At 36.4% G+C, this 288,358-nt stretch overlaps 1 protein-coding gene across 1 annotated transcript; it reads right to left on the bottom strand.

Annotated features, from left to right (window-relative positions):
- Positions 1-5,602: 5,602 nt before the first annotated feature.
- On the bottom strand, positions 5,603-230,436 carry Cdh2 (cadherin 2). The gene is made up of 16 exons (XM_042675163.1): positions 230,307-230,436; positions 201,308-201,419; positions 68,068-68,294; positions 66,308-66,454; positions 65,203-65,358; positions 62,284-62,428; positions 59,652-59,824; positions 51,626-51,763; positions 50,820-51,005; positions 48,268-48,521; positions 46,168-46,310; positions 42,860-43,093; positions 42,312-42,545; positions 40,224-40,363; positions 18,069-18,233; positions 5,603-7,008 (listed from the first exon to the last, which is right to left on the bottom strand). The coding sequence occupies exons 1-16, from the start codon at positions 230,364-230,366 to the stop codon at positions 6,802-6,804; spliced, it is 2,721 nt and encodes a 906-aa protein (XP_042531097.1). The 5' UTR covers positions 230,367-230,436; the 3' UTR covers positions 5,603-6,801.
- Positions 230,437-288,358: the final 57,922 nt, after the last annotated feature.

A 288,358-nucleotide genomic window follows, 5' to 3' on the forward strand; every position in this document is an offset into this window, starting at 1 on the left:
ATACAATCCAAAATATAGAAGCCATTTAAAATGAAAAGAGGTTAGACTTAGTAAATATTTTCATCCAATAGAGCCATGCTTCTTTTCTGACACTTGTTATAAAAACAATATCTATCTTGACCACCCACAATCAAAATCCCATGAGAAAAAGCTGCAAACTCTAAAATTGTACCATATAAAGTAAGAATTATTTCTATAAAGTGAAAACAGAAAAAAATAGTTTCACTAATAACTGAACATGTATTAAACAACAAAAGCACAGCATTCTGAGACTTGAAGGTTCTTCTTCTTTTTATGACATATGGTCTCACTTGGTAGCTCAAGCTGGCCTTAAACTCACCATTTTCCTGCTTCTAGCTCATGAGTGCTGGGACTTAAGCATGCCACCTTACCAGATTTAAAGTCTCTTATATGAAGTTCATAACTACAGAAACAAACTAGGAACAAGTTACTGTAGAAGTTGTTATACATTTAGTAATTAAATTGACATTGCATTCAAGAATTATTCCTGAGATTAAAATGTTCAAACTTTATAAAATGGAACCCACGAAACGATTAGACTCAATATATTTTAGTTAAGAGCAATGAACTATGGCAGACTAGTCCACCATGTTTTTGATTGACACAAATATTTGCAATCAAGAGAAATGCATCCATCTTCATGTCACTCCATCCTTAAGAGTAGATATTTAAAATACCAAAAAAATTCAAAATCAAGTGTGGACTTCGTTTTTATGGAACAAGCTGTAAAGAGTGAATGTATTCTCAAGCTACTTTCCTCACAGTCATTTATTGAAAAGTGATTAAGAGAATCCCCTATCACCAATATATTTTTTAAAAATCTGCAAATAATTTTCCCAAACCCATTGTATCGCTGCTGAAACACCACCTATTTTTCTTTATACCAATCACTAATGCAGCTCCTAAACAGAAGAAATGATGAGACCTGAGACCTTTTACCACCCATCTTGCTGAAGTGTCAGTGACCAAGGGAAGAGGATGACTAAATTTATTGAGAATATATTATCCCTCCTTTCCTTCTTTCCTCGTTCCCTACCCCTTTATTCCTTCTTTTGATTGATTATTTTTTAGAGACACAGTCTAGCTATAAAGCCCAGCTGGTCTCTATGTTCTGACTCAGCCTCCCAAGCTCTGGCATTATAAACTTACACTGAAGGGGTCAGTCAAATGATTTTCTGGATGAAAAGATCTGTTTGATCACGTTTGTTTGCTGTTGTCAAGGACATGAAAATGACATAAATATAAAGGGTTTAAAATTTGGTTGAGAAATTTGGTTGAAAACCATCTATCACTAATGTCCTACAAATATAAACAACCAAATGACAAATGAGAAATGTGTATCTAATAATGCAGTGAAGAAAGTTCTTAAGCAGTTCAATATAATTTTTTTTGGCAGCCAAGGGGGCTGAACTCCGGGCCTGGACCCTGTCCCTCAGCTCTTCAGCTCAACGCTAGTGCCCTACCACTTGAGCTACAGCACCACTTCCAGCTTTTTTTTGCTTATGTGGTGCTGAGGAATAGAACCGAGGACTTCATGCATGCAAGGCAAGCACTCTACCATTGAGCCAACTTCCCAGCCCTCAATAGACATTTTTGAAGGAAAGGAAAAGGAAAAGAAGTGAAGAAAAATTACAATGTATGAAACAGACTTTAAGAAAATATTATGCATATTTTTAAAAATGGATGAAATAGTTTTATTTTAGAAAAAATGTAAATTAGGAAAATTGGTTACAGAGAAGCAAAGCATCTAAGTACACTAAACTTTACTGAGAAATCTCTCTCCAATATGGCAAAAATTAGGATATTTTTAACGAATTTTTAAAGCAGTAATCATGGCTTACATAAACCATTCTGGAACACTGAAAAACAAATGTTCCAAAATATTTATATTAGGCTAGCATAATATTTAGAAAGAATAATGAAAAAAATCAGTATAAGAAATGTAAGGAGTATGATTGGGTGGGGGGGAGGGGGGAGGCTGGGAAGGGAGGTGAAGGGTAAACAAAGGAGGAGGCTGCAATGCTTGGTAAGAAATGTATGCATTATCCTGCCCATGTAATTGTAACCCCTCTGTACAGTATGTTCTCAAAATAAATAAAATAAAATTAAAAAAAAATACAAAAAAAAAAAAAAGAAATGTAAGGAAACCATTTAAAATTCCTAAGTAAAATAACAGTACTGCAACTATATCAAATCCATTAAAAGAATAACATTAAAATAAGTAAAATTTATTCAAGGAAAGTTCAGAGCAACTTGAGCAAATTAGTGATATAACTTACCACATTAGTGGGTTAATGTAGAATCATCTATGTACATGAGTGAAAGATATTTTATAAAACTGGACATGTACACTCAAATTCCCAAAGAAGGCTGGGTTAAATCCTATCTATAGGAAATTCCATGTATAATGGTGAAAATCATAAAGACTTTTGAATATAGTTATGAATAATAAAATAATTCTTATAATAATCACAAGTAGCAAATGCACAAGGGAAGAACAAGGATTAGCTTTGGAAGCAGGGAAAAAAAAACCTTTCATTAATTGAAGTCATAATTATCTGTCAAGAATATCCAAGAGAATCATCAAAAAACTATTAGAACTAATATAAGGGTAAAATAAGACAGAAACTAGAAGAATCAAAGTCGATAAATTTCCAAGAGAGTAATAAAAGAATCATTAGATAAACTGCTATGAAAAGTAGAACCCACTCATAACAGCAATGAAAATTACCAAGCTGTAATGCAATAAAATTAGATGTTTAGTGGAACTCTATGAAGTGAAAAGTGAGATATTATATAGTACTAGATGTGACAATAAATTAAATTGTTCACTTTTCATGACTCATTAAAATCTCAAATATAATTTTTGCATGGCCCTTGAAAGTGTTCTAAAACTTACACATGAGAAAATGTGGGGAAAGTATGTAGAAAACTGACCAAAAGAATGATAATATGAGAGAATAGCCTATCAGAGCAGATTTTCTAGTATAATCAATCTATATTGTACAGAAATTAAATAAAAGACCAATGGAACATAACAAAAAACCCTTGAAGCACATGTTAGTATGCTGACCTGGATATAAGAAAGTACGCATATCACATGACTAATTGTCTGTCACATAAAATTTCTAGGTGAATTAAGTTTTTAAATATAAACTAGGTAGATTACCTCATAAACTTAAAGTTGAAAAGTGAGAATAAACCACAAAATATTTTTAAATGAGTAGAAGAATTTACAAGATTAGCAAAAGACAAGAAATAATTTCGTTTGTAGATCTTACTAATTAGTAGGGAAAAGGCAAAAATCATTCAATAGGGGAATGATAACAGAGATAAAGACACAAAAATGGCTAAAATACATGCAGAAAAATCAAATTCCCACACCCATTCTTAGTAAGAATTAGGAAAATCTAATTTCAACAGGAATTATCATTTATCATTCATCATCACTATCATCATAACAAAACATTTAAACATGTCATGTCTTGTACTGTAGAGTAAGAGAAGAAGCAGATTTTTGTAGATAGCTTTTAATTGGTGTAGTGTTTAATTAGGGATATCTGGCAGACAGTTCTTAATGTAAAGCAGAAGTACTTTTATCATAGAAATGGATTTTTTTATCACACAAAGGTTCTAGCTTTCTGATTGCTCATACTGCCAAAAAGATCAAAGTCACCAAGAATAGTCTATGGACACTTGTTATAAGTATATTCATAATCGTAGTTTTCAGTGTTTCTGTTTTGTTTTTTTTTCTAGTAATTTTGTACTTGAAACTACTACTTTGACCCAATTCAAAGGCTAACTTCCAAAGAAAAAAAGAAAAAAAAAGATTGTCTTAAATTTTGTGGTTACTATTCTGAGCTGCATAAAATCCTTTGCCAGAAGAGGAAGTTGTTGGCTTTTTGAAAGCCTTGTCATGTAGCTAAAAGGCACTTTGAAGCCATGTTAAAACATTTATAATTCCAACCATATTTAATTAACTTCTCTCTACTTCCTTGAGTCCTACAATTCCATCTCCAAGCATCTAATTTAGAGAAATATGTCCACATGCAAAAAGAAAAAAAACAGCACAAGAATGCTGAATATATTTAATAGTGAAAAACTGGAAGCATTAATGGGGAAATCATGCAATAAAGCTATCACGTCCACATTAGAGAGTACTATGAATACTATGTAGCAGTTAAAAAGGACCAGTTAGATATGTGTGTGTGTGTGTGTGTGTGTATGTGTGTGTGTGTGTGAACTAACATGGGAAATTTTCCAAGATACACTTAGTGAAATATGCAACTTATAGAAAAATACAATGCCAATTTTCATGAAAACAAAGTGAACTCTTTTTGGAAATATGTGTAAAAATGCCTTTTGGAACAAGAACCAGAATTATAACCAGCTAAATGGAAATTCTACCTGTAGAAAGGTATGACTTTCTTTGTTTCTTATTTTAATAAAAATGCTTTTTTAAGAGAAATATAGTTGTGCTAAAAAAGACAGTTTAAAAAACAGTAAAGCTTACATTTGATGATTGTATATACACTAAAACGTGTATATACAATGCATAACATTATATATGCATTAGATATATCCTTTTAAATAATATACATTTAAATGTTTGAATTTGAAAAGATAGTTGAATTTATTTAAATGTACAACAGTATGGGGCGCAGTTAAGGAATCAATTTTAGAAAAGACAGTTCTAATTAGCAAGTTGGGTTAAGTTTTCATTATGGGAATTCCCAGAGGCAAGCTCTGGCATTTAGTGATTAGAAAAGTTAACGAGAAAGTACTGCCTACAAAGTGAGCCAAAGAAAAAGCAAATTATGCTGTCTAATGTATAATAATCTTTTCAGATAAGCCAAAATAAAATAAAGAAAAGGGATTTACAAGTATCTTGTGTAAGCATTTTTTGAAATCTTACTATGTAGGAATATGTGATGTGATAAAGACTAAGAAGCCAATAGAAAAATACATAAGCATTTCTTCAGGTCTGATAAAATTCACTTATGAATCATAGTAAGATGCATAAAAATTTTATAAGATGTAGAGTATTGTCTCCTTTGTAGTTCCCCATGTGAGGCTATATCATATATATCAAGCAAGATAAATGATGAGGGAATGAATAAAAAGTCAGTCATACCTAAGTATGGTTCATTATATCCACAGAACAATAACTAATGAATCCCAGGAGAATTCTAGGTGCTCACTGCAGCTTTCAGTCTAGTTCTACAAATACTTTCCCAAAGTCTCCCTCACAAGGGTGCCCAAAGAAAATACCTGGTCAAACCCACGTAATGAGCACTTTGGGGCAGAAACAAGACATTGGAATTGTACTCATCATTACTGATTTTTAGTATCATCACCAGGAGTTCCTACTCTTAAGTTATTTGATGACTTCCTTCTATGGTAGTATGGTCCACCATGATCATTTTTGCTGCTTAGTATCATGGCTGTCATATTCCAGCTTTGCTGCGAAAACAAATGCATGCTTTCCTTCTGTTATCTCAATGAAACTTCGGTATTTGGGATTTTTGCAATGTTCAAAGCAGCTCAAATAGAAAAGAAGAAGTTCAAACCAGTCACCAGATCCAAAATTAGCATTTTATTCAGAATGCTGGGGTCAGAGGTGTGTCATTTATTTTCTGGTACACAATACAGAGGCAAAGCTGTTGTCAGAAGTCTCTCCAGTTTAAAAGCATTTTTTTTTCATTTTGATTTTTTTTAAAAACACACTTAGTAGTGCCACCAGTGTCAGGCCACCCCTTTTTCTTTTCTTCTCCTTCCTTTTTTTTTCTTTTTTGGTACAAATTATGTAAAACATTTGTGCTAAGAACATTTCTCCCTCCCCAAAACAAAAATGAAATCAAAAAAATTAAAAAAAATTAAAAAATTAAAAATTGAGTATTCTAACTACAGTTCAACAATTGAATCCAATGTCACTTTGTTTTGTAAATACTTTATCCATAACGAAAGATATAAACATGCAAAAAACCTGAATCCATAGTCCAAAGAATACATACACATGTTCTGAAGCTCGTGTACTTCTCCATAGACTATGCTGAGAAAACATTATGTACACATACCATTTTTACAGTGACGTGGAAAAAATACAGTAAAAAAAAAGTGTACATGGATTGAGACCAAAATGTGCCTAACACTCTAGTTTATGAAAAAATTCAATTTTGCTACAAATCGGTGATATGAAAACTCCCTTTATTTGCAACCAGTTGCGTAAGTTTTTTAAGATTTTAGTGGAAAAAAAAAATCTACAGTCTAAAACTAGAAGTAATGTACATTTTCCAATCTCATGGTCTTACCCTCCCCCCAAGATACTAAAATTGCTCCATGAGTTCGTTTTGTTTGTTTCATTCTGTATTTTAACAAAAAGCAAATGCAATGTAACAAAAGCGTGTTGAAGCATATCATGGTTTAACTTTCTGCTCCTGCCACAAAATATTTTGTCTTTTACTTATCATTTCAGAAATCAGTACCATTAAAGCCTTAAACAGAAAACTAATTCCAATCTGAAAAAGGTACAAAAAGGCACATAAAATCCCAGTGCTTCTGTACTGTAAAATTCAAGTGTAACTGAGCTCAGTGTTTTTCCAAACAGTATTGGATCACTGATATTCCCTCTGAGCCCAAATTGGTTTGCAGCCTATCCCAAAGCCTCCAGCAAGCACGGTGCTAGTAGACTACAAAGTTAAAGCCTAGCTTCTGTATGCTTTTTGGGAATATCAGTAGAAATCATTTGTACTTGTCCAAAAACCAAGTTCACCCTGAAGTTCAGTCATCACCTCCACCATACATGTCAGCGAGCTTCTTGAACCGAGGTCCCCAGTCGTTCAGGTAATCATAGTCCTGCTCGCCACCACTACTTGAGGAATTAAGGGAGCTCAAGGATCCAGCCGTGGAACCACTGCCTTCATAGTCAAAGACTAAGAGGGAGTCATATGGCGGAGCTGTGGGATCATTGTCGGCAGCTTTAAGACCCTACAATTTGGAGAGAACAAAGAAAGAAAAAGACTTAAGAGATGGTTGCAATTTGCAAAACCACACGCACACGTCCCTTCCTTTCATGGGATTTCATGGGTTCAAGAACTTGTCTGCAATTTCCATGGGCAGGACCGCAAAAATTTCAAAATGGAGGTTATCATGGTATAAAGTTAAACGGAAACTATTTTTCTTCTGCAACCAGATTATTGAAAGAGTCCACCCAGAGTCTCTGAGATATAAGATGGGATAGAGAAGATGTCTGGCTGATAGCAGAAAGGATAAGTCAACGGCTGAAAGTCAAATAGAGGGGATCTGACATAGTATGTGGAGCAAGGTTACTAGATTAAAAAAATATTAAAATGCAAAATAAATTTCATTATCATAATTATTATACATTTGTTCTCATTCATTCACTAAAGGTAGAAGAATTATTGTTCTTGTTAGGATCTCTGATAAGCACCGTTGTTTACAGTCTATTGGATAATCTTTAGAAGAATAATTTAATTCTGGAACAGCTTACCTGAGGCAAACAGCAAACTACAATATCACATGATATGTGGACCTCATGTATTGGAGGATTTCAACAATTAACAGGTCTAACATAAGCTACAGGTCAGCCAGAGGGAAAGGGGTAAGTATGAATGCCACCATCCTTATTTCTCGACCAGCTTACAATCTAGCTAACAGGTACGACTGTAATCTGAAGCAAATGATAAATGGTCAGCAAAACTGTAAAGTCTAAGTAAAAATCCTCAGGATGCTGAAATGTCATTTAGATTCCCGGGAAGAGTACATGAGGAAGAAGAAATATTGTATTTCCTCTAATTATGGAAGATCAAAAGAAGAATAAAGATAGGGCAAATGAGATTGCTATGTAGGAAAGGCACTCATTAAATCATTTGTTATTCAAAGCACATAAAGTATGGAAAGAAATGCTAAATTGTGAACAGATATTATTGTTTTAAAAATAGGATAACTTCTGTCTTCTGCAGACCACAGAAAAATCATGATCCAATACCTGCATATAATATGCCAGTCTAAAACAAATGCATAGCTGGTTCTTAAAAAGACTTAAAAAATAAGGAATTAATTATAATCTACATTTTTAACTCTTAATTAGGTACTTTCTAATATGCAACTAAAATATTTGCAGCTAACTTGTAATTATACCTCACACAACTTATATAGGACCTTTTGAAATTTTCTCTAATATTTTCTTAGTTTCATTCTAGAACTCCAAGATAGAAAAGTACTAGCCTTTAAGCAATCCTTCTCTTTGTGTAACTGCTTTTCAAGTGCTTTTGACTCTTCCTTTTTGAGAAATTGGTTCTTACAGACCACATGTTTTTATGAGCATGTGCATGTGCTTTTTAAAAAGAAATTTTTAAAAAAGGTATTCTTCTAATTTGCACATGAGAAATAGATTTTTTTTTTTAAGCATGAAATTTAAAGTCAAGACTCAGAGCAGTATAAAAAGCAGGTCTTGGACATGTCAACTCTCTGCAATACCAGCTGTAAGGCCTCAGAATTTCCAAATCTGCGATGGTAATGACAATGATAAAATTATCATAAAAGCCAAATGAGATAAACAGGCTCTGGCTCAACACCATGTCTGGGAAATGTAGAAATTAAGGAATATCAGTTATTGTTGTAGATGTTTTTTAAAAAAATATGATTTCTATTGTTCCTATTAAGGTTGTAAAGAGAGGTTACTATTTCATAAGTCAGATAATGAGTATATTTCTTTTTGGACAATGCCACTCTTCCCTTAGCTTTCTGCCAGTTTCCCCTTCCATCCATGCCCACAAGTTACATAGTTCTTTTTCCACATAGCAACGACTGAATACCATTTGTTCACCCTTTCTCCCTCCCTCTTTCTGTGTTCCCTCTGCAGTCCCCCTCAAAAGACAAAAAAAAAAACCCCACAAAAACTAACAACAATCCTGACAACAGCAACAAACACTCATGCTAACATTTCCTGGAATTTGTCTTGATTAAATAGTATTTCAGATGTTCAGAAGAATTATGCCTTTGGGTTCTTCCTTTAGTCTGACTGCTTACACGTGGAGTTTAAAGAAATTTCCTCTTTGGGAACTGTAAATAAATGTGAGGAAGTAATATCTTAAGGAGTAAAATGGCAGTTACTAGAACTCCAAAAGGATGAAAATAGTACTACCTGTACTCTTATCTACAAGTTTCTTCTACTGCACGTCATAGCCACTTAAGCATCACTTTTTTCCTCTAGTCTGATTATATAATTTACACCCCAGGAAAGGCCGTTGAAAACAATTAAGCAAGACTTCAGCACACTACTTTAATATAGAAAACTGACATGATTCTAGATATGATTTTCCTTATCTTATTTTTAGAATAAACTACAAGGCAATTCTGCTGAGGCTGAGAAACATGGAAGCCTACAATTTCTCAGAATTCCTTACTCCCTTTCTGTGGTCAGTTGGGTTACTGGCCTCAGTGACTCAATACCCGCCCTAACTACCACAAGAGCCTAGCTCCACCCATTTGCTTGGCACTGGGGTTAGTTTTGGCAAACCTATATGGGGTGCAGGAAGAGTAACCTAATTAAGCTCTCAGAAGTACTTCCACTGGCTTCTTCTCTATTTCTCTTTTGACAAGAGACTGCCCCACATAGGGATTTTACTTGCACTTGGATCTACATGCATATAAAACACTGTGCCATCGATGGACTATAGTTGACTTATAACTTGAACAAGAAGCCCAATCCTGGTTATTGAAAGCCAACAATACTTGGGAGTCATTAGTAGTTAAAACCTTAGGTAACAATAGATAGCACAGAATATACCTTTATTTGTTTTGTTTACATTTATTCAATTAAAGATAGGCTGGATGAGTATTTATTGTCATAAAGTGTGGCAATGTCTCTTGCTGACAATGTTTCACCCACTGACTACCTTCCTAGAGTATACACCTTTCAGCACTCATGTACATACCCTTCTCCTTGGCATACACGTTCAGAAACTGCAAACATAAGAGGCAAGTGATTCCCTGAGCTCAGTACTATCTAACTGGAGTCACCCAAGAACTGCACTAAAAGGAATCTGAATTTCTTTAGCTTCAGTAAGAACGAAGGAAATTCCTGATAAGAACAATGAATTCCTGAAAACAAATATCAAGATCTCATCACATCAATTGCTTCAAAATATAGAAGGTACCAAACGGCAAACAACACTGTATTCAGTTCATCATTTTGATTACAGTTACACTTTTAAGCAAAAACAGACTCGAGCATTGCTCAGTCCTTATGGTGTCAGCACTATAAGGTACTGGAGACAGCTAATGGCTAACAGGGCTCAAATGTGTCTGGATTAGGAAAGTGATGGCTTTTGTTTACTGCACCCAGGGAATAAGCACTAGAAGTGATCTGGTCAGCACTTATGTTTTCAAGGATACCAGAACTCTCTGTCAACCCAATAAGCAACCTGATTCAACCCCTTAAAATATAATCCTGGAGGTACTAACTTCCAAACCAGATATTGAGATTCTTGAAAATGTTTCCCTCCTTCCTTCCTTCCCCCTCCCTTCCATCTATCCTTCCTTCTCTCTCTTCCCTCTCTCCTACTTTCCTCCCTCCTTTTTTTCTTTAAAGAGGTTAGAGTCATAAAATCCACTGGTGAGAGACCACGGTGCCACATAAAAGCATGACATATCATCTTAGGAGTTAATGACTGTGAAAGGACAAAGCCAATGAATTTTTAAAAGAATGCTCAGGCAAGTCATCTTTACAGGCAGTGGTTACTTATGTATTTTACCTGGCTTCTACTTGGATAGTCTTGATTTTTATTGGAGACTAAAATAGGACTCTTCCAAACTAAGTATTATAGAAATTCTTGGTAATATTTTAGTAACTCTAAAAAGATCATAGTCAAAGTCCTAAGAAACTGACAAGCAACAGGCCCACAATCAGAGGGAATATGGAATGAATCTGGGGCGACAGAACCTTCTGGTCCTCCCTTATGGGATTACTTTATTCTTAGATGTGGACACCTTTCCTCGTGATGTAAAATGTACTGCTTGCTGCCAAACATACAAACTAGCTGTGTGTTTTTCTCTAGGTTTTGACTATATTTAGAAGAGTCTGCTTTTTGTTTCACCTGTCCTGGAGAGACAGATCTTGAACTCTGGATAAATTTATCTGGATATATTTATAATTTTTTCTGTAGTTGGAGGGTCCTTAGCAAAGTTGAACAAGCTGTGGCTATGTTCTCGTTGAGGTGATATTTATAGGCTTCTGATCCTCTGCTTTATGGGTGGCTACATGCTTTTATAGGGCCTATAAAACCCCACATCCTTCACTGAGGAACACATGAGGATACAAGAAGAAAGAGGTCTATTGATCCTCTTACATTCTGTCTTCTCCAGTCTTAGTGCCATTACTTTGACTCAGATCCTCATTATATCCTGAGTGGAGAAAAGCAAAAAAAAGAAAAAAAATAGTACTGACTAACTGGTCTTCCTATCTTCAGTTCTTTTCCTGTTCCTTGCATACAGACTACTTTGGCTTATATCTCCAATTTAATGGCATTCCCTCAGATAAAGTACCGAGTGTTTTCTATGGCCTAAGCAGTGTCTCCTACATAAGGTATGAGCTTCCCCATGGGCAATTCCAGACAGTTTTCAACTTTTCATGACAAATTTAAAGTTGATTACCATTTAAGTAATAGAAGATATATGCAGAAAGGGGAAGAAAATAAAACTAGATAAGTGTCCTTCAAATGCCTGAAATTTGGGTAAATACAGGATAAAATCTACACTCTTTAGTAGAATACTAGTGGCCTTAGATTGTGATGCACTGCTGTTTCAGTTATGCTCAACTCCAGCAATGCCAACCAAATTATGTACTCTTTCTCTTATAGATGAAAGGTTCTACCTTGTTAATGGCTATTCATTTCCTTCTAAGAAGCCATCTACTCTTTTTGAAATGTGTATCTCATAGTTGTTCATTTAATTAATACCCACCATTCATTCATCTACTCATTCAAAATCTCATTAAAAATGTCACTTCTGTTCTATGGATTTTTCTTCCTCAACCAGACTGAGAGTCATTCCTGTGATCTCTCTGGACCCTCATTTATATTCATGTTTGGCTGGAGCTAATTGTGAGATACTTTCTGTAGACTGTTTTGTACCACATCCTACTTTCCAATAGTGTCACATATCTGATAGGTACCTACAAGGTTACGTGGTTTTGCTTTCCTAGGTTTAATTCCCCCCCTCCATCAGCATATAGTTCATATTTAAATTTAGTCTATTCAGAAGAAGATAGAATAGAGGTTTGAAATAGGTGTGCATATGTATTACACTATATAATACTATACAGAATTAAATTTCATTACTGCTCCTTTTCAGGTCTGACATCAGACATTGCATTTTGCTTAAAGCAACTTTTCGGAAAGAGATTTCAACTGTTTTACTTAGAATTTGAGGACAGTAGGAAATATTTTAGATATAAAAGGTAACTTACCTGTAATAGGTAATTATTAAGAGAATCTGTCATGTAACTGCCATTATATTAAGAATTTTACCTACATGATCTCATTATCTTCTCATTAACTACAATTTATCCCTATCTCACAACTAAGAAAATTGGAAAGTCAAGAGGTTAAATCCTTGTAAAATGTAGCAGAGCTTCAAGATAAGACAGCTAAATTTGAACTCAAACAACCAACTCCTGTGAGAGTGGAATGTGATATTTTACAAAAACAAAATTATAATACGATAAATATATTGTTTAAACATCAGTAGTTTCAGCAAACTATTTTAAAAGAATCTATTACTTATTTTTAAACAACACAAATCATAAGTCAGGTTTTTAACAGATGGATGAATTTTTTCCCCCGTCCTGGGGTTTGCACCCAGGGCCTGGATTCTGTTTCTGAGCTTTTTAGCTCAAGGATAATGGAGTCACAGCTCCATTTCTGGCTTTTTGGTGGTTAATTGGATACTCAAGTCTCTTGATCTTTCCTGACTGGGCTGGTTTACAACTCTGATCCTCAGATCTCAGCCAAGCAAGGAGCCAGGAATATAGGTATGAGGCATGGACATTCAGCTTGCAAATGATTTTTAATACTTCTGAGATGGGGAAATATACATAATTAGTAATGTTATTACAGACATTCTAATGTCTACTGTAAGGCTGAGATCTAATGACTTTGTGACAATGTCTCACTTATTCTCTGAAGGTCATGTTTGAAAATTCAAAATAAAATGAAATTTTGCAATTGAAATAAAAAACAAAGAAACATATGACTTGCTTTTAGTCTACCTGCCTGACTGGAAATAAGTTATTTTTAAGATTCAAGGCAACATCTATCCTTTATTTAAATAAACAAACTAGAAAATGTTCTCATGAGCTTTCTTATTTCTTACATCTATAAAAGCACTCCAATTATAATCACTACTATATTCTTCTTCCCTTGGAACATTTGGTACACTGCTAAATCAAATAAGACCTGGAGATAAATAAATTTTTGTGCATTTGCAGTGTTTTTTTTTTTAAACAAAGTGTGCTTGAGTTCTTTCTAGGTGCCTTCAACTGTTTTAAAACTTTAAAACTATTTTTTTTTGTCTGTCAAGCTAAGGAAAAGTTCTGAGCAAGTCTTTACCAGTAGTTTGGATAAAAGAATCAGCATGGAGCTTCTGAGAACTTTGTAACTTTCAGCAACTTTTTATTGCCTTGAACTTACCCACAGAACTAACCTAGAACTCAGTTTTTGGTTGTTGTTAGTAGCATTTTAACTTCCTTAGAGCTTTTCTCCAATTGTACAGGCATTTCTAGGTACACATTGTCCGCTACCTCTTTCATCGAGTTTCTAAATCTTGGTATCACATTTCACTTGGGGAATAATTCTCAAATCAAAAATCGATTCATTCTTTCACCAACCAAGGTGCTCTACACTGCCTTGCAAGGATAAACATCCCTTCCTTGGACCACAGAAGAGCTCAGGATGGGACTCTGAAGGGAAGCAAGCTCAATGTAAGATGGCATGTTACTGGAGGCCACCAAATCCATACTTTGTGTGTCTGACCTTTCTTGGCTTGGTAAAGCTTCATTTAGAACTAAGGAGAAGTGAATTTGAGGCAGGAAGAACTACACAGAACAACAAACTGACAATTGTGGCATGCAATAATTATTGGCCTGTTGGCCTCTGTTGTTGGCCTACAAGATGCATTTTAGGAGGGGCTGAGATGTAGCTGGAAAACAAGTAAGAACACAGCACAAGGTGCCTCCTATGACTGGCTGAATAGATGCTTCTCAGCTTAGTATGTGGTTATATCTTGATCAACAAAGGGTAAGGAGAGAACATTACAAATCAAAAGTACACTTCATATACCTAACCTACTGAATACTGTAGCTTAGCAACATGAAACACTATTGTAGTCTCTTGTTCCCTCCATTATTCTCATGGCTGGCTGGTAGCTACCCTGCATGCCAGACAGGATTGTGCTGTAGTATGCCTAACTTAGGAAGAGATACACATTCAAAATTAGAAATTCCAATTTCTCTGAATGCTATCATTTTTGCACCATTGTAAATTTGAAAAATTCTAAGTTCAATTACCATAAGTCAAGGACTGTCTATACAAAGATTGTTCTGGAAGCAAAGTAGTAAAGATATGCTATGACCAATTTACTTTTCAATCTACATATTACTGGCACAGTTAGGTTATACCCAGGAGATATTCACTAGTGATTTGCTAAATGGCTAATCCCAAATCCAGCTCAGTATTAAAAAAACAAGTTATTCTTAACACATGCAGACAATCCTCAAATGATGAATGGACTGGAAATGAATCTGCAATCAGTTGTTTGGAATAAACTTTCATGTAAGTAATAATATATGTTTTGTTATAATTTCAAGATAGTTTTTAAGTGCCAAACCTAAGCACAGTTCAGAGAACATAATTTCAAAATGAAAATTCCCACTGTATCTCTTTACTGTGGTATTTATTAGAACTGAATCTTATCTAAATGCTGTGCTCTATCTACTGAGAAAATGCAATCACTTCAAAACAGAAATCAATGAACACAAACAGACACACTAAACACAAACGTAGTATAACACATTTTAACATATTTTTGTTTTCTGAATGTAATCATCACCAGTACAGTAGGAGGTTCCAGATTTGGTTTCTGCTCAATCTCAATAAAATGCAAATTCTGTGGTGTTGAGAGCTTTATGCCCTACACAATAGCTCTAGGACTTAAATTCCTGAAAACAACCAAGTCTAAAGAAGCCAGCAATGTACTAGATAAAACCATGAACAAGAAATAGAATTCATTGTAGAGAGAACTCTCATACTCCCTTGGGAGGAAGAAATATTGACAGTTATACGCCAGATAGCTAGTGAGGGTTAGGCCAGAGGAAGCATCGTGTTAGCCCTTCTCAGAGATATCAAGAATTACTTCACAGAGAAGATGTTAACACAGAATCCTTACAAGCCTAAGAGGGAGGGAGTAGTTCTGTGGATGGTTAAAAAGGGTTGAGTTTTGAGAAGTTACTGTCTGTTCAGAGTCCGATCCTCTCACAGAACTGCAAACCACTCATTAGGGCCTATAGCTGAAGAAAAGAATGGGGAAAACATGGGAGTGGGAAGAATTCAATTGTGAACAGTCTTATAAATTGCTTAGGGTTTAATTTTTATCACCAAGAAAAAAAAGAGCTTCAAGAATGGAACTGAAATCCCACAGAATACAAACAAAGCCCCCAACAAGTATTTGCTGAATTATACTGAAGCCATGATTTTTTGCTTAAACAATCGAGGTCCTACACCTATAATTAAGAGATTCACTATATCTTGAAACCTGATGATCACAGGAATAACTCATGAACAATCTTCATAACAATGAGCATAAATTAGATGAAAAATCATCAGGAATTCCTACACAGACTCAAGGATTTAAGTCCTTTATAACTTACTTTAAAAAATTCTCTAAGCAGATCTATCTATCTATCTATCTATCTATCTATCTATCTATCTATCTATCTATCTATCTATCTATCTATCTATCTATCTATCTATCTATCTATCTATCTATCTATCTATCTATCTATCTATCTATCTATCTATCTATCTATCTATCTATCTATCTATCTATCTGAATAAGAACTGGAAAAGTCAGAGCATATTTTGGTAGATAAAAGGAGATACTGGCATACTCTTGTCTTTTTCCTTCTAAATACTTAAGAAAAGACAATACATATGGTCAGAAATTAGCAGATCACTCAGGAATTCACTAATAGGCAGTCACAGAGGTATATAAATATTCCAACTTCGCTTCAAAACTTTCTACAAGCTGTAAATACTCTAAAACCTTAAGGTTTTCTTTACATATATGAGTATTTTAATGAAGACTTAGAAATAAAAGGCTTATCAGTACATGCTCATAGACCACATGTAATTGTTATATTTTGTACTGCATGAAGACCAATTGATTTTTTTTCCTTTTCGATGGTACTTAGGTTTGATCTTAATGACACATGCTTGTTAAGCTGGCACTCTAATGTTAATTCAGGTACCTAGCTCTGATTTTTGCTGAGAAAGTGTCTCGCTCCCTACCCAGGTTCTTGCTAGAATGACAGCATTGACCACGTCCAGCTTCTCTCTGGTGAGACACTCTCGTGCATTTTTCTTCTTTGTGGTGGCCTGGAACCACCATCTTTTCCATCCCAGACTCCGGATGGCTTTGAATAACAGGTATATACCAGTTATTGATTGAGGAAAGGTCTTACAAATTTTTCTACCTGGGCTGGCCTGGAATCATGACCCTCCAATTCTGTCTCCCAAGTAGCTGGGATTACTAGGTGATTACAATTCTTATCTTGAAGATCCTGAGGAAGTATCTAGAGGACATAACACCTGTTATGTATTTAGTCAGTACTAATATATAATGCTGTCTTGTATTAATAATAACAATGCAAAAAGGTAAGTAAAATGAGAGTCACAATCTAAGGACTCAACATCTTGTCTACTTAAATACCTAAGAATTAAATGTAGTGGAATTCTTGGTCAGCAATGAGATAATTTTGTCAGTGAAAATCCTATCTGTGACATTCAACAGAGAATTCACTTCCTCTTACAGAGGCTCTTAATGCTCTTGAATGAGGCAAGTATTTAAATCACTTACATAATGTTTAATTCAGCTGCTCTTCCAACTGATTTCCTTCAGTGGAATCACTGGCTAGGCTCTGAACAGATGTCAAATGCAAAGGGTAGAGCATAGAAAACTTCAAGGGAATTATTATTATGCACTATAATATAGTTAGTTTACTACTTACAATCTAGGGGAAAAGTTCTTCCTGGGTGAAGTGTGACTAATAACTGATAATATATGATGAAATTCATTTTTACAAACACAGAATATAAATTCACAGACCTGTTTTATATTATTATAATTAAATGGTTTCTCTGTTACTGTAGCCATATTTGTTTTCACATAAGAATAAATATAGGAAAAGTATGAATTACATAGCTATATTTTAAGCCACCTGTGGTCTACATAAGGCTAATCATTATTTTAAAATTAAAATAAAAACTTTGCCAAGTACTGGTGGTTCATGCCTATAGTTCATTCCTAACTCTCAGGAAGCTGAGAGCTGAGGATTATGGTTCGAAGCCAGATGGGGCAGAAAAGTCTGTGAGATTCTTGTTTGTTTGTTTGTTTGTTTTGTCAGTCATAGAGCCTGAACTCTGGGCCTAGGCGCTGTCCCTCAGCTCTTCAGCTCAAGGTTAGTGCTCTACCACTTAAGCCACAGTGCCCCTTTTGGCTTTTTCTGCTTATGTGTTGCTGAGGCTTCATGCATGCAAGGCAAGCACTCTACCACTGAGCCACCTTCCCAGCCACAAGTCTGTGAGACTCTTATTTCCAATTAACTACCCCCAAAAAGCCAGAAATAAAGCTGTGGCTAAAGTGGTAGAGTGCTAGCCTTAAGCAAAAGATCAGGGACATCATCCACGGGCACAAAAACTAATAATATTAAAATAAAAAGGCTTTTAAAGAAAATGAGTCTCTTTCTATACCTCATTAATGAAGTCTCCGATGTCCCCAGGGTGTGGGGCTGCAGATCGGACAGGGTACTGTGGTTCAGCATGAATGGGTCTCTCATCCAGTCGTCGGATTCCTACAGGCTTGATGGCATCAGGCTCCACAGTATCAGGCTGCTGGAGTTGGCTCAAATCATAATCCTGCAAAAGACAAAACCCAAAATCCATGGTGGATGGGTACAAAGATGGAGAATTACAACCTTTGTGTTTAAACACATCCTCAGAATGCATAGAAATGAGTGGAATTTAACATAATGGAAAAGTTGCCACTAGGAGTTTTTCATGTTATGATTAAATATTTCTTTCACACAGCTCTTTCTTCTGTGTTTTTCATGTCTGCAGTCTGTGCTCCATCTGCTTTAAACCGTTCCTCATCAGCTCTCAATGGGAAACAGCAGTGTGACGAGGTCTCACTACAAAATGACTAAAAAACCAACTAGAATGTATAGTTGTACCACAGAAGCAAAAAAAAAAAAAAAAAAACCCACCACTAATGTAATGCCTTGAATATTTTTTTAAAAAAAACTTGATAGAATCTAGGCCCTTATATCTGTCATTCTAGCTACTCAAGTGGCTGGGGATTGGTTTAAAATCAGCCGAGGCAGGAAAGTCCATGCGATTCTTATCTCCAATTAACCACCAAAAAGCCAGAAGCAGAGCTGGCTCAAGTGGTAAAGTGTTAGCTTGAACACAAAAAGCTCAGGGACAGCACTCAGGCCCTGAGTTCAAGGCCTAGGAGTAGCACCAAAGAAAAAATGGTGAAGGTATCAGTATCAATATTTCAGTCAACTTCATTGCTTCCTCCATTCTGTGATCTGGAGCCAGAGTCCACAAATTATAGTTTGTGGGTCAGTCTGATCTGTGGACTATTTTCCCTTAAGAATGGCCTTTTATTTTCAGAGTGTTACTTAAAATATCAACCAGGATATGCTAAGGGCACCACATGTGGTCCATAAAACCTAATGATCATTTCCTATCTAGCCCTATATAGAAACAGTTTGGTGATCTGAGATCTAAGAGTGCTGTGCCAGGGAGAGTACAGACTGTCCTCAATGAAGCTATGTGGCACATTCTGGAAAAACAGCCTCTGAACTCACAGGGAGGGAGAAGGAAGAAGTATAAGAAAGGATGGTGTGGGCATAGACTGAGTCCTATGAACTATTTTCAGATAATATAATAGCTGGCTGGACAGAAATGTATAAGGAAACACATTGTAAGTTGGAAATGAATTCAATTTTATGTTTAGGCGAGCACTTCACACTTTTAAAACCTCCAAATTCTCTGCTATAAAATGTCATATCCCCATCTTAACCTAAATGCCCCAATTCAATGCTGACATTTACAGAATGTACCAATAATCTGTTCCTCATCTTCATTCCTACTGCATCTCTATCTAAACTCAGCTTAAATCCTTCCTCAGAATCTCTACAGTAGTTTTGATTTATTCAATTCTCAAGCATTTACCACATCTGGCAGTGTTTTGGGTGTTTTACATACATCTGTTCATTTAATCCTCAGACCACATTTTGTCATCCCCATTTAAGAGAAGACACCAAGTTTCAAGTAACTCAGGAAACTTGTCCATGGTCCCAGATCTATCAAGACACAAAAACTGGCCCTAATTCCAAATGTATTATGCTTTACAGACTGGTTCTTTTCAGAGTTACCTTTGACACTGCGTCAAGCTCAAGCTACAAGACTAAATAAAAGAGGAATGAGTAAATGGCTGAATTCATATTCAGAAAAGAGATCAACAATGCCAATAGGAAATGTACTCATACACCTTTCTCATGTAAATGTAAGTCCTCTGTACGGTATTTTTTATAATAAAATGCACCAAAAAAAGAGATTAATGTCAAGAATGGTTAAAATAACAGGAAAGATAAAGGAAAGTTCACTAACCTGCATACCCACTATATGCCAGGCATCCAACCAAGTTGTTCTTTTTTTTTAAGTATGTATTAATTGAACTAAGATCTCACTGTGCTATTTCTACATACATATAATATACTTCTACCATGGTTCTTGCTAAAGATTTTTCTCACCATTAATATTTCCTAACAAACATGTAAAATTGTTTTATTACCTTGTCTTTGATTGCTAAAGTTTACTCTGAGTAGTGGATAAAATTCCTGAAGTCATACAGGTAGTAGATGATTAAGATGGGAGCCAAAACCAGATATGTCTGTCTTGATGCACATGATATAAAACAGAACTCTATAGCTAGGCACCAGTGTCTCACACCTGTAAACTTAGCTACTCAGGATGGTGAGATCTGAGGATCATGGCTCCCAGCCAGCCCAGGAAAACAAGCAAGTGGCCCCTGTTGAGTGTGCACCTGCACACACACACATACACCATGCATGAAAATAAAAAATAAAAAACTCTAAAGCCCTAGGATGTTAATTCCCCCTGATTTTAACTCTTCCCCTAATTAATTATTTACTTAGAGCTTTGTCTAGCCAGTACCATGATGGAAGAGATATCCATCTCAGAAGTGTGTACCACAATGAGGGTAGGTGGGAATACACAGAGTAAGACAAGCCAGATAGAGATGCATACTTTGTATATCACAGATAATAAACTACCCAGAAGAAAAATTGGTGTTGCATCTGAACACTGAAACTTGGGAGAAGGAGAAAGAACTATTTAAGAAAATCAATGACATGAGCAAAGGCGCGGGATTGTTGTCAGGATAGAGTATTTCAAATCATCCATATAAAAGAGCGAGAACAGCTTCATCTTGCACAAATGTGCTACATTTTCAATTTTATAGAATTGATGAGTTACCGAATATGTTATGGGTCTAAAATGATATAACATGTAAAAGCCTTTGAAATGTAAAAATGTTGTACAAGATCAAGAGAGATTTATTTCGAGAGTTGTGAATGCTTCCACATGAAGAAACATGGTTTTCCAGACCATTTTTAATTGTGTAACTACCAACACTGGAGAGTGGGATAAACTGTGGATTAGTCTGGACTCTCAGTGTGTTCCATAGAGATACATACTTATATGTGTGTGTATATGTGTATACATATACATACATACATACATATATATATATATATATATATATATTTGGTGGTGGTGGTGATGGTCGTGGGGCTTGATCTCTGGGCTTGGGCACCGTCCCTGCGTTCTTCAGCTCAAGGCAAGTGCTCTACCACATGAGCCACAGCGCCACTTCCAGAGTCTCATGGACTTTCTTGACTGGGCTGGCTTTGAACTGTGATCCTCAGATCTCAGCTTCCTGAACAGCTAGGATTATAGGCGTGAGCAACCAGCACCTGGCTGTATATATATTTGTATATAAGCATACATATTGTATTTTGAAAGTTAATAAATATTTCTACCCTGAGGGTAAAACATATTTTGTTGGAAGTCCCTGAATTGAAGCAAATTTAAGAATTATCTTTTCTGTGGTTACATATTTCTTGATAGTCTGGGATATATTTATTGCATGATAACCTACTGTGATAAAGATAGGAATATAAGAATTTCTTTTATGTGATTAGAAACAAAAAAAGAAAAGCATGTGGTACTCATGCGGTATGTGGAGAGAACCACTCTACCCTGCTTACCCTGTCTTTTTCACAGTTCCCAGTGGACTCAGAGGTTGCAAATATACATACATTTTGATGTGTCAGTACTGTTTCAAAAATACTCCAGTAAATCGCCAATATTTAGACCTAAGTATCACAACTGTAATAGAAAGAGCTGCAAAAGAGCTTACACTCTGCCGGGCGCTGGTGGCTCACGCCTGTAATCCTAGCTACTCAGGAGGCTGAGATCTGAGGATCGCGGTTCAAAGCCAGCCAGGGCAGGAGAGACCGTGAGACTCCTATCTCCAATAAACCACCAGAAAACCGGAAGTGGCGCTGTAGCTCAAGTGGTAGAGCGCTCACCTTGAGCTGAAGAGCTGAGGGGCAGTGCCCAGGCCCAGAGTTCAAGCCCCACGGCCGACAAAAAAAAAAAAAAAGAGCTTACACTCTAACATAACAATGTGAAGTATGAAGGTGACAGCAGCCATTCCCTTGGGACAATGACTGTTCCTCCTGTTGGCCTGCTTCATTCACTTACTAATGTGCATAGGACACACTTGAACACCATGGAATCCCAGCTGTTTATGTTTCCTACTTGAGATCAGAAGTGGTTTTAAAACTTCTGGGTTCTGCTCGGTCCTTCTGACCATCATTGTATTAGGTCAAGAAAGTATCCATTCAAAGTTACCGTTGAATATAATCTCAGTGATGACAATCATATCAAAAGATTTGTTCATTAAGAAATTGGACTTAAATGACATCACACACCATGGTAGTAATTCATACTAAAAAGAAGAGAAAAAGTCTTGGTCCTGTCAGAATTCGTTTTTATATCATGATGGGATCCCGTTAAATTCCTGTTAAATAATGCTATCAAAAATGAATCAGAAAGCCATTAATTACACGAAGCAAGAAACTGTGTGAGAACACACAACAGTTTCTGTGTGATGGCTTTTCCTCCTCTGCTGCAATTGCAAGACAGAAATATCTAATGGTCATTGGAGCCTAAGACAAAGAATATCACTGACCCACAGGGATGGGCTCTTCTGCTGATGTCCATCTGTGTTGTAAGGCAAAAGTTCTGAGTTGCGGGCTCAAATTTAGATCTTTTGAAAAGGGTCATTCAATGTGAATTTTGTAAATTATACATCTTTACTATCCCATAATGCTTTACTTAAACACAAATTACAACATATAAGGTGAAAATTATAATGAGAATTACAGAGACCAAAAATGTCTTCAAAGTCTTTGGGTTCATGGCCTCATTCTGAAGACCATGAACAATCCAGGAAGAAATCTTTATTTGGATCCTAAAATTCTAGAGAGAGAGTACATCTGGAAATTTTCATGTACTGGTCAATCTTTACAGTGTTCACATCCCAAAGAAATTTAAGTATCAAAGGAAAGCCCAGGAAAATCTATTTTAACTAATATTTAGAATCTGTGTTAATTGGCAATGATCACTAAAATATGCATGGAATTAGGTTTTTAGAATACTAATATTATAAGTAACTTAACATATTTTTCTGTGATTTGCAACTTTTTAAGGGTGAATTAATTCTAGGAGAATTAGGAGGAGGTTAATACCAATTAAAGCTCTAGTTCTGGTTTTCTTGCTAAAATACCACTGACTTGTAACAATTTGAAATTGATTCAGAAAATAATGAAACAAATCTACCTTGGGGCATTTGGTTGTTAAACAAAGCAAAATTACATGAAATCAAATTAAACGAACGGTAAAATAGAATACAGGATACAAATAAACTGGAATTCTGTAATCTTAATATTTCAGAAAACTGTTTTTCATTTTTTCTCTTAATATTTCAGAAAACTGTTTTTCAGGTATAAGCTACAGTCTGGCAGTCTGTTTCAGGGAGTGGTGAACACATTTATCTACCATTCCACAAATCTTTAAGAAATGCTTACTGGGTGCCAAATGCCATTTTCAGCTCTGAGAGACTGAAAGAAGGAAAAGAAATTTTACTCCATCATCTGTGAGGAATCACATTAAGTACTTACTTTCTCACAGGGCATCACATGTAATCCAAACAAAAGCCCTTCCAATGATTGTTATTCTTCCTACTCTATTGACTACTGCCCTTCAGAGAGGTTAATGATTTGTACAGGGTCACAGACTCAGTTAAGCAGAGCCAAAAGATAAATCAGAGACCATCAGAGCAAGTGAAATAAATGTATTGAAACATTTGTTGCATCGTGAAATGCACCACATAGATTGTGGAAGAGAGGCAATAGGGTTTAAATGTGTGTAGGATGGGGGGTAAGGTAGAACTTAAGTGGAAATGCTACTGAGACATTGTACTCGGACATGTGCCATAGGAAAGACAGAGTTCTTAGCATTGTGTACACTTGGTTGAAACAAGATTCACTTTTGTTTAGGAAAAGAGAAGTCTATACTTCGGTCCATAAAGATTCTGGCCCAAGGAAAGAGGGTGCAGGTTTTCATGGTTTTCTGTTATCCTCCATTAATTGAGCCTGTGGTAACTCACAGGAGTGTTATTCTCCTAGGTCAAGCCTGGTAACATTGTAAAAGTTGCAACTTTAAAATACCCATATAGTTAAGGTAGACATTTTAAATGTCTTAAGATTAAGAAATAAAATACTAATATGAACAGAAATAGATAAAATTCTCAAGGAAAATAAAGTATCTGTTTTGTGGGGAAAAAAAGGTGGCATAGAGCAAGAAACTTCAGACAAATGAAGAAAACTGAAGGGAAAGGAAGAGTAGAACATGACTATCAAATCATCTGTAGCTCCTGGGATTAAAGTAATTGAAGTTCCTCTTTAATTCCTTAGCCCACGTATTTATCAGGCAGTTGTTTCTTTGAAGATTTGTTCTTGGGAAATTTAATTTTTTGAGTTCAAGTATATTTTGGCTATGAGACTTTTGTCCATTGTATGGCTAGTGAAGATCTTCTCCCAATCTGTGGGTTTTCTATTGATCTTGCTAGCTATGTCCTTTGCCATGCAGAAGCTCTGGAGCTTCATGCAATCCCATTTGTCCAACCTTCCTTTAATGTTTTTGTGTTTCTGAGTCTCTATTAAGAAAGTTTCGGCCTGTGCCAAGGAGACCTAGGGTTTCTCCTATTCTGTCTTGTAATGTTTTCAGGGTGTCTGCTTTGACTCCGAGGTCTTTGATCCATTTGGAGTTGATTCTGGTGTAACTGTACCATAAATAAGTGGGCTAAAGACTTAAAGAGAAACTTCTCTGAAGCGGAAATAAGAATGGCTAATAGACACATAAAGAAATGCTCAACCTCTCTAGCCATAAAAGAAATGCAAATTAAAACAACATTGAGATTCCACCTCACCCCAGTTAGAATGCTATAATCAAGAACTCTAATAACAACAGATGCTGGACAGGATGTGGCCAGAAGGGAACCCTACTGCATTGTTGGTGGGAGAGTAACCTTGTTCAACCACTCTGGAAAGCAGTATGGAGGTTCCTCAAAAGTCCACATAGAGCTTCCCTATGACCCAGCAATCCCACTTTTGAGCATTTACCCAAAGGATCACAAACAAGGCCATATTAAAGCTACCAGCACAACTATGTTTATTGCAGCATTATTCACCATAGCTAAGATAAGGAACCAACCCAGATGCCTCTCAGTAGATGAATGGATCAAGAAAATGTGATATATATATATATATATAATGGATTTCTATGCCTCTATCAGAAAGAATGACATAGCCCCATTTGTTAGGAAATGGAAAGACTCGGAAAAAATTATATTAGGTGAAGTAAGCCAGGCCCAAAGAAACGTAGGTCCCATGGTTTCCCTTATCTGCAATAACTAGTACATGTGTAGGACAGCAGAAAAGGCCAAAAGCTATATACATGTGACCATATAAGATGAAGTTAAGCGAAATGAACCCCAAGATAGGGACACAAGTTAATTTTTTCTTTCTTCCTATTGTTTCTAACATATTTATAATGTACCATGTGATTTTTTGTTGTTGTTTTGTATGTTCGTCCCCCATGGTATAACCCCTATTTTCACTGTTTTTGATGTTGGTGCCCTGCATCTTGTATGCACACTTCTCTAATTCAGGGAGGGGAAGGGAAATTTGAAATGCTTAAATAAGGATACAGGTTGACCCATTGTAACAACGAGATGTACAAAACACTGTTGAAAACAAACTTCACAACTTTGGTGTCGAGGGGCGGAGGAAGTATAGCTGTGGAAGTGGGAGGGAAGGGATGGTAGGGGGAAAACAAAGGAGGAGGTAACAATGCTCCATAGGAAATGTACTCATTACCTTGTTCATGTACCTGTAACCCCTCTGTACAGCATTTTTACAATTAAAAAAACGTACAAAAGAAAAAAAGTAATTGAAGACAATAGTAAAATGTGTCAACACATTACCATATTATTAATGACACTTAAATCAAATACCCTAGCAAACTTGCTGTATATTACATTACAACCTCATATTCTTCCCCAGCAAATATGGTGAGGATAGTAACAATTTGCACAGGTGAAATGGTGACAACTAAGTAGATTCTACAGATTACTGAAATTCCTCCAAATTAAAAAAAAAAGCTAAACATTTCTTGAGATTTAATTATAAACCTACTTGGGATAAAATAACTCAAGGACTTAAAATATAGAGATGAAGGGCCTGTTGTTTCTATCTTCATCCATATTTTACTCTCATTGCCAGTCTTCCACCCTCTACGAGGGAGATGGCTAAGGACCCAGTGAAAGAGAGCATTTCCATTGTTTCTGCTTCCTTGGCTAGCTTCCTTGGAAAGTCTAATTTGAAAATGCTACCTGTTTTATGGATGAGCTAAAGGCTCATGATAGTTTTGTTTCAGAAACTGGCACACTGAAACTTTATTACAATGTATCTCTCATTATGAAATGTTTGGCACATTCTTTTGGAAAAGTGAAGGAAATATGCAATGAGGTTCAAATACCTTGTCTTGGGTTACAGATTTTGTTACTGGCCTCATAGAGCTTTGCATATAATATCTGCAATAGGGACATGCCTGAAAGCCCAAATACTTTCATTTTCTTCTAATGTTTGTAATCTCTAATTCTTTTTGTAGCCTAGAGGCTACGAAGAAGAATTCATCTCCTTACCCTCAGAAGCACTGTCTGGCTGGAAGGTAAAGTATGGCCAATGAAAACATCTCTGCTGTATTTTTACCTAAACCTCTAACTTCTCTTGTCAAATTCCCCAAATGTCACCATTTGGATAAAGAGGTCATTATTATTGGTTCTTGTGGGAAACACATGCACAGTTAATAAAGAAACAACATTTGGTTGGGAAAATAGTGAGAAGAAACAGAGTTCTTCGGTTTATGATATACCATTTCAGATTTTCCTAAAGAGCTTTTTTTGTTTTGGTTTATTTTGAGATAAATTTATATATGCAAGTCAATTCAGTAAAGGGACCCTGGCATTGACTTCTAAAAGCAGATTCTCTGGTCAGAATATCTTGAGTTAAATCCTGGCTCTGTTATAACTTCAATATGTGCTTTTGAGCAAATAGTTTTAATACATTTCCTGGGCTCCCTTTAATAGTCATTATTCAAAAAGTTAATTAGGGGTGAATGCTGTCAAGAATCCAATGTACATCCTACAAAATTAAGAAGAGTGAGGGAAGGGGTGGGGTGGGTAGGGAAGGGACAAGTGAGAATGTGGAAAGGGTGACATTGATCAAGACACATAGTATTCATAAACTGCTCTGCTAAATGCCAGCTCCTTTGTATAACTACCTACAGATAATATAAAAAGAGAAAAGTTAACTAGGAGTCTACAAATAAGTCTATATCAAGTTTCAACGATCCTTTTCTGTTTCAGTCAGAAGATATTTTAGGCTTGTTGGCTTACACAATCTCTGTTGTAAGTGTTCTAGTCTATTGTTGGTGTAGTATGCACAACATATAAATGGTAGAATTAATGACATTGCTAGCAAATATTTATGCAGAGTAACAGGCAGTTAGTTGATTCAAATGTTGGCCTGCCATTAACCAGCAGCATTAACACACATTAAGCGTAGCTGTTAATACAAGCTTGGCATTCAAATCCTTATCATGTTATTACTTTGATGTTGACAATTTTTCACTTTCCATTTCCTGAAGTATAATATAGCAAATTCATAATTAGCTAGAAAGAATAAAGAGTAAAATGAATTACATAAAATATATGTTCGTTCACATGAAGTGACAGGAGTAGCAAAGAATGAACCATATGCAAAGCATGTATAAATAAAAATATTTAAAAAGAAATAAGGATGAGCACTGACAAATCCCAAGTATGTGCCATGTGCAGCCTAGCAGTATTGTGTCCCTTGGTCATCAATGTGAGAACAATAGGAAAGGGTAATGTACTGACAAAAAAATTCCCTAGTAAATCCTACTCCTCTATTCTTAAATTTACTAACCTGGACTGTGTCCTCTGGGTGGGTATAAATATATATATACATACATATATTACACACACACACACACACACACACACACACACACACACACACACACACACGGATGAGTGACTTGGAAACACTGTTTACAGGGTAAACTTTAGCCAACCATAAAAATGCAGAATGCGGTTTCCACAGGTATGTCCAGTTCTTCCATCTGTTAGCTTGCTTATAAAGCATAATTTTGCAAAATAATTATTCAAGAAATCAAACATGTCATGGTTAAGAGATTCCACTTTATTTTCCACTTTGGCCAGATGGTCAGAGTTGGTTGCCCACATAGGGGCTGGTTCTGGAGATTGGCAGGACGTCTACAGAGAACTCAAGCTCAGGCACGCAATCTCTTGACTCAAGAGAGCCACCTGGCTTGGCCTCAAGAGGTTTTCTTGTACCTGTTCCTTATTCTTCTGTCCGGGCATCCTGCCGGCATTTCAGATTTTAGTCCCTGCTGTTGTGTATTCAGACTTCCTATTTTTTCATAGCTTCATTGTTTAGATTATAACAAATGCTTAAAAGTTGCTTTTGTTGAAAGGCATTAATGCCTTATTTGGCCCACAAATTAACTAAACACAGGGTAAAATCTAGACATCCCTGTCTCCAGTGTTCTTCTGTGTCTTTTGAACCACTCTTTCCTGCAGTTATTCTGCAGCCATCTTGGATGCTATGAAAGAGCAGACAGGAGACAGAACCACCTGGTAGGAATCAATGGCTCATTTAACAAGGTCCCATCTGACCAATCTTGAGACAATTTACTATCAGACTACCTTGGACCATCTCTCTGACTTCACTTCTGTCTACCAGAACACATCTGTGGACTGGGACTGTTGAGCATGCATCTTTTCCACAGCTCTCTTTTAATCATTTGTCTATTTAAACCTATAGCTCATATCTGTATCCCAAAGACAGTCGAAGATGAACTGAAGTCCTGTCTTCCCATGGATGCTTAAGCCATGTGATAAAACTCCTTTGTCTCCCCTATTTGGGGTATAGGGACAAAGGGCCAGATCTGATATTTGGAAGCCTGGAAATATGTACTTGGGATCTGAAGCTCAGGTTTCCATATTTATTTTATTTTTTCATGTAACAACTAATGTGCTCAATTTGGCAATCCATACTTAACCAGTTAATTGGGTCTCGGCCTTTGCCCATTTTGAATTTAGGCTGCCAGTATCTATCGAATAAGCTGAAGCCAAAGCCCTAGCCTTGCTGGTCTTTCTCAGTACTATCTGCCCACTATAGGTTAGTGACACTAAATAATAAAAACTATGGGTTAGTGACACTAAATAATAAAAACCACCTACCATACGACATCAAGAATAATGCAATAAGAGCTTGGGCTATCAAGTCTCATAGTTCTGGATTTGAAATTGTACTGGTAGCACTGTTTAATTCATATGGATTCTAGGAAGGCTCTCAAGAATCATACCAAAACTGAGAGTGTGGCCAAGTGCCTGACACAAAACAGGTATGTGAGGCAGGCTAGCATTTATAAGGGCTATCGTCATTTGGTACACACATCAGAGCTTTTCATAAATGAAAGCGAAGTTATCAGTGGTATTCAATTGACCCTATGGGTAAAGATGTATTCAGGTTAGAAATTCAGGGAGAAGGCCAAACACAGTTCATTAACTTACAGATGAGTGATGTCAGATACCAACTGTCCAAGATAAGAGAAAAGGATGACTGTAAGCCCCTGCACTATTAGAGATTTAGGAACAAGTTTGGACACAGCAGTTCAAAATAGAGAGGTAGGAATGCAGTTCACAAAGCCACAAAGCAAAGATAGTTTGATTTAGCCTGACTCCAGAGAGACAAAGTATCTTGAGATCAAGTCTCGGTGGCTGAAGTTAATTACACAGGTATAGTCATGGACTAAGCTAAGAATGTACTCCATAATTACCTTAAGTGCCAACAGTTCAGTGTTACTGCAGTATAAAATGTCCAGCAGGGTGAAAATGAGAAGATGAAGTAAACCACCTACCCCAAAGTGCCCATTCCTAAAACCCAGTCCCTGATCATGTGGGGCTTCCCCTCTTCTCATGGCCCTGAACACTGATGAATGTGCTCTCTGTCATGGGGACTCTAGAAGGCCTCATCTATTTAAATACTGAGAGTCATTTGCATGAAGCACAGAATAAATCAATTTTATTTAAAAAAAGAATGTCAACTGACACACTTGATTACATCTGGATTTTTGAGGCTCTAGAAGCTTGGACTTCTAAAAGAGCTCATGTCATGCATCCCTTCATTTAGAGATCTCCCTTTATTTATCTGTCTACCTCTATATAGACTGGAAGCAAGCACTGCCTACTTTATAGGATAGAGAGACAGATAGACAAACAGACAGACACACAGATACAATTCCTGACATGTGCAACTGCTTGGACCTGCTCAAAAAGACACTAGCGTGACAAAGATTACTAAGTATTTTCATCAGATGCCTGTCCTGATTCGTGATGGGTATTACATACTCATGTTTCAGCCTCATCTCATTTCCAAAAACTACTGTACTTGTATCTTCTCTTTGTTCATGGACACATTTCTCTCTTGCATGTCTGGACTGACCAGATAGATGAAGGGAATGGGGTAAAAACTAATTTTATACAAACTCCCAAAAGATTCTTGAAACTCAGATATCCAAAGTGGATAGGGGAAAGACCTATTGGGAATTGATAACCACATCCACATTTATTCTTTTTTGGGGTTATATTCTTTCTTTGTACATCTTTATTGTAAAAATATTGTACAGAGGTGTTACAGTTACATGGGCAAGGTAATGAGTACATTTCCTGTCGAGCATTGTTGCCTCCTCCTTTGTTTTTCCCCTATCATCCCTTCCCTCCCACCTCCACAACTACACCCCTCCCTGGCAAAGTTTAGGTGCACAGAAACAATATTTTCCCCTAGGGATTTAGAAGTGACAATCTCCTGTGCTACTTCCAGATGTGGCTGGCAAACATTTCCCATAAATCATTTTCTACATGCTGGTGTCATCCAATGACGACAACAACTATGTGTGGCTAGAGTGTCCTGGAGGCTATAGGCAACACAATGTAGCCATGGGCATGCTCGGTCCCCAAGTGACTGTCTAGAATAGATCAAAACTTCTTTCTCCACTCTACCCATGACACACCCATGACACACACTGACACAAATTAATTACTCTTTCTAGAAAGTATGCAAAGATGTGTTTCAGCTGGGGTCTTGTCACGGAAGGTTACCACCTTGTTACCAGTTAGGCACAATAAATTAGCTGCTAACTTATTTTAACTAATACATTGGGCTAAATGTATCAGTTTCAATTATGTACTCCCTCACCCTTTTCTGACAGGACTGACTTCAAACTTCAGTCACAAGTCTCAGCTTCTTGATTAGCTAGGATTACAAGAATGAGCCACTAGCTTCTGCCCCCTATTTTCTCTTCAGGCAGTAGTATGGAAACCAATCCTGTGATTCCAGAATAATGTGCTCTGAAATAAAAAACTGGTTTTTTTCATCTAAAGCAAAACAATGACGATGTAATTTAATCAAAGTCTGCAAATATAAGTATCTATAAAGTACAGGTTGATAATAAATAATAAACCTGGAAAAATTACTGGAATATCAATATACATTTCTGTTTCGTTTTTTAATATATTTTTTATTGTAAAGACACAGTACAGAGGGGTTACAGTTACATGAGTACAGTAATGAGTACATGTCCTGTCAAGCATTGCTACCCTCTCCTTTCTTTTTCCCCTACCATCCCTGTCCTCCCCACCTCTCCAACTCCTTCCTTCTCTCCCCTCCCACAAAGTTGTAGTGTCTGGTACATCTCATTGTTTCAATGGGTCATCCTGTATCATTATTTCAGCATTTTGCTATTTCCCTTCACCTCCCTAAATTATAAAAATGTATATACAAGATGCAGGGCCCTAGAGTTTCTCCTATTTCTTCCTGTAATGTTTTCATAGAGTCTGATTTTATTTTGAGGGCTTTGAGATGTATATGGATCTAGTTTTAATTTTCTACAAGTGTTTAATCAATTTTGCCAGCACCATTTACTGAAAAGGCTGTCTTTCTTCCATTCTATTTCTTTAGTTCCCTTGTCAAAGGTTAGATGGCTATAGGTCTATGGATTCATTTCTGGGTCTTCAGTCCTATTCCATTGGTCCTCGGGTCTGTTTGTGTGCCAGTACCAAGATGTTTTGATTGTAATGGCTTTGTAGTAGAGTTTGAAATTTGGAATGGATATTCCTCCAGCGCTGTTCTTTCTACTAAGGATTGTTTTTGCAATTCGGGGTCTTTTATTGTTCCATATGACTTTTTGGATTGCTTCTTCTTTTCATTGAAAAATGAGGTTGGAATGTTGATAGGTATCACATTGAATTTGTAGATAGCCTTTGGCAGTATTGCCATTTTCACGATGTTAATCCTCCCAATCCAGGAGCATGGGACGTTTTTTCCACTTGTTTAGTTCTGCTTTAGTTTTCTTTTTCAGGCTCCTTGGCACAGGCTGAAATATTCTTAATAGAGACCCAGAAGCACAACAAATCAAAGAAAGGTTGGACAAATGGAACTGCATGAGGCTGCAGAGCTTCTGCATGGCAAAGGACATAGCTAGCAAGATCAACAGAAAGCCCACGGACTGGGAGAAGATCTTCACTAGCCATACAACGGACAAGGGTCTCATATCTAAAATATACTTAGAACTCAAAAAACTAAATCCCCAACAACAAATTCTCAAAGAAACAACTGCCTTATTAACAAGTGGGCTACAGACTTAAAGAGAGACTTCTCTGAAGAGGAAATAAGAATGGTCAATAGACACATGAAGAAATGCTCGGCCTTTCTAGCCATAAAATAAATGGAAATCAAGACAATGTTGAGATTCCCCTTCACCCCAGCTAGAATGGTTATAATCAAGAAACCTAGTAACAACGGATGCTGGAGAGGATGTGGCCAAAAGGGAACCCTACTGCATTGTTGGTGGGAGTGTAAACTTTTTCAACCACTCTGGAAAGAAGTATGGAGGTTCCTCAAAAGACTCTACATAGTGCTCCCTTATGACACAGCAATCCCACTTTGGGGCATTTACCCAAACAATCACAAACAAGGTCATACCAAAGCTACCAGCACAACCATGTTTATCACAGTATTATTTACCATAGCTAAGATATGGAACCAACCCAGATGCCCCTCAGTAGATGAATTGATCAAGAAAATGTGATATATATATATATATATATATATATATATATATATATATAATGGAACACTATGTCTCCATCAGAAAGAATGACATTGCTCCATTTGTTAATAATGGAAAGACTTGGAAAAAAATCATACTAAGTGAAGTAAGCCAGGCCTAAAGGAACACAGGTCCCATGGTTTTCCTTGTTTGCAGTGACTTGTACATGTCTAGGACAAGTAGAGAAGGTCATGGTAATACCATGGGGGAAGAACGTACAAAAGAAACAATAATATCACATAGTACCTTATAAATACATTAAAAACAACAGCAGCAAAGATAAAACCTCTTGTGTCCTTATCTTGGGGTTCATTTTGCTTAGCTGTTTTGGTTTTTTAAAGAAAGTTTTTGTTTAGTTTCCAATAATTGTACCATGTTGGAATATTTTTCAATCTCCTTTCCATTTGGGACCATTTGAGTGGGAAACAGTAACAGTGTGATTTTTTTCAATATTTGAATTTTTAGACTAAAGTAACAGCTGTGAATTGTGTATGAACAGAACCCAGTGGGTGAATTTCGACTTTTGCAGTGCATAGAAATCATCTTTCTGATGGGTCTCCCAAACTATCAGCATTGGTATCAGTTGCCTTCCCTGAGCACTCAGAACCATCCCTGATACAAAAACAAATAAACAAAAACTAGCCCCAAATATGTCTCTAAACTTAAAGAAATTAAATCTGGAAACTCACACAGTGACCTCAGTCCTGGCATGTGAAAACCATAATAATCATTCTGAGAAGAGGTGAGCCATCTGTGCCTGGCTTGAGTATATTGGGTCCTGCCTACATTGCAGTACTGTTGTGACTGTCCAAAGAAATCATGAGTATAGCTGGGTGCCGGTGGCTCACACCTGCAATCCTAGCTACTCAAGAGGCTGAGATCTAAGCATCATGGTTCAAAGCCAGCCTGAGCAGGAAAGTCCGTGAGACTCTTATCTCCAATAAACCACCCAAAAACTGGAAGTGGCACTGCGGCTCAAGTGGTAGAGCACTCGCCTTGAGCTGAAGAGCACAGGGGCAGCGCTCAGGCCCAGAGTTCAAGCCCCATAACCAATAAATAAAAGAAACCATGAGTATAAAGCAAATACTCCAGTGCTTAACCCATAAGATACACAAACAAAAGGTTTTGATAACAAGATAGAGAATGAAGCTGCTTAATGTCAAATGATTTAGGTAAGGGAAGTATAAAGTCAGCACCAGTGAGTGTTGTAAACACAGTACACAATAACACACAACAAAAGTTTGTGTAATGTAAGAAAAATGGTAGTAAAGTCAAATAGCAAGGTAGCTATTTGTCTTTTCTTTCCCAGGGTTAAAAAGAGACAGGACCATAGCAAGTGAGCTGTGGGCTATTTCTTGCTGATGTTTAAGGAACTAGATGCAGCGATCACAGAAAGTGATATCTTGTCTACAACCAGCCCCACTATCCAAAAGGGCACTAAGGACATTTACTAATGAAGGTAATTAAACATGCTTGATATCCAGTAAAGCTCTGTTGGTGATAGCAGTGAAGCAGATAAAGAAACCTCAGCTTATGAAAAGGGACTTGACATTGTACTAAAAGTGTCTGTCCAAGAGCTAACAGCACAGGGCAGAGATAATGCTCCCATCAGAACACACAGAAGGCCAGTTTCAGATGTAGGCTTAGCTTGGTCTCCTGACGACAGACATCTGGGCAGAAATCCATATGCTCTGATAAATGTCTACTATGCTACAGACAAGAAAAAAGAAAGTGCTCTTTTCCCCCTCATTTTTCCTTAGGTCACTATGTTGCTGTTATTGTTAAGAAATTAGGGACCTTGACACAGAACTTAGGCGAAGATCTTAATCAAAGGCAAGAAAGATAAGGACTATCTTTGTGAAAGTCTCTTTTGGTTTTGGTTCTTTCTAACCAGTGAGCTGCCAAGAAGAGGGGCTCTTTGTCTTGGCAGAAAGAACAACAATCTGTTTCAGGTTAATATTGAAGCTGTTGCTACAAGCCTGCAGTGTACTAGCCACTGTAGTAGCCACTGTCATCCCCTGGTGGCTACCTACTACCTAAATTGAATTCAGAGGCTTCTAGTTCCTCCAAAGCTAAACAGATGAAATGTGTTAAATTCTTACCAGAATTTTGCAAAGCCAAAAATGATCCTCTAGAAGACTGTCTACAGGAGACATCAAGTAAATGATCTTGATAATCACAAGCCATTTGCACCTTGGCACAGTCCTTTCCCATGCTTTGAGGCAATACATTTGCTCCATAAAACACTGGCCATGTGTAACAAAACTAAAACTTGTCTAGAGCTTAGCATCAGCCCCATTTCTAAGGTCATTGTTATGAATTATGGAAAACTGTCCATTTCAAGAAAGCTGGGCTTCTGAGGAACTGACCATGATTTTTGATATTTGACGCAAGACTATTCAGAAAATTAGGCTTTTAGATTAAACATACTGAAAAAGTAAAATCATAAATAATTTCTATTTTCCTAAGAATAAATTTAATTTTGTTTAAATTTATTTAAATTTAAATTTTTTAAAATGGAGTTTGAGAATTTATTTTACCAGATATCAGTATATTAGAAAGCAACAATAATGAACACAAAATGGTACTGGACAAAAACAGATAAACAGAAAGGTAGGGAAGAATAGTCATGAAGCCAAGCCTTGCAACATTTGTGCACATATATGTATGCACACAAACACACACACACACACATTTCTAGTAATCACTTTCATGACAGTGAACTATGATTATTTTTTAAGTAAATGAAGCTGGATATCTATAATGGAAGAAAAATTAAAAGGCCCAGGCTTACACCAAATAGAAGAATACGGATAGATCACACTTCTGATTTACAATTATGATCTGCCATAATTGCAATAACATGACAGAGCTTCAATAGGACAACATAAAGATATGAGAGGGGAGAGAGGGATCATTACATTGGGACAGATTAAATTTCATTAAATAGGCTATGATTCACTAATCATGAGAAAAACGGAGAAACCAGTGTTTATGAAAATTTGAAGTATGTCTTTATGGCATGCTACGCTATAAAGACAATGACAAAATAAGCTATAGAGAGAGTGTATTTGTAAAATACATTTACCTGACAAAAACTTCAGTTCAATTATACATAAATCACTAAGAAAGAATAAGACAACTGATAAAAAATAAGATACTAAAACGTTCAGTAAGCCAGCAAGAATTTCCCAATTAAATGATAATAAGTGGAACTCATACTATCTAAATGACTGAAGGTTAGGCCAAATAAATCCAAGTGCTAATGAAAATGAAAATGTGGTCCAATCAGAACTTGGATAGGTTGTGGGGAGGGGAGATGGGAAGTTGGCAGGACTGTACTCATGCTGCACATAGGCACACACTCAAAAAATGTACCCAACATGTGCAACATGACATATGACATTCAGGATCCAACTGGAGAAAGCATCAATGTCCAGGAGTAGGACAAAGTGTAAATAAAACGTGGAGAATTCTTACAATAGAACATTATTTATCAAAGGCAAAAGTAAACTACTTTCTTGTACACAGTATGGATAACTCTTAGAGGCATAATTTTAAATAAGAGAAGTCACACACAGTCTCTAATGTACAGAATTCATAAATAAAAAAACATCACGGAACAGAAATTTGAAAAAAATACTGGACACATCTGACAGCAAGAATATGATCTGGTCGAGGTGAAAAGGAAGCTCTCAGGCTACTGGAAATATTGCCAGGGGTATTGGTTATATTCTTAACTATGCCGGAAGCTTTCTGCCACTGGCTGCATTTAAAGGAAGTCATGTGAGTCATAGTCACAGTGTAGTGCCAATAACAAGTCAGATCAGAGTTTTTGAAACCCTAATATAGCTGTGAACAAAATGAAGCTTAATTGAATGAATACAAAGGAACGAAGTACCCGACTATGAGAGAGAAGACATGTAGTCGTTTTATCTATGGAGAAAGAACAAGAGAAAGATAAAAGAAATCTGCCACCAAGAGACAGAAGGATAAATCACCAAAACACCAAGGAAAGCATTGGTGACCATGTGTAGACAGACTTGATGGTTGCCTCCTGAAGGAGTTCACCCACCACTAATTCCTTCCAATGGGCCTCTATTTTGTGTAAAGGAATGCTAAAGAAGAAGTCTGGATTTGATAAATGTCCAAGCGTGTGTGGAGTTGTTAATCCAGTGACAGATGCCAGTTAGCAAGCAGCTATAGGATAAGGATGACAGAAGTACAGTATCAAGCATCCCTGGTGAAGTATTCTTACATCGCATACTTTTTTTTCCTGTTATGATGAGATGATAATTAGAAAAATGAATGATGCATTATTTAATTTTATTCCAATTGTCTGCAACAAGAACTGCACAAAGAAATCACAATGGAGAATCAGAGATGAGAATCTTGATGCAGACCAAAAGTTTCATGAAGGAACCAAGAAACTATAAAGATATAACAGGAAGACTAGTACTACGTAAGGGAATCAGTATACAAGAAAAGCTCTAAAAAAATCCTCAGGGTTTTTCATCAACTACAGACAGCACAGAGAAAGTCCCAGAAAAATTCTGAGGTTACCGGGAAATTAGGCAAGAATTAAAAACATGGCCATAAATGTATGTGGGACCTTGAGAACTCCAGAAGTCAAGAAGAGGTCAAGGAATGTTGATGAAAATCATAAACAATTTTCATAAATCTCGAAGATAAAAAACACAAGTACATTACAATCTGTTTAGGACTGCCCAGGCATCCTTATATTCCTAAACTCACAAGAGCAGAGTGGGCGCTTCTCCAGGGGGGCAAGATGATTTGGGCAGTAAACTGGACCTGCATCAGGAATTGGATCTTGACTTCCAGAAGCTGGTGTTGTTTCGCTGCACTATTTTGCATTTCCTTCAACATGCAAGTTTTATCATTGGTGCGCAGCATCAATTGAAGTGGATGAAGTCAATAAAATAAAAAAGTCATTCCTAAAATAACTACAAAAGGAACTTCAATGATTTCTTGAAGGGACTGGGATGAAAGGGGGGGAAAGATTCAGACTGGTGACATTAAGTTAGCTGATTCTCACTCAAAGCTGAGAACTCTCTAGATTATTGCCTCTAAAACTTGCACTTTGAAATAAATATCTATTTATTACGCATGACTTTATAGTAATTGTTTTTACTAAGGCTTCACTGAGTTGGCCTTACTATTGATAAGCAATGACTGAAAGCGTAACGTAAAGTAGAAGGTTTATGAGAGTGTAATCAATCTGCCTTTGTTAATCTGAATACAGTGAATACAGTCTAAGAAAGTAAAAGGATATATTAATGAAGAATTAAGCTAAATATGAATTTTAAAATTCAATGACATTTATAAGCAAGAAACCCTGGGGTATATTTATAGAGCCAGTTTAATCAGTCAGTATTCAAAACAGCTTTACACATTTGAGTAAGTTTTCAACATAACAAATACATATCTCTTCTAAATGAGAGTGGTAGTTTTATAAAGTAAGCACAGCGCCAGAAAAGAGATTCTATGGTGTGGGTTTAAGTCCTAGCTCTCAGTTACAAATGCTGAGAGCAAATCACATACAAGTTTATGCAAATGTGAAAGGGAAAATTCTAACAGGCTACCACTAAGATTAAATGAAAGAATGAATATGACTATGCTTGGCAAAATAAAAAAAGTGATGTTTTTCATCAAAAGAGTAAAGAAGTGAAGGAAAACAATGTTTATAAAAGATTGCATCTATACACATTAACAGTCCCAAGGCTGTTGTAATAAGCATATATATTTGACAAATGCCATTTACATTTATTAATAATTGTGCAAACCCAATAAATGTAGATTCTTTTTACAGTACCAGCCTGACATTCTTTTGCTAAGTAAATACATAGCTATCAAATGCATGTAGAAATACCTGCCAGAGTGATTTGTCATGGTTATTAGTAATAGCTTTCCAGTGATTTCAAGACTAACTACATCACAGGAGTAAGTTGTAAAATCAGGCAGATGTGTACTCAAATCCAGCAACTATTACTTCCTTGGTATGTGATTTTATAGAATTCAACGGATGCTCAGTTTTCTACCATGCAAAGTGGAGAGACAGCAATATTACAGATTTAAAACATTCAAGAAATAGACTTAATATACTTAGCACAATGCCTGGCATACAGCACAAACCTTATAAATGTTACTATTATTGTATCTGAGATACATCTTCAGTGCAGACAAGGCTCTTTGTTTCCCTTACATTACATTCTTATCCTTGAAATAGGGATAATTCCATAAATGATACATACACTTCAGAAGCTCACAGTACATGACAGAAAGGAATTTATACATCTATTGAACCAACATTATGAGCCACATAAATACTATAGATGTAAAGATGAACTATATGTTTTATATGACTTCAAATATTTCTCCTCAATGGAAGACCTTTAAAGGCAAGTATCTGTTTTCTCTCTCCACCTCTCTATATTACCAGAGATTAAAACCGTGCCTGGAATATTGAATTCGCTTGGTAAATGTTTGCAGAATTAATAGTTTTAGTGATTTTTCTACCATCTATATAAGTATTTCATTTCCAATGAAGAATTTTGTTACATTTTGAAAATACAGCAAGAGAAAATAGTGAAAAAAATTTCTTAGTACAAATATAAATTGGAAATTAATATTTAGTACAATTGGGATTGAATTTAAATTCTAGACTCCTTGAAGCAATGTTAATGAATGTTTTATAAATAAAATACCATGGCATGTGATATTAAGCTAAATACTTAAGGAATATGGAGCATAGAAATAAATGAATCCACCAACCCATGGATAGTATAATAGAAAATAAACCTGATAGTTTTTATACTTCATGTGTTAACAATCCCCTTCCCATTTAATATACAGCATTTCCTTTTAAAGATTCAAAATATTGCTCACCTGGTCTTCTTCTCCTCCACCTTCTTCATCATATTTTAAGATGTTATCTCTTACATCATCTTCTGGATCAATTAAAAGTTGCTTGGCCTGGCGCTCTTTATCTCGGCGTTTCATCCATACCACAAACATCAGAACAAGGACTAGGGAGGAATACAGGAAAGACACACAATATTATCTTCTTCAAAGCTTGTGGACAATGTCCAACATAACGACTTACACTTAGAAGTGTTGAGAGTATGTGATGCATTTCTCCCTCTGCTTCTATTTCTGGACTGCTACCAACAAAACTAAGACAAAGCAAGTTGAACTGTAGGTATAGAGTATGAAAACCAGGGCTCCATTCCTTGCTGTCTTGTGAACACATTTTCCTTTTGGCTTACTAGGGAACAGAAGCTCTTAATAGAAGGCTTCATCTGTAGACAATGTCTTCAGATGAAAGACAAATGTGGTACAGTATAACTGAGACTTATCATTCCTCACTGCAGTCCCAAATTCTCTGAGGGTAGCACATCTTCACAGGGACAAGTACTTGCATAGGTGACTAGAGTACAGAATTGGAACTGGATCAGCTTTTGGATCTCGAGTTTTTTGAGTCTCAGATGTCACTATTTTTTGGTTTTTTGTTTTTTCCCCCTACCATGCTCTTCTGCATCCCCTGCCTTATCAAGCTGAATGTTTCATTCAAGAAGGCCTGGGGATTCTCTTGAGCACTAAAATAATGTTAGTTTTGCATCCTTTACATTTATATTCCAGGTTTGGAACCATAAATTTTCCTTAGTTGATGGAATCAGTACCAATTCATTTTCCTTCAAAATGCCATTGTCACTTTCTCGTGCTCAATCCATCATACCTAAGTCTGTCTTGATAGATAAGGTTGGCATATATACCACATTTCAGCTGCAAGTGTAATATTCTCCCTAAGTGCATAACTAGGAATAAATTCTGTCTAAAATCTGAGGGTATCAGTTTATATCCTGAAACAAAAGATTTAATGACTCCTATTTGAGCACATTTTTATTATTGGCCATAAAAGTACATATCCTCCTTTTAAAGCCAGATACATGATCTCATTTGCCATTGTTCCAGGGCTAAATCTAGCAAGTAGATTATTAGTATAGCATGCAGGTTTCAAATTATAGCCAAAGTAGTCTCCACACAGGAAGTAAAAAATGCTCAGACTTCTATAGTAATTGCTTAGAATAAAGGGACAGAATTCTAAATTACCAGAACACTTGTAAATGGAGAAAACATAAAAGAAATGGCCAACGTTTTCAAGAAAGTGATTGGTGCATACTATGAACGCACAATAAACTAAGTCCTGCTGCTATTCCACAATAAAACACTGGGCCCAGGCAATTTATTCTTTTAACCTGCATCCTCAGAAGTGGTTCCTAAAGTACTTTCCAGTGGTTAATTTCTTGCATTCCACTGAACCAAAGATTGCAAAGTATCTTAAAAAAGAGCAATTCCTTAATCTACACTTACTCTAAAGACAGACAATTTATTGAGCTGTGTAATCATCTCTATTATCAAATGTGCTGTGTGTGAAGTACAATTTCTCCCTATTTTGTTCAGCCCTTCAGAAACAAATACCTTGATCCTCGCATGACTGCAGCAGGTTGCTGACTGTGCTTTATATGCAGGAAAGGAAAGGAAAGCAATATACTTATTTTCACAAATCATCAACTACGTGCCATAAATTCATACTCAAATCATAAGGTAAGTGCTCAGACTTGGGGCTGCTTCACATTTTTCTATGAACAGAGTTTTGTTAAGCTCCCCAAGCCATCAGCATCAGAAAACACACAAAGAACATGGAGGGAGAATTCTGGGAAGGAATGCTGCAAGTGTGTAAGTGCTTAACATAATGCTCAGGGGTGTTGTATGTGTGTGTGTGTGTTATTTTAAAGTAGACTCAGCTTTTCTGTACAAGACTGACAAGACAATGGTGGGAGGTCAAGGATGGTTGTTCAATTATTTTGTAAGGCAATAGCTATAAGTCATCATGCTGAATATCCTAGAAGCAGAAGGAATGAAAAGCTAAGGTCATAATTCAATTACTCAAATGGTGTAAATTGAAGCACTCACTGAGCAGGATGATGATACACAGCAGAATGGCAATGATGGCGCCCGTGCCAAGCCCTGCACCCACGATCCTATCCACATCTGTGCAGTCCCCGTTGGAATCACACTGGCAAACCTTCACACGAAGGATGGAAATATTGGACTTGGGAGGATTACCCGAATCTGTGATTATGATGGGAACTTCATAGATACCAGCTTCAAGAAATTTAATCTTTAAATTAAGCTGAGCAAAATCACCTACACCAAGGAAGAAAAACAAAAGGTGTGGCAGTCAATACTTGATATGACAAAAAATACAGAATATTTTCCAGAATGTATTTATTCCCTAATTGGTTATATAAAGCAATTTACAACTATGTTGCCTTGGGAGTATTTAATTTTTGGCTCTAGGGTCTTTTAATATCTCACTTAAACTTTACATAGTTTTAAAAATACATCTAATTAGAAGATTAAAAATGCATAAAATTAACTTTTTATATTAGGCTTCAAAACCTCTCAACTGTGTGTGTGTGTGTGTGTGTGTGTGTTTCAAACAATTAACCTGTTCTTACCATTAAGCCGAGTGATAGTCCAATTTCTCTTAATAGTCACTGGAGATAAAGGAAGATCAAAGGCAAATGGTCCAGCATTTGGATCGATGTCATAATCAAGTGCTGTGATGTTAATTGAATTGGGGTCTGGAGTTTCACAAGTCTCTGCCTCTTGAGGTAACACTTGAGGGGCATTGTCATTAATATCAAGTAAATAGATTTGCAGCGTTCCAGTTCCACTCATAGGGGGAATTCCTAAAAAGAGAGAAAATCACAACTGATGCTGAACAGTTCTCTCTGATGAACGTCAATTATGGTGAAATTCTCAAACCTTCTGGCTTTTTTCTCCCTATCACTATGTTACCCAGACAAAATCTGGTTGTCACAGAATCGACACAGAGTGGACCAAGGCCACTTGCTGCTTCCTTCCTAAGGATAATCCTGAGTTTCCAGTGCTGTTCTGTGGAAGCTGAGCATGATGACAATGCATGACCTTGTCATGGATTCTCACATCTTTCCTGCCCTGACTACCTATCAGTGTCCTCACATCCCACAGTCCTCCAAGCATGGTGGAAAGGCCAAAGAAGCAAGATTTTAGGGACCTTGTCTTCTTGATGGAAAATCAACACATTGTGTACAGGAAAACAGAACAGCTATGATTGGTAACAGCCATTCACAAGTTAAGTAAGTCAGGGCCTCATTTTTGGAAGAAACGCAGTGGAAGAGAGAGACAGTATTTATTGACCAGTCTACTACTTGCTTAAGAAAGGCTTGGGCTGCTCTCTACATTATTTCATCTTGAACTTATGAAATAGCATATATATTTACAAATATTTTATAAATAACAGTGCATACCAATGCTCAGAGATTTAAGTAACCTGCCCAAAGTCATGCAACTAGGTAAGTCCACACACTATAATAAGACGTGCACAAGTACGAATTTTTGCCACCCCTTCTGTGAGAAGGAATTTATATTTCTGTGAGCAGGAGAATTAAAAGCATAGGGTGTTTATTACAATATTCCACTTCTACAGAGACCACTATGATATTTGAAAGTTTGAGCAATATTTTCATTTATGATCACTAGATTAACTCTTGCAAAAGCTTTATAGAATAGGCAACTATAAAACCATTTAGTGATAATGAAACACAGGCACAGAGAGTCTAAGTGTTTGCCCAATCATAAGGAGCAGAACCAAGGCTGCAAATCCAGTTTTTCAATTTAAGTGAAGTGTATTTGCAAAAGCATTCCAGCTCCAGAGATTTAACAGCTCACCTGTTTCTCATATCCAATACCCTTTTGATTAGAAAATGATCTACCTTAGTGAATGAAAAATCTGGTTGTAACTCACAACGGACAAACATACATATCATTTTATGACTCTTTGTATCTCAGCATAATGGTTCAAGATTCATTACTGTAAGTTCTACTGTAGAGGAAAGCAACTGTTTACATACACCAAGAAAAAATTAACAAGGGGACACTAATGTGATGTTTTGAGGTACAATAGCAACAGCTCCACACAACTGAACATAGGTCTCATTTTAGAAAGAGGAAGGAATATTGCTTTGGCACTCTCATAAGTAGATTTTCTTCCAATAATAATCTTTTTTCCAATTATTTTTTATAAAAAATGTTTAATGCACTGTTTTTCAAATTACACATCTTGATCATTAATTTGAAATCTATTTTTATTAAACACACATTCATACCGTAACCTTCAAAATATTTTGAAATACGGACTTTATTCTGTTTTGAATTCATGTATAATAGAAATATTTATGTGAGGTATTTGTTTATGCCAGACCCTGTTTAAAAAGAATTATATATAGAGGCTACTATATTTAAGTAATAAAAAAATGCTGTTAGCTAGATACCACTACGTCCATTTAACAAAAGCAAAAAAAAAAAAAAAAAAAAAAAAAAAGCAAAAACTTTATTATCAATTCTACAATTAGAAAGTCAAGTAGAATTCCACAGTTAGAATTCTTGAACACATGACATACTGAGAGCTGACAAAGCAAAGGAAGTCCACCATCCAGTTTACGTAAGGTTTTTTTAATTAGGATATCTTTTTTCAAATGCTCATCTATTTATCCCAACCAACTTCAACCAAGTGGAGATCCAGTAAGAAAAAAAATCAAGAAAATGTGATATATGTATATATATATATATGAATTCTATGATTCCATCAGAAAGAATGGCACCGCCCATTTGTAAGGAAATGGAAAGACTTGGAAAAAATCATATTAAGTGAAGTAAGCCAGACCCAAAGAAACATAAGTTCCATGATTTCCCTTATTTGCAATAATTAGTATACATATAGGAGAATCTTAGTGGATAAGCAGAAAAGTTCAATAGCTATGTACATATGACCATATAAGATGATGCTAAGTGAAATGAGCTCCAAGACATGGACACAAAAAGGTTTTTCTTCGCTGTTGCTGTTTTTGACGTACTATGTGATTTCGTGTTTCTTCTATGTTCTTCCTCCTGTGGTATATCCCCTGATGTCACTGTATTTGATTTTGGTACCCTGGTATTGTATATAGGTTTGTCTGAATTAGGGAAGGGAAGGGTAACAACAAAATGGAGAGACAAAGGACAAAGGGGGAACCAATGTAACAGCAATATATAGAAGGCATTTTGTTGGAAATGATCTGTACAACTTGGGGGAGACTGGGGAGAGAAGGAAAGCAGGAGAAAAATGAGAGAAGGGGTAACAAATTTGATAATAAATGTACCTATTACCTTATTTATGTAACTATAACACCTATGTTCATCACCTAGACAATAAAATAAAATAAAAAATGCAAGATATAAAAATTACAGAGTTTTCTAGCTCATGACAGACAGTGACAGAGAACTAAGAAGACAATTGCTGTAGACATATATCCTGGTGGCAGCAAATGAACTAAGAGGTACAAAATGAACTAAGAGGTACAAAACACACTGTCCTGGTATATTGAGCTCCAGGAGAAGCTCTGTAGTAAATAGGGCACCAACGTGTGGGAGGACAGGAAAATAAAGTTGAGAATCACAATGTCAGATAGTCCAGAAGGTACATGAAGAAGAAGAATATTTATTATAGGTCACTAGGTTATCGTAGAAAGAAAAGGGAAATAGGAAATAGAAAACAAAAATTAAGGCTTAAAATGCAAAATAAAAAGAAAAGATCAATGGCGAATCTTAGAATAAGAAAGATCACTTTTCTAGATAATTCCATATTGTGGAAAACCTCATTTTCTATGCACGTATGAAAGAGGTTCTATTCTTGTTCACCAGTATGTAGGTCCCTATCATGAGTAATATGTGTTTAATTACATACCATTGTCAGAAGCAAGAAAAGTAGCATTATATATATTGTTTTTCACATTTGGTGATTCTCTGTCCAAAATAGCAATTGTAGTGATTTGCCCATTCACAGGATCAATTTTAAGCCAATTGGCAGGATCAGATAATTTTGTATATCTACAAAACAAAAGAACAGTGTTTTTAATTTTTAATGTAAAATTTTAAAGCATAAATATAAATAATAAAACATTGCAGCCAGCTCTTTAGCTTGCATTTCTGTAGATAATGATTAGAAATACAGTATTTCTTTTTTTCTTTTTTTTTGGTAGTGGGGGTTGAACTCTGGGCCTGGGCTCTGTCCCTCAGCTCTTCAGCTCAAGGCTAGTGCTCTACCACTTGAGCCACAGCGCCACTTCCAGTTTTCTGAGTGGTTTATTGGAGGTAAGAGTCTCACAGACTTTCCTTGCTAGGCTGGCTTTGAACCATGATCCTCAGATCTCAGCCTCCTGAGTAGCTAGGATTACAGGCATGAGCCACCAGCGCCCAGCAGAAATACAGTATTTCTGTAGTAGTGACTTCTCAGAGGCACACAGGTGAGAGCACAAAATATCCATAGGTGTTTGAGGGGTAAGAGAAAAAGCACTGTTTCCTTATGATGGGCTAAGGTTGATTGGGTAGATCTCTCCTTACACTTTTGTCAGATTTCAAAAATGCTGATAAGACAGATCAAATATACCTCCTAAATTGTCAATGGAACTGATGAACTTAGGAGAAATTGTAATTGATGGTCCTTGTTATTTTTGACAATCCTGGGGCTCAAACTCGGCCTAGATGCTGTCCCTTTTTGTTCAAGGCTAGTGCCCTTGCACTTGAGCCACAACAATATTTCCAACTTTTTCTGTAATTAATTAGTGAGAACAGTCCCAGAGACTTTCCTGCCTGGGCTGGCTTCAAACTGCAATCTTAGCCTCTTAATTAACTAGGATTACAAACATGAGCCACCAGCACCAAGCCAGAAGTTGTGTTTTATATCACACACAACTCCTAAAATGTCTTATTACCTTGTCACAACGTTAACAAAATCTCACCAGAGATCCCCACACAAACCTATTCCCTACCAGTATCTCCCACTCAGGGCCAAATCTCACATCTATATCCTTTAGAAGAATCTCACAGGTGTATATCTGTACTAGCAGCTCTATTTATTTAACTGCCCTTTGCATTTCAATCTCTGATGACCACTGTATATGTTGGAGAAAATATGCTGTTTTGAGAGATAAAAGCTATAGGATTCTCATAGTTATTAATTAGCTACTTAATTGTCTTCATTATATGGAAAAATGGAGAATATACACAGTTATCTGTTAGCAGCAGTTCAAAAAGCTAAATAAATTATGAGCTAATTTAAAAAATTATCATCACCAGTGATGGATCATAGTCATATTGGGTGTGCTCTGCCAGTCATCTGCTCCCTCACCAGGAAGGATAAATTACATTTTGCTGAGGTTGGGCATCTTTACTGATACATTTTAAAGTCACTGTAAAGGTACAGGATAAAATTAATTAGCTCTTTGATCCTTGTTTTGGCATGAGTTTTCTTCCTGATATAAGAAAGAGAGATAAATTTTGTTGACATCTGAAAGTTCCCCATTTATTTGCTGTTGTAATTTTCAAGATGCTTGGTATAAAATTACAGGCTACATAGTTATTTTTAAATGAGAGATGGAAGAAACAAAGGTATAGAATTTTTCCGTTAAATAATAGAGGCACAGAATCATTCTTACATTTGTACCTTTGTCACGAATATAATGAGAGGAAAAATTCTCCAGATAATTTAAAATATCTTGGAAAATATTTATACCCTTCTAAGTTTTTCTGGGTGTTGAGATCTGTAGAAGAATTTTTATTAATAGAAATTAATGTCTCTCTCTTGAGTCTTACCCTTTTGATAGACTGTTTTCTGTAAGACTCAAAACAATTAAAATTGAGAAACCAAAGACAAAAATAGGATTTCCTTATAAACAGTAGATCATATTCTAATGAAAGTTTCTTAATCATATGGTAATTAAATAAGTTCTATGCATGACAGAGACTGTAGTGTAAACTCAAAAGTATCATAGATGGCAATTCATACCTAATATTCTGCTGCATGTATCGATCTGGATCCTGAGCAGTGAAAGTTGTCAACATTGTGCCTGCATGAAGACCTTCTTCCTGACGAATAATCTTTGGATTTGGGGCAAAATAAGGGTTCTCATTCACATCAATAACTGTAACAGACACAGTTGCAGTGGACTGAGGTGGGTGCTGAATTCCTTTAGCTAATAGCACTTGATTTTCTGCAGCAACAGTAAGTACAAACATCCTATTTGTTTCAAAGTCGATTGGCTGAAAAACAAAAAGAAAAGGGAAAACCACATTTTTACAGAAATAAGAATATTTCCATTGTGTGGTTGAGTCTATCAGCTCCATTTCCATAACATTAACATGTTTTTCACTCACCACAATATAAAGTTCCTTTCAAATTTCTGGGAAACAAACATTTGCACAGTCAATGACTGAAATACTTATTCTAATTTAATTCTATTTATAAACCTTGGGTACTTCAAAGGTTTATGCTTACCAAAGAAAACATATGACTATAACACAGATCCACTTAGTCACTATATCTAAATATTTGGATATTCTTTGTAAACAGCACTGTTGACCAAAATAATAGATAATGATATTCATATCAAAATGTAAGGCTCTGAATTCAAAATACTGATTCAAAGACCACTCTCCATCTACAGAAATTTATCAGCTAGTGACAAATTAAAAGAAAAAGTCAAAGCAAGAAATTGTGATATTGATGTTTTTTTTTTTTGGTGGGGGGGGGGTCTAGTCATGGGGCCTGAACTCTGGGCCTGGGCGCTTTCCCTCAGCTCTTCAGCTCAAGGCTAGCGCTCTACCACTTGAGTCACAGCGCCACTTCTGGCTTTTTTCTTTTTGCTTATGTGGTGCTGGGGAATCAGACCCGGGGCCTCATGCATGCAAGGCAAGCACTCTACCACTGAGCCAGCCACCTTCCCAGACCAATATTGATGTTTTAAAAAAGCTAAATGTTCCCATTTAAAAGCATCTTTCATAATTTGCAATACATATTTTGAAGTAAAAGTATTTAGGCATACATATGAGTGTGCATGTGTGCACAACACACACTTTTTAAAAATAAGACTTGCTGGGCACTGGTGTCACATGCCTGCAATCTTAGCTACTCAGGAGCCTGAGATCTAAGGAACACAATTTAAAGGCAGCCCAGGCAGGAAAGTCTGTAAGACTCATGTCCAAGTAATCACTAAAAAGCTGGAAGTGGAGTTGTGGGTCAAGTGGTAGAGAGCTAGCTTTGAGCAAAAAGGCTCAGAGACAGCATACTGGTCATGAGTTCAAACCCGGGTACTGAAAATAAAAGTGTTTCTAGGTGGAAGGCTTTTTATTTTTTTTGTTCCCTCTTATTTAGTAACTAAAGTTGGCTGTCATCCAAAATAATTTTGAGTATTTTAATAGTTTATAAAAGTCCCAAATCTGAGAACAACACTCCATATTGATGCAACACACAGGAAAATGCTTCATGTAAATATTAACTTCCAAAGTTCCACTGAATCTCGCTTTTACTAGAGCCTAGTGATCACTTTGCATTTCTCTTGTCCACCTTTCAGTGGAGGTACAAACAGGCATCACGTGCAATAATAACAGGAAAGAAAGGGCACCGAAAACTTTCATGCCATGGCTGGTAGCCTAAAAACCACCAAGTTGATCATGAAAAAGCCACATTATCAGAACAAACTATTTTTTTTAATCTCAAATCTTCAAGCACAAAGCTTTCTCTTAGTCTAAAGTCTCAATTCAATGTCCCCTTTTTGAAGTATTTTAAATAAGACATGAAGGGAGCCAGAAAGTAAGATTATACTACTTCAAGTGGATCCATTAGCACATGAACTGACCCTGATGCAATGTACTAAGCACGATGCATAGGTCTTCTGATGTGTACAAAGCTCACTGCCCACAAAAGTTGCTGTGACATGGGTGCTGTTATCAAGTCCCACTTTCTGCGTAAGAAATCCAAGTTTCACAGAGGTCTAATAGCTGGGCATGGTTTTATAAATACCAGGAAGTGCTAGGATTAAACACCAAAAGCTGGGGTCCCAGGGCTGGTGCTCTTCATTACTCTATTATTTGTTTAGGAAAGTTCCAATCTCTGCTCTGTTCAATTCATGCATCAGCATATAATTCTTGGCAGGTCACTTACAGGAACATCTTTCTCTCTAAAGCCAAGTGGATTCACTTACTGATTATGCATGTAATACTTCTTATTCCTTCAGTACCTGTCAAAATCCCAATGGTTGTAGAAACAAGGATTGTAGGTATGGCAGATGGTTCTTAATAGCTTTTGATTATCAAAATTTCAAGAACTGATAGATTGCTAATATGTTAACTCCATTAACATTATTGAGAACGGGACTCTATTCACATTAGTAAATATTCAAGTTGATTTACAGTAATCAATACATATACAATAATATAACATATAACCAGTTAAACATATAAAATCTGGATTTAGACATGTTTGAAAGGAAAAGTCTCAATAAAAGACAGGGCACATCCTGGTCATTGTTGAGTTTCTGTCGAAGGCCCAAGAGCACTTACTTTCACCACTGTGACTAATCCATCATTGCTGTTTGGGTCGGTCTGAATAGCGAACCGCCCTGTGGGATCTCCACCACTGATTTTATACACAGCATTCCAGGCAGGCGTGTGGGGCTGATCCTTATCTGTCACAGTTAGATTGGCGACTATGACATCCACTCTGTTCTCAGGAACTTCACCGTAGAACTACAAGGAAGACAAACCTCAGTCAAAAAAGTGAAGGACAAACTGTCTTGATCACACCATCCTAATTTTACTACCCCATTAAATCTTTATTCTCTACACTAAATGAAAACATTGGCAATAAGAAGTAATCATGGCATTTAGGTCTGACTTTAAAATACTGTAACATTCTTCAAAACAAATTATATCATCATTATATGAATATTAAAAATATCAACCATTTGCGAGTGTCTGGGTGGTTAACATGGGATCAAGGGAAATAACTAGTCTACTGGAAACAATTTTAGGAAAGGTATAATTATATCCTGAAAAAAAGTAGCATGAATCGGGTTCATGTAGATTATGCCTCTGAAAATGTTTATAGGAATCCTGTTACAACAGCATAGTCTTTTTAGGATTTCTTCCAGACAGCATAATTTAATGTCTTTAACCATGTTGGCCACCAGGAAGGAACCAAATTACTCAGAGGTCTGTTTTAAAGCTCCAGGGACAGAAACGTCTGAGTTGGTAGTCATTCGACTATTAGGTTAAGCAAACTTCGATCTAAAGCATTTATTATTCACGACAAAACTCAGTAGTGAACAAGAAGAGCTAAAGTTCTTTGAATGAGAAACTGTACTTACAGTCATGGCAGTAAACTCTGGAGGATTGTCATTGACATCTGTTACTGTAATGACGGCAGTGGCTGTGTTAGAAAGGCCATACGTGGGATTGCCTTCCATATCTGTAGCTTGAATTATTAACGTATACTGCTGCACTTTCTAAAAAAGACATAAAGACAGCAACTTCAATGAAACTAATTCCTCATGAAGGCATAACAGTTGTTCTGTAAGTGGCTCTTTATTACTCACAGTGAGCACAACATCATTCATTCTGATTAACATTTACTTGCAATTTCCCAAGTGGAGTTTACTTTAACTTACAAAGTACAGGTCTGGTCCTTGTCTAAAGAGAGTTAACTGTGTATATTCCCTTCCACTCACAGGAAAGAACTATTGCAGATGTGTGAAATTCACAGCTAAGCTAAAACTCCATCTCCTTTCAACCTCTTCCTTTCATCCACAGGATTGTAATCAAGTACTCAAGTCTTTTAGTTTACATTTACTTTCTCATACTAACGGATACTAACGGCAATGAAGAAGCAAGAGGAATGAAGAATATTTAATTCACAATGTGTACACAATTTCATTTATACATTTCTCTATACATCCTTCTTTCCATTGTAACAAGTGTATACAATTCCATTTTTGCATTTCTCTACACATTCTTCTTTGCATTGTTAACAAGGTGGACACAATATTTCCCTCTAATTTCTAATAGCTAGAACTATCCAAAGCTATAATAAGAGTCCTTAATTAACACCAAAACATCACTAAAGGGGTTATAGTTCTATCATTCAGTATAACAGATACTGAATGATTATGTACTTAGTGGGCTGGCATTTAAATAGATCACATAGGTTAAAGCACAGCTTTATCTTATATTTAGATATGAACTATTTACTGATGTTCATACATGTTTCTCAACAGACAGGCATCCAACACTCTCAAGTTACAGACTGATTGTTATGTAAGTAAAAAAATATAATGAAGAAAAAAGAACACTGAGATCAAGAAATCTACATCACAAAACTGGACCAGGTTTTGTAATAGGGAAACTAACAGAAATAATAATTAAAATTGGAATGTCTATGGAAATTGATGCAGATTAAAAAAAAACTACAGATCATTTTTGTGAATGTTAAACCATTCTGAACAACAAACCTCATTTCTTCATACAAAACAAAACAACTGTCACTGAAAAGTGTGGTTTCCCTGGATTCTAAATATAGCTGACATTATGAATGGCCATTCTTAAGGGATTTCTGCGAGCATAGAACAGACACAAATTGTAGCTTTTGATTTAGTTGTTAGAGGGAAGGGCAAGGAAAAGAAAGGAGTGGGAGGGAAAGCCAAACATCACACATCAGATTTTAAGATTCTGTCCACCCAAATGCCAATCTCTAGCAGTTATTTATTTTAAGGTTTCTTTTTCTTTTTTTTTTTTTTTGTCTTCCTAGAAAAGAAAATACCACATTTTTAAGCAAAAAAAAAAAAAAAAAGGAATAGCACTGGTTGAACCATCTTAAGTTTTCCGAAGTCATCACACTGAACTATAATGCGTAAGTGAGCTGTAATATTTCTCAATGTTTTTCTTTTTCAACCAAGAGGATTGGTGCAGTTTAGTGATCTTGTGGTTACTGAAAGATTTGCAAGACCTTCAATTCAGCTTCCCCAATGAAACCAAAAATTTGTGATGACTACTGAAATACTGTTTTGTTAGCTGCTGGTTATAATTTCCAGTTATAGTTCTTTCATGTTTTTTTGGTTGTGGGTGTGTATATGTATGTATGTGCATCAGTACTACAGCTTAAACTTAGGACAGCTCATTCACTCAAGGCTGGAGTTCTACCATTTGAGCAATGCAGTTTCCAATTTCAGCTTTTTAATATTTTGTGATTAATTGGAGATGATCTCACAAACTTTCCTGCTCAGATCTAAGCCTCCACTGGCATTGTAAAGGGAGAGAGCAGGGGAGGGAGAGGGAGAAGAGAGAAGACAGGGAAAGAGAGAAAAAAAGAAACGAGAAAAGGGGAAAATAGGAAGAATAAATAAAAAAAAGAAAAGCAAAAAACAGAAAAAATTTGGATTCGATTCAACTGGGTTGAAAAAAATGGGTATTTTTAAAAAAGAAAAATTGAAACAATTATCAATAGTCTATTCTCTAAGATTTTACAGTCATATATCATAATGCACACAATTTTGTATTAAACTGAAATACTGAGATCTGTAGTCAATAACTGGAATTTCCTTTTACATCAATGTAGTCTTGAAATCTTCGTGTTTTAAAACAACATTTTTATTTCTAAAACACAGTATCCATAAATGTTTAAGCACCTACTTGGTAAATAAATTAAATCTCATTTTCAAATGCTTGATTGGCACAATAGCTTTATAAGGAAGATGATAACTTGCATTTTAGGCAATGCAGCCATGTATAGCAGCAGCTTCTTTGTTTTTCTTATGGGGTTGGGCATTGTTTAATTTAGTTATTAGGCATCTGGTTGTGAATGACTGACATTTAGATTTTTAGGAATGTGACGTCCTACCTTGGAAGGCGAAGGAAGGGATTCTGTATTAAAACTTGACTTCCTGCTCTAGATGCGATCAATTCTCCACTCACCTGCCCATTATCATTTCTTCTCTCTGTTACAGACATTTCACCAAAGTTATCTGCTCTCATTTGTTTGCCCTAACACTTTTGAGTGTTTGCTACTTATTTTCATGATTCTACACTCTTGCCTTTGACAATCCTCCCAAACCTCCACTGCATATAACAATGGTTCTCTCTTAATTATGTGATTGTGCACTGCCAGAGATCTTTTCAGTTATTACAATTTGGAGATTATGACTGACATCTATCCAGAGATCAGGCATTCTTGTAGAGGACAGACCCTTATAAGAAATAATTACCTAGTCCAAAATGTCAGTCAGTAGTGCCATGGTTGAGAACCTTAGCCCAGAATATTTAATCCTTCACTCTGAGCCTGCCAAAGACTACCTCTGAGATGACTGGTGAAATCCTTGAGGATGAGTTGTTTAGGTCCGCAGGTCTGTGAATCACCTGTATCTCTATCATAGTTTCTGGTTTTCATGGCTGTGGACACTGTATGCCTGTTCTTGCTCTATTACTTGTGACTCAGTAGTGCATACATACCACATCCACACTCACACCCAGGCATGCACATACATTTCTCTCTCTAGAGACCTCTAGTTTGCTCATGTTTGTGTCCCTGATACATAGCACAATGTCCAACAGAGGAAGCTAGTAATGAATGCTTTTGACTTCCTAGTTGGAAGAGTAAATGAAGGAGAAATCTTTAGTGTTGTGTTACCATATAAAAATCATTCCTGGTTAGGGAAAAATAATCCTCTTATTTATGTTTACTTATTAAAACTTACAGAAGACTATAATAAAGTAGCTCACTATTTCTAAACTGTAGGGAATCCTACCAATCTTCCTAATTCTGCCCTATCTGCATTTTTTCCATGTCAAGAGTCATTTCTGATTTATCTTTAACTCCCTTTTAAAACTTGATTTATTGTAAAACTACCATGAATTGAAACAGTGTCATCTGCCATAAATATAATTATAAAGAATAAATACAAGAGCCTGTTCAGATTCTGGTGGGCTCTGTTTAATAGAGCAGCAGCTAAGAACCTTGGTGCCTCTTGTTTCTATAGACTTCTCTACATGAACAAACTAAAACCAGTACTGTACATATGTGAAGCACAGCATTATATTACTGGATTTGAGCAATATAAGTGAGTGAACAGCAGTTATTCACTTGACAAACACATGTTGAAATTCCACTAAATACAAGGCAGTATTTACTCATAAAGTATAGTAAACAAAACCAGGTATGACCTTGCTTTCTCCCACTAAGTGATGGAGATAGGTCATAAGAAATTACAGGACCAAATGTAATATGCAGCTGTGGCAAGAATAGGAAGAAAGTGCAAAAAGTCTTTAATAGGGCTTCCCCAAATAGACCTCAAAGCTCAGAGGGAGGAATGAATATAAGAAGTCTTTACGGGTTAACAAGGCTCAACAAGAAGTGTGCCAATTACCTTATGTATGTAGCTGTAATCCCTCTGTACAACACCTTGACAAAAATAACAAAGGAGGGAGTAACAATGCTCCATAGGAAATGGACTCACTACCTTACTCATGTAACTGTAACCTCTCTGTACAGTATCTTTACAATAAAAATATATTTTAAAAAAATCTTTAGAAGGATGTAGAGAAGAACTTGATGAGCAAATAGATTGTGGATGGTGAACAGCTGTTTGCTAACGGCGACTAGACATGACCTTAGAAGACTGGAAAAAGGTGATAATGAAACAGGAAATTCCTTATGATCACAGGTTCAGGAAGAAGGTAATATACTTTTTTCCCCCCTGGGTGGTATCAGTGGATGAATAAGTAAGCAAACTTATAAGGGAAGTACAGGTTTGTTAGTAAGAATTTAAAATTTTAACTGCTAACCACCAATTTCTAATCTGTGAAAACGAACATGAAAAATTTACCTGCCTTGTAAATTTATAGTTTACCTTCTATTTTTCATACTGTCCATAGGTGACACTGTTCTAGGGACCTTGACAATAGGTAGCAATGCTCTTTATTGAAACTGAGCAGTATGAATCAGGCACTGTGGTAAACTCTATCTGGTATTTCATTTAGTCTTCACAATAACATACTCATTTCAAAGACTTTACATCTTTGGAAAAGCTTGGAAATCTGAACTTGCAATGGATGTCCAGCCATAAGTGGTTGAGACACTTAAACCATGTTTGTGTTAATCAGTTGTAATACTAACAACTCTACTATGTAAGTATCCTCGAAGGAAGTTAGAATGCCTGTTCAAGCTAGTATGGCAGTGGACAACTGTAGTCCCAGTTATGCAGGTGACTGAGTAAAGGAGGATCTCTTAAGCCTAGAAGTTTAAGACCAGGTTGGGCAATGTAGTGTGACACTGTCTCCAAAATAGCAAAAATCAAATAATATGTATGTAGCATGTGTCTCTTAACTGGAGGAAGCAGGCAGAAGCCCAGATTTCAAGTGGGGTAAAAGGGAGCTCATGCATCAAGAAAGACAACAAAAAATGAAAGAATTATTAAGCCTATAAAACAGGAAGGTATCACTCTTCCTCTGCCATGAGAATAGTTATGACAAGGAATACAAGGAATAACCATAAGTGAAGGTACTGCCATTTCTGAGGGCAATGGGAAAAATGATGGGCACTGTGCTAAATGACTGCTTCATGTGCCATACTACACAATCCCTTCATCATCTCACAAAACAGCTCACATTACTACTACTACTACTACTACTACTACTACTACTACTACTATTATTTGTCTGAGCCTGGGCACTGTTACTGAGCTCTTCAGCTCAAGGCAAAAAGTGCTCTACCACTTAAGCCACAGCACCACTTCCAGTTTTCTGGTGGTATATTGGAGCTAAGAGTCTCACAGACTTTCTTTCCTGGGCTGGCTTTGAACCATGATGCTCAGAACTCCGTCTCCTTAATATCTAGGATGATAGGTGAGAGCCACTGGCACTGGGCTTCACATGATTATTTTATTTACAGAGATGAGAGTTGAGGCTATAGTTCAATGAAGGTCAAACAGCCCACTGCACACATAGGTCAGTCTGTCCAATGAAGGCAGAAAAGAGCCCTAAAGTGAATCAAATGGATGAGGCCAGGAAGGCCAGGAATAGCTACCACCAAGTATTGTAGCAAGAACAGAGTTGTGTATAAAATGAAACTACTTTGAAGATTGGATAACATACTTTGGTATAGATTTAGGTTTGGAGAACCCAAAGCATAGAGATTTTTTGTTTTAACTTTCAGAAAAATTAAGAAGCTGACTCTAGGTAACCATTTTAATGATTAAGACATCCATCACTTAAAGGTATCATATCCTGGGTGAACAACAATGGAAATTAATTCTGACAAAAAGGAAACTGTGAATTCTAATAGAAATAAAATTTCAAGCCTGCACAAGGCCTGAAAAAGTCAGAGTAATTTATCCTTGGCTTCAGGCAGAATTACCATAAACCATGCAAGATAGATATTTTTCCTATGTTAAATGACTTTCAGAAAAGGAAGGTTTTCCATAATTTCCTCTAGTAACTCATTGTTGTGTTTAATAATTTCACTGTCAAAAAGCAATTTCTCATATCATCTCTGCCCATGACTCCATAGTTTCAAGTCTATTTCTCTGTTAGTGATATCGAGGCTTCACTGTCCACTGGAAGACACACTTAAATTGCGATTACAGCTCCACTTCAAGCTTTCATTCTCTGCTTTCATTCTCTAAACTAAATACAGTCTTTTTGATTTTTCAACATGGTGGATCAGCCTTAGAAAGTGCATTTTAATTCTCCAAACTTCTTTCTTGCAATAAAACAAACATGGCAAATGTGATAGAAATAGTATTAGATAACATACGATGAAGGTCCCTGTCATCTTACAATGACAGTTTAAATGAAGGAGCAGTATTAGGTTTGTGAACTAAGCTAAATCTACTTGGTATGTGAACAAACTGGCACTCGAGAAAGACTATTGAAAAATTACCCCTAATCTCATAAAAATAGGGCATCTGTGCTGAGTTTATTGACCTATAAGAACAGTATTTCATATTGTAATAGAAAAGTTGAAAAGACATACATGTTCTGAATATCACTGAACTAAAAGTACTACTGCAAGAATGAAACTCATTTCAACAATCTCTCATGCAAAACACTGTTAGGAAAAGAATTGACAGGCAGAAACTAATAGCTACAATGCCACAAGCATACATCTAACTCCTAAGTAAACCTCTCAAATAATTGTGAATAAAGTAATCTTGATTGGATCATATTACTTTATTATAGTGCTTCGAGCACTATTGTGTATATATAATTAATTGTAATAGCAATGTTTTCTTCGATCCAATGCTAGCTACTATAGCAAATAAAGTGTCAAAAACCAACTTCTAAAATCCTTGTCAATAACATTTATTGTGGTGGGTGTAATGTTTCCTTTTGACATATATAATCTGAGGTTTCATTACAGTAAGAGCTGTCTCAGCCAGAAATCTGCAAAGCATAAATCTCTATGAGGCTGCCACTTGGATAATTCACTCAAACAATACTTATGGACAGTCCAAATAATGACCTTGAGAATCTGTAGGAAAATGATCAGAATAGAGAGATGAGAAAGAACACAGCAATTTCATGGGAGCTGAATATTCAACAAATGATAGGTGCAGAACATGAATCAGATCATAGAGAACTGGAAGGTTCTAGAGAAAGAAAAGGGCCCAAAAACCTTCCTAACAGAAGAAATCCTCGGAAAAGAGCACAGAAGTGCACAAGAACACAGCAGAGCAACCTGTCAACCTGCGGCTGACAGTCCATTGAACACTTACCAGTACAGAATACTACATGGCATTTTATTGCCCCAACATTGCCTTTACACCAAAATATGACAGAAATATGGCTATCTGCCATGTATGCCTTTAAATGCTTGTCAATAGAATCGATACAGTTACTAGTACTCAGATCTGTTAAATTAACTAAAGTTAAGGCACAAGTGCTGATAAAGGGGGAAAAAATCTCCTTGTATTACACAAATCACGCTATCCACCGAGGCTCTAAAACTCACCTAACAACACATGTAATTTGTAGGCTTTTCAAAATGTAAATGTAAAAACTTATGATGCATTGATATATCTTTCTTGTGAAAACTGAAGGAGTCCTTGGAACTTTAAAAACTAGATATTAGAGAGTATTGGTTTTAGTCAATCATTACACTAAATATTATTTAGGCTAACAATCTATCCAATGTACAAAAAAATACAAGCTTAAAAATAATAAGGTAGAGAGAGTATTATGAAAATTAGCATGTGAGTAATAATGTAGATGTATTATGAATTGGGGTTGAAGATTTTATATATAGATACATAATACATATATACAATATATATATAGAAAGAGAGGGAGAGAGAGCTCACCTTTAAGATTAAAAACAAACACAAATACAAACTTTGGTATGCTTACTTCTCGATCAAGCCCAGCTGCCACTGTGATAATGTCTCCAGTCTCATTGTTGATTGTAAACATGTTGGGTGATGGGGTGCTCGGAGCTTGGGACAGGATTCTATACCTCAGCATTCCATTCAGAGCATTGGGATCATCAGCATCAATTGCAGTTACAGTCATCACATATGTCCCTAGAGACAGTGAAGAGGAGCAATGAAGAGTGCTAGCCTTCATTACAGTTTACCTACAAAAAGGGGAATATGTTTTACTCCATCCCATACTGGCGTTTAGAATTCAAGGCTTCTCACTTGCTCAGCTGGTGCTCGACTATTTTAGCTGCAGTTCCATCAAGAGTTTTTGCTCATTATTTTGAGGATAGACTCTCTCACAGTTTTCTATCTGGGCTGGCTTCAGAACTATATTCTTCATAGTTCAGCCTCTTGAGTAGCTAGGATTACAGGCATGAGACACTAGTACCTGGCTCACACATTAACAGATATCATGTCTACCTGCTTATTTTTTTCAAAACTTTTATCCATATCTGCATGCCTGCTTATGAGTTAGTTTCCTCTCCTACTAGAATTTAGGTTCATATAGGACAGAAACTTGCTTATCATTCCTATAAACACAGTAAGGAACAGGATCAAGCAATAAGCATCTGCTTTACCATTCATTATTCAATGAATGAATGGATGGATGAACGGTTTTTTAAAAGTTTATTTCCAAACCTTGAGCCAAAGTAATGAGAAAAGCTCAGTTTGATTCAAGAGTCATAACACTGCCAATCTCTGACTAGAAGATTTTTTCAAACTACAGGAAATACACTAATAAAGTGTCTTTAATTTGAATGTAGTTACAGTCTTTAATTTGGAAAGGCTTAAATGCAAATTCATGGTCAAGTAAGTAATGAATTTAGCTTGAATGGCTTAATTTGAACAATATCTGGGAAGCTGTATATTTTATAAAATTTGAACCAATAAAAAAAGAAGAAATGGTTTTAAGCAAACAAAACTTCAGACCTAGTAACTAGTACATGAGGAAGACAAGTAGAAAAGGTCAAAAATTATGTACATATGACCATATAAGATGCTGTTAAGTGAAATGAACCCCAAGATAGGGACACAAATTTTTTTTCTTTCTTGCTATTGTTTCTAATGTACCATGCGATTTTTTGTTTCTTTGTATGTTCCTCCCCCACGGTATAACCCGTTTTCACTGTATTTGATGTGGGTGCCCTGCATCTCTAATTCAGGAGGGGAAGGGAAAAAAACAAAATGCTTAAATAGGGATAAGGTTGACCCATTGTAACAATGCGATGTACAAGACACCATGTTGAAAACAAACTGTATAACTTTGGCGGGGGTGAGGAATGTAGTTGTGGAGGTGGGGGTGGGGGAAGGGATGGTAGGGAAAAAACAAAGGAGGAGGCAGCAATGCTCGGTAGGAAATGTACCTTGCTCATGTAACTGTAACCCTTCTGTACAATATTTTTACAATAAAAAGTACCAAAAAAAGAAACAAAACTTCAGTTCCAAAAAAGGTTAAGGTTTATCTATTTTGAGGATATTCATATATTTTAATATGGAAATACTTAACAAGCCTCATTTATAACAAGTTTTTTAACTATAACATGGATGGGAGCTCTTCTGTAAATGTGCCTTGGAAAATAGCCACAGCTTCCTGAGCTCCCTTCCAGCCCTCCCTTCCCCCCTCCCTCTCCTATCCTCATCTGAGATTATAAAGAAGCACACTTAGATCAAGAAAAAAGTGCTTGTTTATGGAACAGTTGCTAATTTCTATAAATTTCGCTCATGAACAAAGTTACATGATCCCATACAGATGACCAAGGCATCATGTAACACAAGCTTAAATGCAGAAGTTTTGTAAAATATAAAATAAATAATATAGTTCATTAAATCTCTCTAACCATCAAGTCTTCTCAGGAAAGCTTACTTGACTGCCTTGCCCACTAGAGGTTTTAAAATAGGCCTCTCAGACTTAGCTAGTCTACCGTGACTGAAATCTTCGGTGTTTTCAGTGCAAAGACCTGAAACATTTGTCAAATACCACTTTTTAAGTGGAGAAGCTTCCAGCAAGTACTGTTTCTAGGCCAGGCCTCTTTTCCTTGTGCTTGCTGAAAAGAGGGCAGCAGAGGACACCATAGACACCCTCAAGTCAGTGTCCAGTGTAGCTAGAGGGCAGTAGTCACAGCTGTCACCAGCTCCTGACTGCTACTGGTTTTCCTTCAACACCTGCTCCAAGAACACCGACCTTCCAGGCAGTTGGGCTTTAGTTCCTGCTCTGTCTCCTGTGATCAAATCGGTCCTTTATAGGCAAAAAGTCTTTTTTCTTCTGTTTTCAAGTTGCTTTGACTTTACTGGAGCACAATGAAAGGTTCCTATAGATTCTACATGATAAGAGTATGAAATTATAGTATATATTGTTTTCAAAGATGAGGAAAATGGTCTTGTGTACAGTTTTTACTTTTCAATGTTTTCCCCTAAGTTACCTTCCCTTTGCTCTAAAATATTATGGCTGAAATTAAATGACAACAAAAGACTTGCACAATTTCTCATTTGTAGCTTACATGACAGTGTCAGCTTACACAACGTTTATTTAAGTCATCTCTAAATTATTATTTGCAACTTACCAGGCTTTGATCCTTCAGGTACGGTCCCATTCCAAACCTGGTGCAAGAACTCAGGTCTGTTATCATTCATGTCAATAACATTGATGACAATGTCAATGGGATTCTCCACTTGATTGCCATTAATATCTACTGCATGTGCCCTCAGCTGCAAAAAGAATCAGAAAACATACTTAACAGATTTTTTGTGAGAAGATAAAATATACAATTACAATGATACTGAAGTAGTGAATAGAGTGAGTTTAGAAGCCAAATAAAACCTGAATAGCCTAACTCCATATAAACAGCGCAGGTAGAGAAGAATTGTACCCAGGGATCAGGTGGTTTTAACTCATTTAGTCTAACACCAAAGAGTTAAGATGGCAATGACTGGCACTTGAAGATGAGAAAACAAGAGTTTCAGAATCTGAGTTAACCCATGGTCGTACATCATTCTGTCTGTTGACAGAACCCAGATGCAAAGCCAGTTCTGTTCTGATCTAAACTTTTTTAACTGAATATATAGGATAGAGTCAGGGTAAGTAAAACTGTGGTGTTCCCACAGAGCAGTCACAAAGATCCAGAGAATAGGACAGAAACAAAAATTAAATATGCACAGGGAGTATTCACACACTGCTCTTTTAAATTGCAAACTCATTCATGAACATCAAAAATACATGAGCATCTAAGGTAGCTGTTCTTCTCCATAGCTCTAGCTCTCAGTGTGGGAAATATGCTTTGAGAAGTTTTATTATTTTTCTTTTAATACAATGTAATTATTTAGTTATTCTTGGCAGACTATCTGTGAAGTCTTTTCATCTGGCAAATATTTTTTTTCTTCTTTTTCAAAGGTTGTGTTAGTGTTCCATGGAATTGTCTCCTATTAGCTGGAATACTGCTATAGTTTTCCTTTCATGTCTGATCCTGTTGGCTCAGTTGGATGGGTTCCACCACATTGATAAAAATGCACCAACATATTATTGTTTGTTTAGACATTATTAAACACATGGCACAATGTAAATTTTATTATTTCTTTTCAATACCTATAAGGATGATTTATTTTCCCTTGACACATGTAATGTATTATATTCAATTAATGTATTTTTAATACTGAATCTAACTTAAAATGACATAAAATATGTAATCTTAATACTTGCAAATCTGTAATTACATTTTGGTTTTGGCATTGGTCTGTTAATATGCAAATAACAAGAACAAAAGTTTACTCCAAAACTTACTTAAATATATTCATTTCCTAAGCTTTAAACAAAGGAGTTCAGTGAGAATTCATATAAGAAGACAATGGATTTTCATTCTATTCATATTTACAAATATTCACACATCAGAGACTAGTCCAAGTAAAGACTATACTATTATGTGCTAACTAATCAAGTTTCTCCACTGATACCATGCAGTCTGGCATTAAGAATGCTTACTTCTTTCTGTGTTTTAGAACAATATAAAAAAGTATTATAATAACCTACCTACTCCTTCAAGAATTTTGAAATAATGGGCTGATAGATAATCAAGTCTTTTGGCAGAGGTAATATTGAGCAGTGTTCAGAAATTAACCCATTTTTATTCTTTATGAGCTTGTCTGTCTGTTTAGATGTAGGGAAATCTACAAAAATTTTAAATGCATAATTTTACATGTTTGTCCAAATACAAAATTCAATGAGTATCAGTGAGAAAAATAGGAGATTTGCAACAAACACATGAGACCATGGGATGAAATTTTGGTGATTAAGTGTCAATACATCCAAGTGCAGCTGCTGTTAAGATACCAGGCTAGCCATAGTAGAAACCAAATGGGGTCTATATTCCTGTCTCTTTTAGTAAAGTCATTTCTCACAGGTAAAAATTGCAACTGGAGAGATGAGCAACTTAGAATATTCCTGGAAAACCCTAATATATTACAATTTTTAAAATGAATTTCACAATGTAAAAACCATGTTATAAAGGCAGGCACAAGTGGCTCATGCCTATAATCCTAGCTGCTCAGGAGGCAGAGATCTGAGGATTGTGCTTTGAAGCTAGTCAGGGAGAGGAACATCTACTAGACTGTTTTTTCTAAGTAATCACTCGAAAGCTGGAAGTAGAGCTCTGCCTCAAGTGGTAGAACACTAGCATTGAGCACAAAAGCTGAAGGACAGTGCCCAGGCCCAGGACTGGCACACATAGACACACAGACACACACAAAACCTTATGTTTTCCAATGATAAACTGTAAGCAGTGTTTAGTAACACAGAGATAATAATAACAGATGGACAATAATGATGTTTTTTCAGGAAAGGTCTCATGTTTTTTGCCCAAGGAGGCTTTCTTAGACCCTGATGATCATTTCACCTAGCTAGCAGAGCTGTGGTTCCAGGCTACCCCGGGGAAAATGTTAGCAAGATACCATTTCAACCAACAAGCTGAGTAGACTGGAACCACAGTCTTATGAACTCTTCCTTTTGAATAGTTAGAATTACAGGCACAATCCATCCACAAAAGATCCTCAACAACAGAAAGAAAAATAAACAATCCAAAAGAAAATAGTCCAAGAGTAAGGGATGCTATTTAATTCTTATACATGACATTAATAATGATGTTGTCACTGTCATATATTTTACATGGAAAACTTTCCATCCCATTCCTACAAATTTATAGTTTTATAGAAGCATGCATCTAAAGATCAGAATGACATGCAAACAGTACTGAGGATTTTAGCCAATCTGACCCCTCATTCTTTTTCTTTCTCCTCTCAGCATAATTTCATTCTTACCAAGAGCATACATCAATTCTACAAAAAAATTAAAATTATTAAAATAAGTCAAAAGGCTACAGATCTAGTGTATAAATGCTCATTGTCAAAGGCTTAGTGGCAGGAGGCTTTGCTAAATTCCATACACATTCAGAAGAGAAAGACTACAGAGACTTATTGGAAGACTGAAATCTTACATGAAACCGAGCTATCAGCTCCCGGTCCAGAGGCTTTGTCACGGACAGCTGTCCTGAGATGGGGTTGATAATGAAGATGCCAGTCGGAGGCTGGTCAGCTCCTGGCCCAGTTACGCTGTACCGCAGTGAGAGGTTTGTATCTCTATCAGACCTGATCTGAAGATCAAGCAAACAATCACATTAAAGGAGAGAATAAATGAGCTCATTAGAGAGAGGGCACGCTGCACTTCATGCCCTTGTTCAGTAACAAACTTGCTCCATCTCTTCCTCGACCACCGAAGAAACTCTCCCCGGTCCTCCTTCTCTTCTTTGCTTTTGGTGACAGGCTTTAAAAAGAGATGTCATTTATTGCCAGCAAGACAGAGAAACAATGCCAGCTTAAAAAAAAAATGTTCAGGCTGGGCGCCAGTGGCTCACACCTTTAATCCTAGCTACTCAGGAGGCTGAGATCTGAGGATCATGGTTCAAAGCCAGCCCAGGCAGAAAAGACAGTGAGACTCTTATCTCCAATAAACCACTCATAAAAACGAAAGTGGTACTGTGGCTCAAGTGGTAGAGTGCTAGCCTTGAGCTGAAGAGCACAGGGGCAGCGCTCAGGCCCAGAGTTCAAGCCCCACGACCGACCAAAAAAAAAAAAAAAAAGTCCAATGCATTTGCTACTGGCATTTTTAGCAAACCATAACATTTTTTTTTCCTTTATCCCCAAAGCTATCTGTAGAGGGTAGAGTTCATCATGGAGCATCTCACATGTGATAGGTATCTTCTGGGGTCTGTGCTGGGACAGTGAGTTTGAGACACACTTGGGGATCCATGAATTTACACACCCAACAAGCATTGTCATCTCGTGTCTACTACCTGGGGAGCTGCACGTACATATGAGTAATCCAAGAGATAACAAAAGAAAATAACTTGTTTTCTGAAACACTCTAGAAATTCTACCTATACAAAAAAAAATATCTACCTATACAAAGATAGCTTTTGTGCATACAGATCTTAAGTTCTGATATATTAAAAATATACACAAAACAAAAGCATTTCCAACATAAAGATATCTCTAACATATACTTGCCACCTTACATGGAAAAATTAATATTATGTCACGTACCCTGACAAGCTCTTGAGGAAAAGGTCCTCTGGAGTTTTCGGGCAAGTTGATAGGAGGGATCACCCAATCTCTCTTCTGTCTTTGTAGGTGGCCACTGTGCTTGGTGAATTGTCTTGGGAATACTATTTCTTCAATTTCATGTGACTCCTTTGCATTAAAATACAACAAGATATTCCTGAGGACTAGGAAAAGTATTTTCTAACAGAATTTTGCTATTTATGGTTACCTATGTGTTTCATACCATGTTTCATTACGAACAAAAAAAAACCCTCTATTCTTTCTCCTATTCTTTCCCCTATTTTTGGAGGGGGGTTGCACTGTTAATTGAAAAGTTGAATACTTAACAATTTATTATATTGTTCAATTGTGTAAACTACTGGCAATTTCTATAAACCATCTTAGATAACAGTTAACATTATGCTAAATTGAATAGTACCCTTTTATATATTTCTCATTAGTTTAAACCACAGTTCAGGTAATGTGTTCCTGTACATTAAATTTAGATCTTGATGTGCTCAACTATAATTTGAGTTCCATAGAAGTTTAATACATATTACCAAAGAATGTCTCAAATATTTATGACCCTATTAAATCCCACAGAATTAATGTTGTAATTATTCTAAACCTATGTCAGTTGTGATGAATGCTGTGAATGACCCACTTTGCACACTAGGTATTAATCTCTGCTACATGTCAACATTTCCTTCTGTTTCCTCTCCAGATCTGCAGACACTTTAGCCATTAGCTCTTACTGCTTTAGTGCAAATATCTAAGTTGAAGCAATTTTGCCAGAACACAGAGTCAACAATAGCAGTAACAATACCTTTTCAGTCAATCACTTTCCACTTTCTCACTACATACACAAATGGCATGCTTTCCTTTAACAGTTAATAGATTAACAACTAAAATCTCAGAAGTTGATACCACAACAGTAGTGTAAGAGAAAATTTATGTATTTCCCTCATTCATATTTGACTATGGATACATATATTTATAATTAAATACCAGAAATGAAAATATGTGTTCTTATCTGTCAATCTAATAAATACACAAGATATAATTTCCAAGTTCATAAAACCATGGGCTTCTGCATATCTGAGTGAATTAATTCAAAGAACATGGATATTCAGAAGATAATACCATAACTTTTTGGAAGAATTTATTATATCTTGTTTAAAATTCCTGATATAGTAACTTACAGTAAGTGCTCAATAAATGTGCACTGAAATGAACAGCAACTGAATTGCTAGGCTAGATATCTCATTCATTTTAGTTCTTAGCAAAGGGAGTATATCATTCCCAAATGGCATACCAGTACAATAGATAATTCATACTCCTCCATTTGTTTGTTAAAAAACAAAACTGAACCCAACACTTATTGCTAGAAATGCATTCCTGCTATCACTGTAAATCTGTACTTCCTATCCACTAAAGGTGACTGATGATGTCTTGCAAAGAAGTGTTTGTTTTGTGGTTTTACTTAATGGGTTCTAAGGCTTCTAAGAAATTTAAAAGAAGCTACTCCTCACTTAAATTATAAATTTCAAAACATACACAGGACTTCCAATTGTAATTTCTGGTTTATTACTAAGTATAACACATTAAAAACACAAGAAAATATTATTAGAGGGGCTGCAGTTGATAAAAATTCAAATACTAGCCACCCACTTACATGACATGCAGCCAAGTACATATTTAGATCAGAGTGCTCATGTCTGATTTTTACACATCTGGTCCAAAGCCATATTTAGTTATGATACCTTGGCAGATTCTTCCACAAAGGTGGGCTTGAGGCTCAGTTTTACCGCCATTTGCCACTTCTCCTGGGTCTCTTGGTCTTGGGCATATATCAGGAATTTGGCCTGCTCGGAAGAGAGTGGAAAGCTCCTCAGGGCATACACCATGCCATCTTCATCTACCTTGAAGTCTGCTGGCTCACTGCTTTCATACTGTACTTTCCTTTTGCCATTGCAGTTGCTGAAATTCACTGTAAAAATAACAAATAGATAAACCTAATTATAGCATGAAGGCAAAAACAATTAACATCTAAGCCTACATCAGATTTAAGTTAAATCACAAAACACGGTCAAATGAAACATACAAATTCTATTTTCACACTATGAAAGGCATTTTTGTGCCACAGAAAAACAGTCAGCATCCTGTATCTGCAAGTTTTATCTGAGGATTCAGCCATCCTCAACCAACTATAGACTAGACATACTCTTAAAATATTACATGTGTAATGATGTGAACGGATTCCTTTTCATCATTCCCTACACAAGAAGCTAGAGCTATTTACACAGCATTTATATTGCATCAAGCATTAGAAGAAATCAAGTACATTACATGTGGTTCTCACATTTCAGCCTCCTGAGTAACTAAGTTTATAGGCATGAGCCACTGATACCTGGCTTGAAAAGAAAAATTTTAATCTAAAAAGAAAAATTCTGTGACTAAAATGAGGAATACATGCCAGGTGCCAGTAGCTCATGCCTATGATTCTTGCTACTCTGAAGGCTGAATCTGAGTTTGCAGTTCAAAACCTGCCCAAGCAGGAATATTGATAAACCTCTGTATCTACAAAAAGCCGATAAGAGCTGTGGCTGAAGTGGTAAAGTGAAGTGGAAAAGCAAAAAGCTAAGGGATGGCTCCCAGAATCTGAATGAAAGATAAAAATGATTTCAGTGCATTATCTTCATTTCACATGCATTAATTTAAGATTGGAAAATTTGGTTTTTTCTTAAATTCAGTCTTAATTAGTTTATGTGTCAACAGACAATAAAAATTAAATCTTCTATATATGAAAATGTAGGATGGATATGTATTTATGGATGTAGAATAAGCAAAACAAAAATAAAAATGCTCTTTAAGGAAGATTATTTCCTTAGCAGCCTTTACTCACTTTTTGAGAAAATTCATAAAGGATCAAATAAAAAACAATTTTTCATTTCCATAAACACCTGATATTGCACCATGACTATAATTGTATGGTATACACTTTGTAAAGCAATTAATATGTTCACATTACAAAATACAGTCATATACACTTTCTTCATTTCTCCAGGATCTAAGTAAAGCTTTTAAAATCCTTCACTCTTTCCACAAAATTGATGATAGTTCTTTTATTTTATTAAAATAAATTCACTGTGGGAAAAAATAAAATAAATTCACTGTGACATACACAGGAGCACACCAAATAACACACACACACACACACACACACACACACACACACACAGAACTATTTCTTTTAGTAGCTATGAAATCCTAGACAGAAGTAATAAAATACTTTAGCTATTGAATATATTATTTTCCATATAATGTTATATACATCATCCTTCAGATTTTGATCAGTTTAAAATGGAAATATACGTTATCTCCAACTAAATTGTGCTAAATCAAAACACTTGTCCTTGGAGTAGAATTATTCAAAAGATTGCTCCATCTTCCATACTATGTGACTTTAATTTTTGGAAATAAAGAGAATTCTTTTAAGAGAACAATAGCACTTACTGCTTGTTTTTTCTATTAGACACAACAAGATGAAAATAAAAGTCTTGCAAGTCTAAATGATACATTTTTGTCATTTTTATCATAAAATACCTTCTGTTGTGTCACCAAAGGAATTCATAATATTTAAACTGAATCAACAAATCTATAAGGTCTTCTGTACTTCCTCATTAAATATTACCACTTCAATGCTATTCTTCACCATTCTACACATTTTACAACTTTCTCCTGAGTGGTCTTCTCACCACTGAATGATGATAACACCCACTGCTAAAGGAAATCTCTGCTGAGATTTTTCTCTTCCCTGCTTAAAACTCGTAATAGGGTACAGTATAGTAGCCAGTAGAAGAAGGGTTTCCTAATTCTTGATTACTTCTGGTCTTCCAGTTTTTACAGCCATCCCCCTCTTCATCAAAACCCACACTCATGACCTAGACGGGGACATCTTCCCACATTTCATACTGCAGCCCTACAATCAGGCCAGCATTCTGAAGAGAAGACCTCACCAAGATGCCCAACAGAAGATGCCACCCTCTAACCTCATTTTCTGAGACTATTCTTTATTTCTCAGTTTAGTTTTCTGCATTTCCTGTCCCTCTACACACACTAACATGGTTTCTTTGTAGCAATTATAATAAGTAATTCTTATGTGTAAGTGATTTCATGTGGCTAGATCTCCTCTCCCCAAATAGACAGTAAATTGGTTTTGGTTTCTTGACAGCAAATTTTGGTTTCTTTGTCTCCTAAGACACCTAACACCAACATGGATAGTGTAAATGATCATTAAATATCCATTAATACCTTCCTTCCAACTTAAAAAAAACAGACTGGAAAGTTAGAAGCATCTAGAGCTTGCTATAGCAACACTCAGCAATAAAAGCCAATAAATCAAGTAACCAACAGACAGACCCACCAACCAACAAGCCCAGATATTTAAAAGAATCAGACTTTGTAGCAAGTTGTTGGTAGTAGAAAAAACTAAACGAATATCTGTTGACTTCCAGGCACTGCACAAAACAATTAATGTTATGTTATATGTTTCCATCTTACAAATTACCTCCTGAGTTAAGCTTCAACACGTCTGTTCTCAGTGAAGAATGGAAACTCTCATCGCGATAATTGTTTCATTTCAGTTGGTGACAGAAAAAGTGGTGTGAGCCTATGGCCCACACATATAATCCTAGTTACTAAGGAGGCTGAGATCTGAAGATTTGCAGTTTGAAGCCAACCCAGGTAGACAAGTTCTGAGACTCTTATCTCCAATTAACCATCATCAAGATCGAACCAGAGGCAAGGTCAGCTGTAGGGGGAAAAATAGCTGAGTGAGAGCCCAAGGCCCAGAGTTTAAGCTTCAGTTCTGGAACTTGTACATAAAAAAGCAAGTATAAAAGGAACCCAACTAAACTATGATTCTTGAAGCCTACAATATGACAATAAAATTAAAGAAGTGACAAAAGAGGCCTGATAAAATCTGATGAAGAGAATAATGCCAATTTCAACCTCTAAGAGCATCACGGTAGAGTATATTCAATGAGAGTATTCCCACAATGTCCAACAGAGGGCAGTAGTTGGAGAGCTCTCAGATGGGAAGAGGTTATGGTGGGTGTACCTGTTCTGTTAATCTGGCACTCAGTTACCTATTTGTATTAAGGCGTTAAAGTGTTTAGTGAAGGGAAAGGAGACTTGTAAAAAAAAGCATTTCCAAGGAACTAAAAAAAATGTGCTTTTTCCACAGTGTCACTGCACAGCCTCTGAATGAGATGAAGCTGATCTCAGAGAGTTTGACACTGCAAAAAGCAATTCGAAAGAAGTTGTGAAAAGGTCAATATGCTGTTTCCCCCTTTCCTGTAATGCATAAGCAACATAAATTTAACACATGCGGTTACATTTTCTTGGGTTTCAGATACAAAGGCTAATACTCATTTGTGTTAATATTAAAATAAGCACATATCTGGATATTATTCCAATAATTTAATTAATTTGTGCTGTGGATCAAACACAGTACTTTATCTGGGCTAAGTACATTTTCTGCCATGAGCTATTTTCCCAGCCCTAGTTAGCTGAAAGACCTGTATGAAATTATATAATTCCTCTTAACATCCAAGCAGTATAAGAGTCCTCACTATTTGATTTCATTTTGTTTGGGGCCTGGGCACTGTCCCTTATCTATTTCACTCAAGAGCTAGTACTCTATCACTTGAGCCACGGCTCTACTTTTTACTCCCACAGACTTTCAGGCCTGAGGTGGCTTTGAACCTTGATTTTCAGATCTCAGCCTCCTGAGTATCTAGGATTATAGGCATAAGCCATTGGTACTGAGCTAGAGAATCTTTACCTTAAAGAAGTTCTCAGTGCATATGAGTCCTAACTACATGGACATGGTAAAATACTCTGTATGTAGTACCTGGCTTAAAGTGGCCGGCTTCCATGTGTTAATACTTTATAGTCACATAAATTAAAATTCCTAAGAATTTCTATTGGCAATCTGTGGATCTCATTTACCGTTCACTCATCAAGGTTTATTGCCTGTTGTCTTGTTCCCTTGGGAGAAGATGGAATAGTTTCTCAACTTTTACAACATTTGCCTCTTTTCTAGGACCCAGTTCTGAAACCAATACTAGAGGATTTACTTTAAGATAGAATCTTAAATGTTAATGGTAAAAACAAAGGTGGGAAACTGCTATGTTACAGAACCTTAGTTATACCATCAATATATATTCAATGAATATATATTCATATTAATAAATTATGTTCACTTATATAGCTTAAAAATACCTCAATTTAAAAATAGAAGTAAGAAGGCACAGAATGTTGCAAAGGAACTACACAGAAAGAGGAAAAAGAGCCAGGAGAGAGTGAGGAAAGTGGTGACAGGTCAAAAAAGAAATATACTCTACCTGGTTTATGTAAAACTGGAACCCCTCTATAAATCACCTCTATAATACCAGTAATTGTTTTAAAAATAAAGAGAGATGGATCTCAAATGGAGATGTCCAGGAGACATGGTTTAGTTATTTTTTCTTTTTAAAATTTTATTGTAAAGATGCTGTAGAGGGGTAACAGTTGCATGAGCAAGGTAATGAATACATTTCTTGTAGAGCATTGTTACCTGCTCCTTTGTTTTGCTCCTACTATCACTTCTCTTCCCCACCACCCCTACTCCTCCTCCCCAAGTTGTAAAGTTCATTTTCAAAATAGTGTCTTGTGAGTGTCATTGTTGCAATGGGTCATCCTGTGTCCTTGTTTCAACATTTTGTTATTCCCCTTCCCCTCCTCAAATTAGATAAATGTATATACAAGATGCAGGGTACCAAAATCAAATACAGTGACAACAGGGGATATACCATAGGGGGCAGAACACACAAAGGAAACCAAAAGAATCACATAGTAAATTTAAAAGAACAATAACAAAGAAAAACCTCTTGTGTCCTTATCTTGGAATTTATTTCGCTTAGCATCATCTTATAGTTTTTGAGCTTTTCTGCTCCTCTGATAAGATTATCGTACACATACTTATTAAAAGCAGACTTCAAATTTAACTTTGAAGATAGAAAAACGTAAGTCTAAACATCATGTATCTTTTTTTGAATATTTTTATTATCTTTAAATAGTTGTACAAAAGTGTCACCTCTTTCAACATTCTCACTCCCCCAACCCACTCCTTTCCTTACTTAATTTTTGGTTATGTATTAAACATTTTGCAATTTAACAAAACAGTGTTCAATGTATCTTGAAGTGAAATGTCATCCCTTCAACATCTTTACCCCTCTTCAACCCCCCTCCCTTCCCTTATGGTTCTCAATTCTGTATATGTGATGACTTCTTGCTTGTATTATCTTCCCTTCCCCATTTATTCTTCTACCCCTCTCCCCTTGATTCCACCCTCTCCTCTTGCAAATACCCATTTCCTGGGTATTTGTTTGTTGGGCTTTGATTTCATCTTTTTTTAAAAAATGTACTATTTGTCTTCTCCACAAAGGCTATTTCATAGCAGTTAATTCAGTCGTAACCCCTTTCTTACCACCCATTGTGTTTACTTGTAGATATATGGGCACATTCTAGCTACCACAACTGAAGAAAACCATGCAACCAGTGTTTCTCTGGAGAACATCTTATATCTTTGACTCTCATAAAATAATTACTTAGTTTTTTGGAGCCAGCTGTTTGATTATTAAAATTTTTTCCAGGCCAGTTACTGGTGGATCATGCCTGTAATCCTAGCTACTTAAAGAGCTGAGCTCTGAGGATCAAAGTTCAAAGCCAGCCTGGGAAAGAAAGTCCCTGGGACCCTTGCAATGCAATCAGTGGAGTACCAATTTGGGGCAAAAAAAGTTAAGAGACAGTACCTAGTCCTTGAGTTCAAGCCCTCATACTGACAGTAAGCAAGAACAACAACAAAAATTTTCCTAAAGGTAGTAAAATAAAGAAAATGTACTTATTACCTTACCTATGTAACCCTCTGTACATCACCTTGACAATGAAAAAGGAAAATGAAAAAAATTCAATGTTTATTTTCCAAAACAGAAAGCAGTTTTGTCATTAATATGTGAGTTTTAGAAAGGGTGAAGGCATATTTATCTTGAATTACACCATATCCCTGACAATTAACTGTTCTGTATATTATAATGTTGGATGCAGATTGTCATGTTTGTTGGTAAAACTCTCGAAATGCAAAACATAGAATGAACCCTATTTGAAATTATGAGCTTTACTTAACAATAATGTATCGTGATTTATTAACCAGTTTAAATATATGTAATGAGCTACTGCAATATACTTTAGCAGGTAAAACTGTGAGAAAGGGACTTGCATGGAATTCTTGATATCTCTTTAATTCTTCATTAGACATAAAACTGGTTTTAAAAAGCAAAATTTAATAACTTAAGCAGCCATAAAAACAATTCCTTACAGCAGATGACTTGGTCTGTTGTATTATCTGATATTTGAAAAGAATGGATATTTGTCAACATCTGTCTTTCCTAGACATTCCAGGGAACTGCTGCATGCTGGTATTAGTTGAAGCTGAATAAAATAATTGAATCCATAGTTTGTATAAGTATTCCAAGTATGGAAATAATAATTTTGAGCTTAATGAAAGTCTAATATTTTATCAAATATAATGAAGTTGAAATTGTATTTTTAAAAATAAAAGAATGTGGCCTAAACATCTTTCCCTGATTTTTTTTCCTTAGGTTAAAATATTAATTTTGAAGAAGTGTTCAGATAACCCAAAGAATTTTGAAAAATCAGAGAAAAGGAAATGCATTTTCTTGGACAGCTAAAAGAATAACCCTGGCCCACAGTATTTATCAAATTTGGAACAAATCTATAGTTTTGGAGCTAAAAGCATAATAGAAAGCAAGAAAATTTTATTAGATTACTGCACAGTTTATTTCCATAATATGTATTTACTGTGCTCTAGCCTACATAAAACCTGGTTAGCATGATTAATATAAAATTAAACACCAGTGAAATAACTATTTTAAAGTACATTTTTACTCTTAAAGCAATTCCTCAAATTAATGTAACCATAATATCCTTACATAAACTATTAACAGGAAACCTCAGATCTTATATACTAAATGTACTAGCAGCTAATAACACCACATAAACAATATGAATCGAAATGCAAAAATACTCGAACATAGTTTATAAATTTTGCTCCAGTAAAGCAACATACTAGATTTAGAAGCAATTACAAACACACACTGTAAAATACTTTCAGATCTAAATATAATCTCTTGACCTTTTCCATATTGTATTTTTGAATGTACATTAGGAAAACAGAAATAGATTCAATGTTAACAGAAGTTCTTCCACGGACACAGAGCAGTTATTTGTTAATATTTATTAATCTGTTATGAAGACCTGAGAGGAAAGAGCAGTGCGAAAGGGAAGAGCAGCCATCTTGATAGTTGGTATTTCACAATACTTGTACAAGGATATAAAAGAGAATAATTACCAAAATGATAGGACTGGTGTTTAGATTTAAATAAGAACGGTTACTAAATGATAGGTTTATTCATAGATTTCCAAAATATACTTAGATTTCCTTTTATCATCCTCTTACCTTCTCAAATTTCAGTAGGAGAAACAATACTTTCCCCTGAATCATTGGTAGCTGGAAGGTCTTCGGGATCTCTTTAGATCTATTCAGATTCATTTCCATTCAAAAACAGTTTCAGTACATTTAGCATCATCTTATGTGCTCATATATACATAGCTATTGAACTACTCTGCTTATCTGCTAGGATTATCCTAGATGTATACTAATTATTGCAAGGGAAACCATGGGACCTATGTTTCTTTGGGTCTGGCTTACTTCACTTAATGTGATTTTTTCCAAGTCTTTCCATTTCCTTATAAATGGGTGGTGTCATTTTTTCTGATGGAAGCATAGAGTTACTATATATATATATATATATATATATATATATATTTGTGTGTGTGTGTGTGTGTGTTTAGTGATACATTTGAACTTGTGTTCATGAAACACTGGCTTTTGTGAGAAGTTTTATCACTGCAATATCATTTTTTTCAACACTACTGAGATTTGAACTCTCAGCCTAAGCACTTGATAGACACACACTGTACCATATGAGCCAATCTCCCAGCACCCACTCCCCCCCCCCCCCCGCTTTTTGCCTTAATTACTTTTCACGTAAGATCCTACATTTTTGCCTAAGACTTAACTCAACCAAGATGGTCCTACTGGAGATCACTGGTGGACAACTGGATTATTGACGGTATGGAAGTCTCACTAACTTTTGTGCCAGAACTAGTTTAGAATCACTATCCTCTAAGCTCTAATTAGCTAGGATTACAGGCATGAGCTGTTGTGCTCTACCTAAAATATCAAAATATTTAATCATTGTCTGTTAATGAAATACTCCCAAAGCAGGAGGCATCAAAGAACAGCATATATGATTTATCAAAGTGTAATATTTATCTTTTTTCTCCAAATGACAAAATTCTTTGTCATGTGCAATAAAGGATAAGTTTATTAAATTTAATAAGTTTATTAAATTTAAGTTTATTAAATTTCATGTTCTTTTCTCACATTGACAAATCATATGATAAAGTTTCTTATGCAAATGTAAATATTTTTAATTTTTTTGGGTCCGGTCATGGGGCCTGAACTCTGGGCCTGGGCACTGTCCCTCAGCTCTTCAGCTCAAGGCTAGCACTCTACCACTTAAGCCACAGCGCCACTTCCGGCTTTTTTCTTTTTGCTTATGTGGTGCTGAGGAATTGAACCCAGGGCCTCATGCATGCAAAGCAAGCGCTCTACTACTGAGCCACCTTCCCAGCCCAAATGTAAATTATTTCAGAGTAATGTGTGAAACTTAACCTTAAACACTCACAGATTTTACTCTAACAGTCTTATGAAATTTTCCTTAGGTTTTTGAAATACGCCACTATCCATCACAATAAGTCACTTTTAACCTTTTCTGAAAGCTGAAATTCTGTCTCAAATCTTTCAGCTGTACGTGCAATATTTTTATTACAAGATTTTGCAGTTTTCAATTAGATGCTCCAAAATGTCAGAATAAGTAAGCTCTGTTTTCAAGAAAATAATTCTCCTTTGACAAATCTGCAGTAAGTTACAATTCAAACACAGAATCTATTTTTCTATTAACTGATACATCTGGGATGGAAACCCATCTTTTAGAAAGCCTGTATGCCACGGTACATATCAGTAAAAATGATATTCCAATCTCTCATCTTCGGATAGAGCTGTAACCATTTATTGATATTTACATATCAATTCATGTAGGATTTAAGATTTATGAGTAAAATTTTATATACAAGAGATTTAATGTGAATGAAACAAACTCTGAATGTTTATCACTTTCACACTAGTTATTACCTTTGTACCTCATGCCATAAGGGCAAGAGCACCATGAAATATCTACTGAACACTGTGTTTGAAAATATTCATGTTTCATTGCACTCATGAGTTATGCACAACTTATTCTATTTTTCAGAATAAATTATCATCTCTAAGGATCCAATCTAGCCCAATTATCTAGCATATTTACTAATGCCTTAAAGTTTTTGAAATGCAATAACCTTTTCAATTTAATAATCTTTTTGGTTATCTCATCACTATGATATGTAACATCCACATTTTCTGTTCTGACAGTATTCTGTATGTGTTGATCGCTTTCTATTGCTTCTGATTCACTGGCTTTTGGTACTTTTTTTTTACTTTTAAAATTTAGCGCACCTGTGACACTTTCATATATGTATAAAGTATATCTCCATCAACCTCTCCCCTCTCTCATTCTCCTCATCTCATTCCCCCAAAACAATTTCAACAGGGTATCATTTTTTCTATTTTCTTACATGCAAATGAAGTATATGTCATCCTCATTCAGGCTCATTAGCTCCCCTCCTACTTCTTAGTTCACTACTCATGAAATATATGTAGGCTGCTAAAATAAGGAATTCTTCAAACATTGGAGAGATTTCAGCTCAAAGTATTATTAAATATGAAACACTGTGAATGACTTTTCAATTTGGATGATGCAGTGTTGCACTCAATCATATAAAAGAACTATCTTACTTTTTACTCAAGAGTCCAAAACTACTTCAGGCTAACATGACCATCTTGGGGTATCGTGCCCACCCCCAAATCTGCAATGCATAAACTTCATTTGATTACTTTTACATAGCTTACATGCTCAACTCAGATGTAAAAATAACTATAAGGACACAGGAGATCCAATTTCATAGGATTACCGCTATATTAATATTGTTAAGTTACTATCTTGATCACTGCAGGATGTATTATAAGAACTCTCAAAGGATTCATTCTCTCCTAAATTAAGATGGTAAACACATATAAAATGAAATGTAATGACAGACCAGGTTGAGGGCACGTATAATTTCAGAAAAGTCAGCTTGTAAATGATATCTTTGTATAAATGAGTAGTATCATATAAAGTATATAAATGTATTTTGAGATGATGTGTAATTTTAAATGCCTTAAAATAAATCCTAGCCAGATGCCAGTAGCTCATGTCTGTAACCCTATCTACTCAAGAGGCAGAGATCTGAGAATTTTGAACTGTGGTTCAAAACCAATCAGGGCAGGAAAGTCCCTGAGACTCTTATCTCCAAAAAATGGTGCAGAAAAAAAAAGCCAGAAGTGGTGCTATGGCTCAAGTGGTAGAAGAGGCTCAAAGACAGCACCTAGGCCCTGAGTTCCATCCCCAAGACTGGCAAAATAAAGTAAAATAAATACTTTAAAAATGATTCTAGGTAATAAAATATTTTTTAGAAAACAGTCATTTATGGAACTTATTGTATTCCTTAGCAATATAGGGAAATTTATTCTAAGAGGAACTAATTTAATTTTAAGGATTATATTCTTAAAAACTCGTATAAATTTCACATAATGTAACATTTTAATTCCATGACACACAACACTAATTATTTATTTCCACCAAGACTAATACCTTCAATTGTTACACTTAAAATACAACCAGAAAAATTCAAAGCAAAAGAAGGGGTAGAGAAAAAAAAAGAGAGGAAAGAAAAAATTAACTGAAATTAATAAAATACACAATTTTCAGATAGCAAACAAAAACACTGAATGTAAATCAGTATGTTTTCTATTTGTGTATTAAATAATAAAAAAAATTAGGAGCATAATTAAATTATAAACAAGTTAAATGGAAAGTTTAATAAAATTAATGCCTGCATAAAATCCAAATTCAGTTAAGAACACTGACAGTAAAATAGCTGTGAGAATATTTGATTTGGTAGTAAAGCTAGAAAAGTTTAGCTGTTGGTCCACGGAAGAGTTTATGTTCAGAGAGATAAATGGGTAGATGCAATATGGAAGATATCTCCCATGAGTCTGTAAATCAGAAAAAAATAATAGAAAATAATAAAAATATTTTTTGTAAAAAATAAATTTAAAAAAACCTTCCAAATGCAGTATTTCAGAGCAAGCCATAAAAAGTATTCAAATATAATTATTACTGTTTGATAATATAGTGTTTATTGTTTTCAGTTTTAAAACGTCTAATTGCACATAAACGCCAATCTGAAGAAATCATTATTCTATTTCCTAAACAGTATTATACCCATTGGGTGGGCTGGTTTCTAGTGATTCAAAGCTAATAAATGGATTTATAAAAAACTAAGAGCTTAGGTACTGGTAGTTCATGCCTTGTAATAATTTTATCCACAGGTTGAAAGCAGACTAGGTCAAAAGTTTGCAAAAGCCCATCTCAACTAATAGCTGAGCACAGTGTCAAGTGCTATTCACATCACTCATCTCAACCAGCTGAGGAAAGTGACATATGCCTGCCATCCTAGCGATGTGGGAGGCTGAGATTGGAAGAACATCACCTAGGCAGAAAACAAGACCCTACCTCAAAACTATCCAGAGTAGAAAGGGTTGGAGACATAGGAGAGAAAGCTTTGTAGCACACATGAGCCCCTGAGTTCAAACCAAAAGTACCAACAGAAAAAAAAGAGAGAGAGAGAGAGAGAGAGGATAGAGAGTGCTAGGGGAGAGAGAGAACAAGGAAGGAAGGAAGGAAGGGAGGGAGGGAAGGAGGGAGGCAGGGAGGGAGGCAGGGAGGAAGGGAGGGAGGAAGGGAGGGAGGAAGGGAGGGAGGAAGGGAGGGAGGAAGGGAGGAAGGAAGGAAGGGAGGGAGGAAGGGAGGGAGGGAAGAAGGAAGGAAGGGAGGAAGAGAGGGAGGGAGGGAGGGAGGCAGGGAGGGAGGAAGGAGGGAAGGAAGGGAGGGAGGGAGGGAGGGAGGCAGGGAGAGAGGGAGGGAGGCAGGGAGGGAGGAAGGAAGGAAGGAAGGGAGGGAGGCAGGGAGGAAGGAAGGAAGGAAGGAAGGAAGGAAGGAAGGAAGGAAGGAAGGAAGGAAGGAAGGAAGGAAGGAAGGAAGGGAGGGAGGGAGGGAGGGAGGGAGGGAAGGACCGGTTATTCTGTGAAACTTAAATTATAGAGAAGTGCTCACATGATAGTAGTCTTTAGTTACGCTGGTTTGACCCATGCATCATTTTCTACTAAGTAATTCCATGTTTTCTTCTACCTTTGATTAGACGCCAAGAAATAAACTCAAAGCTTTTAATCTGATCAGAATATAAGACTATGAAAGTGTTTTCCAAAATCTTTTTACCCTGCAACTTTACTACTCTTTTGCTTTCAAGGACTTAACTCTTTTTGTCTACCAACTGGATGTACAGCGCAATTTGGACCAAAATACAAGAATGGATGAATAAACAAATAATTTTTGTACTGTCCTGTGAATATTCAAGTGGAAGTGGAAAGTATGTTTAATTATAGAGAGCATTTCAGGGATTACCTTGGAATATCAGAGATGCCAGGGAAGGTATACCAGGTCTTTGTTAGGATATAAACAGTCTGAATTCATCACCCCTTTTGTACCACATCAGGGATCTTCTAGATATTTGGTCATTTTTCTCACCTCTCAGAACATGGAGCTGAACATGGACAGCCCAGAGGACAGTTGTGTACAGTAGATATAAAATGTATGTGTCCAGTAGAAATGCAATGTGAGCCATTTGTGTTTTTTTTAACTTATTCTAGCGTAGCCAGCTTAATAAAACACAAACAGTTATAGCAAATAAGGGAAATCATGGGATCTATGTTTCTTTGGGCCTGGCTTACTTCACTTAATATAATTTTTTTCAAGTCTTTCTATTTCCTAACAAATGGAGTGGTGTCACTCTTTCTGATGGAGGCACAGAATTCCATTTTGTGTGTGTGTGTTGCATGTATATATATATATATACACCACATTTTCTTGATCCATTCATCTACTGAGGGGCATCTGAGTTTGTTCCACATCTTAGCTATGGTGAATAATGTTATAACAAACATAGTTATGCTGGTAGCTTTAGTATGGCCTTGTTTGTGATGGTTTGGGTTAATACCCAGAAATGGGATTGCTAGATCATAGGGGAGCTCTATGCGTAGTCTTTTGAGGAACCTACATACTGCTTTCCAAAGTGGTTGAACAAGTTTACACTCCCACCAACAACGCAGTAGGGTTTCCCTTTTGGCCATAGCTACAGTTTACCTTATTTGCAATAACTAGTATACATCTAGGATAATCTTACCAGGAAGAAGAAAAGGTCAAAAGCTATGTACATTGACCATATAGGATGATGTTAAGTGAAATTAACCCAAGATTGGGACACAAGAGGTTTTATCTTTCTTGCTGTTGTTTTTAATGTATTATTTGATATTTTTTTGTTTCTTTTGTATGTTCTTCCCCCATAGTATAACCCCTTTTTTCACTGCATTTAATTCCGGTGCCCTGCATCTTGTATATTCATTTTTCTAAATTGGGAGGAGAAGGTAAATAACAAAATGCTGAAACAAGGATACAAGGTGACCCACTGTAATAATCAGATGTACAAACACTGTGTTGAAAATGAACTTTACAACTTCTGGGGAGGCAGGGAAGTGGGGAGGGAAGGGATGGTAGGGGAAAAACAAAGGAGGGGGTAATAATGCTCGATGGAAATGTACTCAATAACTTACTCATGTAACTGTAACCCCTCTGTCATCTTTACTGTTATCTTTACAATTAAAAAACAAAACAAAAAAAACTGAAAATAAGTCCAGATGAAACTGTATTGGTGGCTTACTTGTGTCCCAATCATGGTATTCTGAGTAGGATACACATATCTGTTTGACACAGTGTTGAAATATGCCCTATACAGGCAGCAGAAATATTCAACTTTCCTCCCTGACCCTGGACAGTCAGAACAGTTTCACGTAGCCCTGGACGTTAGGCAAGATCACTAACCTAAGGGTTGACGTGACACCTATCTACTCCCAGCAGAATGAGTTGCTGCTCTCGTCCCCTGCAGTGGTAATTATGAAACAACATGCCAGAGGGAGGTAAGACAAGATCAAGTCTGGGGATGAGTGAGTGAGCCCGTGGAGAGTTCTCTACCCTGTGAGTCAACCCACCCACAGTAGGCTGACAGGAACCTGGTGGAACTATTGTTAGAGTACATGTTTAATTATCACATCTAATGATGCTTCTGTAATTAGTGATAACCTGTTATCCTCTCAATGTGTGGAAATTAGGATGACCTATCTATAAACAAATAAGTCGAAATGAAGCCTATTGTCGTCAAATTCATAAAACTCCAAGTAATTTTTATTTCTGAAGATCTTGATATTTCTCCACAAAGACATTATTGTAATGTCCTAGATACTTTGTAAAAATCTGTTAGAATAGTTAGGATTTCTTTTTCTATGAAGGTGAAATCATGTAATATTTAAGTAGTATAGGTATGCAAGGCTCAAGTATAAAAAAACACATAAAATGCCATGGTATTCTGTGGTATGAAATTGGAAAAAACCAATAACAGGAACTGAGACAGTAGAAACATGATACTGATACCTAAAACTATGAAATTTAGATTTCCAATAGCCTAATAGTGATATAAACAAAAGTTTATACATTAAACTCTTGATAAATCTGTTAAGATAACTACTTTCTCTCTTATATACATTCTAATAACTCAAAGATTTTAAGCATTTCTTCACTGATATCCTGTCTCTAGACAACTCCCCGCTATGAAATTCAATTAATAAAGACCCATTCTTTTAACAGAGTATGGCTACAAATTTATAAAATTGTCAGTGATCATGTAGAATTATATATTCTCTCTCTTTCTCTCTACTATTGATCCATTAACAAATTATAATAAATGGAAATATGAATATCTCTAAATATTTTTTCTTGCAAATTACAAGTGGTAGAATCTTCCTTTGCCCATTGCATGGAGATTAATATAGGAGATTTGATTCTATTTAAGCGAGCTGTACATTTCAAAGTGCTTATATCCACCAAGAAAGATTCTTGATTTTAGAACAGATTTTTGCTACGTTTCAAAGAAAAAAATTCAAAATTAAGCTTACTGAAAACAAAGCATTGTGAATTATTGAAGTTTTCAAAAACTCTACTGGAAAAGGATGGAAAAATCTAAAATACATAATAACACAACAAAACTAATCTTTGCTTCATTTTCAATCAACATGACCTCAAAATATGTTTTCAGAGTGCACCACTATGGTTCCACCAAGAAACAAAGGACACACATGAGTAAAATGACAAGTACACAGCACAGATTGTTCTTTGCACAAATTAGCGCTACCCATAGTATATGCTGTCACATTAAGTGCAATGAGTATTGACTACTGAACTCTAATGTACAAAACCATAAGACACAGAAGTGCAAATTTTTATCGTGAACACTTACAAAATTTTAAGAAATATGTATTTGGCTGCTAGCAAAAGAAAAAGATCATTATCACATATGAAGAAATAACAATATGTACAAAATAGCTCTTAAAAATGTGTCGTAATAGTATAGAACTCATCAGTTAAACATTGAATTCCCAGCTTTTACTGCCAATTCTCCAAAGATACATCAACTTACTCCCAGCTGGAAAGAACTTTGTAAGTAGCAACATTGGACTTCTCACCGAAAGCAAACCATAAACATTTAACAAATGCAATCCTCAAACTTTATTATTTGTAAAGACAGTGTACATATTCTGAACATTACCAGCATGATGTATATTAAGAATTTAATATATGCAGGATTCCAGACTTTTAGGAGTGTTACTGTTTCTTTCACAAAAGCAATGAAGTTATTCAAAGGAAGCACATACAGTCCCTGAATTCACAATAGAATTTATGTAGTAAAAGAAAATTACCAGATCTGATATAAATTCATAACTTTACTAGTAATAAACATCATCATATAATCTAGAATAAAAACTATGGCAACCCAGTACACCTTCTTATGATTGTCTTTATTCACAACCTTCCTAAACCCTAGTAAGCTAATCTAGTAGCAGAAGGCATTGTATAAACAACCTAAAGTGATAATATTTTTTAGATCCAGTTCAACTCCCTGCGATCCAGAACAGTTACAGAGAAACTTCAGTAAGCAGTTTATGGTGCATTGTATGTGCATTATTTCTCTTATTTTCATTTTTTTAATTTCCCCATAATTTTTATCTCTTGAGGGATTTGTTTTACAATTCTTTCTTGTGGGTGTGCATGTGGGTAGAAGTTCTTCCAGTCCTAGAGCTTGAACTCAGAGCTTGGGCACTGATCGTGAGTTTTATTTTTTTTATTTTAATTTAGGTCTCTATGCAACCCAGGCTGCTCTCAATTCTGAGATCTCCTAGCCTCATTTTATAGGGCACTAAGATAACTATAGTAGAGAGTCCTCACTGTCAGCATAGATTTAAAATTTTTAAGAGTGATCATCATAATAATTAAAGATTATCTGATTTGCCATGTATCTAAACGTTTGTGATGCTTTTTCCTTTTTTATTTAGTTTTAGTTTATTTATGCTTTTTTATCCTTATGTTGTGGTACAGAGTCAGTTTTTGACTGCAAAGCGTCTTGATCAATGTCACCATGTTCATCCTTCTCCTCCATCCCTCCCAAACCCACTCATTCCCTCAGCAATGCTTTCTTTTAAAGACAGTTAGTTACATTCAGAAATTATGTTTATAAATTTATAGTTATGATGTCCTGTAAATGTGTTCCCATCAAAATATCAATTTTTGGACAGGAAATCCAAATTCCTCTCCAAAATATTGCCTCCTTTTACATTACTCAAAGTGAACATCTACCACTGTGAACACCAACAACTCAGCAATTTTAATAGCTGCTGCTTCAAAAAATCTGCTTCTTCAACTAACAATAATAAGCCTTATCCACAGTAATAGAGTGATATTTCCTCTTGGAGAAATGATTACATTCCCATCTCACAATTCTCATTAATTATATTGAAGTGAATGGGATTAATTGTCACACACTGTAACATTACCGCCATCTCACATAGCTCCAGCTCTACATCATGTGATTTATCTGGAAAACATCTTAAGTACATTAGTGTTCTGTCGAGGAGAATTAATCCCACCCTGCCTGCCCCATGCACTATGGCATTTAGTCCAGCTTTTAGGTATAATTGGAAGGGCCAAACTAACCTTAAATTTTACAGAGATAAGCTGATTTTTTGTGTGTTTAATTTACCCATTGTAAGTACACAATCACCTATTAATGGCTTCTTTTCATGACACTGCTAGGATGATGTCAGAACAGATATCTTGTGCATGTGTTATTTGCATCCAATTTCCCATTTCCCAATCTGTATATTAGCTGCAATAAATCAAGCTAAGCTAAAACAATATCCTTATTGTGTCCTCATAAGTAGATACAATAAAAAGATGAGTCTGAATTATGTCTTTTTACCAAAAGCCCAAGCGATACTAACATTTTAAGATAACATGCCAAAAGCTCTTAAAACAAGCAAAAAAAAAAAAGAAAGAAAATACACAGTAGATAAATTCCAGAAGCATCCAAATATAAGCAAACAATAGATTTGAGTAACTGAGACACTGAGAGAAACATGAATACACACAGCTAAAGAGAAACAATGTCACAATGACTGAATTTGATTGCTTTACTTAAAACTCAAGTTACAGACTTTTAGGTTGTATGACATGATAAAGTAGGCCAAATATACAGCAATCAAAAGGCAGTACACTGAGTTAAAAGAATAAAGAAAAAGAGGAATAAAAGGAGGAAGAGGGGTGGTAGAGGAAGAGCGGAGCAGGAAGAGCTTGCAAGAGAAAGGAAGCTGGTTTTGGATATGAGTATCAAGAGAAAAGCCTCAGAATGAAGAAACCAACCCGGGGAAGCAGAGCCATGACAGTCAATATGGAGAGGTATCAGTACTTACAAAATGGATAGTGCTGCATCAACAAAATAGTTGTCCTTACCTGATGCCTTTGTTAATGATGAGGTTGTAAGAAGATTTTTTTTCCTAGGGCATAATTTTTGGCATTGGTTTATTTTTGTTTTTTTTTTTTGTCGGTCATGGGGCTTGAACTCTGGGCCTGGGCGCTGTCCTTCAGCTCTTCAGCTCAAGGCGAGAGCTCTACCACTTGAGCTACAGCGCCACTTCCGGTTTTCTGGTGGTTTATTGGAGATAGGAGTCTCACGGTCTTTCCTGCCTGGGCTGGCTTTGAACCGCGATCCTCAGATCTCAGCCTCCTGAGTAGCTAGGATTACAGGCGTGAGCCACCAGCGCCCGGCTTGGCATTGGTTTTTTTAGGACACTTTATTTTTGTAGGTGTGGGGTTTTTATACACTAAAGCATCTCATTAAGAGAAGCACTCTCCAGGTAAACTGAGATCCACCAGATTAAAAGAAAATAATGCCAAGATAGGGCCAAACTAATTATCTTATTACTGATGTACATGAATTGGTTTACAGAATGTAAGAATGTGCATATGTGTATGTATCTTGCATATTTAATAGTAAGATTAAGAGTTAAAGTTTAAATGCTTCTGCAATACTGTAGGATTTTTATTTTTGAAAAAAAGCAAGAAAGTCATTACTGGTACATTTTAACCACAAATTCTTTTTTAAAAATACTCAACTTTTGAATGGTAGGATTATAAAAAGTGAGATAATTTCACATATCACACAGAAAAATCAGATTCATTATGTAACAGTTACTTATCACACAAATTACATTCTAGCCAACAGAGGCACTAAATATACATTTTAATTTAAAGTACACTATTATCTAATGAAACAAATTAATAAGAAATGGTAAAAGATACTTAAAATTTCTCTGTGTAAAGGCCAATTCTGATCTCCTGTATTTTAGTAGTTCTCTTTAAAAAGCCAGTACCATTTCATACTCAATTGAACCACATTCCTCAACTAGTCTAGTATAGCCGCATGCTTTTTCTAAGCTAGAAAAAGTTGCATTGGGGATGAGAAGGTGGCTCAGTGGTAGAGCGCTTGCCTTGCATGCATGAGGCCTTGGGTTCGATTCCTCAGCACCATATAAGCAAAAAGAAAAAAGCCAGAAGTAGCACTGTGGCTCAAGTGGTAGAGCGCTAGCCTTGAGCTGAAGAGCTGAGCTAAGGACAGCACCCAGGCCCAGAGTTCAGGCCCCACGACCGGACCCAAAAAAAAGAAAAAAAAAAAAAAGTTGTGTTGCATTGTTAATAAGATCTTAATCGTTTCATTCCTGTTTATTGCCCAAAAAATTAAACTCAGTTCTTGTTCTAGTTCCACAGATACAGAATAATCTGTGAACAGCTTTGGTCTTCCCTTCTCTAGCATTAGTAGGAGGGAATCTAAGTAGAGTGCTTGCCTTGCATGCATGAGTCCCGGAGTTCGATTCCTTAGCACCATATAAGCAGAAAAAGCCAGAAGTGGCGCTGTGGCTCAAGTGGTAGAGCTCAAGCCATGAGTTGAAGAGCTGAGGGACAGAGCCTAGGCCCAGAGTTCAGGTCCCCATGACTGACCAAAAAAAAAAAGAAAAGAAAAGAAAAAGAAAATGATGCACCGCCATATTCCCGAGATGATAGCTTTGCTAAAAGTTTATTTCTCTGATTTGTTTTTGAGAAAACCTTAGGAGGAATACAGTGACTTTTTTCTGAGGCAAAACACAAGCAAAACTTACAGGAGTAAAATTATTTTAAATATATTTTATATGGCCTTTAAAAGACCGTAGCATCTCTGGCAAATTTAAAACCCAAATATCACAAAAGGACAATAATTACTACAGTAATAAAAACCATGGCCTTTATTGAATTGTCACTCTTCATTCTAATAGGTTAAAATTATATATACACTAATGAATTGTACTTTATAATCTGGGTGCTTTTCTTTTGTTAATATTCACATGCCATCACAAAAAGTAGAAGAAACTCAAGATATTCTGCTTGAAACAAACTTTCTTAGAATAGATCAGTCACCTTTGTGCATGAAATATATTTCAGTCATTTCAGCACTGAGTGTCACAAAATCAAATGAGACTACCCCATACTGGAAGCTGCATACTCTGTGCCCCAATGCTTTTTAACACAGTGGATGTCAAATTGTAAAGGTAAAACTTAAACTTCTCTGATAATGTACTTCTTTAACAAAAGGAACACCAAAAAAGATGTAAATGCAAAATAAAATATGGCTTTGGGATCCCTAAGAATCTATTTATCATTTCTCAGAATCAATAAGATCCAGGAAAGTAACCTAGAGACATCCAAAACTGCTTGAGAGATATATGGCAAGAAAATGAATTCAGTTTTGGGTGACATTATTTTCTAAGAGATTCTAATTATATAAACTCAGTATGTGTTACAAAAAGAACCATCCAGTATTGAGTTTTCTTATTGTAATGGTGGAACACAGATATCCCACTGCAAGTTTTTTTTAATTAAAAATGCATATCCTTAATAGTTGTACCAAGAGGTTTCAATTCAATATGTCAGCTTGTGAGTACAATGATGTATCCTGATCAATGTCGCCACTCTTAACATTCTCCTCCATCTCTCCCAATCCCATCTACCCCCTCAATTTACCTAGCTCCATTTTCACACATGTACATTGGATTTTACGAGTTTGAGGTGCTAAGGAGCAGTATTCCTTTTCTCAGATTCAAAGTCATTTACTTTAACTGTCTATTTTATCCACACATATCACTTTCCATAATTCTTTCATGGACTATCTTTTAGACTATAACACAAGCAACTTTGCTGAATACCTTATTATTTTTCTAGGCAGTTTCAAACCCCTAGGTGTTAGGCAGATTTCTATAAAATTAATGAGGTTAATGCTCATTCTTCAGACTTTCAAAGTTACTTTATGTTATCACAGGCTTCTCATTTAAAGATGATTCACTCTTATTCAAGGGCTATTTAGCTTAACTTCTTTTAAAGGGAAAATTTCCTAAACCCAAAGCAGATACTTAAAATGAAAGACATTTATAACATATTCTTAATCTCCAGCATATGTATAAGGCAGCTAAATGTAGGTTAATCCCACTTAAAATAAATTAAATTTATAAAAATTAAGACTTTGAAACTAAAATTTAAAGAGATATTGATAATATTTTCCATTAAAATGGAAAGTTCCCTTTTCTACCTATGGCACAATCTGGCTACCTACTTCCTTCCATACTGAATGTGTATACTCAGAGTAGGCACTGCACAAGAGCTGACAATACAAATGTGAATCTGACATGCACCATCAAAATGGCACAATGTAATCTGAAAATTTCTCTAGCAAATATGTAAATTAAGATGAAGATCATGCCCCAGCTGCCAAAGGCTCTGAGGATCAAGGTTTGAAGCCAGCTGGAGCAGAAAAGTGATGAGACTATTGATTCCAATAAACTACTAAAAAGCCAGAAGTGGAGCTGTGGCTCCACTGATAGAGCACCAGCTTTCAAAGGAAAAGCCAAAGCCCAATTTCCAGGCTCTGTATTCAAGCCCCAGTACTGGAACACAAAAAGATGAGGTCTAAGGAGGTTAGGACAAGAAATTCAGATGCAAAATAGTGATGCTAAATAGTTTTTGTGACATCAAATTAAATCATCACAAAAAGCATAAACTTCATCCCAAAATTAACTTACCTGCAGTATGCATGCAAATGCCTAAATATAGTTAGCTTCTTACTATTACCAGCAGATTGAAAAATGTGTACTTTGTTTTAAAATGCACACATGCAACTCTCTAAGCCTAGAACTCTAAAGAAGGCCAAGAAAAAAAAAATACAGCTCTTCAGCATTCCTTTCTAAATCCTGCCCACCACAATCATAGAATTTGTAGTTTTGTTGCTTATACCTTATTTTCATTTTTAGAGTAACAGAAATTCATAGAATTATTAGATTCACTGCCCGAAATAGGAAGAGTATTTTGTACATAAGCCTACTTATTTTATGCTTTGTTTTCCATGATAACTCACCATATTAAAGGAATGAATGACACAGTTTTTTATTGTTTATTTTTATTTTTTGCTAACCTGAAAGGAAAACACACAACTCTGCTTGGTTCTTTAATTTCTCCGTGAGGATACACCCATTGCTTCTTACTAAAAACATGCCATTAACTTTCCATTTCCCAGAATTCCTTCTGCTTAGTGAACAAAGTCATAATAGGTATGTCAGAATGAAAACAGGGATAAAGTTCTTTTGAGCTGACGGAAATGCCTACGCAGCTTTTTATAACTGAAATACTGACCATCAGCAAAACACAGATTGGGTAGCTCAGACAGAGCCCATATTACATCTGATTCACTGATCCTTTTCAAATTCTTGCCCCCAACCTTGGGCACAAAACAAAACCTTCCTGAGCCCTGCTGGTTCTTTTGTCTGTTTGCAAAACAAAATCCAACCTAAGAACAACCTTTTAAAGTATAGAACAGCATTTATATTTGGGCAAGTCTCTCCTTTTACCTATCTTAGACATGTTCTTTTTAGTTTTTTCCCCCACCACTAACTGTCACTTATCATTTGGAAGAAAAAGAAAATATGTGTCCACAGCTCTCCTAGCTTTCTCTAAAGAAGCAACTTGGTTGAAAAGTACAAAATAAATGCTTCATAAATCCATCAACACTCATACTGCTTATGAAATAAAAGTTAGATCTGTAAAGTCATTGCTTTTATGCTCCAAATTGGGTATGAATCTAAAATTAATGGCAAAAAGAGCTTATCTGAGACTACACGTGAAAAGAGAAATTTTCATAATTAAAAAATTTACTTTGTAGAATAAAAGATGTTCTAAGTGCAAATCACACCAATTTTTTTGTTGTTGTTGCTAATGGAAAGGGGAAAAAAAGGTATTGTTCCTTCCAGATTTTAACAGGCATTAAGTGCACTGTCAATTTCTACGAAGTTTGAGATGGGCTGTCAGCCTGAATGCAACTATATGTTTAATAATTGCTTGGAGGATATTTTGTTTTTAATCATGCATATTTCAGGAATCCATCTTCTAGTATATACCATATACTGAATGCATCATTTTGTAATAGCCTAAGAATATTGTGGGAAGTAGTGAGAAGGCTTACAGATATACTTTGGGGTACCATTGAACCTTAGGATGTTCAAAGGTAAGACTAGGATGCAAAGGAGTTCCATAACCTGAAATAACACAGCAGAAGAAAAGAAGCAAAGGCACATGCAAGGAATGGCAAGGTCAGTCATTGCGTAGGTAGAAAATTGATAGATACTACAAGATACATCTTCTACAAATTGTGTGTGTGTACATTATGGAAATCTTGTGTAAATCTGGGATACAGATCCAAACATTTTAGGGCAAAGGAAATAAAATCAATGTTTTAGGACAAATGACTTAATGAAAATATGCCTGAAGAAAAACTCAAGACTGGAAGAATACTGTTAAGGATAATATTTGAACATGAACAGAGAATTTGAGCAAGAATTATGAGAATAAGAATTACTAAAGGAAGTGGCACTCTAGCTCAAGTGGTAGTGCACTGCCCTTGAACTAAAAAGCACAGGGATAGCACCGAAGCCCAGAGTTCAAGACCCACGACTGACAAAAAGAATTAGTAAAGAAGAAATAAATACAGGGAGGTGGTGAAAAATAAATTCACAGGAACTGGTAATTAATTTGCTATGAGGATGGAAGGAAGGTAAGGAGTCAAAGAATTCTGTTATTTTCAATCTAGTTGAGTAGTGGAAAGAGGAATAGAAATAGGTTGAGTCTGAAGGGAGGAATAGTTTTATAAAGAACTGCCTTACAGAACTGCTAATTTGAATAGTAGTTAATACATGCATCTTTTGAGGGCCTGACATTAGTCTAGGAATAGAGAAATCATAAATTATCTAACAGGCCAGGCCCTGTAGGAGCTTTAACTTGTCCAACTATAAAAACAGAGGCAAACTATTTATGCAGTTGAAGTTCCAAGAATGAGATGAAATCTCTTTTAAGGAAAAAGTTATGTCTAAACAAACATGTTCTGCTGAGATTATCTTATTTAATTATGTTATTGGCAGAAAATATCTCAGTCATCTCATATGGAGATTTATTTTCAAAAAATCTTTAAAATGTACTGATTCCAGCTTTTGCTCTGTTTTTGGTCTTTATTGGATTTATTAGTTCCTTTCCTATTGGGCCTCTGACGGTTTCTTTCCTCTTCAACATATACTAATGTGCTATTACCATTTTCAAATGAAAACCTCACAAAATTGCGACCATCACAACACCTGTACCTGAGTACCTGAATACAAAATACCTGTCAACTCTTATAACTTCTATAAGGAATTGACAATTTCTTGTGAGCTTAAGCATATTCAAGTATCAATACTAATAATAATAACATCTAAACATTAGTAACTGAGAAACATGGAACCTTTAACATTGTTTACAAGACAGAGATCTCTATGAATAATCTTTTAAACTCTGCTAAATGTTCAGCCAGACTCAATTTAATGTCCTATGGAGTCCCTTTCTCTTTTTTCCTTCCATAACCATTGAGAGTTATTTTCTCATAAGCCCATAATGTACATTACACAGAGTCTCATGAGAATACACATTTCTGACAGCTGAAATTCCTCCACATAAGGGATACAAAGCATAGAATAACAGAGATTTGGGGGTAGGACACTCTGATATATCAGCAATCTTTGCTCAACAGCATTCTTCCACTCTGTTCCTGGATCTAGGAAGCTGGATTGATATTTCAGTGACGCCATATACATGATCATATTTGATCATTACAACCCAGCCTGAGCAGGCAGCAGCTCATATTTCCATTTTTATAAATGAATTAATTATAACTCAGGGAGATGAAGCAACTTGCCCTAGGTCCCCAAACTGTCAAACAGAACAAACTGCCATATTAGGGACAAAATGAACTACAAATGATGATAGGTTTCTTGCTCACATTTAGTTATGGCTTGTTGTAATAACCTATTTTCTGCTCTACTAGTGCTAAGCTGGGATTTTGTAATATATGTCACATGATTTATTGTCAAGTTTTATCTTCCCACTAATTTGTAAGGATAATTTTTTTCCAGTTTTGTCAATTGTAGAGTTAGAGTTCTTAGTCTATGAAATAGATCTGGATATTTTACAGACAAAGTAAAGTTAGGGTCAGTTAACATGTATAATTTATTAAAAAGAGAGCACAGGAAAATCAATAGTCAATATCTCTTAAACTGTATATAAATAAAAACTTTAATATCTGCAATGACACACTCACTGATTTTTAAAAAATGAATTTCTTCTTGACTAACAACACAATAAAATATTTGAACAGCTTTTATTTTAATACCTTAAAACAGTACTAGTGAAGAATAAAATGTTGTTTGGTCATAGCCAACGATATTTCTAGAAAGTTGACTGAACTTTAGTCCAGAGGGTCTTAGACTACATACCTAATCTAGTGTGAGGCATGCAGTGGTTATAACCACTCTTTTTGTCTTACACCCAAGACAAGCCTCTGTCCTGTAGTAGCAAGAGTTACTTTGGCTTTACTGACTGATGGAGCTAGAAGCAGTGCCTATACCTTATAGCTATGTTCCACGCACTCAAACAATTCCAAAAGTGCCTTCATATCAATGGAAGGCAAATTACAATCTATGTTATGGCAATACTCCAAAACCTCAATGTGACTAGAGTCCAAAAACACCATCAAAGTAATTAGCTCACTTTCAAGCAGATGAAAAAAAAAAAAAAACAGAAAAAGATAAACAGTGTTAATTTTCTCAGGTCAACATCCTGATTAAAAAGAAAAAAACAAAAAATGGTTCCCACTGAAAGGTCTGCCCCAGGCCATGCCTTGGCTAAGTTTCCTCCCAGTGTCTGTGTTACCTAGGTAACTGGTACACCTGGAGGCAGTCACCTCCCCCTCCAATGTCACATCCTGGGCTGCCACAGTCATGCCTCTCATTGGACCAGGGGAGCTTTCCAGGCCCTGAGATCATATCTGGATCCAGTGAGGCCACACCTTTCCCCCACCTGGCCATACCTCTTCCCATCCCCGGCCTAGATAAATCCTGGCCCAGCGGTGGGTCTCCCCTTTGGGCCATGCCTCTCCACCATGCAGCAGTTTGGTAAATAAACTTCTTTTCCTGCCTGAATACTGTGTGGTGTTCTCTTCATGGGCTACTTAATGAAACCTATCTACTTAATGTACCTTACACCCACTGTCTGCATTCAGACCCTTACGTTTACTTCCTGTTAATAGAAGTACTAGAAGTAAAATCATCCCTACGTAGCAAAACATGGCAAGCGCTTGAAAAATATCACATACACAGAGCAAAGAGAACAGAAAGCACAAATTGAGTCAACAGAGTCAGGCTGAGCTGTGGCATAGAATTCTATCAACCTTCCTTTGTAAATATTGTCCTAGTAAGTGCAATCATATAGATACAGGATATCAAAATGGTAACTCCAGCCTTAGCTCTCTGGAGACTCAGAATGTAGTGACAGAACCACACATACCAAGACTGTGACTCCTCACTCTCTCACTGAAATATCTTTGGCTCTTTGATACAGTGATTATGCCAGATAATCTGTGTCACAGAGAGATAAAAAACCAGGCCCAAGGTTATCCAGTAGTGGAAATGATGTTTGAATATAGTTATGATGCCAAAATTTGGCATTCTATTTCCAAATCTACACCATCTTATTGGGGAGAATTCCTGATGAACACAACTGGAGAGTTTAAAAAAATAATGAATTAAAAATGGAATTACTGGGTCAGAGGGGAGCCCTATGTGGAGTCTTTTGAGGAACCTCCATACTACTTTCCAAAGTGGCTGGACAAGTTTACACTCTCACAAACAAATGGAATTCTATGCCTTCATCAGAAAGAATGGCATTGCCCCATTTGTTAGGAAATGGAAAGACTTGAAAAAAATTATATTAAGTGAAGTAAGCCAGGCCCAAAGAAACATAGGTCCCATGGTTTCTCTTATTTGCAATAACTAGTATATGTCTGAGACAAGCAGAAAAGGTCAGATAAGTTGATGTTAGGTGTAATGAACTCCAAGATAAGTATCCAAATAATTTTCTTTCATGCTATTGTTTCTAACATATTTATAAGATGATTTCTTTGTTGCTTTGTATGTCCATTCTCCATGGTATAACCTCTGCTTTCACTGTATTTGATGTTGGTATATAATAAAAAAATGTACTCATTATATTGCCCATGTAACTGTAACCCCGCTGTACGGTATAAATTACTACCTTTCTGAATAAAAATGTTTCCTTTGAAACATTTGATTACCAGTTTATAAAATAATGAGGTTGTTAGTATTGGATACATTTTTTAAAGCAATCTCTCTTAATTAGCATGTTTATAAAAGTGTTTTTTTTAAGTGAAAAAAAAACTATCAGTTTTACTTTAAAATATCTTTAGGGACCTGGGCTACATAAGTGCATTTGGCTTTTATAGGAAACAAAAGCAGAATTCATTTAATTTCTTAGCAGAATCACATGTCAAGTTTTGTAGAAGCAAGGAGAATGGATTTCTACTGAATCCTTTCTACCTTTATCAAAGCTTCAAATCAGACACAAGTCTCACTGGGCAATGTGCAAAAGACAGAATCAGAAGGCATCTGTGTGCTTTCAACGGATGAGTGTCCATGACAACAAGAAGAAATGCCCCAGCAGTGAGAGCCTAGAATCACTGTTGGAGATTAAGAAAGAATTTGCCTAGCCTCTCTTTTCTTTCCTTCCCTCTCACGAATGAATCATGGGGGCTGGGGGAGAGGGAAGGAGCAGGGGGGGGGGTGCATTGCAGTACAAGTGGAACCAGCCTTTACAAATTTTTTTATACCTGCTCCTCAGTCCATTGAGAGAGCTTGTGTTCTTAGTCTTGTCACCTTACAACTAACTATCTTACATATTCTCCTGAACTTCAGGGATAACTTATACAGTTACCAGTAACAATAAATAAATGAAAAATATAAACTTATTTTCTAAAAATGAACATGCAGAAGGATGTCATTCTAATGAAATGGTCCCAATTAACTGAAGAATTTACTTTGATTTCATTTAAGTACAATATCTTTATAAAGAAAATAAATTAACACCAAGGAATCATTTCCCCCCCAAAAGATAGCTCTCCTAATTGTTATTATGTTCTTTGTTTTGCAAGTGAGAAATTACCAAATACAGGGAGGACAATCACCACCATAAAAACAGCAAATAGGATAGCTGTAATTGGTACATCTGAAATAACAAACTGCTAATAATCACTTTTCATTAAGCATATGTGCTTCTATGCTTTATTGCTACATTTTGTTTTTAAAGCTTTTTGGCAATATGAATATAGAAAAGAAAATGTGTTTTGCTATGTTTAGCACAATTGGACATTTTTTTTCTGTTTTCCCATAGACAAGCTTTTTTGCTTTTATAATGCCCGATAATACAGCAGAAGAATTACTGGAAAAATGTTTTGTTATTTTGCTTTAAAAGCATTCTAGGTGAGAGGTACTTCTGTAATTCCACTATTAACCTGCCTCAAAGGACATCTAAGGTGCCTGATACTTAAATCCACTTTTTTAATGCACTGGTGTTAAATTGGCATATCTACACTGATGGTCTGACATTATGCTCTAAAGACATTTATACATCTTAAACTTTGATAAATTCTTTTCTATTTTTCAAGTTATAAGCAAGGAGACAAGTGACTTCACTTCAGCCTATCTTACAAAGTCACGGATTCCATGGATTCATTCAACTATTTGAATGAGTATTTAAGACCTACTACGTGCCAGATGCTTTAATGAGCAAAACAAAATAGAACTATAGCTATAAACAGAATAAAACGGAAATATACACATGTAATTTTTAAAAAAAAAACAGTAAGGGGGAATTTGCATGGACAAAACAAATTATAGGAAATTGAGGATGTAAAAGGACAGCGTTAGCCATCTTTCTATTTCAAGTAAATGAAATGATGGGAATTGACCATGGCATTTAAGCAAAACGGTAGTGAAAAGGTAGCAGGAAACTTGACGTAGTATGGGATTGGACACACTTCCTCCTATCTAGGAGAAGAAACATGGCTGACAACTGAACAAGTATGGTGTGGAGGGGCTAACAGAGCCTGTGAGGGGTCAGGGTACCTGAACAAGTTCTTTAGTAGCTGACACCACTGGATTTTCATGCATATCATTTCATCCCCGTGAAGTAAACATCTCACTTATCACAATTACCTCTGATTTCATTTCCCTAACCAAGGATAGAAAAATGATTTGCTTAAAGTTAGTAATATTATGATGTGGGTTTTACAAGTGAATGACCACAACAGCCTTTTTCAGCTTAAGAAAGGGGTTCGTTAAATCATTCCTCTCAGCCTCATCTTTCTCAACCTCTTGGTCTTTTGAGTACAGATAAATAAAGACAAGGGTCTAATCTTAAATGTATTAATTTGCCAGCTAGCCAATAGAATTCCACACTGTTTCCTTTCTTTCGCTGAAGAATTTCATTAAACAATCTCTTTTGGGTTACTGACAACCAAAATGATATTAATATCCAATGTCTTCACAATCGCATTTCGCCTGCCTCATTTGCATTAATATCTCTTTTCCTAATTATGTCCTATTACTAATTAAGTCCAAATTTTCCAGCATTCCAACATTTATTATCTGCTCTGACACACAAGCAAGCTTTTAAAACCAGGAATGACCACCTACTTAATACAGAAAACATATCCAGCTTTGCTCTGCATTTTTCCAAAAACACTAAAAATGAAAATGGAAAAGGCTAAATATTTTTTTAACTATCTGCTTGGATTCAAAAGCTGGACCTAAGAATCATTAAGTGTAGAGGCTTGCACAGGTTTGTAGACCTTTCTAAGCATTAGTTACTAGAGAGTAATGCTTTTTATAGAATGATACTGATGTTTAATAAAAGACAAAATATATATCACTGTATATGCACTAAGCATCCTTAATTAGAAACATCCTAAATCTGAAATGCCCCCAAACAAGAATGTTTGGGGGCACCAATGTAAGTAATATTATAAATGGGAAATAAACTGCCACATCTAATCTCATTTGATAGGTTGTGGTCACAATGTCAGTGTGATAAAAGTACTGTCAAAAATTACCTTGAAGCCTTGTTGTAAGCTGCATATGAGGAAATGAATCCTGTTTACACTTGAGTCTCATCTTTAAATATTATAAATTCTGAAAACACTTGAAATTTGAAACATTCTTAATCCCATGTATTTCAGATAGAGGATATTTATTTATTTATTTGCTTGTTTGTTTATTTTTGTCAGTCGTGGAGCTTGAATTCTGGGCCTGGGTGCTGTCCCTGAACTCTTCAGCTCAAGGCAAGCATTCTACCACTTGAGCCACAGGGCCCACATCTGCTTTTTCTGTGTATGTGTTGCTGAAGAATCAAACCCAGGGCCTCATGAATGTGAGGCAAACACTCTATCACTGAGCCATCTTCCCAGCCCCACAGACAGAGGATATTTTAAACAGTGTGTATCTGTTTATGTGTCTGTATGTGCAACACTTATTTTATATAGCATAATACACATTTTATATAACATATATAATATATAGCATTCACTAACCAAGTACTAGTACATAAATGTTTTCAGTAAATGACAGCTATGACTATTTCCTTGTAACATACATTCTAATCTCTAACCTAGAACTATTCATTAAGATTCAGAGATATAGAGCTATATGACTTTTTTCGTATGGACAGATCTCAGATTGCAAGGAAATTTAAGCCAGGTGTTGGTGGTTAATGCCTATAATCCAAGGTCTTCAAGATATTGCGTTCTGGAGAATAATAGTTAGTTCAAAGTCAATCTAAGCAAAAAAAAAAAAAAAACAAGTCAAGATTCCATGTCTAAAAATAACCAGCAAAAGCAGGGCTGGAGTTATGGCTCAAGTGGTATAACACTACATAAGCAAACAAGCCAGGCAAATACAAGATCCTGAATTCCATGCTAGCATCCACAGTTCTCTCTTCCTTACCTTGAAGAATAGCACCATTCCACCACCATCAGTTACCCAGACAAATGTAGAGTGGAATTATTTTGTATCCAACTAGTCTTCAGGCTCTGTAGAATTTACCTCCTGAACATCTCTTGGATCTGTCCTTCCCACTTCTCCCTAACACATGCATCCCTTTGTTCTGTCATCAGCAGTTTGTTCTTGTTATCCTTACCTAACTCACCTTCCCAACAGCTGATGAATATGTCTTTGTGTATTGATATTATAAAGGTGAGTACAGCACAAAGTGTTTGCCTTTTCATACTTCAGTTAACGAGTACATTTCTTTTTGAGCAGTCATTCCTTTCTTCACTCTCTCCCAGTTTTGCCCTCCTATCCCCACCCACAATTTGCATAGTTCATTTTCAACATAATGATGGCTGATTATCACTGCTGCCATTTGTTTGCCATTTGTCCCTTAGTTTTTGTGCCTCCCTCATCCATCCTAAGGACAGAAAAGTGAATAAATATTAATATGTCTTTGTTAAACTCAAGGCTGCTCAGCTTTGAGTTAGTATCTTCCTTCTGACTAGAGAATAAAGAGCTACTCTTTTGACTGTTATACATGTCCTACCACAACATGGCCCTGACTTGAAGTCAGTTCTTTTACCACACCTTCTTAATGAGTACCATTTCAATCATATTCACTTGCTGATTGTTTCTGGAATACATCCAAGTGTTCCAGGCTCCTGTTTTTTCTCATGCTGAACCACCTGAGTGGAACACAGTTAAACATCCCAACAAGTGCATACTCATGTTTCAAGTAGCACTTCCTTTATAAGGCCCTGGTAAATAAAGCCCTCTCCTGAGTTTGTGTTCCACCTATCTTTCTTAAGTATTAACATCATTACACTCAAACTTTATTCCCAGACAGAAAGGAAGAACTGTACCTTATTCTGGGTCTGGAACTTAGCTTAAGCATCCAATAAAGTGTACTCTGCATACATGTGTTTCTGCTGAACACAGACAGGCAGAAAGGCAAATGAGAGGATGTCACCTAGAGTGAAGACATTCAATTCCATGTCTCTCACAGGACCCAAAATAACACTAAATACAATAATGAGTTATTGTTACAATTTCTAGTAATTAAACAACCCTCTCCCATAGTCAAATACAACATTTTAGTTTGGGAAAGAAAACTATGGTGAAGTTTACATGGCTCCTAAAGGGGTTTAGTCAACCCTTCATTTTTATAACATGGCTATTGCATCTTAAATGACAATTTGAAAAACACCAAAACAAAAGGCAAGCTCTACAAGTTGTAAAATGGATCCTAGGTAGCAAATTTATAAAATTTGACTAACTTGAATCAAACTAATACAATTTAACAGGAGTCAGACCAGGCAATTAAAAAACTAATGAGGTGTGTGGGGTTAGGAGAGATGAGGGAGAACAATGGAACAAGTACTATTGATCAATACTCTTTGTAGTCATAAACTGACACACTGAATTAAAACTCCTTTGTATGACTACTTAAGATAATTGAAAAAAAAAAATCCCTAAAGGGTGTGAATGGACATTTTTATAGGTTTACAGAGGCGATACTTATTCTAAATTTGACAGTCTTTAAAAAAACCTCTTGGTATTTCCAACAGAGCCTTTACGATTTCATTTATTTTGAATTGGAGTAATAGGTAAAATGACAAGAGCCCTGACTGATTAAGCAGAAGTAACTTTCTCTTTTTAGAAGCAGCCTGAAGGCAGGTACGCAGCATTACCTTTGTGAAATCTAGTGGAGAATAAGGAAAGACTATGAATTTTTAAGAATTATGCATTACTGAGATATGCTGAATGATATACTGAATGATTGTATTTCATGTGATTTCTAGAGGGATGTCTTTACACTTCAAATATTCTATGGCCTTTTGATCTGCCAGGCTCTGGGCAGCTCACAAACAAATTGCCATCATTTCCGAGTACATTTTTAGCTGTAGGAGAGGCAAGTACATTACAAAAAAAAAAAAAAGCATTATGAGATTTAACTACCTAGAAGCTTGCTAGAAGCCAAGAAGAAATGAGATACTGTTAAAAGTCAGATATATATCATAGAAAGCCTTGGTTATGGCCCTCCATATTCATGGTCCAGCAAGAAAACAGATTTTAAAAATCTCGTTTTCCATCTCGAGATGTTACAAGGTCAGAGAGCACAACTGGTCTGCAGAGCTTTCAAATCTTCTCCACCAAAAGAATGGGATACTTAGAATTTTACCCATTTAAAATAAAGGAAACGGTTTGCTTTCTAAAGCGACCCTAGACTTCAGTTAGTCTAGTGGGTATCAGGAAAGTGAAGAGCACTGAGTAATCTATTTTAGACATTATGAGACACAAGATCCCAGACTAATGTTAGAATTTGGCTTCTAAATGACGAATAAGTCCTTTGAACAGGTTGAGTTGTGATACTTTTTTCTTAACCTGGATTCAGTGCTGCATGGTAAGATACAAGAGGTGTGAAGGCTGAAGCTAACTATTCCATGACATTTCTGTTTCACCTATATGTGCTAATAACTTAGAATCGTAAAAATATTTTATTGTGCTAAAGGTATACTTGCAAAGAATCCTATGCAAAGGTTCCTCCTACAGGTACTAAAGAATTATTTGGGCTGTTATAAAGAAAGACTGTGTTTTACATGTAATGTTGGTCAAATGTTCCCAGAGCACACAAGAGGGTTATCTAGAGACAAGCACTGATATTTGCTGGCATTTCTTCAAACTTACAGTGTTATTCATGATACTATTTCCCAGCCTCCGTGAAGGTGTTTCTATTTAATAAATGTGAAGAGCCATAACCACGACACAAATGTAGGCAAAGAATGCTGAACCCCTAACTAAATGCAGCAGTCATTTTACTTCCCAATAGGCAAAAGCTGCCAGCAGAAACAACAAAGTACATTCCTGTTGAAACAAAAAAGGGGCAGAGCGTGAAAAAGCAGCCTGCCATCAGACATTGGGAGTTTGATTTTCATCAATGGCAGCTGAAACAGCCCTCTCCTCCCACTGCTCCATGAGGAAAAATAAATAAATAAAATACACAATGCCATCTGCATGCAAGTAGGAGGACAAACCCTGTCAGTCTACTTTCTGTCCTTCAACATGAAACCTACAGCAGTCCTGAATGCCTATTCAGACTCAGTTTCATTCCCTGAACAGAACTGATGGAATAGTTTTGTTTTGTATTTTTTTTTTAAGATTCTGCTGGTGTCACGTCATCTATTGGAAAACTTTTCAACTGGAGGGCTTCTGATTGATTTGCTTGGGGTCATGTGGAGGTAAAGGAAAAGTTTGAAAAAAAATAAACACTTGGAAGCGGTGAGTGACAAATCCAACCAGCAAGGCAAATGCATGTCAAAAGCGTCCTCTGTGATGACTACATGAAAACGTGCTATGGACCTGAAGTACTTCTGCCCAAACAACAGTCAGTAGGTGCTATGCCACTATTTCCAATGTGCCTGTTACGATGCCAAACACGCACGTGCAACTCTGCCTTCTGTGAGAGGTGAAACTCTCATGCAGAGATGAAATGAGCAGTACAAATACACACTGTGATAATACTGATGGGAAATTTAGACCTAATAAAACAGATTGACAGAACAGGTGGAATAAACCCTCAACTGGGCTATATTATTAATGATTCCAGAGAAGTATCAATGTGCTTTAACCCTGTTATTAGCATTCTCTCATCAGAGACTGCGTACTGACCATGAGAAAAGATGACTAGATTATCTCATCACTGACTTGTGTCTATAACAATTGTGTCTATAACATCAAGTGTCAAAAATCAACCAATCACCACCACAAAAGCATCTAAGGTACACACAGAAGATCTAGCCATTGCTTTTGGAAATATTTTAAACAATTTAACCTGGTCACAATTAGCAATAGTAATGATACTAATCATGTCAATGGTTTTTATGTTATTGTATAATCCATGAGTTAAACAATTTATCCTGCATGTGTTTAGTAATTATAGTAATTACCATTTAAAACTTTTGGATTATGATACAGCAAATATCCACTATTGCCTCCCTTTGACACCAGAATTGGCCACTAGAATGTTAGTGGATCTGGTGCCTGAAAGGTACAAAGCTTTATTTCTTCAAGGATAATACCACCAGGTAAAGATACATATTATGCCTATCTACCAAGTTAGAAAGAATGAAGGCAGATTGTGACCCAGTCTGTGGCTTGGGACCCCACCTGGGATAAGCTAAGCTTCATCCTAGCCCACACATGAAGGCAAAAGATGGGGGAGGGAGGGAGGGAGGAAGAGAGGGAGAATAGTGTATGCTACTAACATTAGAGTAATTTCTGTTTATAGCCGCAAAGCTGTGGAGGCTATTTGCTAGGCAGCATCATTGTGGTAACAATTGAGATACCAATGCTAATAGGGATATGATTATTGTACCTTAGGAATTAGGTCTATATAGTAAATAAATGGTGCAGAATGAAGTTAAGACAGATATTCAAGTATTGCTGATAGCGTATAATATAGTTATATGTCTTAGTACAACTGGATTTTCTCACTTTAACCCTTTCTGATTCTTCTATGCCCATATAAATAAGCTGCTATATTAAATATTATGTCTCTTAGTTGTCCACTCATCTGATTCTTAAAATAATTCCAGTAATGTTCCTGATTTATATATATATATATATATATATATAGTATCACTGGGAGAGGTGGCTCATGCCTGTAATCCTAGCTACTCAGGAGTCTGAGATCTGAGGATCTGGTTCAAAGCCAGCCCAGACAGAAAAGTCTGTGAGACTCTTATCTCCAATTAACCCACCAGAAAACCATAAGTAGTGCTGGTGGCTCAAAATGGCAGAATGCTAGCCTTGAACGAAAAAGCTCAGAAACAGCAACTGGGTAGAGAGTTTAAGCCCCACAATATCAACAACAACTGAAGTAAGGAGGTCTGGCCGGCACCATATTAGCCATATGGTGGACTGTAGGGTCTGACACTTTGTCTTCATGTTGGGGGAAGAAAACCTACTGCCCATCACCTGCCTCCCAGGTAACGGATATGACCAGATCCTTGGAAGCAGGGGTGGACACTTGGCAGATAGGCTACTGAATCTCTCAGTCCAGTGCGTCGGACTGGGCATTTCCTGAGGATCTGCCCAGAGCTGACCTATTTAGGCACAGACCAGCCCAGGCTCCAGGACACCATGCTACTTGGTATCCTCTCTCCTGTTTCCTGGTTCATCTCCAGTTATCATGGCATCCCAATTCAGATCTCCATTGAAGCTGAATTAGCTTGTAGATATTGTTTTTGCTATTTCTTTCCTCTTTAGCATGTTTCTTAGCTGTGTTATGGATATTTGTGTGCTGCAGGTCTGTAACAACTGGATGCCTGTAGCCTTTAACTGTATAAGAAAGACTACGATATTATATATTTTAAAATGTGGCTTTTGGAATGATTCACCTTGCAACACAACAAGAACAACAACATTCAAGGGCCTGGCAAGCACACTGACCAGTAACAGGTCCCTCAGCTTAAAGGTTGCCCTCCAGGTCTCAGGAAAGTGCCACTTTAGTATTTACTGTATTTCAGTAAAGTATGTTTTTTCCATTTGAAAATGTTTAGAAAGGGGACAAACGGGCTCCACAGAAAAGCTAGCATGTCTTTTTCATTTTTGTTGCCCTGTGGGGACTCATCTAGCACTGAAATAGCTCTCCCATTCCCACCCCCAGATGGTCCACTTGACAAGGAGAGGCCTCTGGGGATGCCCCAAAGCTCTCTTCTTGAAAAGGAGAAGTACAGTCTAGAAAATTCCTAGGACAGCCATAAGTTTTAGGCTCAGGGGACTCTTTTTTAAAAGTTTTTCTTTTAGTCTATGATAGTAAGATAACTCAGTAAGGATAAGGACTACACAAAGGAAAAATTAGATTCATGTCAAAAAACACATTGCCTTAACCAACCATATTCTTAACAAATATATAATGAGAACTAAGGAAAAAAATGTTAAACCTCTCAAAGATTTTTTGCAAATTTAAATCCATATGCACATCATTAAAATGCAATTATGAACATTTTTGAGGCAGGTATTGAAACATATTGATACACAGATTAAGTCTTTTTAAGCATAATATTAAATTACTATTAATATTTCTGTCATTCACACAAGCTATTACCTGATATGTTCCCTAGTGTTTTAGGGAGGGTTGAGATAGTCGAGTTGTCTCTGTTCTGTAGAAGAGTAGGAAATAAAGCTAAATGATACTGGGCAAAAGTTTTCTTTACAGGTTAAAACCACGAACTACATACTGATTAGGAGTAGCAATGAGACTTAACAGAAACACTAAACTTGGAGAAAATAACACAAACACTAAAAAGTAAACCCTCACAGAATTAATAAGAAGATGCTATGTCTCCAGTCATTAATTTATACTTGTGATTAAAAATACCTGTTCACCCTTAGAAATGCAGTACACACAGTAAGACATTTACACATAAGATGGATAGACTTTAAATCACAATCATTCTAATTTCCAAAAGGAGTGAAGAATCCCTGCAGAACTACCTAATCAGATAGAGACCATCCATGACTGAATTTCCCACCATACATCACATAAGAACTTTTATATATGTATTTAATATCCTATCTTTTCCTACAGAAAAACCCTGTAGTACTACTAATTTTGTGACTGTAGTAATTTTTTTTTATTGTGAAAATACCATACAGAAGGGTTACAATCACAAGGGCAAGATAATGAGTACATTTCTTATCAAGCATTGTAGCCTTGTCCTTTGTTTCCCCTTCCTATCCCTTCCCATACCACCCCCACCCCACACTGCCCCCTACTTGATCCTTCCCCCTCCCCTCCACCTACCAAAGTTGTAAAGTTTGTTTTTCGACATAATGACTTGTACATCTCATTGTTGCATTGGGTCCACCTGCATTCCTATTTAAATGATTTGACTTTTCCCTTCCCATCACAAATTATACCAACATCAAATACAGTGAAAGCAGGGGTTATACCATGCGGGAGGGACATACAAAGCAACAAAGAAATTATCTTATAAATATGTTAGAAACAATCGCATGAAAGAAAAAAAACATTTAAATACTTATATTGGGTTCATTTCCCTAACATCAACTTATCTGACCTTTTCTGCCTGACTCACACATATACTGGTTATTGCAAATAAGGGAAACCATGGGACCTATGTTTCTTTGGGCTGGCTTACTTCACTTAATATAATTTTTTCAAGAACTCTAATAACAACAGATGCTGGAGGGGATGTGGACAGAAGGGAACTCTACTGCATTGTTGGTGGGAGTGTAAACTTGTTCAACCACTTTGGAAAGCAGTATGGAGGTTCCTCAAAAGTCTCCACACAGAGCTCCCCTATGACCCAGCAATCCCACTTTTGGGCATTCACCCAAATGATCATAAACAAGACCACACTAAAGCTACCAGCACAACTATATTTACTGCATCATTATTTTCCATAGCTAAGATACGGAACCAACCCAGATGCCCCTCAGTAGATGAATGGATCAAGAAAATGTGGTGTATATACACAATGGAATTCTATGCCTCCATCAGAAAGAATGACATTGCCCCATTTGTTAGGGAATGGAAAGACTTGTACTAATTTTTTATAGGGAAAGATTACAAAATATATAAAACCAGACAACAGTAAAATGGCCTCATACCAGATCAGACATTTATCAGAATTTCAGTACATAAACTTAATTTAAACCCTTTGTTGCAAATTTTTAAAGAATTTTAAAGCAAACCCAAGATCCACTGGATAGTGTCTCTGCATATCCTTTGTGATGCAAACTCAGGCATCTGAAAATGTGAACACTTCCTTAGAAAACCACCAGTGATGCCATCTAAGCCCCAACAAACTAATACTAGCTGTCTGGCATCATGGGATAATCAATCTATAAAGTAAGGATAAATTTTTGTGCATTTTACAAAGAATATTATTGGTATTTCTAAATCTTCCATGCTTTTCCTAAAAGGAAAAATAAAGAAATTGGGATGTACAAATGAAGGATGACAAGGGACTAGTGTGCATATCAATTTTACAATTAAGCAAATCAAGGAAGAGACATTGCTATATTGTAGTTTTTATTTAAGTTGTAATAAGAGCAAATGTGAAGCTGAATGTTTGGTTCTCCTTTGCCATTATGAAATACCCAAAAGTGAGCTCTGAAGAACCCCTTACCCTGGGGTTAATTTAGTGGAAAACTAATATATTTAATGGTTTGATTCTCTCGGAGGTCTCATTTATATTTATTTGGAAAGGTATAGAAATGTCAAAGATTGCAGAGGAGTGGTTAAAAGTTAATTTAATAAAGGATCTGGCTCCAGTTTTGAAAATTCAATCAGAGTATCAATACTGGGATAAAGAGAAGGAGAGCAGTACAAACAAAGCAGAATTTGTTATGGCCAAGAAATGAAGACATGTGTCCTGACAAAACAGCCAGAAGTTCTCTGGGTGTCATCTGATTGCTCAACATCATGAAAAAATACATGAAAATTCACTGATTTTTGTCTCTAATTTTAAGAATATCAACAGGTCCCCTTTGTATCATTCAAAAATTACCTTGCACCTGTTAAGGGCTGAATTGCCTTCCCACTAAATTTTATACATTGAAGTCCTACCCCATGATACCCCAGAATATGATGGTTAGCAGCTAAGGCCTTAAAAAATAATTAAATGAAGGCTTTGATCCAATATGATTGGAGTCCTTATCTGATTAGGAAACCTGGGCATAGTCCAGCATGTGCACAGAGGGAGGTCATGTGCAGATACTAGTAGAAGGAAGCTACAGAAAGATCCTCAAAAGAATCAGAACCTACTGACATCTTCATCTGACTGCCATCCTTCAGAAGTATGAGAAGTAAGCTAGGCACCAGTTTGTTATACTTTCTGATAACAGTAGAAATTAGTGAAATCCTTTCTATCAAGCAGGACTAGGTGATACTACAGATTATTTCCTATATTTATTTCTTGCCCTGCAATGGCATCACTTCTTCAAAGAGCCAGGGCTGCTTCCATTCAGTCTCAGTAAAATCCCAAATATGGTCCTTGTTACTGCACGGTAATTGTCTTCAGATATTAGGAAGGTATATATTTATGCAATTAGCATTTCAAAATCAAATTCATCTTGACACTTCCAATTCAAATTCAGCATTTCAGTATTTTTTACTTATATTGACCTTACATGTCTACTTTTTCTTCCAACCAATGTTCAATAGGAAATGTACTCATTACCTTACTCATGTAACCCCTCTATACAGTATCTTTACAATAAAAATATTTAGAAAGAAAAACACATTTATTTATTTGCAACATAGCAAGGTGTTTGCACACATATGTGAAGATAACAATTCTCTCTCCAGGCTGGTACTACTACCAAATGCAACCATGAGAAATATTAAAGTTTATTTTTTGTTTTTAACATCCTATAGTATAGGCTAATATTTGAAATGATTCTTCTATGTGTGAAGTATCTACATATATAATATTTATTTAATTTTTATTGATTGCTTTATAATTATGTAAAATATGCCTATTTCCAAAATCAAATCTACAAAACACCCTCCTTTTGATTACATAGTAGCAGTTTATTAAATGAATTCCCTTTTGCTCTTTTTTTTTCCCCTTTCTTCACCTTCCTTTCCTCTCTTCTTCCCTTTCCCTTTCTTATAATGAGGCTTGAGTTTCAGGCCTGTGCTCTCGCCAGGCTTTTTTCACTCATGGCTGGCACACTACCACTCTAGTTGTAACTCAACGTCCTATATTAATTTCAGTTGGCACTAAATCCTGGAGATCTCTGTGTAGCATTTATACTTAGCCTTCATTCCTTTTCGGAGCTGCATAGATTACCTCCTTAGATGAATATATCATGATCTATTCAACTAGTCCCAGAATGAAAGTCAATTGATTTGTCTAGGTCTTTACATTTTACAAACAGTTGCAGTTAGCCTCTTGTGCAATAAATAAACTTGTAAGAAATTTACATTTTTTTCAATCCATTCATCTGTTTCTTTTCAAAAATGGAAAAGTGGCTAAAATTATTTCAAAAGAAAGAGGCTATAATTCAGTAATAGGACATCCTACTGGAAAATATTTATCTATTTCTTCCCTAAATGAAAAGCTCTCTCAACTTTTCCAACAGAAAATATATAATTTACTCAACTAATTAACCATAATTTAAAATCTAATAGACTCAACTTGCATCAATTATAGTGCCTCAGTTTTGCCTTTCTTCATTATTTTTATAGCACACCAGAGATGAAAACTGTTATCTTCCCAGGGTTCTCTGTAATAATAAAACTATTTTCACAACAACTCCTGATATGTAAATTAGCCCAGATTGTACAACAGACTCATGATACAAATATTAACTCCATTAACATGAAATCAGGTGGCCGCATACAAGAAAACTTCACAAATTTTAACGACGCAGTATTAAGAAAAATTGAATTAAAAAAATCACAAATTGAGAAAATATACATTTCACAAAAACCTAACCGGTTCTTGAGTTATAAAAATTATATTACAATACCATTTGTGAAGTAATGCTTTAAAAGCAGCCTTTTAAAAGTGAGATTTATTTAAGTAGTAGTATATGCCCTGTAAGTAATTAAGGTGATATTTTTAAAAAGCATATGACTACATAAAATCTTATTTTCATTAAATCCTGTTTCATTAAAGACTCTGGAATTTTTTGATTGCATGCCCCCAAATTACTAAGGGACAAAAGCAATGTTTAGACGGCTTTTTAATTCATGTTGAAACTTAATCATTTAGTAACTTAATCATTTTGTTGAACTTTTCATTACTACTAAAACATACTCACTATTTAGTTTAAAAAACAAAACCACAAAACTCAAAGAGAAAGGGCAGGGAAGCCAACAGCCAACAATCTAGGAAGTACTTTTGACTAAAAACAGGAGGGCAGGCAGCCTGTTGTTTGTGGGAACAGAAGGAGATAGATTCCTTCAGAATTGCCCAGCTCAAGACTATGGCAGTCTTTTATCTGGAGTCAAGAAAACTGGGGGGATTCCAGCAATTTATTTGTGGTGACCTGCACCCACCACCTAAGCAGACCTCTCTCACCCACTGAAAGCAGCACTAAAGCATCATTAACACATCCTAATAAAAACTTTTCACAGAGATTCCTTTCTAATCTGCATGCCAACTAACTGCCAGCAGGAGGCCTATGGCTTCAGGAAGCCATATAAAGTGAAGCTTGAACCTAGTAATGATTAGCAGCAGGGTGTCTACAGAGACAAATTTACTTGGCTAGTTCAGATCTGACAGCAGGTCTGTGTGTGTCAAACTTCACACCCTTTCTCTGAGATTTTTAAACAAAAGTATCCTCTCTCATACTTCAAAAAAGTACTAATAAGCTTTTTACATTTTCTTCCTAAAAAACTTCATTATCAGGATTGGTTATCATCTATATTCTATAAAATTCAAATATCACCAGCAACACAGTATATTCCCAAATAACCAGGCACAATTGATAGTATCAATGAATTGAGTTAAACACAGGAAAAGGTAACATGACATTTATTGCTTGACTCAGAGGCATTAACAACCATAGCAGGTTAAAATATATGCTGTCTTTCGTTTATTTCTCCAGATAGGTCTGGATGAGAACTATTTGTAAATCTCTTAAAAGTGTTAATTCTTTAAAGGAGAGTGAATTAAGACAGAGGGAGATTTTCTGTGAATATGGCATTACAATGGAATCAGTCCTTGGTCAGGAGGAGGGTTTTCTGGCCCAGTTCTTTTATTGGCTCCGAAACTCAACTTGTTAGGAAGTATACACCAAGGTATGACGAAGAAAGACATGAGAATGAAAACTAAGAAAGACTATACATAAATGAGAAAGAAGGAAATAGAGAAATTAACACAGAAAAGGATGCAAGGAATTGGCTCCTTTCCGGTAATTCTGCAATGACTTTTTTGGGGGAAGGGGGAGGGGGTCCGGTCATGGGGCCTGAACTCTGGGCCTGGGCACTGTCTTTCAGCTCTTCAGCTCAAGGCTAGCGCTCTACCACTTGAGCAACAACGCCACTTCTGTCTTTTTTCTTTTTGCTTATGTGGTGCTAAGGAATCGAACCCAGGGCCTCATGCATGCAAGGCAAGCGCTCTACCACTGAGCCACCTTCCCAGCCCCTGCAATGACTTTTTAAAAAGAGAACATCCAAAGTTTTCAGAAATCTAGAGTCTTATTTCACAAAAATACAAATATGTGAATATTTATGAAAAATGAGAAATCACCAAACTTTATAATACTTAAAATGGTAAAGCCCTTTCTTTGAGATATCAATCATCAATTTACCAGAAATGTTTCTGGTATATAACCTAGTCTATCCCCTACCCTCTTCCTTCCCATTCTAGGAAACTCTTGAGTAAAGTGCCAGCAAATACCATTACTCAGGACCTGAATATGGCTAACTATACACTTTGACATTCCTTTAGCTGCACGATTAAACTTTGTCTACTGTTTGCTATCATTGCTCATCCTTTTCAAAAACTAGGATTTTTTTTAGTTGCCTCTCTTCCCAGACCCAAGGATGCCCCAAAAGAAGTTATATAACAGTTCAGGTGCTACATTCAAGAGTTATTAGAAAAACTAAAATTCCACACCCTAGGCTGTAGCTTATTCCAACATTTCTCTGTAAAACTCTTAGGAGTTGAGCCAGAAATGGAATCTCAACAGGATTTGATCTCCTGTTGACACTTAATTGTTCAGAATGTGATAACGTTTAGCCAACATGTAGGCCAGATTCTCAGATCTACTAAACTTCACCAACCAATAACACTCAAATATGACAATGTAGGAGTAGGTTGATAAACAAGCACAAGCAAAATGACTTTGATTACCAAGATGTGTTAACAAAAAGGCATTTGAGTTATTACAAGTTACAAGGAATCCATTCTAGAGCAATTATAATAAAAGAATCTTTCAAAAGGATTGCTATTTTCAACTTAATATGTTTCTATCTCCTAATATGAAAAAGGGATTACTGTTCTACATTCTCAGACACTGTCTCAAGTGCCAAGAATGCTAGCCACACTGATAATCCAGTCATTGTCAACTTCTAAGGAAACCCGTGTCATTTGTCTTAGAATTGGCTTCCTGTTTGCTCAGGGTACTGACTTACAAGCACTAGACATCCCTCTATTCTTAATTTTGTTGCCATTATCATCATCATTTTGTTCAATTCCTCCAACACTAAATTCTGCAGAATCAATGGTGTCTGACAGGTTAGAAAAGACCTCAGAAGTCTCCAGATTAAAAAGTGATAATTGACTGAGAAAAGTCTAGACTTAAACACACAAAGTAGATTGAAGATCACAAAATCTGCACTCTTGTTAGCTCTGATGATTAGTGGTATACCAGTCTCACTAAAATCAATCTAAGAGCATCCTAAGCCAGGCTCTGGCCACATTCCTGGCTCTCCCTATTTGTTCAAACATCAAGGGCCTCTTTTAGGACTTAGATGTCAATTTATGCCACCACTGCCTCTAATAAGAACCATTTGAAAATATTTAACCACTGGTTTTTGGAAAGTTGTTTTTGAAAAACTTATCTGAAAAGTTATAACTCAACTAGACTGAACTGGATAAAATATTTCAATTGCATACAGGAAAAGGTTCAGCCAAAACAAAACTACTAAATGTGAAATGAGAGTACCTTTAAAATTAATTACAGATGGACTTCAATACATAAGCATCATAAAGAGAAATGCTGATTTTATGCTACTACAGAAAAAAGTTGGTTTCTAAGCTGAGTATTTTTAGATTTTAAGGTTGCCACCTTCATAGCAAGAGTTTGAACAAAGGCTTTTATATTTGATACATCAGAATGTTAAGAATAATTCTGATAAGAATGCATGGAATTGTATTGACAAGCTCCAAATAGGCCCTTTTCACTTTTCAAAAGCAGAATTTTCCTTTTCTTACTGTCTATCAAACAGACAAGCACGTAATTAAAACCATTTCCTAATTCTCTTTTGGGCTTAGATGCCACTGAAAGCTGGTAGTACTCTACTGTTTGAATAATGATTTCTATTCTAGTCAAACTGACTCTGAGTTGTATAAAGGATCATTTTTACCAGTGAATAAGAAGAAAAAATGAATCTGTAGATTACAAAAATGTTTATTGTCATGATTTAAACCCACAATATGAGCATATTTAACATGCAGAAGACTTTTGCAGTCAATTTATATGTATTCTCCAATTTAAAAAGAAAAAATGAAAAAAACAAGCAAAACTCAAACAACATTAAAAAAACAAAAGTAAATTTTAAGTGAAACTCAAAATAAAAGCCCTAAAATAAGAGCATTACGGACATTTCATTTTCTGCTTGGATCGTCCTCCTCATATACAAACCTATAAAAGTAAAACTTCATAAAACAGAGAGGAAAACTAAAACTACAAATGTACTAAGAGATGCAGCACTTTACATACTTCCTAATAGCACTTTTAATCAAGAAACCAGAGCATAAATATTTGTACATGCTCATCATTATGGAGAATATGTAAGTTTGGTTTTGGTTTCTGGTGTCAATGATTAGTTTTTAGTAGCTTTACTGAGACATAATTTAAATATCATAAAATTCATGCACTTAAATTATTCATTTTAATGTCCTTTAGTCTATTCACAGACATCTACTACTATAATCCAACTGAAAATATTTTCTCTACCTAAAAAGAAACTTCCATCTATATTAGCCATAACCCCAACTTCCCTCCAACACAAACTTGATTACCAAGTCAACTATTAGTCTATTCTAGCTATTTTAGATAAATGAAATCCAATAAAATTAGTGAAAATGATACATATTTTGTCATTTTAACTTTTGTACATTTTAATGAGTTTCATTATTATATCATTTTTGTTTCTTCTTCATTTTTTTGTAGTAGTCCTGGTTTTGGAATAGAAGGGCTCTTGTTATTTGTTAAGCTAGCACTCTGCCACTTAAGATATGCCCTTCTTTTTTCTTAGCTATTTTAGAGATGGAGTCTAGTAAACTTTGCTGCCTGTGCTGACCCCAAGCTACTATCTTTGGTGCACGTAAACCAGTATTACATTACATTTTATAATTACATAATATTTCACTGAATAGATATGCCATATTTTATGTATCCATTTGTCAGCCGATAAATATATATGTTGTTTCCAATTTTCTTTAAATTATCACTTTCTCTTATATGACAGTTGCTCACACCTGTAATCCTCTTTACTAATGTATTTTAAAAAGGAGGATCACAGTTCAAAGCCAGTGTGGCCAGAAAAGTCCTGGAGATTATATTCAATTAACCAGAAAATAAAAAGCTGGATTGTGACTGTGAATCAAATAGAAGACAACCAGCCTTGAATGAAAAAGCTTAGTCAGAGTTCAAAATTCCTACTGAGCTGGAGCCCTGAAACCACTAAAAATAAAGATAAATAGATAGATAGATCTATTTATTATTTATTATTTTATTATTATATTTATTTATTATTTATCTAGCTTTTCTTTCTTGAGTAAGGACATTTTCTCCATCAAGCCTATGAAATACTCTCTCCAAAGTAAAAGTAAGTATAATTTGCTTTCTCCTCCAAATTGTGGTCAGAGTCAAATTTTAATTTTCCTAAGTAGGTTGGCTACCATATGTGGATCTCAGCGTTCTCATTAAAAAAAACAGTAGCTTGCTTATTAATGATGAAATACAAGACTATCTGATTTCAAACTTATAAAATCTAGATATTGATGCTTCTAGCTTAGAGAAAAGTATTAAAATAAATTTGAGTAATACCCCAAATATGCTACATAATACTGACTTAAAGTTTCTCTACAGAAAGAAAAGCAGAGTAATAAATTCCCCTCTTCTACATTCTTCTCCACTCTCCGCCTAGAATCCACCCAGAAATAGGGCAAAGGAACCCACTGATGATTCCACACAGATCTCCTGTGGTAGAGCTCTGTTCCCTAGCAATTTCAAAGAGCATTTCAAACTGAAAGGTAAGGGAAAAGAAGACAAAAATATCAAAGCTGTTTGCAGCAAGGTCCCAACCTTATTAGCATGCAAAATGGTTATCTATTAATACAAAGAATATTTCACACAGTCCAATGTAAGTATTCAGTATGCATTTCTGATGCTCAGGAAAAGGCTAGATGAACAAGCACACATATAAGTACTCATAATGTGACTGTTAAGGTCACATTGAACATATGAAGAAGGAACAGAAATTAATGTTTCTAACTTGTATACAACTTACCAGCAAATTAATGATAAAACAAATTTATTCATCAGCAGATAATGCATATAGTCAAGTATTAAAATAGAAATGTTCACAGCTTGACTAAAATAGCTTTCATTAAGCCTTGTTGCAAGATCATGACACCTGAATAACATGAGCGACTATACGCAGTACTAGCAGGTATAATGGTAACTTTGGTCTTCAGAAGGCTGACAAGAAATGCCCTCTATTTAAGGAGATGCAGATCCAAGAATTAACTCATCTTGTTGCCATCTCATTAAGAAGTGACAATTTGACACAACCCTGATAGATATTGGGGTAGTAAAAAGCTAAGGTATTTTTATCTCAAATTCACATACTAACATAAACACTTTAAGTGAAATCATATCAATTCTTAACAAATAATAAGCCACCTTTCATTCATATTTTCTCTGTCTCTCCCTATCTTTCTTTCTCTTTCACTCAAAATTTTCAAAAGCATAATGTTAACATTTACACAACAGGCACATCCCAAAAGTTATCCCTGAATTCAAGATTAAAGGTAACAAAGGAATAAGAATATTTCTTTTGACTGTATGAAGTAGAAATACCATGAAGATGAATTCATTTCAACCAAGTTTAAATTACAGTAATTTTGACACATTTTTTAAATTTAGGGAGATGTACATTATTAAAAAAAATTCTACTTAAAACTTCATACTACTCTTTATATGACAGTATAGTAATGCTAACCTTTCCTTGGCTTGTTTATGTACAACTTGACATCTTTCTTCAAAACTGGTTTGAAGCAGCGATCTCAAAAGGCCTATATGATTATTTTTTAAAGTGGAAGAGAATGACTTTATTCTGAATCTTCATTATTACTCCTACTCAGTGAAGGTTTCAAGCTTCCAAAGGCACTACCTTCCCTCTGTACTTTGTACTCAATTGATAATAGTAATTCCATTTTTTTTTTTAAATTTCAACTTCCAATTATCCAGAGCCAACCCACACAGTGAAAGCCAACTTACTTTAAGTACTTTCCAAGGTATAGCACCTGGAACACACTTCCCCAGTGATCTTGAAAATAAAAGACAACAGCTGATACTATACCTGCAGTCACTGAGGTCATGGGTTATAAATTTCATTAGACACTGTGTCATTTGCACACACAGACAAAATAAACTACACCACCAGAATGTGAGGCACATGATGGTATTGGCCATACTTACTTCACCATAATGATAATGTGCTGAATTGAATGTTGATATTCTAATTCATGGATGCATGTGTGAACTGATCACCTGGCTTCCCACTTGTCAAGAATATCGTCTTTCTGAGAGCCCCATAAACAACCAAGCAATCTTCTCAAAGGCATTAGTGCAAAAAAGTCCACTTTAAGAAATTCAGTGTATCAATATAACCAACAGAAACCTGGTAGACAGATAAGGATCAAGAGAACAAGAAATAGTGACTAACCAGATAGTTAATCCATCTTTGTAGGATCATAAATAAGATGACAACTGAGGTGTGTGGTTTGAGAACATGCTTTTAAAGAAGGCTGGTGTTCTGCAAAGCAAGACAACTCATGTTATGCTACCCCATGTATATAAGATGCTTTGCCAAGAGTAAAAAGTTGCATAAAAACTGTAATCCTTTCAGTTACACTTATGTCATATTAGAAGCCCAGCTGCAACTACCATTGTTATATTTACAAAATGCTTATTGTCTCCTCTGAACCATATTATAACACTATGAAGTAGGTATAATTATCCTTATTATAACTGCTAGGTCTTGAGAAAATGAGTGAAATTCATTGAGAAGTAGAGCAAGGATTTGCAATGCATGTCAGTACTTGCAAGCTATGTGTTTTACTGCACAGCATCATGTTTTCTCATGCAGTATGGGTCTACAATATACCAGCACAAAAGAAGAACACGTAGACCTCAGTGCCCAGCCAATGCATCTGAGCAAACACAGTGAGTTAGCCTCCATTCACAGGGAGGACTCCTCACTTGATCGGACAACCTCTGCAATAAAAACTGTTTGACTTTCCCGTGATTTTGCATAAGCTTCCCCCCCAAAAAAACCCTACCAAAATCCTACCTACAATATTCCTCATCCCATTTCTCCTAGAGCTTTTGGGTTAACTGAAAACAATACAAGCAAACTTAAGTTACAGCCACAAGACAGAGGTTGCATGGGAGAGCAGCACTGATGGAGAAGCAGCTAGGTCAACATGTCAGGAAATGGTAAAAAAAAGCACACATGCCACATCACGGGTCATGAGCAGCCAGATAATGGTAGGACTCAGATTAAATTACAACTAGATCCAACTTATTTATTATTCAAGAGACATTCTGTTTTTCAATTATTTTTTTGTCTTCCACATTAGCCCACTTATTTTTAAAGCTCCAAACAATTTGATTTCCTGCCAAAAATTAAGAGATAATGATTTTCATCTTTGTTCTGCCTGTATGGATCTTCTGTGATAATATGGGGAGAGAAAATGATGTGTATCTCCTCTCTTTTCAGACAGTGGCCTTAGGGATTTTGTTCATCATAAGGGAGGGGCTTAGCTTGTCTGACAGATTTAGAAAACAGGAAGATGTGAGTCCAGAACTGAACAAATATGTCAAACTCATTTTCTTAGTTTTCTGCCAATTTTCATTCCCTTGTTCCCTTTCATTTCCCCTTTTCCTTTTTGTATGAAGAAGCTGGGGAAAATATGTATGTATGTATTGGTTCCTATAGAGACAGACAAAAAGTACCACTAAGCAAAAATGCAGGTGTGCACACATCAGAAGGTCATTCACTGCTCCTTGGAGATGAAGCAGGAAGTCAAGATGGAAAAGTAAGAGTGGCTGGAATTAAAGAGAATGTAGGTGGGAGAGATGATCTGTCCATCAATGTCACCTTCATGAGAACTGTGAAGACACAAGGCAGACATCTGCCTTCCTGAGCCTGCGTGACTCTGACCTTCTGTTCCCTCCACACCATCTCATACTTCCCATTAGTTAGAAAGCAGTGAAAAAATTAAACCTATTCTATTGCTTGATAATTAACAATCCAATGGCATCCTGACAAGCTGGCATACACTTCCTTAATCAGCAGCCTAAGTAATTTTGTTTTTAAGCTGCTTAAGATAAATTCTGCCACTGAAGTATTCTTGATGAGCTATAGCCACTGTCCATTTCCTTGAAATAGCTTGAGTAATGCTCTCACCACTTTGCTTTTCCTTCTAGACTCTAGTTCCAACCATGTAAGAAAAAAATGACTCAGTTGATAAGATTTTCATACAGGATTCCTTTTTTAAAATCCTGGAAATTCAACATATGATCAATAACAATTCCTTGATAGCTGACTACAGTCAGTCTGTAAATTTTTTCTCTTGAAAAACACAGCTATTTGACAATGGACCATGTATGCTGCCTTGAAGCTCGACCGGCTTCTCCCAAACCCCAGATCTCAGGATTAACACTTTCTCCAACTTCTCTCCCATTTTTGCCTTTTCATTATCTTTCTTTTCGCTCTAGGCATAGCTGTGTCCTAAGACTCCTTGGATCAATTTCCTTTAAATGACATAAGGAGCCTTTTGCTGTCTAAGCTAATCATCTACCTGTCCCCAATACTGGCCTACTATGACCTACCTTCCAGCTCATAAGTCGTGTGATTTGGCTTACTCCAGAGTGGCTGCATTCATGTGACACTCTACATGCTCCTCCTTCCTCAGTACCACCTTTCCAGCCTAGCAGACTACAACTGGCATGGTGCTTTCAATCTCACCAAAACTTTTGAAGTTTAGTGATCAAATTCTCTCTCCATTTCTCTCAGGTCAGGGATAGTGTCCACCTCTACTGTTAACCATTGTTTTTCTTAGAAGTTAGTAACCTATAAAGAATTCTTGGTGATGGGCTGGGAAGGTGGCTCAGAGGTAGAGCGCTTGCCTTGCATGCATGAGGTCCTAGGTTCGATTCTCAGCACCACATAAGCAAAAAGAAAAAAGCCGGAAGTGGCGCTGTGGCTCAAGTGGTAGAATGCTAGCCTTGAGCTGAAGAGCTGAGGGACAGCGCCCAGGCCCAGAGTTCAGGCCCCATGAACGGACCCCCCCCAAAAAAAAAAAGAATTATTGGTGATAAGATAAACTAGGCGGTCATATTCAAATGATAGAGAATAAAATCCAAATTAAACAATGTTCCATGAAACTTTTTTTTTCTTGTGGGTCATGGGTCTTGAACTCTAGGCCTAGGCATTGTCCCTCAGCTCTTCAGCTCAAGGCTAGAGCTCTACCACTTGAGTCACGGTGCCACTTCTGGTTTTCTGTGGTTAATTGGAGATAAGAGTCTCATGGACTTTCTTGCCTGGGCTGGCTTTGAATGGTGATCCTCAGATCTCAGCCACTTGAGTAGCTAGGATTACACCAGTACCTGGCTCCATGAAACATTTTTAAGTCTCTGTCCAGGAGGCTTTTTGCTCAAGGTTAGCATTCTTCCATTTGAGCCACAAATCCATTTCTGGCTTTTTGGAGGTTAATTGGATATAGGAGTCTAATGAACTTTACTGGCCAAGCTGGTTTCAACTCACAATTCTCAGATCTCAGCCTCCTGAGTAGCTGGTATTACGGGTATGAACCACCAACCCTCAGCTCCGCGAAGCTTTAAAATGGGAGAAACAGATTTCTGAGCTTTATTTTATATTTGTAGTAAAATATATTTTTGAATAAAACTAATCAATGGAAAACACTTAAATAGTTGTTTACATACAAGGCAATCATTTCTGTGTTTTTCAATAAAATATTTGAAAATGAACGGCATCATAAATTCATAATAAAAATCTAACAATGTTCCACAGTACCCTGATGTTAGTTGGTGTCTAGGTACATGTGTGCACAGGCTGATCATCTCTAATCTAAAAACTCAAACTTTGAAATTACCCAAAATACAAAATTTTTGAACACTGGCATGGTATTACAAATTTTCAGATTTGGGGTCTTTAGATGTGGAATTCTCAACTAGTAATGTATATGTAAATGTAAAGAAATTAAACATTTCTCTTTCCAAGAACTTTGGATAAAGGATACCCAATCTACAGAGCTACATGAATACACATACACATTAGATACATGTAGATAGATACTCAGACATAAGCACCCTCTTAGATTCCCTATTACTATCGTTGCTATTGGTGATTCGATTGTCAAAGTGTTGCATAAATAATTTAAATGGCGACAAAGAATATTTTTCAAAAAAAATCATCATTTTATAGATGCGTGTAAGCTAGAGGGTACAGAAAGAATATCAATGAGAATCATTATGCTTGTAATTTGGATTACATTTCCTTCAGTTCTCTAGTGTAAACAAATCTCCCAAATAGCTCTATTAGTAAATGAAATATTTACCACATCAATAAATTTGCCACAAAATTTGCTGACCAAAAATGTTTTTAACATAGAGAAGTTCATTTCACAAGGCATTTATTTCATATCCTTTGTCAAGGTTCATATACCACAAAGGCATTTAATGGGTCCATTTTCTTTAACAGAGCCCATTTTCTAATGACATTTTTAAAGTTTTTATTTTAAAAAAAATCAATGCAAATAGAAGATCTTTTAATTGATTGGGTTTTTTGAAAATTGTCAATCTGGTTCTAACAAATGAAGGAAATACTTTAACTTTTGCTTTTAAAACTGTTCCTTACACTAAAACTTTATGTTGTTTTTTTTAAATAATCTCTTCAGGTAGGGGAGATTATTATAATATGGGTGGCACTGAGCTTTCTCAGTTTCTAACAGAATGTGGTAGAACCTACTTGGCGAAGACTTAGAGTGTTACAAACATTAAAAGTGTGATAAACATTTTGGTTGGTACTCTTGATCTGTAGGAAGAGTGTATTATACAAATGACAAAAGTATAAAACCTAGGAATGTGGGAAGGTTTTTTCATGCTTCAGAATAAGACCATATGGGTTCAAAATAAGTTTGACTTTCTACTAGCCAAATGATTTGAGAAGAATTTACTAAAAGATCAGTACTCTTATCTTCAAAGAAGGCCTAATAAGATTCCGTGAGATAATGCATATAAAGAGATTAAGTGAAGTGCCTGACCATTCATTACATTGCTCCTTCCACTGGGTTCATTTCCTCTGCAAATTGGGGAGCCAGGGAGCATACCAGAGGAAAGGAAATATGTCCACAGAATTCCAAGAGACCTGAAGACATCTCTATGAGAAGCCTTTGAAATTAATTTTGGGGTTTTACTCACATAGTAACTTTCAATTGAAGAATAATTTAATGGACTCTGTTGTTCACATATACAAAAAAGCATAAAGCAGTCATATCAAGGTGAATGTAACACGTAGGTCACGCCTTACTGACAAGTCAAGGTCCAATTATGACTTAACATGCTGAATGAAGTACTGAGTCAGTCTGAATAATAAAATAAGGGAGGAAATTTAGCTATCAATCTGCACATGCACACATAGCTACTAGTATAGCTATGAGATTTTAGTCCCAAGAAGACATCATTAATTATGACATTACATTACATTAATGCTGTAATTCCAGTCTTAATGTCACTACTTTATTTGAGATATACATTATAATAAAGGGTTAGTCAGTTTAATATGTTGCATAGTTTTAGCTAACATACTACAAATTTCAATCGAAAGAAGCTGTTTCCTCCTCTTGAACTTAGTACTACAATGCCTAGCTGGGGCAATATAAGACAAGATGCAAACATAAAGGGTATTCAAATTGGGAAAGATGAAGTTAAACTCTCCCTCTTTGCAGATGACATGACCTTATATTCAAAGAACCCCATGAACTCCACTCCCAAGTTACTTGAGCTGATTGGAAACTTTGGCAAAGAAGCAGGGTATAAAATTAACCCTCAGAAATCAATGGCTTTGCTGTATGCTAATAACGATAAGAGCGCAGCTGAAATTAGGAAAGCAACCCTTTTTGTAATAGCCCAACAAAAAAAATAAAATACTTAAGAGTTAACTAAAGAGGTGAAGGACCTCTATGACAAAAGCTTTTAAAACCTGAAAAAGGACATTTAAGCAAAAGTAAGCATTTGGAAAAACCTCCCATGATCCTGGATTGGGAGGATTAACATTGTGAAAATGGCAATACTGCCAAAGGCTATATACAAACTCAATGTGATACCTATCAATATCCCAACCTCATTCTTCAATGAAATAGAAGAAGCAATCCAAAAATTCATATGGAACAATAAAAGACCCCAAATAGCCAAAACAATCCTTAGCGGAAAAAACAGTTCTGGAGGAATATCAATTCCAAATTTCAAACTCTACTACAAAGCCATAGTAATAACGACAGCTTGGTTCTTGCACAAGAACGAACAGACCTGAGGATCAATGGAATAGGACTGAAGACCCAGAAATGAATCCACAGCCCTACGGCCACCTAATCTTTGACAAGGGAGCTAAAAAACTAGAATGGAAGAAAGACAGCCTTTTCAGTAAATGGGGCTGGCAAAACTGGTTAAACACCTGTAGAAAACTAAAGCTAGATCCGTATATATCACCCTGCACCAGAATCAACTCCAAATGGATCAAAGACCTCAGAATCAAGTGAAACACCCTGAAAATATTACAGGAAGGAATAGGAGAAACTCTAGGGCTCCTTAGCACAGGCTAAAATTTTCTTTATAGAGACCTAGAAACACAACAAATCAAAGAAAGGTTGGACAAATGGAATTGCATGAAACTGCAGAGCTTCTGCAAGGCAAAGGACATAGATAGTAAGATCAATAGAAAGCCCACGGACTGGGAGAAGATCTTCACTAGTCAGACAACAGACAAGGGCCTCATAGCTAAAATATACTTAGGACTCAAAAAATTAAATCTCCAACAACAAAGAAACAACTGCCCAATAAATAAGTGGGCTAAAAACTTAAAGAGAAACTTTTCTGAAGAGGAAAAAAGAATGGCCAATAGACACATGAAGAAATGCCTAAACAACATTGAGATAGATTCCACCTCACCCCAGTTAGAATGGCTATAACCAAGATAGCTAATAACAACAGATGCTGGACAGGATGCGGCCAAAAGGGAACCCTACTGCATTGTTGGTGGGAGTGTATTCTTGTTCAACTACTCCAGAAAGCAGCATGGAGGTTCCTCAAAAGACTACACACAGAGCTTCCCTATGACCCAGCACTCCCACTTTTGGGCATTTAATCACAAACAAGGTCATACCAAAGCTACAGGCACAACCATGTTTATTGCAGAATTATTCACCATAGCTAAGATTTGGAAGCAACCCAGATGCCCCTCAGTAGACGAATGGATCAAGAAAATCTGGTATATAGATATGTACAATGGAATTCTATGCTTCCATCAGAAAGAATGACATTGTCCCATTTGTTTGGAAATGGAAAGACTTGGAAAAAATTATTTTAAGTGAAGTAAGCCAGGCCCAAAGAAACATAGGCCCCATGGTTTCCCTCGTCGGCAATGACAGTACATGTCTAGGACAAGCAGAGAAGGTCAAAGGCTATGTACATATGACCAGACCATATAAGATTATGTTAAGCAAACTGTACCCCAAAACAGAGACACAAGTGATTTTTTCTTTCTTTCTATTGTTTTTAATGTATGTATAATGCACTATGTGATTCTTTGGTTTCTTTTGTATGTTCTTCCCCCACGGTATAACCCGTTTTCACTGTATTTGATTCCAGTGTTCTGCATCTTGTACATACATTTTTGCAGCTGGGAGGGGAAGGGACATAGCAGAACGCTTAAATGTGGATGTAGGTTGACCCATTTTGATGATGAGATGTGCAGGGCACTATGTGAAAACCAACTTTACAATGTCAGGGTGGATGGGGTGGGGGTGGAGGAACAGGAAGGGAGGTGTTGGGGAGGTGGGTAGGGAAGGAATGGTAGGAGAAAAACAAAGGAGGAGGTAACAGTGCTCAATAGGAAATGTTCTTATTACCTTACTCATGTAACTCTAACCCCTCTGTACAGTATTTTTACAAGAAAATATATATATATAATTTAAAAAAGAAGCTGTTTCATTTCTCCGGTTTAAGAAGCATTATTTTTAGGAAATGTGTTGATAAATTTATCAGACTTCTCCCATGGCTCTGTCAATTTCTGATACATGAATAAGCAAAGAACTATGAAAATTAAGTAACATACTGCACAGGAAATACTCTATGTGGTATCTATCACTTGCCTTAATTAAAAGTTTGTATTCATCATTATCATATCCTAATCATTACCTACTAGCAATGATACCAGATAGAATCAACAAAATAACATATTATATCAAATAGGCAAACTGGTGCTAAATGTTAATTTTTTTGTTTTAAATAATTATTTGGCAGATTGTCTACACTGTATGCTGTTTTAAACCTATTAACACAAATAATATATATATACATATCTATCAGAACATTATTCCACTTTTTTTTAAATTTTTTTGTTGGTCGTGGGGCTTGAACTCTGGGCCTGAGCGCTGTTCCTGTGCTCTTCAGCTCAAGGCAAGTGCTCTACCACTTGAGCCAGAGTGCCACTTCCGGTTTTCTGGTGGCTTATGGGAGATAAGAGTCTCAGATCCTCAGATCTCAGCCTCCTGAGTAGCTAGGATTACAGGCATGAGCCACTGGCGCCCGGCTTATTCTGCTATTTATACCAACAAAAATTATAATCTTTGAAGCTTTCAAAGAATGAATTGCATCAGAGACTTTTTTTAATAAAATCTCCGAGTTGAAAAATAAAACTAAAAACACATAAAGGAAGATGTTATTTGGTAATATATTTAAATAATATTCAAAGTCACTCTTTAATAAAGAAATCATCAGCACTGGAACATCGAAACATTGTTGCTTAGACAATACATTCTCCGAGTAAAAATCTGAAAATGCCACTTTTTTTTTCTTTTTTTTTTGATGCTAGTCCTGTTGTTTGAACTTGGGACCTGGGCACTGTCCCTGAGATTTTGTGCTCAAGGCTAGCACTCTACTACTTGAGCCACTTCCAGATTTAAGAGTCTCAAAGGGGGGTGGGAAGGTGGCTCAGTGGTAGAGCACTTGCCTTGCATGCCTGAGTCCCTGGGTTCGATTCCTCAGCACCACATAAGCAAAAAGAAAAAGCCAGAAGTGGCGCTGTGGTTCAAGTAGTAGAGCGCTAGCCTTGAGCTGAAGAACTGAGGGACAGCGCCCAGGCCCAGAGTTCAGGCCCCACGACCAGAGCCCCCTCCCCCAAAAAAAAAAGAATTTCAAAGGGCTTTCCTGCCTGGGATGGCTTTGAACCTGGATCCTCAGACCTCACTCTCCTGAATAGTCAGGATTACAAGCATAAGTTACCAGGACTCAGCAAATGTCACTCTTTTTAAATTCTACAAATCCTCCATAATTCAACAGAAAAAAAATTACGAAACAGTTATCTCCTTTCCAAAAAAAGAAGGAATACTGGCTATAGCTAACATTTATTTTCCTTGTATAAAATAGAAGTTTTGAAAAATTTCAAATCAAATTTGTGGCTATTTCAAGGAAGACAGTATTTCATCTCTATTTTCCACTTGATGTGAAAAAAGGGTCCACATTTAAATTCTTAGAGTATTCTTCTCAAGACCATTTTGTACCTCAAAGCTGTATAGATTGTTTGAAAAGTATACACATATAAAATATAAAATATATAAATAAAAATGGAGATTTATCAACTTCAATACTTTGAATAAAAAAGAGGTATATGAACTTCAGAGACTGGAAAGGTAGAGTATAAGAGAGATTTAGGAAGTAGAAGCCACCATTAGTGATTAAGTACAACACCCAGATGAGAGAGTGAATGATGCTCTCAGATTTTGGAACAAAGCATCAACTCCTTAGAATGGCAGGACAAGCCCCTCCAGCCTCAACTGTCTGGTCTTGACCTCTAACTCTGTTCCCTCACGTTTGATACTCACTACACTACACATTTCCTTCCAATACATCGTACTTTAAAACAAATACGTGCATATTTCATTTTTATGCACACTGATTTTAATTCTCAAGTTAAAAAAAAACCTACTTATATTTCAAGACTGTAGGAAAACATTTGCACACATCAAAGCTTTGTATATCCTTCCCCTGGCATTTTAATTCCAGACTTTTTAAATACATTTTTTATTGTAAAAATACTGTACAGAGGGGTTAGAGTTACATGAGCAAAGTAATGAGTACATTTCCTATCAAGCATTGTTACCTCCTCCTTTGTTTTTCCCCTACCATCCCTTCCCTCCGCATCTCCACAACTACCCTCCCCCCTCCTCCCCGCCTAAACTGTAAAGTTTGTTTTTCAACATAGTGTTTTGTGTATCTCATTGTTACAATGGGTCAGCCTGTATCCTTATTTAAGCATTTTGTTTTTTTCCCTTCCCCTCCCCAAATTAGAGAAGTGTATATACAAGATGCAGGGCACCGACATCAAATACAGTGAAAACAGGGGTTATACCATGGGGGGAGGAACATACAAAGAAACAAAAAAACACATGGTACTGAAGTAAGCCAGGCCCAAAGAAACATAGGTCCTATGGTTTCTCTTATTTGCAATAGCTAGTATATGTCTGGGGCAAGCAGAAAAGGTCAAAAGCTATGTACATATGACCAGATAAGATGATGTTAAGTGAAATGAACCCCAAGATAGGGACACAAGTGTTTTTTTCTTTCTTTATTGTTTCTAATGTATTTATAATTCTAATGTATTTATAATTATAATTCTAATGTATTTATAATTCAAATGTATTTATAATTTATAATTTATGGCTCCTAATCTTATTGCTCACTCTTCCATTGTGAGTGACTTGATTCCCTGGATTCCACAATCAAGATTCCTGATTACTCAGAAAGGACTTTTCTTCTGGATCCTAATAGCCATTTCTAATCAAGAGAAATACCTGGCACTGTCATTATTTGTCTTGTTTTTTAGTAATGGACTTTAGTTCAGTAAGCCTTCAAGGATGTTTCTTATATATCTTTGCATTTCGCAACCTAGTAAATGTTCAACAAATATTTGCTAAATAAAAGTGTGAAATAGCCTGCTGCAGGGAGTTCTTGTCTAAATCCTAGACTATGGATACTAGGGAGAGAATCCTGGTTTAAAGGAAGCCACCCTTGACTTCCTCCCTAATCGGAGGATTTTATCTCCAATTTATTTCAAATTAATCCATAAAACACACCAGAACGGGAGGCAAGGCTCAAGTGGTAGAGCATCACCCATCTGAGCAAAAAAACCAAGATAGATATTGAGGCTCTGAATCCCAGCTCTAATATTTGCACACACATGTGCATGCACATATGCACACACATACAAATTAATGTAAAGTGTTGTATAAAATTAAATATCTGAATTATCTACAATTCTTTCCTGTGTTAATCTTAATATATCTCAAAATAAAACTATAGTTTAAAGGATATTCCTCTCACTTACATCAATAGATGAGGACAAGTAGTATTTCTTATCCTCTTTCCAAATTATAAAATCTCTAATTACATATTTTTATTCTATCTGCTACTTTTTAACTAATTCTTAAAATATGTCACTATCTAGGAAAAGACTAAAGAATCAGCAGAGGAATTTTATGGTTTCCATATATGTCCTCCTTGTCTTCAATCAGCATTTGTATTTGGATATATTTTGGATCTCTCCAATTATTCAGTTATAGGTGTATCTAAATTGCTTACCTTGAGGGAAATTATTCATTTTAATAGACATAGCTAATTTCCATAATCTCATTAAACAAATTTTCTTTTGAAGGATAAAATTCCTTTTTTTAAAAAAAGGGCATTACTTTCAATGTTTTAACAATGTATATGGATACATAGGTTGACCCATTGTAACAATGAGAAGTACAAGACACTGTTGAACATCAAACTTTACAATTTAGGTGTGGGGGAGGGGAGGAGTGTAGTTGTGGAGGTGGGAGGAAGGGATGGTAGGGGGAAAATAAAGAAGGCAACAATGCTTGATAAGAAATGTACTCATTACCTTGCTCATGTAACTGTAACCCCTCTGTACAGTATTTTCACAATAAAAAAAACTTATTAAAAAAAAAAAAAGATTCCCAAATTCATTATTGGTATCAAATCAGAGCCAAGAAGAAAAGTCACCGTGAGAAGATAGCCATGTCTACCAAGACTGAATCACCAAGACTGAAACCAAGGACATGCATTGTCCTGACAATGTCTTATGACTTCCGTTATTGTTACAAATACCTAAAAAAAATTAAAAGGAGTAAAGATTTAGTTGGACTGATGATTTGAGCATATCTATTCTGGTTGGTTTGTTCCATTGCTGTAGGTTGGTGTGAGATAGACCATCATGGTGGACAAGGCATAGTGAAAGAGAACTGTCTTCCCCTCACAGCTATCAGGAAGCAGAGAAAGGAGAGCTGGGAAGGGGTCAGGATCAAGAGACCCTTCCAAAATACGCATCCCAGGAGTTGTATTCATCTAACCAGTCCCACAACAGCATCTATCACTCACCCAAAATCACATCATTAGTTTGAATCACATAAGTTTGAATATGAAATGGAGCACAGATCATATTGAAACCTTAAGACACAATCCTATATAATCATAGGGACTCAGATGGATCGTAGAACCAGATCTATCACTGTACCAGGAAAAAAAAGTCTAAAACAGGTTTTAAAAAAATCCTACAGCAATATAAAATTTTAGCAAAAAGAAACCCAGGAAAATATGCCTTATATCTAATATATATAAGTAGAAATTCTCTAGAATGACCTCATCAGAATATGATTATTAGACCCTGAGAAGTTTTCAGTGACTAAAGACAGATTCCTCAGGAGAGAGAGAAAAAAAAAAAGAGGAATGGCAATTCACAAGAGAATCAAGACTTATCTGATGGTAGAGAAAAGACAAGACCCTGGAGGCAAATAGAAACCAAAAAGATATTCACTTTCAGGCCAAAAAGAGAATTGGCAATGATAAGGAAGTTCAGTCCCTAAAATCTAACACAAGCCTGGAGGCCTCATTAGGAAGTTTCTGAAAGCCATGAATAACAACAGAATATATAGAAATTAAATTTCCTTTCCCCCTGAATAAGGCAACCTGAAATATCTCTTATTCCTCTTCTAAAAGAAATAAAAGTCAGGAACTAGTGAATCACATCTGTAATCCTAATTTCTCAGGAAGCTGAGATCTGAGGAACTATGTTCAAAGCCATTCTGGGCTTTGAAACTTTTATTTGAAACCCTTATTTTTAGTTAACTACCAAAAAGCTGGAAATGGAGCTGTGGATCAAGTGGTAGAGAACCACCAGCCCTCAGTGAAAAACAGCTTTGAGGCCCTGAGTTCAAGCACTATTATCAATACACAAAAATAAATAAGTAATCCATAGAAATTAAGTTAAAATACAAATTAGTGTCTCCTGTGGACACATCTCATCTTCTAAATCCTCAAGCTATAATATGATAGCACATACATTTAGGAATTAGGTCTTCCAACAATTAATAACACATAAGACAACAGAGGAAAGGACATATTTTTTTAAAAACTTAAAACTGATTTTTTAATGTGAAGCACTGAAACTATATCATAACTTGTAGTAGAGATTAACTTTACTTTGTATTCTTTTAGCTTATTTGTGAAAGCATACTTAAGCTGCAATTTAACCAAACATTGGACATGATTTAAATAACCTACTGGGCAAGATGCAGCTCTCCTTCAGTCAGTTAATATTAGTGAGCAGCTAGGATATTCCACATCTACTAACGTAAGGACAAACATTTCCCAGGAAAACCATTTCCCAGTACTCACCAAGCTTGTGTTCTTCATCCTCCTATCAGATTGCCTGTAATGCACAGATTTCTTCTGAGCTTTCCTAATTACTAGGAAGCTCATACAGGCCCAGGTCAATATCATTTTTCAAGCATTGCTTCTAACTTGAAAGGCTATGTTCCAAAAGTCATCAACTCCCCTGAACAGTAATGCTATCAGGAGAAGTAACCAGAGCCTAGGCTACCTCACTTGAGAGAACTCTGCTGTGAGGGCTAACCATCCACAAATGGTCTACATTATTCTTGTACACTGGAGTTGAGTCACACTTGGTCTCAGCATTCAAGATCTAGCCCACGGTGCTATGCATTTGTCAAGGTCAGTTTAACTCTCCTTTCCTGATTTCCTTTCAGTTTAGCAGCTTATATTGCTTCATTTTAATTATTTACCAGTGATACTAATTATCTCTAGCTTTATTTCATACCCTTTGGACAGATCATAGATCCCATCTCATATCTGTAAAGTATTAGTGAAAATTAATATTTATTGATTCACTTATCATGGGTGGTAGATGAAATCATAAGGAATTCTCCTCAAACAAGTTATTTTTTACATACTAGCTAACGTTTTACAAGTTGTCATACTTTCAATCTGTAAGTTCTTAGACCATTCTAAAAAAGTAAATTTTCTCCATTAGATGAGTACAGTGTTAATTGCAGTGTCTCCCTCATGATGTATAGCAATGTGACATATACAAAAATCATCTGATTCCACATAACTCACAGACTTTGCTGAATAATGATTACAGTGTATTCATAAAATAGATATTTTCTGTGCTACAAACATTAGCACACATTGACAGTTGTTAAATAGTTAAGAGGCTGCTGAACCTCACCTATAACTTAGCATTAAGGTATTGAAATAAAAGTAAGTAATTCTTGCCAAAAGTGAACTATTTTGAGTGGAGTACTTCTTTTGATCAAAATTCATGTTTTAAGCAAGAAAGTAAACAGGTTCCTCTTTGTCTTGCTCTGTAATACAATCATTTGTCAGTGTCAGCGCTTTAAACCATATAATCAAGTCCAAAAGTTCACAGACTTAGAAAATCTGCTATTACTGACAAAGTTTTTGTAAATAGATGAGTATTCCAAATATTTTCCACTTATTAGAAGGATTGCTAAAAAATGGCAATATATAAAGCATAGTTGCATTTCTTTACCAGAAACAACTTAACAAAGCTCAAAGACTAACAAAGCTCAACTAACAAAAGTTGATCAATCTCAAGAACTTATATAACACTTAAGATTTTAGCAGACAACCCTGAAACCCCATCCAAAACTTGTTATACTTTTTTTCCTACAAATTGCTCAAAGACTCACAAAGCAATTCTTATCATCTCATTAATCCTATTTTATATTAGATTATAAAATGGTGCATTACACATGTTGTTTTATGACTATGCAGCTGTTAGTCTAACAGTTGTTGTCTTAATTGCATTCAGGCTTTAATTTCTTGCATACAGTAAGAAATACACTTTTACAAGATTTTCTTTTCTTAGGAGCCGGGAGTGAAACTCAGTGGTAGGGCCTTCATGCTCAGCATGTGCAAGGCTGCAAGACACTCAGTCACCAGAGACATTAAATAAATGAATGAGTAAAGACTGAATAAATAAAATTAAGACACAAGAATAAAAATGACAATGCACTTATCAAATAGAACACAAACAAGGTTACACTAAAGCTATCAGCACAACCATGTTTGATGAAGCACTAAGCAGTATTCACCATAACCAAGATATGGAATCAGCCCAGAGACCTCTCATTGGATGAATAGAAATATCTATCTACCAAACCATCTATCGATTGATCTATCTGTCTACAGATCTATCTATCTGAGATAGATCAATCAATAGATCGATCAATAGATAGATGATGGAATTTTACTCATCTGTTAGAAAGAATGATATTGTACCATTTGCAAAGAAATGTTAAGCTTTGGAAAAAATTATATTATGTAAAGCAAGACAGACCCGGAGAAACAAAGACCACATGGATTCCTTCACCTGTGGTAAGACAGAATATGCCTATAAAGCTGTAAGTAAACATGTTGAACAGTATGCAAGTGATTACAAATGAATTAACATGTTGAGCAGTATGCAAGTGATTACCAATGAATTAACTGAACTATAAGAGACCCAATGGAGAGCTCACATAGTATAATCTTTTAGAAAGACTAGATCAAAGCCCCACACCAGGAAATGGATACATCCAAGAGGAGGGGTAGGGCAAAGAGAATAGAGGTAGATGAATGAAGTGGGAAAAGAAGAGAAAATGTAGTCAAGAATTCATTTGGGAAGGGGATGGGTTGAAGGTAAGAATGTTGAAGAGGGTGCCATAGATAAGATGCATTTTACTCATAAACTGCTTTGTTATATGGCAAAAATAAACTGCACTGATAATTACAAAAATAATAATAGTAAAAATAAAAATATTTCCACTATCCACAGAAGTTAGTACTATTTCCTAAGGCAATATTTTGACACCCACAGAAGTCTGGATTGTACCATCTAGAGAATGCAATCTCTGACCACAAGCAAGGTTAGAGGTAGTTGATCTTCTTCACAGTAAACTCATCTAACAGGGCCTAAAAATAACTCATGTGCAGCCTAAAAGCAAGAAAGAATTTATGCCAACTTAGCAGAAAAGAAAGCTGATATTAAATTTTTCTGTCTACAGCCTTCCTAGGGGAAAAGACCTAGTAAGTCATGTTTGCTGTTGTTGATCTGTTAGCAGAGCCATTCCCTCAATTAGCTCCTGAAGACACTGGTAGTATAATTGAGTAAGCAAAGCTAACACTTCCCAAGAAACTCATTTTCAGCATCAAGACCAAGACTGCAGCAGTACCTTGCTTGAATTTCCTACTTTATTATCCCAGTCCACCCAATGCTGGAGGTACTAATGAATAGACAAATGAAGTCACTTAGTAACAAGATGAAAAAAGAAGGAAGTAGCTCTATGGCTCATTTGGTAGAGCACTCACCTTGAGCTGAATTGATCAGGGACAGTGCCCAGGCCCAGAGTTCAAGCCCTATGACCCACAAAGACCAAAAAAAAAAAAAAATGCCAGGCACAGTGGCTCATGCCTTACTCCTAACTACTCAGGAGGCTGAGATCTGAGGATTGCAGTTCAAAGCAAGCCTGGGCAGGAACGTCTGAGAAAGTCTTATCTCCAGTAAACCACTCAGAAAATGGGAAGTAGTGCTCTGGCTCACATGGTAGAGCGCTAGCCTTGAGCTGAAGAGCTGAGGGACAGCACCCAGGCCCAGAGTTCAAGATCCAGGACCAACCAAAAACCAAAACAAACAACAATAAAAAACAAAACAAACAGAAGCACTCTGATGCAACAGAAAAATGAATCAATTAGAATTCCAGCATAAAGCACTACCACAAGAGGAAATGGGGGGCAGGGGACACACAACATGGACTGGGCAGAATACAGAAGAAAAATAAAACTCTCACAGGAGAATTGAGAGTAGGATGGTGGACAAATGCAGTCACCATGCTCTCTGTACACAAGTGAAAATGAAGCCAGGTAACTTGAGGGTAAAGGTGTGGTTTGGATAGATGGGAAGGACGATGGAGGGGTATCACTGATGAAAATGCACTGTACCATGCACTGACATTCTGAGTTAGAACCCCTTTGTAAAACTAACTAAAGATATTAACAAATTGTAAAGAGTAGTGTCACTATAAAAATTGAAAATATAAAAATATTTGAAACAAGTTTTAAAGTAATGAATTAGCAAGAGCTGGAAAAGTTCCTAATGATAATTTTACCCCTAAAGGAAAGGAAGACTTCAGCACTAAACAAACAAACAAAAAAATTGAAGGTCACAGGGCTGATCTTGGAATAGCACACAGATTTTTCTCACTTGAAGGCCAAAATTTACCACATTCACTCACCCCTTACTTTACTGAAGTTTGATTTGGGTATGGTCTGTCATTCATAAAAGGCATGACAAAATTTTAAGGCTGAATGCAAATATATAAACACTGTAGTCAAATGAATGAAACCAGCTTTGCTGAGGCAAATGGAAATAGACACAGAGAGCAGAGACTCAAGTTTGAAAAACACTAAATTCAGTGTGTCAATGATGCCACACTACACAGGGCTCTGAACAACTCCTCATATTCGCATTTTCACATGGAGGTGGTGGGAGGTGACTTTTCGGGTTTATTGAGTTCAGTCTCTGCCTTGCTGAGTTCAGCAGAGAGCAGTTTTGCTGAGGTTACAGAGCTATGCTCAGCTTTGCTCACATGGAATCTGAAGCCTGTCCCTAGTCGCCAGTAAGCAAATCAGCCATGAAGACTTTTGTCTGATAAATTCAAATGATCAAATGCCAACAATAGAGGTTGCAGAGCTAAGAGCAAGCACACATAAATAAGTCCTAGGTATTTAATTCTCTATATACCTATTAGCTTCTGAGCTCTACAAACATCACTCAAAAGCTGGCATTTTACGTTGCCTGAGAATTAGCTAGCAATATCAAAGATGAAATTCAATGTGACTTGGTTTGAGAAGTCATTGAGTTCTAACACAACAGAGAAGGGATGCTTTTGTTTCATTTATCACTGCTATTTCTTTTCTAATTTGTTTCTACAAGAAGACTCAAGAATAAAAATAGTAAGAATAGTAAGCATCATCAACATGTCAAGAATTGATTTTTGTCCTAATCTGTGGTCAACCATCTGGGATATGGCTAGAAACTCAGTTTCTTTATACAATTTCTTCAAGCCACATGGGGAAGAAGGCCAGTTTCAACACAATTTTATAGAGAAACAGAGAAAGAATAGTACAGGGAATGCATCTGGCAGTGGAAATATACACACACACACGCACACACATTGTTCAGACACAATTTGCCTGTAGTTGGTCAATATGTCCTGTTTTACCTTTAGCATACTGTCCAGTCCTGTTCACCACCACCCCATTACATCTTCCCAGCAAAACCTTTACACAATAAACAATATAGCAAAGCACCATCTCTCGTTGAGATGCAGGAAGCTGAAAACTCCAGAGAATGATCTTGCAGCTATGCATTTTATCCAATGAATCCTTTGAGTCCTAGCTGATAAATCAGTAGCCACAAAATTATTTTGTCTTCTTAGTTACAGCTCTTTCTCTAGAATCCTCTGTTCTGATCTTTCCCTAGGCTCTGACTCAACCCATAGGCTACTCCATCTCCAACTATTCTGGGAAGACAAGAGCCACTGACTATGGTCAAATTCAATTTCCCACTCTCCTATTACTAATCATGAATATCCATACTCACCCCTAATTCTAATGTTGGGAAGAAGGTCTACATTTTTTTCTGGGGAACAGTCTCCCAATTATATCTTTAACCCTTTTGTTCAACCATAGCATTGAACTTCTTCTGCTCTGCATTTCTGAAGGACTCTTGTTATTTACCTGGCATAGCTTCATGGTATCTGCTGATTTTCTCACCTGGAAAATAATATGCAAATGTTGTGAGAATCAAAAGGTGTAAAGACCAGCCTCATGCTAACATCACTGCCCCATGGGCCTGGCAGATGGAGGCAGAGGGAAATCCTGGCCTGCACTGATGTCACCACCATGCCCTGCTTGGTGGGGGGGGGGGGGCGGGGGAACAGGACGTCAAAGGGGATCAGGAAGTGGGTGGCTTGGGGGAGGCAGGTCACCAGATATTGATAGGCAGAGAGGGAAAGAGAGAAGAGAGAAAAAGGGAGAGAGAGAGGCAGGGAGAGAGAGGGACAAAGAGGGAGGGAGAGAGGGAAGGAGAGGTAGAGAGAAAGGTAGAGAGAGAGAGAGAGAGAGAGAGAGAGAGAGAGAGAGAGAGATTGGCCTGGAGAGGCACCTGAGGCCTATGGAGAGGCTCATGGAATGAAGTACCAGGCCTGCAGAGAGGTCTGCTGGGAATCAGAGTGGTATGCCGAAGGCAGAAAGACCCCTGGAAGGCGGAGAGGCCTGCAAAGAGTGGAAAAGCCTGTGTAGAAGTGAGACCTATGGGAAAGAGGGAGAAGGAAAAGGAAAAGGAAGCAAACAAACAAAGAAACAAACAAAAAACTCACATGTTGGAGTTTGCAACTGCTCCTGGTTCTGAGGTAGCTCAGGATAAGGCAGACAGACTAATGAAACTCTTTTGTCACCTTTAACAGTGCTTTGCTCCCAGATCATTACAATATCTGCTTGGTAATAGTGGCTTTCATGTCTGTGGGCATCACAATGTGAGACTTTTTTTGCTTTTAGTGTGAGTGTTTGTTTTTATTGTTGGTGGTGGTGGTTTTGAGATAAGGTATTACTATGTAGCCCAGGCTACCCACACACTCTCAAGCTTCCTGTGTTAGCCTATGGAGTATTAGAGTTAGGAGAATGTGGTGGCACATTCTTGTAAAATCCAACTTCTGAGGGAGGACTTCAATTTTTGGCTAATCTGGTCCTATATTGTCTAACCTCCACTCTCTGCACTGGAGTCAAGTAATTCTTCAAATGCCTAGTGCTTAACAACATATTTGGGACTTAGTAAATGCTTAATGTGATAAGTGAACAATTAGTTGATTACTTGTAACACAACTGTTATAATTTTCCACACAATGAGTACTTGGATCCAAGAACTAATAACATGATAGCCAATGTTACAAAATTCAACTTATAAGCCATTCTCCACCATATTCATCTTCTGTAAAGAATAAAAAATAATATCCATCTGGAATCATGCTCAAAACTGAAATGTAAACTTGCTTAAAAAATAAAAGATATTTTTAGATCTTTAGGAAGTTTTTTTGTTTGTTTTTCTTTTTTTTTCTGGTCATGGACTTGAACTCAAGGCTAACACTCTACCACTTGAGCCACAGCTTCACTTTTGGCTTTTTGGGTAGTTAATTGGAAATAATAGTCTCAACAGCTTTCTAGGTCAAAGGGGGATGAGATTTCTGAAAGAAGTGACAGATCAAGATGCTTTATTAAATGGCACTTCTTTTGTACACCTACTTTAAAAGAAGAGTAGAAGTATAAAAGATTTAAAAAATAGAAAACATTTAGTAGCCAGATTACAGGAACTCTGCAATCATAGTGTAATGCCTGCTTAGCATAAGGGAGAATTTCAATCTTCTAACAGCCAGAAAAGGTGCAATTAAATTTACTCTGAACAGCCTGGTTTGTAACTGAGAAGTTGATGGAATTTTTAAGAAATGTGTTTATATATTTCTAAGGAAGGGATTAATAGAGTCATTAGTTTCTCTATTCCTTGTTTTCATGAAACAGCTTTTCAGTTCCAGAAATACCGTAGTGATTTCCAGTGTTGAAAAAATCTATCACTTTTTCAGTCATCCTTACTCTTAACCCTTCTAAGTATGTTTGGTTCCTTAAACTCTTGCACAGAAACCTCGCTCATTTCCTTCAATTCTTGACTTCATTGTTTTAAGGAAAATGTCCATTTGATTAGATTTCAGTGACTTTCCAGGTTTTTTTTTTATCTCCCACTAAGGAAGACTCTATAACAAGAATTTTCCACAGTATCATCAGGGATAGAAAACAAAATGTTTCCTAGGTCAGCCTCATATCCTGTCAAAAATCAGACGCTATGAGTGCTTTTGGGACACTGATCATGGTTTTGGTAGTGTATGAATCTGGACTATTACAAATGTATGTTTGCCTCTTGCTCATACACAAGACACACCAGAGGCTTGCTCACATTGAATGGCTTCTTGTGTTCACTCAGTTTCCCAGCCTATGCTCTCATCTCATTAGAATTTCTGTATCCTCTGGTCTTGCAGAGTTCCCCTTACCTTCTTTTGTATCACACAAAAGATGGTAATTTACGTCTAATTAACGGAACTGAGTCATAATGAGTTCTTTTCTCTTAGGCAGTATTTGAATGTCCAAAATAACCACTGAGATTGGGTTTTGTAGTCTTGCTCCAGCTTAAGGTTTTCAAACACAATGCTCTCATTCAGTCCTCCTGCTTTGCATACAGTCAGAGGGCTGGAGGTTATCCACATTGTGAAATTCTTTGGTGAGTTATGCCCAGAGTGATTTAATGGCAAGCATTAAATATTTTCTGCTAAGTGGCAGTGTTGAAATAGTCAAGCTTACAAAAAAATGCATCCTTTTTATGTCTCTTACTTAGACTTTGAAATGATATCTTTTGCCAGTTGATGAATTTGATAGCATTCTTTATGAGATCAATTTCCCTGCAAAAGATACAAAAGACAGGATGAAAGGCTGGTTTTGATGCAAAGCACACAAAAGCTGTGCATCTGGCAGAAAAATGCATGATAAAGCATTGAGCAGTTCCCCCTAAACCATGAAGAAGACCAAGATACAATGATGTAAACACAACAACCCTGCCTAAAGGAAGCAAAGATACATGTTCCAACAGTGTGTCTGGGTGACAGTACTATAGGCATCTCCTAGCTTCTCATACGCCAGGGTATTTTAAGATGCCTTCCCTACATGCCACATGCCAACACAAACAAACCACAGGGTCTGAGTGCTATTGGCATCATGCCTTCCTGCAAATACTAGTTAGACTCATTGGGGTTTACTCCTGGGACTGTCTTCATCCAAGCGTTTCATTACACTGGGTTAAAAAAAAAGAAAAATAATATTTTTCTCTACATCGCAAATACCTCAAATCCCAAGCACGTATCCTTTGACAGAGCATTGTTATATTAAAAAAAAAAAAGATGATGGCAAAAACATTCAACCATCATAATGTTTGGTTAGTCAACATATTTAACTCTATTCCCATCTATATAGGCTCAGCCATTTAAGAAAGAAAGAAAGAAAGAAAGAGAGAGAGAGAGAAAGAAAGAAAGAGAAAGAAAGAGAGAGAGAGAGAGAAAGAAAGAAAGAAAGAAAGAAGGAAAGAAAGAGAGAAAGAAAGAAAGAAGAAAGGAAGGAAGGAAGGAAGGAAGGAAGCAAGCAAGCAAGCAAGCAAGCAAGCAAGCAAGCAAGCAAACAAAACCAAGACAAACCAAACTTGCATCACAGAGTCCTGGAACAAGAAAATTATAGCTGTGGTTACACAGAAAGACACAGATTTTTATCATTGTCTCATGGTATTTTTTTCTTCTCCTTCAACTTGGTAGAATGAAAAAATTATAAACACAAGCTTCTCCTCCATGAATAAACTTGATTTGTCAAAATGGAAAGATGACCCTTCGGTAACTAGGCTGCTTAATGAAAATACTAAGCCACACAGTAAGTCAGAGAAAGTAAGATACTCCATTGATTAATTAGGTTTGATAGGTGGGAAGCAACTCATTTATTACATTAAATGGGCAAAATATAGGTTAAAGGAAAGTAAGAAACCATTTAACCTAATGCGAAATTTCTTTTTGAAAGGATATTATGGGGAGGATATATTGATATTCATAGAACCAACTACATTTATGGGCATACAAACAGAAGACATTATAAACATTTTGAATCAACTGCCCTTTGAGATTGCAAATGTAATGAGAAAGAAGATATATATCACAAGCCCCAAACATGCAAAGCTACAAGAAATGTTGATTTATAAATCTGGGGCTTGAGTCACAATACATTTCATTGAAATGAAATTGAAAATCATGTGGACATCTCCAAGTTAGCTCAGACAGCCTTTCTAAACTGCAACAGGGTGAATTAATGGCACCCCATCCTCACAATCTTGCCTTCCAGCCTTATGTCATTGGAGACACACAGACTCTCAGCATGATGGGAGGAAACAACATTGGGTGTAGGTCTGTCCAAGAGAAGCTTGGCAAACTGGGCGTTTTCCAAGGAGGTGAGAGGAGAGTAAGGGTATCCAGCTCTAACAGCTCCCCTGCAAGCATTCCTGCAGGGCTGAGGAATGTTCCATGGCTGCCACATTCAGAACAAGTCAAGTGTTTCTAAACTGGGGGCCTCCTGTGTAGAGCAGAAGACAGCCATGACACAAAACAGGTCGAGTGCAAAGTGAGTGGAAGCAGACCCTGCATGTCCCAGAAGAAAGCTAAAACTCTATGTCAGGTGTCAGGTAAGGACCATAGAAATCAAACAACCAAGAAAAATGAACACTTAAATGGATATTTTGGTATATAATTTACAAATCAGCCAAGTAACAAGAGTTTTGCAAACAATAAAACTCTACACTTATGTAAGTAGGTTTTATTAATGCTTCATCACTGGATGTAAGAATAAAAAAGAAAGAGGAACAAAGAACAACAGATCAGGACCATGATCTTTTCATTAGTGATTCCAACCTACCCATGCTTCACAGGACAGTTTTTATTTAAATAAAAACAGCCACTTAAGTGTCAATCCAAGTTCTCTGAGTCTTTGGTAGATTAGAATAAAATCAACTAACATCATTAAGGAAAAAAAGAAAAGATTTAAAGACCAATAATGACATCAAAAGCAAATGTAAATTCTTCCAAATAAAAACCTCAGACAAACTAATCATGGCAAAGAAAGGATAAACCATAACCAGTCATTCATATTTCTTCACACTGTAAGTATATAATCTTCAGATTCTAATCAATATCATTTCCTAAATGTAAGAGAATTTTAAAAGGTTATTACAGGTGTGTATACATGAATGATGCATGTATCCTCTATTATATATACTTTTTTAATATATATATGTGATTTTTTCATGATCTCCCAGAAAACATTATTTAAATGTTATTGTAAAAAATTACTGGAAACAATTAAAATCATCCTTATTATAAAGTGACAAGGAACATTGGCTGAATTGCATCTCTATGTAAGAGCTTTATAAGAAACAGAAGAGTAATTAACTAGGGTATCTTACAGCAAAATAAAGAACTGCTAATACATATGTGACTTTGTGTCTGTATGTGTGCGTGTGCGTGTGTGTGTGTGTGTGTGCATGTGGTATATGCTCAAACACACACACACACACACACACACACACACACACACGTATGTGCTAGTCCTGGAGCCTGAACTCAGGATCTAGATGGTAGCCCTGAGTTTCGTGTTCAAGGCTATATATCTCTACCACTTGAGTCACAGCTCCACTTCCTGCTTTTTGATGGCTAATTGGAGATAAGAATCTCATAGACTTTCCTGCCTGGTCTGTCTTTGAAATGCAATCTTCAAATTTCAGCCTCTTGTATTGCTAGCATGAGCCACTGTCATATGTTACTATTTTTTTATTAAAATTTTTATTGTGAAAATACTGTACAGAGGAGTTACAGTTACATGAGCAAGGTAATTAACACATTTCTTATCAAGCACTATTGTCTCCTCCTTTGTTTTTCAGCTCCCCTCGTTCCCTCCCACCTCCACAGCTATACTCCCCCCAACCCTCCACCCCTGCCCCCTACCTAAATTGTAAAGTTCACTTTTCAACATGGTGTCTTGTACATCTCATTGTTGCAATGGGTCCACCTGTATCCCTACTTAAACATTTTGTTTTTTTCCTTCCCCTCCCCAAATTATACCAACATCAAATAGAGTGAAAACAAGGGTTATACCGTGGGGGAGGAACATACAAAGCAACAAAAAAAATCACATGGTACCTTATAAATACGTTAGAAACAATAGCAAGAAAGAAAAAGCCATTTGTGACCCTATCTTGGGGTTCGTTTCCCTTAACATAATCTTATATGGTCATATGTACATAGCTTTTGATCTTTTTTGCTTGTCCCAGAAATATACTAGTTATTGCAAATAAAGGAAATCATGGGACCTATGTTTCTTTGGGCCTGGCTTACTTCACTTAATATAATTTTTTTCTAACTCTTTCCATTTCCTAACAAATGGGGTGATATCATTTTTTCTGATGGAGGCATAGAATTCCATTGTGTGTGTATATGTATATGTATATACATATATATATACATATATATATACACCACATAACAAATCCTCAAAGAAACAACTGCCTGATAAATAAGTAAGCTAAAGACTTTTAAAGAGAAACTTCTCTGAAGAGGAAATAAGAATGGTTAATAGACACATGAAGAAAGGCTCAACCTCTCTAGCCATAAAAGAAATGCAAATCAAAACAACATTGAGATTCCACCTCACCCCAGTTAGAATGGCTATAATCAAGAACTCTAACAACAGATGCTGGAGGGGATGTGGACAGAAGGGAACCCTACTGCATTGTTGGTGGGAATGTAAACTTGTTCAACCACTTTGGAAACAGTATGGACTCCACATAGAGCTCCCCTATGACCCAGCAATCCCACTTTTGGGCATTTACCCAAATGATCACAAATGAGATCATTCTAAAGCTACCAGCACAACTATGTTTATTGCAGTATTATTTACCATAACTAAGATATGGAACCAACCCAGATGTCCCTCAATAGATGAATGGATCAAGAAAATATGTGAATATTTTTAACCACTTCAATAAACTGAGAAAAATAAAATGTTCTTTAGCGACAAAACTTAGATAAAAGGAAACAGAATGGACAAATCGGAAAATTATCCTCTTAGCCTTGTGAACTGTGAAAGGGTGAGTTTAAGGAATAGGCCATAAGTGTGTCCAAGACAACTTTGATAAGGGTATTAGTGTGGATTCAAAGGCTCATTAGAACACTTGTAGAGTGATCTAGAAGCATTTCAGAGATCTTTAAGGACACTCCTCCCAACATAGACCCAGAGTTCAAGGAAAGGACAATAGTTTCTGGGGATGGGCCTAGTGTACCTTCCATGGGTTTGACGCACAGAGATGATTTAGATCTCTTCTCCTGAGTAACAAAACAGTGCTTACCAGCCAACCTAGCCATAGCTCAAGCTAGCTAAGGTGTGACTTGATCTACCAGTCCAGAAGTACAAGCTATAAACCACTAGAGGTATCGATATGATGCTAATTGTTTAGGCATGTAGACCTGAGGGACCTGGCTTTCTCCTTAAAAGGAATCAGATTACTTTCCAGATAGCCTTGGGGCCTACTAGGAAATTAAATGATTTTCCAGACAGTCTGGGAATTCAAGTAAAGATGTTTCCTAGAGCTAGAACCACCACAAACCATTTCCACTATGACAATGCCTTCTGGAGTAGTGGGGGATGGCTCCCTCCTCAGACCCCCACATCTTTATACTTACCACTTTACCAACATAAGCTGAGAAGAACTACTGGCCCCAACTCCTCCAACCAAGAAAACTGAACTGTTAATGAAACCTAGAAAAGTCTTTGGGAAAGGATTGCCTTCTGCGTTTGTGCCCAGGAGACACAGAGTTGAATGCTGGGTATGGGTGGGGAGGCGGAATCCAGTTTTAATGCTTCATGTTTTGCCACAGGATTAGGACATTCTTGGAATCATTACCCATTTCTTCTTGTTCATTTGTCCATTTTAGAATAGGCATCTCTATCCTATACCTGAGCCATCATTATAGTTTGTATAAGGTCCACTCCTGGATGGCTAACAGACTCCACCCTCCTCTCAGCAAAGTCTCCACCCAGTACCTGCATTACCTAGGCAACTGGGACACCTGGACACCTGGAAGAGGTCACATCTGCATCAGCTGAGGTCATATCTGAATTTGATGTGGCCACACCTTTCTCCACCCATACCCTAGATAAGGCCTAGCCCAGGCCCAGACGCCCTCTCTCTGCTCTTTTCTAGCTCTTTCTCAGCTCTTTCCTTCTGTTTTCTTTCCCAGCTCTCTTCTCTTTCCTAGCTCTCTCTTTCCCAGCTCTCTCTCTTTCCCAGGACTTTCCCAGCCACGTGGAGTGCCTGGTTTCAGCAGGTCTACTGAATAAACCTACCCCTTACCTGAATACCACGTGCGTGCTGCTGTTCTTACTTGGATACCTCTTTTTAAAAACCTAACAGTTTGGAAGCAGGTAATGTTAAATTTCACAGGCTAATAAGCCAGAGAATAATTCATTTCTGAATGCATAGAACCTTGAGTCTCACTAATGGCTAATTTAGATAAGACATTAGATATTGGAGTTGATCTGTAATAAAGTAAAACTTTTAAACTACTGGGATGAAATGCATGTATTTCACATTAGGAGAAAAACATGAATTTCGAGAACCAAGAACAGAACTTTTACCGTGGTGACAGAATAAAATAAACTAAGATACTCTAAATAGTCATATTTATTTGAGAAATTTCTTTGAAATATTTAAATATTTAAAAATTTCATTGGTAATCTTTTGTAAACAAATGTTTATATTTAAACTTTTATTTCACTAACTGATCATATCTGTAACTTATTTTCTGAACCTTGAAGATTGTAGTAAGCAAATTAGCTGCATTCATGATTACTACTTGTAACAGGTTTTCTTTCAAGACACAGATTCAGCAACAAATATTTATTAGATGAACCTACTATCTACAGCTATGTTTATGTTTTCAGGAGTGTAGCCAGAAATAAGACCACAAGACTCCTACCACAAAGGAGGTCTCCATAATTCAGATCCAAGTTTAATAGACAGAAAAATAGTCAATATTCTCCATAAGTTGAACTTTTTAAAAAAAATCTTTGATTATGTCCTCTTAGTTAAAAGTTGCATGTTATGATAATGAGAAATTACAGTGTAGTTTACAGTGTTTCAAAACACTGTTGAGTGTCATAGCTATAAGAATCTTGGAGATCAATGAGCCTGTCCTTTCCTTTTTTTGTGAATACAATTGTTACCTCATAAGCAAAACAGAAAAACTCATAAAATACACATCTAATAAATGTGAGCAACTGTTGAGTTAAACAATGCAAAGTAAAAACTACTTTGAAGTGAATATGTCTGTATTACATCAGTTTCACTAAAAAGGAACATACCAATAATAATAATTCTGAAGAACCTTCAAGGCAAAATCCAAAAGTCTTATCTATCTCCATGCTGACTCTTTTGAAATGCTCCTAAAGGCCGAAAATGACTGAGGCATTCTCAAGATTGTATCACTGATGGCAAGAAGGTTAAGGGTCATGGATTTCATCCAGTAATGTCCATCAATACGTGCCTAGATAACATCCACAACCTTTCTCCCACAGAGTATAATTCTTTAGCAATAACCTCTCTGTACATTTATTCGAGTATATTCTACTACATTCCAACAAACTCTTGGCAATGCTATAAAGAGTTTTCTCCTTCCAACTTTATGGTAGATAAGAACCTAACAAAAGCTAAAATGTAACTTCAGGGCAAAAGAGAAATTTTCTTTTATTGTACTGTAGGATTTTATATCTACCATGACCTAAAAATACCCAGAAGCCAGTATATTTCTAATGTAACATGTATCTTCCTAGTTTGGAGAGGGAAAAAAAAGTTTCTTTATTCCTTTTTATTTTCCCTATAACTGGAACATTGAGATAATAGAGATTAAGCCTTATATTTCTATATCCAACAGTGTTTAAATCACAAGAAGACTACAAAAGCATTTATCTCTACAAGCTAATAGCCAATAAGTTAGTCCTTTGGGAAGTGTACATTGATTTTGCATTTATTTCCTTATGCTGACTTTCCCATATTTTTAAGAATTGCAAAAATGAAAAGATATAGATATACTGGGATAAAAAGCCATGAGAAGAAAGTAAACTTCTGTATTGGTTTCTGTAATACCTTTATAGTTGCAAAGAGGATTTGTTTGGTTTGTTTTTCCTACTACTAGGAAAATAAACACTGGGGGATCATAAACCAAGCTGGGAAATGCAATGATAAGATTGTACTTTCTCTTCTCCCTTTCATCCTCTATACTCTAGTTCTTACATTACTTTCAGGATCAAGAAAAAAAATGAGAAACAACCAGAACCATAAATACTTCTTACCCATTCTTTGAATAATTGCTGTTAATACTCTTTTATTCTTGTTAGTATTATCCTTCAGCTCCACCCATATCTAAGTTCCTCCCTGCCCTAGAATTCCTGCTCTAGAGTTGGCCACTCCTACTTTCTGCCCAGACCCACCCATGCATGCATTTTACCACACTTTCCCTCAGACCTACTTGCTACTTGGATAGGAGCAGACGCCATGTGCTACCGCTCCCAGGGAGAGATATGGCCCTCTAATAATCTTTCTCCTGTGCCCGCCTGCCTCTGCGTGGTCCCCTGGAATGGTCATGAAGGATTCCTACAATTATTTCTGTGAGGTAGTAGACTTTTTCCTTCACTTTGTCTAGAAAACATTTTATAATTCTTTCAATGTTTTTGATACAGTGGCACAAAAAGTAACCTCATCATTTTTCTTCTCATTAAAAATTAAAGCAATATTTTGATAGGAATGAAACAATTATTTCAATGATTAATACAAATCATCTTTTCCATACATAGAATTCCGGAAGCTGTTTCCTGAGCCAGTTTTTGAAGTACTGAAGTACTGGAGCAAAGGGTAAAGGGATGGTATGTGAGCAATCAGCAGCCATGTTACCTGGACACAGCCCTTAGCCCCACATATCTGACTTTGAAAAGACTCAAATGTCCATGAATGCACAGAATGAATGGTTACATTTAGAAGAAATATACCCTTCCAAAAATCTGAAATATTAAAGAAGAGGAAGAGGAGGAGGAAGATGGAAGGAGGAGAGAGGTAGGGGGAGGAAGATGAGGAGGGTTAGGATGTCTGCTAAGGCACCAGCCCACTCTAAATATTGCATTCTTATGACTGACTCACTGTTGGCCACATCTAGTCTATTTAGCTACATATTTATACAGTTTGGGAAAAAACATTGTGAAGAATTTATAGTATGTTATACATGTTTTTCTCAGTAACTTCTAATATGCTGCTTTAATGAAGTGTCTCTACTCATACTTTGTGGTGCTTAAAGAATATTTTAAACTCTGAAATCAGATTTCACACTCTGTCCATTAGCCAGAGACTCGGGTTTTCCTTCCTGTTAATATTCTGACACTTCAGGGACCAAGGCTTTTTCATCTTTATATACTCCATACTCAGTAAAAGCCAGGAGAGCACTCAGATATTCAAGAATGGTCGCTAAAGGAATGGAGAAATATACTGCAAAGTATTAGGCATGATGAAGAAAAAAGATTGAAGATCTGACTATGGATTTCTACATCTCAGGAAGTATCTAGAAGAGGCATTGTTTATGTTTTACATATGGCATGTAAAAAAGGATGTACTCCAGTTGATTTCCACAATTTGTGTAAGCAAAGTACAACACAGAAGAGAGATGAAATTAGCATGAGACATGAGAAGTTACTGCTGTAAAACACTGGATGCATTCCAGTCTCAGAAAATAGGTGACTTGGGAATTAGACATATTGTACTAGCCCCATTTTTTTACATAGGTCACTGGAAGGGTGGTGCAGACATAATTTTCTCCCATGAAATATCTGGTGCCAGATGAGAACCAAACAGTATGAAGTGTTATTCCCTATACACTAATGGACATATAATGGTCTACATTACAGACCTTAAGTTTTATAAACACAAAAAAGAATTTAACTTGGAGTAACCTCATCAAGAATAGAACAAGCTTCAGTGAGACCAACAAAGACTCTACCAGGAAAGTATTTGATAAAAATTAAAAATTTTGCACAATTTGCACAATATTCCAGAATAAAATATATTAAGGAAAATTGAGCCTTGCTGGTAATCAAATATGTGCAAATTAAGCAACTTTGAAATGTAGTTTTATGAATGCTAAAAATTAAGATTTTAACTATTACACATTACATATAATGACATAATTGAAAGGAAATATTATTGATTAGCAATACATTTTTAGAAAGAAACTTTGAAAGTACCTAAGAAATGCCACAAATTAGCTTCATGTAACTGAACTTAGAACTCTCCCCCAAAAAATATGCTATAATAAACAAAAATGATGAAAGCATTAATCTATTCTTTTGGCTAATTATAACCATTAAAAGTCCAGCAAAATTGAAAATATTTTAATTAGGCACCAATGTCAATTTAAAATGTATTGACAATTTACATGTATCTATGTTTGGAATCAATAATCATCACAAAGCACTGAAGAAACAAACCAAAAATTGTTATGACAATGTATAAAATATATCAAATGATACCTGTTACCTAAATCAAGAGTTCAAGATGAAAATTAACATTTGCTTACCTGGACCATTAATGCTTAAAATAATAACAAGCCAAGCACACTCCTTTCTTGAGAAATGTCTTACAAAAAGTTGGGAAGCTTCCAATGTAGTAGCAGTATGCAAATGCATTGCATGAGATAATTTTTCCAATGATAAGTTTTAAGTCATCCTTCCAAATCTAACATACCACTGTTTTTAATCATCCATTTTTCTCACCATAAAAAGCACTATTATCTCTCATTTCTGAATTTCCATACACTTTACTCAGAGTCCCCAAGATGCACTGATCCAGAATTCCCTTCCAGCAAAGGATGTAGACATGTCTGTCTGACTTGCTTAATGGGAGGAAAGGGTACCAGTTCTTCACTTTCGTGTCTGTTCCTATAAATAACAGCTGTGTGTGTGTGTGTGTGTGTGTGTGTGTGTGTGTATGTGTGTGTGTGTGTGTGTGTGTGTGTGTGTGTGTGTGTGTGGTGAATTTAGACATCTGAAACAAAGCTAGAAAAAGGTAAATCAAAGAGGGTCTGATAGCAGTCTGAGTCTTCCTGTATATTTTTAAGCAATATTATCCCAAAGAAATTCAGCCATATATATATGTTCTCTTTAAAAAATTGAATTCACATTAAAAAAGTCAAAGCAGTCTATAACCTTATCAATAAAAAGTGGGGGTTGGACTCAAAATACTAATAGTTCCCGTGAGAGCATTCATACCTACTTCTCAATTCTCTCCATTTCTAAAGGACTTTTCAGTGCAACTTAAGCACATTAGATCATATTAACTATTCAGGCTACTAGATTAAGAGATAAAATTAGGATGTATAATATTTCATATTTCAATTTTCAAAACGATAGAAGTGATTTTGTTAATTTTCTATACAGATTTCAGCAGAAACAAAGCTCACCAGTAGCAAACGTTTTTATTTGCATATTGCATCTGTTATATCAAAACTGTATCATTTGTACAAAATTTAAGGAAATAATCATTGATGTGATAAAGACTAAAGAAGTACAAGACATTCATTGTGGAGTTGCATATAATAATGAAAATCTTGGAAAAAGAGACTGGTACATGATCTATAAAGGCTTTTATTAAATAAATTAAAAGCAGATCTGTAAGCTGTGTTGCTAGGTAGACATTAAAATGATATTAGAGAAGATTTAATGACACAGGAAATATTCTTAATATACCATTAAGGAGAAAGTACAGTGGAAATAATTTTTTTGAAAAAAGAAAAAATTGAAGTAATTCTTGATTTTCTCAATAGCTATGATCTACATAAAGTTGTCAGAACACCGAATTTACCAACAGTAAGCTACTTCTCCAAAGGAAAAAGTGCAGGATTTGGTTCTTGTGAACATGTGGTTGTAATACTTTTGACAACTGATCAATACTTTGTTTTCATGCACTTTTATTTAAAATACCTTATCTTATGACAACGTTCACTCTCATCACTGAATACATGGCCAACCACATTTTAACTCTGAATAAACCTATGTTCCACACATGCTTTATCTGTGAGGTACATCATGACCTCCTGAACATTACACAGCACACCTCAGTGTCATATCTGGAGGTCATTTTAAATAGCAAAATTATCAATAAGTAGACTAAGATGAGATACTTTATATATCACAGAAAAGATATTTAACTATGGTCTGAGAGTCCATAGGTTGTATAAAAATAATCAGAATAAGAGTTTCATCCCCTTCAACTTTAGCTTAGAAAATGTATTTAGAAATCCAAATCTGTATGTCTCCACAAGAAACTACCATGAGTATTAATTTGAGGTTATAAACAAGTATTAATGAATAAGTGAATCCAGAGATTCAGAGCCTGTAAACAAGGAAGTATGACAGATGATATAAGAATAAGAACTAAATGGACACAACTAACCTAGGAACTCCTGAGGGTAGGTAAAGGTCTATTACTAATGGTATTTATTGGTCTTCTTTTCATTCATCTAGTACTTAATGGTAAATTCATCATGCTTAGGCTATTTGAAAAATGATAATGCAAGTGAGAATTCCAATTTTCTAATAAAAATGCATTAACTTCTTGATTTTGAGAAGAAAATTATTCTGAAAAATTTTTTTAATATATGATATGTTTATCATATCATGAGAGCTTTCTACGTACATTGTGTGCTCATAAGTTCTTTGTCATTAACGCCTAAACATTGTCAGTATCTATTTTGTAAGATCTAAAACAGAAATAAGTCACAAGAAAGTTAAAATATTATGGTGAAAAGACCAGATTAAGAGAAAATAGATTTAAGTTATATATCACAGACACAATTCTGTTTCAGAATGTTCATGTTCTACCGCATATTTTTATGAATTTATTCAAATAAATAAGATGGTTACCAGTTATATGATTTCACTGAATACAGAACAAAAGCATCATTTGCAAAAAAGAAGTCAATAGGAAGACACTAATAAAAGAAAACACTCAAAATGAGTTATGAAAAAAAATATATAAAGGTAAACAGAAAGAAACAAATATAAACATTAACTATACTTATATATGTAAGCAAAGCCATGGAAGTAAAAGACAAATTGAAACAGTGTAATAGTAATACCAAGAAAACACCAAGAAAAATATGTCAATGAAGAGAAAATGTTTATATCTCTTATGAATACCAAAGTACCTTCAAAGGTAAGTATAATCTTTAGTTGGGCCTTTTGTTCCATAAAAACATCAACCAACACTATATTTAAGTATCTATGAATCTTAATTTTTAACTAGAAAAAAACCAAAGTATTTCTAGAAATAAAATATAGAAACTATGATTCTTTAAGTTCTGTGATTTAAAAAAACAAGTACCTATCCAAAGGTACCATGTTTGTAAAGCACTGTCTTAGACAGCAGATGTGGTAGTTAAATTCATGTGTTAACTGGATTGGTACATCAGGTATCTGCATATTAGGTCCAACATTAATCTGGGTATTTTTATGAGCATGTACTAAATGAAATCCAGTTACTGTCAGTGGACTGAGTAAAGTAGATTTCTCTCCCTAATGTGAATAAGCATTCTCCTACCAGCTGAAGGCTCTAATAACAGTTAGCCTCTCCTAAGTCAGAGAGTTCCACTTGTCTAACAATTTGAATTGGGGTATCAGCTTTGCCCTGCCTTCAGACTTGAATTCAAACATTGATTCTTCACTTGAAAGTCTTTAGACTAGAACAACACCAGCTCTCTTGGGTCTCCATACTTCTGATTTACTCTGAAGGTCTTGGGACTTGTTGAACTTCATAACTGCATGAGCCTATTTCAGGTAGCTAGGTGGACAGATGGACAGACGGACAGACAGACAGACAGACAGACAGACAGACAGACAGACAGATGAAGAAGTGGAAGGGGAACACACTGTTTGTGTGCAGAAGGGGTCAAACATATGGGATAGTATCACTTTATAACAAGAAGCTCCTGGGAAAACAAACTCACTCTTCTGAGATTAGCCAAGGGCAATGCCCCAATGACCTAACCAACATTTACCTCTGTATGATTCCACCACCTGTCACATTGCCACCCTGGGGACCAAACTGCTTTCACATGAGCCCTAGGAGGGCACACTTAAACCATACGTAAACAACATCAAACTGAAACTTGAAACCTTTCTATCCCACAGATTAGGAAGATCTGAATACTCATAAATCAGGATTAAGTACAATTCACTCAGACATTCTTTTAAAAAGTGAAACTTTGTGAAACTTATTAATAAGTAGCAGCATCATATTATTGATGGCATTTCATAATTGCTTAGTATATACATACCTTCAAGAACAGCCCAGTAGAGAACCAACTTCAATATTACCTCAGAATTTGGCAATGTAAGAAAACATTTAACCTCTAGTACAGCTACTGTGAATGACCAAAAACAATTATTTAAATAATTTTCAGTTACAATGGATCTAGAATACCTTCAGCAGTTTGCTTCCCAGTTCCCATTTTATGTGTCCATTCTATTATTTAAGATATTTCAGAGCCTTCAACTTTCAATGCTTAGCCTCAATATCCTAAAGCAATGTCATCTGACAAAGACAGCTATTTATAATACAAAACTTAATTTTCATGTAATATAATAAAGTTAGTGGCAAGTATGTCTTTCAAAGTCATCTGCACCTGTATGCATTTTATTTTATTTTATTTTTTGGGTCCGGTCGTGGGGGCCTCAACTCTAGGCCTGGGCACTGTCTTCAGCTCAAGGCTAGCGCTCTACCACTTGAGCCACAGTGCCACTTCCGGCTTTTTTCTTTTTGCTTATGTGGTGCTGAGGAATCGAACTGAGGGCCTCATGCATGCAAGGCAAGCGCTCCACCACTGAGCCACCTTCTCAGCCCACCTGTATGCATTTTAAACAGCACTCTATTACCTTTTATTCTCTAAAAGCCACGTGGAGACAACTGTAAATGCATCTGTGATTTGTAAACAAATGCACCCTAACACATTTGGGAATCTATTCTCAACAAGCTTATTGAATACCTGCTTGCAATTTACTCTGAGTAATGTGTTATACTGCAGTAAGAGTTCTTGGGTTCTTTCTTCTTATAAAAGAAGAAAACTTGGATAAATCACAAAAACTTTCCTGGAGTCCAGAAAAATTAATTGCATAGTACCAGGTACATGCTAGATCACAAAAGTCTGTATTAGGCAATGAAAGATTTTCTAATTTTCCCTGATTACTTAAGGGTTTCACATATCAAAAAGGAAAAAACTTACTCCAAAAGATGCCCTGCTTTTTTCATAATAATAAAAAAAACTATATCAAAGCCCAAATTAGCTATTTACCCATCAGTTTCATTTTTCTTCTGCCCCTTCATTTCCAGCTTAAGCGAATGCTTAAAAGAATGAGACATGTTCCTATTTTGCCACAGTCATCTACAAAGAAATGCCCACATTTTGCATCCACTTGCCTTGACCATGGAGTGAGTAACATGATTAGTATGAAATTTTACTGTGTACCTGCTAACCAGTTAGAAGAAAGGGCAAAAACCCAGGCAGTGGTAGTTTCACTTATAATCCTAGCAACTTAGGAAGCTCAGATCAGAGCATTGTGTTTGAAAGCAGCCCAAGCAGAAAAGATTGTAAGACTCCATCTCCAATTAAATAGCAAATAGCTGGGCTGGAGCCATGGCTCAAGTGATTGAGCACCAATCATGAGCCTAAAAGTCAAATTAGGGACAGTCTCTAATTTCAAGCCATGGAACTGTCACAAAAAAAGAGGGAGAGAGAGAGGAAAGTGAGGAAGAGCAAGAAAAAGCAGCTAAATTTCTTCTCGTTTTACTCTGATCAGGAAGTCAAGGGTTAATGTGAGTAGGAATAAAGAGTCTTTTAAGTTTTTTATCAGATGGAAAGATGAACTCTCAATTGTTTGCAATTGATTAGTGGCAAAAAGCCTAAAGAATTAAGAAATGAAAATTTCAAACACAGTTGGAATATTATGATCTGTCTCTGAAGAATAATTTCTTAAAATGTTTTCTTCGTAAACTGGAAGCAGAGAGGGCAGTACCAAAGCTCAGTTTCCCTGTGTTCTGATCATGTATATGCAGCCCTCCATGCTGGGCTGTGGGGCCATGTACCACCAGACATGAGGCCCATTTCCACAGTAGGCACCCAGCAATGAGTGACAGTAGCTAGTACCTTGGGAAAGAGCAGTTGCACCGCAGATTATGTATTTCATAATGAGTATGCAAATTATCCCCTTGCCTTCTGAAGTCAAGAGTTTAGATACCTAATGTAAATTAAATATAGAAAATACTAAAACATATCTTGTGGTTTGCAGAGAGTTATTGTTGTTGAGAGGACTTATTCATTTGGCTGATTTCAGGGAGCAGTGGCAAGGGATATGGGAAGTCACCCAAAACTACTTGCCAGAGAAACTGAAATGGAAATTGAAATAAAACATAAAGCATAAAAATAGGATAGAGCAGAATGTGCAATGCTCTATATCTAAGAATCCTTAGATTCTTCAAATTGGTTTCTATAGTACAAAATATAGGCGATAACTAAAGGGTGGGGGAGTAAAAAGGAAAAAAGAAATAACTGTACTCTTTGTTTTGTATATACCTTTATCTGATTTTGGAAAGGGAAGGGGAGTCACAGAAACAGTAGGACAAAGAGTGAACCAATACAACAGTGATACTCACTAGACACGGTTGGAAATGAACTTTACAATAGTGGGGAGGGGAGAGAAGGGAGTGGGAAGGCAGATGGGAGAAAATGAGGGAAGGGGTAATACTGTTCAAAAAGAAATGTACTCATTACCTTACTTAAGTAACTGCAACCCCTCTGTAGATCACCTTCACAATAAAAGTTTTAAAAATAGGCTATGAATTTGAAGACAGGTGAAATACTCTTTACATACATCATACATATACCAGAATAGATTACTGTAATCAAACATATAGTCTGCCTATGAAAAGCTCACTGTTTTCACTTGTGCAGTCTATTACTCCTTCAGGTAATACTCAGCAAAGGAATAATACATAAGTCAGATTAAGCTGTGCTTTGTATCTACAAAAAAAGTAAACAGGATTTAAAAATGTAGTTTAAAACATGAGGGGTTTTGGGGCTGGGAAGGTGGCTCAGTGGTAGAGCGCTTGCCTTGCATCCATGACGCCCTGGGTTCGATTCCTCAGCACCAAATAAGCAAAAAGAAAAAAGCCGGAAGTGGCGCTGTGGCTCAAGTGGTAGAGCGCTAGCCTTGAGCTGAAGAGCTGTGGGACAGTGACCAGGCCCAGAGTTCAGGCCCCATGACCGGACCCCATAAACAACAACAACAAAAAAAAAAAACAAAAAAAAAACATGAGGGCTCTCCATATAACAGTTGACCACAGGGTATTTCAGGGTAAGTTCGAGATGAACTTATTTTCTTGGAATTCTACCAGCTCTGGTCAGTGATACTGAAAATTGTAGAACTACTTGAAGCCTAGCAGTAGTGATGTTTTCCTCTCTGCCTCTCCAGGAAAGTAATCAGCATTCATTTTAATTGGTAATATTATTGATTTTGTTGCCTTAAACAAATTTACAATGGGGAAATGCGATACCTTATCAAATATTTCTGTTGATTCACTACTAAATGTCACACATGAAAATATATTATATATAGTCATTTAAAGGTCCCTCCAAAACATGTGCTTCTAAGAAGAAATTACATCAAAAAAGAGGTTGGTAACTTATGATTGTTACCTAGGCTACGCAGGAGGTAGCTATTGGAAGGACTGCAGTTTGAATCCAGCCTAGGCAAAATGTTATCAAGATCCCCATCTAAACAAAACAAGCAAGTTATGGTAGAACATGCTTGTGTTCTCAACTATGCAGGAGGTATAAATTACGAGGATCAAAGATGATAGGTGAAGGCTGTACCAAGCAAAAGCTCTAGACATCTGAAAAATAAAACTGAAGGGGTTAGTAGGATATGTGGGCTCAAGTGGTACAGAGTTGGCCAAATGTGAGACCTGAGTTCAAACTGAAGCACTATCAATAAATAAATATGATATTAATTAAATCAATACAGAAACACTGGTTACATGAAAATTAAGAATTGCTGGTATCTCAAAATCAAGGACCAAAAACAAATAATATTTACTTTTCATATGTCTTCAAATATTTTTTGAAGCCACGAATCAATCCAAGAATTGGATAAGTCATTTTACATAAAACTCTAATTCCTATCTCTTAATATTATGGAGATATTATCAAGGAGTAATAGTCCTAAAATTGGGTGTTCACATTCAAGTAAAATCATCCCTATCTTAATGATTAATTAAAAAACAGAATCAAATCTACTGTTGTAGGCAAAAAGATAAGAGCATTTCACTATCTAAATGTGTAAGGAAATGCAGATGTGTTTATGAGCACATATATATGCATTTTATATATATTCATATATCTACACAGGCATAATAGAGCATATATTCACTCCTTTCTAGCTTTATATCATGATATTTTTAAACTACTATATATTTACTGAAAAACATTTTGCATGGTGAAAAAGCTGAACCTGGTGCTAGGTATTCCAGCAACAATTCCTCCCACATCCTCTCTTAGTGGTGTGTCCTTGGGCATGTCATTTGATCTTTCTGGAACTCATTTCAATCAGCTGTAATCTGAGAAGGTTGTGGTTGAAAAGCTCTGAAGTTCCATCCTGTTCTAATAACCTATGAGTCTGTGAGAGAAAAAGTTCATAAATATTCCATATCTTCCTTTTACAAAAATGTTACTTCTAAATATAGATAACCTTTCATGACACAAAGCAAATGTTATGACAAGGTACCTTTCAATTAATGCAAATTCTAACGTTACTATTTAAAACAATTCAAAAATAGAACAGACTCTATCAAGAAGTTGTGATTTTAGAAATTTCAGAACACAACATAGCATGCCAATCAAAACAAATCTGAATGAAGAAAATTATTAAAAATAAATGTTAGAGATCTGGAATACTCCCAAATTCCTACTATCACTTTAAAATAAGCTTCTCATACTGGAAAATAAAATCTCAATTACAAAGAATCTGTTACATACATAAATTTTATTTTAAAAAATTTATTCCAATTGTAGAAGGAAAGTTCAAAGTGATAACTGAGGAACTTTCCATCAGTCTTTATACAACCCTTTTCCACTTTCTAACATCTGGGCTATGGCGTAAATCACAGAACTCTGCTATAAAATGGTAAATTCAGAAAAGTCGCCTAGTTCAATTTCCCCTTTCAGATGTTATAGTAGACAAAGTATAGTAGTATGTTTCAGAAAGATGTTTAAAAATAAGGCTTGAAATAACAATGGGTTTCTGGTTAACCTCTATGTGATTTAATTAACCAGGAAATAAGTCTACTATGTGGATTGGTTAATTGAGGGTTCTTTGCCAAGTAACTAGCAGTTGTAATTGAAGGGAAGCCATTCTCTTCAGAAATACCCTATGATAAGACCTCACTCACACAGTTCATTCACACTGTGAATGTGAGGTTCTTACAATCCTTCAAGTTCATTTCCTGCCAGCAGTCAGTCACCATTAGCATATGTGTGACAGGAGAACATTCTGGGTATGATCTAAGCACCAAGACAACAGGTTTTCCTCCCTCCCCACATGGATGGTTTGACCTTACATTTTTATGGGAAAAGAAAAAAAAAAATTACCCACCAAGGTTACAAATTTCTAGATACAACTCATGCAGCATCAAGCTGCGAAACTACAAGAATCCTGTATTTCGTTTTCTGAGTTCCAGAGCAGCTGTCTCATTTAATAGACTCTTGTTTCTGGTTTAACTAAGATACCCCTTAAAACTCTTCCACTATATAATGATAAAAAAAAAAAAAAACAGAAGCATTTAAAAATTCAAACTGAAGACCTTAAAGTACTGTATAATTTTGGCTTAGCAACTCAAATTATATATATTTTTTATCAACAATAACATGAAATAATTATTTTCTAGAGTTTAACCTGGTGACAAAAGTTTAGTTAAATTATTTGGCATATAACATAGCAAAATAATTCAAAATTATGTACAACAAGACAACTCAATCTAGCATTAAGCACACACATACACCAACTAGGCACTTATTACCAACTCCAATGATAAATATTTTGTGAGCAGTTGAATAACTTGAAAACAGAAAAACTGAACATTTCCCCAAGTTTCACTTTCAAAACCAAGCCAACTAAAGTGTAGTTTTATAGTATAGAACAAGGCAGTAATTTTCAAAAATACTAGCAACTTTCCAGACAATATTGAAGCTCATCATTTCAGTGATCTAAGGAATCTCTTTTCCCTTATGTAAGAATGATCTACTATCTGAAATCAGGAGCCCAAATTTAAAAAAATAAAAAAAAGAATCTGTATCCCACACCCAATCCTACTGATTTTGTGTTTAGTATGTTGGTTCTTTATGTGCTAGTTAAGTACTGGGTGAGAGATCTAACAGGTATACTAAAATGTAAACTATTCATTAAGTGTGTATTGTAAGATAAAGGATTCTAGAGACACTATTAACCAATACACTTAAAATGACACAAGACTGTCTAGTCTTAAAAAACTCAATGTGTAAACAAATAATGAAAACCAAACAACTTACTAGGTTTAAATCATAACTCTTTTACATATTGACACAAATCTTGTATTTATAAATCAGATTCATATGCATAATATTAAGAGTTACAAATAAGCATGTTACAGTTCTATTCAACACTATAAAAAAGCAATCAACAAGACACAGAAGTAACCAAGGAAGGGTGCAAGAAAAGAGAAAACAGGTAAAGATGTCTAAGAAGTACATTTCCCTTTAGGAAAGAAAGTGAAAGGTTTTAATGCATTTTAATTAGTCAGCATGCAAAAAAAAAAAAAAAAAGGAAGCAGTTGAAGGCTAATTATCACCTTCTAGCCCCCACTAACAGTTCGTAGTCTAGCAAAAAAGAATAAAAAAAGAGAGACTAAAAGAAAAACACCTTCCAACTCCAGGCCATTAAGGAAAGGTAATTCAAGGCTTCCTCCAGCATCCTTCCAACAGCTACTGACAAGATTTATCTTCAAAGAACTTTGTTGTTTACAATACAGATCTTCCCCTCTGTTACAAATTAAACCCAATTATCTGGCCGAATAGTTTCCATAATAAAACCTGATAGGCAAAGGAAGTAGAAACCTCTCCATTTTTTTCGGCTCTCCATTTGACAGCTTGCAGGATTCAAGAAGTAAAAACCACTCTTACTTACCCATTAACACATAGGTGTTGAAAGGTTACCTAAAGCCCTGAAAAGATAAATGACCTCATTTTCTTTAGACCAGACTTTGGAGACAACTTCCAAAGACCCTCAAAATGAGCTGAAGACTCTCAGTTGCTTATTTGAGAAACAAACTTAAGAACTACTATGGAAACCATGATCTTCTACAAAAAAATATCATTAACTATTTCTGGTCAATGGACCCTACAGTCACTGGTGTATCCAAGAGCGCTGCAGGACAGACTATAAATACTCAGAGAAAGAGATTCATCTGTTCAGATTGCAAAGAGATAAAGCGTAATCTTATACATAGGAATCCTGGCCATATCCAACTTACTCTGATAGACTGAGGTTCAGATATTAATCAAACACTTAATTAATCAAAGACACATTTGTGTCCCTTCGCAGTCAAACACAGCACCCATCGAATGAAGAATTTCAGAAAGTCAAGTTTATTCTAAATCTTCAAAGCACATTTCCCCAATGCCCACTATATATAAATTTAAATTAGAAAATTACAAGTTTCACTTATTCTATAAATCTATGTGTACTAGATGACTTATCAGGAGGTTTGAAATAGTCATTTTCAGTCCATCTGAACTATGCTTTGTGCAAACATTAGAGATCCTTAAAAAAAACTGTGCTGTTAGAACAACTTTTCACAATTTTTCATAGCCTAATGTAAAAGCAGGAGTAATCTAAACAAAAAACAATATTCCTTCTCAACTCTCCCACACAGGAGAATACTATTTACCTGGCTAGTCAAGAACGGCAGAATTAAGCAAAGCTCCATACATTCATAACCCAAAAGGCTTTGTTCATGTTGAATATTAAATACTATTTCAACAATACAAGCGCACCATCTTCAGTAGTGAAGGCAGTATGATTAATCTTATTAAACCAGCATCTGAACCTTAGCCAACATGCAATTGAAGAATATTTAACCTGCTAATGACACAACTGCATCTACAAAGTTCTATTACTGAAGCTAATAAGGAGCAACAGATTATTCATTCTTTAAATGCCCAGTAGGAATTAAGAACATTCTCTCTGGAAACAAGATAATGATTTCTGAAAAGTAAATATGTTTTAGCTAGCTTATGTTAAATAACTATTTTCCATTAAAAATTGAACAGAAAGTGTTTTACTAATTTATTTTAAAAATGAAAAGAGCAATACCATTCAATAGTATCTATGTATCTATCTATGTATCTATTTATCTGTCTGTCTGTCTATCTATCCTCACATAGTTATAAGTAAAGAGGGGTTGTTTTCTACCCCTGAACAGTTGATGAAAGATTCAAAGAGAAAGATCAGTTGAACATAATTGAAATATAAGCACTGAGATCATTGGCCACCTTTCCTCATAAGTTTTATAATAATAAACAACAACCATAAGAGGAGGAGAAAAATATGGAACGGTCACATACATGATACTTTTGTCTGTTTAGTTTTAAGAACTAAGAGATGATTTACTATTGCAAATGTAAAAATTATTCATGACAGAATCAAATGTTTGGTTCAAGGTGATTTCATAAAAAAACTGGTGTCAAATCTTCTTGATGTTTCTCCCTATTAAGAATATGATACTCTGCACATATAAAAATAGTAATCTTTCATGTCCAGATAATCTAAACATCAAAAAGAAAGCTTTTCTTACTGTCTATAAAATTGTGTATCCTTATGATAGCTAAAAAACACACAGTGTCAACACATACAGACACTAAGATTTTCAAAAATGCTTGTTGATAAGTACTATTTCCTTCTTTTTAAGAATGATTGGCCAAGAATTTACATTCTATATCTCTGGATAAAATCATTTCTGGCCAGGTACAGGTGGCTTATGCCTGTAATTCTAGCTGCTCAGGAGGCTGAGATTTGAGGATAGCGATTCAAAGCCAGCCTGGGCAGGAACGTCCATGAGACTCATCTCCAATTAATCGCCAGAAAACTGCAAGTGATGCTGTGGCTCAAAGTGGTAGAGCACTAGTCTTGAGCTGAATTGCTCAGAGAAAGTGCCCAGGCCCAGAGTTCAAGCCTCCGAACCAAGCCCCCCCCCAAAAAAAAATCAGTAGGACAACAGCATACAAATATAGGGACATATGTTATCCTTTCTTGAGATAAGAGACAATAACCTGACATACATAGGAGTTTCTTCCCTTTCTGAGCTTGGTTTTATCCATGTTAATACATGAAATCACACACATAGGGAGATCTGCTCTTATCTCCACTGTTTAGCACTGTCCTTTTATTAATTCTGCTTTGTTTTATTTTCAGCCAAAGACTTACATACCAACAGAATATTTCCCTACATAGGACCCTTGGTCAGCAACATGCTTTCTCTACATAAATTATTTCTCTAGAATTAAAGTGAGCCTCAAAGAGTTAACGCCAGAAGTTATAAAGGATTTTTGCAATGGAGGAGGTCAGTCAAACTTAGAAAGAGGGAAATGAGGACAGAACAAACAGAAAGAGTCAGGTGATCAGAGCCAAATGTTCACAAAACAAAGTATTTCCCCATCTCAAAACCTTATCCTTTTCCTGTAATGCCTGAAATAATAAATTTGCAAGCTAATGGGATAATCCACCTATGCAACAGTTGACATAATTAAAGGATAAGGAGTATACACACACCTAGAAAATTAAAAGTACATTGAAGATTCCTTTCTGCTGCAAATGGAAAGAAAATAATAAGCATGCCATACATGTATGTCTTAAATACATATGTTCAAATCAGAAAGAGGCTCATCTCTATACATAAGCTGCAGTTGAAAACTATGAGAAGTAGCAAGACTTTGCTCTGAGTATGCAGCTCAACAAGACAAAACTGGTTCTAGCACCCAGCTTGTTTGTAAATCAATCTGAAGTTCTCTTCACCAAGTTACATTTTCTTCAAGACCTATTTCATACAGCAAACAGAACTCAGAGTAAATCAGATTGAACAAAGTTACTATAAGAGAAAAATGAAGGAGATGTAAAGAATGAATATGTTCATCCTATGATTAAGTGTGCAAATTCACAGCAGGTGGGCTCTGTGACTGAATGTTGCACAAGGAGAAGAAATCTTATCAACTCCCAAGACCAACTTGTAGTCGCTTAGAAACTGCCAGACCAACTTGTAGGCCTTAGAAACTGCAAGACAACTATGCCTCCACTTCCAGAAAACAAAACTTCCAGACCTCCTCCAGAAAACAAAATTTCATCTGGATTTTAAATGTTGCTTAACATAACCTTGAAATAGAAGTGGCTTTCTAAAAAGATTGAAAGCATGTTCATTTGAGGTAATAACAACTTCCCACATTAAGAAAGAGAAACAGGAATGAACTCTATGCTATAATTTATGTGAGCAGAAAATAATCTTAGAAATCATCTAAAACCCGTCATTTTATAGTGAAGTAACTGAGGATCAGAGGCAGGTGTCGTCTCTGTGAAATTAAAGACAAGAATTCCTGAACCACATGAAAACTCTGAGTGGAAAGCCAAACATTGACAGTAAGGACACTGAACTGTCAAAACTTCATGTTAACTGTGAAATCACTTAGCTCAGAAATTTGGGGAAGTCACTGAACTTGTTAGCTTAGCATACATATCAGAAACAATTATTTCAAAGACCTCGGCCCCAAGATAGAAGTTCTATGATTCTGTTCCAAACTAAACTACAGCCAAAAAGAATAAAGTTTCAATATTTCACAGCATTATTTTTTTTTTTACTTTCAAACATTAAGCTAAACAAGTTTTATAAGCATAGACTCTATTTTTAATAGAATTTCTCTTTTCTTTTCCTTTTGGGACAGGATGTCCCTTATGTAGCCCAAGCTGGCCTTGAACTTGGAATCCTCTGGTTCAGCCTCCTGATTGTTGGTATTTCAGAGCTGCCCTTACTATTCTCTCACCCCCTTCATTCAGCTTCTAGAATTTCCTCCCTTGCCTCTGCCACACATTTGTATTCTTCTATCCACTAAACGAGAAGGACAGTTTGACCTTAGCCTTTAAGGGCAACAGACAATGAGCTGGGCAGACAATTAGCTGTTAACAGTTAGATATATTTAGCATTTAAGAAATGTACTATCAGGATACTGAAAGTATTTGGAAAGTTTAGTCATCAGTAGATACAGCATGAATCATGTCCTTGTCACCAGAAGACCACTTTATCTAATCTTTCCCACTATAAATGCAAGACTGTATGTCTCCAGAGCTGGTTTGTTTCATATTTCAGCTCCACGGTCACTGACAAATTCACTGGACCAAAATAAAACCTTCTGACTTTCCAGATTCAGTGTCCCAAAATGGATTATTGATGTCTCAGCCCAAGGAATTCCACACCATAGTCTTAATGAGCACAAAGGGCAAAGGGATTCCAGGCTCCTCCAGCCCCCAAGATCCCAAATGGCCAGTCAAGAGGCCAGACTCAAATTCCTTTGAAAAAGGCATCAAGGTGTTGGATTCAGCATAAGGCTGTTAAGTCTTCTGTAAATTTCACTCAGCATTTCAAAAACTCTTTGAGGGCTGGGAAGGTGGCTCAGCGGTAGAGCACTCGCCTTGCATGCATGAGGCCCTGAGTTTGATTCCTCAGCACCACATAACCAGGGAAAAAAAAGAAAAAACTCTTTGAAATGATTAAGAGTCCTGTATGAAAAAAATCTGTTTCTTAAAACATTATAGTGGGTTTTTGGTCATCCTTTTAATATTTAATCATCTTTACTTCATGGAAGCAGTCTGTTAAATATCTCCTAATTGGCAACTCAAACCTTTATTTTAAAGGTAGAGAAGAAAGAAAGAAAAAGAAGAGAGGAAAAGAAAAAAAATAAACAAGAAAGGAAAAAAGAGAAAAGAAAAAAATCCCCAGAAAATCCCTTTCCCAAATTCAAAGTAACAGATTTAACAAGTCAAACATGAAGATCAAAGACCACAATGAAAGCTCCCTTATCTCCACAGGCTGGCAAATAAACAAGGTCCTAGGCCACTCTGGGAGAGTGTGTACACTGTCTCTTTTATGGAAGAAAAGTTAACCACATAGACAACACGGGGAATCAGAGACCAAATCAGTTGATTAAAAACCTTAAAAAGGAAGAGGTGGCATTGTCCAAAAGAAATGTGTTTATTACCTGAGTTGTATAACTGTAACTGTCTGTACATCACCTTTATAATAGTAAAAACAAACAAAAACTAAGAAAACATGTAACATTTTATCTAAAATTTTCTGGGTTACTGTACTGGAAAGTGTTCATATAATATGACTAATATATATGATTTCAACACAACTGACATTTATCAGGACATAAGTAAAATACTGAATCTGTGTACTAAAGCACAAAAAAAAAACCTACATAAAGCTGGGCGTCAGTGGCTCAGGCACTCAGGAGGCTGAGATCTGAGGATCGTGGTTCAAAGCCAGCCCTGGGAGAAAAGTCCATGAAACTCTGACCTCCAATAAACCTAGAAAACCGGAAGTGGCACTGTGGCTCAAGAGGTAGAATGCTCGCCTTAAGCTGAAGAGCACAGGGACAGCACCCAGGCCCAGAGTTCAAGTCCCATGACAGACAAAAAAACCCCACAAAAAACAAAAAAAACCTACATAGGATATATAGTAAGATTTCCTAAGATATAGAGTAGAACTTTCCAGAATAGAAAGAGCAGGTGAGTGACTATGTAATTTGAAAGTTTCCCTCAGACAAATTTAAAAAGTAAAAACAGCCAATATATTTAAGAAAAAAAATGTTCAACATCCTTAGCCATCAGAAAAGAAAATGCCAATCTTATCCAGTCAGAATAGTACTCACTACACAAAAGACAGCCAGGTGCAGGTGGCTCATACCTCTAATTTTAACTACTCAAGAAGTTCAAAGCCAGCCCAGACAGGAAAGTCTAAAAGACTCCATCTCCAAAATATCCAGTAAAAAGCTAGGTTGGAAGTGTTGCTCAAGTGGTAGAGCACAAGCAAGCAAGTCTAGAGATCAAGAAAGCCTGAGTTCAAACCTTAGTTAGAGGGGTAAAAAGCCACAATTGCTGGGAAGGATACAGGGACTCTTCTATGCCATTGAGTGCCATTAGGGTGACTATAAACTGAAAGGAATCAGCTATCATTATAATCCATCTAGACTACTCCTGGACATATAGCTAAAAGAATCAAAATCAGTCATAATAATAAAATATCACCATATCCATGTTTACTGTAGCACTATTACAACAGCCAAGTTATAGAAATACCTCTCCAGGTGAATGGATTAAGAAAACATGGTACATTATATAATAGAGTGAGCCACAAAGAGGAATGAAATCGTGCCTTTTTCAGGAAAATGTATATGTCTCTAAGCACAAATATAGCACAAATATAGCATATTTACTCTCATGTAGAATCTAGGTGAAACACATGAAATGAGAAGAGGGTCTATTTTGGAAATGGAAGAGAACCAATGGTAGGGTAGAGGGTAAGAGAAGATGAGGAAGGTAAATAGGATCAAGTCCTTTGTTATCATGTATAAATACATCACCATGTAATATAACACACTATTTTAAAAAATTGACACTAGATAAAAATTAGATGAAATCGATTTCAATAGTGTATTTAATTTAATTAAATATACCCCCAATATTGTCATTTCAACATAAATTAAGATTTTTAAATGGAGTTAACCTATATACTATTCAATTTTTTATTCTTCAAAATCTAGAGTAGCCACATGACAATTGATCTACAGCCAAAAATGGCTACTAGAAAACCCACAGACAGTACATGTATAAACCCACATAATTGATAATCTGGAACGCAGATGTGTCAGAATACCTTGAGAAATCAGTGAATGGAAAGAACTTGAGGTAGCTAGCCTAGATAAAAAGAAGAGAAGATGTTCATTCATTAAAGGTATGGTACTAATAACTTCTGGTGCTGAAGAAAGGAAGGAGAGATAAATAAAACATAAACACAATAAGCACAAATTTCATTCCTCATATGATTCAGAGGTTTACAATTGACAGCACCAAGCATTTCTACTGTAGCATTGTACAGAAATCACTTCTATGGGAACTACATAAAATGAACATATTTTAAAAATGACCTAGAATTATCACTGAAGAGAAGACAGAAAGAAATACGATTGCTGTGAGTGTGTGTGTGTATGTTTGTGTGTGTGTAATTTTATTGACAAATCCTAATGTACATGAAGTTTAACTCCATGAAAGACTGAGGAATCTATATGAACTGCGAGGAGCTTAATGAAGACATTCATGTGATTTTTTTAAAGCCAATAGAGACTAATAACAGTATCTTGAAGAAGAGAGGAAAAATACTACAGACATTGAAAAGTCATTAGGAAAGAAATAAGATGTCATAGTGTTTAGCAATAGCATCCTCCAACAACTAACATGTTAGGCAAAGCAAGAGAAGTAAATCTTAAAATACTTTCAACTTATTTCAAATCTGTTTACAACACTAGAAGCTGTTTTTTTCCAACCAGTCTTTATATCATCAGTGGAAAAACATATTCAATAAGAAAATATGTCATTAATTAGTTCCTATCTTAGTTACATGAGCTTTCATTGAAATGTATCCCTAAATTCATCTAACAATTGAAGAACAAGAAAAAGGGCTTTGGTATCATTTAAATTATGTTCTTTAAATTATATGCTATGGGCTGTCAAAAAATGGTGTTTACCAATGGCTTACATTATCAAGAGACAGCTCCAAAGTTGACATTATCTTGATTTGGTGTCAGTAAAATATTTAGGTTACTATGTCATGAGAGATTTTTAGTTATCAAGACTACACACTTTGAAGCTTTTTCCATGTTATTAAGTGTCATAATCTGAGGCACAACACAACTTGTGGCTAGAGTTCTCCAATTTCTTTAAAAAAATGTCTTATCATTCTCCCATCCAAATTATGTTATCTATAGAATGAAAAACCAACATTTAGAAATATCTCTTCTAGATCTAGTTTCAATCCTCAGCATAACAAGAATGCACATGTAAGTAGGAAAGAAAAAGTATCTTAGTATACTCAGAGTTTTCAACCTTTATTTGCAGCCTAGGAACCAACATAACATCTTGGAAAGAACTGAAGTTAACTCCTAAAGCTCTCCTAGGGTACAAGTTAGGACTAGATGATAAGGTGTATGATATGTATCTGACAAAAGTTCCCTTACACACAAAGGATAACAGAGGTTACTTTTATCAGAATACCATGTGGAAAGGGAACATGAGTCATATCCTTTCACTCCTGAGCTGAGCTTCAGATTCTCCAATGGCCCCAGTATGAATCATCTTGCTCTTCTGCAGCTCACCACACTTCAATACCCATTGGTGACTTAGAAAAAAATTCAAGGTAGTCAAACCTTAACGATTTTGCCACTGGTTAGTGGCAAAGCTTCCTCTAATCAGAGAAATTCCTGATATCAGATCCTCTAGTTACACAATCCCGAGGACAAACAGGGAGCTGTCTGCGGCCCTCGTTGCAACCACATCAGAACCACCATAGTCAATTAATCATAGGTTTACTTTCAAATACATTCAGAATAATCTGAAGCCAGTGCACCAATTTTAAAATTGTTACCTCCATTTATACAAGTAGATCTATGTGAATTAGATTTTTTTGGAACTATTTTTAGAAGTAATAGAACAAGGTAGATTGCTGAACTCTATTTCACCTTACACTATCTGGTCACAATCTGTCAACATGTATCTAAACAAAGTAAAATCAGTATACCTCATAAAATTTTAATAACACACTTTTATTATGTCAGTTTAAGTTGTCACACTATACCACTTATCAAACTACTGTTAAATAATGATAATAATGGTTTGCTTATTTAATGCACTGCTTCTAAACCAAAACCATTTTTTCTTCCAAAGTAGTATCTGGCAAGCTTTGAAGATTATTTTTGACAGTCATAATTGAGCATCTAATGGGTGGAGGTCCAAGTTGTTGTTAAACACCCTACAGTCAACCTCAATTTAAAAATAATTTCATGGCTTAACCTGACAAAATAACCAAGTTGGGAAACTGTGTTTTCATATCTCCAATAGGGGTATTTGTTGTTATTTTACTTGATTTTAAATTCACAGGGTTGGCACTAGTAGGCAAAAGGAACATATTTAAGGAAGGTCACTAGGTGATAAAGACAAGGTTTATATAAAGTCAGGGTTTGATTATCGAAGAACTTTTGGAATAGATAATTTGGAAACCCATGCATTTGGAAAAATGAAAGTGGCAACAGACAGCATATTCATGTTTTGAATTCTACTAAATGCCTTAGTAGTTCTTCATCTGACTCTATGTATTTTTATTAGTATTATGTGTATGCACCAGTCTTGGAACTTGAACTCAGGGCCTGAGCACCATTCATGAGCTATTTTGCTCAAGGCTAGCTCCAGGTTTTTTTTAAGAGTCTTGTGGACTTTCTTGCCTGGAGTGGCTTCACACTGCAGTCCTCACATAGCACTCAGCCTCCTGACTAGTTAGGATTGTTAAGAATAAGCCACCAACATCTGGCTAGGTATTATTTCTGAATGCCCATTTACAAACATCCTTGGGTAGGTTAATACAAAGCAATGTTTCTCAAAGAAAATAAAACTTCCAATAAGAAATCAGTTACTTAACTCTGAGATTTTTAATGGAGAAAGAATGACAAAAAAGTGCCTAATTTTGAAACAACTCCCAAAAAGTCCAGGATAAATAAGATTGCACAAAAGGTCATTGGCATTTAAGGCTTGTTTCTTTTTTTTAAATAAAAACACAATCATAACTGCCCTTCCTCTATTTGTCTTTGATGCTGAGCAGAAAATCAGAGTGACACAATAGTGTTTGAACATCAACTTTGAACATCTTAGAGTAGGAAACTTTTGACTTGGTAAACTGAATCAGGCTTAATAAAGGTACCTGAATTACTTAAAGTAGTTAATTCTGGTATAATCAAAAGAAACAGCTGCTTGTTTCATATAATAAGTACCTGTCTTAGGAATGAAGAGAGAAGAATCTCTATTTCATGTTTTTAAAACCTAGATTACTCAAATATTGTAGGTTGGGTAGGGTTTCATTAAACAGCTTCATCTCCCACAAATCTGCTTGCAATCTGGTACTCTACCCTCTCTCCCTCCCAAATCACAATGTATGATGAAATAAATCTAACTTTTGGAGGCTGACACATGGATTACTTATCAGACTCAATTTTATGCTGATACTTAATATGCCCTTCAAATTTAAATTGATTGCAACTAACAAACAAGAAGAAATAGTACACAATGTACAATCTATTCACCTCCTGGCATAAGCCAAATTGTTTTAAATAAGATTAATGGAGAATGGAAATAACCTCAAAGAAAGTAAACTAATCCATATGGCAGACATATGATCTTCGGAGAATATGACGAAAAGAAAATAGAGGGCTAGACCAAGTCTCCATTACCAGTAGGACACAGATACCCCTTCAAGCCTGGCCACCTGGCCTTGTACCACTTCAAGGATACTCAACTATCCAAGTTGACACTCAGAGCTTTGGTTGTGAGCTGGCTTCAAGAGCTTACTGAACAGACCCTACTACACAGTAGAAAGAGGCTCAAGACTGTAATTTAGAGACCAAAGCCAAACATGACTAGGACACAAAATTTATTCACAAAAAGTTTAAAGTATCAAGAACGGTATGCAGTCTTAAGGTAAGGAGAATGACATAGATATGTGTACAAAGATTGCTTTGTAGAACATGGATTTTAAAATGTTGACTTTTTGTTTAATCTTCTATTAGTTTTCAAATGAAAGTGGCCAGCAGAGTGCCCACAGACCTGAAGAGAAATCTTAGTAGTCATCTCATGCAAACCAAGCATTTTACAGAATATGAAAGGGTGAAGGGTATACTCAGAAATGATGAACTCCATGATACATTTATATTGAAGTTAGTAGACTAGCCGGAGCTAAAACCCCATTTCCTGACTCCTTGATTGCTTTTCTTAATAGGTTAGGCCATCTGTCCCCTAAATGGCATACACATCCCCATGGGAAACAAACGCAAGAGCTTTCATCTAGTGACATCTAAGTGCTTCATCTGACGTAAGTTTTAAAAATGTAAGCAAAGGATAATGATGTGACATATCTATATTTAAATATAATCTCTCATATCAAATTTAGCACAATATACATGCTATTCTTTTGTGTCTTTTATCTCATATGACTCTATCCAGACTATAAAAATAGCATCTTTTAGAAGGCTGTCTATATGATAATTAATGCCCACATACATCTACGTTCAAGGGCAGAAAGTGCCCTAAGATTGAGAGTAAAAAATTTTAAAAGGGCAAATTCAACAGGGAAATGGAATTAAAACCAAATGCTGATTTTGCCACAAATAATCCCTGTGTATTCACATCTACATATAGTGCTCCATCTTCTATTCTGTCTGGCATTAAGTGACATCAGTATTGATCCTCTTTGTTCTAACTAGATAATCAAATAAAATAATCAACTTTATTGAGAAAGAATACTGCTAACAAAGAAAAACTCTTAAAGTTCTCATTAAATGACAAAAAGTAAGATGAAACTGGGTATGCCTAAAGCTCTTTGTTGTCATTTTATAATGCATGCATTTACTTTTTTAGGAATATTGGTGTTTGTTTTTGTGTTTAGCTAAATGTGTGTGCATGCATATATTTGTGTGCATCTGTATATGAAATATGTATGCTGAATCCAAGTCGAGCTGCTTGGAAGTTATTCCAAGGTTTTCTGTATTGGGGATTGTAAAAAGAAAAACCAAACAATGCTCCATAAGCAGTATGATGAATGGCTTGGCTAGCGCATCCTAATGATAATTGATGCATTTCATTAATTTTATATTTTAAAAATCAGCTTTTTATTACTTAAGACTATTTATTATTTTAAAGTCCAGTTGCTATAGTCAGATTAAGTGACAGAAATTTTAACTCTGAATTGCTTAAGGAAAAAAAAATATAGTCATTAACTATTTCGTGTGTGTGTATGCATGCATATGAGCTTGCCAGTCTGGCAGCTTGATCTCAGAACCTGGTTGTGATCTCTGAGCTTTAATTTGCTCCCAGCTAGCACTCTACTACTTGAACCACAACTCCATTTCTAGCTTTTTGGAAGTTAATTGAGATAAGAGCTAATGGACTTAGCTCTATGGGCTAGCTTTAAAATGCAATCCTCAGATCTCAGTCTCCTAAGTAACTGGGATACATATGTGCACCACCAGCCACCACCTGGCTTATCAATCTTATACTGAAAAAAAAAAAATATAAACCCAAAAGCAAAAAGCTTACTACTGAAAAAGAAATCTAAGTAAAGGTATTCTATTTGCTTGCTACTATCTTCCAAGAACCCAGTAGGGAAAGCTTCATAACACACTAAAGAATTCAAAACCAAAATTTAATTCAAGAAACGTAAGGAACAAAAATCTTCAAGGGGCTGGGAAGGTGGCTCAGTGGTAGAGCGCTTGCCTCGCATGCCTGAGGCCCTGGGTTCGATTCCTCGCACCACATAAGCAAAAAGAAAAAAACCGGAAGTGGCGCTGTGGCTCAAGTGGTAGAGCGCTAGCCTTGAGCTGAAGAGCTCAGGGACAATGCCCAGGCCCAGAGTTTAGGCCCCACGACCGGACCAAAAACAAAACAAAACAAAAAAAAATCTTCAAAAAATATCCTGAAATTAGCAACCAGGTCAAAATCTTTGGTTATATTCAGGCAATCTATGGGATAAGCCAGATTCTGACTGAAGGAGAGGAAAAAGTTTATAGAAAACTTTTTTTTGAAATATTAACCAGTTACAACTTGGCAAAAAGTTAAACAAGATTCCTATTTCTGCAAACTAGGTACATTTGGTGGCTGCGCCTATAAAACAAGCTACATAAAAGGAACAAATAGAAGAATCCCAGTCTGAGCTTAACCCTGGAAAAACATTATCCCTTACCAGAAAAATAAATAGAAAGCAAACAAGACTGGAAGCTTGGCTCAAGTGGCAGAAAGCTGATCTGCCAAGTGAAAGCACCTGAGGCAAACACCACTACTGTAAAAAGATTAAAAAAATAATAACCTTGTTGCTTGAGTAATTGTTTTCTCTAATTCCGATTTCACACATCCAATTATCTATTTTACTTTATTCACAAACCAAGTGTAAGACCCACGTGTATTGGAATAATTTTGTTACAAACACACAGGACCTATATACCCACATATGTGTGCATGTCCATTATATGTGCAAACGTGTGTATAAATCTTGGTCATTTTCAGATGACATGTCATGCTGAAAGGCACAAAATATTCTCTGTTCCTAATTCATTCATCTAAAATAGATGTTTTAAAACATAATTAGTTGAAAGCTGGGACAAAGAAGGCACAAAATATTCAGTAATAAGAAGATTAAGGTTATTACCTAAAAGTTTTGCTGTTGCATCATCACAGACATAAAACAAACACATGCTTACAAATGAATTAAATTGAGATTTCACCCAATATTACATGGCTGAACAGCCTGTGTGTATTTAGAATACAAGACATAACTACAATAAAGAAGACATATGAGCAGTAATACAAAAGAGATAGACATACAAAGTATGTCTATCTGTCTGAGTAAGACAGAAAACCTCTGGTACTTCATTGACTATTTATCTTGTACACACTATAACCTAAACATAAATGTGAAGCAACAGTAGCAAATAGATGTTCAGTTAGAACAAATAAAAGTTTACTGCAAGATACAGCTAGTATCCATCCTATTAAAAGTTGTTTTCAATTGGTTTCATTTCCTTTGAAACTAATTTTAATTTTCCAGTCTGGAAATTAAACTATTTAAGCAAAAGTTTCTCCCCTTCTCCTCTGTGATCATTGGTAGAAATGTTAACTTATGGCATCAGACTTCTACATAAATTGTTGATAGCTTGTAGTTAATGCAGTTATTCTAAGTCAAAAGCAACAGAAATCTACAGAAATCACAGAAAAACACAAATGCTTATCTGTGTAGATTCGCATAAATATTCAGTCCTTTGAATATGTTTTACCCAAACTGACCACAAGATATATTAACCTCCTGGTTACCCAGGGGCAAAGGGTCAATAGAAAACATCTAAATAAACAAAATAGTCCAACATATCATTGTACATCTCATGTGAAAACATGTGAATGTTTTCGTAAAGAAACACGTATTTTCATCTTAACCACTTTATGTAAACTATTCTCAAAGGGCCTCAAAGCCTGCTTATTCACCATTTTTACCTTTCCATTATGCCTTATTTTTCTTGGCCTCATTGAACTCTTCTGACTCTTGGGTTATTGCTTCATTCTCGAAACTTTCTTTGTTTTTCATTTGTGTTTACTGGCTTCTTCAATCTCCTGCAGCTCCACAACTGGGTCCCACACATCAGTCCTCTGTATTCTTTTCTCTGCCTTTTGGCTTCAAGGCATCACTCTAACACTGGATGTCTTCCCATTAATCTTCTTTCCAATTAACGCTATTGTTTACCCTCTTTTACTAACCTAACAGGTATCTATTGAGTAATGACTGGGTACAGTGTTGCCAAGAAATACAAGCTCATTCTAGTCTCATAAAATAAAACCACACTCAAATCAATAGTGATTTTTAAATAACAGGCTTACCTGTTAGGATGGGAGTACTCAGTAACTGTGTCACTTAATCTAGGTTTTGTAAAAATGTCCAGTAGAGGAGATAGAAGAGTAAATGGTTGTTGCAGTAAGAGTGATAGGAACAGAGTGTTTAGAACTGAGGGTTTTGTTATGGCCAACCAACCCTTCACTCAGTGAAATGAAGACCAAAGGTCTTCATGAGAATGGCCTTCCCTTCTTACTCTTCACCTTGGTACTTCCTTATTTGGGTTAGTGATATCAGAATTGTTCTTCATCACTTACACTTAAAACCTTGAAATTCTTAAGTTTCGCTCACTTTCTGTTACCACACACTCAATAATCACCAAATTAAAAATCCTAATGGGTTCTATCTATTTTATTCCTGTGTTTCAGGGATTAGTTCAGGTGACTTATATACAGAAAATCTACTTCACAACCCACCTCAAATTGCAACAATCTTTCAAAGATTGCTTAATATTCTATCTGTATTTGCACAGCTCTGCTATTGTCTTGAAAAACTCATGGGAAGCAGGCGTTTTTCTATTCACTTTCCTGCCCTAGTAGTCATATAAAATAGACGCTCAAACATGTTACTTTTTCTCCAAGTAGGTATTTTTGTACTCATCATGGCACTGGCTTTGGTTATGTAGAATATTTCACCAATCTAATTTTACTCTATTACCAAACATAACAAAGTAAGTGAAGTATTTTTTAAATTTTACTAATTTTTAGTAATTTTTACTAATTATTAGACTCCAAGATTAAAGGGAATTATTTAATTTAAAAATTACTCTTAAATCTATATTACTACTAGATTTCAATCACATAAAATATAGTTAAGAAAAGTCAGCACTAAGATTTCTAATTATAAAATACAGAAAAACATCCTTTTAGATCAATACCTTAGAAAATTTCTCCAGATATTCTTAAATACAGTCTTTTTAGTAGGCTAAATATATTTTATAATTACTGATAAAGAGTATGAACATGTAATATCTATGAGTATAAACATTTTCTCCCATTATTCAGAAAAATATCAACTACCAAATAGAAACTCTCCAATTGGGCTCATACAATCACTTGGCAGGTATCATATCAAAATGAGCAATTATCAAAGTAAAATTTTCCAGCAAAACATCCTCAAAACTTTCTAAGATCATAACAAAAATTTATTTTAAAAGTATATTAAAATATCATAGACAACAGTGTCACACTATTTTAACACCTTCATATAAGAAATCAATTTTGTTGCCTTAGTTCAGCCTATCTATATAAGATGTTAGTATCTCAAATATTCCAAGTTACTACTCCAAATATGTAAGCACTTTTTCTGTCAGTTTTATGTTTTGTCCCACAATGAGAACTTAACTCAGGGTGTGAGACACTATCTCTTAGCGTTTCACTCAAGGCTGAAACACTACCACTTGAGTCACAGGCCCACATTTTGATTTTTCTGCCCTGGCTGGTTTTGAACTTCAATCCTCAGATCTCAGCCATATGAATAGCTTGGATAACAGGCATGAATCATCCACCATCACAGATCCAATATTTTTTAAGTTAAGAAGAAAACTGCTTAAAATATACTAAGGGCAAATCTTAATCATAATATGAACACTCAGAAGAAAAGTACAATATATTACAATGTATTGTATTCATGATGAAAATGAACGTATCTATATTAAAATTACAGCTGACAGATCACCTCTCAGATCATATGATCAGCCACATACTTTTCATAAGCACGTCGCTAATCTGTGGATACATTTTTCATAAAAATTTTGAGTTTCACTCAAAACCATTTAGCTGCAATCATCTTATGTGAATAAGTCATCGATATTAACTACAGCAGTGTTTTGCTAGCATCCATATTTTTCTTTCTTGAATTAAATTCCTGTTTCCTCATTCTTCAGTAGCACAGAGAGCAAGTCTCTGGATGAAGCCAAGAATGAGCTTTGTGGAGCTTGTTTGGAAAGGGCTCAGGAAAATGTTGTCTGTCCTGAGCAATAAGGCAAAAACCTCTAACATAATTTTAATTTTGCTTTAGAACCAAAAAAACAGACACTTTCCTACCCTCACAGTGACAGTGGAAAGGGAATTGAAGCACAGACTTCATTACACGGTATCGATCACACTGAATAAAGGGTTCTGAATGTATTGATCAGCTCAGACTAAACCTCTAACTGTTTGCCACACCATGCTTGATGTGAAGCTCAGTTCACTGAGGAAAGAAGAACAGAAAGTACTTTTGTTCACTGGCAGCTACAGAGCAGCATTTTACCCTAAGTAGTAGATTAACATGATTAAAATAATAGACAGCATTCAGTTAGAAAACAAGGAAGGAACCACAACTCTTGTTAAATTCAAAGACTTTATGATTAAAAAAAAGATGGAATAATATTTTAAAAGTAAAATGACTTTTGCAAAAAGGAGTATTTCTTTGCACATATCTAAGCAGTATCACAATTTTGTCTCAATAGAACCATACACCTTTACCCTGAATATTTTCAGAACACAGGCCAACCACATATTGCTAAATTCCTTGTTCATCTGTAGATATACTGTCAAAGAGTTGTGAATTTTAAACAAATAAAAGAAAAGCTTAATTGTATTTCTAAACATCAGTCAAGTGAATATTACCCCAAAGGCTTTCCATTTTGTTTCCTAAATTCAAAGGTTAAGTACTCTAATCTGCTGTTACTGCACTAATATTCTGGTATTTAAAACAGAGAAAAGCCTGATTTTGTATTAGATCACTGCATTAATCTTTCTGATATTTCTTAATTTCTCTCAAAGAAATGAAGGTTTTCCTCCTAGTTCACAGGGGGAGAAGTTCATTTCATAGTTGTATTCAAACTGGAATGCAATCTAAATCCAAGTTTGGCCACAAACTCCTTAAACAGTGCAGCACTTGTTTGTTTAGTGCTAGAATTTGAACTCAAGGTCTCACACCTAAGCACTCTACCACTGAGCTAGGCTTCCTTCACTCCCCCACCCCCTCCCCCCGCCACAGTTTTTGCACTAGTTGTTTTTTAGCTAAAGTCTTGCTTTCTGTCCAGGCTTGTGCACGCAACATAATTCATTTGTTTATGCTTCCCATCACAGCTAAGATAGCAAGCACAAGCCACCATGTCCAGCTTCTTGTTAAGATGGAATCTCATGGGCTTTTCTGCCCAGGCTGGCCTTGAACTGTGATCCTCCCAATCTGGCGTCCCTCAAGCTGGCATAACACATGCATAGCACTGCTCTTATTGGTTGAGAAGTCACCTCATAAACTTGTTTGATTTGAAAAATGATCCTTCATCTCTCAACTTCTGAACTGGCCAAAATTACAAATGTAAGCCACTGGCATTAGAGCTGACAGTGCAGCATCTCAACAACTGGTCTTCCAGTTTTAGTATTACTGAGGACATGTTACCCATTCATTGGACTGGGTCTCTTGAATAAGTTTAAAATAGTATTAGACACACTCTGTGGAAAAGGACCTATGTAACTTTTGAGAATGGATGGGAGGGGGAAACTGGGGAAAAGTAAATGAAGCGTGACATTGTTCAACTAAAGAAGTGTACTTATTACCTGATATACGAAATGGTAGCTCCTCTGTTTTAATATTAACAATAAAATTATAGCTTATAAAAGAAAAACAATATTAGAAATATGAGCTACTTTAAAAATTATCTGGAATTTAAATGACAAACTCTTCATATCCACTTTACCAAGACTGTCCCATCGATGGCTGGTAGATGTTAAGCACTGTCTAGTTAAGAAGCAAGAGGGAGAGTTTAACTTTAAGATTTTACCTTAGTTTTTAAAACTAACTTTATTCTTAAAGAAATCTGGCCAGGATTTAATGACAATACATTAGAAAGAGAAAGGAGTAACTGAATGGCAAATTTCCTTTTATATCAAATGATTTAACTATTCTAATACATTCAGGTAATTGTGTCTATGCAAACATTAAACTTATTTCCAAATTTGCTTCATTTTAAAAAGTTGTAGAAAGAAAAAAATTCTAAACTACCCTGTTGGGCACTTATTTAGCACTTAGTATTTGCTAGGATTATTCTAAGTACTTTATAAACAGTAATTAATGTACTTATCCCAACAGGCATACAAGATCTATCCAAAAATGGTAGTATACTTGTTTTTCAGCAAAGAAACTAAATAGTTAACCCTCAGGTATCCTTATGATCAGTGATCACAGCTCTTAATTACAATATACATATGAGATTATCTTTAAGAAATATTTAGAGGTGTAGAAAATATGCAAGGCCATGTTTTTTTTTATTTTCCTTAATTTGAATTGAAAGTACTACTGAAATCAAAATCTATGGAAACTTTAGTATTTTTACAGGAATAAGAGTCAATGGACAAAAGCACTGTATAATATTATGACCTGTTCCAACTGAAAGGATTATGGTCCACATTTAAAGAAAAACAGGTAAATATTTAATAAAAATGAGACTGTTAAAATGTCACATAGTTTTGATTCAGCAAGAGCTATGTAGGTATGTTTTAAAACTTCAAATCTTCTTATATGAAGACTATCACCATCCTGAGAAAAGTGCACATGTAAAATGACATTTAAATAGAATTCAGGGGTCAATATGACTGCATAACAATTCCCCTCACAAAAAATAAAAATGAATTATTTATCTTAAATATAGTGCATACTTAGTATGTGACCTTTGGAAAATACAAAATCTTCCATTTCCATTGGGTTCTGTTGCAAAATTCCTACCACTTCTGAATTAACTTTGGCTACTCCTTTAAATATAAAATCCACCTCAACTGGTTACTGTGATAATTAATCTAGTTAATCTAAACCTCTTAACACAGTATGTGGAAATTAAAGCAAATTTGGCAATCTTGCATAAATAAAGGTATGGTATGAGGCTTCTAAAGTCCTATCTATAAATCATAATTTGGGGGTATATTGGTCCAATTTTTCTAATCTCATTTCAATAGAGAGAACAAGGAAAGGATATCTATCTTACATTTCAAGCATTTATTGAGAGATCTGTACAGAGACATGAATACTATATTCAGACCAACTCAGCAAGGTCACCAGACTGGTAAGGAAATAATGACTTTTGTATAGAAATGACAAGGGAACAGAGACAACCAGTGAATTCTAGAGAAAAAACCAACACATGTGATCACAATGTGATCATGAGGTATAGCTGGAACTCATCAATACGAATTCCACATGATAGGCCCAGAATGTTTACAAAGGGACAGGTAAAGATTCTGTACAGGTGCTCCAAGAGCCAGATCCAAAGTGTGAATGCTGTCATTAGAGAATGGTCTTTCAAGGCACTATAGGCTCATGGGGGAAAATGGTTTATTTGTATGAGGGACTGCAGCAGTATTGTGAAGGATAGATTTAAAAAACTGTTAAGGGAAATGAACTCCAAGAAAGGGACACAAGTTTATTTTTTTTCTTTCTTTTGTTTCTAACGTATTTATGAGGTACCATGTGATTTTTTTTGTTGCTTTCTATGTTCCTCCCCCATGGTATAACCCCTGTTTTCACTATATTTGATGTTGGTACAATCTGGGGAAGGGAAGGGATAAAACAAAATGTTTAAATAGGGATACAGGTTGACTCATTGTAACAATGAGATGTACAAGACACTATGTTGAAAAATGAACTTTAAAATTCAGGCAGGAGGGGGGGAGTGTAATTGTGGAGGTGGGAGGGAAGGGATGGTAGGGGAAAACCAAAGGAGGGGATAACAATGCTTTATAAGAAATGTATTCATTACCTTGCTCATATAACTGTAACCCCTCTACAGCATTTTCACAATAAAAAAACATAAAAAAACTGTAGTATTATCATTTTAAGGTAACTATGTGTCTCTTATGAATATCATCATTTGTATACAAAATAATAACTGCTAGCTAATCTTATCCTCCAATCCAAAGCATAGGGAAAAATACAAAAATCTCTAGGGCTTTCTTCCTAGCTCCTATGGGAGTCATTATAGATTTAGTTAATGGATCCAACGTCTGAGTGGCTTGGGAATTTAGCTTCCCCCTAATGGCAGCAAATTCAAATTCTGGTAGCCATAGTAACAGGTTGTTCCAGCTTTTCCTAAAGTTTAGGAAGCAGCCATAAACCCAAGCAAAAGAAATGTATGTTGTTCATGGCGAGCAATGAACAGACCATCTTACCTTCAGAATACATTATGATACATCACAGATTTTACTTAATGTAATTATTTAGTGTTCTACTTTTTCTTGTGACAGTAACAGGGCTTGAACTCAGATCTGTACTTCTGCATAGCTTTCTTGCTCACAGCTCATGTTCTACCATTTGTGCCACACCATTAGTCTGGCACTTTGCTGGTTAATTGAATATATGACTCAAGTGAATTTTCTGCCCAGGCTGAATTTGTACTTTAATCCTTAGATCTTAGACTGTTAGGTAGCAAAGATTAGAGGAGTGACCCAATGGAGCTGTGCTAATTCCACTCCTAACAAGGAAAATAATCTATTTACAGAACAACAAGGCGAACCACAAGATAGCCATTTAAGTCATGTCAAAAATGCAAATGTGTATGAATACAATTAGATCCTGCATAAAGTACCCTTGATTATAGGCAGAGGTAAATGTTCTCTAATGTAAATAAGACCATCAAGGCTCCTATTACAATACAAATACTGTAAGAAAATTCTTTCCTGAGAGAATAAAATTATGTGACATTTCCTTTTTCATTTTTTTCTATATAAACTTTACTAATTGCATGATTAGACTACTTTGAAGTTACATGCTCACAAGCACCCAAGTTCCTGGTGATACCAACGATGATGATGATCCAATTGTCTATAAAACAAAATTATTAAATATTAAATTCTAATCCAAACAGAAGGTTGAGTGTCAAATAACTTCAACAGTGGAGGATACGATAAAAGAATAATCAGTGACAAGCTGACTGCCATCCTTGAATAGCTCCCATTATTCTCAAGACAAATGGATTAAAGGAAATAGTAAGGTGACCATCCGATGGTGAGTATGCCACTAATCTGTCAATGGAGGCTGTGCTAACTCACTTCGTATGGTATGGTTTAAAATATCTGCACTGACATCTGACAGTTCTATAAAAGTGTTGTCATGATCATCAAGTTTTATATTCTTTAAAATTTCTGATATTCTATTGATATTGTAACAATTTTTTATCATGAAATTTGTTTTTTGTTTGGTTTTCCTGAAAGAAAATGCACATCGAAAGCTACACCAACATACGTAACTAGCTTCTGAAAAACCTTGAATTTTAACTAAGATTGACAATCTTAGATTTTGTAATAAGTACAAATAAGTACTTTGTGGATTGTGCATTAAAGCTCTACAGGTATAATCTGAATACTTTCCTAATATATCTGCAGTATATTTATTTCCCATAATGTACATAATATGACTACACTCCACAGAAGCTTGGCTGCTTGACTATAATACTGGGAGTTTTATTTGAATATGCTTCATTGGTACTCCTGAATTAAAAAGTTAAATGAATGATGCATTCAGAATTAAGCCCATTATTAATGAAGTTACTTCCCACGGAAAGACAAAAAAGCACAATAGGATGAACTCAGCCACACATTTTCAATAGGAACTACTTATTCTATTCTGGTGGATAAGCCAGTGCTAAGAATAAAAAAGTATTTGAATTGCTGTTTAGCTTACATTTAAAAGCCAATTTGCAAACTAATTTCAGATGCAAACAATAGTGGACAGGCCACACCTACAACCTAAGGACATCAGCCCTTAATAATTTTCAGAGGCACCCTCGTCCACTCAATAAAGTTAAGCATCATATACTGTATAATTCTTGTCCTTGTAATATGCAAATGCACCTCAGAAATGCCTTTGTGTAATCTTCTGGTTAATAGCTACTCCACTGAAAGTCATAATTTGCCTTTCAAAATACCATTGAGTCAAAGTTGATGCATTGAGACAAAAAAATTATTTTTCCCTGAAAAAATTAATATTACCAATTTAACATTTTTAATTCACAGCTGTAAAAATTTCAAGCTCACAAATAATGTGCATCAACTTGCATATAAAAATGTTATCCACAGCTTAAGCAAATGTATTTTAATTATGATAACTGTCAAAAATATGTGAAAGAAGTCTGCCTTGAAATATTTAGTATATGAAACAAAAATAAAATATTTAAAACTTCTTTTTTTTTGTCAGTCGTGGGGCCTGAATTCTGAGCCTGGGTGCTGTCCCTGAGCTCTTCAGCTCAAGGCAAACACTCTGCCACTTTGAGCCACAGCACCACTTCCGGCTTTTTCTGCTTATGTGGTGCTGAGGAATTGAACCCAGGGCCTCATGCATGCAAGGCAAGCACTCTAACACTGAGCCACCTTCCCAGCCCCCAAACTTCATTATTCTTTAGGACAGTCTAGCTTACGATTTACAGAACAGACGGTTATCTGTCAGACACTAGACCAGGCCACAGCTTGAAAAAATAAATTAATAACTTATAGAAACTGAACAAATCTATGTCAGCAGTGATTATTTATATACCTTACTTATGGCTCATCTTTAGGAGTTCTACAATTACATAAGGTAAGTATTTTATTAGGTCACAAGGCAGAAGAACAGTGGAAATAATGTGGCATTAAGCATAGCGTTACTTCTCTACTTCCTTGGAAGAGTAATGAACCTGTCTTGGTTTCCACTTCCATTTGTAAAACACATTGTAAAACAATCACAGTGCTCATACCTAACAGATGAATATAAAGTACACAGAAGATAATTCATACAAAACACTTTCATGCCCATGGTGTGGCATTCAAGAATTGTTAGTCAGAATCATGAACATTTCATCATTGCATTAATACTAACAAAAGACATGAGCATGTGGAGGTCATAACTGCCCACCAGCCACAGCTATACTTCTGGAGTATACAGAGACACATGCTTGATACCCTGGAGATCAGTATTCTCAAATCTTCACAAAAAAAAGGAGAAGGCAGTGCCTGCCATTCAAAGTGAAGCTACTAGCAGAATTAGAACACGACAATGGGAAAAGGAAAATGTCACAGTCTTATGGGTGACATCATGTGAAATACATAGATGAGTAAATGCAGAGTCACAAAGTCAAATTTCCTACATAACTATTTGACCACAACTGCTTTAAAAGACAAAGGTACTCAACTACTCCGTACAGGTAGGACACTTACCAGTAATAACATCATGTCTTGCTAAGATATAGAAGCCTGAATCAACTGGCCTAAGTCCTGAGAACATCTAACCTGTGCACAGCCACTGAGTAGGCCTCTTCCAGTGATCCCTGCAGGAGGAACTTGGGCTCTTGTCTCCAATGATTGAAGTTGAAAATTATGTTACCTCCTGAGGGGACAGTGAGCTTTCAGGCTGCCAAGTCTCTCCAAAGAAGGGTTAGATTGTCAGAGCAATAACCTCTTCCTTGAAAGTAGTCTGGAATAGAAAAATGAGGAGACTGAGCTGGGAGTAATCCCAAATTTTGATGAGCTACTTTTGAAAGATCAGATTCATTAAAAATTTAGAACCAGCCACAAAGACAAGCACACACACTCATCTATTCACTGGAATCTTAATTTTTAAAAAGCAGCTCTTCACACTACTTTCTCAGCTAACCAGACATATAACCAATAAACATTTTCAAAAACTTGAGAAAGTAGATGTTATTTAAGATCAATGAAACGCCAATGTAATTCTGTGACAAAGAGACCTATTTTGAAAAGCTCAAAATGATACCCTAAGCTCTACAGTACTTGACAGTAATAATTTCCTGAGAAATTTCTTCTACCTTTACAAATCTAGGATCACCTAATACATTATGACTTTTCTAAAAATACTGAAACTTCATGTTTTTCTTCTAGGAAGAAAGTAGTAACTTTTCTGACAGCTTCTAAGACTAATATGCTAAATGACTTTTGTCACACTAACTTGGGAGAACAGACACCCCCAAGAAGGGGGAGGGATTGAAGATGATCATAGCAGAGACCCTATATGAGCACACGGTGGGTTTTTAGTGACAACCTTTTCCCTCAACATAGGCAAGTTACAGGCCCCCATACATAGAATATTCACAAAGCATAATCAATCATTGTCATATTGGTTTTATATTAAGATATGACCTAGAAAAAGCCCTTGATTTTTTTCCTATATGTTCTACCTCGCAGTATATTTTGTAAGGAAACAAAAATATTTTGGAATATATTTAGAAAAAAATGAGTCCATTTAGTGTATGAGAAAAAATTAGAGAAGAAACTGATCCCAGAGCATTTTTATGACCTAAAATATGCCCCTACAGCTCAGTTAAACTTTCCTTTTACCAAGATACCTCCTACCAATTTACAAGCTCCCTTCTCATTTCTATCTTTGTAAATGAACAAATATCTCATTTAAAAAATTCAAAGTATTCTCTATGAGGCTTCACTCTCTATTGGCTCCATTTTCTGCTGTTCAGCAAATCTCCAAACTTGTGTTCATATCTATTTACTTTATTTAATCTATCAACTCTGTGGTGGCAAGCATTGTGCTTATTAGTATTTGGAATACTGGGTAAATAAGTCCCTGCTTTAGATAGCTGGCTTTATCCAAGATTCACACACCTCTGATCACAGCATCTCTAAAATGTATCTTCCCCTTTTCTGACTGTACCACATGTAAGAGCTTCTCATTTTCTGAAGGTATGAAGCCTGAGCTCACATTTTCATTGTAACCTTCAGTGAGACAGTTAGGATGCAACTCACTACATGAAACACAAAGCTTCCTCACAGCGCCTTACACAATCAATGGAGCTTATCAACAACATGATTAGAGGCCCAGGAATAGGAAAGGACTCTAGATTATATTAATTCAGCAGTTCAGTAATTTTGTTTAGGGACAGCTTTCTTTCCACTCTGCCTACAAGTGGATGGGTGACAAGGGTTTTAGAGATTGTTTTTCTTGTCCTTCTCCAAGAAGGGAGGGAAGAGGAAAACACACAGAAACCGGAGTGAAAAGACAAAGACAGACAGGATGAGAAGTAGGCCAATTTCCCTAACCTTGATCTCATTGGCCCAAAGGGCTACTGTGGTCAGAGGGAAAGACCTGTGGTATCTCATCCCTAGAGCCAGAGGTTTTTTAGAAGGTTTAGCTTCTTGTAAAGCTATGCCTGGCTTGTGGGAGGCAGGAAGTAAGTACTCAAACATTAACTGAAGAAATAGATCCCTGGAGAGACCAGAATACCCGTTTTGCAACTGGATTCACACACATTATTCACTTTACCATTTTTAAGGACAGCTTCATCCACACTCCACCCCCCCCCCCCACTCCCAACTGCTTATTTCTTCATGGCTATAGAAGGCCCCTACACAAAGGGACACAGATACCTCTCTCTCTCTCTCTGTCTCTATCTCTCCCTCTCTCTCTTCTGCTCCCCTCTGTCTCTCTCACACACACATACACATTGCCAAATCAGACTCCTCACTCTAGTGCTCAGTATATTCAGAACATGTCTACATTTGGGGATAATATTTTCCAATTACCAAAATAGAGTTCAATGGCCTTTACCAAAATGTCACTTGCTTGATCGAATTGACCTCTCAACTGGATTTTAGACAACTCTTATGAGGACAGCATAGTATCAGAAAGAATATAGGAAGAGTCAGCAGTAGTAACACATAGGGAGATTAAGGCTAGACAATTACTTCAAGGCTAACCTGGGCTACATAAACACACTATCTAAAAATCAAAATCAAAAACAAAAATGAAACTCAGGCGTAGAAACTCCACATGCTTCATTTTAAATCCTAGTACCACCATTCAATAACCATATGCCTTTGGTAACTTTAAAACTGTTTATAGCTGAATTCCCTTATCTGCAACACAGATTAACATTTTTTATTATCCATTTCTGTAATCAAACTCAGGTAGATAAGACCTTACAGATTTAATACAGTGCAATTACCCCTGTACAAATGGAAAAAATGTTTAACATTTTTAGACCAATATGGCTGTTGATTTCTGTACAATGCCAACTCAGCACAGTAAACTGGGATACTTTTTCCAAAGTTGACAGGACAGGTAAAGTTTCCAAAATTCCAATTATATATATATATATATATATATATATTTATATAAAAGTCGAATAATAGCAATATGTTATGTATCAATAGCAGCACCAGCGTTTCCAGGTTCTGCAGTCATCTGAACCAGACTAACATTCCTCAAAACCATTTTAAAGACTTGAGCTAATTCCTTTTAAAAACACAGCACATATAATTGACTTGGTAAGTAAAATCTATTAGCCAGGTACCAGTGGCTCATGCCTGTAATCCATGCTACTCAGGAAGGTGAGATCTGAGGATAGTGATTCAAAGCCAGCCCGGGCAGGAATGCCCATAAGACTCTTATTTCCCATTAACCACTCAAAAACCAGAAGTGACGCTGTGGCTCAAAGTGGTAGAGCACTAGTCTTGAGCTGAAGAGCTCAGGGATAGTGCCCAGGACCTGATTTCAAGCCTCATGACTGAAAAAAAAACCTATTATTAACAATATTACTGAGCTATGAAATATCTTGCTGGGCTTATATGAAATTTTTGTAGTTTTCCTGTGCTTTTCTGTTCTAGATCTTCACTTAACAGATATTCTGGGAGAAACAAATAAGTTGATGTCAACAAAGCTGAGCTGCTGCATTTGTCTTCTATTCCCTGCCATAGAAATAAATTACTATGTTTTTAAGATGAAAACATTGATGTTAGAATTATGTTAGAAAGATAGCTGATGATACTAACTACTGGCCCTGCGCTCAAAACAGAACCTGGACTTGCTGAGAACACAGACTTGCTCATAAAGGTGGAATAGTAAGAGCAAGGACCACAGAAGAACCTTAAGAGCACTCACTGCCATTTCAACAAAACCAAGCAAGGTTTTAGGATCATTCTTGAGAAACAGATGGGAAAATGAATTTGCACTGTGACTGGCAACATGGATGGCAAATCCTTGCCAATAAGTGAGTACTGGCATGTGGGACATGAGAAAGTGGAATGTGCCCAAAATGCTCTATCAGAAGTATACTTACTGAGAAATACTGATGTCATGGGTAGTAGGGAAAGGGCCATTTATGATAAACAGAAATCAGAGCACATTCCCAGACCACAGTCTGCATTTATACTTCTTACAACATCATGCCAATCCAATGGACTCAGCATAGTTTTATATGACTCACAGAATTGAGGTCATCTGAAGTAAAATTTATACAATTATTCAAAACATATAAAACGTTGTGAAACTATAACTTGTTTACAAATAACCACTCTGAATGCAAGTATCATGATTCTCACAAATTTTGATGTGGCTTTGATGAAATGTCCATGCCTCACTCGCAAACATCATATGTCAATAACTAAGAAAAGGACAAATCTATTCTTAGTTATTTTAATGATAGTTGGAAAATAAGAACTTATTACTTGAGATGATTTAAACAATCAGGATTTAATTTGTTAATTTGTTAATTTGTAAATGATTAATAAAGAACACCATATTTGAGAATTACTGTGTGACCTTGAGAATTAGTATGTGATTACCCCATAAGATTATTTTCTACAGTATAAATGCAACAAAATCCTTTAATAAATGTGTCTTTAGCATGAACAGAATAGATGCCAAGTCGATGAAAGATGCCACAGCAGATCTAAGTGACTCACCTGAAAAAATAATTACATATATTTACATATATGCATACAGTGAATTTTCAGAACTTAGTTTTACAAAGAAATTAGGAGAACAATTACTCAACTCTATGGACATTTTTTGCTGATCTTATCATTGATGTGCCCCGTTACTTTTTGTCCTTTAAATGGAGAAATTCTTTAAGAAAACATTTATAGATCAAATGACTGCCACAAACAATTACTCTTTGCCCACTACCACAACTTGATCAGTGTTAGCTAAGCACTGACATTTTCCAAGGCAATGACAGTGACTTCCTCATAAACAGCAGAAAAAAGATATTTTTAATAAATATATAGAACATAAATACTTCCTAGTTCCTTGTAACTTCCTTATGATCAACAGTTTCTTAAATTCTTATCACATACTAAATTTGAAAATGCTAAATGTAAAAGTAACTTTTGAGACGAAAGTCAAAGTAATAATGAACTAGCCTGCTTTGTAGGATTTGAAAACAGAATCCAAAAACTACCAACTAAAGCCAAGTGTGGAGATGAAAGGAGAATACCAGAAAGGGCAGATGAGATCACAAAAAAGCCAAATTGCTTCCCCTCTTCAGGAAAACTGATGCTCAGACCACAGGCTCAGCAGATAAGTCAAGTGGCCAGGAAGGAGGAGCTCTCAGCTCTAAGGAACAAAATGAGAAGTAGAGCTTATGGGACATTTTCTTTTAGTACAGTTTTTATTTTATTACTATTATCAGGTAAGCAAAGAACATTAGTTTGTATTTACTTAGCGTTTTTTATTAAAACTTGTTACTCTATTTGAGCATCTGCTGAAATAAATATCCAGATGCTTTAAAGCAAACAAAAATATAATAATGGTGTATTCAAGATAGGATCTGTTGCATTGATAACTTGAATTAGATTTTTTTCAACTTCTATTTAAGATACTAGCAATATTTGTCCAAACAAAGACAAGAAGTAGGCTTCTACATAAAAAGGCAAAAGACAGTGTGTAGCCTTCAGAATCATCCCTAGATATCCATCTGAACTAATATGGTTTGACTGTTTACATACAGAATTGAACATGACCTGTTTTTCTATTATGAAAACACACACTAAAGCCAAATATGTGTGTGATGAAAAACCACATTTATCAGAATCACTTGTAATTCACTTGAATGCATGCAGACATACAGACCTCAAGTTTAAGGTGGAGCCGAGGTAGTCACATTTTAATAAGCTGCTGAGTGCTTTTGCATTTAAAAACATTCAAACAAGAGAATTTTCAGAGCCATTTTCTTTACTTTTATACAGTCACTGAAAAAAAATGAACTGGAAAAAATGCACAGAAAACATGGCAGAATCTTGTAGCAGTAAATATAAGAGGTACTAGAATAAAAACATCTAATGAGTACATTTGTTGAAGGAAACTTCCTTTTGCTAATAAAAAGCACAGGGCAAGTAATGTGTTGCCACAAAGAGTGGCTGGCTTCTGGAGAGACACACAGAGAGACGCGCCCAAGTGTAAATGCACACAATCTTCAGAAGTGGCTGACATTCTCAATTTCATTCTTGATACAATAGAGTATGGATGTTAACATTAAATACAATTCCACATGGAAAGAAGCGTAAGAGACATTTCCCCCCAAAATAACAGCAAAATACATCATCCATAAAGGGCACCTTATCCACACTGAAAGAGGAAAATTTGCAAACCAGGCTGTAAGCAACTTTCCCCTTCCAAGGAAAAATTCCATCTAGAGCAATCTGTGAGATTCAACAATGAACAATTAAAGAAAACAGCTTTGGCTCCAACAGAGGTACAGTTAAAACAAAAAGATACTGAAGTCCAGCCTCACAAAATGTGCTCACATCAATAAACATGTTAAGGATTTTGGCCTATTTTTTGGGGGGGGGTCCGGTCGTGGGGCCTGAACTCTGGGCCTGGGCACTGTCTCTCAGCTCTTCAGCTCAAGGCTAGCGCTCTACCACTTGAGCCACAGCGCCACTTCCGGCTTTTTTCTTTTTTGCTTATGTGGTGCTGAGAATTGAACCCAGGGCCTCATGCATGCAAGGCAAGCACTCTACCACTGAGCCACCTTCCCAGCCCCTGGCCTATTTCTTTGTTCTATTTGGTTATAGAATATCCATCTATTGACATAAAATCCACTAACAGAAATTCACACTTTTTTTAGTAAGATATATGACTCTTGAAAATAGGCAACTTTCATTACTTGGTTAAAAAATGAAATTCATACCCCCAAAAATATAGGCCCCATGGTTTCCCTCATTGCAATAATTACTATACATCTAGGATAATTTTATCAGATAGGGAGAAAAGTTCAAAAGCTATGTACACCTGACCATATAAGATGATGGTAAGTGAAATGAACCCCAAGATATGGACACAAGAGGTCTTTTTTGTTGTTGTTTTTAATGTACTATGTGATTTTTTTATTTCCTTCGTATGTTCTTCCCCCTATGGTATATCCCTGTTGTCACTGTACTTAACTGTGGTACCCTGCATCTTGTATATACACTTGTCTAACTCAGAGAGGGGAAAGGAAATAACAAAATGCTGAAACAAGGACACAGGATGACCCATTGCAACAAGGATACTCACAAGAGAGTATATTAGAAATGAACTTTACAACTTCAGGTCAGGGAAGGGGGAAGTGAGGGAGATAGGATAAAGAAGGGATAGTGGGAGAACAAGGGAAGGGGTAACAATGCCGGACAAGAAACGTACTCATTGCCTTACTCACGTAACTAACCCCTTTAGTACAGCATTTTTACAATAAAACAAAATTTTAAAAAGGAAATTTAGGAATATTTTCCCCCAATTTCTCCTGTTATATATAACTAAAAATCCTGGATTTTCAATGAAAAATGTATATTAAAAACTCCTTGAAGATGGGAAGAGGAAGGCAAGTCAGCTAGGAATGAGAACATCAAGACTTTCACAGCGGTGGATTTCTTAAGTTTTCTTTCTGCCTCAACCTTCACATGAAACCAGAAGTCAGCAGTACTTAGGGCAGAGATACAACAAAAGATCTGAAGAAACCATTTCCTCTGTTTAATCACTCAGCACACTGTAATCTCATAACTTTTTATTTAACATCTTCATTTCTTTCAAAATTAATAAGTTCTATATTAAAAATGTTTTAATGAAATTCATGTTTCAGTAGTGATCTTAAGTAGACTAACTGTAATGATACAGTGATAACACAACTTCCCTATTATTTTTGACTTTATATATCTACACTCTCTCCATTGCCTGGCATTAAGAAAACTATTTTAAGAAAATCATGGTCCAAAATGCAAATATAGTTTTTGCATGTGTCTGGAATCTTCTGTAGGGAACTTAATGATTGAATCATTAAATGATTCAAAGAAAATGTGTGAAATTTGTGAGAGTCTCTGATGTGTAAATGTGTGCATGTGTGTGTATGTGTGGGAGAGACAGGAGAGAGAGAAAGAGAAAGAGAGAGAGAGAGAGAGAGAGACAGAGACAGAGAGACAGAGAGAAATATTTTACTCCATGAATTTCACAGAGGATTCAAAATACTGATGTTGTTTCCTAGGGTTGCTGTGTATTTGGTTGTTAATAGATTTTTGCAGAGTATTTTGAAGCTAAGGTCTTTAACAAAACCTCAACCTACAGGTCTAACATTTGTGTATAAAAATCAATTTTACAAGTGCAAGATGATAAGCAGTGTGTCTGAAAAGCACCCAGGAGTTTTAGTTAACTACAACCTTAGCAGGAGCAAACAGAACAATGCAGCCATAAATAATGCCAATTCCACCTAGAGCTGAGAGTGCTGCATTCACATCAAAAGCAAGAGGGATGCTGGTGGTACACACTAGGGGATGAGATATTAAGTTCAGTTATGTAGGGAAACTCATGTTCCTCTGTTAAGAGGAATGAATGTTCAGCTCAGAAATCAAATTAAAGGAACCCAGGAAATTAGGTTGAGTTATCTGAAGGATATCTACCAAAAAGTTTCTTCTCCAGGGCTTCTGTCCTGGTCTGTTGACCATTATTGCCTACGTCTTTGACACAGGTGTGCACAGGGCAAGTGTTCAGCAATACTTGCTGAAATGAACAAATAGTGAAGGAAATCAGAGCATAAGGGACTGCAGTTGTTCTATGTGGTGCCAAAAGCACCAATGGATAAAAATTTCTAGAACATATGCTTCAGTGAATCTCTTTAAGAAGTCACTTTTTTACTGATAACATTCTCCAAGGATAGAGAAGGCTTGGAAAGAGAGATATCTCCTCCCCATTTTGGGAAAGCAAGTGGCACTAGTATTCCTGCAGAGAATGGATAGCCATCTGTCAAGGATGGTACAGCAGTGAAACAGCAAACACTATAAGGGTTTCATTTTCATCCTCTCTGCCATTTCTGTAGAGAAAGTCTGCTGACAAAAAACAGTCGAATTAAAGACACTTAACTTCTTGAGGATTAACGCAACAAAACATGGCACAGTGGATTGTAAATCCAGGTACATACGCCACGTGTGGTTTGAATCACAGCACATCTCACTTCTTTAGCCTACTCCATACTGCATTTGTCTGCTCTCTTCTGTACCATGCCCCCCCCCCCAACTTTGCCTGCTAGATTTTTCTTCCTTGTCATCTAAACATACTCTCCTACTCAATTTCTCTTTTTTTTTAATGGAAAATTTAATCTGTGTTCAACTTCCCCCGTATACACAAAAGTCAAGCTTTTGTATCCTTGTCCCTGAGACTTTCTATCAGAGATACAGTAACTCCATCGTGCTGAATCCACTGGGTGAATTCTCAGTGCTCATGTGAGTTGACCTCCCTTAAGGATGAATGCACTGTTCTTTATGTATTATCTAAGACATCACCCCATACAGCATCTCTCCTATCTCCTCCAGTCTCATGTTCTTATTCAATCTATGAATAAGAACTAGAATCCTTAAAGCCTTGATATCAAAACTGTTTCTTCGTTCCTTTGTTTCTCCTCAAATTAGCTCTTTAATGATTCCACTCTATGCCATGCTTTAGCTAAACTGTATATACCTGGTTCTATCTTCTCTGTAGCTTGGTCTTCTTCGATGAAACTGACTCACATGTCATTGTCCCCCTGATATCTCACATCTTCAATTCAACAGATTCAAATTGACCTCCTGGTCTTCTCTAACACAAAGAGAAACAACCTTACCAGTTCTCAAATAGGCAGCATAAGTTCAACCTTGAATTTTTTTTCACACATACATATAACCAATTCATCATATCCTGTCAGCTTTATCTTGAAGCATATATTGAAAACAAAGTGAGACCTCTATCTAACACCATACACAAAATAAAAAACAGATCAATAACTAATATGAAAGTGTTCTTTAGTTACAAAATTATTAGAATAAAACAGAGGCAAATCATAGCCTGAAGTTCTATGAAGGATTCTTAAAGCAATACCAAATCTAAAACCAACAACAGAAATATAGATTACAACTTTTGTGTATCAAAGGACATCATTAAAAAGGTACAAATGGCAGATGTTAATCCTCAAGATATATTTATGAATAAACAACATATATCAACATAACTTTTAAATAAAGTACAAAAGAATCCTCTATGGCCTAAATATTTATTTATATTGCCCTCAAAACTCATATGCTAAAATTCTAACCACCAATGTGATAAGACTCTTAGAAAGTGATTAAATGAATAGTACCCTATCTTAACATGAATGGTACTCTTTATAAAAGGCTCCAGACATATTCCTTACCACTTGTGCCAGCAAAAAGAAGATGGGCTTTGTGAGGAAAATGACCATTATCAGACACCAAATTTGCCCACACTTTTAGGTTCCCAGCCTCTCAAACTGTGAGAAAGCACCTTCCACTGTTGATAAGCCATCCAACCTGTAATATTTTGTCACAGTAGCCCAAACAGACCAAGATAACTAATCTACAGATTAACAGAAAACAATTATAAATCACATATCAGAAAAATGTATCCAGAATATATGAAATAGTCTTAGTACAGAAAAACAAAAGACAACTAAATAAAAATGAACAAAGAATTTCAATGACTCTCTCCCCAAAAGATATATGATATACATGAAAACACAGACATCAGTAGTCATTTAAGAAATGCAAAAATTTCACACACACACACACACACACACACACACACACACAAGTATGGTGACAATGGACGTGAATGTAAAATAGTAAGTGATGGCAAAGCTGTGCATGAAATGTAGCCCTGTACTTGCTAGGTAGAATAGAAAAATGGCTCTTTGGCTTCTATAGCATATAATCTGGTAAGTCCTCCAAAAGTAAAACACAGCTTTACTACAAAACCTCTCAATTCTACTCCTGGGTCTATACCCAAAACAATGTGAAAATAGGTACTCATAAGAAGTACATATACTGTACTATCCACTATAGCACAGAGATGAAAATGTACTTAAATGTACATCAACAATAAATAAAAGTTTGGCATATGCATATACACACATATATGTGTATGTATGCACTTAACTGAATATTATTAATCCCCAAAAAGATGAGGTACTGACACAAATTAGATCACATTAAGGGAAAGGAGCCAGACCCAAATCTTGTGAAGCAAGAAGGTGGATAGGGAGCAAGTGTTTAGTGGTTCCAGGGCTTTTCTTTGATAATAAGGGATGTGCCTGGAACTGGATAGAAGTACAGTTATACAGCACTTTGAAAATAATAAGTGTGTGTATACTGTTCGATTTAAAGTAGTTAATTTTATATTTTATAAATTTCACTTACCTAATTTTTAAAATTCGAAACTCAATTCTTTCCTCTTACCTCACTGCTGATGTGACACATCTCCACTTTCTCCCACCTAGGTCCTTACCAGCCTTCTTCCTGATCTTTTCCTCTAACCTCTTTAGTCTTTTCTCAACAGCCAGGCAGACCCTGCTTTTAAAGTCAGATCATGTCCTTCCTCTGCTGAAAGCCCTTCAATAGTTCTTTACCTCCTCATAGTCAAAGCCAAAGTCCTTAGAATGGCCTACAATGCACCACACAAAGTAGCCCATTACTGCTCTGACCTTATCTGCCCTCCTCCCCTCTTTTTCTCCACTCTAGTTCTGAGCTTACTGCTACGCATTCAACACTGTAGACATAATCCTTCCTCAGGGCCCTTGCACTTGCTGTTTGATCTATTTGCGATGCCCACACCCCAATATATCTACAGCCCTTGAACAACACCAACACCGGTTTTTACTCAATTGTTATCTATGAAGTGAGCCTCCCTTGACCTCCCTAATGAAACTTCAGAAGCAACTATTCTCCCCTCTCCCTTCTCTGCTTTGATTTTCCTCATACTATCTAACACATAATGTATTGAACTTATGCATGGTGTTTACTTTCTTGCCCATGCTAGATGCTGACCACACAGATTAAGATGGCAGAGAGAATAAGGCCAGATTTCAAATATCTATTTGTCTCCTTGCTGGTGCTTGTAAGGATATAAGTGTAGAACCTTGAGAGGCTTTAACACATATCTTCTGGGTATAAGGTGACAAAAAAACAAACCTTCACTATCCCAAATTACTGGAGTCTGGTAATCTCTGACAAAAGACCATAAGAAGAATGGGACAATCAGACTTGCTGATGTCAGTTATAGCACAGAGTTGACACAAAATGCCTCCTAAAAGCCTAAAAAATGTCCAAGTATTAAAGTCTACACACAATTACAATAAAAGTAAGGATGAAAGTTCTTGATTCTTTTCTTGAGCTTATTATACAGTTAAAAAAAGAAAGGGGCAAAAAGTACAATAGTGGTACGCACTGGACATTGATGAAAGTGAACTATACAACTTGTGGGTAGAAACAGGAGGGAAGAACTGAAAGAGACTGAAAGAACAGAAGACACCATACGAAAACAAAGGTGCTTAATACCTGACTCATGTAATTGTAATCCTTCTGTACCTCACCTCTATACTAACAGTAAAGTAAATTCAATTTAAAAAAAAATTACCAGGAGCCTTTGGCTCATGTGTTCAATAACAGTTACTCAGTAAACTGAGTGAGACTTGGCGGTCACAATTCGAAGGCAGCTGGAGCAGAAGAATACCTTACAATCTTTTCTTTTTTGGGGGGCAAGGGGTTGGTCGTGGTTGGTTGTGTGGCTTGAACTCTGGGCCTGAGCACTGTCTCTCAGCTCTTCAGCTCAAGGAGAGCACTCTACCACTTGAGCCACAGTGCCACTCTCCTGTTTTCTGGTGGTTAACTGGAGATAAGTCTCATAGACTTTCCTGCCTGGGCTGGCTCTAAACCGTGATCCTCAAATCTCAGCCTCTTGAGTAGCTAAGATTACAGGCCACCGGCACTCTCCAGGTATGCTTTACACTCTTAATCTCAAAAATATCCAGCAGAAAGCTGAGCTGGGGACATTGTTCAAGGAATAGAGAGAACTACTTAGTAAGCAAGCCAAGTTTGTGTGAAGGCCTGAGTTCAAACTCTGGTACTGGGGAACAAAACTAAATAACAACAACAACAACAAATCCAATCACCTATCACATATGAAAGAGTACCCATGAGAATGTTCCTGGCTGAATTTCATTTGTTCCTCTTTAATTTCACACCAAGATCCAACAACTCAATCACTGTGCTGATACTATTTTCCATATTCAACGGAAAAATCAATGAATGTCTAAAGCCTGCCTGATTTTACAAATTCATCTCTCAAATATTTTAAAGTATTTATACACCAGTACTAACAACAAAAATTTACCATTAAAAAGAAATACCAAAAGCCTCAGTTTCATAGCAGATTACAGAAATGGGTCTCTTTTATAGTTGAGTAATATATGTCATACAAAGGTACATAATCCTATTGTTAAAATTAGTACAGCTGTAAAATACATTCTACTAGACCAATAAGAACACTCCAAGATTGTAGCTCACATATAAAGCAGACAAGCCCAATGAGTAAGCAAACTAATCTAAATCAAATTTCATCTAGTTGAAAATAATCATCATGTGCTGCCCGGAGGTGGTGAATATGAATGGATTACTGAAAATATTCATGGTAATTGCTGGTTGCTATTTATGCTGACCAGATCTGGAGGAATTTACTTAGTGAAATGTCTAAGCATTCAGACAACCAAGGAAAAACACTCAAGAATATAACTCATGACTTCCACAGGAAAAGCAGACCAAAAGCAAAGTCATAGTGTGGTTGTGATTTCAGAATCTCAGGTACACTGTTGGCAAAAGAACGGAAGCTTATGATTGTGGTTATTTCATTCTCAAGTAATGTGCTACCACAAAAGTATTTTTCCCTTTTGAGTGGAGTATAAGTATAATATTACAGACTAAATATCTTCCAAAGACCTATATTTTAATGCTTATGACAATATGCACAAAATGATGAGTGAAAATATTTAAAATATAGTTATAACTAGAAGAGGTGTTTTATTTTTAGTCTAATAGTCTCAAAACATGTCTAGCAGTGCTAACACCATAGTCCTAACTTGGCGGGGCGGGAGGGAGGGGGGCTGGGAAAACAACAACTCTAAAAATAAAGTTGCCACAATACATCTGAGACTTAAGACTAGCTCCATTCAACCTTCATTCTTCTCTCTCTCTGAATATGTTTGTCTGTATGTCCAGTGTGTGTGTGTGTGTGTGTGTGTGTGTGTGTGTGTGTGTGTGTGTGTGTGTGAGAGAGAGAGAGAGAGAGAGAGAGAGAGAGAGAGAGAGAGAAGAGAGAGAGAGATCCAGATCTGTATCACCAGAGCTAGATTAATTATTTGGAAGCCTGAGTTCTAATTCCAGGGCTGCATCTAACAGTCCAAAGAGCTATATAATCATGGGAAAAAGCCTATAATCTCTCTGAGCTCTAATTTGCTTGTCTGTAAAATGAAGGGCTTAGCAATAAATGCTTTGAAAACAGAATAGAAAAATGCAAGGTAAAAATGATGACCTAAACACAACAGAATCAATCCTTACTTATAAGACAAACACATACATTCTGTAACATAACAAAAGAAATATTTTTCAAAGACAGCTAGCAACAAAAACTAGAAAACATTATAAAATTACTTATAAGTACCCTGAAAAGAACATATTCTTACTCTTGTAAAGAAGGGTCCTATAAAATTAATTTTTAAAAAAATTAAATGCTTAAGACAGTTATCCAACACTGTATCCCTTTTGACCTAGTAATTCTACTTTCAAAAACAAATTCCCAAAGAAAATGTCCCTTAAGAAAAATAAAATTTCTCTAAAAAGAATCTCCATAGCAGCGCTATATATAAGAGAGAAAAATTGGAAACAACCTGTATGTTCAAAAATAGAGACACAGTTAAGCAAAGTCTGGTTTGGCTAACAAAATAGAACATGGGTCTATTTAGCCATTTAAAAAAATGCTAGAGTATCTTCAACAAGTTGAAGTGTTCACATGATAAAGCATGAGAAGTAAGATGGATCGTAAAATATAGTTGCCTTTTTATGATTTCACAAAAGTATGATTAAAAGAAACAGAAGATAATCTAGAAGGAGATGAATGGTTCTTTAGGTATGCTATGTTATTTATACAAAATCCATGACAACCAAAAATTAACAGGAGGATAGAAGAAGACTGGCTACTCCTGAATGAATGGCTAGTGTGCATACTTCATAATTTTTTATCCATAGCCTTTCTATCATGAGTATTATCACCTTAGATCTTCAAGCTTAGTACTGTCAAGCACATTCAAAGCGATGTTTAGTCAACTGTTTGAAAACTGATTAGCATTCATACTCCTGCATGTATCAAAAATGAAACTTTAGTACATGGTTTAACATGCCGGCTATATCTCATGAAACCACACTATATATATTAGCAAGACATTGTCCTCTTCTCCCTCTATGTCATCCATGGGGAATTAAAAGAAATGGCAAGCGTGAGGAGTTATGATTTACATTTTAAAAAACAGTTCAGCAAAGCACAATCTAAAATGATTGTCCAAGAATACTAAAATTGATCCTTAAAAAATACAAGGCAAACCCATATATGCCACAATATTTAAAAAGGAATGTTTTCAGCAGAGCATAGAGAAAACAAGAAAAAATTATGAAATTAAATAGTAATGACTCTAAGGTCAAGCTTAGATGGCAGAATAAACCATAAAGCAAAGGCCTCAAGGATTGTGATGTACCTCTTCTGTGCAATTACTTTTTCCTTAAACCCTATAGGCCACTGAGCCATGGCAAAAGTAATCAGTCTTCTTGCCTATTCCATGGATCCAAATGAATATAGGACACAAAGGTCATAAAAATTAATTATGGCAAGCTATTTGTCTTTTATGTATAGAGATGACCATACTACTAAAATCTCCAAAATCCATAAAGCATATAATTATTTTGAGGGACAAATTCTCTGTAAGAAATATTAACTTGTGAGAACACTCTTGGAAAGAAGGATGATGATACAAAAGCACGAGAAATTTTCTTCCTTTCAAAACTTTTTTTTCTACTAATCAGTATTTTCTTTAAGATTGAAGTTGCTTTATTTTTTTCTCTGTGTAGTTCTATAATTTTCAATTCTACAATGATCAAACTTATTTAATAAAGGTAAACCTCATAATAATTGTACATCTTTTACATAGATCCATCTACATACTTGGGATTCATACACAAATAAAAATTATATGTTAACCAATATTTTTAAGTAGTATGCTATAAGCTGTCACATGCTGGTGTTTTTTAATATCCTTTGAGAAGAAAAAAAGTAAAAAGTAATAATATCACGAGTGGAAAATTCTGTAAGATTATGTATCATACACTTTGTTCTCAGTGGTAGTTATACACTTTTTTTTTTCTTTTGGTGGTCGTGGGGCTTGAACTCTGGGTGGTCTGGGTGCTGTCCTCAGCTCTTCAGCTCAAAACAAGCACTCTACCACTTGACCCACTTCCGGTTTTCTGGTGGTTAATTGGAAATAAGAGTCTCATGGACTTTCCTGCCCGGGCTTGCTTTGAACCATGATCCTAAGATATTAGCCTCCTGAGTAGCTAGGATTACAGTCATGAGCGGCCGGCACCCAGACTCAAAAACGTATTTTTAATCTTTCACATTTGCAACTTTTACAAAGATCCTAAGTGTCTAGATTAGACTAAAAAGATGCTGGTGAAAAACTATTCCCAACTTATGCTGTCAGCAGTATTATCAGATGAATAGAAAACAAGCTATTATTTTCAAAACCATTCAACATGCCCAAGTAATTAATCTTAAATCAATGGCTTCTAGTGACAGGCCATGTGCTTATTTGTAATCAACAAATTGTGAGCCTTGAGGGAAAGCCAGTACTCATTTAAAAATAAATCATAAAAAATGCATTTTACAAAAATGCAACAAATTCCACTGACATTTTTATCTGCCTCAATTATTTCGTAGAATTAAATCACTTTACATATTCAAATAATATCTCCATGCTATAATATACTCCATGCTATATTTTAGGATGCTACTTAATAATTCACAGATGTAAAGAAAATAAAACCATGCAGAACTTCAAGATTCACACTGAGCTAAGTAAAACTGACATTATGATTTGAATTAAACCACCATGTCAACCATTCTGCTCTAGAGATAGTAGCAATTCAGGCCCCCATTAAAATACCATGTAATGAGGCAGTGAGTAAAGGACAGCTTTAAGAAAATCTTAAAAATCAGCTCTTAGAAAGACTAGGTGTAAGGGCATCATAATATAAATAGAAAAATAAAATGAAATGTAAGATGTGCCAAAGAACTTTAATAGCTAAGAAGCTATTTACATTTCAAAGTCTTCTATGATATTCTAAAGAATTGTACCAGGAATATTTGCCGGTGCTATGGAGATACTTCAATTAAGGCTATGGTAGTAGAGCTCTGTGTAAATTAATTAGTTGAGGTTATAAAGATTTTCTAAATGCAGCTCTCAAAAATAGCCTCAGAGATATGCAAGATTTGTGGGAAAATATAGTTTAAACATAACTTATTAATCAATTCTTCCTGCTTTCACATTTCAATGACATTTGGCATAATGATAAATAAGCACATGAAAATAGCACTAACCAAAATTTTATTTGCTATCAATTGGAGCTAGAGGAAGGTGGTTTCAGAATGGCTTTTCATGCCCAGGTTATTTTCATATTTTATCTAAACTTGTTGGCATGAGTTTTCAAAAACTGTAATGAGCTTGATCCATATTTGCATGGAAAATGAGCCTTTGAGATTTACATATACTACAACTAAGTTAGCTATCTAATAATTTCCACAAGGAATATCATAACAAAATTATAGATTTCATGCTACAGAACTGAAACACTACTTTTTCAATTTGTTTGCTATAATTTAAATATTCAACTTTGATATTAACCTTTCATTAACTGGGAATGCTAAGGAGATGTTTATGATAATTTAAAAAACTAGTAGAATCAGATAAATGAAAAATAATTCTTCTAAGTAAAATGTATGCAAAAATATAGTAAAAATACAGTGGTATGAAAGACCTACTACAAACTTAAAAAGAGATCTGAAATTTTCAAAAGACCAGAAGCCTTTCAATAATGTATGTGAGCGATATATGAGCTCTTCTGCAATCCTAAAATAAAGCCCCTACAGTCTCATTACAGAGATTGTGAAAAACTTCTTTATACAATAGAGATGATCTACAGTTTTTTTAAATTACTAGTTTATTTCAAAAACACCAATAATGTATGCACAAATATATCTTAAAAGATGGTACCATTGAGAAGGGGCTGTCCTTCATGAACATCCTTCGATAAGACTGCACTGTAAACATCTTCAGGAAATCCAGTCTTGCATAATGCGATCTCACCAGAAGCCTCTATAGAAGCCTGAAACACAGAAAAAAAAAATGTGTGCAATGATTGCTGCCTCCTTCAACTGAGAAACATTCTACTTGGCATGGGGCCTCCTTTTTTTCAACTATCTTATACAAACAACTCCTTTGTCTCTGACGGGTTACAATCAGAATGAAGAGGGCAAAGGGTTAATCTTTTGATAATTGGAGTAGAAGAAACAAATCCCACTTGTCTAGTCCAGTAAAATCTAAATAATACACATTCCAGGTCCTTCTAAGGGTTGACCATTTCCATTAAAATGGCCATTGTGACTGGAAAAGGACCAAGTAGGCATGGGGTTGAGGGAGAGCCAAATAGCGTTCACATTCCACACATCACTGCTAGTAACAAGATACCCCAAGAAAAAATTTACATACTTGAGTATATAGATCTTTATATTCTTACCTAATTCTCCATTGTTTGTTTCAATATGCCCTGTTCATTAAAAAACAAAATTATAATGTATTTACTACAAGATATATAATAATCTATGCCCAAAAATTAAAAAAAAATTTTCCTTGGTGTGAAGAGCAGGGATATCCTAAAAAATAGTAAACTAAGGTCAATTATGTTTTCCTTTCAAAAATCAAGTTGGAAAGTAGCTAAAGATCTCTTCCCATCTTCCTCTCTATCAACACATTCAGTGAATCACTCATGTGCTTATATATTAGTCATACCAAGTGCTGTTGGAATAACTCTCCAACTGAGTTTCACTACTTCTGGTAGCACTTCCACTTATTCTAAGAAGTTATACCCTGTACTGTTGGAGATAAAACCCAAGTAGAAGAGTACATGGAGGCCATCCAAAAGCCACAGGGATAGCACTAGGCATACTTCATAATGTTTCAGAGATTCAAACACCAAGGAAAGAAGACAGGGAAACCCTAGCAACAGGCAGAACTCTGAGCCAGGTGTCTGGATGAAGCCATACCATCTACCTTCATAACTAAAATAATGCCTGGATTATGTGAGAAAATTGTGCAACATAGACGCATCCAATAGTGACACTGCTCAAGTATGAAAAAAATAAAGAAGAGAACAAATCTAAACTGTATTAAATATGTTCTGAACAAGAGTGGGAGACTAGTTCAGACCCATCAAATTCGTGAACAGTTTTAAGTCTGTTGTGTGCAAGATGAGACTGTGTAAAATCACAACTACAGAGGGATAGACCCCCTTTCACAGATGTTAGTGGAAGCTGGTCCAGTCATCTAGTAGTGTGACTTGGCAAATGCAATGAAGAAGAATGTGCATAAACCCTAAGTTGTAAACTCCTAGAAAAGCTAGGAGGTCTAGTAGAGGTAAGCAGGAATGTCCCCTAAAAGCATGGTTGTAGCAACTTGGTGACTAGAGGAGGACCATGGACCAGATGGGCATGAATGTCTATCACCAATGTCCAGCAAAAGGAAAATGGACCAATGCATTTTTATGTAGCCAAAATAAAAAAGGAACAAATGCCAGTATTAAAACTGAAGAAACAGAACTACATTTATTCACAAGGCTGCATCTCAAAAACAAAACTAAACAAAAAACAAAGGAGTCAATTTAAGTGTTATGTAAGACTGAAAGAGCAATTAAATTATTAATCAACCTAGGGATGACTATTACTATGAGTAAGTTCAAAAATCTATTTGTGTGATATTTCAAACTCAACTAGAAGGCAAAACCCAAAGCAGTGTATATTTTGCCATAAAAACAGAAAGTATGAATAACAATTCTGTTCGTGTAAAATGTAAACACAAAAGATAGCATAATGTAATGGACATATACACATGTAAGAAGAATATAAAAAAGTATAAGTTAGCGATACAGTAATCCCAAAGGAGAGAGCAGTAAGACAGGCATCAGAAATAAACACAGAAGTTGCTGTAAATTTTTATGTCATAATTCATCTCTTTCAGAAACAATCTGATAGCTGAGCATCAGTAGCTCACATTTGTAATTCTAGTTACTCATGAGGCTGAGATCTAAGAATTGTGGTTCCAGTCAGCAAGGAAAGTATCCTGAAGACTTTTACATTCATTGAGCCAACAAAAGGCCAGAAGTGAACGTGACTCAAATGTACAGATTGCCAGCCTTGACAAGTGTGAGGCACTAAGATCAAGACACAATACTGGCACAAAGACACACACACACACACACACACACACACACATATTGTAAGACAAGATAAAATATGAAGATCTGCGTGAGCAGGTGGGTCCAAATTATATCATTCCCTAGGACATATATGCTGTATATATTTCATAATAAAAAGGTAAAATGTTAAGAAACAACTAAAAATTTTGCAAGTGAGGCTTCTAATATGTCGTTTGAGACACCAAGAAGTACTAAAACACCAGACTCCTACCTATAAATGGCAGGCACTTTTATCAACTTGGAAGAGTGGCCAATCAGTAAGAAAAATATTTTGATTCTTTCTACCCAAAAGAAATAAAGGAAACTTCCTACTTGGCCACACTACAAGGGATCAATGCGTCAAAAACTTGTAAGCCCCTAAGATGTTTGAGGTCTGCTTCTTCACCTCTAGCTCAGGTCTCTAACCAGGGAAAAGAATGAAATGGTTAGCCAGATAGGTAGGTCAAGGCAGAGCTGTGCAGGGCAGAGAGCCAGTGGGAGGAGCACAGAAAAGATGAGTATCATTTAATCTGGCATTAGGGCTAAAACGAGATGCAATGCACTCAGAGATTAATGAAGTCTAAAGACTAGAGAGAAAAATGAAAGATTATCTTCAACCATAAGATCTCCCTGGACTAAGGTAGATGAAACCAGCAGTAATAGTCCCTCAGTCCAAATCTACAGAAATCTACAGAAATGAATTTTCAAGGCCACTTGAAGGGCATCAGGGATAAGGTGGCTGTGCCATTCTGATCTTCAATTTTCCCCTTATTTCAAAGAAAGGACCTTCTGTCCTCAATATATTTGTGCTCCTGTTCCTCAAATGCCCCCTACCCGTCTAAGGAGGCTGGGACAAATACCAAAACAATGTAAAGAACATTCCCAACAACTCCTCACTACTTATAATAAATATCTGCGGGGACTCTGTATTGTTTGGAGATTTTTTTTTCTCAGTTTGTCTCTGCTTATTTTTTTTCAACAAAGTGCTTTATGAGTACAGAGCATCTTGATCAATGTTAACCTTTCAACATTGTCACTCATCCCTCACAATCTACCCCTTCCCTCAATTTTCTCACTTTCATAGGATATACTTTGAATTTTGACCGCACTGACCCCCACCTTCTTTCTCTTCATTTGTCTATCCCTCTCCTCTTGACCCCATCCTACCCTTTGTAAGAACACATTTCCTGGTGTTTATATCAAGTTTCTCAGTTGAAGATTTCTTTTAAATTATTTCCTAAGAAAAAACAGATCTACAAATACCATACTGTTATTAATCTAGAGGCTCCATGAAATTATTAAAAATATTTTTCTACTAATTGATTAATTCTCCCTCTAGATGACTTTCAGTCCAAGGTAACAAATTGACATGGTCAATCAATTTAAAAAAATAAAAAAAAAAACACTTGAATGAATACAAATCTCCAACTAGAGACATAGCAGGCTTACTTTATGCTAAGTAGCACACTAGTAAATGTGTATTTACTAGCATGGTGGGACCAGGGCTGGTACTAGATTTGCAGCTGGAAGGGATTACAGAGCTAGTGGCAAGAGCTACTCAGAGAAGCTGAATCTACTCTTGAACCTTTCGAAAATGGCTCACAGAAAGTTCTTTAGTGTAACCAATACTGAAGCTTCAACATTACACAAGTTAGGAGTGATTCTGACTCCAAGGTACACCAGGAAATGTCTGAATATACTTTTGGCTGTCAAGGAGGTGTATGGCATCTAGTAGGTAGAGGCCAGGCAGGTTGTTAAATATTATCTTGCAGAGAACAGGTCCATCACAAAATAATATCACACCCAAAATAGCACTAGACACCAAGTTAATCCTATTAAATGGCAATCTGATTTTTTCTTTTGGGTCAGTCATGGGCTTGAACTCAGAGCCTGGGTACTGGCTCTATGCTTTTTGTTCAAGACTAACATTCTACTACTTTGAGCCACAGCTCCACTTCTCATTTTCGAGTGGTTAACTGGAGATAAGAGTCTCACAGGATTTTTCTGCCCAAGCTGGCTTTCAACCATGATCCTCAGATCAGCCTCCCGAGTAGCTAGGATTACAGGCACAAACTACTGGTACCTGGTTTAATCAGATTTTTCGATTTACTGTTCTATGATTACATCAGTGGGAAGCTCACTATAAGCTCATTCATTTAGTCTACTCTTTTCCAGAAAGCCAAGACAGCCCTTGTAGTAGGCTATCTCCATATTAACCTACTATTCTGCCCAGACCCTTGATGAAGTGTTGGATGGTAGAGGGGAGAGAATGGCTCCCTTCTCAAATTTGCTATGCATAAGGAGAAGTTTATGAATAACATGCACTTTCCTATATCTGGATAAAGCAGGCTCATCAAAATTTTCCCTATTAGGGCCTGACAGTAAATGTTGTAGGCCATGGGATCTCTGCTGAAGATACTCAGCATTAGAACTGAAATGCAGCAGAAGACTTGCAAATGAATGAGCATGGACAGATTTATTGTAATAAACCCTAATTTATGAAAACCAGGATTTGAATTTCATTTTGTCTACTGTCAAAAATACTTCTGATTTTGTTTTCATAAAAACATTGGCACATTTGTAAAAATATGGAAAAGAACTGTTGACCATACAAAAACAAGCATCAAGACTACCATGTGCAGATCACTGGAATTGTAAAAGTTTTAGACAACACTGCTATCTCACTGAATTCTAGCAGGACTATTGACGATTGGGACAAAAATATCAGCAAAATACCCAAAACCTCACATCCAGAGTAGAGACAGGATTCTAACTCTGTAGTCTTTCCAGTTACAACAAACAAAATTCTTTCAAGAAACAAAACACTGAACATCAATTTGCCACCTAAAACAGAGAATAAGGCACTATCTTTGACTTCACAAACTCCAGGACTCGTGTAGAAGTAGAAATACAATGGGAACCCTGGAAAATAGAACCGAGGGCATAGCCAAGCATAATCACCAAGAAGGTTGGGGGTGGTAGGGAAGCCATCCCAGGATCACTGCTTGAGCAAAATGAGGCAGCAAGAAACAGCAATGCTTGGGGAATTACAATGAGTTCAGTGTCACTGCAGTCCAAGAAGCAAGGCAGGAAGTCTAAAGTTGAGACGGGAGAGTTAGAAAGGGTTAGATTATAGATGGTTGAGGGTTATTCTACTGGCTGGGAGTAGGGACAGATAGGCAGGGGGGCGGGGAGGGAAGTGGGGGTTCTCAGAAAGCACAACAGATTGTGTTTGATAAAGGGGGTGGCTGACAAATGACAGCAGGGTGAGACAAGTTAGCATATAGACTTGAATGTGTGCTGCACAGGGACTGTAGGAATGAAGAAGGGGCAGATTTTATCAATATGCAGACAATTAAAATCGATAGGGCTTAGTGGCAGCAGAGACTCTCAGTGGGAGGAAGGGAGGAAATGATGTCCTCCCCCTGTTTACAGCTGAGCGACTCTGAACATGGGTGCCACCAACAAGAAGAGATAATCGCAAAATTATAATGCCAGGAACAAAGTGCTAAAGAAGCAGAAAGAATGGGATGATAAATCTGCCTGGGGACGTCAAAGAAGACTCCATGGCTGAAGTGACATTTAGGTCTTGACTTTAAAAATGATTAAAATTTTTCCAGAAGAAAGAAGAGGAAGTAGAAAAGAGCAACCTAGGGAAAAGGTACAGTGGAACAAAGCCTCTACTGATTTATCTTGAGCTTGTAGCCCACCACAGCACCCTTCATCTATTTAACCACATGGCCATTTTCTAGTATTTCTGCTGCTGATTTTGGGTTACTAGGAACAGTAATTTATGTTTAGCTCTCCCAAATTAGATCTCAATAAATGATTCCAGGTGATTTTAGACATTCCTCCAGCCTTATACATCAAGAAAGTATACTAAGAGAGCCCATTTGTCTTTATAAAGATCAAACTCAGATGCTAAAGACAGGGAATGCCACACACCCATACATGGTCCTTCCTACTGACACAGGGCTGTGAGCCAAGCAACATGGACTTCAAGTATGCCAGAATGCCTCACTTCGAATGCCAGCCCACCACTACTGTCCGTGAGAGCTCAGAAAAGTCATAGTTCCCTCATCTGTGAAGTGAGAGCAATAAAGCTAGCACTCTCTTATAAAAGCAGGTGTGAGGATTAAACCAGTTAATATGTATAAGGCACTCATGAGAGTGTCTGGCACATGGTCATTCACTCTCTCAGCTATGAGTCATAGTGGATTAACATTATTTTCATCATGAATCTGACTCATGGTATGTCTGTCATACAGCCAGGTAGTTCCCAAGCTTGTTGCAGCATTTGTTAAAACTATAAATTCACTGGGGGCTAATATCTAGGCTGTAATCCTAGCTACTCAGGAGGTTGTGGTCTAAGAGTTACGGTTTGGATTCAGGCAGGCAGTAAAGTTCTTGACATTCTTATCTCAAAATAACTATGAAAAAGTTGCTAAGTGGCCTTAAGGCTTAAGTGGAAAAAATGTGAGCCTTAAAAAGTTAAGTGACAGTATCTAGGTCCTGAATTCAAGCCCCACTACCAGCACAAAATAAAAATAAAATAGAATTCAAATTCTTGGATCCCAAAGGTCTCCCTTATAGAACCTCAAGAAATATGTTTGGATAAATTTGGGCACTTAACACATGCCTGTCAGCAGTTAGCTTTCTGAACTCTAGACACTACAATCTACACTTTAGCCCTAGTCTTCGTATCTAAAAACTTTAGCAAATAAGAAACAATCGTGATCCTTTCTAAACACTGTATTGTTTATTCATTAGAAAATGGCATCTTCTTGATTTTGTCATTTGGCTTTTAATAGGGAAATCATCACATTGCCCATTCTTTATATATTCTCTTTTGCACCACTGCTCAAAAGTGACAAGCAGTCAAGAAGTTTGTCTATCAGGGTGAGACTCATGCTGGTCAGAGGATCTGAATTCATTTGGTGCCTCTCTGTACTCTTACACAATCAGCTCACCTATCTTGAGTTTCAATTTCCTCTTACAAGTATTTACTCTACTCTTCCCAGGCTGAAGATCAACCTCCTTGTTTAAAAAGCAGCCCTGTAACAGGAGTTGAGGAGTTCTGCTTGCCTGTCAGTATTAGTCTCTCTATTTGGGTTCTGAACTCCTGGTGTCATGGCTTTTTGTTCTTGTTTAAATTTTTCCACAGTCTCAATATTCTAAGATTTAAAGCCTGGAATCCACTATTTTTTTAGGTTTCCATTATCATTATTCTTTTTAATACTTTTGCTTGGTCTTGGGATCCACTTTCCAATTTCCTCCGAGAGTCACTCCTAAATGCAAGTTCTTAAATATTCCATGTGGATTTACAATGAACAGACACTCCACATCCCTGGTCTCACTTTATTATCAATATAGTTTATTTATAAAAATTGACTGAAAGTTTCTCATCTGAAATTCTCACACACTTAGGAAATTCATTGTCCTTATTTTTTTTCTAGGACGACTGCAGAACTAAAGCCTAAACCACATTAGTTTATCACAGACCTCTTAATCAACTACTTGTCTCTCCATAAACATTCATCTCTTCCTTTTTCCCTATCCGATATCCTATGGCTATAATCTAATCACAATTGATTGTTGTGAAGTTGATAATCAACTGCAGCTAACAAAATTGGAAAAAGAAAAGAAAAAAACACCTCTAAGTTATTTGCTCCTCTTCTCTTTGTGAGGGAAAAAGAACAACAACAACAACAGACAGATATGTGTGTAAGACTGAGGAATCTTACAGCAAATCTGTTTGGGTTTAAACCCAGCTCCAGTGCCTGCCCCTCACTACTAGTCTGACCCTTACTAGCAAGAGAACCTCATCTCTACCCCTGCCTCTATCTCTGCAATGTTAGCAATAATAAATATTAAAAGTTAAGCCTTAAGGTGATTGCAGGCAAGAAGAAAAGAGGGCTGAAAAATAATTGTTGATTCACCATATGGGATAATCATTCACACTGCTGCTGTGGTGGTTGTATTCTCCTTTGTGAAAAATAACATTTCACTCACAAACATGGACAAAAGTATGTACAAGTGTAATTCCTTTCATAATATATGCTTTTGCAGGCTGAGAGGTGACTGTGGTAATTCTTTTATTATCTGGTTACATCTTCCAAATACTCTGAGCAAATATAAACAACTAATGAAGGCACCATTAAAGTGGTTAGTTAGGTGCTTCATAATAGAATTATGGAATGGTCCAATCTCAGTTCTACACGTTTGGTTTTCTTCTTTTTATTTCTTAATCCAATTTATTGCAGTACAAATGCACTTACCAAATTCTTTACATTTCACAGGACTTCCTCCATGAAGTTGGTTATGTTAAGAAGATTATTCAAGAGCTCCTGACATTTCTTAATATTTTCTCTATGTCACTAATGTCATTAATGACACTTAGAATTTCATGTCCCTAGAAGCATGTTTAAAATGTACAGCTTAACCCTGGACATCTTTCTTCTTTGTCATGTCTGGAGGGAGAGCTCAGAATTTTGCAGGGGCTCTTGGACTCTTTCTTTACCTTCATGTTGGACTCTAGACCAGCTTAAGTTCAAAAATATTTGCCCAAGGCCACAGCTTTGATCTTCTTGAGATGTCCTACTTTGTTCCACGCGTATTCTTAGAATATATTACTTGTATATCTCTAGCACCACTTATATTTTTTGAATTATTGTTTCTTTGAATCAAGGAAGGACAACTGGAATAATCACATAACAGCCTGGATACTGACACAGGAACCCAACAAGCCACAGAAATTGAACTTAAAGGCACAAGACAGCACCACATAAAGCAGCTTATTTGTAATGGAAAAAAAGTCTTGAGTCCAACATGCAAAATGTGGTTTAGAATGTCATCTTCCCAAGAGTTAAGCCTATTGAAGTTTGGGACAATACAAAAAGTCCATTAAGTGTCATCCAGGTAGATCTGTGTAACCACAGATCCCCTCTGTCCATGTGAGTATTAGGGGCACCATAGGATTCTGAGTCTCAAAAGTCTGACATGAGCTAACATTAAGTGTATTGCATGGTTAATGGAATGGGTAGTAACAATGCTATAGATTTAGTCTGCTTCACTAAAAGTTTAACACAACCATTAGATAGTGGCACAGTCAGCTGTGCAATTAAACTGCCATTAAGACTTCTAGAAGTGCCTAGGGCAATTCCAGAAGAGATGGTCAATCCCAGCTTAGATTGATTCTGCGTTGCAAACTCATTATACTCACCAGAGACTGCAACATGCCTGTATGTAATAATCAAAATGTCAAATAGTACTTGGCATTAGCCTGCATTTATAATCAACTTGGGAATTCATTCAACTGAATACATAGAATATCAATGACTACCAATATCTACTGAGTACTGACTGTGTGCCAGGAAGTGTGCTACAATAGTTTCCATGCAAAGTACCTAAAATAAAGCCCCATACATAACACCCTGAGAAGTAGGTACTTTTTTAGTGTCTTTTGGGGGGGGGGAGGGGGGAAGCAAACTGAGAGGAAACTCCCCCAAGCTGATTAGCCAATCAAGGTAAGGATGGTTGTCAAACAGTGCCAATGAGCTTTGGGGATCACCTTTAACCATTCCCGAATGACTCTAGAAAGCCACGGGCAGGCAGCCATGTGTAACGACACATAATACATAACTGGCTAAAGGGCTAAAAAATGTTTTATATAAATTCAAACTACTAGAAAAAAATCTGCATGCTCTCATGATTTTTTCCCAAAACACGAAGCTCATATGATATGTGATATATAATAAAACAATTCCAATGCTTCTGTTCATTACTGGGGGTGGGGGGAGTGTCAGGGGAGACACCTGGGCCAAATCCTGTTGAAATCCCTTGTTTTCTAAGCCACCCAAATCAAAGCTCTCCCTTTCCATATCCAAAATCTCCTAAAAATACACAAGGAAACTTACAGTAAGTACTAATCATGACTTGGATATTAATTTTCAGTTGTGATACTGATGAGGAAATAATTACAGTCTGTAATACACTCTTTGTACGTATTCTGGAGTTCTTTGTATTCATGTACAATTAGGCCTAATTCATATAACCTTGAGTATGGTTTCACTTTGGAAAAATGGTTACAGATGGTTACAGTCTACATAACTCTGAGTGAATCTGAATAGCTGGCCACTGTGTTAATTTACCTAATTCTAAGTCCATGATAAGATAAACACAACCCAATAATAACAATATTCTTGGGAAAAATACCATTCATGCACAAAATGTGGTGCAGGGAAAAAGAGGGCACTGTCAGTAATTTTAGAGTTCAAAACCATTCCTTAACTTGCTCCAGAAACAGAAATCTGTCCAGAGCAGTTTGAACAGATAAGGAAGGAAATGAGTATCAATTCATGCTGAGAGGCTACCCTGCTAAGATAATAGAAGACTTTGAGTTTCAACTCAAAGGCCCAGGACTAGCATCTACCTACTGTGTGGATGGTATGAGGGACTTAAATGGGACATCATGTTTTTTTGTTGTTGTTTTGTTTTTTGCTTTTTTTGTTTTTTTGTTTTTTTTGGGTCCAGTCATGGGGCCTGAACTCTGGGCCTGGGCACTGTCCCTCAGCTCTTCAGCTCAAGGCTAGGGCCTGGGCGCTGTCCCTCAGCTCTTCAGCTCAAGGCTAGCGCTCTACCACTTGAGCCACAGCGCCACTTCCGGCTTTTTTCTTTTTGCTTATGTGGTGCTGAGGAATCGAACCCAGGGCATCTGGCATGCAAGGCAAGTGCTCTACCACTGAGCCACCTTCCCAGCCCTTAAATGGGACATCATGTAAAAAAAAAAAAAATACCATCTTTTCTTCCTGATGCTTGAAACTCTGCTAACTGTAGCATTCCCTCCCTGCCTACTCTTCCCACCAACCATGCCCTGAGTACTAACTGTGAGAAAGCAGTTCTTATCACAAGGTACTTATAGACTGGCTGAAGAGCTGGGAATTGTTTCATATGAATTCTGAGCAAGTGAAACATCCATCTACTCCCATAATTGATTATGCTAAAATATGATGTTCACGTGTTATGTGACATAACATAGGCTATATGGTAATAAAAATCATTTCACAATGTTTCTCTTTATTATGGCTGGCAACTCCTCTAAGAGTCTCCAAGATTCTTTTGGGAGAAGTGCAAAAGCCAAACTACGTTCATAATATCATAACATCCCTTGCATTTTTTCCCTTCCCATTTTTTTCAAAAGAGTAAAGTGGATTTTTCCAGAGGCAGTGTGACATATGATACCTCTATGCAGTAAATGCAGAAGTGAATAAGAAAAACCCGCTGTCTTGTCACTAAGCCAGACAGCAAAGACACTGCAAAAACACAGAAGCATAATGCTACTCCTGCCACTGATTTTTTTCTGTTTTGGAAAAATGTAGTCTTTTTTTTTCCCATAAAATAGTATCTATGAACATGCCCTGAGCTTACTATTTTAAAAGAATTAGTCAATACTGTTCGCTCTTGTTAATTTCTCTATGGTGAACACTGACATACTACACATATTATAGAAACTCATTAGAGTACTTCCATGTAAAGAATGTAAAAGAATTACAGAGACTAAAAAGCTTGTGAACTGTTGGTCTAGAGACGAGAGAAGGATGGACTGAATTTGCCAGAAGGCTGCATTTGAAAGAACAATTTGAGCATCTGGTGCCCAACCTGTCTGTTTCCCCTCTCACCTGGGAGTCACTAGCCTTCAGAAAACAAGTGTGATTACCTCATTTTCCATGCTGGGAGTTTACAGAGTCCCTGCAGCCTTGGGGGAGGGCCATGTTTGGAATTCTGTGATTTGGTAATTCTGGTTTAGAGAAGGGGATGTGCTCTTAAGTCTTGCACTTATCAGACCCCATGTGACGCTTTTCTGTCTTATCTTCTGACTCTTCAGAGAGTCTGAAGTTGGACAAAAAGGAGAAGTCCTATTCATTGGGTTTCTTCAAAGACTTTAGCACTCATTGAACCATCTAAGGATCTCAGGAAATTAAAAAATAAAAATAAAGTAAAAAGAGTCCACTGGTTGGGGAACAAGTGCTTATGAAGGCCTCAGGTTTCAGGTAGAAGGAAGTGGTGTGTTACTCAGACCCTGTATATTTTTTAAGTTAGTGGATTGCAGTCTTTACTGTGCATTGGCTGGTTTTTATGGATGGTAGGTGACTTTAACTTCAATAGGCTTTAATTAATAAACCACATGGTGTTTTGATCTTGACATGTGACCAGGGCATAGCATGGCCTACTCTCCAGGGAAGTTGTTGTTCGAGACGTAGGTCTTAGAACAAAAATAATCTTAGAAAAGGCAGGATTCACAGTAACCTTCATCATGGCACACACTTTCAGTCTTAGCACAGAGGTTAGTTAACTCAAGACTTCTGGTGGGCCCCAGCCTCCACAAGCAGAAGTAGCTGAGCTACAGAAAAATGGGATTATTTAATATCTACTGCCTAAAGACTAGTGAACAGTACAATATTTGCTATTTTTAAATGACAATGAGCTCAAAAGCCTTAGCAAGGATCTCATTTAAATTATTCATGACAAGCAGAATGCTGCAAAGGATTGGCAGCTTCAGCCTCAAATTCCACTTTCCATTCAGGGCTGAGAAGGACACATCTTAGATTCTCTTGGTTTGACCACAGGTCAAGGTCATACCCCCACCCAGTCTGGATGTTTTTACAAATGAAGGAGAAATCTACTCTTGTGGATTGTCTGCTTTGGTCAAGAATCCCCCTGTGTCATTGAAAAGCCAATGTGACCAGAGGCTATGAACAGCTGCTCCCCAGACAGCACGTCCACCAGTAATTCACCAGATTGAGCCCATACTGAAGCCAACACTGGTTATCCGACCCAAGGGCACAAAGAGAAAGGACATTCAAAAGTGCTGGTTTTTTAACTGAGAAGATCACACTGGGAGATTTAAGTTTAGTGCCTAGGTTATTACTGTCTAGGGAGAAGGGATCCACTTGTCATACTGGTTTTTCTGATTAAGTTGTTATTTGAGATGCTGTCCTTTGGTACAAGGTCCATCTTTTTTTATATGGTTTTTCTGTCTCATCCAGTATATTTAGTATCTTGAAGTTCCAACATTTTCACCTTTGAACTCTAGGTCCAATTCAACAGTAGTTGGTTACAGACAAGGGGCTTAGACAGCTTAGTGTTCAGAAATGGATAAAATACTAAACATTTTCTTGGACTCTCTGAAGCTTTTCTGAAGATATCATGAACTACCTACTATAACTTTGGAACATAAAGGGCAGGCTCTGCGAAACTCTTTTGTCTGGGATAACTCTTATAAGAGCAGAGATTGATCTGTATTCTAACTTAATAGGATGTTAAAATGATTGCTACAATCATTTTGCATAACCCATTTGGGACTCTTACTAATAGATGTAGACCCACGAAGTCATCAGGAAGTCGGGCGTAAAATTCTCCTAAGTGATGTATATCTCCCCACTGAGGGGAGTCACCATACTGGGTCCTAGGCATACATTTGGTGGTCATGAATATGAGCTCAATGCAAATTCCAAAATCTGAGACCATCCTCATAGAACCCTTATTCCCTACTTCTATGTAGTGGGAATTAACTTAGAAATGACATTTGTGAGCTCTGTCTACTTCTCTGGCCAGTTTGGATAAAAGAGGTAAACATACAGAGTAAAATTGCTTCATCAGTTGTTACAAATATGCAGGAGCTATTATAGTCAGTGCCAATATTATCATACCACAGGTCCTAAGGAGAAGAGACAACCTCATCCTAAACTGTCAAAGACAGCATGTGAGGAATCATTAATCCCACACATTTATTCTACATTCACAAACCTAGTCATTGTCATTAACAATGGCTTCATTTTGGTTTTCCATCCACTGTTTCTTTTGTCTTTCGTGTCCAGAATTTAGAAGGGTGAGAAACACATTGTTTAGACAATGTGTCTAAAATCACCCATAAACTGAAAATATTACCAAGGACTAAAAGGTCAAGGCAAAAAAAGCAAAAAGAAACTAGGCTGGCTGGGGACACAACGGTGTTAGAACATTTGTCTAGCAGGAGCAAGGAGTTGGATTACCACAACAAAAAAAGGAGGAAGGGAAGAAGGGAAGAAGGGAGAGGAGGGAGGGAAAAAGAAAGGAAGGAAGGGAGGGAGGAAGGGAAGAAGGGAGGGAGGGAAGGAAGGAGGGAGGGAGGGAGCAAGGAAGGAAGGAAGGACAAAAAGAAAAAGAGAATCAACCAAATAACATTGGGATATACAAGTAAGGGTATGACCAGGCGCCTATCAGGACACTGAGGACCTGAGCGCCGACCACCAAGACTTTGCCAAGTGCTTCGGGAACCAGAAACCCACATGTATATCCCTAGATTACTGGGTGAGTTCTATTATGGGCCAAGTAAGTGTTAAAGTCAAAATAAAAAGAGCTATTTACAGAAGATGTCAACCCGTGGTCAGATATATGGATCTATTTAAATGACAACTGTATAGCTGCATGGCTAATGGCAGAATCTATCTAGCTAAAGAGTAACCTACCCCACATTTAGCTCTATGTGTTACAGCTTCCCATTCAAATGCTACAACATGTTCATAGAAACTGAAATCTCTGAAGACTTCCTTCTAAAGCCAAAATCTTGCTCAAGGTGGAAGTTCTAAAACATCTAGAAGAGACTTATCTTGCTTCCACTGGGTCAACTGTCTTGAGATTTGCAAGAAGTACCTGGGGCTGTTACCACAAAAGGACTGATATATGGATTCGTGAAACAATGCAAAGACCACTGTCTTTGCTTGGTTGACCTGGTACAGGGTAAGCACTCAGAAAACATGAGTTCTATGCCAAAAGTCCGCTTTCAAGAAGGCTGGAAATCCTTGGAAAGACATCTTCTTTTGAGTCGTAACTTGGAAGTTGTTAAGCAAAGGGAAGGAGCCACAAATACCAAGGTAAGTTTTGACCTTCATTCAACTGGCCAGTGCTCATGTCACTGATGAAATAAAAAAGATAGGAGGAAGACAATGTAGTCAAGAATTCAATGTATATCCTACAAAATTAAGAGTGAGGGAAGGGGTGGCTTGGGGAGGGATGAGTGTGAAGGTCAAGGTGGGTGACATTGATCAAGGTGCATTATATTAATAAACTGCTCTGTTAAATGCCAACTTCTTTGTAAAACTAAAGATAATAAAATATAAAAAATAAAATCCTAGAGAGAAAAAGCTAAAACACACAAAAACTTGCTCAAACTCATTAGTAATCACAACTCAAATTCAAACCAAAAGGAAGTATCACTATGTAAGCCAATCAAGTTTTAAAGGTTGACTAAAGAATTATGTATACAATGTTTGATGGACACATTTGGCAAATACTCTTATATTACCTACTAAAGCTGAACATGGGCACAGACTGTAAGTCAGAAATTTTACTCCTAGGTACATACCCAGAGCAGAGGAACATCACATCACCTGGGAGTTTGCTAGACATAAGAGCTCTCAGGCTCCACTGTGGACTTACTGAATCAAAGCTCAGGGGGTAGGGTTTGTTTTAACAAGCTTTCTGATGATTCTTATACAAGCTCAAGTTTGAAAAACATAGCCCTAGAGTATTTCTGGCATTCATACCCTGCTGGCATGTATCAGAATCATGTATCAGAATATGGATAGCAACAAAAATCTGAACCTACACATGCAAGTCTACCAACTATAAACCAATTAAGAAAACTATATCATATTTATACTGTGAAATGTTCTACATGAATGAAATGAACAAATTATACCTACATAACTCAACTGAACCTTATAGAAAATAATAAACAGGAAAAGAAAGTCACAGAAAATATTTTATGTATTTATACTTCTACCAAATGATGTATATACATATATAAAGCATACTTGTATGTTTCTATTCATATATATTTAACAAATAAATACATAGATGATGGGTCTATGAGGAAAAGCAATAAATATGTATTTGGAAAATCAAGATAGTCATTATGTCAGGAAGGAGTAAAATAGAGGAGAAGAGAAAAGTATTCTTGGGATGTCCAATGTAGTGATAAAACCCTATTTCTTAATCTGCCTTGTAACTAGACAGATGTTTTTATATACTTTCTTCTTTAAGGTGTACACATATGCTTTACATGCTCCTCTTGTGATCATACTTCACAGTAAAAGGAAGTGATGACCTGGAGATCTTCAAATGCATTAAATAATGGAAATGAGTGTCAATCTGATTTAAGGGTTTTATTTGCTTTAACTAGAATTCAAATATTTATCAAGCCCAGGAAGGCAAACTCTGATACCTGGATACTTGGATATAAATCCTAGTTCCATTATTTCACATAAAAAGCTTTCACACTTTGGTTAAACTAATCATGTTGGCATGCAAGATATATAAGTGTAATATTTGGGAATTAAATAAATTGATATATGTTAAGTGCTTCGAACAGGATCTGATACATAGTGAGAGTTATGAAAGGGGTCACATTGATCAAGATGCATTGTACTCATAAACTAAATGTTGAAATGAAGAAAAACAAACATGATCAGAATAGATGATTTTAAGTTAAAAAAACAAAAAACGCACACTTCCTGTATCTGTCAATAAACTATTAATAATAACTTTGAATCCACCTTCATTCCTATTGAAGATATGCAGATTATCAACCAAACATGACAAATTACGCTCAGCTGATCTCAGGTCAATATCAATGCATACATTGTGGGGGGGGGGGGGCTTCCATGTATGATTTCTTACCAGGACATCATAAAATAAAATAACCAGAGAAACAAGAGGAAATCCTATGGAAAGACAAAGTACTGCTTGGATTATCTACCATTTCCAAATAAAATCATCAGGAGAATTCATTCTATATACACTAACTCCTATTCCTAATTCCAAAGATGGTAGAAGTATATCAGCCTACATATATATCTGTTAGAATATACGGAAGATGGATAAGATATGTGTTTTTCAATTGTGGTTTCCAAGTGTGGTTTAAAAAGTATTGGTGTAGGTCGTCCATGCAGTCATACACATTATTAAATTGTAACACTGAACATAATATAGAACAAAAAGTGCACATATTTATTCAAGTAATTGCATTTCCCTTCTTTAACTGTGCTTGTAGAAAACAATGCAACAATCTTAAAAAAAAATCAAACAGTTTTTGCATTACATGAAAGTAAATTCAATATACACATATACCAATCTAGTATTCACAACAACTTATGTTGTAGTAGTGTTTATCCACATTTTAAAAAAAAAAAGCCCAATATGCTGTCCATGTTCACACAATATACTAGTATCAAAACCAAGGAAAAAAATCTAGCTTCAGAGCAAGCATTCTTACTTCCTGCATCACAGCCCCTCCCTAGGCTACAAATTAGTGTAATTTTAAATAAGAAAATAATTTCCAAAACTCTATAGAACTGGTAGCCTTGGTGAAAGAAGCATTTCAGATCCAAGAAAAGACAAAATTAAATTTGGCAAATGAGAATAACTGTTAGCATATGAATGTGTGTTATGACATAATGACCTACTTCATACTACATACAAAAATGAATTTCAGTTAAATATAATTTCTAAATGTGAAGATAGAAACAGATAAGTAAAATCTAGTACAGAGTAAGCTATGAGTTTTCTGTTGATTCATAATTTGGCTTACCTACACAGTAGTTTATACATATACATTTCAATTATTAAGGGCCATAATTTATAAAAATAAAGAATTAAATCCTGAAAGTATCTATTATCTACATGCAAATACAGAGCTAAAAATGTAACCTGAGCATTTCATAGAAATCTATTCTCCATCCTAAGTCTTACAAATCTGTTCAATAAACCATTGTTATCTATATTTAAACATACTATTTTCTTATAAGATAAAGCTCCATCAAGAAGTCCTCAGCACCAGACACTTGTGGCTCATGCCTGTGATCCTAACTACTCAGAAGTGGAGTTGTGGCTCAAAATGATAGAGCTCTAGCCCTGAGCAAATGAGCTCAGGAACAGGGCCCAGGCCCTGAGTTCAAGCCATACAACTAACAAAAGAAGAATAAAATAAAGGGCCTCATATATACAACCCAGAACTTCTATAAACCAAGTCATGGGTTTAGTGTTTTGTTTAAAAGATTTATTTAATTGTAAATCAACAGTGGTTATGATTTACCTATAATTTTCCTCACCAAATGTTCTTATATATCTGCCAAACAGAGAAAAAAGAACTGTAAATAAAACTTAAGACCTACAGCACAACACTGGATATGAACAATCATTTTTATAGTTAAAAATAATGAACAATGTATAGGGACTAAGGTAAGTTGATTGTAATTATATATCAGAATTCTAAGGCCATATGAAGAACAGTCTTCTTAGTACAGTAAAACAAAGTTTTAAGAATATGAACAAATACAAGCTCCCTTGAAGCAAACAAATCCTCAGTGGGAACTGCCTATAGAATTAGATATCTTGTCTTAGCCATGGTTTATTGTTTACTTCTGATCTAGATGAAGCACAAAATCATAAAACCAAGATCTAACAGAATATTATAAACAGAAAGAAAGTATTCAGGAAAGATCTTTGGACAAGTACAAGCACTGCAATCCTCTTGGCAAACTCTCAGATCTTCAAAAAGGCTACACAAACACAAAAGCTGGTCAAGTGTACCCAAATATATGCTGAGCAGCCAGAAAACTACAATTGGTAGCATTATAAAACATTCCATGTAACCTTTTTTAAAATTAAATAGGAAAACAAAAACTGGATAGGGCCTTGTTGAAAAGTAGGACATTGGTAAGCTCAGGGAAGGTATTAAGAACCATCACTAAAAAGATTAGAATCTGTTAGCATCCAAATCTTCTGCATGGAAATTTATCGTGAAAAAGATATATGGTTCTTTGCTTCTACTCTTCTTCTGAAAAAGTAAGGGCAAGAGAGGCCAGCACTCAAAGAATAACAAAAGACTGTGCCTCCTGGTTAAAGCAATATTGCATACTTATCAGGACAATTGGAAAAGATATGCAAACAGAAAAACCCACAAAAGGTATTTAGTGGCTTCAAACCATGAAGGTATAAGTGACCTTTGGCTGCAGTGAACTTTAACAATGTTCAAAGCTACTTTACCTCTCAGATATTTCTATAGTATCCATGAGTCTCCCCTAATTTTGTGGCTATTTTAAACACCTATGAAATAGATATACATATATATTTACCTACTAAGCAGATGGTATCAGACATGAAATGAAATATGACATATGACTGAATGACAAACACGCAAAAGCAAAAATCAATGAAATCTCCAGGTGTGGAAGTATATGTCTGCAATCGAGCCCTTTCAGGTACTAGAGACGAAAAGATTTTCAATTTAACATCAGCCCTGGAAATTTTGTTTTAAAAAGCCTATCTCAGAAACAAGATGCAAAACAAAATGGATTGTAGTATGGCTCAATAGATCAAGCACTTTCAAATTTTAAGTCAGAAACAATAAAAACAAGCAAAAACAAAAAACAAAATACAATAACAGGAGAAGACTGAAAAACAAAAAAAAGAAAAATCAAGTAATGACCATTGAATGGTGACTAAAGTTGGCAGAGGGACACTCTTGAGGTACTGATAATATTTTCTTGGTCCAGTGCAGTTTAAATATAAATAGCACATTTGGCATAGGAAGACTAAGAGGGAACTTTATAACTGTATGCACTGAATACTTCATAAAGTAAATGAGTGTGAGCATGTATGTGCATGTGTGTTTATCTACACTCTTAATTCACTTACATATAAAGAAGCAAAGTATCAGAATGCCATCTTGGACATGCTGATATCAATTAAGTCACAACCAGAATGAGTGCTGAAAGAATAACAAAGTCCAGTATTTTGGCAACACAAAACACAATTTCCTTTAATTACTGGACCAGAAAGGTATGAAGAATCAACTTCAGACACTGAACTTTGGTATCAACCAACTGTGACAACAAAAGGCAAAAAATTTAAAGTGGGCATGGTTCTAGTTTACTAAAAGATTTATGTTAAACAGGAGTATGTTACATCTCTTTTAAATGTAATAAAATTAATGGGCTTTTGGTCATTTATTTCAGGTTTCACTTCATAACTTCCCAACCAAGGTACAAACATTTTGTGCAAGATTAAAGAGCAGCCAAGTGTATCCACCCACCCACAGCAGGTCTTGTTGCAAATAAAATAGTTCTAGACTTTCTCAAAAACAAATCAATGTCTGTGGTTAGTCACTCCATAAACTTTTCACAGGAGCCTATTTAGGTCATTTGAAGATCTCACCATATTTATTTTAAAACATATCAAATACCTTCATTTGTGGGGGGAAAAGCAATTCAAAATATTCAGAAGTGGACCATGTGCCACTAGCCATTAAATAAAATCCCACACTGGACAATTTAGGTGATAGAAGCCAAAGGCCAGGTGCTGGTGGCTCATGCCTGTAATCTTACCTACTCGGGAGGCTGAGATCTGGGTATCTGATTTGCTTGTGTAAGACATTCTTTTCTGGAGTTAACCAGCGAAATTGGAAGTGATAGAGCTGCTAAAGTGGTAGAATGTTAGTCATGAGGACAAACCCTCCAATACTAGCATTAAAAGGTATAAAATGTTTAATCAACATTACATTTTGGTTTCAAATGCTAATGATAAGTAAAATGTTTAAGGCCAAGATAAAGACTGTAACACAAAAATTAACTACCAATAAAGAGAATCAAGTCAAAAGAGAAGAACTGAAAGTCTTATCATGTGATTTTTGCTAGGTATTCATTACATAGAGGATGTCATTCTGATGAGGAAAATCTTTAACCTAAGAGTCAAGTTCAACTTTATTATGAAACGCATGGTGTTTTTCTCTATATACATGTGTGTAGTATTCAAAAAGTCAGAGTTCTGTCTCTAAAATGGGAATAAAGCCAAGTGCCAGTGGCTCATGCTTATAACTCTAGTTACTTGGGAAGTTGAAAATGGAAAAATGGAGGTTCAAAGACAAAATGGAAAATAAAATTCATGGAACGCCCCCCATTTCTTGACCAATAGAAGGGTGTGGTAGAGCATCTCTGTCATCCTGGCTTTGTGGGAAGTATGAACAGGTGGATTGAATGTAACATTAATAATTTATCCAAAAGTGGAGAAAACCAAGTGTGCATGTTTTAAATTATAAAAGTCTATAAAAAGATAACACCTAAAATGTTAAAAGTATATTATGTAGTAGTAAGTATACTACTGTGAAACCTCTTCTCTCCACCCTCTCTTTCTTTCTCTTTCTTTTTCCTTCCTTCTACACTCCATCTTTTTGCTTTCTTTTCTAGTATACATAAGCATAATTGGTGAAACTTTAAAAAACAGATCAATGATCAAGCACCTCACCAAGTTATTCTATTAGGTATGCCATATTATATTTCTGAACTGTTTACTTAATGAAAATAGTCAAACTATCAAGAGTATCTGATTTCTACACTGAATGTGCTTTTGTAGCTCAAATGTCTGGTAAGGCCTACTGTAGATTATGTTTTTACTGTCATATGAGCTAAAAAAAAAGTAAATAACCAATCAGTCAAAAATATAAGAACTATCACAATAGTGTAACAAACCCACTTAATGCCTCAGGCACAGAAAAGCATAATGTGGTCCTTCCATAACATCAATATGGAAATTTAACTATTACTTAGTTACTGATCAATTTAGCTAACTGCCTTTTATACCTCCATGTTGCTCAGTCTGTGGCAGGCTGTTCTAAACTTTTTACAAAGCTCTAGTGCTGAGTTAGGTCATCTTTAGCTTATTTCTATTATGTCTGATTTTCTTTTCTTCAGTTACATCTTTACTGACTGTGGCCTTTTTCTAGCCTGTCTTTATGCCAAAGATTGAAATTCACTGATTATTTGGGGTCCTCCTCTGAAGCTTTTCTAGGTTAATGATAACTATTCCCAAAGAGGGGGCTTGACTAGCTTTTTTTGAACTCAGTGTGGTAGAACTAAAATGCTATGTTCCATGCAGTAGGAGTTCTTAAACCTGGCTTCACATCATATCAGTAACATGAAATCATCTATTAATGATGGATATTGAAAAAATTGAATAATCTAATCATTCATAATAATAATGATTATCTTTACAATGCATATATACCATCTGAACAATGTGAATACAGCATAACTGCAGAAATATCACTAGAGTACGTGTTAGGACATAGTCTATGTTTTTAATGGGAAGCCGTGTCATTCCATTATATGGTTTTAATTGAGGTCTTCACTCAAAGAAACACAACAGCATAAAAGTTGCAAACTATTTTTATCCTCAGTAATATTATATTATCTTTATTTAAGCCTAAGCTCCTCCCCATACACAAAAAATAATTTCACTGTACAAATAAGCACATTTGATGAAGAAAACGTCAAGAATACAAAAACGGTTTCTAATCTATCATGTATGATAAACCACTGTGACTAAGCTAAAGAAAAAAAACCTTCAAAAATCATATTCTACTTCTCTAAGTACCTGAAAATCCTTACATGTAGGTGAAAAATCATTCCAAAATATGTGCAAATGGGACATAATTCAAAAAGTTTCAAGTAATTTCAAGAATTACAGAACTAGAAAGTTCCTTATAGTCTAATTGACTTAACCAGCATTTAGTTTTAGGAAAAAGAGGTCACTTTCACTGGACCACGTTAAAGTCCCAGCCTTCCTGCCCTCCATACTACCCATAAGCAGCTCATTTTCAAAGAACAAACTTATACACCTGACCTCTAAACCATTTTTCACAATGTACAGAAATAATCAATTAACTACTGACTGGTATCTGATGTCAACTTGCATTGAAAATGTGGGAGACACCCACATACATAAGAATCATCATATATACATATACACATAGACTCATTTTATATGTATGTATATGTATGCATATTTGTTTATATAATTATATATTTATAGTAAACACATGTAATACATAAAATACATCTGTATATATCACATCTGTATATATTACATATATGTGGGAGGCATGTATGTGCATGTGTACATGTATTACTTTAAGGGCTTGGAAACTACAACAAGGAGGCTCAGGAGTACCAAAGAGCAACAAGGAATAGCAAACTGAACAGGTCTTATGTGTAATATAAATTTTCCCTGAAAAGTTCTATCATAAATCACAACCTTTAAAGCCCGTATCTTTCAGTTAGCTTCTACAACCCATAACCCTTGATTTGCCCACTTTGTACCTATTGTTTTTTTGTTTGTGCCACCCTGAGGATTGAACTCAAGGCCTGGGCTCTGTCCCTGAACTTGAGCCATAGCTCTACTTTCAGGCATTTTACTGGTAAATTAGAGATAAGAATCTCAAGAAATTTCCTGCCTGGGCTGGCTTTAAGCCTCTATTCTCAGATCTCTGCTTCCTGAATTGCTAGGATTATAGGCATGAGCCACCAGCCACTGGCTCCATTTGTTTTGTGGTCATGGGGCCTATAAACTCTGGGCCTGGGCACTGACCCTCAGCTCTTTAGCTCAGGCCAGCACTCTGCAACTTGAGTCACAGAACCACTTCCAGCCTTTTCTGCTTATGTGGTGCTAAGGAATCAAGCCCAGGGCCTCATGCATACAAAGCAAGCACTCTACCACTGAGCCACCTTCCAAACCCCTCCATTACTTTTATATATAGAAGATAGAGCTCTTGTTAAATGTTAATCTATATGGACTTCTTGTCCAGTATGAGCAAGTCTGTTTAATTAAAACATACGTAAGGTAATTAGTTAAGTATAAAGATCTGCATTTGTTCAATTACCTGGAAAAAATTCTCTAAAGAATATTTTTTAAGGAAAAGCATAGGCATACACAGTGATTTGTCACACATAATATTTCATCTTTTAGTGTTTTACCAAATTTGAAAAAGAAACAGGTTTTAGAAGATGTACTCATGGCATATTTGAAATACGTATTCAAGTGATAAAATCCAAATCTATCATATTTTTAAATGGTTGATAAAACTCACTGCCAACTCTAAGAAGTGCTTAAACTTGATTACTTTTTGTATTTGAGCCAAAAGAACAAATTTGAATAATGTTAATTTGGGCAAAATGGTAAGAGTGTATATGAGTGTATACATAAACACTGCACTTCCTAAATAACACTCTGATCTCACAGTAAAAGTCTCTTCTAAGCTGACAACATCCCCTTCAACAGAGGATGGAGATTTGTGTCACTTAGAAGAAGCATTTTAAAAGCATTATTAACTGTTTCTTTAACTCAACCTTTCTTAACTTATAATACTATAACTTAATGAAAAGGCAAAACACATTTGAAAACTAAAATGTTTTATTGAAGAAGAAAATTAAGCTTAGTTTGGTACAATACACTGTCACCCAGACAATCTGTTCCAGGAATACTTCAATCTCCATGTGTATAAAACAGGAATTCTAAAGACAGTAAGAAAGAGAGGGAGAGAAAAAAAGAGAGGGAGAGAAAGAGAGACAGAGAGAGAGACACAGACAGAGATAGAGACAGAGAGAGACAGAAACAGCGAGAGAGAGAGAGAGAGAGAGAGAGAGAGAGAGAGGGAAAAGAGGAAAGACAGAAAGGAAGGCAGGAAGGCAAGAAAGAAGGAAGGAATGAAAGAAGGGAGGGAATGAAGAAAGGAAAGGAGGGAAGGAAGGAAAGGAGAGAAAGAAAGAAGGGAGATCCCTCTTAAAGGGATATCTCTTAAAGGCTCTCTGAGGATCTCAGACTCAGACAGCCTGGGCAGGAAAGTCCATGAGATTCTGATCTCCAATTAATTATACAAGAAAAAAAAAAGGCCAAAAGTGGATCTGTGGTTCAAATGGTAGAGTGCTAGCCTTGAGCAAAAGAAGCATAGAGACAACACCCAGGCCCTGAGTTCAAGCACCAATAAAGGTGCGCGCGCGCGCACGCGCGCACACACACACACACACACACACACACACACACACACACAGAGTATGCTTTGCAAGTAATTATTGAATTCACTGGAAACTGAGAAAGAGATAGAAACAGAGAGGCAAAGACATGTCAGGACGTAAAGACTGTTTTTCAAGTAACACCTAATACATTGGCAATGAATAACTTATTAGTAATGTTCACATGCCCCAAGGTAAGAAAAAGGCAAAGATAATATATAACTATGTTTAGTAAGTACAATAGTCCACAAAACAACTTAGTTTGTTCTTGTTAAACTTTATAAGAACTTAATTTACAGACTCCTGAAAATCCAAAAAAGAAATATACATTTCTTACTTAAGGTGATTATTAAATCTTAGATTTTTTACATCCAAAAACAAAGCCTCTTTCTTTTTTATGATTCATGTGTTGAATATTAACATCATTCAAATCTCTACCTAATGGATGAGAAATCTGTATAGTGTATGCTTTTTGTCAAGTTTCTCATGTAGAATTGAAACCTGGAGCTATGTGATCAGACTAAGAACCTATCATTTCTATGAACATTAATTATTATTCTGAACTTGATATAACTCATTAAAATGTATTTAAAATGGCAGAATGGGATATGCAATTAAGATGTGAACTAGAAAACAAAAGTTTCCTGATCTATTACTGTGTTCTTCGTAAAAAATGTGTGTGTGTGTGTGTGCGTGCGTGCCTATTCTAATGATAAGCTTATGTCAGAGTTTATTTAAAAAGAATAATAGTCACAACTTTCTGATATATTTCCCCTTTAGCTAGTGAAGTCCAATGTTTAAATTCTGTTTTTGTTTTACTGTAGTGGACAACACTTATACCTAAGATTAAAATGAGGAAGAAAAGGAAAAAAAAGCTGAAAGCAGAAAATCATATCATGCAAGAGGTCAGAATTATACAAATTAGAATTACGTAAGTGAAGATAACAGAAGAACTAAACAAATAAAGAGTATCCCAAAACTCATGCAGCAACACGAACTTTAGAGTTAACAATTAAAAGCAGTCCTCTGCACATTCAAGTACGTTTAACTGACCTGAAAATAAAATAAGGTTGCTCTGGATCTATGCTAATAACATGCATATTCTCTTTTCTAAAACCTTGGTTGCTTAGTCTGGATTGAGAGAAGTACGAGGGAACGTGTGCACGCGCGCGAGCACACACACACACACACACACTCTCTTTTAATAGCAGATGACTGCAGAGGAGCCACACTCACTGTTCACCTTGCAGATAGCTAGGTCTTTGTTGTTTGGGAGAATAAAGCAGCCCATTAGCTGAAAGTCATTTCTAATCTCGGTTGCACAATCCACAAGGTGCACTTAACCCTATAATTCACGATGCATAAACTACCCTGAGTCCAGTCCTAATGACCTTCCAAGTCACCCAATGTTACTGCTTCACTTGCACTCATGAATGACAAGACTGACAAATAACTTCGATGACCAAGTTATGATGTTCATGAAGGTTTATAAAAAGTCAATACCATCATAGAAGAAAACAGGCACGGGAAAAAATGAGCATATTTGCTTCTGTTTATAAAAGAACGCCCCCCCAATAAAGCAGGCTCAAAAACAACGTCCACCATTCACATCTCGTTCCCCACTTAGATTTTCCACTGCACTGATCACGAACAAATGTTGCCTCCTGTCCGAACTTGACTGCACAGTTGTCGAATAGATCCTACATTTAGGTCAAAAAGTTGGTGAAATGGCCATTTACTGCTAGGCTCACCCTGGGGATTTACTGTCTGTAAGGAAAACCACTCAGTGATGTACAACCCGAACGTGTTTAAAGCTGCTTCTTGATTTATATAACATCTCCTTTGTTAAAAATAAAATACACATAGGATTTCTTAAGTTTGTCTCCTCTTCTTCCTAACTTCAATCCCTGGAAGAAGTGCTCCCCCTCCTTCTCCTGCAGCCTAACCTCTTTTAAAAAACCCCACTTTTAAAAGAAGAAACAATAAATGAAGAGACAAGAAGAAAAAGAATGAGGAGTGTGCGCTGGGAGAATAAAGGGCGGTTTTATAACAGGAGGTACTTTTGTGAGCAAGTGACTGGCAGCTCCCCTCCTCCAAGTTAGAAAGAATCCCATCCACTCCCCCAAAACTGCAGAGACCAAAAATGTCTAGTCCAACAGTTCAGAAATCCCAGAGTCAGGGAAGACTGAGGGTGGAGGGTGGAGGGTGGCGGGAGATGGGGGGGGGGAGAAGGAGGGGGGAGCTGGTTGGTTGGGGGAAGGGGAAGAGAAAGACCGGCAGGAGAGCAAAGAACAAAAGGAGAAACCTAAGAAAGGAGAGGGAGAAGGACCGGACGCCGGCGGCCTTAGAGCTAAAGCCCAAGAGAAAAGAGCCACAAAGTGGAAAAAGGACGACCCGAGAGAGCTGAGCTGGGCAGGGCCCGGCGCGCCGCACCACGGCGCACCATGGACAGGGCTCCGCGCGGCTCCTCGCGGCCGCGGCCCACACCCCTCTAGGGGGAGGCGGAGTAAAGCGCGAGAGACCGCGGGCGCCGGCTCCCATTTGCCCCGGCGCCCACAGCCTCCCCGAGGCCCGAGGGCGCCTGGCCCTGACCCGTAAAGACCATTGGGGAGGGCGCGGGGAGAGGCGATCCGCACCATCTGTCCCCACCTCCCACTCCCAGCCCCCGCGCGGCGGCACTTCCGAGCCGCGCCCGCACTTGTCCGGGCTGCCACCTCGCTGACCTCCCTGTCCTCCTCAGGGCGGTGCGCACCGGGCTCCACCGCAGATCTCTCTGCCCCGCGCGAGCACACATCTCTCTCCCGCAGCTTCCTCGGGACCCCTCCGCAGACCCCGTGGCCTCTGGGGAGGGGGTCCGGGGACACATCGAAAAAGTTGGGCACGGAGCAAGCAAGGGCCAGGGACCGACTTAACACGGAATGGAGCGGAACCTGTGATCTGCCTGGAGCAGGTGCTTCCAGCCGCTGAAAAGCCTCCTCCAAAGTCCAGGGAAAGGCTGACGCTCGCTCGCTCTCTTTCTCGCTCTCTGGAGCGCAAAGTGAGGAGGGCTCTGGCGAAAGCGCCCCCGCCACACACTCGGGGCATGGCAGCGGGACAGAGCGGGAGACATGGAAATAAAACCCCTGTAGCGGAACTTCTCCCCGCTTGGCCGGCTGGGGAACTGATGGCGACTGCCACCAGGGGCTGGGTGCCCAGGCACCAGCGGGCAGACTCTCCTTGGGACTGGGGATCGAGGCTTTTCCAGGTGGGATCTCCGTTGGAAATTGTGAGGGCAAAAGGAAAAAAATATACATATATATAGAGAGAGAGAGAAGGCAAACTCTGAGCTGGCGAAAAGACAATAGGACAGCAGAGCCCCGGAGCCGCGGGAGGCGCGCGGTGCCAGGGTGGGGTGGGGTGGAGGCAAGTCCCGCAACTAAGACACTGGAGTGAGCATTCCTCCTGCAAACTCACGACCCATCCCGGAAAAAAAGAAAGAAACCAAACTGAACAAAGATCAAAGTGCAACGCCAGGGGCGAGAGGCACATAGCAAACTGCAAAACCGGAGAGTTCTCCTGCCTCAGCCTTGGTGCTGCCTTGGGGACATCCCCCCCCTCACCGCGAGCTCTCTGGGGCCCCAGGGCTGGATGGGGCGAGGTGGGGGGGCGCGCGCGGAACCGGTGATTCAGCCCCCACCCCACCCCCGCCGGCCAGCTGGCCCCAGCCAGCCGTGCTGCGCACCCGGCCGGAGCCTCGTGCCTGCGCAGTTCCCGGCCGCGCGGTGCTGCACCTCCCTTCCCGGGTGCGCAGCCCGGCCCCGCAGCGGCGCGGGGAACAAAGGGACCCGGCGCCGCCCGCCCACCCCGCCCGCCGCCCGGCCCGCGGGGACCTCCGCGTTACCTGAAGCAGGGCCGCCAGTAGCGGCAGCAGGGTCCGCGGCGCTCCCGCTATCCGGCACATGGAGGCGGAGAGAGGCCGAGAGCGAGGAGCCGGAGGCGGCGGCGGAGGCAGCGGCAGCACCAACAGCAGCGCGGAGAGACGGCTCCAGGCAGTTTCCACCCCTTTCCCTTCCCCTCCCCACCCCACCCCCTGCTCCACGGCCTCCTCTCCCCACCAATGGAGAGCGAGCTGATGACAAATAGCGGGCCGCCGAGTCCGCGGGACTCGCACCAGGAGTAATAAAACAGACCGGGAGATCAAGGAGCTGGGGAGGAGGCGGGGAGGGGGCGGGGGAGAAGGGCGGGAGTTCGTGTGTGTGTGTGTGCGTGTGCGCGCGGGCGTCGGTGTGCGTGTGTCCGTGTGTGTGTGTGTGTGTGTGTGTGTGCGCGCGCGCGCGCGGGCGGCCGCGGTGGCAGCGCAGGCGGCTGTGCCCCAGCCCGGAGCACAGCGGAAGCCGCCAGGGATGCAGCGGCGAGGACCGGGGCTGGTGTAGGATGCGGAGGTGGAGGCGGAGCGGATGGCGCTCCCCAGGAGCTCTTCAAGGCGAGCTTTCAAGCTCCGGGGTTTGCTTCCTCCGAGTCTCCTCTCCAGGGCCGCACTGTGCACAGGAAGATGCCGGGGGGGGGGGGCGGGGGGAGAGCGCCAGGGGGAGGGCGCTCGGAGCCGTGCGCGCTGCGCCCACAAAGGGCAGCAGCCCCCGCCGCCCCTGCGTCCGCTGCGTAGGGGTTACGGGGCGGCTTCTCTAGCTCCCCCGAGCCACTTGGAGATGGTTGCCTGGCCTTGACCCTGCGGGAAAAAGGAGGCCGAGGGCCCCCCCCAGCGCAGTTGCTGTCGCTGCGGCTCCGTCCCGCGCAGCCCTGGCTACGGCCGGCCCTCGGCTTGCCTAGGCGTCCGGCACCCGTCAGCCTATCCTCGCCGGGCGCCGCTCACGGGCGCGCTTCACCTCCCGCCCCCCGGACGCCCGCCGCCTGCGCAGCCCGTTCTCGGCCTCCGCCAGCGCGACCTGGGCGAGCCGCCGCCACCGCCGCCGCCGCTCTCCCGCGCTCGCCCGCACGCGCTGCCAGGCTGCGCGGCCCGCTCCGCGCTCCGGTCCCCTCCCCGCCGCCTCCGCCGCTGCTGCCGCCGCCGCCGCCCTCGCCCCCGCCTCCCTCCTCCGCTGAGCCCCGGCTTGCTTCGCGGCCAATGGGAGGCCACCAAGCTGCGGTGGTTGCGGGCCGGATCCGCGACAGCCGCCCGCCCCCGCCCTTGCTGAATCGCCCCGATCGTGTGTGTGTGTGTGTGTGTGTGTGTGTGTGTGTGTGTGTGTGTGTGTGTGTGTATTGCTGCAACCTGCGGTGGGGAAGGGGAAGACCCCCCGGACAGATGGCTGGGGTGCACCCAGCACTTCCCCAGCAGGTGCAAGGGTTGCAGAAAATAAGATAACTTGCAAAGGGAACTTGATGGGTTCATCTTTGGCCATTGGTGGGGAAGTAGAATTGGAAGGAGAGGAAGGATGCCTCCTTAGTACCCTAAAGCATGCTTCTCTGTTTTGTTATTCTTTCCAGATTATTTTTCCAGGCTGGGGCAAACGTAGCAAACTAATACTTGGCCATTGTTATCCAAGCTTTTGCCAAGAGCGACCTGCTGTCGGGGGAGATGGAGGCCGGCGTTGGTCTCAGGCGCCCGACCTCTCCAGTCCCCCACTCTTGCAATGTACTGGAACAGCTCAAGTTTTGTGTTTGGTTTTGATTGCTTTTTTCCCCCATCTTGTAGTTGGGGACTTGTGCTGGGTTTGTTTGTTTGGTTTTGTTTTGTGTTTTCTTCTTAATCCAACATCTCGCATTTTAGGTCTTTACCCCTGCATGGTATTCTGGGCAAACAATTTCAAGGACTTTTAACTCTTTCCTGCACCATCCCCCAGAAAGGAGAGACACAGACACAGAGACAGGCAGACTCATGGATTACCTAAGAGATAAAATGATGATGAGAAAGAGTCAAGGATTTTTGCTTTCTTCCTTTATGACATGGATTTAGAAGGCGACATAAAGACTTTACAAGTTTGAGTCACAGGCATTCATTTTAACCACGAAGGGGGGCAGTTGATTCTGATGTGGTAATCAATTTTCTGGAACTTTTATATTTTCCTGAAGCTTTTCCAGGTAAATAAAATATATGCTTTATGTAAGCACTTCAACATTTGGGATATAGGTGATTTTATTGCAATAAATGAACACAGCTTTCATGTTCTTAGTCTTGGAGCAAATGCCAACATTATTTGAATTTGAGTTTGGAGACCTTGATCACTTAAGAATCAAATGACAAAACTGAAATCAAGTACTAATTTCTTTGACATAACTGATTCAGCTTTTAATAATGCATTATGGCTGGTGAGGCTTTTAAAATTTTAATATTAATTGGGAGGTTTATTCAGTTTTAATTAAAACATAATATTGTAAGCCATTTTTATGAAATCCAATTTTTCCCATGATTTTCTTCTCAAAATAATAAGAAAAGTTATGTTTATTAAATTTAAATATGAAATGAAGGATTTAGCTAATGTGCTCCTCAGAGCTGCTTATTTTTCTCTTCCATTTTTTGCTAGATATTATTGTCACGCTACTGATAATAGGCTAAAAGTTATCTTTGCAATAGTGAATCTGTAACATTTAGTCTCAGGGAGTCATGCATAAGAGTAGAATAATAGCTGTACAGGGATATGCTTGCCATTGTGAGAAATGGGATTTATGGAGCTCATTACCATGCCTAAAAATTAAGCTGTGATCCTGTATATGGGGTCTAAGGGTATCTTCAATCCTCCCAGCAATGGCCATTGATGTTTATTGTCATCATGATTAAAGACAGTAAAATTTATCATGAGTAACTACTGCTTGTTAGTGTGATTTGCTTGAAACTTTAAATATAACATCTCCTATAAATTATCTCTAATTATAGAGCAGAATTTATGCTTTGGAATGGCTGTCTTGTCAGCTATTTTCTGATTTCAATAGTTTTTTCTTTCTTTTAATCATTCAGGTAAGCAACGTGCAGCATTGTTTTAAAAAATCTATTTGCATGCCTGTCATATTTCCATGGTTGTGAATTGTTTTGAGTTCTTCTTTGGTTTTAATATGATCACCTACCTGGTTTGCTAAATCTTGCTAATCAATGTTGGAAATAGGCTAGCCTAATGTTAATTTCATAGAAATTTTGTACTTCGATTTGATGATAATAAAGTAGATATGGTGTTGACTATGGCATCTAGCACATCATTACTTGCATAAAATTATATCCAATACCATCTGATGGAGCCATTCATTTATCTGAGGAAGTGTCCAATCAAACCCTCAACTTTTTAATCCCTTCTCAAAACATTGCTTATCTAAAGACTGGCTTTGCATGAGCCAATATAACCAGTACAACCTCACAAATAGAGGGACCTTGTTTGTTGATATTGCAACAGCCAGTTGGTATTGGAAGTGGGGAAGAAGGAAACAGGAAAAATTAATGTGAATTAATTCTAGCCTAAATTTATATTAAAAAGCAATCTAACTGGGTGCTTGTGGCTCATGCTTGTAATCCTAGCTACTTATAAGGCTGAGATCTGGGGCTGGGAAGGTTGCTGAGTGGTAAAGTGCTTGCCTTGCCTGCACGGGGCCCTGGATTCAATTCCTCAGCACCACATAAGCAGAAAAAGGCAGAAGTGGCACTGTGGATCAAGTGGTAGAGCACTATCCTGGAGCTGAAGAGCTGAGGGACAGCACTCAGGCTCAGAGTTCAAGCCCCATAACTGACAAAAAAAATAAAAAGAAAAGAAAAAAGGCTGAGATCTGAAGCCAGCTAAGACAGAAGAGTCCATAAGAATCTTATCTCCAATTAACCATTAAAAAGCTAGAAGCAATGGTATGATAATGGCTCAAGTGACAGAGTGTCAGTCTTGAACACAAAAGCTCTTAGTTCAAGCACTAGCACAAATGAATGAATGAATGATCTAATAATTGACTTTTGACCAATGGAATTCTGATTTCCTGTAAGAGTTCTGCAGATGTGAATGTGTTGAAGCAATAGACAGACTGAATTCAGTGTTGACCTGCAACTTAAAGAGTTTCCATACTATGTAGATGTCATAATTCATTTTAAAATAGAATGGCAATGTAGAACCACATTTTGCTCTGTTATCTCAGACAAAAGATACTAATTGTACAGATGGATCGAGTGGGTGTTTGTACAAAAGGTCCTCACTTTAGAAACAAGTACCTCACAGTGGTTTAGTGTGTAGCCTCCTCTCCTTCATACATCCTCTGGAGATACACCTCCAAGATACCACCTACAGTTGCTGGTGTTTCCGACACATAGCGGAGAGTTCTTCCCAAACGTTGGATGAACACTCATTCCTTCTCTTCCAATCTCCAGAGAAAGTTAGGTTTGCTCCTTGTCCCTTACAAAGTACTCTCAATTCTCCCATAATGCTGACCTGCTTCCTCTCTCATTAAGTTATTGAATGTTCTAAGTAAAACTTCAGACATGATCTATGTAAACCTTCATTTTGGAGCTAGGTGCTCCAGAAGCTTCAAAGATATTGCAAGGAAACCAGCTCAGCAGGTAGGGAATGTAGAATGGGAGACAAATTCTCTTCTTCCCAGAGATACTTAACTTTTTTTGCCTTATTCTAAAGATCCCCATTAACATTAGAGAATTCAACTACAAGGGCCAAGATAGAGGTTTAAAAAAAAATACAAGAAAATGCAAACATCTGAGTTCTCTCCTGTGCCCCCCCGCCTTTTTTGTCAGTCATGGGGCTTGAACTATGGGCCTGGGTGCTTTCCCTCAGCTCCTTCAGCTCAATAAGAGCTCTACCACTTGATCCACAGAATCACTTCCGGTTTTCTGGTGGTTCATGAGAGATAAGAGTCACAAATTTTCCTAGCCCAGGCTGGCTTCGAACCGTGGTCCTCAGATCTCAGCCTCCTTTGTAGCTAGGATTACAGGCGTGAACCACTGGCACCGTGTTCCTGTGCCCTTCTTAATTTGATCATCTGGCCTACCATGGCATGACTCTTGAATTTAAAGATCCATCTCTTTGGTACAATTGACTAGTAAATACACACCATCTGTTCATCTGATTCTTGAGAAGCAATGAACTCAATCTTGGAGGAAAAATCTGGCTATTGTTTAAATTTATGTATGCTTGATGATACCATTTACACCAGACCCAAGAAGGTAGGAGAATATAATAAACACATGGGACTAAGGATTCAAGTAGACCTAGTTCTATGACCTTAAGTGTCTTAACATTTGTAAAGGTCTTCCTTGTTTCTAAAATGTGTAAAACACTAATATTTCTTGGGAAAGTCTTATAGGAACCCAGTGGAACACAGCTGAGCTTGAGCATTTAATTTATGTATATTTAATATACTGATTTCCATAGAGGATCCCAAGCAGAGTTATTTAAGATTCTCAGTGAAGTTTCTTCATTCTTCTCCCAGTTCTGCCCATAACAACATCGATAGACATAAAGTCTTTAACATGGAGCATAATGCTGAGTAAATAATAGAGAGATTGATTAAGGAATTTCAAAAAGAATGGCTTTACAATATGGTCCCAAACAAGTTGTACATACGGAAATATTCCTAGAAATCAGTATATACACTGTAAATATATTGTTTTATATATTGAAAAACAAACTCACTTTGAAGTTAGTGACCTCAAGAATTAGCAAAACAACAAGATCGTAAGTAAAATTTATTTCACTTACACCTTTTCTCCTGGTAACTTGGCTTCTACTGTTTCTTGACTCACTTCACTGACAAGATTCTAGTTTTCTGATCTCACAACTCCAGTTTAAAGATGAGCTACATTCAGAAAAATAAAATTTCCATGATATCCCAGAAATCGAATTTCTGAAACAATAATATGAATATTGACTAAGTAATGTCACTTTAGATTACTTAAAAGACAAAGTCCTGTTTTTCAAGATGAGCAGGTCTTGAGGAAATAAGACAAATAACACTGAATACTTTGCTAATGTTTAGCTCCGCCAAACGTTTGCCTTTATGAACTTTTAAAAGTAAGATCTGTCTTCAGGAAAGTTCTGAAATACAGATGTCAGTGTTTGGAAGATAGTAAAATATACTTAGTGTCTGAACTTAGAGAGACCAAACCCTTTTCCATGAATAAAAATTGAGTCAGTTGATTAGGTCTAGATTTCTCCTCCCATATCTCTGCCTAGTTCAAGAATTTTAGACATTCCGCTCCATTCAATTTCTGTATATACACATATATATTAGTTATAGAACAAAAATAATACCAGCTTTACAATGTCGGGGGGGGGGGGGCGGGGGGAGGGGTGGTATGATTGGGTGGGAGGGAGGGGGAGGCTGGGAAGGGAGGTGAAGGGTAAACAAAGGAGGAGGCTGCAATGCTTGGTAAGAAATGTATGCATTATCCTGCCCATGTAATTGTAACCCCTCTGTACAGTATGTTCTCAAATAAAATAAAATTAAATTAAAGAAAAAAAAAAAGAACAAAAATAATGTCATTTTCTTTATGAGAATGCTGAACAAGCTAAGAAAATGACAGTAAAACTAATTTAATCCTTTTCAGAGACATCTTAGATAAAGACATGTTATTTTTTAAGAGGGTGGATTCAAGTATAAAAGGAACAATTGTCATGCATCTCAAATTAAGCCACCTTTTAACAATGAGCATAATAAGCCTCTAAGTATTTATTAAATTATTCTCCTTTTCTCCCACTTACCTGCAAACGCTAGGAGTAACATATTTATCCTTCACATCACAAAGGCAGCACTCATAGATAACAGCAAAAATTATATCATTAAACATCACAATCGTTCATACATTATACTTCTTCCTTATATGATAGTGCTATCTAAGTAGATATGCCTGGATTTTAAAGTGAATGTAAAAAAATCAGCATATCCATTTATTAAAGAATTTATAATATATGTCACTCTGACCCTTTCTTTGCTTTGTAGCTCAAAAGAGCTGAGTGATTATTGCAGATATGGATTATCTCTGGTAGGGAGGGGGAATTACCAGGAGTCAACCTTGAGAAAAGGTTTTCAAAGACATCTTTACAAGTGATGATGGCAATATTCTCATTCCTAAATTTCTTATGACAGGCAATAACAAACTTGTGTTTGTATGGAAAACTTTGTTTGTTCAACCTAGACAAAATCTGAAAATCTTAAAGGCTGCCTCAGAAGAGAACTTGAGGGAAGAGGCTTTTGAAGAGTCTGTTGATGGTCTGGAACAAAAGGACACAACTATCCAGCAAGAAGGCAAAAGCTCTTGAAGTATGTGCTTTCCAAAGCAGAAAGGAGCTAATGATATGGATAAAATGTGAGTGACAAACTATAGGGTACTGGAAAAGTCATAATCTTAGTGATTGCGCAATACAAATTACCCTGTTTTTCAGAGTGAGTTGCACTGGAAACCAGGAAGTAGAATTTGAGGCCGAATATGGGGATAGACCTTCAGCATTCAGAGTTGATAAGAAGATCCACCTTACGGTTCTTCCAGAGAAGGTCATTCTGACCTCTCCCATGAGCACAGTGCTTGATAAGTCATCCACAAGTTAGACAGTTTACTAGGAATATGAGTCACTATTCTCAGTTCTAGGACTGCTGCTTCAGCAAGTGGCTGTCATAGCATCATTAGCCACTAGAATGTCCCCATCATCCCTTGAAAACATGTCTTTGAAAAACAGTTCCCAAGGATGTCTCAAAATACTAGAATGCTTGCTTTCTCTCAGAGATCTCTTTAACTCTGTCTTCCAGGGTTTCTGTTGAGAATTGACCAATATTTTTGAATTCCAAGAACTTTTAGTGACTCTCTAATAGTTTCTTTGATAGAAAATTGCTCTTTTCTATATGAATGTAAGGGTTTTTTTGTGTGTGGTTTCTCTATTGATTGTTCAAAAGTTGTTTTGTTTTTCTTGCTTCCTACATTAGCTCGGTTTCATCAGTGTTACCTTTCCTTCAGTATTTGTTCTTGTCTGTGTCATTTATGTCCAAGTTCTTCTTGGGGGAGAGAATTTTGTTGCCTCTGCAGCATTTTATTTAATTCTCTAGGCTTTTAACATGCCACTCAGTCCTGCTTCAGTTTGCTGGTATCATGAGTTCCAAGTCAGTCTTTAAGACTTCTTAGCTAAACCTCCTCTAACCTCTTCCTTCTCCCATCCTTGGAACAGAGGTGTGACTCCCTTATTGCACCAGATGCCTCTTCCACTTCTGCAAATGGAACTCTTGTCCTGGGAATGAATTGTCCAAGGAATCTTCTCCGCTGAATCTGGCTCAAGCCACACTGCACTCTGCTGGTGGCTTCATCTTATTGACTTCTGCCAAGGTTCTTTCCATGATTTATTCCTCAACTAAGGGGAAAGAAGTTGCCCTGTGCAATTTTCTCGAGGCTGAATAACTGCCAACTCTTATTTCTCTATCTGAATTGTAAGTTTACCCCTTCCCAAGGATGAGATACACATTGTTCTCTACAAAGACCCAGATCAGTGATAGATGCTTGATGGCTTTTAGCTTAGAAATCTCATTGGAACTCAACCCTTCAAGAAGCTGGTGAAAAGACTCTCCCCTCAAATTTTCATGTTCTAATAGAAATAGTGTCATCTCCACAAATTACCAGGTCCTAAATTATTATTTGAGTCCCTATAATTTCCCGTATTTTAACAGGAATTCTTAATGCTTTCTTTTTGCGTTAACATAACCTAATTGTAGTTATGAAAACCTTTTTCAAAGTATTAGATATGCTGAAGCAATCCGTAGGGGTTCATTCTCCTTAATGTACTCCACTTGAATTTGCACTAACTAAATCAATCCAGAATGAAGTACCTGTCTACATAACATGAATAGATTTATGTTGCCAATAAACAGTAAGAAATGTAAGTTAATGATATTTATATTCACACCTGGGATTCATAGAAGAAGGGAAAGGAATTCCCTGAAACTACAGTATTGGTACAATTATATTCATTTTTTTTGTTCTTTTCATACTATACATGTTTGCTAGCATGTCTTAGTAAAAGTAACTGTCATTGGGGGAAGCCCATTGTATTCATGTATGTTGATTAATATATGACTTTACTATTACTTGCCCAAATAGTATGGTATGTTCTTAGAGAGGAAGTAATCCCGTTTTTTTTTATACTACCTTGCCATTGAGAATCATGATTTAATAATTAGGTTCTCTTCACTTTCACTTAATTTGGACCTTCTATGATTCATTTGGTGTCTTATACAGTTGAACTTTAAATCTTATTATTCATCAGTATAGAGTCCCTTCACCTTAAAGGTATTTTTATCTGTGACAATTTTAAGCAGAGGCTTGCAATGCTAGGGTTCATTCAACAGATTTAGCTATCATGATCACTTAATAGATGTATAAAATTCAATCACTTCCTGGTGCAAGTTGTGCACATTTATAATCCTTCCTACTCAGCAAGCTGAAATCCAGAGAATTATGGTTCAAAACCAGTTGTGGCAAAAAAAAAAAAAAAAGTCCCTGTCTCCATTTGAAATTAACTACCAAAAAACAAGACTAAGGGTGTGGTCAGCTGAGCAAGCAAACCAAACAAAAGTTGATGCCCTGAGTTTACAATCTAGTATTGGGGAGGGAGGGGGTCCATCATTGCTTCATCAGAACTTAGATTTTCAAATAATGTTGTAAGAAATCTGTGTAGACTAAGCAGTTTTTCCTTACAGTGAAACACCAGGTACTTGCAATTAACTTGAGGGACGGAAAAAGTAATTTTTACTTATGCAGAAAATACTTTAAAAAGTAAAGTTTTAGTATTCTACAGCTGATTGCCAGTGGCTCATGCCTTTAATGCTAGCCACTCAGGAGACAGAGCTCTGAGGACTGTGGTTCGATGCTATCCTGGGTAGGAGAGTGTGTGGGACTCTTACCTCCAATGAGCTACTAAAATTCTGGAAGTGGAGCTGTCTGTTGCTAAATGATACAGCACTAGCCCTCAGGAAAAAAAAGAAAAGAAAAGAACTCAGGGGCAGGACCTGAATTCAAGTCTGGCATCAACATAAATTAACAAAACAAATAAACAAATATAGGTAATATTCTAAAAGGTTGTGTCCAAATTGGAGAACTTATGTGAGAATGAGAATCAAATTTGAGACCAACATCACATCCTTGTCTTTTACCCACTGGTTGTAGGTAAGGCAAGCTCACCTCCAGGCAGCTATTGTGCTTACAGCAGGGAACACAGCGCCATCAACAGACTGGGCAGGAGAAACACCCTAGTGAGCACATCCTGAGGAAGGTTCCAATAAGGTTTTACAACTCATTTGTCTGGACGCAGCTAGAGGTGAAAATGGACCAGTTTTTACAGCTCCTGTTTGAAGGAAAGCAACTTTCTCAGAACATAATGAGAACTAAATCTTTAAGGTTGATCCACACAACATAGAAAAGCTAACTTAAGACCTTACCTCACAGCTTGAAAGTATTTCCCAGTTAACATGTTGTGTTTCTTTTAAGATAAGTCCAGTTGCTTGCATGCTTTAAGAGATCCCTTTGCATCCTAAGGTCTGTAGTTTAGGTGACTACCAGTATCTATCTCTCTTATAAAGGATAGAGCCTAACTGATTATCATCAAAGGTAATGAAGGTTAAAAATCTCAATTAAATATTTAAAAAATGGCCCTCCTAAGTGTTTACATCATCAACAACATAATATTTTCTTCTGAAGTCAAATTCTTAAATTTTGTGCAAAACTTTTAACCTAAAACCTGTTGTATTCCTAGTTAACATTTTTTTCTCAACTTTGATTTTTATTTTGTAATATTTGGTGTTTGTTATTCATTGAACATTTCCTACCTTTGTCATCCTTTGACTCAAAATCCATAGTTAATATGATGTCTTAGTTTGCTGTGATACATTCAATTTATTAAAATATCTCTGATACACTTTATCAGCTTGTAGTATTTTCAAAACTACCAGGAAAAAAACCAAGGTAGTTTTAGTTGGCAAGGGAGAGACGGAAAGAGAGCCATCAACATTGTCTTTCTGTGCTTTTTAAGTGTCTGCTTCTAAATGGGGTAGAGTTGAGGCTTGCTTTTTGAAACAGCCATTAGGAGGCGACCAAAGTTTGGAACAAATCTTCAAGCCTTGATCACTAGTGGTAGTCTAGATTTGACATCTTACGGAATTTATCTAATTTTAGAATTTTTATTTCAATTGAATTTATCACTTGAAACAAAACAAAACAAAACAAAAAAGTTGTCAAGCCGACAGCTCTGGGAAGCAAAGTCATCCAATTAGTTCATAAAAACCAAATGTTTCTGTGGCATCTAACACCACAGAACACCAACAGGCCCTCAGACAAACACATCAGGTTAAAAGAAAAACATGTAGTTGACAAGAAAAAGAAGAAACTTCTTGAATCCTTTGCCTTTGGAAAGATATAGTTGAGACTAATGAACACAGTAGTGGTCAGTAAGATTTCCCAAGGGCTGTATCTAATTATGTGAAATGGAATAGTAGGTTTATGTTGTAGATTTTACTATAAGGATTCCAATACATTTGTAGCCTATAGGATACTTGTGTAGGGATATAGTGATATACCCTATAGGCTAGAGTCTATGTTCATAAGCAGTCACCATCAGTTATATAATAGAGACACATCCAGGCCATTAACTTTTCTTTTTGCTTCTACCTTTATTGTTTTCAATTTTCTAGAACAGACTCAAACTATGAACTAAGAAAAGAAGACTAAAGGACAGTAACCTTTGCTGGGTTCTCATTGGGAACAGCAAAGCATTTTAGGCTACTTCTTCATAAGTTACTGTTAAGGGATTTTAGATTTCTCTACAAAATAGTGCAAGTATAAAATACTGCACTTAAATTACTTACCTGATTTAATGATGGATTCAATAATCTTGTGTCAACTCAAAGATCAGGGTGACAAAGAGTGACATTAAATATTCATTATTAAAATGTTCCATATTGAAGGAAAATGATGCATAACATTTCCAAATGGTGCAATTGAGAAAATAGGGAGCTGACATTTAAAAGAAAATATTATCTGAAGTCAACTCCTACTGAATAGGATCATTTCTCTTTCTCTCCTTCCTTTCTTTGGCACACAATTCAACAGTAGGCGTCAAATCTAGGCCTGGATTTATGAGAGGGATTATGTCCATACTGGGCAATGCAAATGGCGACACCTCCTGGTAGCCTGCTGTTTTGCACCCTAGATCCATAAGACATTGAAGCGCTTTGTGTAGACATGTCAAGTCAGTACTTAAGAGATAAACATTACATCTTACTGGAGAATGACTCTAAGTCCAGAAAAGTAAATATATACTATTAAAAATTTTTAAGTGTTATCTAAAGGTGCTTTTGAAAAAACTCCCCAAAACTCAGTGGCTTAAATTGACTGATGAAAGATATAAATTGAAAACTGAAAGTCAATTCCAAAACACTATTGTTACCTACTAGCATAGAGTCCAAAAGATATTCATGGCATAATTCTCTTACTGGTTGGGTTAATGTATGATATAGTCATATACTAAGTCTTTGGTTTGGGACATGACTGTCCCGTGATTAAGATCTCTTTAAATTTGCATCTCTTACAATCTTTTTCAGTTATTTAACTCATAATGCATTTATGTTAGATCACCCATGTTGAATGCGACCCTAGACACTTTAGGTGAGGGAAGAGGAGTGGTTGGGCAGAAATGAGAATGAGTAGAAGGCTAAGCTCTGGGTGACACATTTTTGCATCTGCCTGTTTGACCAGCAGGACTTTTCAGATCTCTGGCAAAGGAGCCATTAATTTATACCAACTCAGCCCGAGACTCTAGCAGAAATAAACATTTTCAAGTTAGTAAATATTTGCCACAAAGTTGTTAGTCTGCAGTCTGACATCTGGGACTTTCTGCTACCTACCTAAGTTTCCCAGAGGACATATACTTCATAAAGTAGTAGAAAATCAGTATAGCAACACTGTCAGTAGTCTTTAAGCACTAATATTAATCTCCTCATGCAATCTGTTTTCATAAAATGTCTTTCCAGTAAAGAAAGCCTCATGGTGTTAAGCATGTCCTTTCTAGATTAAATGGGCGAGTCATGACCCTTGAATTTAGTTAGAAAATAATAATACATTTTAAACACCAATGTGATCAAAAAGATTTGATGTACCTTTTAAGAATGTATAGATGGGAAAATTATCATTGGCCTAATTATTTCTGCCATTCTTTCCTCTGCTATATATATGAATCATAGGAAAGGTGTGTCAAGACTTCTAGCTAGGTTTTTTTTCTTTCACTCAAAAACATGCTGAACCCAAATGAAATGTTCTTTTTCTGGTTTAAAAATAATACAAGACCTTTGATCAACAGCTTTTCACAGAATGCTAAACATTTGGGGTGAAATGAAGCAACATCCTTGCATTCACTTAACAGGACTGCTCTTTTGCTTGCTTTGCAAAGATTTATTTTTAAAGCCTAACTGCTAGCTAATTTCTCATTAGAAGCTTGTGGGATTGCTGTATAACTACCCCTTTCTCTTCCGGGCGGAGGCTCCCTGGGAATCCATCTTCAACATCTTCCTTGATTAAGACTCAGGTCTAGGTTATTTTTCCTCCTATACCTTTTCTAGTACTGTGAGATTGTTGGCAGTGGTGCTGGCGTGACAGAAAGGTCAGGTTTCAGCAATGGAAGCCCTTTCTCTGTCTTCTGCACCCACAGTCTGCCCTGTCTTTTCTTAATCCATTCCTGAGCAGTGCAAGTGAAAACAAACACAAAAACAAAATTGCATAGAACAATAAAAAACCAAACTCTTTGCAGTCAGTGGAGTATGAAGAAGACTTTCTTGTGAAACTTACTGTATATTTGTTTTCATTCACAACTTGAAGACTGAAATACAAACTACTGTAATTTGTGTGTGGGAGAGCACTGGAGTTTGAACTTAGGATCTCATGCCTGCTCTGTTTTTGATTGCTTGGCTGGTATTTCACTACTTGGGTTAGCCCACTACCACTGCTTTGGATGGTTATTTTGGAGACAATCTCTGGAACTTTCCTGTCCCAGCTGACAGGATCTTGAATCCTATGGATCTTAGCCCTTGAGTAGATAGAATTATAGGCATGAGCCTTTGGCACCCAGTTTTGAGATCTTTTAAATGTATACCTTGTATTACTGTTTCCTCCACCTATTACAGAATTTCCTGCACAGGTAAAATATGAAATAGAGGAGATTAGAAATATAAAATCAGAATTGCAGTCACATCTGTCATATATCTCATTTAATAAAAAAAAATCTTTAGACAAATATTATGTCATATAAGGTTAAACACTATAATTACTCTAAATTTAGATAGGACTATTTATTCAAGATGTTGTATTATCCAAGGTGTTTCTATTTACTGCTGTAAGCATGCCATCTCTATTTTTGTAAAGCCAATGAATGCAATAGGTAATAACTCTAGCTATTTAAGAAATGAGGAAATATATTTATTTGTATTATTAAGATGAAAACTCTCAACCTGTTAGTCTATGATTTGTTAAGTAAAATTGTGTATATAATGTAATTCATAACTAATACCATTAAATAAAATTTTTAGAAGTGGAAAATACATGGAATGTGTTCGCTGATCCTTTTATATTTAAGTAAATTCTTGTGCTTTAGTTGTTTTCCTCGGGACTGAGATGCTAAATAAATATAAAGGCTTTTGGGTCACAAGGTTGTTGTTATTTCACACAATTTTAGCTAATGAAATGGTTTCTGATGACATAAAAGAATTGTAATTGTGCCTTTGGTTTTTGCAAACAAATAGTTCAGATTTCTTCAAGAGTTCTTGTCATAATATTAGTTTTTTTTGATGCTATATTCTTAAAATACATCAAGGAAATATTTTTAATGCTTTCCCAAATAGAGGATTAACACAAAGATTCAGGTGTAGGTAAGTAGTCTTTTCTATATTTCTATAGTAGTGATAAAAATTTGGAGTATTTAGAAATATTGCAAACTATGCCCACGAAAAATTGCCTTCATTTACAACTGAGTTAATTACAGAGTTCTTTTATTTAAAGCCCTATTATTTAGCCATGAAAATCATTGCAGCTTAAAAAGGGACTTTTATTAGCTTCTCTATAGGTGTAGCTTTTTACATACTTTATAAAGGGCTAGATTCTTTTCCGAATTCACTGCATACAAATACTCTAAAAATAAGTACACTCAAAATGGTTATATCGTGACATGAAATCTGAGTTGTATAAACAATGTAAATTTTAGATACCACAATATTTTATTCCAGAGTTTTAAAACAACCTTGTAAGAAGTAGCATGGCTATAGTAGAAACAAATTTCATAAATTATACTAATAAAAGATTGTTAGCTCATTCATATCTTTAGTTTTGCTTGCAGCTTTCTGGGAGGCCAGGGAGTGACTATCATGGAGCTCTTCAGTTTTAACAGAGATCCTTTCTCTATAACTAATTCAAAGCATGGCTATATGGGTAATTTTGAACAAGTGGATCTTTCTCCAAACTGAAAGGCTGCTAGGACAGAGAGTGAGTGAAAAATAGGAGGTTTGAAAAGGAGCCACAGAGAACCACAAAAAAGTCATGAAGCATCCCTGTATTACTGCAATCTCTTTACAGAAGTGTATTGAGAGGTGGCCACATGACAGGGAGGAATTGTCATTACAAGAGAATGCTCTGGGACAATAGCTCTCATCAGAGAGAGTGCTCCAAACTGTAAAACATTTGATGATGTCACTGGAAGGAATTTCTAAAGAATTACTGTTTCTCCCCCACCCATTACAAGAATTTCCTGCATGAGTAAAATATGAAAGAGATTAGAAATGTAACATCAGAATTGCAGTGACATCTGTCACATATCTCATTTAATAAAAAATCTTTTAGACAAATGTTATATGCTAGAAAGGTATACACTATGATTACTCTGAATGTAGGTGGGGCTATTTATCTGGATCCAAGGTGTTGGAATAAATTATTGAAAAGTACTCAGTCTTGAACCCCTGTGAAATCCTGACAAGTGGAATGCATTCCGGGTTCTGTTATAGCATTGAAACTACAGGAAATAGTGGCATTTCTGCTTTCTGAAAATGGCATTGGAAATACCTTTAGAGTAGTGAAGAAAAATAAAAGATCTCAGTAAAATAAGAGCATATTATTGATTATTTAAAATGTTGGTTGACTTTCAGTAATTTTTTTTAAACCTAACAATAACTGAAGATATTGTTACGACTGATTCTTGGGAATAAGGCAGACACTCTATTGTCACAAAGCCTGGTGGCCCATAGGGTGACTTATTTCTGAGTGTAGACATTTGGTCTGATATCACTTAAATATTCCTTGAATATGTAACACTGAAGTAGATTCCAGAGCTAGACCTAGTCCACAAATGGAATCTATTGCAGAAATATTTTCAGAAGGTATAAATTTGTGCTAAAAGTTCCACATGTGTAATACAGATATACTTTTGACGTAAGTTAAGATGAATATAATGGGAGGAGGTAATATGCTGGAAATGAGGGTCAACAGAAAAAGTATGCTTGAATATAGTTCAGTGGTTGAATTTTTATGTACAAGGGCTTGGGTTGTAGTCCTACAATTACCAAGAAAGAAAAGAAAAAGGACCATGTTACCAGACACTACATGTGTCTGAATATGTGAATTTTAATTTTTTAAAAAAGTTTTATTATAAAATAATGAATTAAATTAAAAAGATAAAGTTGGAAAAAGTGAAAGAGGAAAATCACATGTGAAAAGGAGTGCCTTATGAGAACAATTTTGATAGTACAATTTTGGTATAAAGTAATTAAAAGTAGAGCATACACTCAGGGAACTATTACAATGTTTCTATGATCCAGGTGTATTGTAACAATATTTTGGATCTTAATGAATAAGCTTGGTTTCTCACCTAATCGTATGTCTCCTTTTCAATGCAAGGTATTAAGGAAAATGTGAATGGTTCAGGGACTGATGCAAAAAATCAAGCAGTAGTAGGTTTCTGAGATATAAAACAGGTTTTATAATTTTCTAAAAGCCAATAGATTTTCAAGTTGAGGTTTTCAAGGTAAGAGAGGAAAATGTTAGGAAATGTGAATTGCAGAAAAAGCAAGTTCCTCTTAGTAAGTTAAAAAAATCTGCATGCTTAACCAATCTTTTTAATACAAACACACATACCCCACTCCACCCCCCCCACATACACACACATACACACACATTTTTGCCCTAGCAGGGTCCCATTATAATCCTCCTACTTCCACCTCTGGAGTATCTGGGACTATAATTATGTATCACCCATATTGTCTCAAACATCTTTATTTATGTAGGACAGAAGGGGAGATGTAACAAAGAGAAGGACAACAGAATGTATTGTCTCAGGGTGAACAGAACCTTCCGCCAATCCACTCTTTAGGGAAACTTTTGTTAAGTCTCAAGCTTTATCTCAAGCATAGACAGAATATCTCATTGACGTAATAAAATATACCACAATCCATCAATTATTTTCTCTTGAGCACCTACTAGGTTCTGAATAATGTGTTAGTTCTTGGATACAATACTGAACAAAATAGCTTGTGAATTTTAGATGCATAAAGATTTTTCCAAATAAAGGAAATTAATGGAAGAAGGTTTGAGAAGGGAGCTTCAAATAACTTATTCTTGTATTACATGTCACAATATCTAAGTTGTGGAGAGGGAAGCTGTATTTTATCAGGGTCCAGTTTTGTACTTAGTAGTTAATTTGTTCCTCCCTTTTGTCTTATAAAGGACTTAAATTGACTATGCGTCAACTATGAGAGTTTCCCTAAGCTGGGTGCCAGTGGCTCACCTGTAATCCTAGCTACTCAGGAGGCTGAGATCTGAGGATCGCATTTCAAAGCCAGCCTGGGCAGGAAAGTTCCTCAATCTCTTATCTCCAGTAAACCTCTCGAAAACTGGAAATGGCTCTGTGACTCAAGTGGTAGGTCGCTAGCCTTGAGCTGAATTGCTGAGGGACAGCATCCATGCCCAGAGTTCAAGCCCTATAACCAAAAATAAAAAATAAATTAAAAAAAGAGTTTCCCTAGAACGTTTATGCATTGTGCTCCCAAAAAAGTCACAATTTGAGATTTTTAAATAAGTTTTTTATCATGTACATAGTGGTTACTGTTACATGAGCAAGGTAATGAGTCCATTTCTTATCAAGCATTGTTGCCTACAATTTGATTTTTTTGAGCACATTAAAAACTAGGAATTAGTAGCTAATGCCTATAATCCTAGTTACTCAGGAGGCTAAGTTCTGAGAATTGAGGTTCAAAGCCAGCCTGGGTAGGAAAGTCCTTGAGATTCTTATCTCCAATGAACCACCACATAAGCCAGAAAGCTGTGGCTTAAGTGGTAGAATGCTAGCTTGGAGCACAAAAGCTCAGGGCAGCACTCAGGCACTGAGTTCATACTCCAAGATTGGTGTATGCGCGTGTGTGTGTGCACGCATGTGCATACATACACAGCAGATTAATCTTAGTCTTCTCTTATTTACCAGGATCTTATATTTCTTAAACTAAAACAACCCAACTTCAGTATTTTTTCAAACAAAGCCAATGCATTATGTAGAGTTATTCACAGGTTAAGATATGCCTATATAAAACCATCTTATATTTTGGAAAATGTAACCTGCTATAGTTACAAATGTAGTATAACATGGATCAGCTAAAGGGTCAGTATCTGTGGATAAAATCATCACAGAAGGGCAGACAGTTGACCTAGTCCTGAGATAAAATGAAGATATAGAGTACTTCTGTCTCTATTAGAATTAATCAAATATCTTTATTATTTTCTAATAATAGAAAATAGAAAAGATATTTTCTTGACCAGTAGCTGCATAGCAGATGTCAGAAAAAGAGAGATCACATCTGGAAAAGCAGCTGCAATCAGAGTTATTTTTTGATTACGCATATAATAATTCACTGTTTTTCTCCAAGGCCATCTATTTTCAGGCCTGGTCAATGTGGCCATGGCAATAATCTGAATCTTCATAGTTCTATTTTTTTTTTTATGACAATCTGTGCCATCCCCAATTTGACTTAGTACTTGGAAATAGGAAGTAGTTCCAAGGGCCAAGAAGCATCCCTTCCTAATGTCTCAAAGGCTACAGAAACACTTCAAGTAAAAAATGACCCTAAAATTGCCCGCCTTTTCCCCCAATATACCATCAGAAAGTGAGGACATCACCTGCTTTAAAAGTGCCTAGTCATTTTGTCACTGGTTGTCAGTCCCTTTGAGAAATGTTTAGGATTCATCATTTTGTCAAAGATAGTTACTTCTTCATAGGAGTCTGGCCTATGTTTAATTTCAGGAAATCTGAACTTGATAAGCCATTACCTACTGCAAAATTTTTGTGAGACTTGTAATGCACTAAATTATGGAAATATAGTAGGTCAGAAACAGATTTTTTTTTTAAAATTTCATCCAATGGCTACTGTGATCTCGTAGCCAGTACTAGGATCTTTATCTCTGTGGGGCAAAGATGCTCAAAATGAAAGTGCCAAAATGCACTATCACAACAGGGTTCAAAATTTCCAAGTTTACTTTGAAAATGCAACAGATCTTAAAATCCTCTAAAGAAGCAAGATGTCACCTTAGATATAACACATATGGCCCAGAGAATCAATGTAAAAAGCAATGCTTTAGCCTGGCGCCCCTCTCGGGAATCATGTCCACCTTGCCCCGGGCTTTAAAGCTTAATTGCAACCATCAGCCTCTGTCACTTTCATGATTCTACTATTCCCTATTAAATTTCAGAAGTCTGTTTCAATGTAGTTACTTCCCTTGAGTGCTTTGGAAAGAGTTTGTCCTTTGGACCTTCTGGTAATACATGTGGAGACAGGGAACAAGTCCTACTTGATTCATCCAAAGTACATCTTTATGCTTCTTCACAGAAACTATATCGTAGGAATTTTGGCACCTCAATTTTATTTAGCTTTCTTTGGCTACCATGAGGTTCAAGTTTGGTCTATTGACTATTAATTGTAATTATCTTGTAGATCAGGGTCATATGCTCAAACATCAAAGATTTTGGGTCTAAATAATAGAAAAAGTGCAATTACAATGGAATTCTATGCCTCCATCAGAAAGAATGACATTGCCCCATTTGTTAGGAAATGGAAAGACTTGGAAAAAATTATATTAAGTGAAGTAAGCCAAGCCCAAAGAAACATAGGTCCCATGGTTTCCCTTATTTGCAATATCTAGCATATGTACGAGTCAAGCAGAAAAGGTAAGATAAGGTGATGTTAGGGAAATGAACCCTAAGATATGTATTCGAATGTTTTTTTTCATGCATTTGTTTCTAACGCATTTATAAAATTATTTCTTTATTGCTTTGTATGTCCCTCCGCCACAGTATAACCCATGCTTTCACTGTATTTGATGTCGGTATAATTTGTGGAGAGGAAGGGGATAAACAAGTCATTTAAATAAGGATACAGGTGGACCCGTTGCAACAATGAGAAGTACAAGTTGTCATGTCGAAAACGAACTTTATAACTTTGGTGGTGGTGGGGAGGATTGGATGGGGGGGTGCGGGGAGGCTGGGAAGGGATGGGAAGGGGAAACAAAGGAGGAGGCTGCAATGCTTGATAAGAAATGTACTCATTATCTTGCCCATGTAATTGTAACCCCTCTGTACAGTATCTTCACAATAAAAAATAAATAAAAATTAAAAAAAGAAAAAGTGCAATTATTCTAATAAACATGGCTTAATATAATTGAGTTCATTTTCTAGCATTCCTTTTCAAGATCCTTCCAATATAAACTATAAAAAAAACTTTCAATTAGTTCTATGTAAGGTTCTCCTCACTAGATGAGACTTGTTCTCAGCCTGTGATCTAGTTCTAGTTCTAGACATGGACGTAATGCTAGGTGATAGTCACATGCTGCAGGTACAGCCTCTCTGAACTCTTTAGACAGTAGCAAAAAGTCTCCTACCCCTTGGCATTGACCACCAAGTCCTCATTCCTTTCTAGTAAGCATCTTACCTTTCAAATACACTTCTAAGAAAGGCTATAAATTCAATACACTTTATAGTTTTGCAAGATACATCATTAGGCTTAAGTTCACTTTTCAAATATACTGGTTTGTATTTAAATGGTTTCAAGAATATGACCAATTCAGGGAGCCCTTGTGTTTTTGAACCATGCATTGATCTCAGATGTTTAAACTTGAAACTTTTCAGTTTCTCTGTGCAAAAAAAAAGTGGCACAAACAGAAACTTGTAGTCATTGTTTAAAAATAGAATGGTGTATTATGGTAGCCTTTTCCCCAGAGAGAAGAAAATTCAGGCACAATCTTGGTTCACTCTGATTCTTTCGAATCTACCTTCTAATGTGAGGTGGATTTTTCTTCAGGTGGAAGTAAATGACAAGAAAAACATTGCACTAAAGAGTGCGCTTTCATGACCACAATAGAAAATACCTGACAATACTACTTTCTTAGGTAACATGTCCTTCTATCTAAATGGCTATAAGAAATATAGATCATCTTCATTGATACAGATGATTTTGGTGCTCATTCCATGTATTAATGGAAAAAGTAATACATGAGCAGAGCTTCATGGCTACTACTCAGCAGGGAAGAGGTAGATAACTACCATACCCAGTAATACCCAACTGCCTCACCTAATAATGTCTACCATGTTTCACAAAAAAATATATGGTGGTAGGGTTTTTTTTATTTTATTAAGTAATGAAGTCTTGGAAATGGTGCTGTGGCTCAATGGTAGAGCATAGCCTTGAGCACAAAGAGGCTCAGGGATAAGAGCCCAGGCCCTGAGTTCAAGCCCCACACCAACATATATATATATATTCTTCCTTAATAAAGGTAAAAAGTCTTTTCTAGGTTTCTTGCAAGTTCTTGTGAATTCTCTTTCCAAACTCAGGTTATTTTTTGTTTAAGAGGGCTCTAGCCGGGTATTGGTGGCTCATATCTATAATCTCAGGAGGCTGAAAGCTTAAATTTGAGGTTAAAATCCAGTCCAGACAGGAAACTGTAAGACTCTATCTCCAATAAATGACAAAAAAACAAAAGCTGTAAGTGGAGGTGTGGCTCAAGCTTTAGAGAGCTACCCTTGAGCAAAAGAAGCTCAGGGACAGTGCCCAGGCCCTGAGTTCAAGTCCCAGAACCAGCATATACACATGTACACACACAAAGACACACAGACACAGACACAGACACACAGAAGTCTCTAGTAAGTTATCTTTATTTCCTAATGCACCTGGAGACAAACTTTGAACTAAGAGTCATTTTCTCTGAGATTATGTGTTTCTTTCCAAAGCAATGTTGTAATTGACATATTATTTTAGGTCTAAAATGAGAGCTTAATCAATATTTTACATCATTTTTATTTTTGCATTTTAATTACTCAATGCCATTCATCTATTTATTGATCACTTATATTTCTTTCTTTTGAGAGCTCTCTGTTCAGTTTATTTAGGGATTAATTTTTAAGATTGTATCTCTAATAAATTATCTTCATTTTCACACACAAAAATGTTCTTTCAAAGGGATATTTGCATGTTGAATGCTTTTGTGAAAACCCAGATTTCTTTAGTTTGATCTTTTCAGACTTTCTTAATTTTTATATTGGCTATAAGCTTATATGATAGCATACATTGCTGAAGGAAAAAGTACAAAAAAGGTAGGGATACTAGAGTATTCATAAGGTACAATAGAGTACAAAAAAAGATCACAATGAGTTTAATGTAAGCAAATGAAATCAGGCACAATATAAGAAAGTTTAATTTATTATATACTTAAAAACAAAAGTCTAAAAATCATTATAAGAGACAGGATGAACAAATTAAACCAAACAAACAAAACTCATTTGAAAACAGTTTATTCCTCAGAAAAAGCAATATATTAACATTTGTGACCACCAATATTCCATTTACCTCTGAATTTGACAATATGTATTTACTATCTATAGGGCTTGATCTGATTTAATCATTTTGCTTTCATTTGTGGCATACTCAGTGCTTTTTGAAAAGCTGATTCACAAATTAGTCATCTTCACATTCCTTTGTTTCTCAAGGATTTTTCTATACTTTGGTACATCACCACTAGAGAAGTATATGGTGGTAACAGTAAGAAAAGAAGGCCAGTGGATTTTCTTATAAGATTGGAGAAAAACCTTGTGCCTTCCATATGAATATGAATAGCTCACTGTTTAGACTGCAAATTCTCACTGAGTCTTGAGAGGGATGATTAGTGAATATTTCTCTGTGCTGATATTCATATCTGACTTTGTTTAACCTATACTAGAACCTGGGAATCACCAGGGATTACCTCCATTTTATAGATGAGAGAATTAAACATAAACGATCAAATATTTCCTCATGTTGCATATATAGTATGGAGTTAGTGTTAAAATTAAATGTTTAATTACAAAATTCATGGTCTTTCTGCAACACGATGTCATTTCCTTTCCTTCTAATTACATTATTGTTTCAAAGTAAATTATTAATTTGACTTTTCCAGCCTTAATTTATTCCTAGTCATAGGATCAGATTTTCACCAATCCAGAATATATTTGCAGACTAACTGAGGTTAAGACTAAATTGGGAATCGGATCCCTAAGTATTTCACTGACTAAAATATACTCATTTGTTCATGTTTGCTATCAGTGAAATCAGGATTGCTTATAATTGATAGTAAGGAAGTATTTATAACAATTTGATTATTATAGTTTAACTTTCTTTATGATTTTTAAGCTAATGATGCACTTTCAATCCACAATCCATACTTGGTTGGCCTCCCTCCCTCCATCCCTCCCTCCCTTCCTCCTTCCCTCCCTCCTTCCCTCCCTCCCTCCCTTCCTTCCTTCCTTCCTTCCTTCCTTCCTTCCTTCCTTCCTTCCTTCCTTCCTTCCTTCCTTCCTTCCTTCCTTCCTTCCTTCCTTCCTTTTGTGTATGTTCAGGCCTGTGTTCCGGTATTTGAGTGTGAACACCGGTCCTCATGCTTTCCTTTAGCTTTTCCACTCAGGGCTATCTACTTCCAGATTCATGCTGGTTAACTGGAGATAAGAGTCTCATAGATTTCTTGGCTTGGGTTGATCTGGAACACCAATCTTGAGATCTCAGTTTCTTGAGTAGCTGGGATTAAAGGTACCACAACCAGCACCGGGCTCATCCCGAGGTTTCTTACATTAAGCAGCATTGAGACTCATAAAATCTGTGAAATCAAACTAACCCTGATTCATGCCCACTCCACTCGATGCAATCCATGAAACCAGCTTGGGGTGAAAGTTATGCTGGTAAAAGCTGGAGTAGAGTCTGTAGTTTCATCACCCCTTACTCTTGATACCTTACTGAACTGCCAGCCTAACAAAATCTCTGATTCTTCTTTGAGTGTATCTTTTTTTTCTTAAGGTCCTGGTGCTTGACCTTTGGGCCCTGTACACTGTCCCTGAGATCTTTTGCTCAAGGCTAGCACTCTACCAGTTGAACCATAGTGCCACTTCTGGTTTTTAATGTAATTAACTGGAGACTTTCCTGCCTGGGCTGGCTTTGAACTGCAATCTTTAGATCTCAGCCTCTTGAGCAGCTAAGATTACAGGCATGAACAACAGGGACTAGGCTTAAATATATCTTTTGATGAGTAAAATAATGTTACTATGGTTTCACAATCTATATTTTTTCCATTTACCTCTTTTTATGTCATGTTATGTAAAGACTTTTCTTTCTTTCTATTTTTGTGTGTGCAGTACTATGATTTGAATTTAGGGCCTCAACCTAGGCAGACAGTCTAGTACTTGAATCATACCTCAGGTCATTTTTGATTTATTTACTTTGGGAATAGGTTTTAAAGTTTTGCCCAGGCAGTATGGATTGTGATTCTCCTATTTATGCTTCTCGTATAGCTAGAATGACAGGTATATGCCACCATAATCAGATATAATTTTGATAGAGCTTCCAAACTTTGTATTTTCATAGACTAATTTCAAATTGTGATATTCCCAACTCCACTTCCTGACTAGTTGGAATTAAAACTGAATTACTGTTCCCAAGGTTAAAATTTCCACTTTTTGATGGAGAAAACTTCTCACTTAGCAATTACATAATTGAATCTGTACAGGTTACCTAATACTAGTGGGAACTAGGCCATAGGTTCTCCTGATTTAAGCTGAGCTTTAGATTCTGACAGACTAGAATATAAATACCAGCTGCCTTTTACTTTAGTATTAGGAATTGCTTAAATATAATTGATTGCTAGCTTCTGTCTCTATTAAAAGTACATAGTCGAGTTCAAGCTCCACAACTGACAAAAAATACATAGTCTTTGTTCCATGATGTTTTATGAAATTTAAATAGCATGATGCATATAAAGGACTTATCACAATATCTGAGATATAATTGGCATCCATTAATAATATTAGTTATTATTAGTAGTATTATAATAGTAATAGAAGAAGTAGTGGTATTTTGCAGTATTGGTGAATGAGTTCAAAGTCTTGCACATGGCTGGGAAGGTGGCTCAGTGGTAGAGTGCTTGCCTTGCATTCATGAGGCCCTGGGTTCAATTCCTCAGCACCACATAAGCAGAAAAAGCTGGAAGTGGCGCTGTGGCTCAAGTGGTAGAGCACTAGCCTTGAGCTGAAGAGCAGAGGGACAGTGCCCAGGCCCAGAGTTCAGGCACCATGACTGGCAACAAAAAAAAAAAGAAAAGTCAAAGTCTTGCACATGCTAGGCAGGTACTGTAGTACTGACTTTCATTCCAGCCTTTAGAAACTATTGTAGTTGCTATTTTAAAAAATGTTGCCAGGGCATATTCCTTTATCCCAGTAAATCACGATTAAATCACAACTTCTTTATCTATAAATGGAGTTGTCATTGAAGTTTAAAATATGCACACACACACAAATCACTCTACTACAAATGTCTTCACAGAGTAGGTATTACAAGACTCATATTATTCCCAATTCCTGCTACCTCTTTTCCCACACATACTTGATGCAGCAAATGAACATTTTCCTGTTATTTCTGAAGAGATATTTTCCAAATCTCCCCAACCTTAGGTGTCTGATGCTATTGTGGAAACTTGAGGAACATGAAGGCCTAAGGCTTTTGAATCTTTAGGTTAGAAAAGTTGTGGGAACACTGGGAATAACCTTCACCCATCTTCCACTGCCATTACCAGGCAGTTTTTAATTTCCCCTGGGTATCTCAGTCAGAGATTTTCAATGCAACAGAGACAAACCCTCAGTTCTTATAAATAGTATTCCTGAGGAATCCTGTCCCATTATGTAGTTTCTATATTTAAGTCATGGTTCCTTGTTTGAACAAAGTTGAAGAGACTCTATAACAGAAACAGAATTGGAATGGTCTCTCATGACCAAGGAGAAGTTCTAGGCGAAAGACTCCATACTTGTTTCTACAAAACTCCCTAAAAAACGGGAACTCTTGGGTAAGAATTTATAGATTATCACTTGAGCAATACTTACATGGGATTTTTCCATTGATGGTATCATTTGAAAGTCCATTGTATTATTATCTTTTTTTATTAAAAGATCAGCATCCAGAGCACAGTTGTCTTGCCAGTTTGCCATGAAGGTCTTAGTAATACTGACAGCCCAATTAAACTTGTGCATATTTCTTTACTGATTGAATATCACTGAAATTTCCAGAGATATGAAGTCATGATAATACATGCAAATTGGTGGGAACTCATAGTGATTTCCAACAAGTAGAACCAGGGATTTTTGAGTTTCTACCTAAAACTATTTGGCAGGACCATTGAAAACTTTTGATGTTTTACCAGTCCTAAAACACACAATGTGTGGCACCCACATATACTGAACAGCTCCAACTAGAACCACAGTGTCAGTGAAGTTTTCTGTACTCTGCTTTAGGGGAAAAAAAGAAGCAAAACACAATGAAATAAACCAATATCTGGTCAGTTCAAATTTAGAGTCCAATATACTATGGCTTATTACCTGAACAACAATTCCTACTGACCCCAAGTCACTGTAGAGTCATCAATCATAAAAAATAGATTAGATTAGTGTTGGTGTATTGTACTTAGAGAGACTCTAAGGTGGACTAATACATTTTACCAAGATTTTTCTCTCAGCCATTTAGTTTGGAATGAAACAGGTTTTTCTATTTAGTGCCTCAGTTACCCAGAAAATCTTATCCATAAGAAATGAACACTGCTTCTGTTATCATCCAGAGACTGCAAAGTGGGTCCTGTTAGGATTTTTGAATTTTCTCAGTTGGTAAAATATACATGATAGAATGTCATGAACATGTCCAAGATGGGCCATCCTTGAAACATTCATTATAATACCTTTAAGTTACACTTGGAAACAGAAGAGAATGTCAAGTAGATGACTCCTATACTAGTGATGTTAATGTCATGTAAAGGACAATAGTGGAGGAAAAGGTAACCCTAGCCCCTCCATGAACCCTTGCAGACAGAATATAATTAATCACTCCCAACTATCCCAACCTTGCATTTGCACTTCCTTTCTTAAGTGAAATGTGCTTACCATTCATCTTCATTACTGACCAGTAGTATTAATAAAAATCAGCTTAAGTTCTGAACATGGAATCACTTCCTAAAGATTCCAATTTAATTTAGGAATGCCTAAATTGAAGAAAATATCCTTTCTCAGCCTTGGAGAAATGAATTGATTTTCCTGTGATACCCAGATATAGCAATAAACAAAGATGATGCAGACATGTAGGTCCACAGCCAGTTCTTCCATTGATTACCTCCAGACATTAATTTTCAATCTAATTGCTTTGGTTGGCACTTTCACCTCAGTGGTACTTACATATGCCTACAGATTTGTTTGATCACAACTCTTGGGTTTTGAATTATTTAATACCCAATCCATTTCAGAAATGTCCTTCATACCTTATCCAGAATTTCTGCAAAGAAATAAATATAGGATGATATTTAGTAAAATGGATTTTTAAACAACAGATCTCCTTACCAGTTTACCATTTTTTCAGACCTGAATTACTTTCTTTGTTTACGACACAATTGCTTTAGAAAGATTAAAAAAACCACCACATACATCCCTATCTCATCTACCATGTGCACAAAAGATGATAAAATATATTTTCTTTCTTGTGAACTTCATGACTTTATAAAAATTTTGTTATGCTTGGCTGCATTGTTGATTCTCTAATTCTTAACTCTTATTTTCATAGACTTTAAATGTGCCTATCACCTTCCCCCCCTCACATAAATGTGCTATTTCATGTAAGGCTGAAGATCTAACATGGGAGAACTCTTCTGGCATTGTGTAAGCATGAGCCTCAGGCTGCTCAGTCTTTGTACTTTAGATATAGCAAACAGTATTAGCATCTTGACTGTAAGATGCCATCTTCTCAGCTTCTTTGTTCTCTCTCCAAAGCTGTTTAGTGCTGTTCTAATGGCCACATTAACTGTCAGTTTCACTATTTCTATATTGAATTGTGACATGACATTTTGTTCATTCAATTTTTTTTTAAAGAGGAAAACAAATGAATTGAGCTGCTGGACTAAAGCTCATGAGTTGATGTTAGACAAACTTTTTTTCTTTCTAATAATTCAGTTTAATTGAGAGAACAACTATCTTGTCAGATATTAATGTCATTTTTTGGCATTACTGGAATTTGAATTCATGACCTCAAGTTCACTTAACCTGCTTGCTGGTGCTCTTCCACTTGAGCTATTATGCTGGGGATGTTCCATTCATGCTGAGTTAGTTTCATACTTGTCAGGATCTCATGCTCTCGCTCAGCTTTTTTTTTTTCTGTCCATCGCGGATGCTCTACCATTTGAATACGGCCTTTACTTCTGGATTTTTTGCCGGTTAATTAGAGATAAAAAGTCTTGTGGATTTGTCTGCCCAGGCTTGCTTCAAACTCTGATACTCAGATCTCAGCCTCCTGAGTAGCAAGGATGATGGATGTGGATCATTGGCACCAGCATGCAGATTCCACCATTCTTATCAGGGGTGGCAAAGGAGATTCAAAAACTGATTTTTTGGGAAGCATTTAGTATCAAGGAGTTGCTTCAGGAAACTGTTGGAATGCAGAGCACATCACTCACAGAGCTGGACTTGGAGCTGGTTTCAGAAAGTGGATGGGGCTCTGTGTGCTATCTGTGGAAAGAAGGGAGTACCATATAGATCAATAAACCACAGCCATTGTCTTCTAAGTCCTTTTCTTCCTTTCTTCTACAGATCACATTTCCAGCAAACTTCTTTCTTCTTCTATTTTACCTCCAGTTCACATTTCCATCTATTTCTTTTATTTCTGTAAATGACATTAGAGTGATATATTCCTATTTAATCAATTATATATAGTCTCTGTTACTTACTGGTCTTCATTATAAATATTCAATAAAACTACTCTCAGTGATTGATGGACATGGCAGATCTTTTCAATGTAGGCAATGGGTGATAAAGATGAATAATCATTCTACATCTCTTACCTTCTAGAAAAATCTTATTTATATGCAAAACTGGTGCTCATGATGCAGATAGATTGCATACTCTTGTTGATTTAACTTTAGTTGTTGTTACCTTGATGTATTGATTTTGTACTTAGGGCTGTCATATATTTAGAAGATCTAAATAATCCAAATCCAAAGTACTGTCCCATTGTGCCCATGAGATACCCTTAGAATTGTTATCATGCCTTTTGGCTTTTGGTTTGGAACACAAGATCAGTATGTTAATGACCAAGTCTTTCTAGCACCTTGTTGTCCTACGTTATGATGTGGAGTAATAATACTTTTTGCGATGAGCCTTGACATACTTTCTTAGCCCTGTTACTTCAATTAAAAATCAGTTTAGTTATCATTCCTTTTAGTAATAGCTTGTCTTTTAAAAAATATTTGAAGATATGGAAACTATTCTGAAAGCATCCTATAGCCCTTAGCAAAACACGAGACTAAGCAAATGATCACAAATAGCCATTTGAGTTTTTAAGACAGAGACAATTATTTTGCAAACCTAGAAATTGAATATTTTTTGTCAAAATCCAAAACTACATTGATCCTCACTCTACTTGATTTGCAAGCATCACTAAATAAAAATGCTGTACTTAAATAGGTCTCCAGGAGGGTTAGACTTTAGATCTTGGATAGAGTGAGATAGTGTTTTTAGGAATCTCAAATTTCTTACCATTTAGGTTTTAATATCTACAGTGACAACAAGGGATAAACCATAGGGGTAAAATACAAAAGAAAAAAGGAAATCATGTAGCACATTAACAACAACGACAACAAAGAAAAACCTCTTGTGTCCATGTCTTGGAGTTCATTTTGCTTAGCAGCTTCCTATATGGTCATATGGACATAGCTATTGAGCTATTCTTCTTATCTGCTAAGATTGTCCTAGACGTATACTAATTATTACAAATAAGGGAAACCATGGGACCTATGTTTCTTTGGATTGGCTTACTTCACTTATTATGATTTTTTCCAAATCCTTCCATTTCCTTACAAATGGGATGATGTCATTCTTTTTTTCTTATTCCAAATATTTTTTGTATGCTTTTAATTTTAGAAATGCTGTACAGGGGGGTTACAGTTACATCCCCCCCCCCCCCATCTCCGGTTAAGGTGTAAAGTTCATGGTAGAGGAAGGATTTTTGCAATAGAAAAATTACCAGGTTCTTTGTGAAACACATTTTTTTAACCATACATAGGATGTAAGTTAAATACTATGTCCAGGAGTTTGAAGGCTAACTTTGGATCTTTTTTGAGTGACCTTGAACATCTAATTGCCCTGAGCTGGGGACATATCACATTAGTGTAGTTTAAATTAAATATTGGATACATATATTTAGCACAGTATTAGGTATATATGTATAAACTTGATAATGTTAGCTGGGTAACAGATACAAAGAACATTATTTTATATAACGGAAAACAATATTTTATTAAAAGTAAATGTTATTAAGATTGTGAGACAAATATGAAAGACTTTGAAAAGTTGTTATGAATAATTTTCTGGGTATTCTTTATCTCTCCTTTTCTTTAAATAATTTATTTTTGTGTAAATTGTAGAAAAGTGGTAATATAAATGATCCTTGTTTATAGAAAAGCCAAGGAATTGTGATCAAAAGTGATACTGTTTTATCATCATTCTTGATGATCTTTTCTAGATCTTCCAACTCCTTGAGCTGGATTCAACATTTTTACTGGTTCCCTTCTGTTCACTTCTGAGTCAAGTAAGGTCTTCAATAGCCATTTATTTTATATTTATTTAAGATTTATGTTTTTGTCTTTAAAAGTCACCTTAAACAAAAGCAAACAACAATGATTTCTCTTCCACTTGAGGAAGAAAATATTTAAAGAATATAAATATTAAAAATAAGATATGAACATAAGAGGTCTGACTTTGGGTGGGGAGAGTAAAAGGAGGGAAGGGATAATAGGACAACATCCATGGAAGAGATTTAACAACGATCTACAAGTGATGTACTCACTGCCTTACTCATGTAACTGTAACCCTTTTGTACAGCATCTTTAAAATAAAATAAAACTGAAAAAACTTTACATCTAAAAAAGTATATTAACATATTTGATTAGAAATTGGAATAAAAGTGAATGCTTTGATACATATGTGTTGTTAAAGCTTGATCATTTTAATAATGTGATAAAGGCATTCAGATCTTAAAATGCTTGTCATTTAAAAAAAATTATTGGAAAGTTACATGAGTCAAGTAATGAGTATTAATTATATTTATTAAGAAATGTTTACACAGGCAAGCAATGTTGGTTTACACCTATAATCCAAGCTATTTGGTAAGCTGAGATTAAGAGGATTTCAGAGTGAAGCCATGTTGGACAAAATTCATGAGACTCAATTTACATGGAGGGAAGTTAGACCCAGTAGTGTGTACCTGTGATCACAGTGAAGTCTGGAAGCCTAAAATAGACAGATCATGGCTCAGGCATGAGCTTGACCTGGAAGAAAGACTCTCTATTATAAATAACCAGCAAAAACCAGAACTGGAGGTATGGGTCAAGTGGTAGGACACCATTCTAGAAAGTGTGAGATTCTTGGATTCAAGCTCCAATATTGCCAAAACATGTTTACAGACTTTTGTCGAAAAAAATCAACATTAAATAAGTTTGGGAAGAGTAATTTAATTTAAATTGAGAGAATTTCTTAATTACAGAATTTTTAAGAGCCTTCACCAAGTTAAGTGCAATATGAACAAGAGTGACGGCCTGAACAGTAGTGGTAAAGGGTACAGTAGAATTATTTCTTGTCATCACTTGGTTTCCATGGACTTCTTCACCTGTCCTCAAGGGATCTGTTCTTCTCTCAGTGGGTCTTGGCTGGAGCAAGAGTGCTTGCAAAGATGTGGTTATTTGGGACCTTTCCCTTTCCTTGGTGAGACTACCTGGGTGCAGCTGTGAATCTCCCTGTATTGCCAGGCAAAATCACATCCATGGGCTTTAAAAAAATGCCTTGTTTGGAGACACCATGATTTTATATTGTAAGTGATGCTATGCATTTATATTTCAAATGCAACATTGGTGTCTAAATTCAAATGTCTCTACAATAGCTAAGCAGTATTAGTTGCTTAATATCTGAAGCTTATATGGCTCAAGTAGTCCAGAGAACAGTTTGATAAACACAGAAAGGAAGTGGAAAAGTGATGCTTGCTTGAAGAATCTAGATCCTAAAATGATTTATCCTGGGAAGATGAGACATAAGTATACTTGAAAGGGTTATGTTGGGATCCAGAGGCAAGGAGTAGACAAATAAAGAAGGGGGCGAGAATGCAGCCAAGAATCCAATTTACACCCTAAAAAATTCAGAAGAGTGAGGGGAAGGATGGTAGGAGAGGGATGGACGAGAAAGTTGAAAGGGTGACATTGATAAAGATGTATTCAGAAATTACTTTAAGTGGCAACTCTTTTTTATACTACTTGAAGATAATAAAAGATCACATCTTTCATGGAGTCAGTTAAATCTTCAATACTGAATTGTAGTTTTTTTTGAGAACTCTATTGAAACTACTAATTTGACAAATCCAAAATATTTTAATGTTTTATTCCTTAGGTCAGTTCTTGAAAGTCTTTTTAGGCAAATCATACATATATGCATATATATGTATGCATGTATATATTTACATATTGGATATGTAGAGGTATAGTTATATATATATACACATGTGTATACATGTAGAAATACGTAAATATTATAGATATATATCTACATACCTACATGTAGATATATATGCATAGCTACATACACATATGCATAAATGTATATATGAATATAAATATGAATATATATACATATGTTCATCATACAGATATCACATATATGTATACAAATATATGCATGCATATATGTACAGCTATGTATCTACACATATGTGTATCTATATGCAAATCATATACATATTATGTGATAAAATATATAAATGACATAGGCTTAAATTAATGTAGTGGTCAGAATGAGATATCTATGAGTTTAGATTAGTGAAATATAATATACAAATATTGGAAATTAGTACCAACTAACTAAACAAAAATATAGAAGAGTTGACAAGGAAAACACAGGGAAGTGAATGAGTGAGAAAAACTGGGTGATGACTGCACTGGCACATGTTAAGAAAGGAATTTGTATAGCTTGAATAAGAATAACCACAATGATTAACTTAAATTAAGAAAATGGGGTGAGGTAAAGGAACCATCTTGTTGATTGATCTTAACAACTATGTTTTAGTAAGGAATTACTCTTTAAATTACAGCAATGGCATTTTTGAGTGGGCCAGCCATTTCCAGCTGGGACTCTAATGGACAAAATCCTTTATAGTAAAATGGGAAAATATTAGCACTAATTAGAGTCTACACAACAATGTTTCCTTTACTATGTGAACATATTTAAAATATATTTATTTTGTGATGAATTAATTTTCTGATTATCTGTTTAAAACAGGGGAAAGCCTGCTATATGCTGGACATTGATATGTAACAGGAATGTAGCTACTTCTGTGATACTTACGTTTAAATTAGTTAGGACAAATATTAAAATTAATATCTTAATAGTATTAAGATTAAAATCACAAAATATTATTTAACTACTTAGATGTAATAAGGTAGATATCAGCTAATACTTTAGAAGTCCTCATCAAGAAGCTCTTATCATTTATTGTATGTATGTACATACAATAAATGGGCATAGAGTTCCTAAAAGCATCATTTCATGTTTTTTTCATGTGCAAAAGACAAATGATTGTAGTTCTAGATTATTTTCTACTTATTATGTATTTATGTAGAATATATAGCCTACTTAGTAGGGCGGCATCACAGAAGTTGACACTGATTCATACGGTAAAGCAAAGTATATAAAGACAAAGATAAAAGTAAGTAGTTGGAAAGAGCTACCAAGTTGTATCAATCAGAGTCTGGATTCAAGCATTTAATTGATGTCTAAGACCTTTGGTTAGAGTATATTCTCCTGCCAATGAATTAGAATAACATATTAATTTCACTTTCATTGGTCTAACCTATAGAAATGGAGTAGACTCATATTAAATTCTGTGCAGACAGGATATTCAATTTTTTAGTCCCAATTGAAAATAACAACTTGCATATGATTATTTAGCACTTGGTGCAAAAATATGCAAGCCTGAGTCATTAAAAAAATTCTTCGGTAGACATTTTTGCTTGCCTTTTACTTAGATACTTTGGAGAGAAAAGAGAGACAAAACATGGAGATTCAACCAGATATTCCTTTGCAAATTTTCCAGTATCTCTAACTTAAGTACAATCACAGTATAATATTCTATATATACTACCTGGAACACTAACTTTAAGTGATAGTCGTTACCTTATTACAGTCAACTATGTACATGGAAAGAAAAAATAGTCTCCTGATTGGTTTCCTGTGAGGGTGTAAATTTACCCAACTAAGTTTCCTGATTACATACATGGTTTCCAGCTAAAGCTCTACAAAATATAGCACTGTTCTAAGGTTTTACAAATATTTATTAACAGCATAATGAGTCTTTTTGTTTTCATTGGTATAACCACAGGATTGGAAGACACAGTGGCCTTAGAATTTGATACTTATACTAGAAATCTTTAGACTGCCTCTCTACTTTAGAAGATCTTACAGAGGGAGGAGGAAAGTATAAGTCAGTCCTCAGCTCAAGATGCTCAATCAGTTTTTCCTCAGGTAGGTAAGGAGTATTTTTGTAAATGATAGGTGCATCAGCATTATCTAACCTTAGAAATCTTTTTACCAATGAATTAAATAAAGGCCAAGGCTCTCTAGGATCTGTAAATACAAAGTGTGTCAGGCCTTATTCTTCACACACATCAATTTAGTATTTAAAAACATGGTGGCAATATTAACAGCAGCAGGAAACAAATACAACTAGCAAGGGAAGTGTAGATAAAACACTTAAGCCCATAGCTTTTATGCATTAGCTCAATGACTCATTTCAAATTTAGCTTTCCAATTCATCTGTCTCCAGGTGTCCTCTGTTTCATATCTTGATCTAATTTTTTTTCATAGAATTATGTGTTACTGGAACATCTGAGAAAATAAAATTTTGCCCTCTCAAATTGAAGCCTCAGAGAACATAATACAAGGTTATTTTTGTAAAGGAAGTCCTGTCTTTGACCTCTGAGAACGGTTTTTAAGTTTTTAACATATTATTACTGTTTTGATTCTTACTTAAAACCCATTATTTGAGGGTTTTGCAATGTACTGTCACATTGATTCCTATAATAGAACCAAGAGATCACCATTGTCACCCTTCAGAAATAACATAATGCTTGTGTTTTCCTTGAGCATTAATGTTCAGCAAATGATTCAATTTTATGGGTCATTTTCCTAATCTTACTATAACATGGTAGGTGGTTTTTCTTAGAAAATCCAGGTAGGAATAAAATTCAATAATAATATCCAACATATTGCCTTCTCTGGAGCACACTGAAACAAGCAAAATTATTTTTATTTTAACTATTAATATTATAAAGTTTTTAATTATTTATTTATTTTTTACCATAGTCTGACTGAACTTGAGCTTGGTAAGCAGGAACTCTTTATCATTTGAGCCATTTCTCCCACCTGGATTTCTGCTGGTTAGTTTTAGAGATGGAATTTTATACTCAATTTTGTTCTTACCTCAGCTTCCTGAGTGTAAGTGTGAGCCACTGGAATGGCTTACTAAGCTAGGTTTTTTTTTTCTTCACTCAAAGGAATGCTGAAAGCTTCTGAAGTATATATTTCTAAGTGACCCACATTTCTTTTATGTGTATGTTATTCAGTATTATGTGGTAGAAAATGCTTTTTGAAAAAAAAAAGATATGATCTCTCTCCTTGCTTAGGTATGCAACCTGGATTATAATAAACTAATGTTAAGCTTCCCATGGTATCTGGGATGAACGGTATTTGTCATCAGGCTCATCTTTTGAGTCTTTTCTACTCAGAAGGGTCAGGAATTGTGCTCCTAAGATCTAGAAGAGCTGGCACACACCACCATGCTTAGCTATTTGTTGAGAAGGATTCTCCCATGTATGCCTACAAATCTCAGCCTGGCATCTGGTAGTAAGTACAAAGTTTTAATTCTTACTTCACATTTTTGTTTTTTAGTCCTAGCTTTTCAGCCTCTATTTTCTTGATATATATATGAAATGAGATTGGCTCTTGTTTTCCTATTTATGAGCCTTCATGCTAACAAGGGAAGGGCTCACATATCCAAAACTACTACATTATGTACAATATCAAAATTTTTATCATGCTAATTGAAAAAGTGAATCTCTGTAAAATCTTCTTCCTGGTGTAGAAATGATAAGGGGTGGGTGGATCTCTACATTGTGCCCAAAATGACTCATCATAGCTGCCAAATGAATAAGTAATTAACTAATTAATTATTTTTTATTGTAAAGGTGAGATACAGAGGAGTTATAGTTATCTACATCAGGAAATGAGATATTTCTTTTTGAACACTGTCATTCCTCATTTTTTCCCAATATTTCCCCTCTTGATTCACATCCCTCCCCACAAGTGAAGTTTTGACCAATGATCAGGCTTGAAGGGATCTTGACATCACTTAACCTCTCTTGTTGACAACCTTCAGCCAGTCAGTGGCAGTCCAAACACAGATATTGTTAATTTTCTTAGAGAAGTACAAAGAAGTTCTCGTAGTTGAGAAAAAAAATGCATGTTGGATCTTGTATATATCAGCGACATTCTTCCTATTTAGTTAGCAATTTTAAAAAGGCACCAAGGAAAAAAGAGATTTTAGCAATTTTGGAAGGAATAAAAATAGAACTAGTAGGTACTTTGTAAATACCTTTTGAACATAAATAGCTCACATCCCCTGCTAAGAATTTCATTTCAAATATTAAATATGCAACACATAATACTAATAATGGTGTACTGTAAATTATTTTAGGGACCTTTCTATTAAATTGTTTACTTGCTAACTATAAAATTGTGAAAACAGGCAAGAAATAATGTACAGCAATCCAACCAATGTGACAGATCAGATGACTGAATATTACCATTTTTGAAATGAAAATTATTTTTACATTTAAGAATTGATGTCCTTTTCCATTTTAGTCAAGCAAATATTTTAATAAATACTAAAATTACTAATGAATTGACACTCAGATTTTCAGCTTGTTATATTGTTTTGGTCTTTGAAACGAGATTCATATTCAAAAATAACATCTACGTATGATTTTTTTACAGTTATGGGACTTTTTTGTGTGAACATCTCTGAGGATACATAACAAATTAAGATGGCTACAATGTCATAGGTTATGCAAACTTATGATGCTATAATGAATGCGGTGTATGTGTGTATATCTGTATATATAAATAAATAAATATATACATCTATACATACACACACAGTATATGTGTGTGGTCAACTGAGAGGTAATGTAGATAATACGCTTTGCAAATGTTAAAGAAATCCTCTTTTGTACATTTCTGATATTTAGATCATTATTTTAGTTTATAAAATATATTTTTATTTTATTTAAGCATGTAGTTGACTAAAGGAGCAATTTATGAATACAGTGTCTCTTGATCAACGTCACTCCTTTTAATATTCTAAGGAACCATTTCCACCTCACCCCTCCCTTCACTTTCCTTCATTTTTAGGTTATGTATTGAATTTTTGTCGTTTAACAAAGCAATGTATGTATAGAATATATCTTGATCTGTATCAACCATTCAACATCCTCACCCCCTTCGGCCCACCCCTTCCCCTATTTTTCTCAGTTCTGTGCCACATACAATGCATTATTGCCTGCATTTTACTAACTTCCCCTGTTCATTCTTCTACCCCTCACTGCTCGCCCCCCTCCTCCACCTTGCTAGTATCCATTTCATGGTAAGTACTTGTTATGTTGGGCTTTGGCATAGTATTTCTAAAGAATTATACAATTTGTTGTCTCCTTAGATTCTATAGTGCTTCAGTTCATTAATAAACTCTTGGGTGTACATTCTAGTTCCCACAAATTAGAGAAATCATGAAAGCTTTGTTTCTCTGGGTCTGGCTTACTTAATACAATTTTTTTCCAAGTCATTCCATTTCCTTAGTCTTGTGCTCCTTATGCTCCTGATGTCACTTGAAATCTTGCTCCTTCTGTATGACAGATATTAGTATACCTGTTTTGCTGATGAGACACATTTTCCAAGTTATGTGGAAGAAAAACAACTTGACTGAAATAACAGAAAAAAAGAAGCCAAGAGTGATTCCAAATCTGGCCTGCACGATTCTGAAAATTATGTATGTTCTTTCTTCTCTTCAGTTTAGTTATGAAAAGGTAGCAAAACAGAATAAAAAGAAATTTGAAAAGCTAAGACTGGAAATTATGGACATTCAGAATTATCACTTAAATGTGAACAAACCTACACAGAAAAAATTAAAAATAATTAGTTAAACTGGGAACTGAATCAAAATATTAAGTATTTAAGTAGATGATTCATGAATCTGATTTTTAATATGTCTAAAGAGGCCCTTCATCGAAACCTATGTCTCATCACTCATCATAACTATATGGCAGGCCAAGAATATGTATTATAGGACAGTTCATGGGAGATGGCAGAAGGAAGGGGGAAATGTTTTTTATAGACACTTGTTGTCCTTATCATCTTTTAACATCATTTACTTTTGTGATATTTTCTTTGTAACAATCTTCTCCACATAACTCCTTTCTCCTGAAATACATTCCAGATATAAATTCACCCTATATCTCAAAATGTCATTTTACTAAAACAGAAAATGAATAGGGATATCTAATAGTAAAGCTCATTTATGCATTTGATAAAGGCTATAGTTTTGTAGAGCTCATTTCAAACACAGTATATACTTTTAAGACTGATAGAATTTTAAAAGGGGATTGCATAAAATTCTAAAGGAAAATGTGTTCTCTAAAAATATTATAATCCCATCTGGGTTTGTAGAGTAAGGTGATTTAATTTTGGAATGCATGTTCAAAGAAAAGAGAAAGGATAATAAGACATGCAGTTTTATTTTTTAAACTTGTCGGTGCATCACTTGCTTCCAAAATGTTGATCATTAACTGTTTTTTATGAGAATACCATAGAAAATAAAACCCAGCCCTCAATTTGTTATTTAAAATCTGACTTTAGAGACAGAACATTTATAATTAAGATGAACAGCAACAGCATCTCAAGAGTTCTATCATAGATGGTAAAAGTGCAACATGAGGATGCTTCTTTTCTGTTTGTGCTCATGGTTGTTACTACTAGTTAATCCACACACTTTTCTGCTGCCTGAGAAAGAGTTAAACCTTCTAAGGTGCAAAACTCCAGGACAGTTTTATTTGTATTTGTATGTATTTACTTTTTCTCTGCTGGGTGTGTGTAGTGATATTATAGAAATCCAGAAGGAGTGGTTAAATAAACAACAACTACAGATGCAAATCTTGTACTTGTCCTAAAAACAGTGATAAAACATATACTGGTCAATTAATAGGGCATTCTAGAAATACACATTAGGAAATAGATGCAGTCATGGTTTTCCTTGCTTTGGTTTGCTTTGCCATTCAAGACAAGCTAGTCCTTGAAGGGTTGCAAGACTAGCTAAGATGAAGAAATTTTATCTCCCCCCCCCCAACCCTGTACTCTCCTCTAATAGTTCTTTGTCACAGATAGACACTTGGGAATTACCATTACACACCAGCATCCACAAAAACAAATAGCATCATGTAGACATACATGTAGAGTAAGAAGAGATTTCATCTTTTCAGAGATGGTCAGTAAAAGACACCTAGGAGCAAAAACAGGAGAACAGATGGTCATGGAGTTTAATGAGAGAGTCCAGAAGTGAAGGATAAACAGTGTCTGGTAGAGCTCAGAAACCACTAAAGATGAGCATTTTATAAAGTTGTTTTGCTTCACAGACAATTACAGTGTACACATGGTGTAAAAAAATTAAAGGCCAGCAAAACAAAACACCAGGGAACAGGTACTGGAAAAGGGTGGATGGGGCCAAGGGGAAAGGGGTAGATGAATGAAGAGGAGAAGGGGGGGGGGGATGCAGACAGGGATCCAATGTATATCCTTCAAAATTAAGAAGAGTGAGGGAAGGGATAGGTAGGGAAGGGATGGGTGAGAATGTGGAAAGGGGAGAGTTCCGGGAAGATGGCGGAGGAGAAGCTGGAATCTGAACAAGCTCTTGCATAGAAAACAGTTTCAGAGTTCCAGTGAACAGTCCCAAGCCAGAGAATCACACCAAGCGTGCCATCACAGGACAGAGAGTTAGTCAAGAGAGGAGAAGCCAAGCAGACACATCTGAGCAGCTGCCGCTGCGGCGGCAGGGTCGTAGCGGCGACCACCGCCGCGGAGGCATACCTGAGACGCAGTCCGGGACGAAGGAGCCAGACGCAGCAGACGAGCGGATTCTACTCAACACCAGCAAGAACCGACGAGGAGCGGACAACTTCATCCTGCACTTTGCAGACCAGAGACGACCCGAGATCCATGACTCCGCGTGAGTAGAAGCCCCACTTCCTCACTCCTCTGGGAGCAGAGGAGGGAAGGCCACCCCTCCCCCCCCAGCACCGGTGATCTCCATCTTGGATACCGACAAAGCTCGGAGGAGCGGCTAGCTCCAGCTCAGGCCTTGGAATAGAGCTAGACATTTGGCAGGTCACAGGAACTTGGCGGTGAGGTGACCTCACAGACTCAGTTCCATCCAGGGAGGGGTCGCCCAGCTCAGGCGCCAGCCATTGGAGTGGCTCTCCTCACCGGGTAACCAGAGCCAGAGGCTGCCCCTCCCTCTAGCAGCCACCACAATCAATTGAAAAACAGAAACCCTGAGAATGGCTCCAGGCTGGGTGCTGTGAGTTTTTTTTCACAAAATAGCCCCAGGGAAAAGCTACTGTTCGTTGAAAGGCCTCAACTCTACCCAGAACCTAGCCTCATCACTGCATTCCCCCTCTTTTGTGATTCTCAAAGCAGATCACCCTCCCAGTAAACTAACCTGGGAGGGGGATCTCAAAATCTTGGGTAAAGCAGAGCATTTTTCTGCCTGTTCCAGCAAACTGACTTAAGAAACCAATCAAGGCACAGGACCTCAAGCTGACCAGAGACTCCAACCAGACTCTGGTTACAGACAAAAGGGAGATACAGGACTCTTCCCACCCCTCCCAAAAAAAAAAAAAAAAATCAAAGAACTTTTTTTTTCTTCTTCTTTTCTTTTTTTCTTTTTCTTGTTTTGTTTTTTTTTTCATTTTTTGTTACCTTATATATATATAAAAATTTTTTTTTGCTTTTCTAAAACTTTTATTAATCTTTAATTTTTGCCTCTTCTGAAAAAATAATTGTTTTCCATTAACTTTTTTTTTTTTCTTCTCCTCTTATAATTTTTATTTTAGGAATACGTGAATGTGTGTTTTCTTTTCTTTTCTTGTCTTCTTTCTCTTTTTCTTTCATTCTTAATTACCTTTTTGTTTTTTTTTTCTAGCTCTACTGAACTTCTGATCTTTTCTTCTCACTTTCCTATCCTTTCCATCTTTTCCTCTTTGTTCATCTTTATGTGACTTAACTCTCGTCCTGCACATCCTCAGATAAACCCGTAGTTAACCAGTAGACCCTATCCCCCATTGTGTACACACTTAATCCACAAACTTATTACTCAATTCAAAACCTCTGAGACTTAAATTCACTAATAGCAGTACTTTATACCTATACAATATTTTAAGCATTTTTTTAAAGTTTTTCTCATCTCCTCTATGTCCCTCCCTTTCTCTCAACATATTCATATTCCTCTATAAATAGATGGTCTTTTAATCTCTAAAATAACATTAATTTTTACGTTTCTATTTTTTTTCTGGTCTCTTTTCATTCCCCTTTCCCTTTCTTCTTTTTCTCTCTCTCTCTACTTACATCCTACCCAACCTATTTCCTGCATTGTGATTAGGACATAGTTAACTCTCCCTGTGCCTCCCCACACCAATCTATTCCTATTTTTTACCCACATCTCTTCCTAACCCTAATAATTTCTGGCTTTCCGAATTCTTCTCTGTGGTTCGAAGTCCTTTAACATATAGTTGTTTGATGTCGAATAGATGTATCTGTTGAACTAGATTGTATCTGTAGACTATTGACTGTACAAATGCAAACTTTGGTTGATGGTTGCCTTAAGATAGTGTTCTAGCACAAAACTGGTGCTATCTTCATCTCAAATGGGCAGAGTAAGCCGGAAAAACACAAGAAAAATGGCAAATTCGGGTATCTCAATTCCCAATCCTGATAATCAGGGGTTAGAACAGATAATGAATAATCCAGAGGAGAGTTCCCAAACAGCTCTACAAACACTGGTGGCAAACATGATAAATGAAAAGTTTGACAACGTACAAAGGACTCTGTATGAGCGTGATAGGGAGAGAGAGGAGGCATCCCAGAAGTTTATACAGGAATATCATAAGCGTGAGGAAGCTACTCAAAAACTGATACAGGATTTGCGTGAACAACTTGAGAATACTCAAAGAGAAAGGGAGGAATGGCGTGAGCAGGCTGAGAACACTCAAAGAGATCTGCAGGAATCCCATGAACGGGAGGAAGCAAATCAAAGAGTAATACAGGAATTGAGAGACCAGGTAGAGAACACACAAAGATCACTAAAGGCATTCATGGAATCCATTAACAAAGAGCTGAAGGAAGTCAGGGAGACCACAAAGGGAATGCTGAATGGAACCCAACAGAAGGAATGGGAGCCCAAAGAAACCATAACCAATCAACTAAGCGATTTGAGGACAAACACTGAACACCAAATTAAGGAAGTAAAGAAATTCATACAAGACCTAAAACAGAGCTTCAACAAAGAACTTGAAGCCATCAAAGCTGACCAACTAGAAGGAAAAGAGATGAAAAACAAAGTAGAGAGTCTTGACAGCAGGTTAGACCATGCAGAAGATCGAATCTCAGGGATTGAAGACAGCCTAGATATTATAGAGAAAGAACATACAACCATCCAAGACAAGTCCAAGAAATATGATAGATCTATCCAACACCTGGAAGACACCATCAGAAGGCCTAATCTAAGGATAATGGGTGTAGAGGAGCACCTAGAAACAGAAGTTAATGGTCTAGGAAATCTGTTTAACAGGATCCTAGTAGAGAACTTCCCAAACATGCAAAAAGATAGGCCTGTCCAGATACAAGAAGCCTTTAGAACCCCAAATAGACCAGACCAGAATAGGACATCCCACCGTCACATTATAATCCATACAGGATCAACTCAGAACAAGGAAAAGATCCTTAAAGCTGTCAGGGAGAAAAGGGTAATCACTTATAAAGGGAAACCAATTAGAATCACCTCAGATTTCTCAGCAGAGACAATCAAAGCAAGAAGAGCCTGGAATGATGTATGCCATGCCCTAAAAACAAACAACTATCAACCAAGAATACTGTACCCAGCTAAACTCTCCTTCATAACTGAAGGCCAAATAAAAAACTTCCATAGCAAAGAAAAATTGAAACAATACATCTCCACCAAACCAGCCCTACAAAAGATTCTTAAAGATGTCCTACACATAGAAAACCAACAAGACCGCAATAAAGGCCAAGAAACTGCACCCAAACTGAGAATCCAAGAACCATAGGAAGAACCCAGTTTTCGCAGCCCCCAAGAAGGTAGATAACATGGCAGGAACTCCCAAATACCTCTCAGTCCTATCTCTTAATGTTAATGGACTGAACTCTCCAATCAAGCGACATAGACTGTCTAGTTGGATTAAAAAACAAGACCCTTCTATCTGCTGCCTGCAGGAGTCACATCTTGCCCATAAAAACAAACACATTTTCAATGTTAAAGGCTGGAACAAAATCTACCAAGCAAACGGACCGCATAAACAGGCGGGAGTTGCAATCCTAATATCAGATAAAATAGACTTCAAATTAAAATTCATGAAAAGAGATAAAGAAGGTCGCTACATACTAATTAAAGGATCTCTCCTTCAGGAGGATATTACAATTCTAAATATCTATTCGCCAAACAATGGAGCACCCAAATTTATCAAAGAAACACTACTTTCCCTCAAATCCCATATAGATCCAAAGACATTAATCGTTGGGGATTTTAACACACCACTCTCCCCACTAGATAGATCAACTCGGCAAAAACTCAACAGAGAAACCGCAGATCTAAACAGCTGCATAGATCAACTAGACTTAACAGACATTTACCGAACATTTCACCCAGCAGCATCAGAATACACGTTTTTCTCAGCAGCACATGGAACGTTTTCTAAAATAGACCACATTTTAGGCCACAAAGCAAACTTGTCTAAATTCAGAAACATTGAAGTTATACCTTGCATTCTCTCTGACCACAAGGGAATAAAGTTAGAACTCAACATCAAAAGCCACCAAAGAAAGTCCGGTATCACATGGAGGCTGAACAACACACTGCTGAATCATGAGTGGGTCATGGAAGAGATTAGAAAGGAAATTCAAATGTTCATGCTATTCAACAAAAATGAACACACAAAATACCAGCTCCTCTGGGACACAGCAAAGGCAGTACTCAGAGGCAAGTTTATAGCTCTGAGCTCCTACATCAACAAATTGGAGAGATCTGAAACTAACAATTTAATGACACATCTAAACCTCCTTGAAAAAGAGCAGCAAGATAAACCCCAATCCAGTAGACGGAAAGAAATAATCAAAATTAAATCAGAATTAAATGAATTAGAATCCAAAAAAACTATAGAAAGAATCAACAAAACAAAGAGTTGGTTCTTCGAAAAACTTAACAAAATTGACAGACCCTTAGCAAATCTTATCAGAAAAAGAAGAGAACACACCCAAATTAATAAACTCAGAGATGAGAATGGAAACATCACCACGGAAACAAGCAAGATTCAGAACATTATAAGGGAATACTTCTCAAAACTTTATGCTAATAAGTTTGAGAACTTGACAGAAATGGACCTCTTCCTAGCAAATATTGACATGCCAAAACTAAACCAAGATGAGGTAAACTATCTTAACAGGCCCATATCAAGCATTGAAATAGAAACAGCAATAAGAGACCTCTAAGAGACCAGCTAAGAAAAGTCCAGGACCAGATGGTTTTACAGTGGAATTTTACAAGGCCTTCAAAGCAGAGCTCACACCAATTCTCCTCCAACTCTTCAATGAAATTGAAAGAGAAAGCTCACTACCGAACACATTCTATGAAGCCATCATAACCCTCATCCCAAAACCAGGCAGGGACTCATCAAAGAAAGAGAACTATAGACCCATTTCTTTGATGAACATTGATGCGAAACTTCTCAACAAAATTTTGGCCAATCGACTTCAACAATTCATCCAAAAAATCATACACCACGATCAAACAGGATTCATTTCAGGGATGCAAAGCTGGTTCAATATACGCAAATCAATTAATATTATTCATCACATCAACAGGAGCAAGAATAAGAACCACATGGTTATCTCAATAGACGCAGAAAAAGCATTCGACAAGATCCAACACCCCTTTATGATGAAGGTTTTGGAAAAATTAGGAATCCATGGAACATTCCTCAATACAATAAAGGCTGTATATGACAAACCTACAGCCAGCATTATACTCAATGGTGAAAAACTAAAGCCATTTCCTCTTAACTCAGGAACAAGACAAGGATGCCCACTCTCTCCACTTCTCTTCAATCTAGTATTAGAATGCCTAGCTACAGCAATAAGACAAGATGCAGACATAAAGGGGATCCAAATAGGGAAAGAAGAAATAAAACTCTCCCTCTTTGCAGATGACATGATCTTGTATTTAAAGAATCCCATAGACTCCACTCCCAAATTACTCAAGCTGATTCAAAACTTTGGCAAAGTAGCAGGTTATAAAATTAACCCCCAAAAATCAATGGCTTTTCTGTATGCCAACAATGAGAAAAGTGTGGCTGAAATTAGGAAAGCAACTCCATTTGTAATAGCCCCACAAAAAATAAAATACCTAGGAATTAACTTAACTAAAGAAGTGAAGGACCTCTATGATGAAAACTTTAAAATCTTGAAAAAGGAAATCAACACAGAACTTAAAAAATGGCAAAACCTCCCATGCTCCTGGATTGGAAAGATTAACATCGTGAAAATGGCAATACTTCCCAAGGCTATCTACAAATTCAACGCAATACCTATCAAAATTCCACCCTCATTCTTCAAGGAAATAGAAGAGGCAATCCAAAAATTCATATGGAACAATAAAAGACCCCGAATAGCAAAAACGCTCCTCAACGGAAAGAACACTGCTGGAGGAATATCAATACCAAATTTCAAACTCTACTATAAAGCCATAGTAATCAAAACAGCTTGGTATTGGCATAAGAACAGACCTCAGGACCAATGGAATAGAATTGAAAACCCAGAAATGAACCTACAGACCTATAGCCATCTAATCTTCGATAAGGGAGCTAAAACAATAGAATGGAAGACAGACAGCCTCTTCAGTAAATGGTGCTGGCAAAACTGGTTAACTACATGTAGAAAACTAAAGCTAGATCCTTCTATATCACCCTGCACCAGAATCAACTCCAAATGGATCAAAGACTTGAACTCAAAGCAGACACTCTGAAAACATTACAGGATGGAATAGGAGAAACCCTGGGTCTCTTTGGCTCAGGCCGAAATTTTCTGAATAGAGACCCGGAAACACAACAAATCAAAGAAAGGGTGGACAAATGGGATTGTATAAGGTTGCAGAGCTTCTGCAGGGCAAATGACATAGCTAGCAAGATCAATAGAAAGCCCACGGACTGGGAGAAAATCTTTACTAGCCATACAACGGACAAGGGTCTCATATCTAAAATATACTTGGAACTCAAAAAATTAAACCACCCAACAACAAATCCTCAAAGAAACAACTGCCCAATAAGTAAGTGGGCGAAAGACTTAAAGAGAAGCTTCTCTGAAGAAGAAAGAAGGATGGCCAATAGACACATGAAGAAATGTTCAACATCCCTAGCCATAAAAGAAATGCAAATCAAAATAACATTGAGATATCACCTCACTCCAGTTAGAACAGCAAAAATCAAGAACTCTAACAACAACAGATGCTGGAGGGGATGTGGACAGAAAGGAACCTTACTTCATTGTTGGTGGGAATGTAAACTTGTTCAACCACTTTGGAAAGCAGTATGGAGGTTCCTCAAAAGACTCCACATAGAGCTCCCCAACGACCCAGCAATCCCACTTTTGGGCATTTACCCAAATGATCACAAACAAGGCCACACTAAAGCTACCAGCACAACTATGTTTATTGCAGCATTATTTACCATAGCTAAGACATGGAACCAACCCAGATGCCCCTCAGTAGATGAATGGATCAAGAAGATGTGGTATATATACACAATGGAATTCTATGCCTCCATCAGAAAGAATGACATTTCCCCATTTGTTAGGAAATGGAAAGGCTTGGAAAAAATTATATTAAGTGAAGTAAGCCAGGCCCAAAGAAACATAGGTCCCATGGTTTCCCTTATTTGCAATATCTAGTATAGGTATGAGTCAAGCGGAAAAAGTCAGATAATGTGATGTTAGGAAAACAAAACCTCAAATATGTATTTTAATGTTTTTGTTTCTTTCATGCATGTGTTTCTAACGCATTTATAAGATTATTTCCTTGTTGCTTTGTATGTCTCTCCCCCACAGTGTAACCCCCGCTTTCACTATATTTGATGTCAGTATAACATGTGGAGGAGATGGGGACAAACAAGTCGTTTAAGGATTCAGGTGGACCTGTTGCAACAATGAGAAGTACAAAATGTCATGTCAAAACCAGCTTTACAATGTCGGTGGGGGGGGGGAGGGGGGGTACGATTGGTTGGGAGGGAGGGGGGAGGCCGGGAAGGGAGGTGAAGGGTAAACAAAGGAGGAGGCTGCAATGCTTGGTAAGAAATGTATGCATTATCCTGCCCATGTAATTGTAACCCCTCTGTACAATATGTTCTCAAATAAAATAAAATAAAATTTAAAAAAAATGTGGAAAGGGGTGACATTGATCAAGATATATTGTATCCATGAACTTCTTTGATAAATGGCAGCTTTTTGGTACACTGCTTAAAGAAAATGATAGTCAAAACATGGAATGACTCTGACAAAATCATGATGGACATTAAAATATAAAACAAATTGTGTTTTAGGAAATCTTAGATAGAGGAAAGGTAGGTAATTCTGTTTACAAGAAGAAATGGTATGGTGGCCAGAAGAAAATGACTTTGCTTTCTTTCTTACTTGTTGCTAAGCATAAAAGAAACTTTCACCTAGCTGAAAGTAAGATGAAAAGGAGCCAAATGTGGAAGAGGAATGAGAATAGGATGTAGTGGCCAGCTGTTAAGATGAGATCCCCAACCTTTTAGGAATGAGAAGAATAAGAGATATATTTTTACAGACTCTGAAATAGCTTATTTAAAGTGTTGTTACTTCCAAATTTAGACCTCTTCTAACTATCTCTCTTCCAACAAACACATCTACATGTCTAACTCTGAGCATTTATACTTGGTTACTACACACATGCATGTAATTCAATATGGAACCCCTTTATTTGTGATCTTCCCCTCATCAACCAACTCCTGTTCCCTCACCCAAGGAACAGCAGTGCTTGAGCATTTAGATGCTCAAGCTGTGTGGATTCGACTTCATCCCGTCATCCTTAGTAAAACAACATCAAATCAGTCATTCGGATCTGTTATTTCTGCACTGTGTTGCATTCTCTCCTTTACATTGTTAGCAATATAACTATCTTAAAAGGATTTTGTATTAGTATGTGAATATAAAAGGTTTCACTGTATAGATATACAATATGTTTTGATAATATTTATCCTCCCAACATTATTTTCTCTTCTTCACCCTCTCTCCTCCTGCTAGTCCCAGCTCTTCCCTGAGAGCCCTCTTTCTACTTCCTTATCTTTACTACTGCCACAACATTCTTCCTTCATAAACTTTTGCCAGAATCTCCCTGATTCATGAACTGTATATGTATGTGTCAAATACCACAACTTCTCATGAAGTTGACATGAATTGAAAAAAAATAATAACAGGAAGGTGAAATACGTTGTGCTTGGGTTGTGGGTACTGCTGGAAAAAGGAAGGAGGACCAGAGAGGGAAAATGCGGAGGATGAAGGAGGGTGACCATGGTCAAAATACTTTCTGCACATGTATGAAAACGAAACAGTGAAGTTTCTCGGGAATAGTTTGGGAAGGAGGAAGGAAGATGATAGAAGGGGTGAACCTGATCAAGATACATTGTATGCATGTATCTGTCATGACATGTCAAAATGACACACATAATTATGCATTTGTATAATTCATTGATAATAATATAAAAAAGTGTTGGAAATCATAGATAACATATTGCATTATATTATTATATTGTAAACAAGCGTATTTAGATATTGTGCAATATAACTGATATATTTTTGGTATATATTTCTGGTATAAATGTCAAGGGACCTTTCGTTAATGAACCAGGGGAATCACTTAGACAGGTTTGGATAAAGACATAAATTGTATTAGTAAATCAAGGTTACAGCTTCCCGAAGTAGCTAAGATTCTGGACATGGATGGCTTAAATTTCAATTTCTATATAGATCAGAAATGTAACCATGGGCACTTAGACAACTAGATGGTAAAGAAAAACAGGAAGAAAACTAGAAAGGAAAAATGAAAGAAAGAGCAGAATACAAAAGTATTTCATATTATGAAAAAACGTCTTAATTTTATTTCTATTTAGTAGCTAACAAGTTAGTATAAATGAAGACTCTACAAAAGTACAGCCTATTTTTGACATCTATAATGGTGGGGTCTCCTGGGAACTCTTTTTAGTATAACTACTTAAAGATAATAGAAGAAAGAAGTTATTTCTCAATGCTTTTGCTCCCTCTGGAAAATTCTTATTCTTTCCTCTGCTGTTCAAAGTTCACTTTCTACCTGTGTCAATGGAAGAATCATCAGTTTCTTGATTGAGGATATTTTCACTACTTAAAATTCTGAGCAGGGTGACAGCGGCTCCCCTCTGTAATCCTAGCTACTCAGGAGGTTGAGATCTGAGGATTGTGGTTCAAAGCCAGCATAGGGAGGAAAGTCTGGGAGACTCTTATCTCCAATGAACCACCAGAAAACTGGAAGTGTCCCTGTTGCTCAAGTGGTAGACCTCTAGCCTTGAGCTAAAGAGTGCAGGAACAGCACCCAGGCCTAGAGTTCAAATCCCATGACCAACCCTCCGCCCTCCCACCCCCCCCCCAAAAAAAAATCTCTTTGTGTATGTGGCTTCAATAAGTTCACTTTAAATACCGAGCTTTAATCAAGTGGCCTATTAAGGAGGTATCATCTCTCAATTATGCTCTGTGAAATGCCAGCCCTAATTACTTTTTATTTTTACTTGCTTCTTTTTATATGATTTTCTTTTTAATAATTTTCTAGCTCTTTGGGTTTTCCTTTGGGATCTTTAATTGCTCAGAGGAGATAGTCTGTTTTGTTTTCTTCAGAAGATTAATCTTGAAGAAGAGTGAGAACTAAAAGCAGTTTTCTTATGGCAGAAGTAAGAACTTCTTGTTGTATCTGTTTAATTCTCCTACCTATCCCTTTTGTCTCCCCAAGATTCACCTAGCAGGTGGAAAATATAACTGTTTAATTTCAGAAGCAAGGTGTCAATTTCGTGAGCACATTCTTTTCCTGATCTTTTACATTTTGGAATAATCCATATGGATATATAGAAACAATAGCGCATAAGTAGGTACAATCTGTTTTTGAAAATGAAATGAATTTAGCTTGTTAGAAAAAAAAATGTTTAGGAAAGTCATTTAGAGACATGATATAGTTTTCAACATAATCTTTAGTTGAAATCTTTATAATAATGGTTATGAAACCATGAGGAAATCAAAGATTTTCAATTATTATATTATGCCCCCTCCATCTTTTTGAGTAGTTTGTGTCTCAGGAAAAAATATGGCAAAGGTCACTTTCATTTTTTGATTATTTATTTTTTTTTAATTTTTTTGTTGGTCATGGGGGTTGGACTCTGGGCCAGAGCACTGTCTCTCAGATCTTCAGCTCAAGGCTAGTGCTCTACCGCTTGAGCTACAGCACCACTTCTGTTTTTCCAGTGGTTTCTTGGAGATAATAGTCTCATGGACTTTCCTGCCTGGGATGGCTTGGAACTGTGATCCTCAGATCTCAGCCTCTTGAATAGCTAGGATTACAGATGTGAGCCACTGGTGCCTGGCCTTTTGATTACTTATTATATACAAGATACTTACATGCATTAGTAATCTTATTTTTAATGTTTTCAAAAACTATTATTGTTTCCCAGAAAGAGAAGAGGCAGATTTAAGAGGGTATGTGATATACTTCAACAGTACAGAAATATTTATTAAAGGTCTCATATCCTAGCATACTCAGCATGACAAGGACAGGAATCTTTATACTTCAAGAAAAAATAATTTATCAGAGGGAAGAAGAAGAGGTAGGTACATCAATGCATGAGGAAGTTCACAATAAATTAGAAAAATAAAAATCAGAACACATGAATAAACAAAACAAAGCAAAACAGGATCTTCGAAACAAAACATATTTGGAATAGTTGGGCAAGTCCAAACACAAAGGAAGTGGTTATGGAATGGGCTGCTAATTTGATATTTCAAAGCAGAGTGGTTATGTCTGGTGACCAGTTAGTTCCCGGCTTTGTCCATAGGAGTAAGTTTTGGAGCTTTAGATTTTATCCCACATCTACTCCTCTTTCTAGATATTGATGCATCATCTTTCAAATGATGGATATTTAAAAGAAAAAGTCTACCACCATAGAGGTCACAAATATTCTGCACTTTTACTAGAATCTTCATTTATACAAACTTGGTAGCTAAGCAGAAATAAAATTATGAAATATATTTCATAATATGAAATATCCCTTGCATCATATTCTTTCTTTTATATTTCCTTTCTAGTTTTCTTCCTGTTTTTCTTTACCAGCTAGTTGTCCAAGTGCTATGGTTAAACTCCTGAAGTATATAGTAATTGCAAATTTAAGTCAAGTGCCTGTGTCTTCATGCCTGGAATCTTAGCTACATAAGAACCTATAATCTAAAGGAACCTAGTTTCGATGTAATCCAAAGCAATACTTTCAAAATTTGAGGTGGATGGAATAGTAGTTTTGCTAGAAGTTGAGAAAACATGAAAGGTGCTACACAAATCTTCAAATTCCCAATAAATTCCAGGATTTAGGAAGGGCTTTAACCATATTCCTGTGCTACAAAGAACTCCAGAGTTTGAGATAATGCTTCAGAAAACATTTTAGCCCTAGAGATCGTCTTAGAGTATTCATCTATCCTCTCCTACATTCCATATGCATATTAGAATTCAGTTGATTACAGACATGGCAAAGCCATGCAGAAACCACGTATCTCAGTTATATCATGTACTGAATTTTGGTTTAGATTAGTCATTAGGAAATTAGCTTAAAAATTCACCAGTACCTCCATGTCAGTCTATTTTCAGATAGGCAGGAAGCAATACCCCTACAACTAAAATCACCATTAGCAACTTGTCAGGAGGCCCCACTGGGACAGTGATGATAAAATTGGTCCAATGTGTATCCAAGCTTTTAAATCCTCTCAGTCAATCCACTCACTGTTTGAGGCACCTGGTAGTTTACCGTTTGCACAACATTTTTAAGGTAAGGTATACAAAGGATGTGAAGTTTGGTGAATGGCATTGGAGACACTATTTCATAACAATATTTTAAATAAAAGACATTAACAGAAAAGATGTGTACTATAATACACCCTAATTTTTGGTAGATATTACTGGTTACAATATATACCAGTTATCTTGTTCATTCTTCATCACAGTCTATAACCAAGAGCAAATTACACTGACATGAAGTGGTTTGTAATCATTTCAATATTCGTTTCCAGCAAAGTACTTATAGGCTTTGCATCATGCTTGTAATGCCCAATAATTCTGAGAAATCTGGATTTTTATAAAGATTTCTTAACTCTAAAATTTTTCAAAGCCTTTAATATGATAATAGAAGTTTTTGATGATTGCCAGGCATTGGTGGCTCATGCTTACTAGTTCCTCTAGAGGTTGAGATCTGAAGCTTAAGCTAGTCCCAGCAGACAAAACTGATAGACTTTTATCCTCAATTAGCCAACAACAATTTGAAATTAAAAGTGTGGCTAATTGATAGAAATCCAGCGATGAATAAAAGAAAAAACGAGTGTGAGGCTAAAAGTATAAATTCTAGTAGCAGCATATGTGCTCATTGTGTGTGCACGCATACACACACACACACACACACACACACACACACACACACACACACACACACACACACACACACACACACACACACACACACACACACACCCCAAAATGAATAGCTGGACTCTGGATGGTTTGACAACCATCAAGATACATTGTACTCCTAAACTAACATGCTCCTTTGTGCAACTACTTGAAGATAATTAAAAAGTTTTGATTTTTAAAGAGAGAATTATAGGAAGCTGAGTTTCCTGAAGCTGATACACTGGAAACATTATTTGTAATAGAACATGTTATCAGCCTATGAGAGTGAACACTGGATTAAGCATCTACCTACCTAAATTCCAGTAACCTCAATACTTCACACTTTCCTATCAGTTGCCAGAGTGCTGGGCTGACTCTTATAAGCCTTAGTAGCTTGGAAAAGATAGAAAAAACTTTATTGCTGCAGTGGATGGATTCCTTTCTCAGAATGTCTCTGTGCATAGGTTTTATAGAAAATTGTGAAACTCCCCATGCTCCTGGATTGAAAAGATTAACATCGTGAAAATGGCAATACTTCCCAAGGCTATCTACAAATTCAATGCAATACCTATCCAAATTCCACCCTCATTCTTCAAGGAAATAGAAGAGGCAATCCAAAAATTCATATGGAACAATAAAAGACCCCGAATAGCAAAAACGCTCCTCAACAGAAAGAACACTGCTGGAGGAATATCAATACCAAATTTCAAACTCTACTATAAAGCCGTAGTAATCAAAACAGCTTGGTATTGGCATAAGAACAGACCTCAGGACCAATGGAATAGAATTGAAAACCCAGAAATGAACCTACAGACCTATAGCCATCTAATCTTCGATAAGGGAGCTAAAACAATAGAATGGAAGACAGACAGCCTCTTCAGTAAATGGTGCTGGCAAAACTGGTTAACTACATGTAGAAAACTAAAGCTAGATCCTTCTATATCACCCTGCACCAGAATCAACTCCAAATGGATCAAAGACCTTGAACTCAAAGCAGACACTCTGAAAACATTACAGGATGGAATAGGAGAAACCCTGGGTCTCCTTGGCTCAGGCCGAAATTTTCTGAATAGAGACCCGGAAACACAACAAATCAAAGAAAGGTTGGACAAATGGGATTGCATAAAGTTGCAGAGCTTCTGCAGGGCAAATGACATAGCTAGCAAGATCAATAGAAAGCCCACGGATTGGGAGAAGATCTTTATTAGCCATACAACCGACAAGGGTCTCATATGTAAAATATACTTGGAACTCAAAAAATTAAACCCCCCAACAACAAATCCTCAAAGAAACAACTGCCCAATAAGTAAGTGGGCGAAAGACTTAAAGAGAAGCTTCTCTGAAGAAGAAAGAAGGATGGCCAATAGACACATGAAGAAATGTTCAACATCCCTAGCCATAAAAGAAATGCAAATCAAAACAACATTGAGATATCACCTCACTCCAGTTAGAACAGCAAAAATCAAGAACTCTAACAACAACAGATGCTGGAGGGGATGTGGACAGAAAGGAACCTTACTTCATTGTTGGTGGGAATGTAAACTTGTTCAACCACTTTGGAAAGCAGTATGGAGGTTCCTCAAAAGACTTCACATAGAACTCCCCTATGACCCAGCAATCTCACTTTTGGGCATTTACCCTAATGTTTACAAACAAGACCACACTAAAGCTACCAGCACAACTATGTTTATTGCAGCATTATTTACCATAGCTAAGACATGGAACCAACCCAGATGCCCCTCAGTAGATGAATGGATCAAGAAAATGTGGTATATATACACAATGGAATTCTATGCCTCCATCAGAAAGAATGACATTGCCCCATTTGTTAGGAAATGGAAAGGCTTGGAAAAAATTATATTAAGTGAAGTAAGCCAGGCCCAAAGAAACATAGGTCCCATGGTTTCCCTTATTTGCAAAATCTAGTATAGGTATGAGTCAAGGGGAAAAAGTCAGATAATGTGATGTTAGGAAAACGAACCCTCAAATATGTATTTTAATGTTTTTGTTTCTTTCATGCATGTGTTTCTAACGCATTTATAAGATTATTTCTTTGTTGCTTTGTATGTCCCTCCCCCACAGTGTAACCCCCGCTTTCACTATATTTGATGTCAGTATAACATGTGGAGGAGACGGGGACAAACAAGTCGTTTAAGGATTCAGGTGGACCTGTTGCAACAATGAGAAGTACAAAATGTCATGTCAAAACCAGCTTTACAATGTCGGTGTGTGGGGGGGAAGGGGGGGTATGATTGAGTGGGGGGGAGGGGGGAGGCTGGGAAGGGAGGTGAAGGGTAAACAAAGGAGGAGGCTGCAATGCTTGGTAAGAAATGTATGCATTATCCTGCCCATGTAATTGTAACCCCTCTGTACAGTATGTTCTCAAATAAAATAAAATAAAATTTAAAAAAAAAAAAGAAAATTGTGAAACTGGCCATAATTGTGTAGGGTATGTTGTTATCATTCTTTATCGTGGGTTTTCTTTGTTTTGATCTTTGTTTCCTTGACTTCCATAAGCTTCTTTCTTACCATCGTATGTTCTTATCCTTGCTTCAGAATGTAAAGCCCCTTAATGATAATTCTGTGTGGGCATATCTTCTCCACACAAGTTTTTCATGAGGGTTGTCACATTCCCACCATCATAAACCTGCTCACAGCTTTCACCGCAGCCTTCCCCCTCAGTCAGCTCTCAGAGGTCAGCACCTGCTGTCCATGACTGATAATTAGTTCAGAGGTAACATTGACAGACAGGGGCAAGGGATATCACTCCTTAACATTTAATATTAATAAATGAACTTTTAAGCTGGAATTTCAGAAGCTCTGGCAATGGGGAATATTTTTGGTCATTGAGTGCTTGAGACTTTTTGATTAATTAGCAAAAAGTATTACGATCGAAGGATGGCAGAACTTGGCTTTTTGTTTTTAACCATTTAATTACAAAAGTTTTCACAACACTGGTACATTGTTATCAATGAGCTTAAAAAGTAATTTTTTATTGTGAAAATACCATACAGAGAGGTTACAATCATATGGGCAAGATAATGAGTACATTTCTTCTCAAGCATTGTTGCCTCCTCCTTTGTTTTCCCTTCCTATCCCTTCCCATCTCCCCCCGCCCCACACTCCCCTTACCTCCACCCCTCACTCTCCTTCAATCTCCACCCCTGGCCAAAGTTGTAAAGTTCGTTTTTCAACATAATTTTGTTTGTTTTGCAGAGCTGAGGACCTACCTCAGGACCTTCCACTTGCCAGGCAAGTACTCTTCCACTGATCTAAATCCCTAACCCCAAAAGTTTAAAATTGATTAAGTAATTAAATATGTAGGAGAATCTAATTATAAAAGAATGATCCACTAAATAATTATGAAAGAATAATCCAGTAAGAAAAACTCCCTAAATAATTCAAAATGCATGCTAAACTATGATATTCTGCTAAAAGTAGAGTATGAGAAAGCATTTTAGGTTAGATTCAAATGTAGCTAGGACAGTTTACATGTATTCAGAGTGCATATATAATTGTCCAACAAAATGAACCTGAATATGCAAATGTTTTATGCAAAGATATCCATCAAGCTATAAACCAATGCGTCAAGATGATTTTTCAGTTGGCCTCAGAGTTCTAATTTTAATGTCTAGCTAGCAAGATATTCCAACAAAATTGCATGCTGGATGTGTTTTGACTTAATAGTGACATGAAATGTAGTAAGAAACTCAGTAGTGCCAGAGTATTTTGTGTCTAACCACTTTACTGTTTTATTACTCTCACTTTTAGCATCCATCTAGGAAAACATATAGAAAAAGCATAAATATTTAATAATGATTTTCCCATTTTCTTATATTGCTAACAATTTTATGGTTTGATGAATTGCTTCATTTTGCTTTCAAGAGACAAATACCGTTTCAAAGTCAATATTATGACAAGCTTCTTTTATCCTATATATACTCACTTTTTTTAAAGAAGTAAATCTATTACAGATATAAATATAAGAAACATCTTATATTTTAATACAATATAAATAATTGATTAATATATATGTTCATTTTGAATTTTCTCCTAATAAATGATGTATTAGGGTCTTTATTATAACCCATCATTCTCCTTGAAATGTTCTAGTTGAAGATTTTTTTGTATTTCTACTGTTTAGGTTTTAGCTGGGACTTCTGAAATTTTAGCAGGGTGGGGAGGCATATAGAATAACACCTCTCATTTAACTAATCTGCCACGGATTTTTACTCAGTATTT

Source organism: Dipodomys spectabilis, unplaced genomic scaffold, assembly GCF_019054845.1.
Source record: "Dipodomys spectabilis isolate Male_0828 unplaced genomic scaffold, ASM1905484v1 ptg000024l, whole genome shotgun sequence".
Classification (NCBI taxonomy): domain Eukaryota; kingdom Metazoa; phylum Chordata; class Mammalia; order Rodentia; family Heteromyidae; genus Dipodomys; species Dipodomys spectabilis.

Bases quoted from the DNA above. Each gene is read 5' to 3' on its own strand.
- Cdh2 (XM_042675163.1), bottom strand. From the start codon at position 230,366: ATGTGCCGGATAGCGGGAGCGCCGCGGACCCTGCTGCCGCTACTGGCG. The intron at 65,359-66,307 runs GTACGTGACATA...CTTGATCTTCAG, and splicing joins TTCCTCAAGAGCTTGTCAGG to ATCAGGTCTGATAGAGATAC. The intron at 42,546-42,859 runs GTAAGAACAGGT...TCCTTGGTGTAG, and splicing joins GACTATCACTCGGCTTAATG to GTGATTTTGCTCAGCTTAAT.